Genomic DNA, 288,358 nt, shown 5'->3' with positions numbered 1-288,358 from the left:
AGAGTAAATGAAGTGTCAACTGTGTTCAAGGCAAATAAATAACAAGTATTTAGGTTTGGTAAATCTTCATTGAATTTTGCTCTTCTTGGTAGGGTTGATGTACAAATAAGCTACAGAATAGTTCTGTTTGTTTATTTTTGTTTTAAGCTGCTATTTCCAGAAAATCTCCTCTTAAAAATTTAGGAAGATTTTAAGATGGGAATCTAAGATGAATCCTTTCTATCTTTTGAGGTCAGTCAGTTTCCCTAGTAGCTGCTTATGGTCTTCTCAAAATGTAAAGTGGATAAATGTGCTTGCATAATCACTATAGAGCAATTTGCCTCTCTTAAATCTTCAACCAGAATTATTAGATGGAGTTACAGCCCTACTCTATCAAATAATTATCACAAAACAAAAGCAAAAACAAACAAAAAACCCTAGCAGCAATTGCACAGGCCCAGATTTTAATGAGGCAAAATCTGATCTTTTACTTTATAAATGGGTTACCTGATTGATTAGACATATTGAAGATCCAGGTCATGCCTTATGTTTTGTTTTGTTCCAAATCACCATGAAAAATATCTATTACTAATATCCTAAGATAAGTTCTTTGTATAAAATATCTTACTACTTCTAACTAACTATATCTATTACTGTGAAACATGGGATAGATAATGCTTCTCATTTGGCAAATGAGAAAACACAGTTTCACTGTGGAATGTGGCCAGTCAGGCACAGTTCATGGATTAGGGTTAGTTTCCCATTTTTTCTAGTCTTGACATGAAGAATAAAAAAACATGTAATTTGATTTCCTTTTTCACTTTGTCTACCAAAAATTTCACAGAAAAATCTGGAGCTCAGTTTGCATAATGGTGTGACCCTCAGCCTACAGTTATTTGCTTCCTTAATTTTCCTATGGCTCAAATTTCTCTTATGAAGTTTCTGAAATTGTGCTAGCCATAGCTTCAGGTCTGCAGGGGAGAACTTTTCTTCTCCTATTTTTGCCAAGCCTAATTGATCTTAACTGCCACATTTGAACTTAAAGAAGACCCCCGTCCAACAACACAACTGTCAGAAGGGAAGACTAACATGGTTGTTATCTTAAGTCCATTGCTATGACCTCCTGGTCTCTATAACCTTGGATAGAATATCACCTTGCAGATTTCCCACCCTGTATGCTGACCTTGGTACATGGACACCATGTTCCAGCTGATGCTGGAAACACCAGGCCACACCAGATCTCTGGAAATAGCTAACGACCCTCAGATGTCAGGGCTGTGTGATCTGATGCAATGGCTGAAACCACTGATTGTGCTAGAATCTGCAAAGAGGCCAGTCCTACAAGGGTGTCCCCTAGTGCAGCTGGCCAGGCTGGGAAGGGGAATGAACCAAAACACTTTTCATAACACTGTCTTTGACTTTGTATTTATTGTTAATAAGAGGGGCAGACCTCCCGCTGGCCAAGTCACAGGGGTCCAAGGAGGTTCCCTCGGGAGTGCCCAGCATGTCTCTGTTTTCCTGAGCACAAAGGCTGTTTCTGATTTCTGAGTAGGGCTCCTCACCACCTGTTCCAGGCCACAGCTGCTGTTGGTTCTTTGTGTATCTGTTATAAGACTTATTAGTATTGTTGGTTCATCAGTCCACAATATTTTTATTTACAAAAACTTAATACTATGTTATTGTCCTTTTTAGAATGCAGGTTTCTGGGGGTGGGGGGTACAACAAATGAATGGAAACCTTTGGATTTCCTGGGGAGGGAAGTTCAGAGTTGGGAGAAGGGACCAGTGATAATTCTGTTTACTTTCAAGAAGGGGCACAATACCTGTGCATCAATGGTGTTGAATTTTATCATAATCCTATTTAAAGATGAGTAACATTGGGAACTAGAGGAAAGTCTGGAAAATATAAACGAGTGAAATCTAGAATATATTGGATAGTGGTCTGTATATAGGGGATGTTGTGCTATATGAGGAATAAGCTTCTTTTAAACTTCCCTTGCCTGGCGTGCCTGGGTAGCTCAGTTGGTTGGGCATCTGACTCTTGGTCATGATCTTGGGGTCACAGGATTGAACCCTGTGTCAGGCTCTGTACTCAGCATGGAGTCTGAGGTTGAGGTTTTCTCACTCTCACTCTGCCCCTCCCCTGGCTTATGTATGCTCTGTCTAAAATATTTTAACCCAAAAACTTTTTTTGCCTGATTCTTTTTTTTTTTTTTTGGCCTGACAGCACCCTGGAAAAAAAAGCTTGTTTAGCAATCTTTCCAGTAAGAAAAACTTGAGACTTGCTTCCAATGTTGTAAAACATATTTTATCAACGTATCGTTGATTAGGAGGCCCCCAAAGAGCTTATCTTGTGTTTCCTGGGACAGTGTGAGAAAGTAAAGCTTCCTGCTTCTACCTTGCTCTCACTTTTGTCAAAAAGCCTTTTTTTTTTAAGACTCTGTAGCTATTGAAGGACAGTATTTGAGTCCTGCTTCTAATTGCTGTCACTCTAGGATACATGTGTAGGACTCATGTATCCACAAGTAGGAAGGAACAGTCTTTACTTCACTGTACACCTGGAACTAATATTATAGTGCATGTTAACTAACTGGAATTTAAACCGAAACTTAAAAAAAGATTGAGGTATACAATTGACCCTTGAACAATATAGGTGTCAACTGTGCAGGTCCAGTTACATGTGGATTTTCCGATAAATACAGTAGAGTACTGTAAATGTATTTTCTCTTCCTTATGATTTTTCTTAGTATTTTCTTTTCTCTACTTTATTGTGAGAATACAACATATAATACATTTAACGTACAAAATATATGCTAATCCACTGTTTGTTGTCACAAGGCTTCCAGTCAACGGTAGGCTATTAGTAGTATAGTTTTGGGAGAGTCAAAAGTTATACATGATTTGGGGGCCTATATGCAGATTTTTTAACTGCATAGGGGGATCAGCAACCTTAACTCTCACATTATTCAAGGGTCAACTTAATCAGGAGGCATCACCTTAGGATTTCCTTTTCTGGGGAGGATGATATTTGTGTGTTACACCCATTACCAGGTATGCTGTAGGCATCAAATATATGAGGCAGTGGTCAAATCTATGATCAAGTTTGGAAGATATTACTCTACCATTGCCAGCCTGCTTGATAGTTTAAATTGTGACCAGAAGTAGGTGGGGTGTTGAGGATCTGTGCCTGTCCTAAGGCAGAGAAAACTCAAAGGATGGTTGGAGGGACTGGGGGGGGGTACCCAAGCCCCACAGTGTGTGAGCCAACTGTTGGCCACTTTGCATCTACTGATAGTTTGGCATTGAACCGAGCTATCTATTCTTTTCCACGTCATTTCCTTGGCTACTTGTTGGGAAGCAACTTACTCACATTTCAACAAAACATGAAGACCTTTTGACATCTAATAACAGTGCCCATGATGTGGCGAGCACTGAGCTAGAAGCTTTACACATATTATCTGTAATCCCTATAATGACCTCAAAGACCAGAGCATGTCCTCTAGTTTCATGGGTGACAAGGCAAAGGTTCAGATATGCCACCAAATATGGCCAGTGTCGGAAGATAAGTAATTAAAAAAAAAACAGAATCTCAATCTCGATCTGAATGCAAAGCCTGACATCCTTTTGCCACTGGAGCAGTCTGTGCCTCATGTTAGCCTCATGCCATCAGTTTACTAGCTGAACCAGGGAGCTCAAACTTTTTCCCAATATTTTTGAGTTAAAAAGAGGAAACTCTATAATACCCTCACGTAAGCTAAAACAAAAAACAAGCAAATAAACACGACTCTTGCTAAGTCAAAATCTTATGTTTGGCTTTTAGGCTAAAGATAATAGGCTTGCTTCCCTGAAGAAACGGGACTAGAGAAGGAACATACAGGGCAATGAAGGGGAACGTAGGCTAACATAGACAAGGTGGATTTGACTATTAAAACTGTAGCATACCCTATAGGGTGACATCATCAAAAAGCACTTTTTAATGTACGAATCGAATGGATCTCCCGGCAGGCTTGAGTATTGGGGCTTCTGAACACACGACCTAACATCCCCAGAGGTCTGCAGGACACACAGAAAACAGAGGGGAGGCATTAAACACAGGAATTGGAGGTGACCCGCTTGTGTCTGGTGCACACCTTGTGGGGATGGGCTGCATGCCCAGCTGGGGAGGAGGGTGAAGAGAGTGTTGCTAGAACTCACGAGGAATTCTCATGGCCACCACCCCAATCCGGGCTGCCATCCAGATCCATGTGTGGACTAGTCAGTAGGAGAAGTGCCCTACCAAGTATGACGGCCACACTCCCCGGTTTTTGGTGAGTTTGCCCTATAGTTAGTGGCGTGTCCCATCATCAGGGAATTTATCAAAAACCACCCCTGAGTGTTTCCGTGGAAGTTCTTAAGGAAACTGGTTTCTAACCTTGCCCCAGATGCGTGGGCTCACCACTCAGGCGTCCACCTGTGTTGCTCTGGGGGTAGCCCTTTGTCGGTCTCCCCCTCTTCCTCAGAGTTGCCGGCAGATGTGGCCGGCGGAGAGAGGTTCAGGAACCAGCAAGGCCGGACAGCTGGGGATCGTTAGCAACAATCAAGGAGCAGCATTAAAAGGCAGCAGGGTTGAGTGTCTTAGCTCTTATGTTGGCCTGCCTGAGGAAGCCATCTGGACAGAGGAAATTTGCCTTAAACCTTGGCAAGAGAACTTCGCTCTGTTTGAACTTTGTTTAAAGCCTCAGAGTGGGTGATCATTTTGTTTAAACTTTCCTTAAAACAAAGAGTGGGAGATCCCCCGCAATTAACAACAGGAACCTCTTCCCCTCTTTACAGATTTTGATAGGGGAACCGATGCCAGGACTGTTCGGACATCCATTAATGTGGTTCAGTTAGCCGGATGGAAAGAAAACCCCACCGGGTGGGAGTTTTGCAGTCTCGGGAGAGTTGACGTTGTGACATAAAGGTGCCATCCTTGGTGGGACCCCCTGTCACCCAGGGACTCTCCCCAGGGATTGCCAAGGGCTGCCACCTGTGGCTACCCAACAGGGATTTCCTTTTCGGCCCGGTTTTCTGCGTTCACTGCTCCTCCGTGCCCCTGAATTGACTCAGTGCTGGCAGATCCTGGGATCTGCTGCTGTGCCTTGGGGCGATTCGGTAGGGAAGTGCACCCCCTCAGTGGTGAACGCAGCTGCTTCCCCCCCCCTCCCCAGCCTCGACTACTTATTTAATGCAGTTTAAATATTGGATTTTGGCCAAATTCATAGAGGGACAGTAATTGAAGTCAAAGTTTTGTCTTTAAACCTAAAGGTTACTGTCACATCTGTGGCTGTGTTGATGTTATCTAGAGTCAGACGTGGGGATACGGATGCATTGACCCCCCCCACCCCGCTGCAGCGTTTAACTGAGAAGCCCCCCAGCATCTGGCTGCTGTAGGCCTGTGGCAGGAGCCCGTGGGCCCACCTGGCTGCCCCCAGGCCTTGTTCTCTGATTATAAGTAGGAGCTGAAGGAAGCCAGCGTGGCCTAGTGGGTAGGGCCTCTAGCTGCCACCCCAGCACGTGCCCCCCACTCCTCCCAGCCTAGACTGTGTCCTCCCTGCTGCTTTTTTTTTTCTACCCTGAAGCCCTGCCCCTCTGCCTGGGGCGGCTTCTGTTCTGGGTTGGCCCACAGACCCCTGGCTCGCCTCTCTTTCCCCAGGAGCTCCCCCACTTCCCCAGTCTGGCTCAGCATGGCCATGGCACTGCTGTCCTTCTGTGTTGACATTGCTTGTTTAATTGCTTGTCTCTTTGATTAGACGGGAAGCCTCATGAGGGTGGGGCCTTCATCACCTTGACTGTCTGGCCCTCCCTTCCTAGGACGGTAGCTAACCCAGGCGGGTAGTTGGGATTCAGTAACTACTTTTTGAAGAAGAAAAGAATGGATGGATAAAAGGAGAGTGAAGGAGCTGTTCCTTAGAGGGGAGTTTAGAGTCTCAGTGGAAAGGGTTGATGCCTCCCCACAGGCCTGACGTACCTGCTGCGTTTGCACGGGACATCGTGCAATTTAAAAATCATTTAAAAATCATCACCTGATTGCTTCCTCATGTGCTGGATGCAAAAGCATGGGCTTCTGTGGACAGAGCTGAGATTGTTGTGGGAAATGCATACAGGATTTACATTTCTCTCCTCCAGTGGACGGACTGTGAATGGGCGGGTCTCTCTGGAAGCTTTGGGGGCCCATAGGCAGAAGACCGCATGTCCTGGCCATGCTTCCTGGCATATTGGCCTTTCTCTGTCTGGAGAAAGGAAACTTGCTTCTTGCCTCCTGTCCCCCTGCCACTAAGTCTTACACATCTAGGAGCTAGGTGAGTGCATATTTTACGGGGTGGCACAGGGTGCCAGACTGTTTATTCCTATAGGTATAAATCCAGTTTGGAGTTCCTTCTTGCATATTTAGCTTCCCTACTCCTCTCCCTAACCTGATCTATTTTATTTCTTAATTCTACCTTAGTGCTCAGATGTATTAGTAGGTGGAGTTCTAATTATAAACCCTATCAGTCAAATATATAAGTAACTAGTCCTTGTTCCTGAGGAAATACCTGAGAGCAATCTTACATATTAACCATCCCATTTCAGATAGGACTCAAGCTTAATTTCAAATGTATGATTCTCCCCCCTGGTGTTAAGAATCGTCAAATATCATTGGTCAAGTAAAAAATAAGAAACGCAAGTATGACCCTCTCTCTCTACTGCACGTTATCGTATGTGTTTATACGATATTCACATGCTCTACCTCAATAGTTTGGTATGTCTTAAGGAAACAGTTTAAAATGCTGACAAGGATATATGCATATGCAAATCAAAATTAATTATAAGAGTAAAAGACTTGGAAATAGCCATGTCCAACTTTAAAAGAATGAATAAGTAAACAATAGCATGGCCTTTAATGAAAAAGGAACAAAACTGTAAGAATGATCTGCACAGATGATTGGTAATAATTGTTAGTGTTGATGATATGATTTTAAGTGCAGAGGGTGTGGGCATGGTTTTTACCTATTCGGGTTAATAAGTATAAATGTAGGAAAACACACCAAAATGTTGACAATGATTGTGTGGTTAGTGGGATTATGAGTTCTTAGTCTCCTTATCACAGTCTCTAAAATTTCAGCAACGAACCAGCATTACTGTTTAAGTGTTGGCTTTTGTTGCAAGAAGTAAAGGATTATAAAGCATCATGGCAATGTTGCGCCATTAGGTTGTGTAGATCATCACCCTTTGTCAAGAGTCATGTCTTCTTTTCAAAGCTGCCGAGGGCACCAAAAATTACACAGAAGGCATACGACACAAAACGTGTCAAAGTGACGGAATTATATAATTCTTGCTAGAAATTTCTGAATGAGTTGTGCTGAGTAAGCTTTTCCTTCGGATCAATAGCTAATAAATGTTGTCAGAATGGAAGTAACTGGGGTGGATTGCTAGTTAGTACAATGTCTTGTAGAGAGCCTGCAGTCTGCATCAGTGAAAGTTTACTTCATAGTTTACAATCCCCAGGACAGATGTAAGGTGATTCGGGTCTTGGTTTAGCTATTCGAGGGCATTATATGTCACACGCTTTGGTCTATCATGGCCCAATTTGAGACTGCTCTGTTTTCTTGCAAACATTACTTGTGCAGGCAATAGCCAGACAATTTCAAATTAGTGGCGGCCTCCTTTGGGATGGGGAAGCTGTATAATTAAAGGTCTAGGTCCTAGCACATTTAGTTTGATGCAATATTCTTTTTTTCCTCTGAAGAGGCTAGGTCAAACAGAGGCTTCAGGTCATGTGTGGACACGACTGTGGTCTCTGCATCTCATTTTACTTGCATTTCAAAACTGCCCATGATGCGCCACAAGTAGGGGCCTCTTTATAAGAGGGTGAAGATTGCAGTATAGAATGAAAAAGGACTCTAATAGAGTTGGATCATAAAATTCCTGACTCTTCCTGTGTAGGTTGAGTTCGGTTTTATTCACTCTCATCTTCCATTTGCTTCTCTGACTTTTGGAGCAATACAGTTCCGACTAATCACAATGGAATGACCAAATTTAAAGAGCAGTCAGTATGCATGAGTTGAGAAAGGAAGATAGGAGCAAAGGGAACAAAGGAGCAATTCCCTGTCTTCTACATAATCCCTGTATTGTACCCTGCAGCTCAGGAATCTTTTCCATCTCAACTAGTCCTACTCTAGGGGTTTATGAGGTTCGAGCCTTATCTCACTGAATCCTCAAAAGCAGCATTAGAACTGTTTTTTTTTTGTTGTTGTTTTTTTGTTTTTGTTTTTTTTTAAAGAAACCCCCATTTCATAGTTGAGGAAAAGGAAGCATAGAGTGGCCAAAGTGGCATTGATACTCCCCCCTAGTTGCCACCGGGACAGGATTTCACATGATGGCCCTTCCACGGAGGACTGTTCTAGAAATCACTTGAGAACCACCATCTTGTACTTAAGCAATGTAACTCCCAAACTGCCTCTGCATTTCCCTGTGTATGGGATTAGAGCCTGCCCTAATCCTCAGGGTGTCCAGAATCCTGGAATCACTAATAGTTTAGAAAGTCCCAATGAAATCAAGACTGCTGGAGGCCGCCTCCATCTTTACCTCATAATTGCTCAAGCCGAGCCAAAGAATGAACAATGAAGAAAGACTGTGGTTTTGTTGGGGGTGTCTTCCCTCCATGTCCCCGAGAAACAGACTAGAGTGGGGAAAATCCCCATGGAAGCGTTGAGTATCACCAGCGATGCTTAACTGCTCATCTCTCATGGCTGGAGACCCGAGTCATTCTACCCCTGCTTTTAAACATGTCAACTTCAGTGGGTAGACTAAACCTCCAGTTCTAATGGATCCCGTTGGCTTTTGGTCAAGATTAAAATCTTGTAAGTGAAGACTTACAAATTCAAGGAATCTCTGGGGACAACGACATTTCTTGTAGAAAGGTAATACGGAGTTTATGGAACACAATTGTAAAGATCCAAGAACTGATGAAGCAAGAGAGAATCATTGCTCACTGAATTGACTGAGCCTCTGTTTCCAAGCAAGGTTATCATCAAGTTATTTGCAGAGGAAATAGTTTTATTGTTCTTGGAAACCCCTTACTGGCCTTTAAAACAAAACAAAACAAAACACTAAAGTTTCTCTTTAACAAAGAAGTTGGTAATTACTATTGGTGATTTATACCGGAGGCACCTGTGCAAGTACACAGCTCTGCCTACAAGAATATTAAAGGGTATTTTAGGGACCTTTGATGGGGGACACAGACCTCCTGGAAAAATATTTTTGAAAAAATATAGGTTGTTGATTTCGTGCTCTCAGTTACATTTTCCAAATTCTTCACTGATTCTCCAGGTAATTCATCATTTAGTTCAAAGTGAGTGCTTGTATACTCTTCTAGATCATCTGCATGCTCACCAATACCTGTTTTCCATTCCTTCTTTTTTTTTTTCTTTTTAAGATTTTTAATTTATTTATTCATGGGAGATGCACACAGAGAGGCAGAGTCACAGGCAGAGGGAGAAGCAGGCTTGCTATGGGCCTTGATCCCAGGACCCTGGGACTACAACCTGAGCCAAAGGTAGATGCTCATCCAATGAGCCACCCAGGTGGCCTTCCATCCCCTCCCTGGCACATGAGAGACAGGGCTTCCCAGCCACTTCTGGCCAATGGACCACAAGTGGAAATGCCATGTGTCACTTCCAGGTGGAGACACTGGGAAGCCCTCTTGCAGCCCTCAAGCTCTCTCTTCCCTAGCCAACCTGGCCTGGAAACCATGGGTTAAAATGATGGAACCAGAATGTAGCTGCAGCCTCATTCCTCAGTCTCAGGTTGGAAGGGAGCTGCAGGGGAGAGCTTCAGGACTCACCACAGACTCTGTCACAATGAGAAGGAAAGCCTCCTCTGACTTTGAAAGCACTTGATATTCAGGGTGAGGCTCTCCTGATTGATACATGAGTCCTTTCACAGGATAACCTCATAGTGAACCTCTCTCTACTCTTCCATCATCTATTTTGGAATATTTTTCTGTTTTCCAAACCTACTTGGAATCTAGCCCAGTAAAAAGAAATAGCTGAAAACAAGAGTTTTCTTGACATCTGGAACAGTTTTCTAGACCTGTCTCAGATTGCCAGGTATCTGACTTTTGTCCACCAGGTCTTGATCATGGTCTTGTGTTTTCCTACACATGAGTGACTCATGCCCTGGAGGCCACAACCTGCCATGGAACAAATGAAGGACACGAGTCTCTTTAGTTTTCTCCATTCAGACTATCCAAGCTGAGAGTGACTTCCTTGTATGGCTCCTTAGGACAACCAGTCATTTTTCTCTCATCTTCATGATTTTGGCCATATCTTCATACCTCTTTTGTTATATTTCGCTTCATGCTTTCCACTAAGGAAATTCACTTTTTGACAAATATATTTGAAAAGTAACTACTGTGCCACTACTGTAAATTGAAACCCACTATCACTTGCTAGAAATACACGGAACTACACAAGTAACTATCATGAAAAAAAAAAGTTTATTAAATTCAAACTAGTAATTGTTGTTTGCTGCTATAGACTGAATGTGTCTTCCACTCCCTCAGATTCATACGTTGAAGCCCTACTCCGCAGTGTGATAGTATTTGGAGGTGGAGTCTTTGGGAGGTAATTAGGTTTACATGAGGTCATGAGAGAGATCCTTTTAAGAAGAGGAAGGAACATGAAACTCTGGCTCCACATGTATGTGCAAGATAAGACCATATGGGGCCGCAGTGAGAAGGTAACCACCTACAAGCTAGGGAGAAAGCTCTCACCAGGCGATCTGTGGAGAAATAAATTCTGTGAGATAAATTTCCTGTTAGTTAAGCCACCAGCCAATGGTATTTTGTTATGGGCAGCCTGCTGAATATCCCAAGACTGAGGACTACCTTCGCTTTGAAATTAAAAGGCAGAAAAAAGCAATTGTTAGAGGCTAAGCCTATCGTAGCCCAAGCAGAGACTTTCTAGATGATGCAGTTTTGATGGAAAGCAAATGGAATGGAGAAAACTTTCCTAGCATTAAAACTAGACACTACCTCTGGTGGTATTTGTCTCACACTTGGGTATCCATGAGCCAGGGCAAAGGGGAATGTATATCCTGGGGCCTCAGGTAACACTCAAGTGGCACCTTCTTCATATCCATTGTATGTGCCTCATGTTTTTCTTTTCACGTTACTTTTATCTAATTAACCTTGGTGAAATATTATGCTATAGAATTAGAGAGAAAAAAATCAAGCACTGTTTCATATAATATTTATTTTTTTCATATAAGATTTATATCATTTTTCCATATTAGCTGAAGAGCAGGAAAAATTTGCATAAGATGTGTTGCTCATGTACGTAAGTAAAAGAAAAATGAACAGCCTTAACTACTTAAGAAAAGCCTAGGCACCAAAAGTTGTGTTCTAACCGTCTTTAAGTTACCATGTTTTGCTTAGCGTTTAGTAACTTGTTTAACATAAGATAATTAGAAAATGCAGCTCTGTGAAGTTTTGTTTGTTACAGGCAAATAGTTCTTCTTGTCTACTTGTCCTGAATTCCTTTGGAAGCTTAAAGATCCAGTTTATTTATCAGCCATGGTGATGATAGGACTGTCAAAACTCAATATGGAGCTCCCTGAATGAATTCTGCAAGTAGTATATGAGCTCATTTGCAAACTTCACCAACCCATTTCCCCCAGATTCCAAAAATTGCAGGTGATGACAAAAGGAAAAGTTTCTCTCCTCCAAAGCAGGGTGCTAGCTGACATGTTTGCCCTTGGCTAGATGCAGGAGGACATGATGGCACCTAAACCCAAGTTTACTTGCTGCCACTTGTCATCTGGGAGGAAGTGTTATGCAAACCATAATTGCTCATATTGAGTTTCTCTGGCTGTTGGCTTTGAATGTGCTCAGTCATTTAATATCCTTTTTTCATGCTTATGATCAATTCCTTTCCTTTATTTTCATGCTCTCCCATGGATTGTGAGCTCAACAATCTGGTAGCCTCAAGGTCCCCAGGATCCAAAGGCATAAGCCTTGGGGAAAATAGCTGGTTGTTTGAATGACAAGAGGGCAAGGAGAGAGTGGTGGCCTAGATACCGGAGGCTTGGGAGCTCCTCTTTGCTTCAGGGTATGCTGATTGCCTTCTGAGTGGGCAGAGACCCAATTTTATCATTCTCAAAATGAGGGATTGCCCCCCTGACAAAGTGATCTAAGACTTATTTCTTCTGCAGAGTCATAGGAGTGAAACTTTACTACATAGTATAATTCTGGCTAATTTATTCATATCTTCTTTGATGTAATTCAGTGTCTCAGCCCCATTATTTTCATCATCCTTTGTCTCTTAATTTTATTGTTTTTTTTAAAGTGTTTTGTACCTTTTTTTTTTTTTTAAGATTTTTATTTATTCATGAGAGACAGAGAGGGAGAAGCAGGCTCCATCCAGGGAGCCCAATGAGGGACTCGATCCCAAGACCCTGGAATCACGCCCTGAGCCAAAGGCAGACACTCAACCACGAGCCACCCAGTTGCCCTGTGTTTTTGTACTTTTGGTCTAATTCGTATAGTCAACTACTTCCATTTCTTCTCTTTGCTTTTATTGCTCCCTTTTTCTCACCCTCTTGGTGTTATTTCCTTTTACGTCTCCTCAGTAAACCTGTCTACCTCTTTCCTCATCATTCCTTAGATGTCTCCTGCTAGCTGGCTACCAAAAATGTCCAAGCACATTGAGGAAAAGGTCGGGGAGGGGGGAGGTTGATGGAGCAAAAACATCATCCTCTTTCCAATTTGATTCATTGTGTACTGAGTTCCTTGGCAGCGCCTTCTCCTGAGGTGGCGCCCTCCTCGGAGGGCTCAGCCAACTTCCAAAATGGCACCTGCCTGTTTTGTATTCCCTGAGTCAAGCTGGATCCTGAGCACCACCCCTCCTCTTTCCTGCATTCCTCTCTGCCATTGTTAAGCATGTCATTATTAATTGTTATGTCTCAAACTTGAGAATCTTGGCATGAAGGGAGCTTCCTGCCCTGTTTTCACTTGCTAGAATAGTAGTCCATTTCATTCTCCATCTCTGCCCTCGGCTGAGTCATCTTATCTCACTACCTCCTGTGGACTCTTATCTTTGAATCCTATCTTGTTGTATTCCCTCAGACTGTTTGCCACAATTGAAAGTTTCCCCCATCCTATTCTAAAAGCCAAGTTCCATTTTTTCCTTTCGACATCCTCTTCAAAACATTCTCCATGAGTAAGGGGTATAAATAGGGCCGTAATGTCCACTGATGTTAGTGGTCTTCACATGGGCCGGTCTTCCTGCCCGGGCCCTACCTCTGGCTGCTGACCACGTGTTTGCTCTGGGGCATCCGCCAGCACGGATCTTGTCCCATGCCTGACTGTTGGTGGTCTCCAGGAACCCAGACAGGGCTTGGCTCATACTGATCCATACTTGCACGGCTTTGCTCAGTGCAACCAGGTGATTTTCTGTAGCACGTACATGTACAAACCGCTTTCTAGGGCAGGGTCTCCCAACTTAGGGGAAATCCCTGTCAGTAAAAAATTATGAGCCTGTGCCTCTAGTGTATGCCTGCTGATTTATGGATAAAACACATGAATGTTCCATTTCAAAGTATATATTTTATAAGGCATACACAATATATAACTGTTAAAGGCATGAGGTAGGGTTGCAACAATGTTTTAAGCATAAGTTTTGCTCTTGTTGAGATAAATATTACTAGTACTTTTTTTTTTTTTTTAAAGATTGACTTATTTATTCATGAGAGAGAGAGGCAGAGACATAGGCAGAGGGAGAAGTAGGCTCCATGCAGGGAGCCCAATGCGGGACTCGATCCTGGGCCGAAAGCAGGCGCTAAACCGCTGAACCACCCAGGTATCCTGTTAATAGTGTTTTTAATGAGAGCAGTGTGATTTAATATGTCTGATGTGATCATTATTGCTTTGGTCTCACAATGTGGATGACGCATAACTCTTATGGTAGAAGTGTTAGCTTTGTTCTTTACTGATCCTCATATTATTAATATTATTTTTAATCCATGATTTCTTTAAAAGAAACCTTTTGGGCCACTTGAATGAGAAGTCTAGCTTAGTTAAAATGAGATTATATGAACTGGAAGGCCACTTGACCAGGCACCTGTGAGCTGCGATACATTGCAAGTCCCTGGTCCCGCTGTACACAAAGGGAACTCTCTCCTGTGGGACCTTTCCTGAGCTCTTGACTGTGGACAAAATGAGGAGGCTAGTGCCAACCTACATAGTAGATGTTGGCAAAGCATAATTTATAAAAAGCTTTCCTTTTTGGATTAAAGAACCATGGAGATTTTAGTGCTTTATTTTCACATCCCAGTGGGTCATCTCACGCACTTTGGAGACCATTGACTTTGTCATTGCTTCCTGACATATTCTAACACCTTCTAGGACAAACCCTGTCCCCTTTTCCCAGCTCCCTTCCAGTGGTCTCCCTGGCAACCCTCCTCAGACACAATCATTCTCAAGAAAACTATTTCTCACCCTCACCACCCTTTACCTCTGCTGTTCCCAGCCCTCCTCCTCAGGAGTTATTAAATAAACTGTGACTGGATGTGGTTATTTTTCCAAGCTAAATTTACTTGAATGTACCTTAGGAAATGGATGGGTAGAGAGAGGGAGGGTTGAGCATGCGCCTAGTATTTTGGGACCTCATCTCATGCCACCTTCAACAATCAGAGAAGACAGATATAATATGAGGCCCGGAGACCCAGAGATGTAATGGGATGGGCAAAGGTAATAGAATCAATAAAGAGGAGAACTGGAATTTGTACTCATAGCAGTCCACTCGTGTTGACTTCTATCAGGGATTCACTGATGAGAACGATTGGACAACGGCTTCCTACCAGGATTTAACATGGACACATTACTTTCTGACAGACCAGGAGTCCCAGGTCAGGAATTTTTCCAAGGAATTTTCCAAGGAAGCTTATCTCTCCAGCCAGCCAGCAATCCATCCATCCATCTATCCATCTAATGAAAAATGTTTTACCTACCTACTATGAGTTAGACATAGGAGGCACTGGGGATATAACCATGAAGGCAACACAATAGACTGAGATGAAGAAGGCCGGAGGTGAGGGAGTGTGGTATCTATTGGGGTAGGTGTAGCTACTGGTAGAGCCATACAAGGAAGGAGATGGAGGGCAGGAGGGCAGAGCTTGGAATGACAGTGTTGTGAGTTGGTGTGTGTGGTTTGAGATAGAAACTGTAGATAATTTTTGGAAGTTTGGAATCCACCTTAATGCCCTGTTGTTAAGGGGTACCCGTGTAGGCCGAGGCATCTAAGTCTGGACAACACCTGATGCTATTCCTTAGGCTCTGTGATCTCACTCCCTGTTCCTCCTAGCACTTCTTGTGAGCTGGAAACAAACAAAATGCTATCTGAGTACTTGCCCTGTTGAGTTGATTTGTATTTGGTTAAAGATATTACTTATAACTGATTAAAATAAGACCCTTGATAAAGACCATAATCAGCATCTCCCTGCAAATTAGATCAATTCACATCATTTTGTTAACAGTGTTCTTGCTAGGAAGTCAACCCAAGTAAGCATGAGGCCTACCTATTATATCCACTCGGGGCCCTCTGGGACCTTTTATTCTTCCTTCTTCCCCAGATGTTCAGGACGCGCACAAAATTAGTCATCCAGACATCCAAATCCAAGTTTTGACAATTGCTAAGGAATTGCTTCACAACAGTAACAAGACAGGGAAGGTTTCCTGTTACAGTAAACTTCATGAATACAGAGCCTCATCTGCCATATTTGCTATTAAGTTACCTGAGCCCAGAGCAGGGCTTTACACATTGGAGGTGCTCAATACACATTTGTGGAAAAAAAATGAATAAATGAGTTTTTAAGGTAGAGGATAATATATTATGTTGCTCTTTGGTCATTGTCTTTCTTTCAGCTTTTATTCTCTGAATAAAATGTTAAGCAATGAAGGAACTGTTTACTGTTTTAAGTTAAAAAAAAAAAAAAAGTGTGTGCTTTTGTGCTTAAATTGGTTTGGGTCATAGGAAGTAGCCCCGAAGGTAGTTATTCTGGGCCATTGACAGCTGAGATACATGCGTATACTCTCAGACCAAGCCTAGGCAGATCCCTTTTATCCCTTGTCTGCTGTAAGTATTCAATTATTTTCTTTTAAATGTTGGTGGGCAATATACCAAATGTATTGTGTTGGGGACATTTTTTTTTTCATTCATTTCTTTTTAAAATCCATGTGTGTTTTTAGGGAAATGTAAGCCATAAGTTTCTGATTCATTTACACTTAACTCATCAAAATGTGGTTTTGTGAGCACTCTTTGATATCCAAGAAGGCTTATGATCCTTTTTACTATACTGTTCCAGCCTTTTCCCTTCTTAGAAACGGGAAGTTGCATTTGGCCAAGGATATATATTATCATGCACCAAAATACTTAAGTTGGACCCAAACTCCAAAATTTGAGAAGGCTTTAAACTTGAGAAAATGTTGCCACAGCTCCATCCATACCTTTCCCCCCATCAGCTAGCGCTGCAAAACCCCCAACAGGACAAGGGAACAATGTGCTGGCTATTGCTTGGGGAAGTTTTCTCATTCGTTCTTTTGAGAGAGTTCCTGGAACTTCTTTTTTTAAGGAAGTGAATGTGTTTGGCTTCCAATGGATTTTTGTCCACAATAGGACAATCAAATATCAGTGGTTTCTCCCTTGCATTTGAATATCATTGATACTTTTTTCAAGTAGGGGCATAAAGTAACACAATATATGTAGGCGGAGCACTTGCAAAATTTTAGTATTTGAAGAAAATAAACACAATATATATATATTCTTCTTTTTTCTGCCATTATTTGGCCGGAAGCTTTAAGTCCTCAAAACAAGTATGTAAGACTGTTGAGCTGAATAGGAATCCCCTGGTTACTGTAAGAAAAATATTTTTAAGTAGTACTGATATGTAGCTAATACAGAAATTTCCTTTCAGAAAGTTTTTTTTTTTTAATTTAAACCATTATCAGTATATTTTGTCATGCTATTTTCCAAGGAAAAACAAAACAACAAATGAGAAACTGAGACCCATCTAGAAATTAAATGTTCTGAATCTCAAGGTTCTAACTTTACAATACACATAACTATGAAAGTATTACACATCTTATTTAGTTGCACATAACATATATTTAAGCCTTTTGCTAATCTTTAGACCTTGGTAAACACACATTAACCCCATTTTCTGTAACAAATTAGTCTAAATGCTGAGCTGGCAAACAGCTGCCATGGGTTGCATGAGAAAAATAACTCGAGAAATGAGAACATGTTATTGGTTCCTTAAATACTGGAGGTCAAGACTTTGAGAAGACAGGAAACAAAGTGCTTTGGGGTTTTGCCAGGAGGCTTCATCAGTTTCAGCTGTGGATAAAGGCCCTCCTCTAACCCCAGGGGCTTTTTTTCCCCCTGCCTCTATGTGAGTGATCATGGGCAGATTTCTAAGGAAATCACTGGAAAGACATCAGAAGATGACATCAACTCTCTTTAAATGTCTTACCTCATGTCATTCTGAGGATGTTTTCTTCTTGGTACCTGGAGTTAACTGGTTTCCCCCAACTTATCCATTCATTAGACAGGGGCAGCTTTTCAGACTTAAGTAGGAAAGTATCCACAGGAAGATAAGAGGAGGCCGTTGTTCCCAATTCCACCATTGGTGTCTATGACAGTGAGTGCATCTGCTTTTGTTTAGGAACTTCTCTCGAATGGACAGTAAGATATGGAATGGCTATACTTCACTCATAGAGTCAGACATAAATAATTCAAGGAATTAAGAGCTGCAAAGTCTTTTGCATTCTAATAATGCCAATACTTGAAGCAAAGTAATGTGGCTGATTTAGGCAGTTTTGCATATCCCCACATTTTTTTTTCCTAGTTCTTTGCTTCAACTGAGATTCTTATTCTGTTTTTGCAGCTAAAGACAAGCAGAATATCTCAACCAAGCAAAATTGTACAGATGTTGCCACAGATGGACGTTTCCACCTATGTTCAGGAATGACCTTTTTCTGACAAACTTTTCTAATCATTTTGTAATGGTAACAAAATAGCTCTACTGCTGTGACATATTTATTATGACTCCATCATCTAGTCAAATTCATTGGTGGATAATTCTTAGAAATTTGGGCAAGTTACCAAGTGTTATTGACCTTCCTTTGACCGGTGGCATTCCCATCTTGAGTTCTTGATGGAGTGAGGAGAAATGAATGTGTTCCTGTTGGTAGAACTGTCTTAGAAATGCAGTGCTGGACACTTTGGGGAGCTCATTTAAAAAAATATCAATGGCAGGGTGCCTGCGTGGCTCAGTCGGTTGAGCATCTGACTCTGGGTTTCAGCTTGGTCTTTGAGCTCAGCATGGAGCCTGCTTGGGATTCTCTTTTTCACTCTGTACCCACCTTTTCTCTTTCCCTCTCAAAGAAAAAAAATCAATACATCAATATGGAGAAAGGATGGGAGATTATTAGCTGTTAGGCACAAATTAAGAAATTATAATTCCCCAAAATGATTAGAGTTATAGGAAGAAGTGGAACTTCCCAAAATAGTGGAATTCATCTGTCATTAGTTCCCTACTCTTTCCCCATCCTGTGCTGTAGCGCCAAGTCAAAAGAATGTAGGCAGAATGTGGAAAAAGAAGTCCATCTCAAAGACAGAGTTGGTTTTGCTCAGTTCTCTCCTATATGGAGCAGCGGTGATTCATGCCTTCCTCTGCTGTCACTGTCAGCATCCGCTAATCATAGCCCCATGATCACAGGACTTGTGTGCATAAACAATTTCCAGGAGGTACAGAACGGCCCAAGGACCTCTCAGGCATAAACACTGGTTATTCTGTAATTCATTACACCCCTTCCTCATCATCTTGACATGTGCTTGAAATAATAGCTTGCCTTAAAATGTTTGAACATGTCAGTGGACTAGGTCCTTTCACTGTCCTTCGTACATACATTTTTGTTGCACTAGGTCCTCTTCCTTTTAAATGAAAATTTTTGGCTCTTCTGATGAAGCTCAGTGGATTTGCTTCTTGAAGAATATCAAAAAGATATAGTGATGGGATTTCAGACACAAGCTGGTTCCTCTGTGCTTTTGCATTTATGTTTTGGAAGGCCCAGGGTACTGGAGTGAGGCCCTTTAATGCTATTGTTAAGTAGGCTGCATATATTTGATGTTTAAATGTCTGTATTTTTTTTTTTTTTTTTTTACAGTAGTAAGTTGGGTCATTTAACTCCCACTCCTCCTCAAACTGAAGTCTTCAGCAAACTAAGTGTAAATTCCTCCAGTCAGACTATACAGCCTGAGGCAGGAGTCAATAACTACTAGTTACTCTGACATAGTTTCTGTATTCAGTAAATATATATTTATTGAATGCCTACTCTGCTGTGCATTGCAGTAGACATTGGACTGTCTATAGTTTCTGGTCCCATGGGAGTCTAGAATTAAAAACAGACATTTACCACTTGAAACCATAGTTCTCTAGGGCCCAGTCTCTGTTGGGTTGTTAATATTAGGGTAGAGTAGGCTTTATAAAGTCTCTTAATAATATTGAACTTCAAACATAGAAGAAAAGATGTTATCCATACCTTGTGTGTCTTAGTTATGTCTCCACAGTGACTAGAAAATGAGGTTGTATTCATGTTGGGCATGTCTAGTGTCAAATGTTATCTTACTAGGGTTTCTTAGCTCTTTAAAGTTGTATTTCAGAACTTAAGCTGAACTTGATCATTCCTCACATTTTAATATACACATGTAAACCTATTTTCCCAGTCCTTTCAGCAGACCTGTGTAGGGATTAGTAGTATTCCTTTTTATGAATGAAGACACAGGCTCAGTATGTTTATTTGATTTACCTAAAGTAACCTAGTTGTTACATAGGGCCTGGATTTAGTCCCATGATGTAATACCTTTATCCTTTTGTGCTAATTGATGAGAACAACAGTCAAACATGAAGACAGGGCAGTGTTTTAGTTTGGGATCATGTATGGACATCGGTGTGATTTTTACCTTGCCTCACACATCACATGCATGAGTCAATCTCTGCTACTTTATATGAGAGGAACATTGAGGGGAAGAACTTCCAAAGCCTTTAACTATGACTTTAGAAATCATTTTTCCTAATTATGCCTTTTTTTCATGCTCTGAGAACTAGTAATAGTTTTAACTATTCAGAGAAATGATACTGTTAAAGTCTAATTGTCATGAACAGATCATCCCCCAAAAATACAAAAATAAAATGTGGAAAGGTATTAATAATTGGCAGTATACAAATTTAATAAGAAATAAAATAGTGACTATCAAAATTCAATAATTACCTTAATGAAATGGATCTTTTTTTTTGCTGACGGCAGTTTAAATTAGGACAAATTCTCAAGAAAGTGATTTGGCGCTATCAAAAGCCAGAAAAATATCTGTGCTCTTTGACCTTGTAGTCTTCCTTCTGGGTAGCTGCTGTAAGGAACAAGCCAACATGCCAGGAAAGTCATACCCATGAAATAGCAGAAATAACTAAGTGTCCAACAGGTAGATTCACTATATTTTATTTGCTTGATGGAGTGAATGGCCCTTAAAAAGAATGAATAGTGTAAGATCCCACTGTTGACTGAAAATGCAAAATAAAAATGTATACAGATTTATCTTACAAATAGGAGAAAAGCAGATGCATAGGGGGAAAAAAGGTAGAGGAAACTTAACCTCATACTAACGGAGGTTTAGTTAGGGTCATGGGACTTCTTGGTGGTTTTCTCTTCTTCTATTTTCCAAAATTTCAGTAATGTTATTTATATTACTTTTATTCAAATTATCAATAAAAATATGTCTGATTGAGTTGTTCTCCACAGCTGTGTTGAGGCTCACCGGTAGGTTTGGGAGTGAGTGGGAGGGAAGGGGTGGAGTTAGAGCTAGCAAGCAGAACATGTCACAGCAAGCTCTGGCCTGTCCTTTGCACATAGCTGCCCATGAACAAGGACACTTAATGAGACGAGTGTTTTCTGCCAAAAGCTGTTTCTTTGTGTAAAATACTAGAACACTAGTATGACTTCCTTTCAGTGTTGCTGTTAATGCAGTTGTGGTAATATGTCTGAAGTTACATTGTGCACCAAACAGCTCATTCCTTGTTAGTTACTGCTGGTTTTCAAATAATTAATAATAGTAATATTTGAATCTTGGTTTCATTTTCTGAAAAATAGCAATCACAGGTTTTGTCCTGTTACCTCATAGGCTTATTGTTAGAATCAAATGAAATAATGTATGTAAATGAGTTTTGTTGACACTAAGTGTTATAGAAATGAAAGCAGTTATTTTTGACTGCACACCTGGTTCCCAAGATATTGGGACTTTCGGAGTAATGTGAGACCTAGGTTTACAAAATGGTGCCAGTCTCAAACTTTTGGGTTCATACTTTCTCTGAGGCAGAGAAACACACATGTTCTGAAAAGGATTTTTTCCCCAGCTCCAGCTGGGCCGCACTAAGAAAATATCGTTATATCAGTAAAGTAAGTTGTTGAGTGGAAGAGGTCACAGCCATGAAAATAATTTGCAGTTGAGATGTGTCACCACGTGAGCCAGCCATTTACCTGAGGATAGTTGTGTCAGCTGAAGGACCATGGTACAACTGTTATCCTCTAGAGATAGGAAGCAGCAACTGTCAATGTGCCAGAAAAGATGTGGAACATAAAGAAGCCACCAGCATGCCAACTTTTGGAATTCCCAAGATGTTTTCAATCAGAAGTCCAGAGTATCCAACAGAAAAAAATCAATTTGAAATAAATCCCATCCGAATAGATCATATGGTGCCAACTTCTTCTTTTAAAAAGCAGGTCTATGGGATCGAATCCCACGTCGGGCTCCTGGTGCATGGAGCCTGCTTCTCCCTCTGCCTATGTCTCTGCCTCTCTCTCTCTCTCTCTCTCTCTGTGACTATCATAAATTAAAAAAATAAAAATAAAAAGCAGGTCTGTAGTAGAAAGCTCTCAGGGTTCCTATTACTCTGAATAGCAGGTTAGGAAGAAAAGATGAGAAAGGGAAAAAGTAATTTTCACAAGGCATTGGCACCAGTGTCATTTGTTCTCAAGCCATAGCTTCACTGCCAAGAGCTATGCATGCAGGAAAAATGCTGACAATCAAGGCCAATGTTGGATGGGTCTCAATTTGCTATTCTAGACTTGGAACTGGGAAGACAACAGTTTGGAAGTAACTATTTGGATTAATTGCTTTTGTGGAATGACATGAAATCTCCTGGTGATCAGTTATGTTCAATAAGTGAGCTAGAATGAGAGTAAATTCCTTTTATAACTTCACTTAGAAAAGAGAACAGCATCCATAACATTTTACGTGAATTAGAGAGGGTGAAGTATGGAGATATATCACCAGTCACACGTGATGTAAGAAAATCCCTTTTCGGGACTTACTGAGGTGGGCTACCTCCCGGCATCAAGGGCTCCACAGCCTCAGAAATGACCTGCCTATTCCAGGCAGGAAGCTCTTTGGCCTTCCAGTTTTACATGAACATAGTTTTCCTGAGAAGTCTGTGTAAGATCAAACCCAGCCACAAAAGGGAAAAAAAAATTAAAATTGAAAGGAGTTGGGGGAAGGAATAGAGGAAAAAGGAACTTAAACCAAACATTTATTTTAAAGGAACAAATATATTTGGTCAGGTCTCTTGTTGTGACAAAGTAAGGACTCCTTGGAACCAAAGTCCACAGAGCCCAAAATTAGTGTAAATGCTTATGCCAGACAGACTCGGGGTGGGGTTCAAATAACAGTCACCCAGTTGAATGTCAGTTTTCTTATGTGTAAATGCCAAGTTGTGAAGGTTAAACTGGATAATGCCTAGAAATGCCTAGAACATCAACGTATCTGATATATTTTGATATACAGGTGGATATGTACAAAGGTCTCCTACTCAAGCAGTAAAATAGCTCCACGATGGTTACATTCATAAATTTTTGTGATTTGGGTCAATTTTATGAATTGGATCACCTTTTGAGACATTTTGCATGAACTGGCTATGAAAAGGACTCATGTAGTAAAATGCCTTATAACCTTTGTATTTGCCTCCTATTTAAGTGGCTTATAAATTGAGGTTCTTTTTGTCTTAGTAGAGCATATCTTATTTTCAATTTTAGTGTTAAAAACACTTTTCATTTTATATTCTCAGCATGATAGAATACAATTATATTATCTAATTTATTTTGTGGTAGGAGGATGCTGAGGCCCAGAGAAGTTCAAGGGCTAGGTAGTGGGACTCCTGGGTGGCTGGGTGGTTGAGCATCTGCGTTTGGCTTGGGGTGTGATCCTGGGGTCCCGGGATCGGGTCCTGCACTGGGCTCCCTGCATGGAGCCTGTTTCTCCCTTTGCCTATGTTTCTGCCTCTCTCTCTGTGTCCCTTATGAATAGGTGAATAAAATATTTTTTTAAAAAATGGCTAGGTAGTGGCAAACCCCCAAATCAATTGTATTAAGAGAAAAAAAAATTTGTGTTCAAGTGTCTTAAAAAGAATTTCCACGTAGATGATTTTTCTCTAGATCGTTTGTTCACAGCGTATATCGAAGAGTAGAACTGTTGCTCTGTGAGAGCCTCAATATTGGATTCCTATAATTTCCCAAGAAAACTCCCTTTAAAAAAGTTCTGTAACAAGTAATCGAAAAGTGATTTTTGTTTTCTTCAAAGAAAATTCCCTTTAGAAAAGAAGGAAGTACACCAAGTAGGACCCAAGGCAGCCAGCCGAGATCAGTGACTCAGTCTGTTCCATAAATTATAGTTCCCAAGTCAGTTTGAACAAGTGCTTACATTTTCAAGAAAAAGACTGTGATGACACCTAAGGGTGTAGAAACAGCTACAGCAGCAATTAGTTCCATAGAACAGAAGGAATTATGAAGTGTATGAACAACCCTCAGTTAACATACAAGTTCAGAAATATATATTGGAAGAGGGAATTGCTGAAAGACCCACGATGCGCTGAGAAATTCTTCCCCAGATCAGTGGTGAAAGTTCAGTCTGTCGTATGTATCCATCAGAGGAGCTTGCCTGTGTGTTCACCTTTGATGACCGAGGTTGGGGAGAGAAGGTGGAGACAGCAGAGAGGGGCCAGGTGCCATGTTTTCCTCAGCTGGAAGAGCATAATGGGCCCAAGTGGTCTTGTTCTTACAGGGCCTATTCCTTGGTCTTCTTTCCCAAGACCATAGACCATAATCCTCTTGGGTGCTTTTAATGATGATGAAGACTAGATGGGAGTCTGAACAACTGACCCAGAGAAGTCCAAGTTTATCACATAGCAAGTGTAGTTATGTTGGTGAAGATAACACACACACACACATCTTTTTTTTTTTTTTTATCCCTGTGTTCCTTAAACTTCCCTTTTGGCCATACACACACACACACACACACACACACACACACACACACACAGAGTTGTGTATGTTGGAACACTGTTAGGAGCCCTTGGCCATTCTATGGGTGTGCTTTCAGAGAAGTCTTGTCACTTTCCATCTCTCATGCTGCGGACACTTGCGTGTGGATCTTCCGTGCTCAGCTTACCTCGGGCCACACCACACATAGCTGTCGGATTCCTCCCCACGCTCAGCCTTCCGAGGTGCACTTTTCCCGATCCTTGGTGTCTCTGGGTTCAGCCACTGCAGTAAGTGCAGAACTTCTCCCCTTCAGTGACCTTTTCTGCAGATGAAGAGAAAAACACAGTAATTTCTGCTTCACTCTCTACCCTGCTGTAATTTATGGAGCAGAGCTGTTGGTCTCATTAGCAAAAGCAACTAAGAACCTTCTAGGAAAAGTACATTTGGGTCTCCTTGAGCGCCTGTATGATTTCATAATGTGATCTTTTCTTTCTCTTGTATAGCTCTATAGTAGTTTCGTTTGGAAATGCTCATTGGTGTGAAGTTACGTCTTGATTCCCAAACAAACATGCAAGTCCCTTGAGACTTGGCACCTGCCTTTCCCTACTCATGGATTGCATGGACTCTACAAGATGAACGGAGCATGTACAGAGTATCCTTTGTGGCTAAAATTCTGAGACTATAATAAACTCTTCCCTCTTGAAGTCTACGGCCCTCCCTCTCTCATCTGGCCATTTCCTATGTAATTATTTTAGATATCTGAGAAAAATTAATGGGTTCACTGCCTTTGAAACCTAATCCATATGTTGTCTACCTGAAGCTAATATAATGTTATATACCAATTTTATATTTAAAAAATCAGATAGGGGATCCTTGGGTGGCGCAGCGGTTTAGCGCCTGTCTTTGGCCCAGGGCACGATCCTGGAGATCCGGGATCGAATCCCACGTTGGGCTCCTGGTGCATGGAGCCTGCTTCTCCCTCTGCCTGTGTCTCTGCTTCTCTCTCTCTCTCTTTCTATCATGAATAAATAAATAAAATCTTTAAAAAAATAAATAAAAAATAAAAAATCAGATAATAGGGATCCCTGGGTGGCTCAACGGTTTAGCGCCTGCCTTTGGCCCAGAGCGCGATCCTGGAGTCCTGGGATCGAGTCCCACATCGGGCTCCCTGCATGGGACCTGCTTCTCCCTCTGCCTGTGTCTCTCCTCTCTCTGTGCATCTGTCATGAATAAATAAAATCTTAAAAAAAAAAAAAAACCAGATAATGAACTCCTCCAATTGGTGTGTTCCCTCCTCTAGCTGACTCTGCTGAGAAACATGCTGGGGGGTGATGATGATGGTTTATATCATCAACCTGTAAACATTTCAGGGGGCCACTTCAGAAATGCCAGTCCTGATTTTTTTCTCTGTCAGACCCTTTTCTTTGTTCACTGTCTGTACTCTCCCTGGGTAATTTTATCTGAATCCGTAGCTTTAATGATCATTTCTCTGCCTATGAATACTGATTCTATATGTCCAGCTCCTGTCTATCTTCTGTGCTCCAGAACAACTCTACTATTGCCTACCTGACGTCTCCACTTGTAAATATCCAAGGAACACCCAACATTCAAGCCAGAACCTTACAGACTTCCCATACCTATCCCAACTCCACCCTACCTGCTGCCCTTTTGGCGTTCTCCATATCTGCAAGAATTTGTCCAGCTCCCTAAGCCTGGGACTAAGGAATCTTCCTGGACAAGTTCCTCTTTCTCACGCTCTGTCACCAAATTGATTGCTATTGCTTAAGTATCTTCCCAAGTATGTCTACTTCTCTGTGGTCTAACCTACCTCATGTCTGGCCTGGACAACTGCTAAGGTCACTCCGTTCTAGCTTCCTGACAGTTTTCCACACAGCAGCCGGAGTGATCTCACCATTAGAACAATCAACAGGATCCTTAGTGTGGGTGCGTCTTGCTTCCCCTGACTTGTCTTCTGCTACACTCACCCTCTGTGCTCCAGCCCCACTGGTCTGCTTTCAGTTCTTTAAAATATCATTCTCCTTCTGCTACGGGCTTTGGCATGTACTGTGTTCTCTTAGCGCATGGTGCTTTCTCCCATCTTGAATCTTGTCTGTAGATTAGCTCTAATATCAGTTCTCCAGGGAAGCATTCCCAACTCTTCCATTTAGGCCAAATTCCTCCACAATAGATAACATTCATGTGGCAACTTGTTCCTTTTCTTCAGAGCACCTGACTTGGATTTTCAAAATATCTGCATGTGATTTTTTTTTTTTTCCAGTGAAAAATCCATCTCCTTCATCAGACTGTAAACTCCATAGTGTTGGTTAAATGTTTATCAAGAAGATGCACATAGTCTGTTTTTACATAGAATTTTGTACTTAATTAGGTCCTTGATTATGTGTGTGTGTGTGTGTTTTTTTTTTTTTTGAGAGCAGGTAAACAGGGTGGGGGGGGGGAGCGGGAAGAGAATCTCCAGCAGGCTCCATGCCCGACACAGAGCTCCATCTCACGATCCTGAGATCAGACCTGAGCTGAAATCAAGAGTTAGATGCTTAACTAACTGAACCACCCAGGCACCCCACAGTCCTTGATAAACATTTTGAAAAATGCAGTGATCCAGTAGTACAAAATGACCATAATTGACATAAAGCACGATGATCACCAGGCAAGCTGTAATGTCTTTTTCTATTAAGTATCCAAAGCTCCTTCTTATATTTATTTCTTTATTGGAGGCAAAGAACTAGGATCTTTCCCTGGAACTTCTGCAAATGTCATGATTTAGTAAAGGCTGGTGGGAGGGAGACCTCGGAGGAGGCACTGGTGGTAGAGGAGTTCCTTTCCTTCTGGCTTTTTTTTTTTTTTAAGATTTATTTATTCATGAGAGATACAGAGAAATAGAGAGGCAGAGACACAGGCAGAGGGAGAAGCAGGCTTTATGTAGGGAGCCCGACATGGGACTCGATCCTGGGTCTCCAGGACCAGGCCCAAGGCTGAAGGTGGCACTAAACCACTGAACCACCCAGGCTGCCCTCCTTCTGGCTTTTTTGGTCCTTGGTTGTGATGTCCAGTTCCTTGGATTCATGTTTTTCAAACTTCAGCAAGCATCAGAATTGACAGGAAGACTGTGAAAGCACAGATTTCTGTGGCCCAGTCCTAGAGTTTCTGATTCCATAGTTTTGGAGTGGGACCTAAGGATTTACATTTCTAACAAGTTCCCATGTGATGCCACTGATGGTCCTGGACCACAATCAGAGAACCCTTGCCTTAGGTAATTCCATCATGAGATTCAATCCCAGACAATTTTCCCTTCGTGGGGTTGACCTTCCACCATAGCACCTGCTTGTCTTCGTGACTCTAACTGTAAAAATTCATGTGCTTGAAGAAGTGTACATTGGGTGGGCAGAGCATGATCTCTTGATGATTCCACAGTTGGAGAGCTCTGATGGATTTTCATTATCTTGAGAGTTATTAGCATCTGCGCCAGATAGTCCACCTAAGTAAGCATGTTATTGGTCACTGCATTTCCAGGTATTTTGAGAAATCTAGTATTCTAATTAGAATGTGTAAAGGAAAGGAAACGGGTGATCTTCTGTTTGAGCTAAAGAGTGTATGAGCAGTGTTAACAACATCTTTTGACAGGGTGCAGGCTGCCATGGTGGTATAAGGGAAGCTGATGGAACCCAGCCCAGGGCTGGGGTGGAGGTGGAGGGGAGGTATCATGGGGGTAAGGGGGAAAGGGGAGCTCAGATAGAAGCAGTCTTTGTGGGCAAAATGGAATTTTAGTCCAGTAATATGTCAGTTCGGATGTGTCAAAAAGACTTGAAAGGATACAAGGTATGAGGATGGCAGTGTGATACCATGCACAAACCATTAGCTGAAGAATGCTTTGAGGAAGACGCGTGGTTCTAATCCTGCTTTGCCAATAGAGTCCACGTCTCTGGGCTTCACTTCCTTCATCTACAAAAATGAAGTTGTTTGTCTAGATCAATTGGTGGATGTTGGTGGATGATCAGTTGGTGGATGTTTGCTGTTTAGGGCCAGAGGGTAAATATTTTAGGATTTATGGGTTGCACCATTTCTGCTACAACGACCGAATTATGTTGTGGTAATGTGGGAACAGCCACGGGTGCTATGTAAATGAAACGTGGCTAGGTTTCAATAAAACTTTATTTACAAAAACTGATGGTGGACAGAACTGGGTTCTGTCCAGACAGAACTTTTGAACTTCTTTGATCACACATTCCTTAGATCATTTAACATGCATGTTTCAATAGATGTACGCTGACTTACAAATAATATAAATCTCTAAGTGTCTGATATACTGTATATATTATAAAATATACTGTAGGGATCCCTGGGTGGCGCAGCGGTTTGGTGCCTGCCTTTGGCCCAGGGTGTGATCCTGGAGACCCGGGATCGAGTCCCACATCAGGCTCCCAGTGCATGGAGCCTGCTTCTCCCGCTGCCTGTGTCTCTGCCTCTCTCTCTCTCTCTCTCTCTCGGTGTGACTATCATAAATAAATAAAAATTAAAAAAAAATACTGTAATAATAGAAGCTTAGCAGGGATATGACTAAATAAATAAATAGGTGATGTCGTACTTTTCCTACATTCTAATGGGTCGTACATCTGCTTGATACTCTGGAGGCCACTCATCTTGATAGTTTCTAAGGTTCTTCAGTGTCCTAATGTCGATTGTCATGTGTGTGGCAAACCTTCCAGGATGCAGAGCTGTGTGATTTTTGGCTTAATCGACTAGAGAGTTAACTCTGAGTGATCTGTACTAACAGAAGGAAGAAGAGATGCAAGTAATTAATGAAAGAGCCAAATGTGGGGTTTGGAACACAGCAAAAGCACAACTCTCAGAGACTAGTTGCCCCTCTTGCTGGGGCGGTTGGCACAACCACGGCTGCAGGAGGCTGGGCATCAGGGACGAGTCAGTTTGAGTGGCTGTGGAAAATTGGATCATTAAATATTTATATGAAGAAAACAGGTCATGAACTTTTGATTGTGGAAGAAACCTGTTAGTTTACCCCCTTCACATTTCAGAGATCTTTGTATCCAGAAAAATTCTATGGTGGCTAGTGAGAGGCAAAGTTGGGCCTGGAACTCAAGACTTTAAGCATTCTCACTTGAGTTTTCTCAAGGGATGCCTGGGTGGCTCAGCAGTTGAGCGTCTGCCTTTGGCTCAGGGTGTGATCCCGGGGTCCTGGCATCGGGTCCCACGTCAGGCTCCCTGTGAAGGAGCCTGCTTCTCCCTCTGCCTGTGTCTCTGCCTCTCTCTGTGTGTCTCATGAATAAATAAATAAAATCTTAAAAAAATTTTTTTCTACACACACACACACACACACACACACACACAAATGTTTCTTTGGCAGTGCCTTTCATTTAAGTATAACCTCCTTTTCAAATCATCGTATGAGCTACATGGTGAGAGTTATTCATCTCCATCTGTTGACAAACATGGAGATTGAATGATTGTGTAGTCCCAAGCACACAGTGGAACTGGGGCCCTCCTGGAACTGCGAAAGGAATCCATGTTTCATGGTTTTCTCCTCCGTCTCTTCACTTTACCTTGAACCCAGAGAATATGGGCACCCGGAGCCTAAAGAAAACACATTACTGACTTGGCAGGGCTGCTCTAAGGGTACTCCTTGTCCACGTCCTCTTGTGGTCAGCCATCAAACCTGTGGCAAATGTCAAGCTATTTGTAAAGGGAGAGGAATGGATGCCAACTCCAATGTACATGCTTTCATGAATGCTCCTCTTTGAACAACAACAACAACAAATGTGAAGGAATTGCCTATGAGGAAAGTTCATTAGCAATCCTGCAGAAGTTTCCCCACTCAAGCCTGTTTCATGGGATTTTAGAGAAAATTGGAAATTTATTGTGGGATGAAGGACTTTGGCTTCAGAATAGCTGTGGTCCCCAAAGGGTTTTAGTGCCTGGGTCCTGCCCGTCAGGGATCCAGGAAGGGCAGGGCAACGAGGCTGAGACTCTCTGGGATGTGTATGATGCCGAAGGGAGTTTTCATGTTTGGAGCAGGATGGGTGCAGCAATGTGGTTGGGGTTTCAGTACACCAGGGGCTTCGCTGAGGGCTTGGCAAGTGGGCCATGGAGTCGGGGTGGCTGTGAGGGCTAGACCTCATGGGGTGAGAAAGTGATCTGATGCCTGACTCCCTGGTGAGTAAGCTGCAGCTTGTGTAGACACATCTGGTGTCTGATTCCGCACAAATCCATTTGCCAGTCTCTGCCTTTCTGGATGGACTTCTGGGCATTTCCCTTTCAGAAAGGCTTGAGGATGGAACTCCCCAATGCTCTGTTCCTTTCCTCTAAGTTAATATTTCCATGGTAAGAAGTACAAAAATTTTCTGTGTGGGTGGATGCCAGAAGGGTTTCTCTTTTTTTCTTCCCCTCCCCCCCGACTTGAGAATAATGATGAACATTCCCTCTCTACAAGGTCTTTTGGCACCAAAGCACTGCCCGTGCAGTCTGACCCTACCGTCTGTCTTATTGGCTCTTTTTTTTTTTTTTTTTGCAGATCTAATTTCAGAATCACTAGCCAGCTAAACACACTGAATTGTAGATCTGCAGATCTGCAAGAGTTTTAAAACTGCCCAGATCTCCCTCTCTTTTATATGTTCTGGAGATTTATTTCACTCTCTAGTTCTTTCATACATCTTGGTTTTTAGTTTTGCTTTGAGTGAGATTTTGAGAATATCCCTCCCTTTGGCTTCCATTTTCAATCACTCGCTGGGAGTATATATGTTAGACATGCTCGGGTTTTCAACATTGTCAAAGAAGTAGTGATTCTGGATGAGTGTGAAAGGTGGGGGAGGGAAGATGGATATAATTAGATGAGAATCTGAGAATCTGATTATGTTTCTATCCTCGCTTTCTCTTGGAAAAGCTAAAACTTTACAGTAATTCTAAGCTTATTCTCTTTCTTTCCTTCCTTTTCTTTCCTTCTTCCCTTCCTTGCTTCTTCCTTTCCTTCCTTCTTTCCTTCCTTTTTACTTTCTTTCCTTTCTTTCTTTCCTTTCTCTTTCATTCCTTTCTTGTTCTTTAATGTTTGGGCTAAAATTTCCTCATGTTCTCATCTTTACATATGGATGCTTGACTTAGGAAAATCACAGCTGACACAATTGTCTCAAATGGGCATGAGATCTGGTGCTCTGCAATTTTCCAAATGCAAAAGTTAGGCGGGGAGAAGTCAGACAAATGCACGTAGGAGGGAAACCTAGGTGGCTCAGTGGCTGAGCATCTGCCTTTGGTTCAGGTCGTGATCCTGGGATCCGAGTTTTGCATCGGGCTCCATGCAGGGAGCCTGCTTCTCCCCCTCTGCCTATGTCTCTGCCTCTCTGTGTCTCTCATGAATAAATACATAAAATCTTTAAAAAAAAAAAAAGTATGCATCTAGGAGAGCTCAGGGCCCTTTTAGGGGAGTGTGGCTTTGTGTGTTCAGGGCTAGTAAAGGGTTGACAAGGCTTGAATCTTGATGGTAAGTGTCAGAGGTAAACATCCTTCTGTAGCCAAACTGAAGAGGCTTACTGGGGGTGGGGGCGGGGAGGATTTTCTAGGAAGTGCTCAACACATTGCTGACAGCATCTTCCAAGACAGAAAGTAAATAGGGGTTTTGTGTTGGTCTTTGAATACAGAACTGGTAAAAGCCCCAAACAGAAAAACAAAAAATCTCCCAGATACAGATTCTAGTAAAAGGCATCATGTTATCTACCTTCATCCAAAAAAGAAAAAAATCCCATTGAGAGTAAACAGCACCTTCAATGGCTCTTCAAATGCTTCATTGCACACCTGAGTTGGTTGATTGAGTTTCCTCCACAGGTCCGAGGGGCATTGTTCCCATTCTCAGGGGATGACCTAAGACACACAAGGTAATCAGCTGAATTGTCTGCTCCTGAATGGAAGCCTTCCTGTCCATGAAAGTTGCCCAAAAGCTAATCACAGGTGATGTATGAGGACGACATTCCTTCCAAATGCACCTTTCTTTATAAGAGAGTGTTTGCACTTTACTTAGAAAAGAATGTCACCTCCAACCCCCTACTCCCAGGCTATTCTCTATGGCTCAGCGAAACCCTTAGTCCCTACAAGTCCTCAAGCACACTGACGGGGACTGGTCTTTTTGTCCACAGGTGAATTTCTGTCATATTGATTCAAGGACCTCGGGTGGACCTTGACTTCTTTCAAAACAGAGATGAAACTTAGACACTTAATTCTTCCTTGCAGCATCATGGAGGACTGAGGATATAAGTAAATAACCAGAATCCTTATTCACCCTTCTTTCTCAGGGTTGTCATCGATCTGGTGAGATTTTTTTTGCTTTTGGGAAGGGAGCCACTTCTTTCGTGTCACGTGACTTCCTAAACAAGAGGGTATAATATCTATCATGTTTTTTTTTTCAATGCCCTTACCCCTTTTCCCAGCAGAAATCTCACATGTCTGTCTAGGTCCATTCAAATGCACTCTCCAGTAGGTTTTGGAAGACCACTTTCATGACCCCTCGTCTGTCATTCTTGCAGAAGTCATCATATTTTTCTGGAATGCCAGCGTCAAGGCTTTTCATCTGTTTTTGTCCTTACCACCCCACCTACATCCCAGCAAAGAGAAGCACATCCTGAGTACTTAGTAATAATAACTTCTCTCTGTAAAGCACTTTTCCGGTTACAAAGTACTTTCACAGATACCCTCCGACCTAATAATATGGATTGAATTGAAATGAACTACAGTCATTGAACTGAGCAGTCCCACTATGGTGTAAGGCCTATGCAGAAGAGAAGAAAAAATAATGGGGAAGTCAAGAGCGATGAAGCTGGGACTAGGGGAGTGCTAACATGATTTTAGCACCATGCAGCCTCTGCCAGACAGCGTCTTCCTGCTACTCCTAGTGGATTTCTTCTCTGCTCCAAGCAAAGCACTCCAGTCTTTTTTTTTTTTTTTTTTAAGATTTTATTTATTTATTTATGAGGGACACAGAGGCAGAGACATAGGCAGAGGGAGAAGCAGGCTCCCTGCATGGAGCCCCATGCGAAACTCAGATCCCGGGATGCTAGGATCATGACCTGAGCCAAAGGCAGATGCTCAACCACTGAGCCACCAAGGCATACCAGAGGCACTCTAGTCTTAAAGGCACCAAGCTTCTAGAAAACGGGAGAAGTAGGTTATAGAAGAGAGAGGTTTATTGTTTTTGATAAGAAGGATGCCACCAGGAGGAACTTCCATTAGGGTCATGCCCCAGTGGTTGGTTGTTTTTGTTTTTTCCTCCTCTGCTGAGAGAATAAGCAGGAGAATGGAGTCCAGTGGAGCTGAATACAAAGAAAGAGATGTTTTCATTTCTATTAGGGAGAAGTAGCAGAGGCAGCCGAGCAGAGAAAGGACTGATAGGTCCATGGCTCTCTTAAAGTCTAACCGCAAAGTGACCTTGACTCGGGCCTTGACCAGGGACCAGAGCAGAAACAAGTAGCAGTGATTAGAAGGAGCTTTCTTAAATCAGAAAAAAGAAAACCAGACTTCAGGACTGACTGGCCACAGAGAGCAAGGTGATTTACTTGTGATCATTTATTCATCTCTCAAATTTCACTCTGAATTGTGTCTTAAGCCCCTACACTTAAAGATGGACTTATCTATTATTTTAATAGTTATATTTTAATATTAAACATGCAAATATGTGTTTTATATTTATATAGGATGAGGATAACTAAATAGATCTTTTTCTATTCCTGCTTCTTCCTCTTCCTACAGTTAAAGGGTTTCACTGTTTGACTTATTATAGATGAGTGTCTAAGTAAAAAACAGTCAACTTTAATATGCCACTGTCTTTTCCCAAAATCAAACTTACTGAGATAAAACAAATGTCTTGTCTCTTTGTACTAAAGCCATTTTCTGCATACAGTCTGCCTTATGCATTTTAGGTACGTAACCGGAAAAGGCATGAACCATGTCAGTGTGTTTCATTTCTCCACCATTCTATTCCAGGACTTGGGAGGTGCTCTCTGGTGGCAGTAATAGGACTGATAAAGGTGGACAGTATTGTCAAATCCTAGCCATTTCCTCTGAGACAGCTGGCTGTCTCTAAGCCAGATGAACATGGACTTTCTCACCCCCCCCACCCCAAATTCTTACACCTGAAATATTTAACAGCCAAGACAGTGCTAGCATGCCTGGACTAGAACAAGCACCAGTGGGAGTAGGAGAGCAGGCTCTTGAATCCATGCTGGGGACCCATTCCCCCTTTAATTGCTGATCTCTGGGCAGGTCTCAGAGATGGTCCAACGGGTGACTAGAGGATGGTGTTTCAGAGCCTCTGAGCAGTAGCAACTGAACAATTAGTGCAGTCAGTGTGTGAATCTATGTGCTTATATTAAGGCTCCCCAGTAGACATGACCTCTGTGCATTCCCAGCTCCCATCAAGATGCCTGACAGTAGGCACAGGGTAAATATTTGTTGAATAGAGGAATCAGTGGTCACAAAGGGGGTATCTGAGTACAATGAAACCAACCCAAATGATTAAACATCAGTTCTGTGGAAAACCTATCTGTATATACATGTAACATAAAATGCTAGTTTTTGAAGCTATCCTGGGTCACCAGAGGTGAGCTGGGTTTTGGACCCATTGTAAATGGGTTTCCTTTTTTTTTTTTATTTTAGAGATTTTATTTATTTATACATGAGACACAGAGAGAGGACCAGAGACTTGGGCAGAGGGAGAAGCAGGCTCCCTGCAGGATGCTCAATGGAGGACTCAATCCCAGGACCCTGGGATCATGCCCTGGGCCGAAGGCAGACACTCAACCACTGAGCCACGCAGGTGCCCCTAGACGGGTTTCCTAATGGAAGAACTCCAACAGTACCTGAGACTAGGAAAGAGTGTGTGCGCGTGCGTGTGCATGTGCGCTTCCTGTGAATAGTCAGACAAACGACGCCATCAAACTGCTGGCTATTGAGACAATTAGGCTACTCTACGTCCCTGTGGATGGCCAGCTGCTGAATGACCCAAACTTTCATGAACCCATTTAGGTCACTAGAGGAAATGACACTTTTAAGTCTCAGCAAAGATTCCCTTCTGGATCAGCCTGACTTATGGAGGATTTTTTTCCCCCCTCAGTTTCTTTGACTCATTTCACTGATCCTTGCAAACAAGGCCAAAAATAGCCTTTTGATATTTTTCCTCCTCCTTGATTAACTGTGTGAGTCCCAAAGATCTCAGAAGAAAGCAAGGAGAGGAGAAGGCAAGGAGGTATGAGACAACGCCGTCGGAACACCTTTGGGTGACCCTTCCCTCAAGTTAAGGGAGTCTTGCAGAAAACCAGAAGGAAGGTGTGCCTTCAGAAGAAGAGTCTTGCCCTTGTCCTCTTTCCCTCTCTCTCTGCTCCCCCCAGCCCCATGTCAGTTCCTACCCTGCTCCCCAACCCAGATCTTCCAACTCCACCCTTCCTTTCCGTTGCCCTGAAGGGGAGGACATGAGTCAGCATTCAGACTTGAAAGTGTGAGCTGCCTCTGAGTCCTCAGAATGTAATCATTTCAGAAAATCTAGGACACAACTGCAGAGAAAGTCGCCCTCCCCACCTCTCTCTGTGGCCAGACATTTACTCCCACTCTCTGAGCACAGCTTTAGCTGGGGTTGAACTTTAACCTTAACAACAACAAAAAATGTTATGGGGGGAGCCGCAGGAGAACAGAAGGAACCACCACCACCCAAGTGCAACGGGCTAAACAGCTTTTGCAGAGAACTCCAACCGTTTACCACTTTGAACATCTGGTGCTTGGCCTTGTTCAGCCTGGAATGAAAAAAGAGAGAAAGAAAAAAAAAAAAATCATGTGCTGATCAGAGTCTTACTCCTGCACTTAGGAGCCAGGATTAATTTTCTCTTTTATCCTTCCAAAAGAGGAAGTACATTGGAATTCCCTCCAGGTATCTTGTTGAAATATCGAGACACACCTTTAGAATCATGGTTCTTGGAAGGGACCCAACTTCACTGATTTTTTTTTTTTTTTGGTTGCAGTTCAGTGGCCATTCTATCAGCCTCTGCATCCAGGTTTTAACTCGGGCGCTGGAAAAGAAAACCTCATTACGTGTCACCCTTGTACCCAGAGTGACTTCTTTTGTCTTGGCCCTTGGAGAAAAGGCAAACAGGCTCACACATGGGGTTGCTGCAGACTTCCTCATGGATCAGACAGTTCTGAGGAGAAAATCTACTTAGACGTCTTAAGATTCAACCTGTTTAGGATTAGGAGAAAGCCAAGACCTCATCTGCCCTTGTGTGCAGCAATCTGGCAAAAAGTAATTTAGAAAATTATGGTTCATCGGCTAGAGAAAGGGGGGGGATGCCGAGCTGTTTATAAACTCTTACCTGCTGGGTTTCTAGGGGGATATCTCTTGTTCTTGTTTCAAGGATCTCCTGTTTCGCTGCCTCCTGTTAGCCAGGCGGGCTGGGTTTGGAAAGGGAGAGTGACTTTGGGGGTGCTGTAACTTTGGTGGTTGAGTTCCTGGGTCCGAGTGTCTTCTGGCTAAAACAGACAAGGAGCATTCTTCCCACATCCTCATTTAATAAACTGATCCTGGAGGTAACCGACTGGCTTTGGGCAGACAGAGGATCAGAACTTGTCAGGCTGTGACAGTGTCCTGGTGGAACCTGCGAGAAGAGCACTGGATGCTCCCTCCATCTGAGGGATTATGGAGACATGCGTGTCTGTAATGAAGGAAGCTGAGAGACCTACTGAATGAGAAACATGAGGCTCAAAAGCCATGGGTCATGCGGCCTTTAGTGGCTGATAGGAGAATTCGCAGCACCTCTGTCAGTCTTGGCCTTTTCCACCACACCACTTGAGCTGTGCTTTTACTCTCATTGTGGTGAAGCTGGCCAGGCTGTGAGTTATCAGGGAAAGGAGAGAGATTTTGCAGTGTCTGTGCATATTTGTAGATGAGGGAGGATAGAGAGAGGATGGGGGTACATGTGTAAATATGCATGTGTGTTGGGATGGGGTTAAGCATCCAAAGTGGTGATCTAAATCCTTTCACATTATAGAAAAATAACACTCATTTTAACTTATGGACAACTCAACATTCTCCGTATAAACACAGCTGGACTGGAGGCAGTTCAGAAAGTTCTCCTGGACATTGCTCTGCGCCTGCAAAGCGCTAGTGACCCTGGGCAACTCCTAAGATGAGTAAGACCTGGGCTCTGACCTTCTGAACTGCACAGGCTTTATAGGGAAACGTTCAGGTACACCCCAGTCTCTGACACTAGGAGGACTGTGGCTCTGATGGGCTGAGCCCACATGTCCTGGGAGGATTGACAACGAGCCCCATTTGTTCAGGGATCTGGGGAGGAGATGGGTCTTCTCTGTACTTTTGGGGCTCAAGGAGACAGAGCAACCATGACTTGAGAGTCTTCGTAGGAAGTCGGCTTTGGAATTGGCTTTTCCCTTTGCTTTTCCTCCTGAATTTTTTGGGGGGTTTTTGAGGAGCTGTGCATGGTTAGCTCAAGTGATAACTATGAAGATTACAGGCATTTCAGGGGCATTCCCAGCAACCATCAGCCAAATCAAGCATCTTTCAACATGCTGGAGAGATGTGCAGTCTGAAATAGTCTGATGTCAGCGTCTTTATTTTAATTTACATGTATATCTTATTTTACATGTATATGAATATGTATCTATGTGTGTGCATTTATATATGTATGTGTGTGCGCATGCAGTACGGCCAGGCAATTCCACCCCCACATTTATACCCAAGACGAATGAAAGCACATGGGCATCAAAAGACATGTAGAAGAATGTTCCCAGCAGCACTATTTGCAATACCCCCCAAATGAAAACAACTCCAATATCCATCAACAGAGAAATGGATAAATAAATCGCAACATATCTATGATCTATGTAGTGAACACCTATAACCAACTACAGAAACAGGTAAATCTCATGAATAGAATCTTAGTTGAGCAAAATAAGCCAGAAGCCACAAAAGAACATGTACGTTATAACTCTATTTCTATAAAACTTAAAAACAGGTAAAATTAATACATGCTTTCAGAAGTCAAGATTCCTTGCAACTAGGTAGTGATAGGGAAGAGCCAGGAGAGGGGCTTCTAAGGGGCTGCTTATGTTTTATTTCCTTATCTGGGTGTTGGCTACATGGGCATGTTTATTTTATGAAAATTCATTAAGCTCCAATCTTGTGAGCTCTTCTGTGTGTCAGAATTTAATAATTTTTAAGTCCCCAAATCAAAATCATGAGACCATTCTATTTCTTGTTTCTGAACAAGAAATCCGAAGGCATCTGTTCTTTTTTTTTTTTTAAACTATTCCCAGGTTTAGGGAAAAGTGTTTATATTTTCCAAACTAAACTCCTGGAAGTTCATATTCTACATTCAAATCTAAGTTTGGCTTAGGGTCAAGTAACCTCACAGGTGCCAGAGTTGAAATTCTATTAGATACTTTATACGTATACAATAAATCCGTATTCTAGGGCATGTCCCATCTTCCCTAACCTTGGAAAAGCATAGGGTGTTTATATTATGGGACATGGTAGGAGCAGGGTTGTAGGAGACAGGGTGGCTTTAGACAAATGCTTGGGTTTTTAAAAGATTTTATTTGAGAGAGCACAAGGGAGCACAAACAGGGCGAGCGCCAGAGAGGGAGAAATAGGCTCCCCGTTGAGCAGGGAGCCTAAAGTGGGGCTCGACCCTAGGGCTGTGGGATCACAGCCTGAGTGGAAGACAGCTGCTTAACCAACTGAGCCACCCAGGTGCCCCCAAATGGGTGTTTCAATGAAAAACGAAGATGTTGGCCAGTGTATTCCTGCTGGTCCTTGGCACAGACTTAGTAACTGGCTCTTTGATTTCTGTCTCCTCAGGGACTATATTGAAACCCCTGCTGTAGGATTGACCACTCAACAATGATGGGATTAATGCTGTTGTTTTTTTTTTTTTTTTAAAGTCTCTAATATGGCTTGGCTAGTTAAAGGATAAACAAACACTGAACATTAAGTCCCTTTTACACAAAAGGTAGTTTGTAAATGCCAGAGCAAAGGCTGAGATAAAATGCTCAAATAAGAATATTCTTGTGAGGGGCATGCAGCTTTGGGCAATGGTTGCTACCCAGCCTTGATATCATTAAGAGGTTCAAATTGCTCATTTGTGGCTTGTTTCAGGCTGATTTTATCCAGAAACCCCAATTCTGAGAAGTGTGACCCTTGTGGCATGAGAAGGGGTCTGTGAACTTTTTGACTGTGTGTGAATATGCAAATATGAGTGTGCGTGTGTGTGCATGGTCACACGATGGAGGGAGGATTAAGCTCCATTTCGAGGATGGTAAGCATCCATCTGAACTTCTAGTTTCCATGTTGGCAAGATTTAGGAATTAAATACCTCATTTAATAAATATGGTAAAATATTTTCTAGAACGTTTCAAAGAAATAAGTATTTTTTTATCTTCTTCAGTTAGAATTCTATTTGTCTTTTTACTGACACTTAACAAAGAAATATAGTTCATAATGTCTGTTTCCTCTCTCCCTAATGCCTCTTTACCCTCTGAAGTCTACTACTCATCCCCACTTCTTTGCCCAAATTGGCTCCTCTGAGTCCACCAACTGCTATAACATCCAATGTCCTTCCTTTGGATTTCCTTCTCACTATCCCTTCCACAGCCTTCATTATTTTCCCCCCGCTTTTGTAAATTTTCATATTTCAAGTGCTCTACTCTCCTCATTTCTCTACCAACTTTCTAATTCTCCTGAAATTTCCCATCTACCTCTTGTTCTTCTTCATACCCTATTACCCAAGACTCCATCCTTGGTGTTCTACTCTTCTTGCTGGCATCATAGTACGTGGAGATTGGCTCCATTCTCACGGCTGCAAGCACACAGGGCTGATGACTCACAGATTTACAGCTCGCATCCTGCCCCTTGCTCAAGGTTGATTCCCATATCTCTGACTGCTCACTGGTCATTTTCACTTGCAAGTCTTCCCATCGCCTCATATTCAACAGTCTCTAACTGAGCTCATCATCTCTCCCCCACAAAACCAGTTCCCCTTCCAAGTTCCTTGTTTCTGCCATGGCACACTTATCTCACTGTTGTTGCAGCTCAAGACTTGTAAGTCATCTCTAATGTTTCTCCTGCCTTTATTCTTGCTTGTCCCATTCCCATCATGTCTGCTAGTCATCAAATTTCTACTGATTCCCACCCCTAGTCCCCAAGTTTTCTTATATTCTTGAGTACTTTCCCTGTCCTAATTTGGTGCTTCATCATCTCAGGGCTAGGTCATGATAGCCCCATTCCTGCCAACCTACCTGGCTCCTCCAATCTGATTTCATATGCGCAGTTGGTAAATTTTCCTTAAACTCTTGTTTGCTCATTGGCCTGCATCCAGTGTTTAAGGCATCTACCATGTTCTTTCTTGGTTTCAAATTTTAAAACAATTTCTCTTTGGGTACCAGTTATATGCAAGATGATTTGTTAAATACTAGTTGGTGGAAGGTACAGTTATGACTAGGTTTATCACTCTAACACTCATAGGGAGCCCTCATGCTCCCACCTCTCTGCTCTTTCAAGTTGAAAAAGAAGGATCAATGACCAAATACTAAAAAAGATGGAAGAAATTGGAGAATTGGAAATGCTGCTTGTGTGCTAAGACTGGAACAGAAAGACCCAGGGAGCCAAATACTTATGTTTCTGTTGTGACATGTACAGATTTCAAAGCTCTGCTATCTTAAGACTGGAGGGTAGTGAATTCTCCAACCAACAGGAGAATAATAACTGGCCTGGAGAAGGAGACAATGCAAGTTTGGTGTTGATCATACTTCTCGTCCTAGGATATGATCTGTTTGAAGAAGGGACCAGATGGTATTCTCTTTTAAATCTTTAGTGCTGATTTCTAAACCTGTAGGAGTTTTTAGATATTCCTATTGATTCATTATTCAATTGATGAATCATAGTTGATACTGCTGAATCTCCCTATAACCTCCACAGACTCAGCCAATTGCTGAATCCCAAGCTTAAGTTACTTGAAGGTAAATTTTCACACTGTAACAATGCCAGTGGTACAGCAGGCTCTATGCCTTGTTTCAGACATATGAAGCCAGCCACATCTACGTGTACCTTTTTCAGAAAAAGGAACCAGGAAAGAATCTTTCAATTCAGTTACATCCAGATGTTGGGGAAAATATGTTGGAAGATGATAAAATAATAGAGTAAAGTAACTTAGGAGGGAATAAGGCTAAAAAAGAAGCCACTGGATCTTAAAAACTTTTATTTTGAAAGGGAGTGTGACTTTCTACTTTGTTCTTGAAATCACTTTTTATTTTCCTAACCATAACAAGTTGATAATATCCAGATAAATATTTGGCTAGATTAACCCGCTGGATAGCTTTGTCAAATGATGTCTGTCTAAGAGAGGTCATGCATTGTGAACCCCCAGTGCAGACACTACAAACCACAGGCAAAAACAGGAGATTCGAATGCTAGAGAGTTTAATTCTATGAGCTTTTGAAAATTGTTGCCCTTGATCCACCTATTCACCTTCTAGAAGACCATTCTTTTTTTGGCCTAATGAGTGTGTAGGTGTCTGTACCATCCTACAGACAAACTAGGCCATGTTTGCCATTGTGTTTGTAAATTTTGCAAAACAACATGATGTCGACATATTTTCCTGGGACTGGTAGTATAAGGCCAAAGTATAAAATGAAATGGAGGCATATACTTTCAGGATTGAAGCCTAATCTCAAAAACTCATGGCATGGGGAGCAAGGGAAATACAAGTGTGGTGTTAATGCTAACTCTTCACGTCAACTGCTCCACGAAATTTCTTGGGTGGCTAGTAGGTTTGCACAATGGCTAGAATTCCATCTTGACTTATGTGGATAAAACATTGTACTCTGTGAAGTCTCTTCTACTCAATGTTACAAGACAGTGTCTCTGTGTCATCTTCGGTTGTAGTGGCATGTCCAGTAAAATTGAATAATAAGAGGATGGTTGTGGTTTTATTTGCTTCAAAGAACAGAGAACTCCCAGAATGGGCATGGGCCTGCAGCTTTCTTGGATCCCATTGTCAGTGACAGACTTTTGTATATAAATGTTTTTTGATTTGGTAGCTGATAAGAGTTCTGTTCCTTGCTCTCTAAGTACCAATAATAATTTTTTATAAATCAAAACATAAAACAGAAGAAAACAACTTTTAAATAGCTCTTAGTCAAGAGGGTATTTTGGAGTTGGGGCTATAGATTGGACAGATGATATGGGGTTTTTCTTGTGGGCATTTAAGAGATTGTGAATTTTAATCTAAGTGTGATGGGATATCAGCGAAAGATTTGAATTAAGGTAATGAAATGATCTAAGTTATTTAAGAAGACCACATGTATTTGCCCTGTAAAAAAATGGAATGAGCTCACATCCTCCCTCGCTTGGGCTTCCTGGCTGCTCAGATCCCATGACTCCCGTAGCTACTACTCTTTCACCCCACTCTCAGCAAGAGTAGCCTGCTGATGAGTCAAGAGGAGCCTTAAGAAGAAGAGGGTAGCCAACTAGGCAAATACTACCAAAAAGCTTAGTAAAATGAGAACAGAAAAATATCCAGTGGATTTGGAGCATGGAGGTCACCAGTGACCTAGCAAGAGCAGTCTCCGTGCCAACAGCATATTGAGGGGAGAATCCAAACAATACTTTGTTGAAGAGAGAATTGGGAAGTGAGCATTGGAAGCATGTCTGCACAACTGTCTATAGAAGAGCAGCTATAAAATGAAGCAGAGGAGGAGTAATCATGGGGGAAGCAGGGGCAAATGGGATCTTTTAGGATGTTGCTAGCGGAGTCTATTTATAGCCCTACAAGGATAACCCCATAGGCAGGGAGAGACTGATGAGGTAGGATAGAGACCCTAAAAGTATGGAAGTGGGTGGGATCTAGAAGCTGCTGAAGGAATTGCTTTTCTTTAGGAGAAGAGGTGCTAGTTTGTAGCCTCCTCTTCAGAAGGGAGAGCCTGTCTCCAGGGGTCTTTTTCCTCCATTGCCTTCAGCGTGTGCTGGTGCTAATGGTAGCTCCTCCTCTGGGGTGCAGCCTGGAGTGGCCAGGGTGGATTAGACAAGTGAGAGGGGTTAGTGGGGTGCTCTAAATCCCGTTTGGTCTCTTAAGCCGTGAACAGCCTGACTGAGTTTTCATAGGAATCATACTCCTACACAGAGAAAGCACTGCTTTGGTCTGCAGAGGCAGCACAATTAATCCCATGCAAGGGAAACTTATTTTGAACTCTCTCCCTTGCACAACAACTATTCTGGTTTTACTGTGTTGAGAAGTACGTGACGTGGTCCAGAGCCTCTTTTATTACCAGAGTTGCTGCTATTGGCAGCAGATAGCACTTTCTTAGCCATCTATTATCTAGCCAATGCCAGTTCTTGTTGATTTTTCCTCATCCACCAGAAGAAATGGTAGTAACTTCAACTTGTCCTGCCATACCATTATGAAGCCTCAGAGCTGAAGAGGTGTCAAAAACAGAGACCAGGTGACCATTTTAGGTAAAATGTCATGGATAATCATAGTAGTCCAAAGTCTCCTTTTTAGCTTTGTAGGCTAAGACACTTACCCCTGTCAGTTCCCTGAAAGTTTTCAGGTTCTTGAGGACTCATGTGCAGATGGCAAATGACAAGAGACTTTTTTGGATTGTTGTCAAATTATCTTCCAACTTACTAATTGAGGAGACAATTCTTAGAAGTCAGCGTCCTTGTGTCAACTGAGTAGCTCCCTTTCTTGAGTGTAGAAAGGTCTACATGGGGAACCATATTGTGACCTCTTGCTCTTTGGCCAGAGTACCTGGGATGGAGGACAAAGATAGTCCCTCCCAAACACAATGCCCAAGTTCAATCTGGATCCTTCAGGTTCCAACCCCCACAAGGCACTTTCGCTTTCTCTTTCCCCTGATTCATTAGCTTCCTTGAATTATTTCATAGCAAGTGATTTTTCTTCCCTTCACTAAACTCCTTTGGGTAGGGACCATGTTGCATTCATCTTTGTATTGCTACATTTTCTTCCCAGAGGCCACGGCTGGCGTTGCATATGGTAGCTGTTCAAGACTGGTTTGTCACGTTACCACCAGAAAGTTTCTGGAAAAATACTTCCCACCTTGTCCCTCCAGAGACTGGATGATGTATGGAGCGAGCAGTGGATGTAAAGTCAGAAGTTAAGTTTAAGTTTGATTTCTGATTTGCCACTTACTAGCTATGTGACTGGAAGGTAAATCACTTAGCACCTCTGAGCCTCAGTTTCTTTCATCTACAAGATGAACAATCCCTACCCAACAAGATTATTGTGAAGATCAAATAAGATCAGGTATGTCCAAGTGTTTTAAAGCCCCTATAAAACTAAGAGTTTACTAGTGATCATGGAGTCAGAACAAAGGGACTGGAATGACCTTAATGACTATTGTTAACACCCACCACCACCACTTTGGTCTACCTGTCTTTTCATCTCTATATCCTTAGCAACTAGCATGGTGCTTTACAGAGTAGGTTCTCAATAGATGTTTTTTGAATGAAGGCCAATACTATTAAAATAAGTTTTGCATCCTGCCTCGGTGTTTGCTGGGGGGAGAAGAAGGCAAATGGTTCTAGAACATTTCATGTGGATGAGGGTACAGAGATGGAGCACTTCCCCCCTCTTGGATGGGCCTTGGGAGGATGGAGTAGTTGTCAGATCCTCTGAAGTTCAAGGCCTACCTAGGGTGTGCCTGCCATGCTTAGCCTGTATTATCCCTGGAGCAGATTGTTCTGATGAGACCTCTTGGTTGTGGCTCTGTTATTGGGACACCGATGTCCAGATTCTACCCAGTAAGTTCAGGGTCAGGAGTGATACCTCAAATGATGATGGGAAGCACACCGAGAAGAGTGGGTTGCTTTTGGAAAAGAGACAGAGAACGTGAGCTATGCTAGTATTGGCCATAAGCCAGAGGAAAGGAGCAACAGAGTGGGGTAAGGAGGAGGCAAAGACTGGAGCAAACCGTGACTGTCCTGGCCACTGGTGTGGGCTGTCCAGAACCCCCCGGCGTGCCCTTTCAGTGGTAGGAACCAAGTAACCGAACACCAACCTTCCCTGAAAACATCCCTTTGCAAATTAGAAAGGTAATTTAGCCAAATCATTTTTGTTTGGCCCACCTCCTTAAGGGATTAATAATATAAAGTAGATTTGTAAGGTTTTACAGAATAAATCAGGTTTTAATTTTATTATAGTACAATCTGCTTCCTTACCACAAACCTCCCAGAGACATGGGTTATCAGGAACATAGAATTTTTCTTTGTTCTACTGCAACTTCCACAAAGACTGGTTTTCACAAGAAGATGGGTTATTTCCTTTCCTTCATCTACCTACTGCACAGTGTCACTGCAGAAGACCTGAAGGCTGTGAGCCTCTCTGCCTGCCAGGAAAGCTGCTGGGCCTCGACTGGGAAAGAATGCTTCCCAGCCCTGGTTCATGGGACCGTGTGGCACCTAGAGAGCTGCTAGTGTCTGCTATGCTTTGGTGTGCTGGTCCTCCTCCGGTCCTCCAGCAGCCCATCATCTGCAGCTGTCAGCCTTGCCCTTAGTCTGAGACTTAGTCCTCCTGGGGCCACTTTTCAGTCCCCTTGTGGATGGACGCTCTGGTCCCCATCCTCCCACCGAGCCTTCTCAACAACGAAACAAGAGGATGTGGGGCAGTATGGGCCTGGCTTGACAGAGTAACCTGGAACACTGGAGTGAACACAAACAAGGACATTGAAACTTGAAGAAAAAAACGTTGGCAGAAGCAACATGGATCTGATGCCTTGGCTTGGAACGGGAATCAGGAATCAGGAATCCAATTATAGTACACTCTGTAAGGAGTAAAAAAAAAAAAAAAAAAAAAAAAAAAACTTTTGTTTTTGCTTTAATCCCACAGAAGTAAATGAGAGAATAAGAACCAGATTTCGAGTAAGTCTGTCGTTCAAGATTTTCCTTTAGACGGTGTCAAGATGGAAAACGTCTTTTGGAGATTGAAGAGTGCTCTCATTTGTAGAACAGCTCATTAAAGCTTCTCATAACCCGAATGACCTGCTGTGGGACTCAAGAGCTAAGCAGAGAATGTTCTTCCTATAGGGAGGAAGCACCCTTACCTGGCATATGTGATGTGTTCTGTTTGCCCCCACTCTGATTCGGGGGCACAGTGTTCCAATGGACCTCAGAGCTCCTCATGGCAGTTAGTCCTCTATAAGGGAATGAGAGCACTTGGACAAGGCTGCAAGGAGAGCAAAAGCCTGTCACTCATAGCTTGAGGCTTGTATTAAGTCACCTGAGATCTACATCATCTGTTTTAGGCACACGTAAATCTATATTTACGTTTGAACATATAAGTGTGCATTTTGTCATGGGAGTAATTATGAAGGCAGTACAGTTATTTCTAATCGAAGGGGCTTCAATCAGAGCACTTGAAATGATTTTTGATATCGTGCTTAGATGTTACATCGATTGTAAAGAATCTACTGTTTGAGCGTTACGATTGCCCAGTGTAGCCCCTACCCTCTGATCTTTCCTTGGGGCTTGCAATTAAGTGAGTAATGATCTTGGAAGGTTAAGTAGATAGTATGATTGTGAAAACCTATTAAATCCAATTATTTTTTTTTCCATGACCATGAAACACAATCTCTAAAAGCTGAGCTTGTGCAACTCCCTGGAAGGCTCATGGCTCAGCTCAGTGTTGCATCTAATGAAAACAAAACCAAAAATAAAACACAAGTGATCCATGAGGCTGGCTCTTTGAGCCTCATTGCCTATAATTGTAAACATCTGAACTTCAGGATTTTCAGGAAAAGTTCTGCCTTGCAAGATGTGGAGAAAATCAAGAGTAACCCAGCCCTACCATTGTTTTTGACTTTTTGACTGGTGAGTCTTCATGCTGCTTGTCCTGATTACACTAGCTCAGGTAAGGGAGGTAATTCCTTCCTGCCTGGAAAAGTTCCTATGTGGCCTGGAAGAGCAAACAGCTGTTGAAGGTCAGCTTTTCTGGAAGTCTCCTTGGTTGACCAAGATCCTGAGATGGAGACTAGCCCAGGTCTCTGTGATGTCAGGGAGGAGGGGATGCTGACCTATGTTGGTGCTGGTATAACCTGGACATTGGGTGGTATTTTTAGTGGCAGTCATGCTCGATACCAAGGAAAGGGTGAGTTATGCCACTGTCACCTGCATTGCTTCAGGGTGGGCGGTGCTCCAGTCGCCTGGTTGCCTGTGTTGTCACAGGTTTTAATAATCTTTAAAGGGTGGAGCTCCGTCTGATGAGTTTTCTTCTTATTGTTCACCCTCAGAATGTCCTGCCCTCTCAATAATGATAATAACAAAATAGTGCTTCCTTTGCTAAAGGCATTAACGTTTAGACTCATTTTTTCATTTTAAAATCATTTTATTTTATTTAAATTCAGTTTGCCAACATATAGCATAATGCCCAGTGCTCATTAGACTTATTTTTATAACACATGTTTATGCCATAGATTTGGCTTCCTCCAATCACACAAACAATGGCTTCATGATAAAAATACAATCCCTTTCATTTGTAGAACACATTAAATTTTATGAAGTACTTTTACACTAATTATCTCCTGTGTCCCTCAGGCATTCTTCCTTTCTCTCCTCCCTGCCACCCCTTCCTAAGAGAGCAAGGCATACAAAGCCCTGAGCATTGGGGATCAGAAGTCACCAAAGTAGTTAAGTGGTAAAATCAGGACTACAATAGGTCTACTAGGTCAAAGATTGGGATCCGGTTTTTGCCAGCATTTTGAATGTTTGGTTGCAGAATTATTTGATGATTTTTTTTTTTAGGACAAAAAATGACTTGATAATACTTCAGGAAAACAAATATTACTGAACTAATCTGCTGGTAGCATCTCTCCAAATCTCCAGGTCTTTTGCTGAATCTCAGTTACAGGGGGAGAGACAATGGTCTTCTATTTGAGAGATTCCTGAGGAGTGGGCCGATATTGCTTTTCTGGTCATTCAAAATATTCAAAGTTCTGAAAGTTCCTCAAGGGGAGACTGCGTGCCTTTTAGTGTTGTTAGAAAGAGATCAGATGCTCTGAATCCAGAGCTGAAAGCAATGAAATAGAATATTTCTCTCTTCGCTTAAGAATCGTACTCATGAGAAAAACAGAGGTCCAAAATATTCAGTGATTAAAAGGTTCTCCGTGTTTGTCCAGCAATACATAAATCCTTTTATTCTTGTGTTTGTTTGTTTTTAAGTAGGCTCCACGCCCAGTGTGGAGTTCAACACTGAGCTTGAACTCATGACCCTAAGATCAAGACCTGAGCTAAAAATCAAGACTTTGACACCCAACCGCCTGAGCCACCCAGGCTCCCCGGATCCTAATTTTTAAAATTATTCCAATCTAGGGGCACCTGGGTGGCTCAGTCAGTTAAGCATCTGCCTTCAGTTCAGGTTATGATCCTGGAGTCCTGCTCACCCAGGAGCCTGCTTCTTCCTCTCCCTCTACCACTCAACCTGCTTGCACTCTCTCTCTGCCACATAAATAAAGTCTTAAAAAAAATTCAAAAAAAAACAAAAAACGATTCCAATAAATCATGAAAACCACTTTTCCTCCAGTGAAGAATGTCATTTTCAGTTGCAAGCTGTGTATGCCATAATCTGCCCAATGAGAATCATGTAGAGTGACTTAGATCAGGATTTTTTGCAATATTTGTACGTGGAAATAATACATTGATTCGACAAGCAATTATTATTTTAAGATATGGTGGGTCCATTGCGTTTGGATCAACGCTGGTCAGTCCCCCTTGAGTGAAATGCTGAGCAAAGAGCAGGGGCATAAATGCAGAAGTCTCACACCCACTGCAGGGTAGAAAGGCTAACATGAGGGCAGAAGGCGCTTTCACCCCCCCAATGGGGCACAGCCTGCATCCAGGGTTCCAGGCCACTGTGCTGGTTTGCTCTTCAGACTCCTGTTTGCCTATGTTGTTGATCATAAACAGCAGAGGCAGAGACAGTTTCCTGACTAAGAAATCCCTTTGACATTCTAGCAATGACTCACACCGCCACTGGATGCCCACAGAGTAGCCAGTGTCACCTTGTGGTGTTGTCGCATATAAAGCCCGCAAAGCATGTCAGTCACACCAAACGTGGGAATCCAGTTCTTCCTGCACCAGCCCACACTCCTGAGGGGCTGCTTCCTTCTGTCCTTGAAGTGACATCTCAGGGCAGCTTCAGGTTCTCCCAGAGCCCCTAGTTCTTGAGTTCTCCTGCCCCGTTGCCTCACCCTCTCTGAACCACCCCCCTCCCAATCTGTCCCCCATGGGGGTTTTCTCCAGTTGATCCCTTTTTGTTATCTTTTTGCCATGTTAGAGTTTTCAAGACAGTGGGATCCTCAAGGGGATCCTGTTTCTCTTCAAGTCTAGCAAAACACCAACACATAGTAAGTACTTAAAAATACTTCTATGTGATTAGCTGTGTGGTAAGAAGAGTTTTCTAAGATTCTTCCCTCTTTTCCATCCTCCCTTCCCTTTTTCCCTCCCCAACTCCTTACTTACCTGCTTTCCTCCCTTCCTTCCTTCCTTCCTTCCTTCCTTCCTTCCTTCCTTCCTTCCTTCCTTCCTTCCTTCCTTCCTTCCTTCCTTCCTCCCATGAATACCTATTGCAATGAGGGACAGGCACGATGCTTGGTGTGGGGAGAAAGGAAGGAGGAAGGCCAGTGTGGCCCTTCTCATCACCGGTGTGATGACTTAGGTGTTGCCAGCAGTGTAGAGCAGGGGGAGGTTTGCTGTGGAAAAGAGCAGGAAGGCATTTATCTCACAATCAGAGATGAGTACTAGATGGAGAAAGCCTGGCTTCCTTCTTTGCTTGGGGAAGTAGAGCTGGGGGGGGGGGGGGGGCGGTGTTGGGCATGTGTCCGAAGAAGCCTCAGAAGCAGAGCTAGAGGCATTGCCAAGACTCTGACTCCAGCATTTTAGAAGCCAGGGATCTCTGGGCAAGGTTTAACACCCCCAAGCCTCTGGGGCTTCATCTATAAAACAAGGGTTTTGTGGGGATTACGTTAGTTATATGAAAATGCTTCTTAAACTCCTACTGTACAAGGGTGAAGGATTTTCTCATATAGGGCATGTCACATTTTTTGTTTGTTTGTTTTGTTTTCCCTCTGCAAAACTTGACCCGCATAGTTGGTATCTCCCCTCCGAGCATGAGCTAATAGGTAATAGGCCAGTCTTTTGTGAGTGGAAGTAAGAACTCTGTGCGCATTAGACAGAGCAAACCCCTGAAAGCATGTTTCTTTCTACACTGAAGCAATGTTTTGTTAAATGACACAGATCATGCCTGAATGAGCTAAGAAAGTTTCCAGTTGAAATCACACTTGGAAATTGTTCATAATGGAGAACATAGTCCCATGATGGTTTGAAAAAAAACTTAAGGTCCAAACCTTACTTTTCTGAATAGATAGAGACCACCCCTCACTCTGCCCCAAATTAACCAATTCAACCCAAAAGATGAATCCCTCCTAGATCTGGGTCCCCTTTCTCACTTGTTGCATTTTATCACAATTTAGGAGGCCACTGCCGTGGCCAGGGTACTGGGCCATGGCATCCCAGGTGTGATGCTTCAAAGTGACTCAACTTGGAAGGAAGCTGGAAAAGCCAAATACTCACCCTGGTTTCCCCATCAGTTAAATGGGAGGATAGGTACTAACCTGATTAATAATCCTTTTCTTTTCCTTTTTTTTTTTTTTTTTTTTGAGTAATAACACGAGATCTGCAAAACCTTCCTGGGAAAGCACAATGTGAACAAAGCAGGACATGACTGTTAAACCAGTTCCTGTGGGTGACAGCCACCATGTCGCACACATCGCTTTCACTGGGAGCCACTCGTGGTGCCCTGTGTTGAAAGCTACTTCCCATTACATAAGAAGACTGGCTCCTTCCCCAACCATGGCAGAGCTGTCAGACAGATCTCTGGCACTGGCCTATGAACTTTAGACCTTGCTTTCTCCATGGCTGCGGGCTGACTTGCTTTCAAAGGCTATTATGGTCTCCTTCCAGAAGGGTTGAGATCCCATTTGCAATTCACAGGCTCACCGGTTTTAAAGGTCGTTTCTACAAGGTAATTCAATCAAATCATTTTTTTGGTTGAGTCATTTTTGGGTTTTCAAAAGTTACAAATAGCAGAGCGATGCTTTCCAGAGACTTGTTGAATAACAAGGGCACATTTGTCACACTTGACTGGTTTCCTGGTTGAAATGGAGACAATTATTGCATGTTGGTATTACAATCAGTGATAGAGAAATACAATGATGACCACTGGTAACCTCTCCTGACCTTCTCCATTCCTGAAAAGTGGTGGCCTGACATTTATGCAGCATGTAGCAAAGTCTATACCTACATGGAGGAGACCAGGTACATGGTAACATATTTGCTCCAATGCCTTTGTCTTGGACAGCTTACTGCATGTAGTGTTAATGTAGTTGAGTCTAGAAGAGTCTCCGGGCATCGATATTGTCATCTGAAAAATGAAGGACGATGTGATCTTCAGGGCCCATTTAGGGTAACTACTCTGTGACTCTCTGAATTAGTGACAATCTTTTAGAGTACCTGGAAATAATAAACTCTGCTCTTATTTTTATCTTTGCTAATAACTTGCTAAATGATCTATGACTTCCTCATCTGGGTATTGGGTTTGTTGTTGACTTGTGTGTGTCCTGCCCTCTGGCGTACATCCTTCTCTCTCCACCCAGAGGCTCTAGATTGTCAGAATGCCTGGGCAGGGGCTATATTTCTGTAAGGTTACAACTGGCTACAGCTCAGAGGTCATTGGTCCCATGGAACCATGGTCCCATGGTTCAGGCACTCTTTAGGGTGACCGATTCCACTGGCCCATTTTCCCATCTACTTTTTGTTTCAGGTGCCTGTAATCATTTCAGTGTGAGATTCTCAGACTTAGTTGATCAGTTAAGAGGACTGCCGCTTGCATAAGGCAGAGCAGCAATTTAACAGACAATGAAAAGCCCTTTGGGAGTCAGGAGAAGTCTGGAGCCTGGACTGAGAGTGAGGGGGCTGTTCAGGAGGGAGGTCCCACCCCAGGCCCTGAGCCATCACAAAGGGATCAGGCCAGCGGGGGCAGACAGGTACCTGCAGTGGAGCCCAGCAGCACGTAGGAGGATGCCCCAGGAAGGAGCACTGGCTTCCTTCTCACTGGCCTTGGGTCAGCCCCATGGGTGCATCAGAGTCCAGGTGTCAGCATGACCTCCTAGTACTAGCAGGAAAGTCTTGTTGGTAAATTATCAGTAAGGTGATGTTTAAACTTTTATTTCCCCATTCACCTCATTTTGTTGAAGTTACCCTCCACCTTCTTCGTTATTATAGTCCATGAGTCAAGGATGATGCCCCATGACACTTTAGATTTTCATGGTCCTTCTATTTCACAACAGAGATCTCACCTCTGTCAATATTTTCATGTCCTAATAACTGGAATTGAAGTTGAGTTGGTCATATGGTAATAAATAGTCGTGCATCTGGGACGTGGCTCTGTAAAACGCAGAACAGGAAACTCCACATCATATGGAAAGTTGTACTTTTAGTTTCATAACTCAACTTTTGCCTAACAAAGATAGCTCTTATTGAAACCGAGCCCTTAAAGCATAAGAAATATATTTAAATATTTTGTGAAAATGATATCTTTATACAAAATATTTTCCTATATGTCATCTTTTTGGAGTGTTACCATGATCCCCTGAGGTCAACAGAGAGGTAATTACGATAACCAATTTATAAAACAGGAAACTGGAGTTCGGCGCTATTAAGTGACTTTGTTCACATCTTACAATTAATACACACATCATAACAGGATCTGAGGTTTTCTGCCTCTAAATCCATGGTTTTTCCACTCTCCTGCTGCTGCATCTGTGTGGCATGGTATGTGTGTGCATATGTGTGCCAGGGCGTAGAGGCAAAGTTGGTTTAAGAATTGTAAAAAAAATTCTTGGTTTGGAAAATAAACATGTTTGCCTGTATACTATGTATAGAACTTTAGGAAAAATTAGACACTTTCTGAAAACTTATAATAGAAAAATTCCATTCTGTTAAGGGAATAGCAGTACAAATAATTTTCTAGGCTTATTTTTAATTTCCGGATGTATGGCCTCTAATAAAATAGTGTTTTCGGGGCTCCTGGGTGGCTCAATTGCTTCAGCGCCTGATTCTGGATTTCCAGTCAGGTCATGGTCTCAGGGTTGTGGGACTGAGTTCTATCTATCCATGGCATGCAACGTGCTTAAGATTCTCTCTTCCTCTCCCTCTGCCCCTCCCTGTTGCTCTCTCTCTTTTACTCTAAAAATAAATAAATAAATAAAATAACAACAGTGTTTTGGTGAACTGATTATAAGAAAATGTCTCTAATGAATGACCCTTGTATAGGAAATGTGTCCTCTAATTGTTTTTTTGGTTTTTGAAAAAGATTTTATTTACTTATTTGAGAGAGAGACAGAGACAGAGCATGAGCATGAGGAGGGACTTGTGGAGGGTCAAGTGGATTCCCTGCTAGGGCTGGATTCCCAGGACCCCTGAGATCATGACCTAAGCCGAAGTCAGGAACTTAACCCACGGAGCCACCCAGGTGCCCTTCCTCTAATTGTTAAATACCTACCAGCTATTCTGTGTATCTAAAATATGCTAAAGAAGACTCATAATTTCACAACTCCATTATTTTACTACTGGTAGCAAATATTATATAGTTTCATCAGGTTTCATATTTCACCTCAACCATCCCCTCTCCATCTTTTGTTGTTACATTATTGAAACAAACACAAAGGCCATAGAACACACTCAACATGTTAATGGCTTGGACAGTGACTCCCATGGGATAGAATGTATGCAGGCTGTCTCCCCCTTTCTCATTGAGATCAAGGCTCCCCTTCTTTAACTTCCCAATCCATTCCAGAAAGGATAATTGTCAGCTTTCTTTACTTTTTTTTTTCTTTTTTTTTTTATTTTTGGGGGCTTTTGTTGTTGTTGTTGACTGGTAATTTATTAGAAATATTACTAAAAGTAAATTACATGTTAATTCAAATTTACTGCCCTGTAAAATTGGTTATATAGTAGTAAATAGTTAACCAGTTCTAAAAACTTTGGACGTTCAAAATGTTTGAAGACTTGTAGATCTTTACATGGTGGTGGAAACTATGGCATGTCTATTAGGAAAATATTATTCTTGTTTACAAAGAAGGGGCACCCACTTGCGTAGAAAAAAGTGACTTTGAAATGCCTGACATGTTTCAAATGCTTATTTTTGTGAGCACAGGTTAAAAAAAAAAAAAATTAGGTGCCATTTTTATGAGAACTCTTGACCTTAATTTGATCAAATTTTGACTAAATAATACAATTTTTAAAAACATAAACACCTCAAAATTTGAACTTTCCATTATTTCAAGGAAAGTATAGTATGTATTAGACAGCTGAACATTGAGTCTTTTAACACAAGATGAGGATTGGCTTGACCTATGTGAGAAGTGCTCTTCATTTACTATCCCTCCCTGCTGAATTCTGGCTTAGTTTTTCCTTTAATTTTCATGTTAGGAAATAAGCCACAGAATGTTATTACTTCTTTTTCTCATCCTCAGGAAACCAGAGGCTTAATGTGATCATTTCTTTCAAAAACCTATCTGACAGTCCAAATTCCATTTTCTCTCTGCTCCTTTGCTTCTCATATGAATCTTAATGTCAGTTTTAGCATTAACGTTTCTTTTGTTCTTTGAGTATCCCTATTTGAGTGCCTTTGATCATGTCATTTCCACCTCATGCTATTCCCATTTCAAAATGCCTTCCCCCTTCTATTTAGTAATGGAAGCCCTCCTCTGTCTTTCAGACCCACCTCAAATCTCATTGTCTTTGTCACATTTCCTCAGGGTAAGTGTTCCCTTACCTCCTACTCAGTTCATCTCTAGATCACTATTTTGTCAGTGTTCATCATTCACTTGTCAATTTGGGGGACACAAAGATAAAGGTAGATGGAGATCTCATAAGGGGCTTATATTTTAATAGAAATGGTAGCCTATGTTTTACAAAGTAAAAATATCCCGTGAGCAATGAAGGACCAAGAGAGGGAACATCTAATACATAAGAAAGCCCGTAGGGCAGTTCTTGGTGCACACCATTTGAGCAATTATTAGACACATAATGTGTGGCTGAAGAAGGGGAAGAGTAATCACAGAAGGTCCTCATGGAAGAGGTGGCTTTCTGTCCTGATCAAATAGGTGAACCCTGGATAAGTAATGAGGAAGGACTTAGTCCAGGCCAGCGAGTCTCAGACATTTTGGTTTCAGGGCTCTTTATATTTCTTGATACATCCTGAGTCCACTCAAAAGCTTTTGTTTATGTGGATTGTGTCTGTTGATATGTACCTTGTTTGAAATTCAAACTGAGAAAACAGATTTTTAGATTAAATATTCATTTAAGAATAATGCCGAACTCATTACATTTAAGAATGGTAACGTATTTTTACTGAAAGAGTAGGCAAAATTTTCAAAACCAAAACGTTTTGTGAGAAGAGTAACACTTTTTCCATTTTTGCCATTCTCTTTAATGTCTGGCTTAATAAAAGAAAGCTAGATTCCTTATCTGCTCTGCATTTGATCTGTTGCCAAATCACAGGTCAGGTAGCTTCTAGAAAACTTCATCATACACTCATAAGAAATGTGAGTGAGAAAAGCAAGTGACATCTTAGTATTATTATGGAAAGAGTTTTTCCCTGGTGGGCTCTCTGAGAGGGACTCAGGGGCCCCCAGAGGTCCCTGGACCACACTTTGAGAACCAACAGTTTATGCTATTCATGGTCAACCATCTCTTTTTTATGGATATCCTGTATTCTTTCATTAAATTTTAAGCTTCTTGAGGGTAGAGACTATGATAGGTGATTAATAAAACGAAAGGCCGATACTGATGTTGATGATGATGGTATATATGCGTATCTTCACATTTAAAACTAGATATATGCATACACAAGTACACGCATGAGTACATATACTTGTGCATATCTACCTATCATTAGTTTTGGGGGTATGAAAGCCCAAGCACCATAATGCTGTTAAATGATTGAGCTGACTATTAATGATTTGCCTAGAGGTAGTAACAAGAGACCGTGTTAATAATAAAGCTAATTACTCTTTCTACAAAAGAAATTAGTCAGAAAAGGAAATTCATGTGCATAGACTCGATGGCAAACTGCCAGCCTCATTTTTGCAAATGTTAAAGTCCTAGGGCCTTTGGGTACCACTTTATCATGTCCCATTCCTGCCTTGTGACAGACAACAGATGTAGTCACATTTGCACGTGCATCAAGCATGGCTGGAAGCCCACGCCTTGAAATCTGCCATAGGAAGTACATATTCTTTAGCAAGTTTTCAAGAGAATTGCATCAAGACGAGCTTAGCAGGTTCTTTTGCAAATCAGTTTTGGCATGGCATACTCAGGGCGCGGAGAGGAAAGTGAAATGTGCCCCCAGCCCCCTATTCCTCTTTCAGAACCTGTCCTTTGGAGTCATGTCAAAGCAAGCCTGGGTCTCACATTACTTTCTTCCAGAATAAGCCTTGACCAAACTTGATTTGCTTCAACTCATACATTTAAGATGGAATTTGGCTACAAAGAAAGTTTAAAAATTCTTTGGCATTTAAAACTTAAGAATTTTTATGTTTCATGTGTTTCATTTCTATTTTGTAGATGGAAAGAACAGGTTAGTACAGATTGAAACAATCAGATGCATTGAATGAAACACCATAAATTTACACAATTTTCAAGCTCAAAGGAGTTCAGGGATTGTCTAGTGAGTCTAACATTCTCTTTTACAGAGGACTCTGAGACCAGGGAGGTTAAGTAATTTACCTTAAGACTGTGGGATCTCTGTTTTCGTTTGGTTTGGTTTGGTTTTTTGTTTGCTTTTGTAAAGGTTTTATTTATTTATTTATTCATGAGAGTCACAGAGAGAGGCAGAGACCTAGGCAGAGGGAGAAGCAGGCTCCCCGTGGGGAGCCTAGTGCAGGACTCTATCCCAGGACCCTGGAATCATGACCACTAAGCCACCCAGGTGCCCCTTTCTGTTTTTGAGTCTCTGAGGTGAAGGTTGTTTGTGTCCCATACTGTGCACCAGCCCAGTGAGTGGTTGAGTTTAGGCTTTTTAAGAACCCAGGCATTATCTTCTTTAGGAGCTGCACCATTTCCTGTATTGAGAGCCTGTGCATAAAACAAGGTATTGGGGACATGGTCTCTGGCACCAAATGAGTGAAAAGAAGCTTTTCATTTTGTACTTAAAAGGGGCCACCATGCTTCTCAGTGAGGCTTTGAACAAGTCACCCAACAGCTGGGGACTCTAGGCGGGTGGTTCTTAATCCTGGCTGCCCATTCCAACCAGCTGGGTTGGGTTAAAAAAATCTGAAGTCTCTGACCCCTCAAAACCAAATAAGCTAAATCAGAATGATGGTGGGAGAGATAGTTGTGAGCATCACACCAGGTAATTCTCACGCACACCAGAGTGGCGGGCTTTGCTCCCAAGTCTATCTTGTAGCTGGTTTTTTGGGACTTTGTTCTCTTCTTGCTCTGACGATGGACTTAGGCTGCACACGTACATCCTATAGAAGACGCAAAATCTCTCCCAGGTCTTGCTACCACATTTCAAGGAGGACTGGTTGATTTTGTTGGAGAGGGAACGTATAGCTCATCAAGGTAAGTGACCACCACCGCTGCTTTGCGAAGGCCAAGTAACTATGACATGTAGCTTCCTGCTTGTCTGCACGCTGCCCACCACATTGCACGTCTGGCCTTCCATGAGCAAAAGTTTCACTACTGAAATCAGTGGGTGACCTTTCTCGTTTTTCATACACCCGGAAGAAGAGACAGTTTGCTATCGAGTAGGTTTGCTATCGAGCTTAAAACTTCTGCAAGATGGGAGAAGCTGGCAATGGAAGGCTGAGTGGGGAGCATTTCTTAGTGCCTTTGTCTTTTTCCACTGTTTGCTGCTGGTGGAGATGGTTATTTTGTGAATGTTTTCAATGTCTTTGTAACTCACTGAAGAGATGTACTCACAAACTATCCAAACTGTGTGTGGTCAGGCCACTGTTATTTTCTTCCCGTTTCTATCCAAAGATGTTGGCATCATTCAAGCAACTAGGAGATTCCAAATTATAATGGTCAAAGTGCCAGCTCCTGCCCGGAGGGCTTAGGACATGAGGCCTGTCATGGCAATGTGCTAGGGAGTGGGATGTGAATCTAACCATCATCTGGAAAAGCCTAGTGGGAGAAAAGACAAGGAACAGAAAACCCTGAGGCAGAAAGGAGAAGCTGTGCAATCTGCATGCAGCCAGCCAGCTCTCTCCCCTTGTGCCTGTCCTGGGCTCCTCCTGCATGCTTCCTCTCACCCTGGCCCCAAAGCTCTCTGGCCTTGGCAGGAGCTCCAGCATCCCTGGCAGCCAGGGAAGGTGCTCTGGTCCCAGCTACCCAAGGCTGATCTTGCATTTGAATTATCCGAGGGAGGAGAAAAAAAACTCAGTCACTGCCACCCCCTACCCTCCAACCACCCCTTCAGGGAATCTAGTCCAGGGGCACAATCATCAAATTAAATATTGATGTAATCCCATTTTAGCAAGTGGTTTTATTAGCAAAAACTGTAATTCTGTTGTATGCGTGTATTTGCAAAGCAGTAAAACAACTGAGCATATCAGATACATATATTTGTGTATTTTGACAGTATTTCATTGTGAATTTATTTTGTTCAGATTAATCTGTAAAGGAGACACCTTCACAAGCTTAGAAAATCTTGTGAAAGAAAGAAAAATGACAAAAATCTACCAATTATCTTTCTCCCTCTGTACATTCGTGGATGAATAGATTCTTAAGACAAACCATACACTGTCTCAAGTTGAGGTTCTGGTCGGTGCTCTGTTCCCGACAAGCCCTGTGGCTTTCAACCAAGTCTCAGCCCCCATTCCTCCCTGAAAAATTATGTTCACACCGCTGGGCCCCCAACACGTGAAGAGTCAAGCTAAGTTGTCGGTGGTCTGGAGGGAGGCGAGAGATTTAATTATACAGGAAAATCTCCCAGCCATCATTATTTGATGATAGCAGAATGGAAACCAGCTGGCAGAAAGGCAAATCATGTGCTGACCAAGCCAAAGCAACTGTCTCTAGGAGCTGATTTTTTTTTTTTTTTTCACTCTGAGGCACCTGAGGAATGAGTCTGAATTTCAGGCTAGAAGGGGAAGGGAAGGGCGTGGGAGGACCCCATACATGGAGAAAACAAAACTCAAGTGGCAAGAGAGGGAAGAACAAGAGCAGAAGAGGAAGTTCCTCATTGTCTGTCAGTTTTAATTACTTCCTCTAGAGAGACCCAAGGAGAAAAGAAAGAAGGTGCAAGCTCACAGGGGAAGGCAGGACTTTGCAGGTCGGGACGGGCAATGGGGCATGAATGAGACATATGAACAGGCACCACGAAGGGATGAGCAGAGCCTCATATGGAAATTCTGAGACTATGATTAGTTCACTACAGGGTCTTCCAGTAAAATGACTGAAAGAAGAATGACTGGTAACACTGGCACAAAGATAAGGATGCTAGTGGGGTGTGAGGGAGGTGGAATAGGGTGGGGGGAAGAGCTTGGATCGTGTCCACAACAGATTTGGGTCTCCAGGCCCCATGTCTGCCTTTAATAACTGCGAGACAGAGGTCGAGTTGTTAAAACAGCTCAGCTTCCCCATCTGCACAACGGGGAGATTAAGAATTCCTTTTCTTCTGCAAAGGACCTATCAAGGTTCCTGCCACAGAGTGAGCAATTCAACAACGAGTAGCTCTTGTCACCTTGTTTCGAGTGACAGGGGGATTGTGGAGTGGACTTGAGAGCTGAGCACCCCTGGGTGGAGGGCAGGAATCAGGATGTTCCACGGGGCTCCCTCTGGGATTGGGAGGTAGGGACTTGGGGAGTGGATGTGAAGATAAACCACTCAGCTATCCTGGGTGTGCGTTGGGGGAGCTGACTGGCGAGGTTCACGGCGCAGCCTGCACGTGGTTTTCAGAGGTCACCAGCAGAGACCGTGCAGTAGCACACCGCCCATCCTGCTGCCTTGTGGACTAGCAGAGAGGGAGCTGTGAGACCAGAGCCCCGAAGGCAGGCCATGAAAAGCCACCTGCGAAGAAGCCAGCAGGTGCAGTGGAGATGGGTCCGGCCCAAACCCCCACTGGCCATCTCCGAGCTCACAAGAACTGGTTGCAAAAACAATAAAGAATAATAAGGGAGGACAGTGAAAGGAAGAGTCTAGGAGAAAGATCAGAGTAGGACAGAGAACGAATATAGAGGCAAACATGTGGGGAAGGTGAAACCAGCCACTTCTTTCTCCTGTTAAAGGGAGATTTATGGACTAAGAGATCAAGAGTTGAAGAGAGGTGTGTGAAAACACTTGGCTGTGACTGTCTCTGGAAGAGTCCAGGAGGCAGTCTGAGTAGCAGTCCCTGGGGGGGAGATGCAGGTGCCACATGTGGTAACAGCTACCATGAGACCCAAGGACACTGGGTCTGGGTCCTAGTTTCCCATCCGCCATTCAACTGGCTCCATGACCCCCCTGTAGTCGTTTCTCTCTGGGCTCCAGCTCCTGGCTGTGTAACAAAGGAGTTGAATCAGAATCTCAATTCTAAGCTTTAAACAAATCCCCACCTCCTTTTGAACAATGTGAGGTTCTGGGGCTGCTGTCCTTTCCCCCAAGGTGGACAACTGGTCCTTTTCAATAACTCACAGCCCCGGCTGAGAACCCCCCCAAGCCAATCATCACCCATCACCCAGGCTCCTTCCGAGGCAGATGTTTGGCTGTTCTTTGAATGGAGGAGGACAATGTGTGTTCCCAGGACAGTGATAAAAGAGAGGGTGGAAAGAAAGGCAGAGGGGCTCAGCACAGGCTCTGATGTGGATGCTGCTCTGGAAGAAATTGTCTAGGGACCAAAAACTCAGGTGGGGATGGGAACAGTCAAGCTCAGGTCTCACAGCCCCTGAGCTGAAGGAATGCCACCTGGGGAGGCTGGGGCAGGAGATGACCCCTTTCATGTGGCTAATTCCACCAGGAGACTCGGAGGTGGCTTTATCCTGCTCTCCAGCTCCAAGGAAGGAAGGTTCTGGAAGGTCTGGTTCCACGTTGCCCTGGATATCCCAAATCAGTATTGTTGCCAGACTAAATGGTAACCCAGTCTGTGACCAGCCCCCTCCGCCCTTTAATCGGTGGTGATTCTTGCCTCAGCTGCGTCCTATTTTAACCTCCTTTGAAAATCCCTACCGGTTCCCCCCACATCCTACCACACACATGCAGCTCAATAAATTCTTGTGAGATGGGGTTGAAAGCATAAAGAGAGAATACCGCCTAATGGTTTAAAAACAAAATTAAGCAGATTCTGGAGCTGCACTGCCTCAATTCAAATACAAGCTTGCTACTGTGTGTCCTTGGCAAGCTACTTAACCACTCTGTGCCTCATTTCCTCAGCTGTAAAATGTGGTTAATAATCGTCTCAACCTCATGGGAGTGTGACAGTAAGTGAGTTAATAAGCGTAAGGTGCTCAGAAGAGTGCCTGGCACAAAGCACTATGCACAGTGTATTCTTAGCTGTTAGCTATTTTCTAATTTCTCACATTTCCCCCCCTAAATATGAGAATTTTTCCCCTTTATTATTTCTTCTCTCAGTACTTTGAAAACTTTTAAAATTTTTATTTATTTATTTATTTTTGGCAAAAGGGTAAAAGCTAGGAGCGCACAATAAAGCAACTACAGAGTTAGTAACAAACCTGAGAAACGTTCACTCTCCTGCTCTCTTACTCCTGCTATAATTTAGAAAAGGACCATTGGCCATTATTTTCTAATCGCTCCTACAGATAATTCCAGCACCTGTAATTAATTGACCATCACCCTCCCGCACCCCGGAAAAGGAATGCTAGTGAACTTAATGGAATAGGATTTGGGAAAAGCCCAGGGTGGAGGGGAGGTGGTCTCTCACCTAGGTCTCTGTCTTCCTCCTACCTTCACCTCTGCAGAGAATTTAAAACCACAAACACTGGTCCTTGAGCTTTCAAGTTCAGGTTTAAATTTGATGCTACTTTTCAGGTACAGTTTCTTAATCTATTGAAATATAATGGAGAAGGAATATGGTGAGTTTTTCACTGTTCTGAGCAGAAGGAGAAACCATAGCAAAGAAAACCCATTTTGCAAGAATAAGAAATCTCTATGTAGATTTGGAAGCTATCTAGAGGACAAAAGCTTAAGAGGAGAATGGAACGAACACTTCTATATTCAGAGGGCTTTATTGGGCAAGAGAGTATTCGAGATTGGGAAGGAGATGGGGGAAGGAAAGCAATATATATTGTCTTTAATTGTAATTGTGTTTTATACTGTATCTGTTACTGAGAAAGTCTCGGGGGAAAGCTTTCCTCATAAGATATCCCACAAGATAATCACAGGATTTAAAATTCAAGCCAATGAGGCAAAAATGTTTTTACCAAGGTTTTTGTGTGCACGAGTGTGTTTTTGTTTTTTTGTTTTTCTAATTTTGTAACATCAAGCGTTTTGGTTTTTTCTTTTTTTTTTTTTTCCCTATCAAATCACAAATACTTCCTGACTGGGTCCTTTGAACTCTACGATTGCTCTTAACCTTGTGCACCCAGACCCAAAAGTCCTTTAATCAAGGGAAAGTCACCTAACCACACCCCAGAACAGGAAAAATAAAAGACATATTACTGCGTGGGGCACTTTCTTTCAGGCAATGTGCCTGTTGTGATAAATGATTTCATTTATTCATCATGAGCTGGAGACAGTCATAGTACCTTGTTTACAGGAAGTTCTTTCACAAATGGGCTTTGCTAGCTTAACTGAACTTACACCGAATCCTATCACTCAGAACCCCACCTAATAATTATTTTCTTTCGTCCTTACCCGACCAGACGAGGGGTATAGGGTGGCGGCCCTCTGAAGACAATGTGCTCTTCTTGAGGATTTTTGCCAGTTGAAAAACAAGTGAGAGAAATGGCATAAGCATACCTGGGCAGTGCAGGAAATTTCTTGTGGCTTCTAAATACCCTTAGCTACCTGGAGTATGGAGCTGACCTTGTGCTATCTGTTTACCCGGCTCCTCACTGGATTGTGAGCCTCTGGGTCACGATCTTAGTCACCTTTTATATCCTTGCTGCCTCTAATGTTATTTGAACTTACTAAATTACTCTATTATGAATCTCCTAAATCCCTTTTCATTCTGCCAAAGAGCTTCAGATGAGCTCGATAAATAGATATTCTTGTGGAATTAATAGATGTTCTTGAATTGTGTGGACTTTGCTGACAAGGAGGCAGAAGTCAGACCAGGCACACCTTGATGACGTGGCAGAGAGGATTAATCACCGAACTGGAGGCAGGGGTGGGTGAGGAGAGAGCATCTGTGGAGTCATCGGGTGATAGAGGCCTCCCCGGCAGGAGGGCTTACCCAGATTCCCTGTTATCCCTGTTTGTGCAATTCCCCCTCTGACTTTGCATGAACCCAGACGGTTGTCTTGGCATCATCCATGCCTGATACACAACCAAAAAGTGTTTTCTTGCTAGCTTTTGATTTCCTTTAGCAGACAGATTTTTTGCTTGGGTACAGTGATAATCATCATCAAGTGCCAGCTTAGAGAGCCCCGCCGTCCAGATGAAGAAATGGGAACCCTGAGGTAGTCGGTCCCGCCCCAGGTCAGACAGGGTGCTGGCCTATGGGTGACGATGGGCTCTGCCCACATCTGCTTGACCAGTCGTCAGCTTGGCCTACTGCACCTCATTGTTTTTTTGGAGAAGTCTTTGCTATTGAACTAAAGATGTGGGATCCCCAGTCAGAAGGAACCTTTTAATATGAATCCACTTATTCCATCGCTTGGCCCAAAGGGAGAAGGCTGGGTGGGATGCACAGTTCCATGTTGGAGTCTAAGCGTCTTCTTCAACAAAGGATGGATTTAAGGGTGACCGCAGGAGAACAATACTTCCTTTGTTGTGGAAAGCCTCCTCTAATTTTTCTCCTGGTTGTGGTTGCTGCTCAGGCTGTTTGTTCATGCAAGTGTTTATGGCATGCCTTTGCACTTTGTCAGGGGAAACTGGCCTTCCATCCTGCCATCTTGCAACATTACTTCTGACTGTATCTCCTTGATCCTAATAATAGACATTGTGGCAACCACCTGTGCTTAAGGTCATTGCCTCATGGGTTTCACTCTAATGCTAGCCTTCCTGGTGTCCTAGTCACAGATCTGAATGGGCACACCCCTTCCTAAGTACATGCAAATATGTCATTAGAAACAAAACAAAACAGCTTGCTGCTTCATGAAAAGCTCGTGACTGGCACTCCACGGAGTATAATGTTGACAAACCCGTCGCTCACCTTCCCTAACCATGAGTTTTGGTAGATGTCCACCACCTGAATCACCAGGCAATCTGAAGGAAAGTATTTTCTGTGATTGTATAGCTTATCCATGAAACGTTCAGTGAGTGTACACTTACATCACATCAACTGGATTCAGTCACACGGACTGTAATTTGGGCAATCCAGCCTAACAAGTCATTGACACATGTCTCTTTCAGCTATTTACACAGCTGATACCTGATTTGTAACACACTATATTCTTAAATAATAGAAATGAAGATGAGGAAAGTCCAGAGCATTACGGAACCAATGTATCGATGGACAATGAATCGAGGATGCTTGGCTATGAGCGTTGCAGTGCCCTCACTTTTTTTTTTTTTTTAGTTTCATGATCCAAATTGCTGAATCTCTTTTGGGTTAGTTGGTTCATCCATCAAGTGGGACTATCACAATACACGACCTACCTCAAGACAGCCTGCTTGATAATGATCTTTTAAGATGCCTTAAGATCTCATTCTGATTCATACAGTACAGAATTTCCTTGCAGGTTTGTTTTTGAACCGATTCAAATGAGCGGATCTTTCGCCGACACGGAGACGAAGTGCAATTGAACACACAAGCAGCCCCTGCCTTTGTTATCCTTCAGTCTTGCTCCTGTTCAGTAACAGATCAGATGGCTTTGGATGGTTGTATACAGGAGTCATCAGATGAGCCCTCATGTCAAAATTGTGATATTTAAGGTTTTTGTTTTTTTGTTTTTTTTTTCCCATGACCTAAATTAGATGGGCTTAACCAATTCAGAGTGATCTTATCATGGTCCAAATTAGTGTGCAGGTTAGTGGAAGTCACAGCCATTCTCTTTGTGCTGGGTTCCAAGGTATGAAGTGGAGATCTTCAAACCATACTGTCCATCCTCCTTGGGTCGGTTTAGAGTTAAATAACTGCTTAATTGTAAGTGGCTTTCAGCCCAGCTGGGTAAGTGGCTTTAAGAGTTTTTTAGAGATGCAACTTTTGAAAACAATGACAACCATAAGAAATGACTGTTGGGGATTTATTTTAATGATCATCTGTAAATGATTAGTACATAGTACTTGTCGTTAACAAACTGATTGAGCCTACAGTTTTCCCTGCTCGATGCATTGTATTTCCTGTATGTATTTATCATAGCTTGGCACCGTTTCTAAAACATCTGGGTCCTGCCTGATAAAGGGGATTTGAATACAAAAAATTCCCCATAAGGTAAAATAACAACTTTCTCCCCTCTTGATGTTCTTCTCCCCTCCCTTGATAGGTGCCCTGGACTATGGAAGGAGAGACTTAAACTCAGGCCCCTACCCTCCATGCTCCCATGCTAGAACCCCCACCCCTCACAGACTCCTCACAGACTCCTTTTCCTTATCTATAGCCTATTTGTCTGCTGAAGGTCAGTTTATCTCACTTCCTCTAGCTCTGAGTTTTTCCAAACTTTTTATCATGATGCAACACACAAACACACCTTGTATGTTATGTTTAACAAATTCTTATAATACCTAGTATGTGTCCCAGGCACTATTCTAAGTACTAAAAATACTAACCCACTAAATCTTTGCAAATAGGTGGTAGAAACTATTATCCCCACTTCACAGATGAGGAGACTGAGGAGAGAAAAGTTTAAGTAAATTCCCCAAAGTCAATGCAGAACCTGTTATGAACCCAGGCATGGATTGTTCTACCCCATCCTGTCCTGTCCTGTCCTACCCTACCCTACCCTAGTTTCTTTACACAGATGTTGATCAGGATCCACTAAGTTTATTTATTGTCATGAAAAATCTAACCTATCACTCTGTCTCATCACTAGTCTGGTAGCACAGAATAAATTGTCTAAATTACAAATTTGGCCCAATGCTGTTATCAGTTATCTGTGTGGGAATTGAACAAAGTGACTGTGGCAAATACTGCGTAACTCAGACTTTGGATAAAATAGCGATGTCAATCGTTAAGTGAATACCTTTTCCGGCTTTAGGACCTCATGAGGATGATGGTTATCTTAAGAAGAATGAATATGGTTACTATCAGCTGTTCTGAGGTGGATTTAATATCTAAGGTCTTAGTTTGGGATGTGGGTATGGCTACTTCCTCTTTCTGAACTAAGGATGTCTTGGATCTAGACTCAGGCATGAAAAAGTTCAGAGTGGGTCCTGTGATGGAGAGGAGTTCTCCCTGGCTATGTGGTGGTCCCCCCCCCTTTTTTTTTTAGGTATTAAGGAACTATATTTAGGACATAAAGCAGGTTTTACAAATACTACAAAAAAAAAAAAAAAAAAGCAGTTTGGACGTGAAAACCCTAAGGAGAAAGTAATTACCCATGAGGAACTAGAACACAAGACACAGAGGATGCACGTTGTGTGATGCTCCCAAATATGCTACTGGAGCACACACCGCAAGGTCACTAAGACTTCAGAGCGTCAACGTCCATCACCTCCCTCATCCCTAACACATGCCAACACTAAAGTTTTTACATCCTGCAGCTGCCCTGTCATCTAGAATGCCCACTTCCCCCTCAAACAAAACATTTTCACAGAACTTTTTAAAATTTGTATTTGTTACAACCTCTTAAAGCAGAATGTGACTTGAGCACTACATTTCCACTCACAAAACTTGCAGAGTTACTTCTTGAACAGCTTTACAACATGCCTAAGGAGGCTTAGAATTTCGCTACTCTAAACAACGCTCTTCATTGGAAAACAAGCCCTATCCGTGGCTACTCCCATCCAGTTGGTTCAGTTTCGCTACTAGTTTCTAGAGGCCTGGTACATGCAGTTGAGAACTACAAGGGACAGAAGATTTAAAAAGTAGATCCTAGAAGGTGAAAGTTGTTTTAACCAGTATTTCTTTTACACATCAAGGTACAGCTCAGAACACCTCAGTGACAAAAACACTTGGTCTTACTACGTAATCCACACTCGAGACCACACAGCTAACATTAGGTTACCTACACCTTACAACAAATGTTACCTTGTCCGGTTAAAATAAGCCAGCATGGGACTAGGAAAGAAAAACTAGCCGAGCTTTAGTTCCTATACGTCACAGTATCACACTCAAACAGAAGGAAATCTTATCTTCCCCTTAAGTAGTTATGGTCATGCCACACAGATTCTTAAAATGTTAACAAAAATAAAGAAAAACATCTTTGAAAATAGATTATCAGAGGGAATGAAGATAAAGTATTGAATACGTATACAAGTAATTCTTGGGGCAGCGCTTAATTGACTTCCATGCATGATGTGTCGTCATCATGTGGTAGTCCTTTGGAAGTGAAACAAGGAATCAGATGGTTGAAGTTGGAGATGAAGTTGGTTGTGAGCTGATTGTAGATTAAAGTAATATAAGGGAGAGAAGGGGCCTCTCTCCTGAGACCCTAGTGGGAATATATTCCTGTAATGGAGACCACGGATATTCTTTAATACAGTCTTTGGTGAATGTTCCAGCTTGGCAGAGGGCTGTGCTCTACTCCATTCAGGGACCAGGGACCTGGAGGTGATTCATTTGCCATCCCTTAGGGCATCCCTTGGTTCTCAAAGTGCCTGGTTCCATAGAGTTGAAGCTACTTACATAACAAAACTAAGACATTATTTGCTCTTTTCACCCTCACTCTTCCATGAGTATTGAGTTTTCCAAAGCTACCTGATAGGTCATATCACAACAAATTGAACATAGAAGTAGATATGAGAATCTGGCCATCTTCTATTAAGCGAGACTTTAAAGGGATTTGCAAAAAAACAAGAAACAATTCCATCTCCTCACTGTTTATTTTTTTAAACATAGTTGTTACTAATATTAACAAAATACTTAAAATATTAATAAAATATATCAACATGTAATGCTTTATTTTTCTTTTTAAGATTTTATTTATTTATTCATGAGAGACCCAGAGAGAGAGAGAGAGAGAGAGAGAGGCGGAGACACAGGTAGAGGAAGAAGCAGTTTCCATGCAAGGAGCCCGATGTGGGACTCGATCCCTGGTCTCCACGATCATGCCCTGGGCTGGAGGCAGGAGCCAAACCACTGAGCCACCCAGGGATCCCCACTTTATTATTTTCAGTGAATTAGTAAGTGTATACATTTTAAAGTTCTGTTTTAATTTCTTTTTTAAAAAAATTTTATTTATTTGAGAGAGAGAGTGCACAAGCAGAGGAACAGCAAAGGGAGAGGGAGAAGCAGACTCCCCACTGAGCAGGGAGCCCAACATAGGGCTCCATTCCAGGACCCCAGGATCATGACCTAAGCCGGAGGCAGATCCTTAACTGACTGAACCACTCAGGCACCCCAGTTTTAATTTCTAATAAAATAAATATCACTAGGTATAACAACTCATATGAACAAAGACTTATGACAACATAGATAATTTTTAAGAATACAAAGTGGTCTTGAGACCAAGAAGTTTCAAAACTGCTGCATTAGAGCATTGATGTTGTCTCCATGGATCAAATCTGGTTCACTGCCAGACTGGATTGGAGATGGCAGGTAGAGAAAGAGAGGGTTCTTCTTGTACTTGTGTTCTCTCTGCAGCTTCTTGAGCTTTCCATATCATGGGATCTGGGTTCCAACAAAGAAATGTTCTCAGGGTGAGTATTCCAAGAAGATAAGGCCCAGTGTGTGAGCACTTATGAAACCTTATACTCATATGACCAAGCCCAGGGCCAATGTGAGAGGGAAATAAACAAAGGCATCAACCCTAGGAGGTATGGTTCATTGGGTATCACCAAAGTAATAGTCTACCTCAAGTGGATTTAGAACAGGAACTATAATTTTATTTTTATAATAAAAAGATGGACCATTCTGAGCCATATGGATTATAAATCATATCTTACATATGCCATATTCCATATTTTCCTCATGAAGAATATATCAGATATATCAAGTCATTCATATGAGATACTACTAAAATAGTAGCAATTAAATTATTAAATTAGTTTTCTTACCAAAAAATAAGATGACCTGAAATTGGGTTTTTCCAAGGAAAGTCATGATCCGTCTCCCTGATTAGACAGTAGCAGAGACTTTCCCCAACACTCAGTGTTTAGGAGGTTATAGTAAAAACTCCATGAAATTCTGAAGACACATTGAAGGTAAGTTCACCTTCTGAAATTGAAACTGGCAAAAATCAATACCTAAGGGATGTGATCAGCCAAGGGGTTCAGTGTTTGTGAATGTGTTGCTGATGATTAGGGAATGTCTGCTGAATCCCATCATGGGGCCTAGAACACTTCTAAAATACAACTCACCTAACTAGCTCATTGGTTCCATAAAATAAAATTGTAATATATATGTGATTATTAAAGTGCAAGTTGCCATTACTTAACAACAACGTGATGACAAGTATGACGGCAGCAAGGATACTTTGTAAAACTGATTCAAAGGGAAATGAAGGGTAAAAAATTGTCACTGCAGTTAAACACTATATCCGTTATTCCCTTTTTTTGCTGAGTAATATTCCATACTATGGATGTAACAGAATTTGTTTTTCCACTTCCAAGTTATAGCTTTGGATTGTTTCTAGTTTTTTTGGTGATTATGAGTAAAGCTGTTATAACATTTGTCTTTGTGTGAACATATGTTTTCATTTTCTGAGGGGTAAATACCCAGGAGTGGGATTATGGTGAGTGTATGTGTAACTTTACAAGAACTAGCATTTGACTTTGTCAGTTTTACAAAGTTTAGTCATTCTAGTAGGTGTGTAATGGTATCTCATTGTGGTTTTAATTGGCATTTCTCTAATTATAAAGAATTTTGAGCATTTTTGAGGTGTTTATTTCCCATCCATATATTTTCTTTGGTGAACTTTTTTTTTTTTTTTTCAAATTTATGATAGTCACACAGAGAGAGAGACAGAGACAGAGACAGAGACATAGGCAGAGGGAGAAGCAGGCTCCATGCACCGGGAGCCCGATGTGGGATTAGATCCCGGGTCTCCAGGATCACTCCCTGGGCCAAAGGCAGGCGCTAAACTGCTGCGCCACCCAGGGATCCCTTTGGTGAACTTTCTGTTCAAATCTTTTGTCTATTTTAAAACTGAGTTGTTTTCTTATTACTGAGTTTCGAGAATTCTCTGTAAATTCTGGATGCAAATTCTTTATCAGATACCTGTCACAAACCTCTTCTCTAGTCTGTGGCTTTTAATTTTTTTTTTCAAGTGTCTTTTAAGTTTTGATGAAGTCTGTCTGATTACCCTTTTTCTTTTTGTGTCTTGAGAAATCTTTGCTTGTCCTGAGGTCAAGAGTTTTGTTGTATTTTTTTTTTCTAGAAGTTTTTATCATTTTAGATTTAACATTTAGGTCTGTGATCCATTATGAATTTTTTAAAAAAATATTTTATTTGTTCACGAGAGACACAGAGATAGAGAGAGGCAGAGACATAAGCAGAGGCAGAAGCAGCTCTGATGCAGGGAGCCTGATGCAGGACTCAATCTCAGGACCCTGGGATTATGACCTGAGTCAACCACTGAGCCACCCAGGTGCCTCACTTTTTTTTTTTTTTCAAGATGTTTTTGCTATTCCAGCTCTTTCTCAGTAATATATTGGTTAAGTTCCTCTTCTGATCCTCAAGATTCTCGTCTTCTAAAATATGAATCAGGGACACCTGGGTGGTTCAGTCAGTTAATTGTCTGCCTTTGGTTCAGGTGCCTGGCACATTTTAACCTTTCACTAACTGATAGCTGATGCTATTATTATTATTTTCATTCTGTAATTTCTGTAACCGCTTTTCTATTATTTTATCTGAAAACTTGTGCCTTGCTTTGTTCTGAAACATGTATTCATCTGCTATAATTCTTTGTGTGTGTGTGTGTGTGTGTGTGTGTGTAGAGGTTCGTTTCCTGTAAAAAAAATTTCAGGATAGCACCTTGTCTAGTTGAGGAATTAAAATATAAATTTGAAAAAGTACATCCTGGCACAGAAATATTTCTTTAGTAAATATTACTAAAGAATTTTCATGGGAAATGATACAGAAAAATAATGAAGATTTTTAAAAGAAGCCATTGCCATTCTGAGTGGAGGAAGAAACAGCTTACAGATAAGGAGGAACACTCTGGAGTCAGAACCCAGTAAACTTGTGTCTTGACTTGCAACTTCCTAGCTATGAAATCTTGAATACATTCTCTGGTAGTCTCAATTTTCTCCTCCACTCCAGGTCTCATAGGGCTGGTGGCGAAGATAAGTGAGTTAATGGGTGTGAATGTGCTTTGCAAAGTGTAAAATACTAAATCCATGGTTCCCAAACTACATACCAAGGTGCCCTGGAGGCTGCAATGAAGTCATAAGGGTGCTATGGTTTATTTTAAGTTTTCTTAGGAAATATCTGTTGAACAGTGCCTGGATCATTATGGTGTGTTGTTTGGCCTTAACTACTTAATCAATAAAGATGTTAGGTATGCATTTTTGTGTGGGGGCCCTGTGAAAAAAGTTACTGAGTCATTAAGTGTCCTATGAATGGGAAAGTTTGGGAACCTCTATGATAAACATCCATTTTCATGAAAGCCTGTAGGTACTGGGCTCTTGTGCCTGAGATAAATGTGAGTTATAATTTTTTGTGGTTTTGTTACCTCATAACATTTGATGTGGAATTTTGGTGTAAAAAGCCTTAAAACCCATGTCAGGAAATATTGCCAGAAGTATTGGGACAAACTTGTAGCATCATCAGGTATTTAAATTGCCTAGCAAGCAGCCATTCCCATTCTCTTTACCTTCCGCAACAAACATACAGAGTGATCTCATGTGCTAACTGCTGTTGCATATCTTAATTAGTCTCCACCACATCTTGAGAGAAGCATTTTTCACACTCTGTTACAGATGCAGACACAGGTTGAAGAGGTTAAGGGACTGAACCAAAGCCACACAGCGAAGCAACAGATGTTTGACCCCAGTTTCCTTGTGCCCTCATATGGTCTGCTAAGAGAGCCAAAGATTGTAGGGGAGGGAGTCCTAAATGAGTGATCCACTCCTGCTTATTTCTAAATTTATCTATATTATTAAATGAGACATTTTAAAATGTCTCATTTTGGTCTTTGAGGAAAAATGCTTGGTGAGGTTGGATTGAGCTTACCTACAATTCTTCCTCTTCTTCTTCTTCTTTTTTTTTTTTTTTTTTTTTTTTACCTAAAATTATTCTTGAATTCTTAATAGCATGACCATGTGTTCCTATGGCCAAGACTTAGCTCTACCAAAATCTGTGCATTGTAGACCCAAGAAACTATAAAAACCCAGTTTGTGTTAAGTGTAAAATGTTACACAGATTTTTTTTTAGTATATAAAAAATAGAAAGGGGATAAGATGCTCAAATAAAAAATTTGATCTCCTTTTTTCAAAGAAAAATGATTTCATGATGTGGTAAGTTACCATCATTACCGGAAGACATATGGTTTCATATACACAATTGGTGAACTAAGGATGCTTGTTCAAACGTTTTGACTATGCAGCTTTCCAGTGCTGTAGTGACTGGCTCATAATGAGAGGCAGAACTTGCCAGGACTTGAATCTTTCTACATTTTGTGATATTAGCCAAGGAACTCCATGGTCTGTCTACACTGGCCTACACCTCTTGCCTCATCACCTGGGTACCCTCTCTGGATGGCCTGCCCTCCAGCAGTACTTAACCACCTGTAGTTATCCCCGCCAACACCTGCTCTTAGGTCTCTGGGCTGTCACTCTTTGTTCAGAGCCAGTGCTCTTCAGTAGAGCTTTTTGTAATGATGTCCAATATGGTAAACACTAGACAAATGTAGATACTGAGCACTTGAAATGTGGCCAGTGTGACCAAGAAACTTAAAATTTATATTTCATTGATTTTTAATTAATTGAAATTGAAATATGAACAAATATTGAAGTTGAAATATGCACAAGTGAATAGTGGCTACAGTGTTGGACAGCACAGTTCAGATGACCTTTCCCTTCTTGTCTTCCTCCTCCATTTCTAGATCTTTACTGTCAGGTCACCTTCTACTCATTCCTCAAGATTTAAGAGTTGGTCTCCTGGGAAGCCTTCACAAACCTGGCTGCACCTTCTCCCTGTAAAGCCACATTCAGAGTCCGATGCCTCCATCTTTCTACCCATTGACAATGTCTTTCCTGGATCCTAGTAGCACTATTATAAAGATTTTGTCCTCCAGACGGGGAGCTCTGTGAAGGTTTTGAACTATGTCTTTGAACCTCCTATTATCTAAAAGATTTATGTCTGGTCATTTAATACGAATATGGACTTCTAAACCAATTGTGAAGATAGTTGCAAACCTCATTTAAAGTATTAAAACAGGGGATCCCTGGGTGGCTCGGCAGTTTAGCGCCTACCTTCAGCCCAGGGCATGATCTTAGAGTCCTGGGATGGAGTCCCACGTCTGGCTCCCTGCATGGAGCCTGCTTCTCCCTCTGCCTGTGCTTCTGCCACTTTCTCTCTGTGTGTCTCTCATGAATAAATAAATAAATAATCTTAAAAAAAGTGTTACAGATATTTTTCCAAAACAAGTAATGATAATAAGTAATAATAATAAAACTCAACACTTTTGTATTAGATTGGGCACTTCACTGCTGTTCATCTCACTTTATGTAGTTGGGATAAAGGGAAGGAAATTTTTACATCTTAGAACTAAGCATAGGGTTTATTAAAATATGGGACACAAATTCAGATAGCATACCACAATACTTAGCATTTGGTAAGATGTTCTTACGCTTAAATAATAGATTTGGACTCCTGGCACTCAATTAAAATCATGTATATTTAGTTTTTGGTTAGCAAGTTTTAAGTTGCCTCCCCCCTCCAAATATTATATCTAGACATTTGAAAGTCTTCAAAAACTTTTGTTTCGCATCAAAGCATTTTCACTTAAAAATGTTAATGTTCAAATTAGTCATACAGCAAGTGGATGACAAAGGATACAACAGCAATGTTGTTCAAGGAATGAACAGTTTCAAGTTAACCAAGTCAAGCCAGATATACTTGAATGAAGTCCACAGTTGATTCCAGACTTCTCAGTGGAGTTCCTGGGACAGAGGCTTACATTGTCGTTGGCACTTTGAGTCATTCAGGTCACACAGGAGAAAAACTGGCCTAGCAGCATGTCCTATATGACTCAGCCTCGTGTGGGTTTTAGTCAGGGGAGTGATTCTTTGATTGGAAATTTCAGCAATGGAAAAAGCAGCTTTTAATGGACAGCTGTAATTCGACAATCAATTTCATTGATTTTTTTTTTTACTGTCATTTTTTTCTAATTCCCCCAAGTCTGATCTTCTCCTTTAACTTTTAAAAACTTGTGCTGCTTACTGCCGATTGTACATTGAGTAGAAAACCACTTCATTCATTCATTCTTTTAGCAAATATTTACTGAGCATTTACTGTGGGACGGGCACTGTTTCATGCACTGGGACTAAACCAGTGATTAAAATTAAGTCCTTGCCTTTATGAAGCTTGCATTCATGCAGAGGCTGAGAGAAGATAAATAAATGAGTAAACACTTAGAGTACGTCTAGTGTTCTTATGTGGTAAGGAGAAAAATAAAGCAATGCAAAAGGCCTATAGCAAAGGGTGGGCACAGAGTATTTAAGAAACAGAAAGGAGACCAGTGTGATCAGAGCAGGACTGAGGGAAGGAAGGGCAAGACAGGAAGCAGAGGAACAGGAAGCAGTTGCAGCGGCCACGCTGAGGTAGCCAAGTGCACGAGGACACTGGTAGGAAACAGATTTTATGGAGACAGCCAGGACCCGATCACTCTCTCTGAGTGAAATGGAAAGCCCCCCAAAGTTTTGATCAGAAGGTTGTTCTGACATGTTTTAAACAGTTTCCTCAGGCTACTATAAGAGATGATGTTGGGACAGGATGGCAGCAGAGGAAGCAGCTCGGAGGCCATCACAATGACCCAGAGATTGTGGTAGCTTGGTTAGGGATCTAGTGGTGAGAGGTGAGAAGTGACTAGATTCTGGGTTATTTTGGAAACAAGGCCCTCAGGCTTTGCTGAGGGATTAGATACAAGATGTACTAGAAAGAGTGAAGTCAAGGCTTCAACTCTTCACTTGAAGGCTTTTGCCTGAGCAACTGAAAGGATGACAATAGAGTTGCCATTGGCTGAAATGAGTAAGACTAGAAGAGATGAAAGCTTTTAAATTTTATTTTGGGGAGGACTGGTGAATCAAGTGCTCAGTTGTGATCATTTTAAGTTTGAGGTTTCCGTTAGATGATAAGATGGAAATGTCTAGTTGAAAGATAGACATATGAATCTAGACAGTAGGCCTACGGTCAATGCTGGAAATACAAAAATTGGGAGCCATAAGTTATAGACTGTATGTAAAGCCAGGGACTAGGAGAGATCACTGAGGAATGAATAAGGATGTAAGACCTATGGAGGCTGGTGCTGATTGTGATGAGAGTGTTTCCTGAAGGGGGCTGATGAGAGACAAGTAGGAATGGGTTGAAGTGTGCGGGAGGGGAGGGAATAGAGTCAGTGAGCATAGAAGGTTGTTTTGAAGAGTTTTCTTGTAAAGGAGAAAAAAGAAATGGGGCAGTTGGCTGTTCCTACATGTGCCAGGGTATGGGTATGTGTATGTAGCAATCAAGTCAAGTCTTCACCCTGGCATGTTTCAATACTTATGGCAACAGGCAATGATCTTTTAAAGAGAGATTACATTTGAGATTGAGAATATTGTTAATTGTGCTGCGTAAAAGAAGAGGATGACTGGAGAAATGTCGTCATGGGTACTGTAATCACTACTTTCCCTTTACTCCTATATTTTTTATTTGAACGAGCATGATAAACCATATTTCGTTCTGCCTTTTATAATGTACCAGCAGCATACATTTAAAAAAATTATTTACTGTGCACAGGAAATGTGCCAGTTTATTTTACTCCACTCTTACAATTATTATATGGGGTATTTATTCTTATTTTCCTTTTACAGAAGAGGAAACTGAGGCTTGAAGAGATTATTGGTTATGCCCAAGATCACACAACTGGGGTTTGTGTTCACATGGTTTTGACCACAGAATCTGAACTCTCGACCACTATTTGTTTACTTCCTCCTCCATTTGTACTGCATTAAGATGGGACTTGAGTTTTTGTCCACTATTTATACATTCTTTGTCCTTGTTATTTGAATTAAGTAGTTTCCCATTCTTAGGAAGGAAATAGGCACAGATACCTCCAAACTCCTGTTCCTAATAGCTACCACCGCCCCCAATCCTCCCAAAAAACACATGCACCCTTTCTTGGGGGTACAACCACTGCTACTGTGCATCCTTTCCTATATAATTGAGGATGATCTGCCTCAACATTTTTTATTTGGGAGAGGTAGTAAAGCATTCATTTGAGTGTTACTTAGGCACCTACATAACGATATATATAAAACCAAGCTCCTATATCCTGTGAACTTCCAGGACTAAGTGACCTAGCCACACATGCCTAGGGCAGTGTTGTCCTGGAAAAAAAATGTTGAAGTTATACAAGTTATTTTCATTTTCATCTTTCACATTGCTTCTTGAAAAGAAACATAAAAATAAAAATGTAAGGAAATGGGGATTTTGCTACAAGGGAGACACCTCTAAGTTGACATGGCCAGTAGTGGGAATGCAGGCACAAAGAGGATGGGTTCTTGAGAACATGAATCTGCCTTAAGCTCAAGAGTAGATGAGTCCAGCCATCAGTCTAAACAGTTGTTTGTAACTACTTGTCTGGAAGTAAGTACTGTTTGAGATTAATTTTATGTGACCAGAAATGTTGTGCTCTGGTGAGGTAGACTTGGAGGCCCATGACAGGAATCAATGAACTGGGCAGGTAGACAGGGATATTTCAGCATCACTGCCTGTGGAGATCAGAGAAGATGTTGTGGATACAGAGGGCAGGATGCAAGTGGCCTGCAAATCAGCCAATTATGTTGAAGGTAATAGAAAACTGGTGAAGGGAATGCTGATTTAGGGAGAGCTATTTTGTGTTACTAGAACCCATTTATACATAATTGATTAAATGTTTTTCTGTGACTCAGATATAATAGATTAGCTTTCATGTCTAATATCCATGCCTAAATGTCGATGCCTGTCTAACATCCATGCCTAAATATCCATGCCTACATGTACCAGTGTATGGGTATGTGTATGTAGCAATTAAGTCAAGTCTTCACCCTGGCATGTTTCAATGCTTCAGTGCTCTCTAAGAGTCTGGTCTCACAGGCCTGGCTGAGTAGCTCATAAGTCTTTTCCTTCTAGACCAATAATTGGACCCAAGAATTTGCAACTGCAACCTCCAGAATGTTCTTAGTCTCAGCTCAGTAGTGTCAGGGCAATGGTGAGATGTCCCGTCTGAACTAAGTTGTGTGTATGTGGAGCAAAAAGATCTAGTTTTGGTGGAAAAAGAGAAAATGAGAGAGACGGAGGGAAGGAAGGAGGGGGAAGGAAAGACAAGAGAGCAAGAATGGGAAGGAGGGAGGAAAAAGGAAGGGGGAGAAAAAGAGGGAATAGAGGAGTAGAGAAACCTGGGCCAGCCTGACAAGGCACCAGACTCCTCTGTAGTTAATACGAAATGACAGGGAAAATGAGGTGGCAAAATAATGAAGCCTTTCACCCACAGTCCCTCATAAAATTGGCAAACTTAGAACAGATCCTTCTTGCACTAAAATGAGCAGCTGACTTGGACAGCATGTGACTTTGTAAATGCAGAGCTATCTTGGATGTGCTGATTCATCAAAATTTGCAGATTTAAAACATACCTGCAAGTTCTTTGACCCTTCTCCCATTGATAAGTGAGGCTTATGGTCTACCTGCTTAAATCAGGGCATGCTTGGGACAGCAACATTCCATAGAACATGGAAGGGGTGATGTGTGATTTCTGAAGCTTGGATACAAAGTACATCTTGTGTTTGGTTCTGTTGGGGTGCTCACTCTGGAAACAGCTGCCATGAAAGAAGTCTCACTATTCTGAGACCACCATGCAGGGGAGGCTACCTGTGGGTTCTTTAGTCAACAACTCCAGCTGAGCTCTCAAGCCAATAGCCAACGTCAACTCCAACCGCAAGAATGAGCTGTCTTGAGTGTCCAGTCTTTAAGCGATGGCAGCCCCAGCCAACATCTGTCTCCATGTAGATGAGAAACTCTAAGCAAAACTTCTCAGCTGAGCCCGTCTCAAATTTCTCACCCAGAAAACCATGAGCAAGAAGATAGGGGATGGCTATTGACCATGCAACCAACACCCTCTGCCACAGATGGCTTGACTAAAGAAAACTACTTTCTTGTTACCGTGAAAGACAGTCCAGTGGGCAAATGTGTTGGAGACATCTTAGCTTGGTTGGTTATAACACTGGCTCAGAAAGTCAAGGACATTTTTTTTTTATAGTTCAGTCTCCATATGGATTAGCTAACACCTCTCATTTCTGTGCCACAAGTTGAACTCAGAATTCCCACTTGCCTTTTCACAAGATTCTAGCATGAATCACCATGTGTGGGGGCAGGGTGGGAGAACTGGTAAGAGTGTATGTGGGCCAGTGCAAAGTTGGGAAACTGCCCCTGGGAAAAACTCAGACAAATGCCTCATGACAGTGCTGGGAAAAGTCAGCACAGGGAGGCAGGAGAAAGGAGGGAAAGTCATGATGTAGTGGGAGAGGCGGTACTTGCTTGATTATGTGCCAACTACCTTGGTCTTCAGAGAAAGTCGGAATTCTAAATGCCCTCAGACTTAAACAGAAGCCTTCTTTAAAACAGTTGTTTTCTTGGCACCCAATTCTATCAGATTAGAGCTCCAAGCATGTTATTTCATGAACTTTCTCTGATTTATGGAATCAATTATGCCGCCTTTTAACGTACCACCTAAGAGCTCAGTGTTAAATGGACTGCTGTCTAGATTTAGTCAACATGAACAATTTATAGTTGAGAGATAAGGGCGTGCTATCTGTTCACTCTTCTAGATCTAGACTCACATGTGCACTCATGTCCAGGAGTCAGGCCAGCATGTAGGAAGACTTTTAGCTGAGATGATGATGGACAAATGACCCAAGAGTGATTGGCTGCTAAAGGCCACCCAAAGGCTATGAAGAAAGTGATTTAATTTGCCAAATACTGCAGCCTTTTAAAAAGAAACTCCAACATTGGATTTTTATATAAAATCTGATTTTTCAATATTGGTAATGGATTAAAATTTTTATGAAACACCCTGTGTTCCAAATCCAGCCTGTAACAGCCAGTTTGAATTCTTTGGATTCTTTAAGTTTTATTCCTGCCTCAACCTAGCTCACCAGAAAGCAACTTATACCAAGGCTGTGTTAGCTTGCTTGACTCCTCATAGAAATGTCCATTGAGCTTTATTTTAATATGATGTCCTTGACTTCTGTCAAAGATCAGTATCTATTTTGCTCTGTAATATATCTTATATAAAGATGTACACTGGAGATTTCTATTAGAAGTCAGTAGGAAAAAGAAGTCTGTCTTTCCAGATAAACTTGTGTGTTTCCTTTCATCGGATAATTAGAACTGTGTAACTCATTATGTTTCCTCATTTGGCTTGACTTCTAAGAAGCTCCGAGTTAAATATAGCGCTCACACAAACATACTCCATGTTTTGTTACTGTGAACTTTCACTTTTGTCTGATTCTGAAGAGTTTCTAAGTTTCCCTTTGTATATGTATCATATCTACTTTTCACACATCTTCATATTATTCTAAGACATCAAAATCTTTTTGGGAATATGTGTCATAGGTGTATATCACATACACATATATAACAGGCCATATTTTATATGACATATATTTGTGAGTCCAGTACTCCTTTTACTACTTCATGACACTCTTCTATGTTGCTTTTTAAAGAAATAAATGCAGGGTACCTGGGTGGCCTCTGTTGGTTAAGTGACTGATTTGATTTCAGCTCAGGTCAGGACCTTAAGGTCTTGGGATTGAGCCCCGCTTGGGGCTTGCGTACTGGGCATGGAACCTGCTTAAGATTCTCTCTCTCAAAAAAAAAAAAAAAAAAATTAAAATAAATAAATAAAAAATAAAAAAGATTCTCTCTTTCCCTCTGCCCCTCCCACTGATGCTCCTGTGTGCTCCCTCTCTCAATTGATCAATCAATCAATGCAATAAAATGTTAAAGACTGAATACTTTGCCCACTTATATCTGGCTATTTGACTATCTTAAAAATATTCCCTAGTTTATGTCTTAGGTATGCTGTTATTTATTATATTTTTTAGGATTCCCACATCTCAAATACTAAAAATTATAGATAATTTAAAAATACACGTAAATCAAAATAACTTATAGTTTTATCACCAGTGACTATTACCATGAATAAATTTTATTTTCTCTCATATTTTTCTATGTATAAATATTTATTATAGAGAATACATACTATACTTTATATATTATATATATTTAATATATATTATATAAATGATGTATGAGATTGTATTTTAATATAAATTTGGAATAGGATATTGCTTCTTAATATTACATTAAGCATTTTCCCATGATCCTAAGTGTTTTTGAAAAAATACTTTTAAACATTTTTGTAATATTGTTACATGAGTAAATTAATTTAACCCTTCTCTTATAGTTAGACATTTGAGTTATTTCCTACTTTTCAACATTTAAACAGTGCTACTATGAATGTAAATATTTGTGTGCTTCTCATAATAGTCCTTAGGGTAAATTCCTAGAAGTAAGCTTATGGGGGTCAAAGGGCATGGTTTTAAAAAAAATTACTGGCATAATGATAGTATTAATTGAATCAGTACAAAAATGTCCCTGTCGCCAGACATCCTGTCAAAGACAAGATTATCACATTAAAAAAATAGTGCATTCATTTTATAGATTGAAAAATAGGGCCTTAGTATTTTATATAGCATCTCCTTGATTATAGATGATGTTAGGGTTTTTGTTTGCTTTTACTTTTTTTGAGTCTTGGCATTTGTAGTTCTACTTTGGCAAACTGTATCTTCACATCTTTTGCCCATTCTTGTATTGCAGTGTTGATTTTTCTCTTGTGCCTTAAAAAAAAAAAAAAAAAAAAAAGTGGCCTAGACATTCCGTGACTGTTATACTTCATTGGACTATTTGAGAAATCTCAAACTTCATACCAAATGTTTCCAGACTAAACTCTACTAGCCCCTTCCTTCCAATTATATACAGATCTGCAGTTTATTGAAAGGGAAATTCTAGGGCTTTGTTATAACTCTCACTGTTGTTTGCCAAAGTTCAGTTCCACAGATTGGTAGGCACTGAGATGAGATCTTGACTTTTTTTTCACCCCAAGACAATAAGAACTTTGGTTTCCCCATGAAGCAGAGCTGAATGCTGCTGCATGCAAGAATTCCCATTTGCCATCAATTCAGTTTTCCATGTGGGGTTTTCCTGTTGGGGCTTTCTTGATTGTTACTCATTCTTTTCTTTCCTGGCCACCCCACCCCCTTTCTTCTCTCCTTCTTCTAATAATTTAGAGTTCTCTTTCCAGAAATATCAGCCAGGCGGGTACAGTTTTACAGTGCTTCCTACTCCAGTGACGTAAAACACCCACAGAAATTTTCTGCTAATCCTGACTAAAACAAACAACAATATGTCAGAAATGTTCTTGAGGCCAGATCATGCAAGTCAAAATGCACACCCACCAGTAGCAAGACCGTCATTGTGGTGTGCACGTTCTGGAGGGGCAGTGAGACAGCTTTTGCTTCAACCTCATATATGCTCTTATTTAAAGAAATCAAAGATACTTATTTTGGTTTGGGAGCTGGAATTTATGCCTCAAAATAGTTACAGTTTTTTCAGAATTTAGCATTGCCAAAGAAGCAATTTGTAAGCTGGAAGAGGGAAACAGGGCATGGTTTCCTTTCAACTTCATTATGTGCACATTAGGTTTTGTTATTGTGTTTACATAAGGCATTTCTTTTGAAACACTGTATATTTGGTAGAAATAGGAAAAGTAAACATATTTAGGTCCCATCACTGTCTCTGTTTAGCTTTGGGAGAGACATGAAGGGGCACAGAGATTGTCATAGTTTTTGCTGGGCTGGCCTTCATGCAAGGAGTATGGGGAAGAGCTCTGGACAGCAGGCTCCAACAGGCAAATCCCTGTGGCCTTTCTGGCCATATGAAGGTCTTGTGGAGGATTCTGTTTTAATGATTCAGTGCCCTGAAAGCCATCCAAGTGCAAACAAGTGAGATGAATAGAATCCACACCCTCCCTCTGATTCTATGAATATTGCTGTGCACAACCCATGAAGTCCCATCTTACACTTCCCTTCCACCTCCCAGAGCTGAGGGGCTCCCAGGAGCTTTATCTCAGCCACTGACTTGACCCAAGGTGTGCTTTTTGAGAATCCAAGACAGAGGAAGGAGCAAACCACTCCGGTTATAGAAAGGAACAGTTCGGAGTTCCTTGAAATAACCCCAGACTATAGGCTACTGGGCAGCATGGGTGAATCATCACTGAAGGTGGGCCTAGGAGTGGAAGGTGAGGATGGGGCACTGGATAGCATGTTCAGGAAGTCTTCTCTGAGCCACTCATGTTCAGGTTCATTATTTCTATTGGGCATCAGTTGATCTGAACTCCTGGTTGAAAGTGACTGAACCAAAACTCAAAACACTCAAGACAATACACTCAAATGAGTTTAAAGGATTGAAAATAATTTATTGGTTAATGTAACTGAACTGAACAATCCAGAGGCAGGGCTTGTTTCTGACGTGACTGGAATCAGAAGCTTAAACATGATTTATTTCTAGCTCCATCTCTTTGAAAGTCATTCTCCCAGGGTACGTATAGTGGGCCGGAGCTGTTTAAGATCTCAGCCTTGACAGGAAGAGTACATTGTTCACTGAGCAAGATGAAGGAACTGGGGTTAAGGGAAGATGGACCTGTTTGGATCAGCTGTCTGACCTTTAACCACATGGAGAAGCTGACATACTAGATTACCTGTCCATTCCTAAGTAGGGGAATAGGGTCGCCCCAGGAATGAGAAGTTTCTCTTGTCAGGAATAGAAGACTCTGATGAGAGAAGAACCAAGGCCATTACAATCCATTTCATCATGGTGTGGTAGCAAAGGCACTAGGCTTACAGCCACGGCTGTCCTACTTTGCCACCATCATTTTGGCATCTTGGGCAAGACTGTTCTCCAAGCCTTAGCTGTTTGGAGACAAGACCACTTCAGTGAGACCACTGTGTGAAAGACACAGAGATGATAAGTATGTAAGGGATTATTGCTATTACCTCTTTCTGGTTCCTGAAGCTGGCCATTGCAGATCATCTGTTTGACTCGTGTCTAAGACACAATTTAATTTGTAAAGTTCTAAAAGGGAAGGTCGTTGCTTAATGTTCAGACTAACTAGCTGACTCCAACCTACCCAGGTGTTCAGACAGTGCATCTGTCTTGCACCTGCTTCACCCAAGTGATGCAAAGAAGAGCATGTTGGTTTCAGCTTCCTAATCATGATCATCAGGACAGTGAGAGGCCCCTGTCTGATGCAGCTTCACTCTGAAGTGTTGAGTTTCTATTTGACGACTCTTTTAGAAACTGTCTTGGACTTCTGAAAACCAAAGCATTTGAAATATTCATCTTTTTTTTTATCCCTAAAAATGGAATAGCCGGACTGGCACCTCTCCTAAAGCCCCAGCCACACCTGCTGTTTATCCTGCACTCACGCAGTGATGACTCTCCCCTAGAGTTCATGGCATTTCCTTTGACACATCAAAGTGAAACTCCTAGAAGACAGAAACAACAGGTCTATTGTTAGATGAAGAGTAAATACCCCATTTCAAGGCAAAAGCGAAAACACCAGGTTGAATTTTTTTTGAAGTCCTAATACCTTGAGTGTTTAGATTTGGGGGATAGGGGCAAGTGAATGGATATTGGTGAAAGTGCAAGCTGTCATTCTTGTAAAGCCATCCCCTTGGAAAAGGACAATATTATAGAAGTATCTCAAAGAAAAAACAGGCCCACTGAATTCACGAGAGGTTTTCCCCAAGCAATAACTTGTCTCCCTATCCAGCTAGTCACCAGACTCCCCATACTCTAGATTTTATACTCAAGAGTATCCTCTCCTTTTTCTTCCCCTCTGCCTTAGCTCTGACACCTTCATCTCTTACCTGGGTGGTCTCTCGTAACTCACCTTTTTTTTTAAAAAAAGATTTTATTTATGTATTCATGAAAGACACAGAGATAGAGGCAGAAACACAGGTGGAGGGAGAAGCAGTCTCCCTGCAAGGAGCCTGATGTGGGACTTGATCCCAGGACTCCAGGATCACACCCTGAGCTAAAGGCAGATGCTCAACCACTAAGCCACCTAGGTGTCCCTAACTCATCTTTTTTTTTTTTTTTGAGAGAGAGAGAGGTCATACACACATGGGGGGCGGGGTGTGGTGGGAAGGGGCAGAAGGAGAAGAGAATCTCAAGTAGAGTCCCCACTGAGCACGGAGCCCCATGCAAGGCTTGATCTCAGGACCCTGAGACCATGATCTGATCTGAAATCAAGAGTCGGGTACTTAATTGACTGAGCCACCCAGGAGCCCCTCTCCTAACTCATTAATAATGACTTCTCCTTTCTAATCTGTCTTCTCTCCAAACTTCTCCCTCTCAGCCTCAATCCACCTGAGGCCTTTTGGTGTGATATATTTTGGGGCCAATACATTAACTCTTTGTGGCTTAGTTTTCCTAGTAGTTAGCTCAAAGGGTCACGTGAGGATTCTGTGAGTTAATAGAGGTAAAGTGCTTAAAATAGAGGTCAGGCACATAGGGAGTTCTAAGTAAGTGCTGGCTGTATAAGTATCAGCTATTGTTACCCGATTCTTGTGTCTTTAGCTTAAAGCCCTTCACCATCTTCTGCTCAGGGAAGAAGTAGCTCTTGCGGTTGGTCCACATCTCCTCCTTGCTGTGGCTCCACGTCCCTTTGCCCCCTTCTCCCTCCTGCACTCAGCTCTCTGTGCTCTAGCCACACTGGGGCACTAGGCACGTTTCATCCATGTGGTTTCTTCTACTCTCCCTCCCTGACGACTCGAGGGACTCTTCATTCTTCAGGGCTGCGCACCAGTGAAACCACCTTCAGGCTTCTCCAGGGATGATTTCACCATGTCTTTTTTTGGTGATTTCTTCTATTGCAGCACTTCTGCCACGCTGAAAAATAACAGAAATAACTACTGCTTTTTGGCGATCTAGACTGTGCCAGGGACTTGATATACACCATTTCATCTAATTTTTACAACAAGGGGCACCTGGGTGGCTCAGTGGTTGTGTATCTGCCTTCAGCCCAGGGGGTGATCCCAGGTCCTGGGATCGAGTCCCACATAGGGCTCCCCGCAGGGAAGGCTCTCTCAGCCTATGTCTCGGCCTCTCTCTCTCTCGAATAAATTAACAAAATCTTGAAAAAATAATAATTTTTACAACAAAAACATTATCCCTGGTTTACAGATAAGGAAACTAAAGTTCACAGAGCTCAAGTTGCTTATTCAAGGAAGCAGCGGTGCCAGGATTGACACTCTGGTTTGGTTCTGGAATCCATAGTCATTTAACTTCATGCCATGCTCTTTGTAGCATGGTTAGTTTCCTGTCCTCTCTCCTTGTCTGAACCTCTGAACTGCCTCAGCGCCACGAATGGCATCCTCGAGCACTCCCTCACTGTTCATGGAGGAATCTGTGCCCAGTAGATGTCCCTAAGCACAAGGCACCCTTGACCCAGAGAGTCCTCCATATCCTCTTCCACTGCCAAACGGGCACCATCGCTTTCATTTGCCTTCTTGCATTTCTGATCACTATGTGGATTTCTCTTCTATGTCAGCAACTCTTACACCTGCCTTCTGATTCTCTAAAAGTAATGGTCTTCCAGTTCCTGATTGAGAATAGAGGAGTCACCACTAGTTGCATATATTGGAGCCCTGAGTCCATTCTGACTGAAGTGGGTCCTTGGGTGCCACTGTGCACCTCTGGCTGGGGTCCTTGCCTCCTGCTCCCTGAGGAGAAGGGAATTGACAGCAGACTTCTAGGACAGCACCGTGGATGCAGTGTGTAGCCCAGGATCTGGTACACCGTAGGTATTCAATAAATGATGGTTGCGTAAATGAGTGATTGGAAGATGCCGCGATAACCTCTCAATAGTATATATTAGGTAGAAATTGAAGACAAGGAATGGGCCTTCAGAAAGGTAAAGAAATGGCTGATTTTCCATTTTGAACCTAATGAGAAACTCGTTAGTGGTGACATGGTGGGGAGGGGAGGGCACAGAGGAGCTGGATAATGGTTGTTCCATGGATTGAGACCCCTCCTGGCGCCATCATCTACCTACATGCTAAGCAAGACAGTGGCCATTCCCCTCTCCAGCCACACTTGAGCTGGAGGGCCTCCCCTTCGAAAAATCTTTTTTCTCAATTACTCATATACTCTTCGGCCCTTTGAAATTTAATAACTTGTCTGATTTGTATCAATTCTAAAATGAAGAGACCATATCTTCCTCTAGGAAATGAGATAATAAATGCAAAATACTTTAGCACAGAATGTGGAATGTATAGAATGCTCGCTACGTTTGTTTTGTTTTTTCCGTTCCCTCCTTTACTCAAAACATGTTGTGAATACCAGTTATGTGTGATCCCTGAGAACACTTGTTGCGAAAAATCGATTCTTCTTGGCAGCTAGTCAGTCTTCTAAGAAGTAAAGTAGAACAAAAAGGAGGAGGAAGTCAGGTGCCATTTTAAAAGAACCACACACTAGCTATAAATAAAATCAAATCTGTGTGAAAGCCAAATGTGTCATCAAGGGTGATAATGTGTTTTTGTCCCTAGAGCCTGTATGGAAACCTTGACATCTTCCAATTTTACAGAGGAAAGGAAGCCTCCTGGGATTAATTTCTCTGAGGTCTTCAGACGTTTGATCTTTTCTGGAGGAGGAGCTCTATTGCAGATGAAGATTTGCATTTGATCTCTTGTGCCTACCTCCCATGTCTCTGTGGTCTTACAAACGATTCTCAACCCTGTCCAGTTCCACTTAGAGCTTCTTTCAAAGCTGACATCCTTAGGGCCTAATAGTTTCCTCACAGATTGTCCACCTCACCAGTCCCGAAGCATTTCCCTTTCAGCCTGTGAAAGACTGAGTACTCATCCCAGCCAGCCACCTTCCTTGGATTAGTGCTTCCAGGCCTTTCCAAGCTCAAGGGAATTTGGCAGGATTGTTTGGCAGCTTCCTAAACTTACTAGAAATACCAGAAGCCCACAGTTTGCATAATGCTAATTGCGTTTTCAACTCAGACTCCAAATCCTTTACAGTGTTTAGAAGATGGAGTAATTTGGGGAATGTCCTCTATAGAGACTGACCAGAGAAGACACCAGTCCCAACTCACTCAAAAACCAAGGCTGTGGAATTCACAAACAGCCCTGGCCAGAACCCTTCAAGGAGTGATCTCTTTTTAATTGTGTACCTTCACTTGCAGTGAGAATCCTCTGAGCCTCACATCTTTTCTAGTATCACTTCCTGAGGCACCTCTATTGATTTTTCTCCTTCTGCCCTGCGAGTGTTTGCTTTTCACTGGGCTACCACACTCAGTAGGTGTGGTGATACTCTGCTATTATGCCACACCTCAGGGGTGTGGCGAGACGGGGTGCCGGAGCCAAGTGGCTTCCCCCACCCAAGGTGTGGTGATATCGCCTATTCTTACCACATCTTGGAGTGCTTTATTAATCTTGCACTATAAGTCACCCATAAAGGAAAACACGTTGGTCCTGGTGCTTTGGATCCCTCCTTTGACAGGCTTCAAAATATCATTACTGCCGCGGGGTTCATATTCTACATTGGGGGTCAAGCTTGGCCTTTAAAAAGTTTTATGCTAACTACTGTAATATCTTCTAAGAAAGAAAATGCCAAGTGAGGGGACTGAAGTGGCATGGGAGACACTGGGCTTTTCCCTTTACTTTAGAAATTCACCTGTTCAGAGAGGGCACACCTTAGGGCATGAACTGGGTCAGTGTTCCCTAAAACTTTGTGTTTGAGAAAATCTTTCAGTAGTTAATGCTTTTTTTTTTTTTTTTTTTTCCTAAGTTAGCACACTTCTGAAGTAGGTCCTAATTCCTGGCTTCCAGCTGTGGCTGGAGAGCCAGTCCCCTTCCTTGAGCTTGGGAGTTTCGGTGCCCACAGGGATGGCATCACTGTTGATTCAGTGTAGTCAGGCCTTGGCAGAAGGCTCTGGGCCAGAGAGGTGGGTGGACAGTGACCCAACCTAACCCTTCAAGGAGTGCCAGGGGAGCAGTCAGTCCTACTGACAGGGAACTCACGGCCTCTGGTTGTGCCTAGTATGGAGTTAGCTAGTTTCCGAGGGAACGAAAAACAAGGATAACATCAGTTTCTTTCTTGGAGTGCTTTTGGCTTTATTTAAGAGTCAAAGCTTGCATGAGAATTCATCAAGGGTTAATGGCAAATTATGTGGCATGGATCATAGAAGTTGAATGGAAACGCAGAGAAGATGGACTTAAGGGTGGACCGGAATAGCTGGGAAGGCTTCCTGAAGGAACGAGGACTGGCCCTAGGCCCAGACAATGGGTACAGTTTGTGGTTTTTATAAGGTTCAATATGTGCAAATCACTCTACAGCAAACATTGTTTGGGATGTTGGGAGATGCTGAAAAAACAAAGCCAGGTCCCCAGTTTTCACATACTTGAGTTCTTTCCAGTGCTGCTTATGAGAAGTGATTTACAGAACACACAGCTCTGTCTGGGAATAACATATATGTGCTCTATTAATAAGAAAACATTTATAAATTGCTAGTGGCAGAGCATTTGGTGGAAATTAAGATAAATTATCTCAGGTAGGAGTAATCAGATGAGGATTAATTGTTTTTTAAGATTTTATTTATTCATGAGAGAGAGGCAGAGACATAGGTAGAGGGAGAAGCAGGGTCCCTGCAGGGAGCCCGATATGGGACTCGATCCCAGGACCTGGGATCACACCCTGGGCCAAAGGCAGATGTTCAACCACTGAGCCACCCAGGTGCCCCGGGGATTAATTTTCTTCAGTGAAAGAATCCTCTAAAACAGGAATTGGCAAAAGGCAGTCCTAGGACCCTTGCCTTTTGTACAGCCTGAGAATGATTTTTTATATTTTTACATGGTTTTAAACAATCAGAAGAATAATATTTCATGAAAAGAGTGAAAATTACTTGAAATTCAAATATCTGTGTCCATAAATAACATCTTGTGGTAACATAGCTGCACATATTTGTTTAAGTATCATCTATGACTACTTTTGTGCTCCAACAGCCAAGCTGAGGGGATGGGTAGATGCCCTGTGTGGTACTTGCACTATTTTGCATTGTCACTCTGTGCGCTGAAAATTGCAGTGATGTGATTATAAACTGACAGTGTTCTGGGTGCCAGGTGGATCACCTATAGGCATGAAAAGATATTTTCGGAGTTGAGGTACGTAAAATCTTACTCCACATCAGCATTAACAGGTGGACATTTGCAACCGATTTTTTAAAATAAATTTATTTTTTATTGGTGTTCAATTTGCCAACATATAGAATAACACCCAGTGCTCATCCCGTCAAGTGCCCCCCTCAGTGCCCGTCACCCATTCACCCCCACCCTCACCCACCTCCCCTTCCACCACCCCTAGTTCGTTTCCCAGAGTTGGGAGTCTCTCATGTTCTGTCTCCCTCTCTGATATTTCCCACTCATTTTCTCTCTTTTCCCCTTTATTCCCTTTCACTATTTTTTATATTCCCCAAATGAATGAGACCATATAATGTTTGTCCTTCTCCGATTGACTTATTTCACTCAGCATAATACCCTCCAGTTCCATCCACGTCGAAGCAAATGGTGGGTATTTGTCGTTTCTAATGGCTGAGGAATATTCCATTGTATACATAGACCACATCTTCTTTATCCATTCATCTTTCGATGCAACCGATTTTGATCATTAGGAAACACTGATTTTAACCCCTATTAAGGAAATGGTAGCTTACCTCACAAAGAATTTCATCGTTCTTGTTACTAAACCTGTATTATAAAAAACTATACTCAATTATTATTATGTTTTGAGTTTTGCCGACAAAATTGCAAAAATCTGTTATCACTCTTGCTGGACAGTAGTTTCCCTCCTTTACCTGCAGGAGATACATTCGAAGACACCCCCCCCCCCCCGCCCCAGTGGATGCCTGAAATCACAGATAGTATCGAATTCTATGCATAGCATGATTTTTCCTATACCTACATACCTGTGATAAAATTTAATTTATAAGCTAGGCCCAGTAATAGAGTAACAAGAATAACTAATGGTAAAATGGGATAATTATAACTATATACTATAATCAAAGTGATGCGAATGTGATTTCTTTTGCTCTGTCTTAAAATATTGTACTGTATTCACCCTTCTCGTGCCGATCAGAGGCGACAAAATACCTACATGATGAGATGAAGTAAATGACGTAGGCATTGTGATGTAGTGTTAGGCTACTATTGACCTACTGGCAATACAGCAGCAGGAAGATTATCTACTTCCAGCCCGTGGTTGATGGTGGGTAACTGAAACTATGGACAGTCAGGGACTACTGTAGGATTATCCTCATATCCTTGATTTTTGCCTCTTGGCCCACAAAGCCTAAACTATTTACTATCTGGTTCACAGAGAAAGTTTGTTGACTCCGCTCTACAATAAGACTTTACACCTAAGATCTGTTTGAGGTTTTATTGTGGTTTATTTAGGTTTATTTATTTCCCCCACCATCTCATATGGTCTTTACAACTTTATGAGGTGGTTAAAAGAGATACCATTATCTTTATTTTATGTAGCAGTTTTTCAAGTTGAGAGAAGTTGACAGGTATGTCCTGTTACTTGAGTAGCCCTCTTAGTTTCACAAATGTACATTAAATAACCACAGCCATCGCTTGAGGGTAAAGCATTGTGGTGCTTTGAAGATGATCCAGATGCCTGCTATAGTAATTTTGTCTTAGACGATGAGGAGAAATGATATCCCCGGTAAGAAAAGAGTCTTTACTTTGGGTGGAAGGAAGAGTCAGGACTGTAACTCCTGCTTCTAGAGATTCAGGGTCTGGGGAAACCTAATATGGTGGTCCATAATGATGCTGAAGTTCCAGCATTTGGCTTGACTGAATACGGATGTTCATTTTGACCCAGTGTTACGCGTTAAATTGCATGCCACCAAAAGAGGTTGAAGTCCTAACTGGTACCTGGGAGTGTGATCTTATTGGAAATAGTTCTTTATAAAAATGAGAAATGTAAAAGGAGGTTATGAGGGTGGGCCCGAATCCAATAGGATTGATATCTTTCTAAAAGGGGGTTTTGGAGGACACCTGGGTGGCTCAGTGGTTGAGCGTCTGCCTTTGGCTCCGGGCGTGATCCTGGGTTCCCAGGATCGAGTCCCACATAGGGCTCCCTATGGTGAGTTGGCTTCTCCCTCTGCCTATGTCTCTGCCTCTCTCTCTCTCTCTGTCTCTCATGAATAAATAAATAAATAAATAAAATCTTAAAAAATAAATAAAAGGGGGATTTGGACGCAGAGACAGATATGTAGAGGGAGGACAATGTGCAGAGACAAGGGAGCATGCTATCTAAAAGCCAAGGCGTGCCCGAGGCCACCAGAAGCTAGACGAGAGGCCCGGAACAGAACCTCCCTCACAGCCCTCAGAAGGAACCAGCACCGCCAACATCCTGATCTCGGACATCTAGCCTCCAGAACCGTGAGACAATACATTTCTGTTTAAGCCTCCCAGTTTGTGACGCTTCATTACAGCTGTCACAGGAAACTCCTACACCCACGGCCTCCCTAACACGATGGGTATGCTTTGGGGACAGTATGTGACAGTAAACTGAAGAGCTTAGCAGTGAAGACTTGACTGGGTCCTGCCCCTGGGCTGGGCAGTTCTGACTCAGTGGGCAAGAATGACCAGAGTGTACAAGAACCGAGAGCAAAGCACACAGAGCTTCCGTGTTAGGCTGAGTGGCAATGTTTGTTGTGACCTGGTCAGACTCTGGATCTCGGAACCGTTTGGGGCCTGCATCTGCCCCTGGACTTGGGAATAATTTTCCAGATCCTTGCTCAAGAGGAAGTTACCAGATGGCTAGTGAACGGAGCAGGTTAAATCTTAAATACTTTTCAAAAAGAGATGTTACTCCCCTTTGTTTTCTGGTTTGAGAAACTGCTTGTCCAGTTAAATTTATAAGTTAGGGATTGTCTGTCTCCACGCTAGTTCTGAGATGGTGCAGGCAACAGGACCACAAAAGAGTAGTCACAAACAAAAACACAGATGTCAGGATCTGACCCCGGCCAGGCTCATCCCACCACACTGTGATCGGTTATGGGCTTTTTGCTGACTTACACATAGTCCCAGAGATGATCTTCACCAAAAGACTGAATTTTCATGAATTTTGTCAAGAATTACAATATTACTTACAGAAGTATATTCACTTGGGAAAGGTTCAAGCATTTCAAAGCCTATTCACAATTCAAACCACTTATTCACCAATTTGGTTCGTTTTATTAGAACTTATTAAATTTCTCCTGAGCACTGTTGGTGTTGACAAGCAATAAATACAGCTATTTGTTGTTTCTCACTATTTTATCCTCAAACTTGAGTTTCTCAGCATTACACAGGGATGCTTTTTGGTGGGTCTACTATAGATGTGAGTGCATGGGCGTCTCCCCATTCCTCCACCGTCTTCTCAGGAAGCCACTCACAGGAGAGTGTCCACTTCCATGGTTGGAATGAGTCCTTAAAACACCAAAATGTCATTTCAGTTAGCTATAATATATTCACCAAGCATTTGTGAACAATTTTTCATCTGAGCCACTCTCGAATGGCACCCTAGGTTGACAGCTCAGTCATGAATAAATTTTCAAATTTCTCCTCCATTTCTGGACGTATTTTGGGAACCCCTTCTGTTTGAAGCACCCAAAGCATCAAGGCACATTAGCAGTATTTTTGAAAGCACAGAGTCGAAGCTGCAGTGAGTATGACCCAGTACGTGTTGCGGGCTATGCAGGACAGTCTATATTTAGGAGAATGAGCAACCCCGGGACAATATGAACTTGAATTTCATCATGTCTGTTGTCATCACAAAATAAAGGTAGTGAGAGTCTAGTACTTGCTTCCTCCAGGCCAAGTTGGAGTAATGACCTGTCTGGTATTAGTAATGGCTTAGCCGAGTTTGTCATTGATGTTTCCTTCTCTGATTCTCCCCCTCCTTTCCTCCTGCCTCTTGCAGTTTGACTTACTGGCGTGAAAACCAGGGGAAAGGAAGCAGAGGCAGAGAGGATCCTCACTAAAGGCGACGCATGGCAGAAGCAGAGGAGAGTCATGGCATCAAGCGATGCGTGAGGCAGAGGTTGTTGTGCACGCCCCATGCGGGTGGTGAAGCAAGCAGCTTCAATTAATGAAAGAAGAAGCACTCAGCTCTAAGAGAGAGGCAGTATTACAGAGGGAAACAACCTTCCAGAAGATGGAGGTCTCATTCCTGGCTTCAACATTGCTCAAGAAGCTCTTGAATACGTCCATCCTTGCACACTCTGGGCTTTCATGTCTTGTGGGAAACTGAAGAACACGGGCTTGGAGCTTTCCAGAGACATTTGTGTGTACCTGTTGGTGTGTGTGAGTGTGTGTGAGTATACGTGCACTTGGGGTTGCGTGCGTTGGGGGTGGGGGATGGCAATGAGCGGAGCCGTAGGATCAAGCTGGTTTTTCTAAAAGTGGTAGGATCAAGCTGGTTTTTTTCTGGAATCCAAAAAAGTCAGAATTTTTGGATTCCAGACCATTTGCCTGGCACTGGCGCTGGCGCTGGCAATTACTATTGCACTTGAGTCTGAAGATAGTCTGGAGGCGGAATTTCTTTTTTCTCAGGGGACTTCAGTCTCTCTCTCTCTTAAGGTGTTCAGCTGGTTGGAGAGGGCCTACCCCCACTGACATGGATTATTTCATTTAGTCTGTGCTGTTATCTCACAGAATAAATAGCATTTGTGACCATTCTATAGATAAGAAACCCGAGGCTTAACAAAGTGTATTAGTGTTCTCTGGAGAAACAGGATCAGTAGGATGGGGTGTGTGTGTGTGTGTGTGTGTATTTATCTATCTAGTGAGAGATTTATGTTAAGGAATTGGTTCACGTAATTGTGGGGGCCTGGCAGGTCTGAAATCTGCAGAGCACACTGGCAAGCTGAGATGCAGGGAAGAGTTGATGCTACAGCTTGGGTGGGAAGATAGTCCAGAGATAGAATTTCCTCTTTCCCGGGAACTCTGTCTTTCTGTTAGTTTTTTTTTTTTTTTTTTTTTAAAGACTTAATTTATCCATTCATGAGAGATACACAGAGAGAGGCAGAGACACAGGCAGAGGGAGAAGCAGGCTCCATGCAGGGAGCCCGATGTGGGACTCAATCTTGGGACCCCAGGATCACGCCCTGAGCCAAAGGCAGATGCTCAACCACTAAGCCACCCAGGCGTCCCTCTATTGAGGTCTTCAACTGATTGGATGAGGACTCCCCATACTGGGTAGGGAATCTGCTTTAATCAAAGTCTACTGATATAATGTTAATCGCATCTAAAAAAAAAATGCCTTCACAGCAATATCTAGACTCGTGTTTGACCCAACACATGGGCACTATGGCCTCGCCAGCTTGACACATAAACGTAACCCTCACAGAGAAGTGCAGCCCATGCCATGCCACTGTAAAATAAAACCAAAGTTGGAACTCGGACAGCCTGACATCACAGTCCACCACGGCCTTCTCACCTAGGCTGGTTGCTGGCATGGCTGTGTGCAAAGGGCCCGGTGTATCCAGTCTCAGAAGTCTCAGCAGAAAAACGCGACCATGGGATTTCTGCTCTACTCACACTTCCTGGGAGGGGAGTGACCCCAGGGATAATGTATCCCAAAAGCTCTTAGCATGATGTGAGTAAGTGTCAGTAGTACTAAAAATATGGGGTCATTTCTTCCCCCTACTCTTGTTTAAAATGATTTCATTGGGAATGTAAATCAGCACAACCCTTTTTCAGAGGGCAGTGCGAAATTTTCTTTTGAAATAAAAATGTGAGCTCCCTATCTTACAGTCCCATTTCTAGGAATTTTATTTTATAAACAGACAAACACTATAATAAGGATGCTATTACAACATTACCTCAAAGGCACACACACACACACACACACACAAATTGGAAATACTGTAAAGTGCCCAGGAATAAGGGAACATGCAACAAAATGATGGCAAATCCATACTATGAACTACAATAAGGTTGTTAAAAAGAATGAGATGCTGCGATACAGAATACTTAAAAATGTTTAGGATATATTAAACGATGAGAACAATATGTCACACTGCATGTTGGAATGGCCTCATTTTTTGAAAGAAAGAAAACTCTGTGTATATATTGATAAATATAGACAGATATCAATGTATATGTATTTTACTGGCCCCCCTGCCAGATAAGATAAGAAGGAAGGAAAGAGGCCTCTCTCTTTGTCTATGCTCTGTATATTTTTATATTTTCTGAATATGTTACAACAAAGTTTCCATTTCTGTAGGTATTTAGTTTGTTACTAATTTGCCTTTGAAATACATCAAATGAAGATTTAAAAATTAACATTTGACTTTGGTCTGTTTTTTTTTTTTTTAATATTAGTTTTACTACTCTCTCCCACCCCCATTTAGGGGTCTATACTAATTTTTATAGCTTTGCTAACAATGTATCTGGAGGAAAATAAGAAGGAGGGGTCTCACATGGCTTATGAAAAGATGAAACCACTTTGACTTTATAGGGACATTTTGGGAGGACTTCCCCTAACCTGCTCTCTCAGCCGACACACATTATGGCACCTACAGCCACGTGATTTGGGCAGATCTTATCTTCTCTGTGTCTGGCAATACCCGAACTGGTGGAGAGATGATGGTCTTTAGATTAGGGCAATCTCTTGCTGTTACACGGAGACAGAGGTGTGAGTGCCGGTGCTGGCCCACTGGGAAACAAAGCCCTCAGAGAGACTTTAATGGCCTTCTGTAATAATAATAATAATAATAATAATAATAATAATAATAATAGATTTTCCCTTTGTAATATTGAGCTACTAGGATGGGATTCTCATCTAGCACATAAAGAGATAATGGATTTCAGGCAGAGACTGTATTTCTGTTTTCACCTATTGCTCTGAAGAGCTTCTAGAACTTTCTACCTAATCAGAGCCGACCGTTGAGTAATTAATATCGGAGTGGTGTTGACAGTCAGTTGAAAGCTTCCTGGGGACAACGGCTGGTCTCTGTTCATCTCAGTGCCCCCTCACACCACTCTGTGCATCTGTGTAGTGCGTACTTCTGGGTCAACTGAATTCATTCTCTGCAGACTTTTCTACCTAGAAAACGTTAACAATTCATATTTGATCCTGGAAGTTCCTTGTTGAGAACTCTGTAATGCCTTCTTCTGGCTAGAGCATCAAGTTTAAAACCCCTATCTTGTCCCACGAGGCCTTTTGTGTTGGGCTTACAGTCCACCAGTTACGCTGGTTCCACGACACAGGTAGTTGACAGCCAGTCTCCCTTCTGACCGGCCAGGTCTGTGCCTTTTCAAGTTGCTGAATATTTAGAACATTACTCCTACTTATATGGTCCCTGCCCACCTGTCAGCCACGCCAGCAGTCACGCTCTGACTTTATTTCCCTCTGTGCTGGGCTCCAGGACCCCTCCAGCCCCACTCATCATTCTGTGTCTCCTGCTGGGAAATCTTTGTAGTATTTCTTCACCTAGTAGTTAATCTTTCTTCATCTTTTTACTTTAGTAGTAATCTCAAGTCTGCAGGCACTTTCCCTGAACCTCTGCTCCAGTTAGGGGTCCCTTTAGTAAACTCTCAAAGCACACTACAGTTTCCTTTAAGCATTAATCAAAACTTTAATCAAATGATGATTTAAGTAATTGTTTATGATAGTCTCCATGAGGCCAGGAAACTCCTCTTGTTCTCACAGCACCAATGTTTGCTACATAGAAGATTCTTAATAAATATTTGATAGAGTGAAAGAGTAAATAAGAGCTTGGGCCAAAGTAGCATGAATAATCAGCATCTTTTTCTAGAACTATTCAGATCCTATAAATAACCCTTGTTGAATAAGAAGAGCTTGGATTCAAGTGCTGCTTGCATACTAACTTCGGCTGTGTTTGAAATGCAATCTCTGAATTGTCTTAGCTCTATTTCAGCTAGACAGATCTACTTGGACTATTTAAGGGCTCTGCTTCCCCCCCCCCCTTTTATAAATTCCGTTTGCCCCTACCTCCTAATTGCATCCTCAATCTCTGAGGTCATGGTCAAGAATTGTTGAGTTTCACCCACATGCAAAAATTGTGTGAAAACCAACTTGGAAACAGAAATAAAAGGTAGAGCTTATTGAATTTCTTTTTGACTCTGTATCTTGACTTCTTTTGAAGCCTAGGATTTAAGTATATGTTAATCTGTCTTTTGTTTGTCTAGATCAATTATATTTTCCCATACGAAGGAGTCCTTTTGAATAATATAACAAAGCAGAATTGGCAATGCACATTCTGAATGCTGTTGCCAGTATATCTTCTTCTTTTTCTCAAATTTGGCTTTAATTAGTTTTATGGCCCTTCAAGTAGTCATTTCTATGAATGTACCCTGTACTCTCTGACTCTACCAACTACCAGCCATTTCATTCAACATTAAGAGCCAAGATAAATCTCTTCATTAAACCTTAAAACACAGTTCCAAATACTCAACTAATATTCTCCAAACCAAACCAAACCAAACCAAACACATAGTAATTTTTTTTCAGAATGGAAAACACATTCTTCTTTGGGCACTATCAATGTTTATTTTTATTTATTTTTTGTTGTTGTTTTAAATTTTATTTTATTCAAATTCAATTAATTAACATATAGTGTATTATTAGTTTCAGAGGTAGAGTTCAGTGATGCATGGGTTGCATATAACACCCAGTGTTCAATACATCACGTGTCCTCCTTAATGCCCATCACCTCACCCTCCTTCCCTCCAGCAACCCTCAGTTTGTTTCCTAGAGTAAGAGTCTCTTATGGTTTATCTCCCTCTCTGATTTCGTCTCATTTTATTTTTCCTATCTTTCCCCTATGATCTTCTGTTTTGTTTCTTAAATTCCACATATGAGTGGTATCATATAATTATCTTTCTCTGATTGACTTATTTCACTTAGCATAATACCCTGTAGTGCCAGGATGCCCGGGTGGCTCAGCAGTAGAGCATCTGCCTTTGGCTCAGGGTGTGATCCTGGGATCCCAAGATCAAGTCCCACATCAGGCTTCCTGCAGGGAGCTTGCTTCTCCCTCTGCCTGTGTCTCTGCCTCTCTCTCTGTGTCTCTCATGAATAAATAAAATCTTTTTTTTTTTAATAAATAAAATCTTAAAAAAAATACCCTGTAGTGCCATCTGGGTCATCGCAAATGGTGAGATTTCATTTTTTTTTTGATGGCTGAGTAATATCCTACTGTATATACATATACGACATCTTTTTAATCTATTCATCTGAAATGATGTGTTCATTTTCTAAGGTTTTTCCCAAGCTGAGATGGTTCCCCCACCCCTCAATGTGTATACCTTTGGAATCATTAGATAAAGCCAAATTCCCTAAGCAGATTTTAGTGTAACCATATGGAGGATAAAGAATGATGGTGAGCAAGAGAGAATAACACTCTTCTTAAAGAGAGACAAAAGAGCGGAGCTGGCTTCTCCCTCTGCCCCCTGCTTGTGCCCTGTCTCAAATAAATAAATAAAATATTTAAAAAAAACCCAAAACTTAAAATGAGAGTATTTGGCGATAGACTTTATAGGGAAATGATTTTGTATGTTTCTCTGTTTTCAAAGGTATAGTCCAACTATCAATGTCAGAATGCTTTTGGTTATAAATTTTAAAAACTCAACCAAAAATAATGTAGCTGTAAGAAACATCTGTATCCCACATTACAAAGTATTTGGAAGTTTGATGGTTCTAGATTACTTTAATTTGGTGTTTAGATGATATTATCAAGGTCTCAGTTTCTCTCCATCTCCCCCCTGTAAGGCATTGACTTGTCTTTTGGCTGAATTTTCTCATGGCCCCAAGATGGCTGCCATTGTGCCCACGCTCAAATGCAGACAGCAAGATCCAGAGGAATCTTGTTTCCTCTCATGTGTCTCTTGTCATCAGTAAGGAACACTTTGCATGAGTTCCCAGCATATTTTGCATCTCACTGTTAGGGGGAAGAAGGAAGGCACAGGGAGAAATAGCAGTTTAGTAGGCAACAAAAAGTGTGTCACAAAATTGGAGTTAAACATGCCAAGCACAGATGGGCTTTCCTAGGAGAGAGGGGTTGTCTTATATGCATGATTATTGGCAATATTTGGCTTCAGTCTTTTCCCATTTTCACAAAGGGATGAAGCAATTTCTTTTTTTGGGCATGAAAACCAGGGAGAGAAGGGCTGTTCACAGAAAAATGAATTTTAGGTGATAACTCAGGTGATTCTTTTTTCTTTCTTAAGCTTACTGAATGAGACAGGTAAGAATCCGATCTAGCTTCTATACCTCAACCTCTCTCTGAAGCAGAATGAAGAAAATGCTTGAGAAGCTTATGGGTTTCTTGGTCCTCCTGTAGGAGAAGGGATAAAACAGCAGCAAAATAACTGGGGGGGAGGGGGGGAGGTGTGAATTGTGGCATAAAGACAGGAGGAGAGCAGATGGCTATATAATCCAGAGATGCAAAGGCTGCAGTGTCCTTAGGTGGGTTTTTTCAGGGTCCACCACTCCCACCATCCTCTCATACTGTCAATCTCCCACATTCCCTGGTTTTGTCCTGAGAGGGGATACTCATGCATTTCTCTTCGCGTTATAATGACCCTAGTTCTTGAAAAATGACTAATAAAGGCAAAAAGAAAAGCTACTGTGAGAAAACCCAAAAGGGAGTAGGGAGAGAGGGGAGAGAAGAAACCTCCAGCATCCAAGATATTTCCGAATCAGAAAAGAAGAGGTTAGTAAGCTAAGGGAAATTTGGTATCAAATTAAAAAAAAGTCTATTTTCTGTATCTTCTTTAAAAAATATCTGTTATTCTGGGGTAGAAGTCAAATGGTTTAAAGAGAGGAAATGGGATATAAGATGGTGATTTTTCTCAATTTTGGCTTGAAAGAAAACCTTCTGATACTCAGTACTCAAGTGGTGATTACATTCAAGTCATTTAATTTTGCGCTGTTTTTTTTTTTTTTTTCCATCCTTGGATTCTCTAGTTCCCCACATAGTTTTATTTTTAAAGCCTTTGTACAAGACAAAGTGACCAAAGAAGAGCTGTTTTTTTTTTAAAAAAGGGTTTGAAGTTTGTTTGCTTAACAAAGTGTTTGCAGTCATAATTAGGTTGCATATTAAAGTTCAAAACCATCTCGTGTTGGAAGTGACTGAAAATTGTTACCATCTGATGACTTTGTGGGCAGAGCTTTCACAAACGATGCTGCACGCACGGAGGAATAAAGACCCAATTTCTGGGCATTGCCCTGGGATGGATCCAGGGTCTGGGCAACACTCAGACTGCAGATTTCCCATAGTGGCATCATGGATCTTAAACCCAACTGTCATGCTGCTGTGGCCTTCATCTGTTGGCGTCATCCCAACTTGAGTCAGTTTTATTGCTATTCTCATCTCTTTAGAGCTCTCTGATCTCTAGTCCACCTACCTATCATGGGACCAGAGGAGCCATGACAAGCCCTGGGTGCAGCTCTGTAACTCTCACCATGGAAAATCCATCTCAAAGCCAGGTTTTCTGGGGGAGAGAGAGAAAGAGAAGGAAAGAGAGAGACTGGTTAGGGTGTCCGGGATGAGTCAGCTCCTCATCTGTTGTGTTGAAAGGCAAAACTGTCTTTAATTTTAACAGTGCCCCACTTCCATCTTCACTGGCATATGAAGCCTATTTGGGAACAGAAAGAGAAGTTTTATATGCCACATTTCAAACATCTTGCCTCAGGCAGGAACCTTACCATTTCTGGGACAAAAATCTCTTTGTTGGTCTCCACACCTGAGTCTTTTATTTCTACTTAGAAGAAATGGAACAATAGAAGTTTGTGTGTTCTGATGATGAGCACAAGGCAAGAATTAAGAGCTAAAAAACCCTGTGATGGGACATAATTATGCATGAGCTAGTTCAGATGACCATGATGTTTGGAGCTACCACAGTCATGGTGTTTGCTGAATATAATTTCACGTGTAGTTTCAGGTCTAAATCAGGAAACCCAGGTTTACACTGAGTAAGAATGAGGATGGATTTTTTTCAATATTCGAATCATAATTTAACTTGTATCAACTTGAAGATGGATCTTGGTTATTGTCTCATTAATCTTGAATATTGGTGGCTGATCCCACTGATTTTTTTTTTTTTAGGATATTCTGCGTGAAAGGCAATGTTTGCTAGTGTACCCATTCTGCTTAATAAAATAAACTAAAAAAATGGGGTCAGAATTTGGGAGAAAGCCAACACAATGACAAAAGAAACAACTAAGTCTTTGGTTTTGTGATTCAAGACACAGAACAACTTTAGACAAAAATAAGAAGGGTAAAATATAAGTTTGACTTTACAATGAGCAGAATGTTTTGGGGGAAGGTCAGGTAGAGGGAGCACATCGCTAAACAGAATTCTGCAGACTTTTCTAGAAACGGATTTTGGAAGATTTATTTGAAATCTACATCAAAACCAGGTGCTTTCAGCAATCCATAACAAATGAGCATTGTCCCTCTCCCTTCTTACCCTATGATAACAATAACTAGAAAATGGCAACAACTGGACATTAGTCATTGTGACACTGTACAAGGACCCCTGCAATATAGATGGTGGATGCATCACTGTCCTTGGAGAATGGAGTCAATGTGAACCAGTGATACCACAGTATATACTAACTTTGCAAAGTGACCCATTATTCATGAGCATCTATTAAAAGTCACTAGGATCTGGTCGTATGGAAATAATACAGCCACGGGGAGAACTCCCAAGTCCAGTGTTTACTGAGATAATATCCCTTAATTCAGTGAAGGTTTAAAATGACAAATGGGATTTGGCATCTTCTAAACCAAACTTCATTACTTTGTTTAATCAATTTGAAGTGTTTGAGTGTTTATTGCTTTTTAATATATTATGACCACATGACCCTAACTCAAAAATTAAATGTATTACATACTAGCCAAAAAAAAAAAAAAAAAAAGTCCCAAATGTTTCAAAAGGAATGGTTTTTAGTGATATTCTACAGAGGGATCATGAAATTAAAATTCCAGGCTTCGAAGAATGGTTATAAGGATGAGTTGTTATAACTCTGGGAAAATGTGTCTGAGGCCCGTGAAAGTTGCAGATATTGAAATCTCAGGTATCTATATACTCTGTTCTTATAATCATTCACCACTCCCCTGTGATAGATTCCAGCTATCTGGAATAGCTGGAATCTGACTCTTGAGTCATAGCTCTAGGATTGAGATAGCCAGACAAGCTCCCCGTTGAATGGATTGTTTATTTGGAAGGACTAAAAGAGAAATGAGTTACATGGCAAATGAGTCCAGGGAACATACATTGACCCAGTTCTTTAAACTCAGAATCAAGAAGGAAAATCTGGTACTTTGTTAATCCACCCATGAATGACTACCACAGGACATTAAAGTGATCAATGGGATTAAACTGAGTGAAAAGTCTATTGCAACTAGTTGATCAAATTGGCTGAGTATGGTACTGTACAAGTAGGAAACAACACTGTATGTTCCTCACACCTAACTTTTACATCTGGTCTATAGATTTTCTTTTTTTTTTTCTTTTCCTAAACAGTATCTTTGGAAGATCCCTCTCCAGTTCAGGGCACTTCAGGCAGGGTCAATGTCCAGCCTGAACAGTGCCTAATAGAGTTATACCAGTTACTTATGGCCAGTGTGCATCCTGATTGGTCAATGCGCATTCTGTCCTAGCTGGTAAACATACTAAATGTCACCTTCACCTTCTGATATTAATGAACAGTCATGCTTTCAGCAGTGAAAAATTTAGACTTTGTCTAACGTTAAAACTCTAATTTCTTTTTTTTTTTAAAGATTGTATTTATTCATGAGAGATACAGAGAGAGGCAGAGACATAGGCAGTGGGAGAAGTAGGCTCCCCATAGGGAGCCTGTTGTGGGGCTTGGTCTTAGGACCCCGGGATCATGACTTGAGCTGAAGGCAGATGCTCAACTACTGAACCACCCAGTTGCCCCTAAAACTCTAACTTCATACCAATTCAAATCTTTTCCCTTTCCACACCACCAGGCTCAATCCAGTCTATGAAACATGCAAGAAATACATGTAGATTCTTTACTATTTCTTCACCTTTCCTACTATTCCCAGGTATGTTCTGTTCCTGGCTCCTCTAGGCTAGAGAAGAGAGAGAAGAATATAAGGTGAGGTAAAGAGAAAAAAATATCTTACTTGGCCATTGCTGTGTTGCAATCTGTCAGTGAGCCTCTCCATATAACAGGAGCCCAATTATGGATTCTTTCTCTCATAGGGTACTGTCTTGGGTATTCTGGATGGGCCCATCAGCCTCCTCCTACATCGCTTCTAGTACAAGGGGTTGGAACATGAAAACTATACTTTCCAGACTTTTTTTGCAGGTACATTTCTTGATGTGAATTCATTTTTATCAATTGAATTTACTTCTTGGATATGGAAGGCAGGAATGAGGTGGGGATCATCTTTCTGAGGTTTGGGGCTATGGTTTCTAACAAGGAAGATGGTGGAAACATGAAGCTTTCCTGCAGTAGTGTTTCTGTGCCTATCTCCACATTCTTGTATGCAGAAAAGTAGCAATGGATGTGGCTTTCACTTCTAGCTTAAGTGATGGGCTCAGAAATGCTAGCTCCCTTAGTGGGTCAGTTCTGTATCCATCTATACACATCACTCCAGGAGGTTTCCTTCTTCAGTTCTAAGATTTTGCAAGCATTTGTATTGACTGATGCAGATGCTTTTGTGGGTTTTTGATGAGACCACTGTTCTCTTCCCCAGAAAAACTCCAACATTACCTTTCCTAGAGCAGGGGATTGTCCTCTGGCTGACTGCTTGCCATGCCAGCCCAGCTTCTCCAAGTGACAGGGCACCTACACAGACTTTCTATTATTTAGACTTTTCCAGGTAAGAATGGATACCAGTCTTGTATTGCAGGAAATGCAGGCCAAATTTTCCCAAGAACTCTGCAAACAACTAGGCTCTATCCTGGATCTCTGTTTAAAGAATGTATGAGAAAGGGTTAGGAAGTGTGTGAGTTGGATAAGATGTCAGCATCCTTTCCTGACAAGACCCACACTCTATATAAACAGTCCTTGTAAAGGCCCTTTTCGTTCATCTTGAATTAAGGGAAACACCATACTCTCCTCCAACAATGCCCTTCAAAGAAAGCCTCCCTGTCATATATTTCTGATTATGATAAGGGCTACTTCCTTGGCAGGCGCTGTAGAGCTAGTTTAATATCTCTCTTTAGAAGGTGGGGATAATTGTCATCTATGACCTCAGTTGAAAGGCTTTGGGACCTCAGTTGAAAGGGAGGTAACAGGGGGATGGTTCTCACTTAGCATCTAGTTATACTACTCTGGCTGGTGTTCCCAACTGAGACCAGTACCCTGCTTTGAGGGTTGTTTGGGGAAGGGGAGGCTGGTGGCCAATTGAACAGTTAATAAGAGTGTCTTCAGCAGCATTGAAGTGGAACCACCAACTTGGAACAACCTTTTAACCAAAACTCTTACCATTAAAACAGTGTTTATTTTCCATGCCCATTCCCATTACAAGCTTTGCATTTTAAAAATTATTTGCTGTATTTTTTTTCATGTTTGCATTTTTTTTTCCTGAAGAAGGTAATGGTAAAATCTGAAATGGAACCCAACAGACAAGAGATCTTGAAGGTTTACTAGTCATTTAAAAAGTAATGTGGCTGTATTTTATTTTATTTTATTTTTTTTAGATTTTACTTATTTTAAACAGAGAGTGCACAAGTAGGGGCAGAGGGAGAGGAAGAGAATCTTAAGGTTCCTTGCACAGAGCCCAGTGCAAGGCTTGACCTCACGACTCAGAAATGATGACCTGAGCCGAAACCAAGAGTCAGACGCTTAACTGACTAAGGCACCCAGGTAATGTGGCTGTATTTTAAAAACATCTCAAAATGAAACAAACAAAAAGACAGAACCCAGGAATATTTGTATTGAAAAAGAATAGGCTAACAAGGAATTCACATGTGTGTGCTTCAATTTCCTAAAATATAAAATGAGTGATTAGTGAACCAAATTCTCTTCCAGCCCTGACAGCACATGGCTTTCTAGGAGTCAACAGAACCAAAATGGCCAAGCATTAGCTCCTCAAAGGAAGCGTTGCTCAAAGAGCTCAGACTGGCTACAAACAAAATACCCAAATGAGTTGAATACTTATGTCTACACAAACACCTGCATACAAATGTTTATAGCAGCTTTATTCATAACTGACAAAATTTAGAAGCAACTAACTTGTCCTTTAGAATGTGAATGGATAGATAAATTGTAGTGCATCCAGGCAATGGAATATTATTCAGCACTAAAGAGAAATGAGCTACGGAGCCATGAAAGGACATGGAGGAAACTTAAATGCATATTACTAAGTGAAAGAAAACAATCCAAAAAGACTGCATACCTTATCATTCCAAATATGTGACATCCTGGAAAGGGCAAAAGTTCAAATATGTAAAAAGATCAGTGGTTGCCAGGGGTTAGGGGTTAGGAGTTACAGAGGAGGGATGAATAAGCAAAGCACAAAGGAATTTTTAGAACAGTGAAACTTTTCTGTATGGTTCTACAGTGGTGAATACACGTTATTAAACATTTATCAAACCCATCGTTTCACTAAGAGTGACCATTATGTAAACTATGGACTTTGGGCATTAATGATACATCAGTATGGGTTCATCAGGTATAACAAATGTACTATCGTCATATCGGATATTACCAGCTGGGAAGGTTGTACGTGTGTGGGAGATCATCTGGCCTATATGAGAACTCTCTGTATTTTCTACTCAGTTTGTCGTGAATCTAAAACTCCTCTAAAATATGAAGCTTATTAATTAACGATATAAACAAAACATAGTTAAAGCAGCATCAACCCATGTTTTTTCCTTTTTTTTCTTGTTTTCAGAGGTAGAATTTAATAACTCATTAGTTGGCGTATAACAATCCAGTGCTCATTACATCAAGTGCCTCCTTAATGCCCATCACTTAATTACTCCATCCCTCTACCCAACTCCCCTCCAGCAACCCCGAGTTTGTTTTCTAGAGTTCAGCATCTCTTATGGTTTGCCTTCCTCTCAATTTTCATCGTGTTTCATTTTTCCTTTCCTTCCCCCACGTTCATCTGTTTTGTTTGTTGGTTTCTTTTTTTTTTTTTTTTAAAGATATTATTTATTCATGAGAGACAGAGAGAGAGAGGCAGAGACACAGGCAGAGGGAGAAGCAGGCTCCACTCAGGGAGCCCGACATGAGACTCTATCCAGGGTCTCCAGGATCACACCCTGGGCTGAAGGTGGCACTAAACCGCTGAGCCACCTGGGCTGCCCTGTTTTGTTTCTTAAATTTCATATATGAGTGAAATCATATGATAGCTGTCTTTCTCTGATTGACTTATTTTACTTAGCATAATACCCTCTAGTTCCATCCAGGTCATTTCAAATAGCAAGATTTCATTCTTTTTGATGGTTAATATTCATTTTCTCTCTCTCTTCACACACACTCACTCACACACACACACACATAAAACACATCTTCTTTATCCGTTCATCTGTTCATGGACATCTGGGCTCTTCCCATGTTTGGCTATTGTGGACATTGCTGCTATAAACATTGGGGTGCATGTGCCCCTTCAAATCACTATTTTTGTATCCTTTGGATAAATACCTAGTAGTGCAATTGCTAGGTCATAGGGTAGCTCTAATTTTTAACTTTTGAGGAACCTCCATATTATCTTCCAGAGTGGCTGCACCAGTTTGCATTCCCACCAACTGTGTAAGAGGGTTCCCCTTTCTCTGAATCCTCACCAACATCTGTTGTTTCCTGACCTGTTCATTTTAGCCATGTATGAGATGGTATCCTATTGTATTTTGATTTGTATTTCCCTGATGCTGAGTGATGTGGAGGATCTTTTTCATTTGTCTGTTGGCCTGTCTTCTTTGGAGAAATGTCTGTTCAGGTCTTCTACCCATTTCTTGACTGGATTTTTTGTTTTGGGGGTATTGAGTTTGGTTGGTTCCTTATAGATTTTAGATACCAGCCATATATCTGATAAGACATTTGCAAATATCTTCTCCCATTCTTAGGTTGCCTTTTAGTTTTGTTGACTGTTTCCTTTGCTGTGCAAACGCTTTTTATCTTGATGAGGTCCCAATAGTACATTTTTGCCTTTGTTTCCCTTGCCTTTGAAGATGTATCTAGCTAGAAGTTGCTGTGGCTAAGGTCAAAGAGGTTACTGCCTGTGTTCTCTTGATTTTGATGGGTTCTTGTCTCACATTTAAGTCTTTCATCCATTTTAAAATTTTTGTGTATGGTAGAAGCAAGTAGTCCGGTTTCATTCTTTTTGCATGTGGCTGTCCAATTTTCCCAACACCATTTGCTGAAGACACTGTCTTTTTTTACCCTGGATATTCTTTCCTGTTTTGTCAAAGATAAGTTGACCATAGAGTTGAGGGTCCATTTTTGGGTTCTCTATTCTGTGTCCATGTTTGTGCCGGTACCATACTGTCTTGATGATTACAGCTTTGTAATAGAGCTTGAAGTCTGGAATTGTGATGTCCCCAGCTTTGGTTTTCTTTTTCAACATTATTTTGGCTTTTCAGGGTCTTTTCTGGTTCCATATACATTTTAGGACTGTTTGTTCCAGCCCTATGAAAAATGATGGTGGTATTTTGATAGAGATTGCATTAAATGTGTAGATTTTTTTGGGTAGTATAGACATTCTAACAATATTTGTTCTCCCAGTCCATGAACATGGAATGTTTTTCCATGTCTTTGTCTTCCTCACTTTCTTGCATAAGTGTTCCATAGTTTTCAAAGTATAGATCTTTTTTACCTCTTTGGTTAGGTTTATTCTTGGGTATCTTCAGTTTTTGGTGCAATTGTAAATGGGATCGATTCTTTGGTTTCTCTTTCTTCTGCCTCATTGTTAGTGTATAGAAATGCAACTGACTTCTGCAGTGCATTGATTTTATATCCCGCAACATTGCTGAATTCCTCTATCAGTTTTAGCAATTTTTGGGTGGAGTCTTTTGGGCTTTCTACAAGAGTATCATGTCATCTGCAAAGAGTGAAAGTTTGGTTTCTTCTTTGTTGATTTGGATACCTTTTATTTCTTTTTTTGTTGTCTGATTGCTGAGGCTAGGACTTCTTGTACAATGTTGAACAACTGTGGTGATAGTGGACATCCTATTACATTTCTGACCGTAGGGGAAAAGCCCTCAGTTTTTCCCCACTGAGGATGATATTCTCTGTGTCGTCCATGTTTCTTAAGAAACAATTACATATTAGGTAAAATAATTTGTGATAGTCCATGTTAAAGTTAAGACTATTCATGCATCACAAAAGGGTAATGTAGCCTGACAATCTTTAGCCAAATGTTTTCATGAAACTTACGTGAAAGAAATCAAGGAAGCCAGATATTAACTGAATTCAAACCCAAGGTTTAACAACTCCTAACCATTTTTTCCCAAACTGAAAGGTTAAAGATGAGCCATTGGCTGACATCCTAAGGTCTTATATGAAGAAGTAGCAATCACCTTATTTGAGAAATACAAGTTGAACTTTGAGCATGACTATCTCCCGAGTAGCAATTATTTGAATGTTGGTTCTTAGCTTATAATGTTTATGATGAAAACATGGTGGATCAGGTAGTGAATTTTTAAGACTTTAATTTACTTCAAAGAGTCATGTTAAACTGCTCCATTTTCTGTTGGTCATATCCACTCTTCTCTGAGATGAATTCTTTCAATTACAATCCAGTGGATTTGGTAATATAGAGCTTTAGTCTCTGTCTCCAGTTCTGCCAGATGTTCTCAAGATTTAATGGAAGATAGATGAGTTTATATTTTTACAACTTCACTTTTATCCATTTAAATGACCATTGTGAGCATGAAGAACAGGGTTTTGAGAGTAATCAATTCAAGAGTAATCAATATTCAAAGTATTTTTTAAGTGTATAGCATCATGATGCCCTCTAGTGGCTAACCCACAAGAAAAGTGCCTCAAAAATCTCAGGAAAGAGAAATTCTTCCTTTCTATGGATGGAATAGTGTATCTATTAAAGTACACTGTTATCTTTGATTTTTTAAATAAAAAGTAGTGGGCTTTATGTTTAGTTGCCATTGCCTTATTGACTTAGTACCTCAAAGATAAAAACATGTTAATAATAATTATTGTGTCAAAAACATTATAACCATCAGAGTGAGACCAATGGATAGGCATGGTCCACTACAATGGGTTTATCATCTTAAAGTAAAGGGATACACCTCTGAGGGACAATGAGAAAATCCTTCTGGGATTGATTGATTTGTCACTGTTGGTTTTTTTCCATCATTGAAATGGCTGCCTTGGATTCCTAGGGAGTTAGCAGTACTGTTAAAAAAAGAAAAGAACAAAAAGTAGACCCAACTGAAAAGAAATCGGAAATTGATAATTGATCCTATTTGGTAAATGACTTATAGGAGTTGTTTCTACATTCTTCAGTTCCCAAGAGCAGCTGTCAGACTGTTTGTGTGCGTGTATTATTATAAAAGATGTTTTATAAGTCTGAATAAACATTTAATAAAATTAGCCGAGGTCTTAAAGTTGCTTTTTCTTCTAAACTTCAGATAGTTTCAAGTAATTAAAAACAAAAATGCTTATAAATCGTTGATTTGTACATTTTCCTTTATTCTATTGAAACTAACCATATTATTTACATACTTTTGAAGACATCTTTTAAATGATTTCTTTTGGACAATAAATCACAAGCTTTACATTCTTATGTCCTTCCCTGATAAATCTATGGTTTTTCAGATAAAGTTCCATGACGATACATCCCTTTAAAGGAAAACATTTTTATATAAAGCTGTTTATATGACCTGACAGACATTAGTCTATGATAGCACTGCTTTTTGGAAAGTAACTGAAGCATTTTCTCCATAATAAACTCAACAAATATTTTTATTAGTCTCCCCCCATGCGCCTACCAGTCTGTATAATAAAGTTAACTAATTGTTGGCAGTTGGCACTGAGGAGAAAGACTGAAAAACTTTTATTACAACATACAGCTTGATAGATCTTATGTCCTGCCATTAAGTAGTAAGAACTTTTCAAATTTCTTTCCTTTTTACCACATCAAACATTCTAACCTCTAACCATCCCCATAAGGAAAGAATAAAAACAACAACAACAATAATAAATCCCAAAGAATCCACCAAAACCAAACAGTTCACCCCCAACCCCCTCAAAAAAGTAAAGATCTAGGGGCTGGCATTAGGAAAAATAAGATAGGATTGCTGTCTGAAGGTGAAATGTCTCCTTTCAATGCTCTGGTTCCCTAATTTGTAACTTATTCCTAACAGTGGTTACCTTTTCTCTCCAGACCCATAGGACTAAACGTCATTTCTAGCAATATATCCATCATCATAAAATTATCCTCTCACAAACTTATTTGTCAGACTCACAGGTTTGTTATAATGTACTTTTACCTGCTGTCCACAGAGTCTGTGTTCTCTTTCCTCTTTGCTGATTCTAAAGCTAATATATTCAGTGATCTTCAACTTTTCCTTTCACTTTCTAAAGGCACTGTGAATTCATCCAATCCTTTGAGTATTAAATCTGCAAATAAGTGGGTCTTGCACACACTAGATTCAGATGCCTTAGGTTTATAGGATTCTTAGAGAAGTCCAGTCACTTTCAAGCGATCCAAGGGATACCTGAGCCTACTTTTCTGAGCCTGCAACAGAGTACTTCTTGGTTCTGACCCTGTCTTCCCAGTATGCTCCAATTGGCCAAGAGCCAAGGCTAGGCTGGAGTTCCTGGGATCCTTCAAGGGAGGAATTAATTAATCTGGCCGTAGATTAATCCAAACTGGAGATGGTAAATTTCTTCAAATTTTGCAACCATGGCCTGAGGCCTTGCAGGGGCACGGTGGAGTCTGGAATGGGCATTTTAACCCCTTCTTCCTGAAAAGGGAACTAAAATATATGCAAAACATTTTGAGTTGTCTTTACCAAATGAAAAAATTTTAAAGGAAAGGATACAAACCTATTGCCCAATTTGGTTTGCAATAAACTGGTCAAGTCAGGGTACTAATCGTAAAGGTGTAACTTATATCCACAAACTATTTTTCTAATTATATTGATGTTTTAAGGGTCTATAGTTTTAATTTCAATGGAGTAACAGTGAATCATATTTTAAAGTACCTAAAGTGATTATAGGTTTTGCCTGTTAAGGAGAACCAAGCAAAGAACAGAGGCAACTATTAATAGCAGAATGAAATAATGAAGCGATATTCTGATATCCACAGTGTCAAGTGTCAAGCTGACACTTATTTTCAGAAAAGATTTGGGAAATTGGGATGCCTGAGTGGTTCAGTGGTTGAGTGTCTGCCTTTGGCTCAGGGCGCGATTCCGAAGTTCCAGGATCCAGTCTCACATCGGACTCCTTGCATGGAGCCTGCTTCTCCCTCTGCCTGTGTCTCTCTGCCTCTCTCCATCTCTCATGAATAAATAAATTAAATATTTAAAAGAAAAAAAAAGATTTTGAGAAATAAAAGGTGTTGGGGGGAGAATAATCACATATTTCCTGAGTGTTCTATGTCCTGAGTTTTAAAAATAAATACCATTAAAATGTCCTCATTTATTGTTTTCACTTTGAATGTATCAATGTACTTTTATTTACCTTGTTTTTGAATATTATCAGATTGGAAATTTTTTTTCTATATGGACTGTTTGTATTTCTTCTTTTGTCAATTGCTCAAGTATAACCTTTGTATGTGTTCATGTGTGTTTTAATTGAGATATTTGTCATTTTCTTACTGATTTATAAGATTTCCATATATTAAATCTACTAACCTCTGGCATTTACTCTGCAAATAATTTCCCCTGGTTTATTGTCTTTCAGTTTTTTTACATGGAGTTTCTTTTAAGTACAGAAAAAAAAGATTTTTATAGTCATACTTATCAGCCTTTTCATTATATTTTTGTCTTTGATGTCATGCATTGAAAAGTTTCTCTCTCCTAAGACCATATAGCCACTTGTATTTTATTCTAATATAATTATAATTTTATTTTTTGCATTTCAATCTTTAGTCCATCTGGGATTCATTTTGGTGGCTGTATGTTGCAGTAATTTAACTTTATGTTTTCTCTCTTTGGTTAGCTGGTAGTCCTAGTCAGAAGTTGAGTAATCCATTTTTCCTTTGGTTTGAATGTTAGTTCATCATGTATTAATATCGTATATCTTTTATTAATTTTTTGAAAAATTAATTAATTAATTAATTAGAGAATTAGAGCACCCTAGAGAGAGAGACAGCAGGAGCAGGGGTGAGGGGCAGAGAGGGAGGGAGAAGTAGGCTCCCCTCTGAGCAGAGAGCCCAATGACACCTCAAGGTTGGATCCCAGGATCTCAGGATCATGACCTGAGCTAAGGCTTAACTGACTGAGCCACCCGAGCGTCCCAACATTTGATATCTTTTAAAAACTGTTTATTAATGTCCCTGGATAAAATAAAAATCTTAGCACTTTGATTTCTTCTTCCTCCCTACTCTGTTGACTTACTGCCCTTATTTCTATTATGGTTCAATAATCATTTATTTATGCTCTGACTTTTGATATTTGCATTAAGTTTACTAAGTATTTTTTGACTTTGTTCTTTGTATTAACCTCTAGGCCAGTTGGTATGTATTTTCAATTAAAAATATCATAAAGAATAAGTGATTTCTTGTCTTTCTTTATCCTCATATCCCCAAGAATAGTCTTGCTATTGATTTTATACCTTAAAAACAGTAGAGATGAGTACAGAATTTGGGAATTTACTGTCATAGGGATGAAGACAATGATAACTGGAAAGTTTTCCTTTCCTAAGAAACTGGTTTTGTTTATTTCTCCACATGAGGCTTGGGGATTTTTTTTTTTTCCTTTGAAATTCAAAATGTTGACCCAGTTAAGTCAGTTCATGAATTTTACCACATACTTTGTAAACGTTTTAAATCTAAAAATCTAAATTCTAAATCTACATGGTTCAGGTCAAAGTTCTTCTGTAGGTTTTTATGTTAGCTTTTTGTCCATTTGCTGTATTTTCTTCTGGAATTTAACCTATATTTTTGGTGAATATTATAACCTATATAGAAAAATTTCTGGGACTATTTTTCATATCTTTTCTCTTTCATCTTATTAATCTCTGAATAATTGAGTTTATAGGATAACTTTTCTTCTAATTTTTTGACAATTTTTTTCCTGTTGTTTGCCCCTTATTGTTTCTTCTGGGCTCTCAGTAGCTTAAAGGCTTATTTCCAATTCCTATTGCCAGTGCTTGGCCCAGGAAAGAGAATGATTAAAGTATATTGAATTATATTGCAATAAAATTGCTCAAATATAAGATGTGAAAAAATATTAGACACAATTTTCAGTGACAACAGTAAGTATATCTTGGTGTAAAATAACTAGATATAAGCTAGATTAGCTGTCTTTTCAGAAATTATGATATCATATACAAGAATTTTAGCCTAGAACCTCTAATATTATTCAGTAACTTTAAAATCAAGCCCAGATCAACCCCAGCCGCCAGGGACACAAGTGAAATAGGAGTAAAAAGATATGTATTAAAGTACTGAAATAATGACTAATATTTGCTGAGCCTTACTGGTGGGAAGGACCAAGCCAAGGGCTCTACACACATAATCTCATTTAATCTTCTCTACAAATTTGATAGGCCTTATATTTGCTGATGAAGTAACTGAAGTTTAGAAGATCATTTGCAGAAGGACAGACAGCTAGTAAGTAACTGAGCTCAGATTTGAGCCCAGGTCTGGTTAATTCCAAAGTCTATGATCTAACCATTGAACTAGAATGAACAGCTTTTCCTTTTTTCCAGGCTTCCCAATGCTGAGGTTCAGTAACACTGCAATATTTCTTGGCTCCATATACATAATGCCTTTTAAAAAAAACTTTCCAGAACTCTGATTAAGCTGCATAGAATCTGAATCTTTAAGACTATAGGCCATGAGGGGCACCTGGGTGGCTCAGTCAATTGGGCATCTAACTCTTGATTTCAGCTCAGGTCATGGTCTTGGGGTTATGGGTTTGGGCCCCAGGTTGGGCTCTGCGCTCAGCTCAGAATCAGCTTGAGATTCTTTCTCCCTCTCCTTCTGCCTCTCCCTTCACTTCTGTGCATTCTCTCTCTCTCAATAAAATCTTAAAAAAAAAAAAAAAAAGATTATAGGTCACAAAGTAGGAGATTTAACCATAATCTAAAACCAGTAAAGCCAAAGTCACAATTCTATCTTCATTACGTTTGCTTTTAGCCACATAATTAAATACCCATTGTTTGCAGTGGCTACAAAGAAGGAGAAGTGGGACGTGGTTCCTACCCACAAGAGAGTTACAGTCTGGTTGTACAGGACAATATAGAAAAAGATATCACTTCATACTACTCCTTTTAAAGCAATTGGGGGCACCTGGGTGGCTCAGTTGGTTAAGCTTTTGACTATTGGTTTTGGCTCAGGTCATGGTCTCAGGCTTGTGGGATTGCAGCTGCTTTAAGGAGTGGCAGTGATCACAGATTATGAAAAGGATGAAAAGGAAAGCAGTATGGTGCATTAATTTAAAAACTGAGTTCCTCTTGGATGAATTATTAGCTCTATGACCTTAGACAAGTTCCTTTTAAAACTCTCTAAGATCATTGTTCTCATCTTTTTAATTGCTGCATAAGATCTCTGCATCTTTTTAATCTCTGCATTTTATATTAAGTACTCAATAAATGACAGTTATTAGCTTTAATATGAATTCATAGAATGGAGTGGGCTTTTTTTGTTTGTTTTTCTATCTAGCATCTATTTTGCCTTCTTTTGGTAACAACATTAATTGTTCTTCCTCTATCTTGGTGTAATTGTCAAGAAAGTCTCTGCTAGTGTAAGCAAGTCGTGGACATATGACTAGACTAAGCCAACCAGACTTTCACTGGGGGACTTTGAGTCTTGAATTAATTGATGCTCTGAAGAGACTGTCCATTGATTGCTGCTGCCTGGACCTCTAAGGGCTGCCTCAGTTGCTATCTGCTCTTAAACTTAGTACTTTAACCACCTCATGTCTTATTAAAAACCTCTTCTTCAAAAAGTTGGCCAGATGAGGTATTGTTTACAACTATAGAAACCTGCTTGTTACATCTGGCCAATCTTTTTCCATTCTTGTGTGGTTGGTTCATCTTTAATTTACTCCAAGAGACCAACTGGGCAATTATGGTGGTCCTCAACTTTCCCCTTGAAAACAATTTTATAGTCATTCGAGGCATCTTCTATATTGTCTTACACTTCATTGGGAAGTGTATTCATTTTCTCCAAAATGTTCCTGGGCAAATCTAAACCCATGTCATCTGCAGTATCCTCATTCATAACCGAGTATAATGAATCTGTCTTCTCCATGACATGGTACACCTATGCTGCTCCTCTCTGCCTGTTCTCTAGACTGAACATGCCCAGGTTTTTCATCTGTTCTCATAGGGTTTCATTTCCAAACCTTTTATTAATTCAGTTGCCCTCCTCTGAACTCCTTCCAATTAGCTAGAAAGCAAACTCTATCCAATAATATCATGTCATCATGGAGACCGTGGAGGTCACATCCTGGCTAGAAGGTAACTGGGTAGCCCCACAGGCATGAATTTTTTTCTTCATGCCCAAGGTAGTTGTGAATGTGCTGGATCTCCTGCCCAGGCAGACCCTGAGCATGCAACAAGTGAGGCATGGTCAGCAGGCAGGTACCCACGTATTTAGGGGAAGAGTCGTTGCTTATTTGAGCAGCACTAATCAGTTCAATTTCTCTTTGTGGCTACTTTGAACTGCAGCCGTCTTCCCAACTCAAAACACCAAAGCTGGGTGATAACTAACAATTATTGGGTGCTTATGATGTGCTAGGCATTGTGCCAAATGCTCAATTTGTGAACTCATTTAGTTTCTTCAATAACCCTTTACATGGGGCTTTTATCTTCATTTTACAGATGAGGAAATGGAGAGTTCTATGGGGCCCAGGTCACAGGCTAGGAGGTGATACAGCAGAAATTTGAAGTCCTGGATTGGACTGTAAAGCTCATGCCTTTAACCATAACCTTCAGTAGTTTGAACACTCAAGAGGAACAGGCTAGAAAACATTGGACAAAAAATTAGGAAAGGTATGTGCCTTTTCAAAAGGCAGAGTCTTATAATTTGTGTAGCATTGAAAAATGAGTTTGTGGTTAAAAAAGAAACCTATGAGAAATAATTTATGCACATTTCCCCTCTTGGATATTTAAAATGAATATTCTATATTGAAGGCTCTAAGACAGCATAATGAAGAAGAAAGAGCAGCAGCAGTTCCAGAAACCTTAGACTGGGTTAGATTATCACCTCTGCTACCTACAGTTTGGCGTGCCCATAAAAGTTGTTTAATCTTTCTGAGACTTTTCTTGTTTCTTTCTTCCAGTTTCATTGAGTTATAATTGACGTATATAACATTGTATAATTTCTAGATGTACAACATAATTCCTCGATATTTGTATATATTCCAGAATGATCACCATAGTAAGTTTAGTAACCATCCATCCCTTTACATGGCTACAAGATTGTTTTTCTCTGAGGAGAACTTTTAAGATCTACTCTCAGCAACTTCTGAAAATACAATACAGTGGTGTTAAGTTGAGTCACCATGCTGTACATTACACCCTCAGGACTTATTCACCCTTCACCAATCCCACCTCCTACCTCTGGCAAGCACTAATCTCATCTGTTTCTAGGAGTTTGGTTTCTTTAGAAATGAGGTCATATGCTATTTGTCTTTCTCTGATTATCTCACTTAGCATAATGTCCTCAAGGTCCATCCATTTGTTGCAAATGGCAGGATTTCCTTCTTTTTTATGGTATGAGCTTATTTTCTTTCCTATGAAGTGAGCAGTCATTATATGAATGGTTTATTAACTGTTTTCTGTTCCCCCATTCTATGTATGTAACTCCATATTTCATTCTAACAAAGCAAACAAAACCAGTGGCTCTACCTGGAACTCAAAAGATATAACCTTAGGTCACACTATAGTTTTCAAGTTTTACAAAATTTTAGAGGTAGCCAAGCAACACTAATGTACTTTTTCATATTCTTATCTTTGTAAGGTATCTTAGTTAGAATTGTCTTTTTTTTTAATTGTCTTTTTTTTTTTTAAAGATTTGATGTCTATATTTTAGATGCAAGGAAATTAATCTAAGTATACATTTCAATACATTTTTATATTTATTTAATTGATGCATAGTTGACACACAAGTTACATTAGTTTCATGAGTACAACATAGTGATTCAGCACAATGTGTGCTTTGCTCACCACAAGTATAGCTACTATCAGTCACCATGCAATGTTACTAAATAGCACCACTGACTATATTCCTTATGCTGTGCTGTGCTTCATCCCCATGACCCCATGACATTAATTCCATGATTGGAAACCTGTACCTCCTTTTTAAAAAATATTTATTTGTTTACTTTAGAGAGAGAGAGTGCAAAGTGAACAAAGGGTGGGGAGGGGCAAAGGGAAGGCAAGAGAGAGAATCTCAAACAGACTCCATGCTCAGCAGAGACCCCAAGGCAGGGCTCCATCTCACAACCCTGAGATCATGACCTGAACTGAAACCAAGAGTCAAACACTCAACTGACTGAGCCACCTAGGTGTCCCCGTGCCTCCCATTTTTGACAAATATATATAATTGTATACTTACCATTACAATCAGGTTATAGAACATTATTACCTCAAAAATATTCCCTTTTGCACTCATTACTCTGCCCCCAACCCCAGCTCCTGGAAGCCACTGATCTGCTTTTGTCACCATAATTTTGTCTTTTCTAGGATGTTTATAAATGGAATCACAGAGTAGATAGTCTTTGTGTCCGACTTCTTAAATTTAGGAGTCTAAATTTAGAAGTTAGGCTTTTAAATTCTTTTATGGCTTATGCTTTTGGTGTCATAAAAGAATTTTTTTACTAACTCAAGATGATAATGATTTTCTCTTGTATTTTCTCCCAGAAGTTTTATAGTATTAGTGCTTACTTATTGATTTAGGAAACATTTTAAAAAATATTCTTAAAAGATTTTTATTGATTGATTGATTGATTGAGAGTCAGAGAAGGGGCAGGGGAGAAGGAGAGAGAGACTCTCAAGCAGACTCCACACAGCGCAGAGCCTGACACTGGGCTCAATCCCATGACCCTGAGATCATAACCTGAGCTGAAATCGAGTCTGATGCTCAGCCAATGGAGTCATCCAGGTACCACAATTTAGACACATTTATAATTATTTTATGTAGATGATATAAAATATAGAATGGTTTTTTAGGGCAACCCAGGTGGCTCAGCGGTTTAGCTCTGCCTTCAGCCTAGGGCCTAATCCTGGAAACCCAGGATTGAGTCCCACGTTGGGCTCCCTGCATGGGGCCTGCTTCTCCCTCTGCCTGTGTCTCTGCCTCTGTTTGTGTGTGTGTGTGTCTCGTGAATAAATAAATAAAATCTTTTAAAAAATGGGTTTTTAATTTTGCATGTGGATATCCATTTTTTTCCAGCATCATTTGTTGGAAAGACTACTCTTTTCTGATTGATTTATCTCAAATCATGTTGAGAATCAATTGATGATGTATGTGTAGGTCTCTTTATGGGCTCTCTATCCAATAGAAACAATATATGACTATCTTTACACTATTAAGTGCATGTTTTTTTGTGTATGTCCCTTATTAGGTTAGGATAGTTTTGTTTTATTTCTAAATTACTGAAAAGTTTTTTTTTTTCTTATCAGAAATGGGTGTTGAATTTACTAATTTTTTGTATGTGTACATGTGTATCTCTTGAGAGGACTATGCAATATATCCTTTTTCTTCCAAGCTTTATTGAGGTATAATTGATACACATAAAACTGCATATAATTCATATATGCAATTTGATGAGTTTGGACATATGTACACACTTGTGTTACCATCACTACAACCAAGGGAATAAACATATGCATCATTTCTAAAAGTTTTCTTATGTCTCATATTTTATTTTGTGGTAAGAACACTTAACATGAGATCTACCCTCTTAACAAATTCTTAAGTGTACAATACCTTATTGTTAATGCTACGTACCATGTTCTACGGCAGATCTCTGGAACTTACCCTTCTTGTATAACTGTAACTTCACACCAGTTGAGCAACTAGCCCTATCACCTTCTTGTAATCCTTCATTAAAGGCTGCTCATTTGCTGAATTTATACTAACTGAGTCTCCAACATTAAACAAACCTTGAATTCTTGAAATAACTTTGACTTGGTTTATTATCTTAATATTCTGTGAATTTTTTTCTTATAATATCTTCAGTATTGAATCAGGGTAATACTGATCTTAGAAATGAAAGGAATTCCACTCACTTTTATTTTCTAGGAGTTTATATAGAATTAGTATTATTTCTTCCTTAAATGCTTAGTAGAATTAACTATTAAAGCCGGACATAATCTTCATGGGGAGATTTTTTTAAACTACAAATTCAATGTCTTTAGTAGATATTCAGATGATTTATTTCCTTTTTCCTTTTTTTTTTTCTTGAGTGAGCTTTAATAGTTCCTGTCTTTGAAAAAATGATGTTCAAGTAAATTTAAAATGGGGGCAGGCTGAGCACTCCAGTCTTCAGTAGGGAACTGCTGAATAGACACAGAGGGCACCTGCATGCCTTCAGACCTGTCTGTGACTTCAGGTTGAGTAGCAGTGAACTCAGGAGCTGGAGCTGTCCATTCACTTCGAAACTCCTCTTGGGTCACAGCCTTTTCAGCATTGGCCTGCTCTTACTTTGTAATCTCTTCAGGATCTCTGAAGTAGAAGTAGAGATCATCCATGACCTCCCATGAGTGTTTATGGTAAGTGGTGCCACAAATACACAGAACTTCCCTGGCCAGCAGCCCCCATATCAAACCCACGGAGTGAGCCCCCTTGTTGCAAGGGTTGGCAATGTCCACACAGCACAGAGGAGAGAGTCTGTGTTACACAGAGCGATGGCAGGTAGGTTAACATAAGATGCCACTGTGAGAGGCTGGTAGTCAGCTCTGGGATCAGTAACCACCAGAAGTCTTGGCTCCCAGAAGGCTGCCCGGATCTGGTTTAGTGAAGGTTCCAGGAGTGAAGCAAACAGCAATAGGAGTGCCTCCAGGAGCCGCAGCGACAAACTTCCGCACAGCTTGCTGGCCACTGCTCCTGGATGATATGACACTGACATCATCTGGGTGTTTAATGGCAACGCTGGCATGAGCTGCCAGCAGAAGCATCTTCCAGGTTCTCTTCAGATTTATGATATAGATACCATCACACTTCCTTTTGTAGAGGTAGTGTTCCATTTGGAAGTCAAGGTTGGTACCATATAAGTTGGTTCTTGCTGCAGGAAATTTGAGGACATCCTCCTCCCTCATTGCTAGGACATCAGGACTCTGGACATCGTGAAAGTTCCCCTTTAAATTATGACAGGGGTGCAGAACAATGTTGTATGGACCTCTCTCTGGGTAGTAAGGAAAGTCTAGCTTTGGTTTTATTCATGTTTTTATAGTGTATCTTTTCCCATTCATTAACTTTACTCTTATCTTTGTCTTAGTATTTATGGGTCTTATAGAGGGCATATAATTGGGTTTTGGTTTTTTATCTTACCTGCCTTTTAAGTTTATTTAGGTCATGATATTTGATGTAGTTATCAATATCACTGGATTTAAATCCAACATATTGCTATTTATTTTCCAGCAGTCCCATCTGCTTTTTGTTCTGATTTTTAAAAAAATTTTTTCCCCTGACTTCTTTTAGGTTAAGTTAGTTTTTATTTAAATTCCATTTTATCTCCGTTACTGGCTTGTTAGCTATACCACTTTGTTTTACTGTTTTGGTGGTTACTCCAGGGTTTATAATATACGTTTTTAAATTATTACTGTCTAGCTTCAATGCACATATAAGACTCGTAACAGAAGGTTTCCATTTACCTACCACTGTGTTATTGTGAAAACATTTCACTTTTACATATATGGCTGACCCTTGACCAGTGTGAGGATTAGGGGCACTGACCCCCCTTCACAGTCCAAAATTCATGTATAACTTTTGCTCCCCCCAAGCTTAACTACTAAATCCTGTTGTTAGCAGGAAACCTTACTGATGACATAAACAATCAATTAATACATAGTTTGTGTGCTGTATTATATACTATACTCTTACAATAAAGTAAGCTAGAGAAAAAAAAGTTATTAAGAAAATCATAAAGAAAAGAAAATGCATTTACAGTACTATATTTATATAAAAAAATCTGTATAAAAGTAGAACTCCACAGTTCAAACCCATGTTGTTCAAGGGTCAACTGTACTATAAACTTGAAAATTCATTATTATTTTTGCTTTAGTCAGTCAATGATCTGTAAAAGAAGTTTCAAACTAGGAAAGCATTTCTATTCATGTGTTTTTCATTTGCAGAGCTCTTCATTCATTTGTGTAGATCCAAATTATCATCTGACATAATTTCCTTTTGCCTAAAAAACTTTGTTCATTTTTGTAGAACAGTTCCTCTAGTAAAATTCTCTTTTAAATTGAGATGTAACTGAGATATAACATTGTATAAGCTTAAGCAATATAACATAATGATTCAGTATTTATATACATTGCAAAATGATCACCACCATGGATCTGGTTAACATCATCATCTTGCGTAGTTACAGATTTGTTTTTCTTTTGGTAAGAACTTTTAAGATTTGCTCTCTTAGCAACCTCCAAATATACAAAACAGTATTATTAACTGTAGTCACCATATCGTGCATTATGTCCCCATGACTTACTTATTTTATGACTGAAAGTCTGTACCTTTTCAGTACCTTCACCCATTTCACCCACCTCCTCCCCCTACCTCTGGCAAGCACCAATCTGTTTTCTGTACCTATGAGCTTAGGTTTTTGTTTGTTTTTAGATTGTACATATAAATGAGATTATCTGATATTTGTCTTTGTCTGTCTTACCATAATGCCCTCAATATTCATGCATGTTGTCAGAAAGGGCAAGATTTTCTTCTTAATATCAGCCATATTAATGGCTGATAGTATTTCATAGTAAACATATATAATACCACATTTTTATTTTTTTTTAAATTTTTATTTATTTACGATAGTCACGGGGGGGGGGGGGGCAGAGACATAGGCAGAGGGAGAAGCAGGCTCCATGCACCGGGAGCCCGACGTGGGATTCGATCCCGGGTCTCCAGGATCGCGCCCTAAGCCAAAGGCAGGCGCTAAACCGCTGCGCCACCCAGGGATCCCTAATACCACATTTTTAAAATCCATCTATCAATGGACACTTAAGTTGCTTCCATATAAGTTAGTGATTTTACTTCCTTTGGATAAATATTTCCAAGTAGAATTGTTGGATCATATGATAGTTCTATTTTTAATTTTTTGAAGAAATGCCATACTGTTTTCCATAGTGGCTACACAAATTTACATTCCTGCCAACAGTGCACATGGTTTTCCTTTTCTCCACATCCTTACCAGCATTTGTTATTTCTTACCTTTTTGATCTCATTGTGGTTTTGATTTGCATTTCCCTGGTGATTAGTGATGTTGAGCACCTTTTCATATACCTGCTGTTGACTACCTGTCTGTCGTCTTTGGAAAATGTCTATTCAGACTCTCTGCCCATTTTTTAATCAGTTTTTTGTTTTTGTTTTGCTATTGAGCTATATGAGTTCCTTGTATACTTTAGATACTATTTTTAAAAAGATTTTATTTATTTATTCATGAGAGACAGAGAGAGGCAGAGACATAGGCAGAGGGAGAAGCAGGCTCCATGCAGGAAGCCCGATGCAGAAGTCAATCCCGGGACACCAGGATCACACCCTGGGCTGAAGGCAGGCGCTAAACCGCTGAGCCACCCAGGTGTCCTGACTTTAGATACTATTTATCAGATATATGATTTGCAAATATTTTCTCCCATTCAATAGGTTGACTTTTCATTTTGTTGATGGCTTCCTTTGATGTGCAGAAGCCATTTAGTTTGAGGTAGTCCACATATTTGTTTTTGCTTTTGTTGTCTTTGCTTTTGTTGTCAAATCCAAACAATCATTGCCAAGACCTGTGTCAAGGAGCTTACTGCCTGTTTTCCTCTTGAAGTTTTATGGTTTCAGGTCTTCTATTTAAGTCTTTAATCTATATTGAGTTATTTTTTGTGTTTGGTATGAGACAGTGGTCCAGTTTCATTCTTTTGCATGTGGCTGTCCAGTTTTCCCAACATCATTTATCCAAGAGATTGTCTTTTCATCATTGTATAGTCTTGCCTCCTTTGAATAAATTAATTGACCATATAGGTGTGGATTTATTTCTGAGCTTTTTATTCTGTTCTGTTGATCTACGTGTCTGTTTTTGTGCCAATACCATACTCTTGTAATTATTGTAGCTTTGTAATATAGTCTAAAGTCAGGAAGCATAATATCACCTTTGCTCTTCATATTTTTGTCGTTGTTGTTGTTAGCTAATCATATTAATCAATATCTTCAGATAATATAAGTTGAAGTCCGGAGTACAAGTTCAGTAGGGAGAGAGTGACAAAGTATTCTTTCCCTCATTCACTCCTTCATTCAGCATATATATAGGAAATGTTTATGTGTAAATTTTTAGGTCCTGAGATACTCAAGTAAAAAAAGACAGGAAATTCTCTACCTTCACACCACACTGGTTCTAGTCTGGGGAGATATACATCCATCCATACTTACATACATACATAGAAAGAAAGAATTAATTTTAAAAATGGTTGCAAATGGTGGTAAGAGCTATAGAGAAAATGGGGAAAGGAGATTGCTACTTATATAGATAGTGAAGGTCTCTTTGAAGAAGTGACATTTGAGCAGTGGTTTGAGCCAACTCATTCCTAGATGGTGGGAAAGACACAGAGCTGTAAAGATCTAAGCAGAAGGAAGTATCAAGGAGAACAGCCTTAGAGCAGAATGAACTTAACGTGCTTAAGGAATAACAAGTAAACCAGGGCAAGTGGAGAATAGTGAGTAAGAAGGAGAATAGAAGGCAATGAAGTGTGAGATGCAACAGGGGCCAAAGCATGTAAGATTTGGTAGTGCTGGCAAGGAGTTTGTGTTTTCATTCAAGTGAGAGGGATGCTATCGGGAGGGGAGCGGTTAGGTTTGGAGCAGGAGATTTACATTTTAAGAAGATTGCTCTGACTGTTGTATGACAGATAGATGCTAGGGTGGAAAGAATGGAAGGTGGGAGGTAGAGAGCTTTAGAATAGATCAATCCAGAAAACTAAAACTTTTTGCATATAAAGTTAACAAGCATTTGAAAGAAGAGAAGGGGAGAAGATGGGTCAAGAAAAGGAAGACTGACCAATTAGTCAGAAGGTTGCAACTCCTGGAGAAAAGTATCTACTTTTAGTAAGACACTTTACTAGTAGTAAGATTCTAGGTGTCAGTATATCTGACACATTTTAAAACAAGGTGGTCCACTAGCCAATTTTAAGTTATTTGTGGTTCCAGGATGTAGGCTTCCTCTACTATTCCAAGCCTTATTCAAAACTTGCTGCACATATGGTACTGCACTGGTGGTATTTTGAAGACAGAAAGGAATCAAGTTGGTGTCCAGTATAAGACCACACAGTATAGGATAAGGAGGGCATACAGAATATGGCAAGATGCTTCACAAGATGAACTAATCCAATGGATCTGACAGTATAAAACCATCGGTGATGAACAAAAATGGAAATTCCTCCAAGATTCTCAGGAGGGATTTGTGTAAACATTGGCTTTCCCAGGACATAGGTGCTGGTGGTTTGAGCCAACTCATTTGAAGCCTGAAGGGCAGGATGACCTAGCTGATTCCAGGTCACACATTTAACTAAAGAACAAAGAGACAGTTTTATGGTGTGATTAGGTCAGTAGCATAAATCTTCAGGCTCATCTTTCCCAATCAGATGTTTTCCCAGCAGTTACTTCTATTAATAATTCATTTATGTATTCATTTGACAGTTATATACTCAGCACCTACTCTGTGCCAGATATTGTGTTGAGAGCTGAGGATATGGCACTAAACAGCATATTAAACATAACAGCTATGCCATTTGGTAACTTGACCAAATGCCCTCAGAATGGCTAGACTTTGGCCCAGTGAGACACAAAGACACCCATGCTGCGACATTTGAATGAAAGAAGCTGCATCCTTCTTTTGTCTTGTCTCCTTTATGTGGGGAGCCATTACCTGCTCAAAACAAACTTAGCTATTATCATTATTACTGCACATTATTTATCTTTTCTTTAGCTTTTTGATTTTTCTTACTATGTCTTATGTAAACTACATCTCTAAAATAATTTCCTTACATAGTCAGATCTTTTGTAATTGACTCTGATACAGAGCTTGCCATAACAAAATTTGGGGTGTATGATTAAATTATTTCCTGAAAAGATCAAAATCCATTCTAGAATGGAGTATTTTTCTAAACATTTAAACAGAAAAAATAAAGACAATGTAACAGGCACTTTGGAAAAATTGTCTGGCAGTATCAATCAAAGTTGAATAGATGCATAATTTATAACTTAGGAATTTTACTCTCAGTATATACCCAGCAGGTTTATATCTATATATACACGTATGTATATACATATATAGATATAAGGACACTACAAGAATGTTCATAATGGTGCTGCCCATTATAGCTAGAAACTGGGAGTAACACAAATGTCCATCAATAGTATAATGGGCAAATGAATTGTGTGAATTTCAACCAATTAAAATATATAAAGCAATGAAAATGAATGGAGTACATGGGATAATATGACTGAATCTCACAAAGATAATGTTCAGGGAAAGAAGCCAGATACAAAGGATACTATTTATATTATTTCATTTACATAAAGCTGAAAACTGGCAAAGCTCTTTCATAGGGATGCAAATCAGGAGACTGCCTGGGGGGGGGAAGGGGGGGTTATAATGAGAAGGAAACAAGGGGGGAGTTTTGAGAGCTGGACATGTTCTGTTTCTTAATTTGGGTGCTGGTGACATGGATATGTTCACATTGTAAAAATTCATTGAGATGTATATTTAAGATTTATGTACTTATTTTTATGGATATTATGTTTGAATGAAAAGTTTTTTTTTATTTCAGTTTGATTAACCACCATATAGTACATCGTTAGTTTCAGATGTAGAGTTCAGTGATTTCGTCAGTTGCCTATAACACCCAGTACTCATCATATCATGTGCCCTCCTTAATGCCCGTCACCCAGTTTACTTTGAAAAGTAGAGGTAAAATGCATTTTATTATTCTCATTGGAGTTCATAATTCATTATTTTGAAGTACTGTGGATTCTCAATGAATATTCAGTGATGATTGCTGTCATTTTAATTACAATTTTTCCTTTTATCATCCTCCTTGGGAGATAATTTTTCAGCAAATATATATTAGAAATTCTTTAAAAAGAAAAAAAAACCACTAATCAAGCAAAATGGTTCTAATCCAGCATTACATTTAACGATTATTTCAAAAAAGGATATGTATCACTGAACTCTCACACAGAAAGAATTTACAAGTTCTGTTGAGCTGGACATTTGTTTTTATTTTTTTCAAAATTTAAATTTCAAGATTATATCCTTCAACATGACTCCTTTTTGCAACAGTTATCTATAAATACAGAAAATAGTTTTCGCTGAAATATTTCTTGAATCGGTTCTTTCATCTTATCTCAGCAAACCTTGCTCTGGGGCAGGTTCTAATGATCTCTTTCCTAGACTACTGCACCAGCCTGGTAACTTGTCACAACCTGACCCCAGTCCTGCTCCCTCAAAACAGTCCTTATATAACCTCCATAGCGACCCAACTTACAGCAATCTGATTATTATATTCCTTTCCTTCAAACCATCTTAGTTAATGGGAACTCCATCCTTAGAGTTCTCTGGCCAAACACTTTTATCTCATCCTTGACTCCTTATTTTTTATGTCAGAAAAATCCAAGTTAAATCTGTTTTCAGGGGCACCTGGGTGGCCAGTGGTTGAGTATCTGCCTTCAGCTCAGGTTGTGATCCCCAGGGTCCTGGGATAGAGTCTTGCATCATGCTCCATGCAGGAGCCTGCTTCTCCCTTTTCCTGTGTCTCTGCCTCTCTCTGTGTGTGTCTCTCATGAATAAATAGATAAAATCTTTTTTAAAAATCTGTTTTCAAAACATAATCCGAATCTGTCCATTTAATGTCACCAACATTACTACTATCTCTGTCATTTCTTGCGTAGACTATTTATTGTAAAGTCCTGCAGACTAATCTCCTTGCTGCCATTCTTTTCTCCCTACAGTCTTTTTTTTCTCTTTTCGCCCTACAGTCTTGATGGAGCACCTTGATGGAGCATATCTGATGTAGCACCAGAGTGGCTGAAACACACACACAAACACAGACATCAGTTTATGGTACTTTTATGCCTCACACTCCCCAGTGGCACCCACTTTCATTCAGAGAAAAATCTGAAGCCCTGTGTAGCCCTATAAGAACTTTGCCCCCTGTTAGCTCTCTAATTTTATCTCCTACATACTCTACTCTAGGCACAACGGTTTCTGTGGTGTTCTATGAATACACCAGGCACACTCATAACTTAGGTCTTTCACATTGGCTATTCCCTCTGCCTGGTATGCTCTTCCTCAGTTATTTATAAACCTCATTCCATTGCTTACTTCCAGGTTTTGGTCAAATGCCCCCTTTCTCATAAGACTTACCTGCACAGGCTGACTTACTCTGAAGACCTGTTGGATGATGACAGAAGAAAAACCAGAAGACTGGGGAGGGAAAGAAAGACATGGTTTCTGCTTTGAGGGAATTAGAGTATCTTGAGCATTGCAGATCATAAATAGATAATTGCAATGCAATATAATAAATGATGTGAAAGAATTAAAAATATAATTCTAAGTTTAGAAGAAAGACCAGAGTAGGACATAAAAATTTGAAAGTAAATTGCATGCAGATGGGAATTTATAGGAATTCAGAGAATGGGAAGAGGAGAGGACTGAGGATAGAACATGAGGGAACAGTCAAAAATATAATTGAAAATTCAGGCAAAAATCTTATTCTGGAAGCCATTGCATATAGACTTTCAAGAAGAAGGGGGATGATATAGGTATTAAAGTTGGTAATTAAGTCACTAATGACCTTGATGTGTAACATTTCAAGGGAGTATTAAAGAAATTAAGCAGTTGGCAGTGGATTAGGCTCTGCAGGAGGTTATAGAAATGAAATCAGTAGGTGTAATCTATATAAACAATTATTTCAAGAAATTTGTCAAGAAGGAAATTGGAATAATTAAGGGGGAATTTAATCTTTACACAGGCAATGGTATAAAGGGAAGAAAGTTGGAGAAAATTTCTATGTGATTGAAGGGGAGTTCTCGATCCTTAAAGGAAATACCCTAGGGTTATAGGGTGCTAGGATAGCTGGAGAAAAACTGACCAATGAGAAGGTAGGTAGCTATGTCTCAGGAAAATGAAACCAGCCTCGCTGTGTAGGAAACATACGATTGGATGACTCTATCCAACCCCCATCTTGAATTGTACAAAGGAAAAATAAGAATAAAAAAATGATTATATTTAGGGATCCAAGAGATATTTTCAGACTATATCTTATAATCAACATAATATCAGTAACTGGGAATAGCATTCCTTTTGGATGTGGCCAGTATTGGGAGAGGACATAAGTTCCATTTTCCAGAACGGAAACTTTAGGAACTTTAATCATAACAACTCTTTGGCTTTATTTGCCAAATTGAAGATTTCTAATTTTTAAAAATAGATCTTAATTTAGAAACCACTACAGTTCCATAATAGTTTAAATTTTATTTTATTTTATTTTATTTTATTTTATTTTTATTTTTTTTTAAATTTTTTTTTTTATTTATTTGTGATAGTCACAGAGAGAGAGAGAGAGAATGAGGCAGAGACACAGGCAGAGCGAGAAGCAGGCTCCATGCACCGGGAGCCCAACGTGGGATTCGATCCCGGGTCTCCAGGATCGCGCCCTGGGCCAAAGGCAGGCGCCAAACCGCTGCACCACCCAGGGATCCCTAAATTTTATTTTTTTGAGTTTTCTCTCATGCTTTCATCTATATTGAGGTGTGGTGACATAGCTACTTTACTACAAGACAATAATTATAGTTTCTCTAATATTTGACTATACCATTTAAAGAGGCCCAGCATTTTTTGTCTTTTTATCTACCATAGCATTGATGCCTCTGAGAATAGTTAACAAGGCTACTGAAGGTCTCTCCCAGGTAGAAATTGATACATCAGAATCATCACTGCAGTGATGAAGTGACTCCTTTTTTTTTTATTTATTTAAAGATTTTATTTGTTTATTCATGAAAGACACATGGAGAGAGAGAGAGAGAGAGGCAGAGACACAGGGAGAGGGAGAAGCAGGCTCCATGCAGGGAGGCTGATGTGGGACTCGACCCCGGATCTCCAGGATCACGCCCTGGGCAGAAGGCAGGTGCTTAACTGCTGAGCCACCCAGAGATCCCCCTCCTTTTTTGGTGTGTGTGTGTGTGTGTGTGTGTGTGTGTGTGATTAAGTGATTCTTAAATTGAACTGATTTCAGATACTTTCTTTACCCTACCTACTTCCTGCCCTTTAAGACTTGTGTTAACTTGGTTTGAACAGGAGCTCAATTTGGTTTAATTTGCAGAACTCACAAAATTTGTGTTCAAAGTGTGTCTAATAATATTAGTGGAAGAGGGGAAGCAAATTACACTCAAACTTCCTTTTGAATTTTTCAGCCATGACCTTAGAAATCATGGAGAAAACCATAACACTGAATATTACTTGTCATTATATGTTATTACATGTGATTACAGGACATTTATTATTTTATATGGTGTGTAATGATTAATGAGATTTCTCTCTATAAAATTAGAAAGCAGACCTGTGTTTTTGAATTCCATCCTTGTGTTTGGTACTGTTTTCATACCATATTTCATTTAATAAGTACATTGAAAACATGGACTCAAGTTAGGAATTAGAAGGCAGACTCTCAGACTTTTAATTTAATCCCTAACTATTAAATCTAGAAACAGGACCATGAAAACAAAACCCTTAAAGAAGAAGATGTATGTAAGAAAAATATCTCTCTTTTGCATATTATCTATTCCAGGAATGGATTTTAGCACTGCTCCACTGTTGATGGCCTTGTTAGCTAATACTTTATAGCTCCACCATGGTAGTGATAGAAGGACCTTCCAAGAACACTGACATGTGCTGCTGCATAATGAGGGGTCTGTTGACCTGATGGCTGCATCTGTCTGGGATCAATACAAGAGGATTCTCTCTGTAGGTCAAGTTGGATGAGGCAGCCCCAAGTGTTAGAGAACAGATGGATGTGATTCCTGCTGATGCACAATTGTCTTACTGGACAAAGAGAAATTGCCACTAGATGATGATAAGAGTGACAGATTCTGTGGTTCAGGAAGTGGGTGAAAGGAATTGAGTGGCATGCTTAGGCTGCCTCAGCTCCATGTAGCTCCAGGACTCTAGTGATGGAAGACTTCTTGGGGAAGCTGGGTGCTATTGTGGTGAGTAAACATCCATAGGATCCTTTCATGAAAAATCTCACATTCCAGCTTGTTATGGATTGAGTTGTGTCACATACAACCATTGCCCCCAATCATATGTTGAAGTCCTAAACCTCAGCACCTCAGAATGTGACCTTTAAGTCTTTATCCTATCTGTAAAGATAGTGCCTTACAGAAGTAATCAAGTTCAAAAGAGGTCATTAGGGTAGGCTCTAATGCAATATGACTGGTAACCTTATAAAAAGAGGAAATTTGGACATAGAAATACTGTAGAGGGAAGACCATGTAAAAAGAGAAAGAAGACAGCTACCAATAAGCCAAGGAGAAAGGCCTGAAACAGGTCCTCCCTCACAGCCCTTAGAAGGACCAATCCTATTCACATTCTGATTTCTGACTTCTAGCCTCCAGAACTATGAGACAATACATTTCTGTTCTTTAAGTCACCCAGTCTGTGATAATTTGTTACAGCAGCTAATACACAGTTATCCTGACATTTTGTTTCTTTAACTCCTTCCATTCAGCCCTCTTGTTCCCTGGTTTACCAGCTATAGAGCTTCCCCTCACGTCATTTCTAGTTTCATGCCTATTGGAAAACTTATTCTTCCTCTCAAGGCTTCATCTCAAATTGTTTCTGTGCTAGGGATCCACGCTTTGACCCTTAAAGATCTCTACTTCTGCAACTTAATATCTAAGAAGTAGAATCCTTTTTCTTCAGCATTTTGTGTTCACATCTCTTTAAACAGTGGATGTGAGTCAATTGAAGTGACTAAATGAGAAGACTCAGGGGTGAGGATGTAAAAGAAAATACCAGGGGGAAAAAAAACCCTGAAACTTTAATTAATATTTCAAAAACATTACCATGCTATTTGTATGTAGATACAGATTAATCAATATAGTTGCCCCAGAATGGGCCTGTATTCCCTGCCCCCATACCAGTGTCTCTTTAACCTCAGAGAAGAAAAGTGAAACAAGAAAGTAGAAGGATTGAAAGTTAAAGAAATGACCAAGTGAGAAAGACTTGGATGTTTTCAGTATAAGCCTTGTCAGCCTATGACAGCAGCACAAGTGTAGGCAGGGAAACAATCTTCAGCATCTCACTTCACACTCTCTGGGGGTTTCCAGTGCACTGCCAAGGGGTGTCAGCCTTGTGGGTCTAGGAGTGAAGTGTTTACATGATAGAATAGGAAAGACCGAGATGAGTCCCTCTTAATCTCCTTAGAGAATAGTCACAAATGGAAAGAAAATCAAGAGAACCAGGAATTACGCTCAGTTGTAAAGCATTTAATGCAGTGACTCACGGTGAGCACTCAATAAATGTCAGTTGGTATTATTATTACCATATTTCACTAACTCTAAGATGCACTTTTAAATTTTTTTCTGAACTATTTTAAAGCAATACCAGATATTATGTCATTTCACCTGAAAATACATCACTTTAACGTTGGTTTTAAAAAAAAATATTAATCACTCATGGAGATTTTCTGGTTGCTTTTCAATTTTCAATCATAAAAGAACTTCTAGACCCTTCACCATATGTATCCATATACTTATCATCTGCACCATATACCCAGCCCCTTGCCTGTCACTGTCATCAAATTCACCATGTTGCCCTCAAATGCAGTGCCCTCAGTTTTGCTTTAGTTCCCATTTCCTCTTGCCCAAAGGATATCACTCTAGAAATTCTTCATTTTTCTTCTCTTGCATAATTCCTCTTCCGTTGAATCATTCCATCAGCAAACATGCGTGCTCTTCTATCTTATAATTTTAAACTCTCTTGGCCATACTTTCCCTTCACTTTTCCTTCCAATTAGGGCTCATTTCTTCTTCCCTTTGCAGTAAAATTCCTTGGAAGAGTTATAAAGCATACTCCTTTTCCCCTAGCACTTTTAACAGTTTGGAAATCAGAGCACCCATGAAATGAAAACTCACAATCACTTACATGAGCCTAGCAATGGTTAGTGAAGAACAGAGCAAACTTGTAGCTGCTTCTGCTGGCCTTGTCATGAGTTTGGGAAGCTCTAGTTGAGCAACACTGGTTCAGAAAACAGGCTCTGGGGTCTGACTGGATTTTAATCCTAGTTCTTCTAGTTATTAGCTGTGTGATCACAGACAGGATTTATTTTTAACTTTCTAAGTGTTAGTTTTATCCAACTACAAAGTAGGGGGATAGTACCATTACCTATGTGTTAAATTTGTGGTGTGAAATAAATCAGGTAATATGTTAAGTGCTTAGCAAAGTGTCGTTACATGGTACTCAATAGAGTAGCTTTCATCCTCACCATCATATGTCATCTTATGTGCACATATAAACATGTGTACAATGATTCATGGTGGACCATACCAGAATGACCATATAAAAGGTTTACTCACATTATATAACAGGTAGGACAACATTTTACTCTTTGCCCCATCCTCTCTTGGTGAAAATACCTGCCATTCAGTTGCAACACAGTCATAGTGTTATCAACCTAGCAAGGAACACTATAATATTGTAAAACGCAAAATCTTTTCATGGTGTTCAACAATCTATTGAAAATTAAAATGTAATTAGTGGGGCAAAACAATGGTTTGCATCTTTTAATTACCATTCTATTTTTTGACAGAATGTTTTAATTATTGTTTTCTTTTCTATTCTGTTTCTATTGATTTGTTGCCAATTTAATTGTGCCACTAGGACCTCCCAGTTCTCAGTGAGTTTGCCTTAGGGGATTCTGCTGTTCCATTGTTTTAAAGTAAACCAGATCTCTAAATACCTACAAAACAAAATCAGAATTTGAAGCCATCATTTTAAAATGAGGGGGAACTAGGAGGAATAAATAATAAAGCATAAAATTCAAGATATAAAGGGAAATTTACAAGAGAGAGGCATAGTTACTGACTTTAGATCTAGAAGAATGATTATTATTAATAAATGTGCTACAGACTTATCTATTTAAGGCATGAGTGCAGAGGAGAAATAAAATAACAGATTTTAAAACCTTTTTGTTTGGCTCACAAGCCAAATTATTTCTCCCAATCATATTCGATGAGTTGTATTCTGATGAGTATAGCCTACAGATAGGTGATCATTGTGAAGTTAGTGAAGTCTATCCATCAATGAATTACTATTTTCTATTGATTCTTAGTTTATTGAAATTTTCCAGGTGCCTTTAAAGTACAAATTTAGTGCAAGAATTTTAAAACGGCAGTAAAAGATAAAGAAGACATAGGTTAATGTTTGTTTTTAGGATCAATTGGCCTAGTAAGCAAAGAAACAAGGTGTTCAAATAGGGAATGGCCTGGAAACAACACAATGCATGATGATGGCATTGTCTCAGACTTGGATTTGGGTCTTGGGTCCACCACCATGTAGACCTTGAGTAAATTACTTGACTTTCTGAATCTTTGTTTTGCCATCTGAAAAATGAGGACAATGTCAGAACCTTCTTTATAGGGTTCATGTGAAAAATTAAATGAGGTAATGCATATAAAGCATATGGTTAGGTCCTCAGTCCATGTTGGTATAATAGTAATCATAAAACTAAGATTCACTGCAAAGCCTCTTTAGTCAGTATATATATAAATGCCTCCTCCAGAGTGATCTGGCTGGGACCATTAGCTGGATTTGATATCTCTTTGTCTAAACGGTTCTCTTAGTCCACTCATGGAATGGAATAAATGGCATCCTAGAGCCACTGCAATGGCTAAGCATTGGATATCACCATGGAGCAGGTCCAGTGTCATACCAATAGCATATGGTTTTTGAGAAATTTAGCTTGATTAAGGATCTTGTAACAATGATGTGATATAGAGGTTTTCAAATTTTTTCCATCATAACCCTTAGTAAGACGTCATGATTTGTCACATATACACATAATACACACGACTGAAACAGAAGTTTTGTAAAATAATACTCCTATGAGTTATCCTTTGATACCTTGCTCCTGTCCTATCCCATTTTATTTTACTTTTTTTTTTTTTAAGTATTTGGTTTTACCAAATTGGTTTTATCCCTTACTGGAGGATCTTAGCATAGTTTGAAAAATGTGCTGTAATGAATACTGTTCTCTACCAGTATCCCAGAATCATTTTTGCTTTCTTCACTCATTTTTCAAGACCTTTGTAATTTTATCTCTAGGTGAAGTAGATGCTGTTACATAATAAAAAGATCTTACTGGCAGGAATGAGTTTCTAAGGTGGATGAAAATGTTTGTTGTGTGTAGGATTTTAGGGGCATGTTGAGATAGAATAGGAGCATAGAATTTGAAAGCAGCGAGCGAGGGTTCGTTTAGAGTTGAGATCAGGCCATAACACCTTGCTGTTCCCCCACAGGGTTTCGAAATATCTTGGACGCCTACTTGTGCTTCCACTTCCTGAGCATAGTCACTGACATGAAACACCTTTAGATGACTGATCTGGGGCTTTTCATTTACTCCTTTAGCCCCTTTGAGTCTGGATAGCCTCTATTACTGCTCCTTGTGGTGTTCTATAAAGGTTTCTTGATGAGGAGGAGAAGGAGGGGCCGGAATCTGCTCATTATCAGCAGCACCTCATGGCCAGAGCTGTTGAAACATGCAAGGCAAGTAAGTCTGAATGATCTCCAGAGCTGAGAGGTATAATACCGATAGGGCAAGTTGGGAAGCTGGTGACAGGGCAACAATCTCAGTGCACCTTTTGTGTTATGATGGTCAGGACCCAGACGAGCACGTGCCTCTGCTAACTAGTCAACCTCAGCAGAGAAAATTAAGTGTCATAATGCCAAGGAGCACTTTTATACAACCTGTCTCTTCAGTTAAATTATAAATTCCTAAAAGTGGGAATAATATGTTATTTTTTTATTTATATATTTTTGCATTCTTCTATAGAGGCATGCACATTGCTCACAATCAATACGGATTGAATGAACAATATGCTATGGCTGCTGCATTTTCCAGGTTTGCTATTTAATTTGTTTGCCCTGCAATATAAAATGCGACTTCCCACCCCCCACCCCGAGATTGGATTCACTAAATTAGATTTAAGAAATTTCAGAGAGAAATGGAGAACTGACAGCTTGTGAACATACACAATTAGTTGGTTATCCATAGCAATAGGGATGTCTGAAGTCTTTCTGATGACATGAATAGAATGTGTGAAACATGTAAGATTCAAATAATTCATAAACCTCTAAATATCTTGGCAATTTCATTTTCAAAATTACAGAAGTGATGAGAGAAACGTATGATGAGTTGAGCAAATTCTCTGCCAGATTTTCTTTTTTTCTTAACAGTCCTGAAGTGACTACAATAGAGGAATGGATTAGGATGCAAGCTGTCCATTTTGTCTTAGTTGTTTCAATATTTGAATGGTTTTCAAAAAGGACCAGTTTGCAAATGTAGTTGGGGAGGGGGACGTAAACTTGTCCCTGAGCTGAAACTTGATACACCTAGTTGTAATAAAGATCACGTTTTATGATAGAGTTACCATAAATACATGAGCCACAGGGGTTCTCATGAAAGCACCAGGGAATGAAGACGTGACTGCTGGAACAGGTCTTCAGGTTTTATTTTCCTCATTTGGTGGAGTCCACTTATCTCTAATGATTCTTTAAATAAAAGGGAAGGGCCATTTTCATTTAGTTTCTAGCTTAAAAGCTAGAGAAAAAAAATGTAAAGCTTTGAAAAAAGACCTCTAGTCTGTAGGCATTAAAAGCAAAACAGAAGCAGACAGCAGCTGTATTTTCATAAGGACAATGGTGACCATACCACCCAACAAATTGGTGACCTCACCAGTCACAGAGGTACAACACACACTAGAGAAGATGGATCAGGGCACCTGGGTGGCTCAGTGGTTGAGCATCTGCCTTTGGCTCAGGGCGTGATCCTGGGGTTCTGGGATCAAGTCCTACATCAGGCTCCCTGCAGGGTGCCTGCTTCTCCCTCTGCCTGTGTCTCTGACTCTCTCTCTGTGTCTCTCATGAATAAATAAATAAAATCTTAAAAAAAAAAAAAAAAGGAAAAAGAAATGATGGAACAGCTAGGGCCGCTGGGCAGGTGAAAGGTAAGATTGTATTTACAACACAAATGTTGTCAAGTGCCCTGTGGTTTGAAGAGTGATTCAGAAGAGCTTGGATGAAAGACAAAGTGGCCATTTGATTGCTGACAAACTGGAACCTGAGATCCTTGGGACCTTGGAGCTTGCCCAGTGGTTCACTTTGGCATTTTAGGGCATAGGTGAGAGTATGTGCATGAAGTTTGGCTACCAGGAGGGATTCCAAGAATTTGTTCATCCATCAAACATAAACCAAGTACAACCTACGGGGATTATATCCATTGTATTGATGAAGAAATGCGGAAGCCCAGAGCCCTTCTGGATCCTGAAATGCCTTAAGCTTGGAGCACTCTTCTTTCCCAGCTCCCCCTCCCAATTCCCTCGTTCTCCAGTTTATTCCCTCCCAAGTCTGCAGACCACCCCCAACTGCAACTCATGGTTCAGTTTGTAGCTAAAAATGTGACTTCCACAGAAAAGCCTCCTACCTCCGCACCCCCAATTTGTCTGGATTCTTCTTGTACACTATGTCATTCTTCTCCTTCCCGACACTTCACACCACCACAAATAAATTACTATCTATATTTAAAGCCTGCCTTCCCTGCTGGGGGAAGAAAGCACCATGAAGGCAAGGACAGGCCTGTCCTATTCACTGGACCTGAACAGTGCCAGTCTCAGGGCAAGAAGAAGACATTTTGAGAAACTTCCATGCCCCCACCCCCACCCAGATTGTGTCACTAAAGCTAAAACAGTATACATGTATGTGGAAATTAACAGCCATTTTTGGATTTTTCAGTTTTCTGATCGTAAAATTCTGGACACAGAGCTGTTGCTTTGCTGGATGTCTATGCAGGGACCGGTCTGTTTACCAAGGAATCTGATCTGTCATGTGGTAATTTGTCCAAATTCACATAACAAGTCAGTGGGAGAGCTGGGATTCCAACTCACGTCTGACTGATTTTCAAGTCGGCCACCTTCCATCACACCAAGCAGGAGGAGAAGGAAGGAAAGGAGGGCAGAGGCCGGGGGGGCGACACATGGTTTCTGCCTCAGTGGGACTGTTTTGTGTGCCTAATGCTGTAATTGTGCACCACAAAGTTTGCCTCCTTTGTAATCACTCACTCATTCATTCATTCATTCACTCATATAGTTGATGTTGACTGAGTGTCCAAGAGGTCCCAGGGACTGGGAATACAGAAGCAGGGAAACTCCAGCTCACAGCTCAAGATCCAGTGGGGGTGACCCCAAGCAGGCAGATGGCAATCCAACATGGTCACTGCTGTTGCTGGCATAAGAACAAAGTCCAAAAGAAACACAGTTCCAGTATTCTGGGTGTCCACTGGTAATAACACTTATTTGAGAGTAGTAACTCTTTACTTTAGAATAATTATAGTTTCCCTTGAGACAAAAAAGGAAGATAGCTTATAGCATGAGTGAGATATCCCTTGAATGTACTCAATCTGAGAAATGCCACACACACGCTGCATGGCGATGTGGTGATTCTTGTATTAGGAAGAATTTTTATTATGAAAAGTCCTATAGCACTAAGAGAAACCGTAAGCAGATTCTATGTTAAGATAAAGATTTTTCTCTTTCTTTCTACCCAATTTTGCATTCACATGTGAATATTTTGCCACTGCTTTGATTTAAAACATCATGACACATGCAAAACCAAAATTTTCTCCTACCTCTTATTTGCCAAGGAATGATTTAAAATACGTTCCCTGACCTACCCTCCCAATCCTGCCCTCTCTACTGCAATCCCCATCTCAGCTGATGACATTTTCATCCTTTCAGTTACTTGAGGATCTTTAGCTCCTTTTTTTTCAAGCACTTCTTTCCATATGACAGAAAATCTAATTTGCCACACTAAAAATATCATACCCCACATCTGATCATTTCTTCCTACCTTGGTACATGATACCATCATCTCTTACTTGGACATAAGAGCCTCCTAATTGACCTCTCTGCTTCTACCTTTCCCATGCACTCACCTTCTCCACACAGCAGCCAGAGTGATCCTTCTCAAACTCTCCAATGGCTTCTCACTTCACTCAGAGTAAAAGACAAAGGATCTGCATTGGCCAATGAAGCCCCAAAGGATCATTCCTGTCACCTCGCTGACCTCAGCTCCAACTTATCTCCTTCACTTTGCCTTTTTTTTTCCCCCCTCCAGGGGACTTTTGACAATGTCTGGAGACAATTTTTGTTGTTAGAACTAGGATTGGGGTGTGTACTACTGGCATCTAGTGGGTAGAGGCCAAGGAGGCTTTTAACCATCCTACAGCCCTCACCACAAGTTAACTAGCCCATAATGTCAACAGTACGGAGGTTGAGAAACTGGAGTATCCACATGTCTAATCACCTCCTTCAGGTCTGGGCTTAAACATCACTTTTTTCAATGAGGCTATTCCCAATCCCCCTACTTAAATGTATTGCCAATGCACTCCCAATCTCTGTATCGTCCTTGACATTTTCCTTTTCATAACACATCTCCCATAGCAAGCATACTGTATGATTTATTTTTGTTTATTGTTTATCTTCTATCTGGCCAGCTGGGTCATAAACTTCATGAGGGCAGGCATGTCTGTGGACCTTGTTTACTAGGCCAAAAGAGTGGCTGACAATAGTAAGCCCTCAATGTATTTCATTGTAAAAATAAATTTAACGTGCATGCATGAAAGACTTGTAGTGACTTTGGTAAGGTGTGACTCTTTGATCCTCACCTGCCACTCAATATCCTCCTTAGGGGTTCTTTAAAAGGAAATAATCATCTCGTCAAAACTAGCAGTTTTGCATCATCTGTTGAGGGATAATTTGAAATTCCGGGTTGGAGGGTTTTCTTCTGTGATGTATATTTGCCTTTGAAATAATTAAAATAATATTACCAAGAAGCTCTGAGCTGTTCTCCTCCAGGTATAAATGAAAGATGTGCATTCAGGCAATTTCCTTTCTTTGTACTTGGTATGACTGCCAGGCAGTATTTATTTAACAATTTCAAAATTTATCAGCTTTCTTTGACTAAATGATGCTAAGAAATGGCCAGTAGAGGATATTTATTGTTTTTTAGACTCCAAAATAAAGAGAAAGATAGATCCTTTATCTTACCAATGCTATTTTGTAGGGATTAATACATATTTTAGTGTTTTGTCCTCTTCAGCTTGAAATGTCTCCAGACATAATGAATTAGTTATTACCTCTCAAAATTCAGTACCTATGATTCCCAGTGGGTTTTTATAGTGGTATACATTTCAATTATTATTTTTTCACTCAATGGTGATTTCGCTTTTATTGGAAGATGATTTTTACATGTCATTTGAATATACATTTTTGGTACATGGGAATCTCTCTAGCCTGTTCCTTCTTCAAGAGCAAAATTTTCTCTGGAGGGAGAAGGACTAGTTTGAAAAGTTTCAAAAAATAGTGTTTATTCTCACAATCTTACAAATGTTTGCCTTCATAACTCATAATTCCCTTCCTCCCAGTCTGTTTTCATTCACACTTAAGTTGTTCATTACACAAGGAGTCTGGGAGTCCAGTACAAGGATGCTGCACATTTTCAAGTAAATTGCAGGTTTTGTGATGATACAAATTTGTTGTTCGGGCATACACTCTGGTTCTTTTCCCTTCTTGCAAACATGTAATATTGATTTGCTGTTTAAAGGTTGTTTGTTCTGTATGTCTTTCTTAAACCTAATGAACACAAATATGGGGATCGTTGTTTTCTTTGTTCTAATGGCACAGTAAGGTTGGTTGCAACACAAGGGAGGGAAGCTGGCAGACAGCTTTTTACTTTTAAGCACGACTTTCAAAATAAATCTTCAGGCAAATGCTTTGGAGACATCTCAACAAATGCCCTGTGATCTTTAGCTGGACTGTCAAGCTATTTTTTCCCCCTTTCTCTCCCCCTCCTAAACATCAGTAGCTTTACTGCTTTTCTGTAAAACAAACAGAGCCAATGTGTGTGTGTGTGGGGGGGGCAGTCAGTAATTACATCTGATTTCCATTATGATTTCTGTTTTCTGTGCTAAACAAAGAAACTGACACCAAGACAAAAATCTCCTTACTTTTGTAAGATTGAGTATGTCTAAATGAATGAATAGTTGATGTCTTTATAGGACTCCCTATACATTCCAGAAGATAAATGTGGACTGTTTTAATCTTACGAATTAATTTCTTGACTTTTTTTTTTTTTTTAATTTCTTGACTTTTATCCTCTTTCACTTATAAAGTAAATTTCCTCAACCAGGATTGGTAAGAACACAGGTATTTTCAAATATCAAAATGATTTTAAAAATTGCATTATCTTGAAATCAAAAGGTCTGGGAAGGAAATCTCAGACTTCCTAGGGCTGATTTTATTTGCAGAAAAAATATAGCTAGAGTCTTGCATGGATGATGAGGAAGTGGATCATTAGAATGTACATGCATCGTGTAGAATGTACATGCCATCCTTGAATTGATAGTAGCTAATATTTTCGTAGGTTGTCTCTTAGAGGACAAGCTATTCATTTGACATATGCTCTCAAATATTTTTACATCTTTCATACAATAGTGACATGAATATATTGTTAATATATTTGTGATATAATACCCCATATATGTGCACTTAGAATAACTCTGGAGTTCCTGCATGTTTAATTTTTCTGAAATAAACTGCAAATTTGATCATGAAAAGTATCATTCCACAACAGCAGAAAGACATAAAACAGTAAGTCATCATGGTAGAAGGACTCTAGCATACCAATAAAATTTCCAATCAGGCAGTGGCAATTGTATAATTAAGAGTCGGGATCAGGCTTAGATACTCTGAAGGAAGATCTTGGTAGGCCTGAAAGACAAGAATCAAGTGGAAGGCACTCAGCTATTTGTCATAACCAGTGACCTTAACGGAAAAAACGTGACTGTAGATTTGTTTCCCCAAATGGTGCGCTGTCTTAGTGATTCAGAAGGGGGAAGTACAAGTTTTAAAAATGGCTTATGCTCAGGAACAAAACTCAGGTCTCTTTTCTGTTCCTGTAGTGATATATGCCAAAAAATAAGAGTTGGTTCTCAGTCTGATCTGTCCACAGATGCATGGTTTCTTTCTTTAACCAGCTGTAGCTAATTGCATGAGGGCCGCCTCTTGTGCTGAACATGAAAAGGAAACCTGTAATTTATTGCAACAGACCGTACCATTTCTGCTGTACAACTGCCTTTTCTGTCATGTCAATGAGTGGATTTCTCATGGTACATTGGCAGCTCAGAGACTGGAAAACAGCATTAGTTGGAGAGAGAAAGAGAGAGAGAGAGGAGAGAGAGAAAAGGGTTTCAGAATCCCTTCATGTATTTTACACAGAGTCCATAAAAGAATAAACTGGAAACAGAATTTCCCTTTGCAATCTGCCAGGGGCAATTTTTTTTTTCTTTTGGGCTATTGTTTACACATAGTGCTTTGAATCCAGTCCACCACTGACTTACTAAGATACAAGTACTTGTTACATGTGACAGGCAGTCTAGGAGTGGTTTCTATTGAGCAAACATCCTGAAATGCCCAAAGAAGTGGCGGAGGAGATGTCTCACTGTCAATAGAGTAAGGCTCCTCAATTGTCCCCTGTCCTCCCCACAGACTTTCATGGTTTCAAGGGGCTCAGGAGTTCTGTGAGACATGAAGTAACTGGGCCTAATTGTTATGAACCAGGTTGGTATGAACACCATCAAGGTACTTACTAGAAATTTAGTTGCTAATGAACTAGACTCCGCCTTGCCTTAAGGCCCACTTGTAAATGCTTGTCAAAGTGGTGCCCTTCTTTGGTTGAGTGGAAATCCAAATGAAAAGACATGCTATTTTGCAGCAATGGAAAGAAACAAGTTGAGAAAGTGCCATGTATGTTTTCCAGTTGACTCATGGGCCCCTCAATAGTCCTTTTGTGTGAGGGTGGTGAGTTTTCCCTTGACGCTCTGACAAGTGTGAAGAAGGGAGCCCCGGGATGCTAATTCCCAGACAGCTGGATGGAAACTCCACAAGGGTCTCCAAGCTGAGCTGTTCTCATTATGTTGGGTGCACGTGGTACCTGGAGTCACACAGTTGAGTGGCTTATACACACCCCCTTCCCATTCTAATATTTTAAGGGAAAGATTCTAATTAAGCATAGGATTCTTAAGGAAGCCCAATCATCCACCCATCTGCTATGATTGGCCTTCCAGATGCTCCCTGGGGTCATTTCCAATTCCATCCATCAATTCCAATTTAGATGCTTCTTCTCAGTACAGTTTGAATCAATGAAAAATAGCCAGTTTTGCCTCTGTGATTTCAAGAAACGAATCTTGTTATGGTTTTTGTTCCTATACATTGTTAGGCAATGATTTCACTGAGGAGATTGGTCAATGATACCCATTTAAGTAATTAAGAAATAACTGAACAACATATCAAAGTATGTAAAGAGAAAAATGCCAATTGAACCTTGCTTAATACACAAATCAAATACATATATACATATGTATGTGTGTGTGTATATACTTGTGTTTGCACACACACATACATTATAATTCAAGAGTCAGTGATGTCTAATCAGATTAATATTTGCTAACTGGAAAATATTATACTATTGTATACATCCCAATCACATGATGTCTATTTTTCATCCTTTGTGGAAATAAGGAGTACAAGGGACTTTTCAAAAACCTCAAAAAGTGAATAGTAACCAGTTTTCCAACCACAACCCTCACAAATGAGCTTCCGTTTTTTATTTCTTATACTAGTTTTCCATATGGAAATTGTTCCTCCTCTTCTACAGGAAAAAAGGGATCCATAATGCAAAATCACACACCCAATTCTGTCTATGACAATATACAACTTTGGGTTATAGAAAGTCTGGGATTGTTTTGTATAGAAAATCTGTAAAGATAATCTTATTATCTTTATTTTCAAACTATTTTCCCCAGAAACTCTGTGTTTTTGCTTTAGAAAAGTCAAATAGAGAAAACACTACACTGCATAGTTCTTAAAATATACCTTACAAGTAGTTTTTTTCCTTTTTCTAAATTTTTGTTGTTTTTTTGTTTTGTTTTTAAATTTTAATTCCAGTACACCTAACATACAGTGTTATATTAGTTTCGGGTGCACAATATAGTGATTCAATAATTCTATACATTACTCAGTGCTCATCATGGTTAAGTGCACTCTTAATCCCTTTCACCCCTTTCCTCCTTCCCGCCCACCTCCCCTCTGGTAACCATCTGTTTGTTCTCTATAGCCTTATAAGTAGTTTTTAAATAAACAGAAATAAATGGGTTCCCTAAGAACTTTAATTCCTAGGAAAGGTCCATTTATTGCCTCTCATATGAAAATATGTAAAATACTCACTTAGTTTTTACCAACCCTATGAAAACTAACACTACACACTTTACTTTGAATATATTCTCAAAAGCCTTTCAAGGATTGCATTTAACTCAAGTCTTCAAGAATTTGAATTACATTGAGCTAAACTGTACTCTACTTGTTTGATATTACAAATGGAATTTGTTACTTTTCAGGGTTTGTGGGAACACTCCACATTATTGTTTTTGTTAGTGTCAGGGTTCTTGAAATGACTGTTTAGTCCAGAACTAAATATGGCCCTTCTTAGGCAGATAGATCCATTAATAGCCATTCATCCTCAAGGCTGAAGCAAGAAGAAATTTACCTTAACATTAAGAAGTTTCTGTTGTATTTGGAAGCTTGGGTTGGTCACCCAAAATGCCTGAGAGCATAAGATGAAGTGTTAAGCTCTGAGGTCCAAGATTTACTTGTCATGGGTCAGCAGGAGCTGTAATCAAGGGAAGGTTTCATGGAAGAAATAAATGGGTTTCTTTATGATCAGCTAGGGTATTAGAGTTGCTATCATCACCTGGAGGTCAAGGGACCTTTGGGTCATGATGGTTTTCCTAAGGGGTAATTTATATACATCACATCAACAATAGCTTTGTGAAAACTTGTGAAAGGACTATGGGTTTATATAATCAGCAGAGAAGAAAAGTAAAAAGCAGGAAAGGAAAAGAGACATTTGTTGAGCCTTTCTATGGCAGACACTAGGCTGGGAGCTTTGCTTATTTGTATTACACCCTTAATAGTCACAATGATCCAGTAAGACATATTATTATCCTCATTCTACAGATGAAGGCACCAAGACGCAGGGTGATTAATGATCTTACTCATGTTCATACAGCTAATAACTGTTAGAGCCAAGGTTCATGTAAGGAGGTCTCCTGTGATCCTAAATAGGTCTCATTCCAAATCCCACACTCCTTTCTCTACAGTGTATTGCTCTTAGCAAAGGTCAACTCTGAGGCTTCTTCTTAAAGAATTCTATCATTTGCAGTAGAGAAGAATTGTTAAGTGTATGATAAATGTAACTTACTTTAGCTTGGTCCAACTTTATACATAAATTGATTCATAAAATCAACCTTAGACTAAAACATTTCTTTAGACTCTCTGTTTTGATTTTAGGTTCGGAAAGTGTGGTATCTTTCCTAAAACAAACAGCAAACCAAAGAAACCTTTCTAGTTTGCTCTAAGCAGGAGATAATGAGAGTGTATATACAGAGAAGGCAACTTAATTATAGAAATATGTAGGAAGAGCATCCTACGGAGAGAGGTGACTTGGCATGCAGGCTCAGCCTGGCCACTCCATCTATAAGTGACATAAATCATACATCCTCACTAAGGCTCGGTCTTCTTAACCTTTTGGCACTAATGATCTCTCCTTGCTCTTTTTCTATACTCAGACTGTACAGAAGTCTTCAGACAGGCTCAGTCTGCCTCCATATCCACGGTGAACTGTCATAGGATAGCTAAAAAGTAGTTTTGTTTATAATCTCAGAAAAATACTACTTTAATAGATGTTGACTTTGATCACAATTCTGATTTTAATAAGGTCAATTTCAATTGCAGATTTGGTTTAAATTGCAACGTCAACCCATTGAGTTATTTTTTTGCCTTCTAGTCTATGAGACAGAACTAACTGTTCTCTAGACTTCCTTTAGACCTAGGGTAAGAAGTATAGCCCTGAAAGTGCCATAGTAGCTTCAGTTCCTGATGTCAGACAGTTGTATGGGGGCATTATATTCATACCATACAAATCTGGAAACAAGCCAGCCAGTCCTATCGGGCTAACAATCAAAGATGAAGCATTCTATTCTGTGTGGAGAGAAAACATCAGGCAAATGTATAGCTTCAATGGACTATATTAGGCTAAGTGAGGTACAAGTGTTCAAAGTTCTCCTTGAATTATTTATTTGGGGTCATTCTGGGGTGATGTTCAGGCACAGCATAGGTGAGTGTATACGTTTTAAGTTGGACTTAAATACCTTGCACCTGCAAGTGAATCAACCTGGATAGATAAGGATCAATGGCTACTGATGGTCACAGGTGGTGAAATGTGCCATGAGGCTGGCACTCTCAGGCACCAGACAACCCTGCCCACATCAAAGTCATGAGCGCACTTTGATTTCATAGCCCTTTTCATTGCCCTTTTATGGTACTGTGACAGAGGTTTCTGTGGTTAAATTCAGACAGTATATCTGCTACTCACCCGTTCAAGATAAAGTGCCCAGAACTTTAAAGAAGTTAGAAGAACTTTAGGGTACCAGTGAGCTGGTTCTGATTTTCAACGGTCCACCCCAGTGACTTTCACCAAGATATTGCGTGAAAAGATTTTTCAGAACAATACAGATTTTAGGTTTGAGTAAGTCATAGTCATCTTTCAAGGAACAAAATGTTTGGTTTTTTTCTCTTGAACATAACCACTGTATCTCTTTGTTTCTTCCCTCCCACACCCTTTATAATGCCATATTTTCCTTTGTGCTGCTGTGACGTACACCTGTGGCATGCTAGCAGTGTTTTCATGTGGTACAGGAAACTCCCAGATTCCAAGCTGACCCTTTCTTGTAATTCTGACCCCTTTATGAAATATGTTGTTCTTGCCAGAGTCAAAACAAAGCAACACATGGAGACAAGGAAGATAGGCATTGGGTCAGAGTCAATGAAATGCACTGGTGACTGATTCAGCTTCTATTTTTTGTCCAACACATTCCCTATTTCTTAGGATACAAATTCAACCCTATGACTAGACCCACCAGTTCCCCAGAGAGGGAGGCTAAGGTCTTAGCTTTGGTGGCAAGTTTTTGCCACTTTTATTGTGGTGGTGGCAGGGAGGGGAAACCAGTGCTTCATTTTAATTATAGTAAATCCAGGAAAGACATCTTCTAACCATTCAGAAAATCCCATAGCTTTATCCAGGGGTTCTTAAGCTTTTTGGGTCTTTCCTTCTGCCATAAGATATAAAAGTTCCTAGATTTCTCTTATGATGGAAACAAAAAGCTTACTTTTCCCAAGAAGCATGTTTATAGTATAATATTATATTGAACATTTATGGTAAGTTTTAAGGACCTCAATCAAATTTTTATAGAATTTTGAGGAATGAGATTTATTGTGCACATCTTTTTATTAAGAAAGAAATAAATTGGAAGAAGCATTGAATATCCAATATTACTGTACCATTTCAAAAGTTTTCATCTGAAAATGGCAAATCCATTTAGGGCCAGTTCTCTGTCATTGCTACATATCCACCTAGACAACACGTGTAGGTCTCCCATGGCTGCAGTGCAAACTGTTAGCTGAAAACCATCCAGTGCATGTGCCATCCAGCCAGAAATAGTTTGTGGGCTATTTATGCCATCTCAAATTAGACTTTAGTATTCTGGAATCATTGGAATATGGCTAATGGTCTGGGAAGGATATCTTCAAGCTCAATTACACAGACATCAGGCTACTTATTCAATTCAAAGACTAGAATGTATTGGATGGGAATGTGTGTGTATGTCAAGTGATGGATAGTAGTAGTAGTAGACTTTGTAAAAATGGAAATCCTAGGTTAAATGCACATGTGCACGCACACACACACACACACCCCTAGCCATCCTTGATTCCTCTAGCATCTGACCTTTGCAGAATAGGGTATTTGATACTCTGTACCAACCAAGGTTAAAGATAAGATTTTTCAAAAGATTTGAAGGAAACAGGAAAATGGAACCATATTAAGTGAGACACAATTACAATTTTGATGTTTGATCATCAGTAAAAAGTGTTTTCAAATAATTATAAAAATTATAACTCCCATGCAGTGTGTTAACTTTTCATCACATCTGACCCCAAACTGACACTCCTTTCAGCTAATGGCTACATTAGAAGGGGGACACAACATATACCCAGCCTCTTCGCAATGAATTAAGCCTCATTTTGCCTGTGGTGATGATGTAGTAGGTCAGTAATTCTCAAATGAGTGTCTGTGGTCCTTTGGTAGGATGCTAATAAGATCACGTCAAGAGATTTTCTAAACTGTACATGTCCAGACCCCTATTTATCAGAGAAATGAATTGTACAGATCATGTTTAGTAAGATATAGTGCTGTACTCTACGATGCAAAATTCTCATCATTTTATGTATTGTCTTGTTTTTACTATTATAAATAAGGAGAAGGAAACTTGTTTGGATAACTAATTTTAGAAGAGTTCTTTGAAGAGACTTCCAAGGAATCTTAGTAATATTTAAGAACTTGTTAAGACATGAGATTGATTGATTGATTTTTGTCATAAGTTTCCTTGTAAAAAGAATAGTCTCAGAGACCAAGTTAATGGCCGTTTGCACACTTTGAAGCCAACTCTCAGCTTCTTCCATCTTTTACACTGTTACTTTAGAGACTTTTCCTTGGTACCTGCCATGCTTGAATTTTTGCCTTTTGGGGGTTCTACCCTTTTGTGCTTCCACAAAAAAGTCTGGAAAAGTCTAAAATGTAATTAAATGGTGGCTTTATTCAAAGACAACAAAATTGACCTTAATTTAAATTATTAAAAAAATATTTCCTTGTGTCAGGAAACATTCTTCTTCCATCTAGTCTTTCCCATCAAGCTCTCTAGCTACCTGGTGCATTTTGTTCCATATCATTTCTCCCCTGACATATTTTTATTCACTTGTTTATTGTATATCCCTCCCACTCACCCCATTAGAATATAATCTCTATGAAAATGAGAACAGTGTTTTACTCTTGCTGTATTAAAATGGTACCTGGCACATACTGGGTGCTCCATAAGTCCTTGCTGAATACTTAAGCAATCAAGCAAAAGTAAAGATAAATGTAAGAGCTATTTTTCTTCCCTGAGAGAGAGGCAAAGAATAACAGCTCTGGTGACAAGTCTATTGCTAGAGTATTACTTTTGTCTTTCCAATAATTTTGAGAATTTTTTTATACTACGTAGCTATATAAGAATAAACTTGATTTTATAGCAAACTAACAAAACTTCTGCCCCCAAAGAACTATTATCCTTCATGGTAGTACTCTTGAGAGAACATGTATCTATTCAAATAAAGCTCAGAATATTTTGGGAATGTCTTTTGAAATCACCTCAATGGCTATTTGTCACCTGTGCAAGCAAATTGATACCACTGATTTTTAAAACATTTACTATTCAATTAATTTTCAGTGGTCAATACACTTGCATGATTGTATTATTTAGGATATAAATATTTGAGAGTGTCTCAGATATCTTTCTCTTATTGGCTTCTAATTCAATCCCATAGTGTTCAGAGAACATAATTTGTATCATTTGAATCCTTTGAAATTTAGCTAGATTTGTTTTACAGCCCAGAATATGATCTATCTTAACTATGCTACTTAACCTTTTTAAAATAATGTGTAGGGACACCTGGGTGGCTCAGCGGTTGAGCAGCTGCTTTCGGCTCAGAGTATGATCCTGGGGTTCTGGGATCGAGTCCCACAGATCAAGTCACACATTGGGCTTCCTGCATGAAGCTTGCTTCTCCTTCTGCCTGTGTCTCTACCCCTCTCTCTGTGTGTCTCTGATGAATAAATAAGTAAAAAAATTTTTTAAAAAATTAAAATAATAAAATAATGTGTATTCTGCTGTTGGTGGATTGAATGTTCTACAAATGTCAATCAGGTCAATTTGGTTGATAGTGTTGTTTAAATTTTCTATATTATGACTGATTTTCTGCCAATTTGTTCTACTGATTATTGAGAGAAGGGTCAGGTCTGGCTGTAATTGCAGATTTGTCTATTTCTTATTGCAGTTCTATCAGTTTTTGCTTCATATATTTCAAACCTCTTTAGGTGTAGAAACATTAGGATATGTTAAGTTATAAACCCTCTATACAATGCTATTTTATTTAAACAATTATTTTTCAAAGAGATTTCAGTAATGAATAAGTCTTTTATGTTTAGCCAGATGAAAATATCATTTTCATTACTCACCATTCTTCTGGGTAGACTTAGATTTCTGTTTTAATCTTTTCCTTCTGCCTGAATGATTTTCTCATAACATTTCTTGTAGTACATGTCTGTCAGTTATTAGTTCTTTCTGTTTTTGTATGCCTGAAAATATCTTTTTTGTGCATTTGATTCTGAAAAAATTTCTGCATTTAGAATTCTCGATTGTCTTTTTTTTTTCATTCATTACTGTAGAAGTATTGCTCTACTATCTTATGGCTTGCATTGTTTCTTACCATTAGACTGCTTGTCAAAAAGACTGCTTTTTAGATTTTCTCTTTATCACTGGTTTTAAGAAATTTGATTATGATGTACTTTGCAGCTTTGTTTTTTTTTTTTTTTGTTTTGTTTTGTTTTTTTGTTTTTTTGTTTTTTTGCAGCTTTGTTTATGTTTCTTATATGTCAGGATTCTTTGACCTGTAGGTTTATCGTTTCATCAAGCTTTGAAAATTCCAATCATTATTTATTTTAGCTCATTTTCTACACTCCTGCTATTTATTTCCATTTGAGACCCCAATTGTATATATATTTGAATGATGCTCAGTTCATTACATTTTTCATAATTTTCCCTGTGTTTCATTTTGAATAATTTCTATTATATCTTCAAATCCACTAATCTTTCTACAATATCTAATCTGTTATTAATTCTATGCAGTATATTTTTCATCTCAGAAATATATTATCCATTTCTAGAATTTTGATTTGGTCTCTTTTGTACCTTCCATGTTTCTACTTATCATTCTCAAGTTTTCTCTAGCCTGTTACACAAAACGAATAATTCATAATAACTATTTTATCTCCTTGTCTACTAACTTTATTATCTGTATAATTTCTGGTTCAGTTTCAATTGATTTATTTTTCTTTTCATTATGAATCATATTTTCTTCTTTGTATGCCTTGCAATTACTGATTGGGTGTTAGACATTGTGAAATTAATTTTGTTATATGCTTGATATTTTTATATGCATATTTATATTCTTGAACTTTCTTCAGGGACACAGTTACCTAGAAACACTGTAAATATTTTGGGGATTTTGCTTTTAAGCTTTGTTAGGTGAGACAAGAGCACCATTTGTCTTGGGGCTAATTTTTCTCTAATACTAAGGCAATAGCCTTGTGAGTAGTCTTCTGATGCCCCTTGAATTATGAGGTTTTCCATTCTGGATAATGGGAACAGAAACTATTGTTGGTCTTGTGTGAGCCCCAAAGGATGTTTCCTCCAATCCTCTTGGGTGATTCTTTCTCCAGCCTTATATAGTTCCCTCACATACGTGTTCTAATCATTATCCAGATGAGGACTAAAGAGGAGCCCTCTGTAGATATTTGGAGTATTCTCTATCTCTGTCTCTCTTTAGCTCTCTTTGTAACAGCTTAAAGAAAAAAAAAAAACAAAAAAAAACCCCTGCATGATTAGATTGTGACTGCTTCTCTCCCATGTGCTCCTGTCCTGGCTCCCTGGAAATGTCCACCTAAGCCTTCAACTCCATATCAGTACTTTTTTTTTTTTTTTTTTTATTCTTGCTTTCAATTTGATGTGAGTGGATTCTTTCAAGTCAATAATGTCTCTATTTTGATCGTTAAGACTTTGATTCCTAAAGAAGAAAAAAAAAAGACTTTGATTCCTGTAAGAGCATTTGCACTTTCCCCCTTTTTCCGGATTTCTTGACAAAGTATTTTGGGGTTGGGATTCAGAAAAATGTAAATTTTCTAAGAAATACCAGGATGAAATTCTAGCACTATCTTACAGTTCCCTTGCAGTTACTCTTGGTCCCATGACTAAGTATATTAGTAGAAGGAAATTGTGCAGCTTTTGAAATAAGAAACCACTTGCTTGTGCCTTCCTTTATTCCCCTTCCTGGGGTTGTGGAGCCGACAAGCTAGCATAGATAATAGTGGTAAGCATATCAATACTACAGCTGTCTAACACTACAGATGTCCAGGCCATAGGTAGACAGAACTTGAGTTGCTGGATGACCTTATGGAATAAAATCTTCTTGAAATCCTGAAGTGTTCATTTCCAGACTGTTTTATAGGAAAAAGAAAATTTTACTTTATTTAATCCACTGTATTTGGGATTTTCTTTGATGTACCAGCTTAGACCCTAACTAATACAGTAGGTGTAGTAATCCCATTCATAGTTACCATTATGATAGAAAAATTTGACCTTAGTTCCTGCCCAATATTTTATGCTTTTTATTTTTTAAATAAAAAATAAGCTATGTAGTTTACTTATTTACTTTATATATGTATGTACAGGTTTTTGGGAGGGTTTGTGTTTTTCTTTTCCAGTAATTACCTTTATAACAATTTACATTTTTTCCTTTTCTACTCACAATTTTTGGTATTATTTCTATTTTGTTAAGACATTTATGTTCTATTTTATATCAGTTAAATATACTAAATGCTTATGTCCTGCCCAGCTGTCATAGTTTCCCTGGTCATCATTTTGTTGGCTATTGTTTATTTCTATTAGATTCCTCAGGAAGGGCTGATGGGGAATATAGTCCTTGAATTTATGGCAGTTGAAAGCTGCTTATCTTCATCCTCTATGGTTTCTGGTTATGAAATTGTAGGACTAAATTTTCTTTCCTTCAATATTTACAAATGATATTAATATGTTATCTCCTGCATAGAATATTGATATAGGGAACTCAGCCCATTTTTTGCCTCCAAATATCATTATAATTTAGATCATACATTCTTAGAGATTGTAGTATAATATGCTGATTTACAAAATGAAAGTAAGAAAGGAGAGAGAGATTATATTTTGGTTTTTGATATATGTGTCATTGGTTTCTATCCTTAAGAATCATATAAGGACAGAAGACTGCCTCAGGGACAATGAGAAATACAGATAATATGAATGGAGTTTATACATGTAATTCATGTGGGCAAATCTTTAAAGGTAAAAGAAAAAAATATTTATAATGCCATTAAACTAACCAAAGATATAATTTAAAACCCTTATGCCATTATTTCTCAAGTGACTCTATTTATTCTTAGAGCAGTGACCCACGAGGGAGGTATTATAGGAAGAGATTAAGTCATTTACTATGTTTCTTTAGATTTATAGAATGGGGAATTGGTGGACCTCATGTATCATTTTATTTTTTTTTATTTTTATTTTTTTTAAATCTTTATTTATTTTAATTTTATTAACGATAGTCACACAGAGAGAGAGAGAGAGAGAGCGGCAGAGACACAGGCAGAGGGAGAAGCAGGCTCCATGCACCGGGAGCACGACGTGGGACTCGATCCCAGGTCTCCAGGATCGCGCCCTGGGCCAAAGGCAGGCGCCAAACCGCTGCGCCACCCAGGGATCCCCCTCATGTATCATTTTAAGTTGCCTGCAAGTCATTTGAGGTAGACCAATTAAAATGATTCTATATCTGAAATATTTGACATTGACATACTTATGATTACCCATGGATAATTCAGAGTGATTGTAATTAATGGCATTTGCTAAGCAATGAGGCTGAGATGGCCAAAGACAAAGTAATTTCATCATAAGTGACAAAACTTTCAATTTGTCTTTGTAAAAATTTTATATTTTAACCTGGATTTCAAATTTCATCACCGCAAATTTCAATACTTCAAGTTCTCTGAGAGCATTTCTATATATGGTCCTTTACTACTCCTTTATTTATTTATTCAACAAATATTAATTCAGCACCTACCATATGTCTTGCAGAGAGTCAGTAGTGAACCAAAACCAGATAAAGTCCTGGTTATCCTGGAGTTTATATTCCAGTATGGCAGACAGATGGAAAGACAGACAACTAACCAGCCAGCCAGACAGTCAGACAGTTCAATAAATATTAGATTCTGATTAAGACCAACAAGCCTGGATAGGGATAGAGCTACGTACAGGGAGGGTAGGGTGCTGCCTCAGATAAAGTGGTCAGAGATGGTTTCTCTGAGGGAATAAGCAGAATCTTGAATGGGAATAGCTGGAAAAATGTGATCCTGGCAGAGAGAAGCCTAGAAGCAAATGCCCACAAGTGTGAACATGCCTAGATATTCTGGGAATAGCCAGGAGGCTGCACAGGCTGAGAAAGCAAATGCAGTTGGAGAGTTGGTGGGAGCAGATGGTGTGGATCATGTAAAATCTTGTAGGCCAGGACAAGTGCCATGGACCTTTTTCTGTGGAAGTAATGGATTTATATCTATGGAAAGATCCTGAGAGGTTCTGAGTAGAAGAGTGATAGGACATAATTTGCATTTTAAAAGAATCTCTGACTGCCACATGGAGAATAAGCTGTGGAGAGAACATGGATAGGAGCCTGGAGACCAATTTAGGAGGCTATTGCAGTAGTCAGGAAAGGAGGTGAAGGGGGTTTGGCCCAAGATGATAAGAGATAAGAGGTGGTGAGCACTGTTTAGACAGAGGTTCTGTTATGAAAGTTAGAGCCAATAAGATATGCTGTCAGATTGAATGGAGTTACATGAGAGAAAAAGAACAGTCCAGCATAATTCCAGTGTTCAGCTTAAGTGCCTGGCTGACTGACAGAATTGTTCATTGAGAAGGGGAACGAGGACAAAAGTGTTGGATGACAGGACTTGAATGAGCTCAGTTTTGACATATTAAAGTGAGTTACCCATTATATGCCAAGGTGGAGAGGCTGGGTAGGTGGTTTGATATACAAGCCAGGCATTCAGTGGAAGATTCAAGGCTGGAGACAATAATCTGGGAATTTCTTCATATACACCCTATTTAAAGCTATGGAACTAGTCAGGGTCACATGAGACATGAATTTAGATTAAAAAGAGAAGAGGTACAAAGATTGAGCCCTGGGACACGCCAACGTTTAGAAACAGGGAGAGGAGGAGAATCCACATAAGAGATTAAGAAGAGAAGGAAAACCAGGAGGATGGTATAATGGAAACCAAATGAAGAAAGAATTTAAAGAAGGCAGGAGCAGTTCTTAAAAGTTTAGAGCATTAAAAAAAAAAAAAAAAGAGTTTAGAGCATTGTTGCACTATGGCTAAGAGAGGTGCTATTTTTAGAGGAAGCTGGGTGATCAGTACACAGGAACCCTCTGAACTATTTTTGCAACTTCTGTGTGAGTCTAAAAGTATTTGAAAGTAGACATTTAAAAAATAGTTAATAGCGGTTTTCAGAAGATGAGCAAACAAATTATGCTGCAGAGAAGTCACTTGAGAAGAGGGCTCGGGGCTGAGTGTTTAATTTGGCAACGTAGAACTCCTGAGTGATTTTGCTAAGAGCAGTGTCACAGAGTGGGAAGAACAAAAGTTCAAAGTCAACGTACCCAAGAGAGAATGGTAACAGAGGATGTCAAGACAGTGACCAGGGATGATTCTTTGGAGAAGTTTTACTACGAGAAAGAGAGAGAGAGAGAGAAAGAGAGAGAGAGAGAGAGAGAGAGAGATAGCCAGAGGTGGAAAAGGGGCCTGAAAAGCATTTGAAAATACAGCTAAAAGTCAAATTTCCTGTTGCTTAACTCTGACATGTCACTAGTCATCATTTCTTGTTGTGATAAGTCATTTAGTTCTGATAGTTTTGCATTTTCTCTTATCACTCATGAAGTTTTTTGTTGTTGTTGTTATTGTTGTGGTCTTAACTGTGATTGTCCTTTAAAATTAGTTCCTTTGGTTTCACTCTGCCATCTATCCCTTGGTGGTCGTTTGCATCATTTGAAGTGTTTGTCAGCTGCTGTCTTCCATGGACCGTTTTCTGCCCAAGAAAGCATCTAATTAATTCTTCTCCATGATTTTAGAACTCCAAGAATGTCATTCATTATGCTTGTGCAGACTTGGGGTTCATATTTGCTTCCATACGTGTAACCATGTGTGCGTTTGGCAGCTTATTCAACAAAATTCATTTGGGGAGATTTGGGGAAGGAACATGGCTCTGGGTGTTAGGAGGACACAGAAAGAATGGAGTGTGTCAAGGGCTATGCATTTGGTGAGTGTGGAAGCACTGTGGCTCACTGTGGTTGTGGCCGAATTTAATGGGCTGACTCCTTTCTGTGGCTGCTTTATCATTTTGCATCTCAGAGGACCACACACCCTAAATATACCTCTTGTCTCCTTGAGCATCTCCTGCCAACACTTGTAACAGAAGTCCAATAGGCATGGTAGACTGGTGCTTTTTAACTCATGTGTATATGTCAGCCCAAGTGTGGTGCAGGAAAATACACGGAGAATTCCTGTCGCTTTTCAGAAAGATTCAGCAACAACAAAAGGCAAACACTGAGTTTCACAAAGCGCATTAAACAGGGCAAACAGGCCTCTAATCCAATGGTTTAATTACAGGATAGGGCATTCATTGTGGCAAACCATGCCTAGCATTTCAAACCACTCCATGTGTTTTTCAATAAAAAGGAAAGCTCACCCCAAACCCCACAAAGCTCCTCACACTCTACAAAACCAATGGTGTCATAGAATAATGCTCTGTTTGTTTTGCTCTTAAGTTTTCAAACCATCCCAATTTAACAGGCGCTGACTAAAATTTGAAAGACTCTTTTTATACTTTTTTTTGCATCTTTTACCCAATCTGACTGTCTGTCCTCTTGCCTGCATGCCTCACCACCCCCTCCCGTTTATTTACAGTCTGTTGAAGAGGAGTTTTAGGTGCAGGTTTCTGAGCTATAATTACCTCACTAGTTTAAGACCCACCATCATCATCAGTCTAGTCAAGGCCTCTGCAAATTATGAGATTTCTTTTTTTCCCCCCTTTACAGTCAGCCACTCTTATGTACCTTATATGTCCTCGGATGTGCACACAAACTTTAAGGACATTTTGGGTGTGAATGTGTTCTTAATTTGCATAAATGGCTTTGTAGTATTAGTTTCATTCTTTAATTTACTTTTAAAATTCACCATTAGAAAAAAAAAATAAAATTCACCATTAGGCTTATATATATATGTTCATCTAGTAAAGCTCATTGCTGTTAACTACTTCATGGTACTTCTACAATATACATCCCCATTTTTTTTAGTAATAAACATCCAGTTTGCCTCCAACCCATAATGTAGTGATCATCTTCACATATGTGCACTTACACAGAAATGGAATTATTGGGTCATACAGTAAATGTGTATTTTGCAAAGCACTGCTGTGTTGTTCTTCAGAATGGCATTACTAATCTATATACCCACCACAAGTGCATGAGGGCTCTCATTTCCACGTATCTTAATGAACATTTGATAATATCTAGCTTTGTGATTTTTTTTTAAAAAATTACTTATTTGAGAGAGAGAGAGAGAGAGAGCATGGGCAGGAGAGGGAGACGCACACTCCCTGCTGAGCAGGGAGCCTGATACAGGTTCTACCCCAGGACCCTGGGATCATGACCTGAGCCAAAGGCAGACTGTTAACAGACCAAGCCACCCAGGTGCCCCCTGACTTTGTGATTTTTTTTTGCGAATCTGATAGGTGCAAGGAATTGTTGCTTTTGCATTTATCTTATTACTATTTCAGTTGAAAAGCTCTTTGTATACTCACTAGATGCTCAGTTTTTCTTCGGTGAACTGTCAATTCTTCCCCCCCTCAACCCCTTTCCTTTTGGGTTTCCTGTATTTTCTTATTGATTTGTATGGGTTATAAGGGTATCCTAGGATTAATATCTTGTCGGTTTTAGATAAAGTGACTATATGTCAGATTTATGCCCATTGTCCTAACTTAATAATTAATAGGACCCTCTTTTTTATGAACTGTATCCTTAAGTTTAGATGTTGCAGATATCTTCTCCCAGTCTGTGATTCTTTTCTTGATGTTGTCATTGGTGTTTTAATGCAGTTAAATTTATTAACTTGTTGCATTATTGTTTATAATTTTGAAGTCTTTTAAAGAAGTCTGTTTTTAATCCAGTTTTGTATTATTGAATGTTTACGTTTTTCTGGCCATTTGCTATTTCAGACAATGCTGTATTGAACATCCTTTACATCCTTTTGTTCATAATGTGAGAGATTTTTCTCTAAGTTATATATCTGTGTGGGTGAGACTGCTATGTGCCAAACAATTCCTGTCTCCTTTTCCTCTGTATTCACTGTGGCTGGAATACATTCCATGGTGTCTGTTACAGTTGTTAGCTGGGTGCCATGTGACTGGCTTCTGGCCAGTCGAACATGTAGAAGTGATATATGATTTTTCCAATCCCAGCTCACAAAAACTTCCCACAGGGGATCCTCCAGAGCCCCTCTCCCTTCCCTTGTTTTCTGGTCAGATGCAGAGGATATAGTGAAGAACTCAAGCCTGTGCGATGGTGATGCTACCAGATAGAAACACCTTCAGACCTGGATCACTAGATGCAAGGCCATCACTTAATATCAGATTGGGGTTTGTGTGAGCACAGAAAACATTTATGTTTAGCTATTAATATTTTGAGATTGTTTTTATACTAGTATATTAGTTTGCTAGGGCTGCCATAACAAAATATCACAGACTGGATGGCTTAAATAACAGCAATTTTTTCCAACCATTTTTGAGGCTAGAAGTCCAATATCAAGGAGTTGGCACAAGTTTGGTTTCTCCTAAGACCTTTCCCTTGGCTTGTAGATAGTCACCTTCTTGCCACATCCTTACGTAGTCTTTCCTCTGGGTATGTGTATCGATGATGTCTCTCAGTGTGTGGGTCCTAATTTCCTCTTCTTATAATGACATCAGTCAGATTGAATTAAGGCCATCTGTACGGCCTCAGTTAACCTAAATTACTTCTTTAAAGAAAGGTCTTATCTCCAAATACAATTATATTCTGAGGTACTGACACTTAGGGCTTAAAATATGAATTTTGAGGGAGACATAAGTCCATAATATGCAACTGACAGTATTTTCTTAGACTGGTATCACTAAGCAGTGGAACTGATAGATCCTGGGAACTTTATAAGATTGCAAAATTACTCTTGAAAATACTTATATTAACCTACACTCTTACTCTTGTGCCTAATTCTTATTGATTTACATTTTTGCCTTCATTCAGTTTTGTCAGACTTTTCCATTTTTCCATATTTGATGGGTATAAAATAGGCATATCTTTTCCTGTCCCTTTACTTTCCACTTTCATGTATCATTTTCTTTTCACTATATAATTGTCAAAATTTATTAATTCTAATTTATTTATTCAATTTGAGATACTTTGTCTTTTGATTAGCAAAGTTTAAGCCATTTACATTTATTGCAATCATAGTTTTATTAGGGCTTATGTTCTTTTTTCATGTTTTTATTATCTAAATGTTTAGTTTTGTTGTATTTTGCTTTTTCTTTTTCTCTTATTTTCATCTTTTTACTCTCATTTTTTTAAAGATTTGTTTTTATTTATTTATGATAGACATAGGGAGAGAGAGAGGCAGAGACACAGGCAGAGGGAGAAGCAGGCTCCATGCCAGGAGCCCTACGTGGGACTCGATCGCAGGACTCCAGGATCGCGCCCTGGGCCAAAGGCAGGCACGAAACCGCTGAGCCACCCAGGGATCCCCTTTACTCTCATTTTAATCAGTCTTCTAACTATCATTTTGGAAATGTTTAGATTTTTCTTCTAATTATTATGTATTTATTTTTCTTCTCTTTCTCCTTCCCCTTGTTCTCCTCCTTCTTGTTCTTCTTGTTTGTCTTCTTACTCCTATCCCCCTTCCCTCTTTCAGTGTTAGTGCTTGCATGTAGAGACACAAGTTGTTTACTCACACTAATTTCCCATATCGCATAATTTCCTCTTGCATTTAATCCTTTTTTTTCTTGAAATATTTCCTCCATGTGTGTTTTCAGACTATTTTTGGGTGATAAACAATTTTGGGTCTCATAGCTATAATAAAATCTTTAATTTGCTCAAGTAAGAAAATAATAATTTATCTGACTATAATATTCTAGTTATATGGTTCTTTTCCTTCAACACTGAAAAATATTTCTCCATGTCTTCTTGAGAAGTTTCAGGTTAATCTGATTCTTGTTTTTTGGATAGATGATAACCTTTATTCTCTAGAAGCTTTTAGAATTTTTTTGTTTGAGTTGTTGAATGTTACTATTAGTGTTTCTAGGTGTGTTTTTAAATTCTCCAGACCTGTTGGTATTCTATGGGAATTTACAATCTCAAGTATTATATTTTTCTTTAATTTTAGTGAATTTTGAACGATTATTTCTTCAACTATTTTATTCATTCTGTTCCTATTTCTTTTGATATTCCAATTTTATGAATGTTGAGACTTCAACCTCTTTTCTCCGTATTCCCTTATTTTTTCCTTAACTGTTCTTGTATCTCTTTATTCTTCTCTGATGCTTAGCATGTCCTCCATCTTAATTTTCCAGATCCCAAACTAATACTTCAGCAGCATGCAACTGTACATCTAATCAATTAAGAACTTTTAAAAAATTAATATGTTTTTTTAAATCCTTTCTCTATAATTGATTTTTCTTTATAGATACTTTTTCCTTACTAATGTTTTCAATAGTTTTCTTTTATAATGTTTATTTTTGCTTTAAAATTTGTGTTTTTGCTGGATTATGACAAAAGAATAAAATAAGCATACAGATTAGAAGAAAAGAAGGAAAATTCCTTGCTTGAAGGACATGATTATCTATACAGGAAATCCTAAATTATCTAACAAAAAAAGGCAACTAGAGCTAATAAGTAAGTTTTTCAAGACTGCAAGACATAGGTGATAAATATGATAAATTGCATATATATATTTATGTATATAAATACATATTGTATTTATATATGTATATATACATATATAATGTATATGTATATATACATTTTTTACAAATATTCCAATGTATACTTTTATGTTTGTATACTAGAATGAATGATCAACAATTGAAATTTTAAAATGTTCTTTATTTTTTTTTTTAAGTTTTTAAAAGATTTTATTTGAGAGAGAGAGAGAGCACGAGCTGGGGGGAGGAAGAGAGGGAGAAGCAGACTCTCCACTGAGCAGGGAGCCAAATGTGTGGCTGGACCCCAGAACACTGAGATATGGCCTGAGTTGAAGGCAGATGCTTAACTAACTGAGCCACCCAAGCACCCCAAAATGTTCTCTTTTTAATTAAAATTTCACTTAAAATTGAAATAAAAAATGTTATGTGTAGATATATTTATATACAAGTATATGTACATATGTATACTAGTAATGAACAATCTGCAATTGAAAATTTAAAAACAATACCATATATAATTGCATCGAACTATTAAAAATACTTAGGGATAAGTTTGATAAAAGTATATATAACTTGATATATAGTAGTTTGTTATACATAAATACTATTCAATAAATTTAAAAAACAAAATAAGACAAATTTTTAAAAGACTCTGTTGCAAGGCATCAGCACTTGTAACACCAAGATCCTTTTCCCCTCAAGGCATTTGCTAGTTTGATTTACAAATATTTTTCCCCAGTATGTAGCATGTATTTTTATTCTCTTAATAGTGCCTTTCAAAGCACAGAACTTCTTGATTTTAATGGACTCCAGTTTACTATTTTTTTTCTTTTATGGCTTCATATCTAAGAAATCTTGCCTAATCTGAGCTTGCAATTTCTTTTTACTTCACGTTTTCTTCTAGAAGTTTTATAGTTTTAGTTTGAATCATATGTAAGTGATTCATTCTGGATTTTATCTTGGGTTTTATATGTTATTTTTTTTTTAGGTATGGCTCAAAGTTCATGTTTTTGTATGGGGATATTCAATTTTCCTAGCACCATTTGTTGAAAAAACTTTGTCTTCACTGAACTGATTTTGCACCTTTGTCAAAAATCAGTTGACAGTATATGTGTAGTTCTATTTCTGAGCTCTTAATCTGAGGCTTGAAACATCAAGGTTTAAAGCAAACAGAACCTAGAGTTTGCTGCAGTCTCTGTGGATTAGGAAGAGAAAAATTGGCTTTCAGGACTATCAACATAGTGAGGAACTGAGGGGATCAAGATTCCAGGCAGAAAGGGGCTTCTAAGAGGCTAATGATCCACTCAGAGATTTTTGCTATCTCAAAGAACAAGGGACAAAAACAGTTGGAATTCAGAACTTCCCTTTCCTACCCAGGGGGGAAAGAGATCTGGTAAATATTCAGGCTTTCACTGAGATTCTTAAAGGGCTACTCAGGTAGAAAAAGAGAGAGAAATAAAGCAGCCTTAGTCTCAATCCCAGCAAGGTGATCTGCCTGCTCAGAAAATATATTAAATTCTCTCTGGAGGAAGACAACATCATTCAGAGTCTCCAGAATTTTCCATATACAAAACCCACTTTTAATAAAATTACCAGACATGTCAGGAAAAAATAAGTGACTAACCAAAAACGAACAGCAAACCTACCCCATAGAAACAGACTCAAAGTAGATAGAAATATTGGGGTTATCAGGCATGAAATTTTAAATAGCTATGGTTAAACACACTGAGGAAACTGAATTACAAGATGTAGAATTTTAGCTGAGGACTAGTATTTACTTAAAAACCCAATGGAACTTGTGGAACTAAAAAATACAATAAATGAAAGGAGTATTTCTGTAAAACAAAAACAAAAACCATTTTCATCAAGCATTTGGGGAGTTTAACAACTGCATTTCATAAAAATAAATGATTTCAAGAAAGGGTGGCCTTTCAGGATTCCCAGAAAGGTGTGGCTTTCCAGAACTTCATGATCCCTATCTCATCCCCACTTTCTCACCCCTACCTCCAAAGTGCCTGCTAAATTCATTCCCTTCATTTGAGTAAAGAACTTTCAAAGGCCTGAAGGCTCGGAGTCTCTTTTCTTCTTACAAGAAGAATCATGCTAAATTTCATTTTCTTGGGTTTGTTTCAAAGCTGAATGAATGCTTTGTGGCATGGATCTTTCTTTTCGTTATTGACCTTCCCTGCATATGCACAAAGTGTAGACCATACTAGAGACTCAGAAAAGTGGTTATTGAATGAGAGAATAAATGATTAAATGAATTAAAGAGTCAAAAGAGTCTTTTGCACTAGTAGAAAAAGAAGTGATTCAAATTCGTTTTAAATTTTTGATCTGTTACTATTCTGGCACACGCCAAAAAGCATGTTTAAACTTTGTACAAAAAGGAGCTTGGAAAACACCTTTCAACTCTTCCATAAAAGCTAGCTCATTTGATTTCAGTGTAATGAATAGATGTAATGATTTCTCGTAAATTTCATTTGTGTACTACAATGGGAAATACTAGTAGCTTTTTTGTAATCTTTGCTCTTTCTAAATGGAAGAATAACACATGCAGAAACCCAATAAATACTAAATACTCAGCTCAGTAATTATCACAAAGTGAGCTCACCTCTGGGAGTACCACTAGGATCAAGAAAAGGAATATCACCAATATCTTAAATGACTCCATTGCATCCTCCCTCCCAATCACTACACCTCTCTCCCCTAGAAATAGTCACTTTATAACTTCCAGTTCCATAAATTAGTTTTGCCTCTTTTATAACCTATATAAATAGAATTATACAATTATATATATCTTTTGAAGTTGCTTTGCATTATGGATTTGCATAAGCTTATTTTCTCTAAAATGTTTCCTGAAGAACAATCTATTTCTAATCATAGATAGATTGATTGATAGATAGAAGATAGATAGATAGATAGATAGATAGATAGATAGATAGATGGATAGATAGATAGATGAGACACAGATAGATATTTAGATACAGATGTAGTTCTATTTTCCCAAACAAAACTGTTAACTGAGAGGATAAATGTTGTAGCAGATTATACTATGCACTACCAGCCAGTGAAATTTGGTTATGTCAGTTAGGGTCCCACAGAGAAAAAGAAAGTACACTTAGATGAGATTTCTAGGGGAATTTAGTAACTCTTAGAACAAGTGTAGGCAACATTAAAGGATGCAACAAGAGATGTTGAAGAGTCCAGAGACTTGAAAAAATGTGCGCATTTACCAACACCAGGCCTGAAGATAAGGAAGAGAGAAAATGGTGTCTCAGGAGTCCAATGTGAACTGGAGCCACAGAAGAAGAACCTACTGACACGAGGTGTGGAGCAATTAACTGGAACCAAGATTCTGAAGCAGAAGTAAGTGAGCACGGATATTCCCCAGCTTCTCCCTCTTCCCTACAGCTTCTGAACTCAACAGACTGCCAGAGAGCCCCGATGATGCAGTCCTTAGGGTAATGTTCACCATACCATACCAGTCCTAGAGAAGAGCAAAACAGAACAAAAGATTAAGAACTTCATTAACTGAATTCGAATATGGTATAGGAAAAATAAAACAATAGGAAAAAATTACTGGTTTGGTTCTTTGATCTTTGGAAGGATCAGCAAAATTGACAAACCCTTAGCTTGATTGATCGAGAAAAAGAAACAGATGAGACTCAATTTACCAAAATCAGGACTGAAAGAGAGGATCTTACTACACAATGAAATAAAAAAAATATTCTAAGGCAATACTGTAAACAATTTCATGCCAACAAATTACATAGCCTAGATGAAATGAACAAATTTTTAAAAAGACACAAATTACTGAAAGTGGCTCAAGAAAAAATAAGAGTTAATGAAATGAGGGATTTTAAAAGTAGAGAAAATCAAAAGTTGATTTTTTAAATGATCACCAAATAGACAAAACTCTACCTAATTTTTAAAATTTTATTTAAATTCAGTTAACATATAGTATATTATTAGTTTCAGATGTAGAGTTTAGTGGTTCATCAGTTGCTTATAACACCCAGTACTCATTCCATCAAGTGCTCCTTGATGGGCTCCTTAATGCCCATCATCCCATTACCCCATCCCTCCACCTACCTCCCCTCCAGCAATCTTCAGTTTGCTTCCTATAGTTAAGAGTCTCTTATGGTTTGTCTCCCTCTCTAATTTCATCTTATTTTATTTTTCCCTCCCTTCTCCTATGATCCTCTTTTGCTTTTTAAATTCCACATATGAGTGAAATCATATGATAATTGTCTTTCTGATTGACTTATTTTGCTTAGCATAATACCGTCTAGTTCCATCCATGTCACTGCAAATGGTAAGATTCCATTTTTATGATGGCTTAGTAATATTCCATTATATATATATATTCATATATATATATAATGTCTTCTTTATTTATTCGTCAGTTGACATCTGGGCTTTTTCCATATTTTGTCTATTGTGGATATTGCTGCTATAAGCATTGGGGTGCATATACCCATTTGGATCACTATGTTTGTGTCCTTTGGGTAAATGCTTAGTAGTGTAATTGCTGGGACATAGGGTATCTCTATTTTTAACTTTCTGAAGAACCTCCATACTATTTTTCAGAGTGGCTGCACCAGCTTGCATTCCTACCAGCAATGTATGAGGGTTCCCCTTTCTCCTCATTCTTGCCAACATCTCTTGTTTCCTGAATTGTTAATTTTAGCCATTTTGTCTGGTGTAAGTTGGTATCTCACTGTGGTTTTGATTTGTATTTCCTTTGTGCTGAGTGATGGTGAGCATTCTTTTCATGTGTCTATTGGCCATTTGTGTCTTCTTTAGAGAAATGTCTGTTCATGTCTTCTGCCCATTTCTTGACTGGACTTTTTGTTTTCTGGGTGTTGAGTTTGATAAATTCTTTATAGATTTTGGATACTAGCCCTTTATCTGATAAGACATTTGCAAATATCTTCTCCCATTCTGTAGGTTGCCTTTTAGTTTTGTTGACTGTTTCCTTGCTGTCCAAAAGCTTTTTATCTTGATAAGGTCCTAATATTTCATTTTTGCCTTGTTTCCCTTGCCTTTGAAGATGTGTCTAGCAAGAAGTTGCTGTGGCCAAGGCCAAAGAGGTTGCTGGCTGTGTTCTCCTCTAGGAGTTTGATGGATTTCTGTCTCACATTTAGTTCTTTCATCCATTTTGAAAACTCTAATTTAACCAAGAAAAAAGAGGACCCAAATTACTAAAATCAGAAATGTAAAAAGGGTCATCACTATTGACCTTATAGAAATAAAATGAGTTACAAGGAAATACTGTGAACGAACAACTTTATGCATAAAATAAATAACTTTCTAGAAATGCAAAAACTACCAAAACTGAGTCAAGAAAAGCTTAAAAAATCAAAATAGACCTATGACAATAAAGAGAATGTATTAGTAACAAGGGCAACAACAACAAAAAATCCCACAGAGGAAAGCCCAGGAGCAGGTGGCTTCACTGATAAGGACTATCAAACAAAAGAATATTAATTAAACTTTAATACTAATTCTTTGAAAATTTTTCCAAAAATAGAAGATAAAGAATTAAGACTTCTAGGCCAGCAGAGCATAAGTTCATGGAAACAGGGAGAAAAGTCTTGCTAGTGGATTACTAGGACTAATAGTGAGTGGTGCTTTTTCCATTTCCATTCCTAGATTCCTGGGCCCAGGAAGCCTGGCTATGGGAGAAACAGTGCCATATATTGGTCAGTGGTACAGACTGTAACCAGTGGTCTTTTGGAGAACTTTGCCCTAGCCCTGCAAGTTATTGCCACCTAGCCAGCACTGTAACTGAGTCTTCAAAAGGGGATTGCACCATTCTATCAAGCCAGCTGCTTCAGGATGATGAGAAACATGTTAAGACTAGTGAATCCCATGAGCACGGACCCATTGCTGCACTTTATTTGCTGCAGAGTGAGTTCCTGTAATATTGTGCAGGATATCATGACAGTGGATAAGGCATTTTGTACTACCAGGTGGTAGTTTGGGCAGAAGCACTGTGTGCAGGGCAGAAAAATCCATAGTAAGTATCTATTTCCATTAAGAACTAAATGCTGCCCCTTCCATTGATTGAAGTGGTCCGGTGTAATCAACCTGCCACCAGGTAGTTGGCAGATTACCCCAGGCAGTGGTGCCATATCAGGGACTCGGTGTTGGTCGCAGTCTGCTGGCAGATTGAACACTCAGTAGTTGACATAACCCAGTGAGCCTTGGTAAGTGGAAGTCCATGTTGCTGAGCCCATGTATAACCTCCACCCCTGTCACCATGGGATGTCCATAGCTCATTGAGCAATGACAAAGGTGGCTAGGGAAAGAGGCTGACTGATATCCACAGAATGAGTCATCTTTCAATTTGATTATTTAATTATTGATTACCATAAATCCTCCTCTGTTGAGATCACTCTTCAATGAGTGACAAAATGAGACACAATATCTTTATGGTTTTTATCCACATATCTCTTTCCTAAATTTTGTCACAGATTTTCTTTTTTTTTTTTGTCACAGATTTTCTAATCATGTTCCTTCCAAGCCCCTGACCATTCAGCCTAACCATTGACCACAACCCATGAATCACTATAAAATTGTATGTCTGGCCATTTTTCCTTCCAGGTAAAATCACTAATTGGGTGTGCTGGTTGTAGTTCTGTCCTAGAAAGATTTCTTTTTACCACTGTCCTTCAGGGACCTTCCAGGAAGCTATGGTGCTCTGTTCTTGAGTCATGCCTATGAATTATGCAGAACATCTGTAAACCAGGCCCAAGTCTTTTCTTCATCTGCCAACTGATTATTGGAAATTCTCCATGAGGGCATAGGGAGAGGCAAGGAGAAGAAGGCAGTGCAGCAGAAGTGGGGATCATTGAGCATTCGGATCACTTATTTATGTAACTGATTCGTGCCTTCAAGGCCTGCTCAGACCCAGTCATACCATTTCCATTAGATGATGGAATACTGCTGCACATGCCCCACTTTATGACTTGGTGGGTTAGATTACATCCAGTTAGATTATTCCAGTTCAACATAGACACCTTGGGTCACATGGTAATGTTATGGCTTATGGTTAAGAATGAGGTCTTTACTAAGGCCAAGTAGCAGGCCAAGAGTTGTGTCTTAAAAGGGGAGCAGTTATCCAAGAGGATGGTAAGGCTTTGGTTAAAAAAAATACTAAGGGCTCTCATTGCAACTTACACATAGGACCTGACAAAGACTCCAAACACCATGTCTGTCTGTCACTGACCTTTCAATTGCCATGGGACCTGCTGAATCATATGGCCCAAGTGACAGAAGCGCTTATACAGAAGCCTGGACCTGATTCAGAGCCTTCTTTTGTTCTGGGCACCTCTCAACATTAGCCTTGATCTTGGACTTCCAGCTTCCAGAACAGACAAATTTCTGTTGTTCAAGCTAAGTCTATAGTATTTTGTTACGGCAGCCTGGGCTAACAAAGACAGGTTTTGATACCAGGAGTTAGATGCTGCTGTAAAAAATACCTGAAAATGTGGAAATGACTCTGGAATTAGGTAATGGGTAGAAAGTAAAAAAGTTTTGAGGTGCATGCTAAAAATATGGATATTATAGGCAATTCTGATGAGGTCTTAGAAATGAAGAACATGTTTTTGGAAACTGGAGGAAAGATGATTCTTGTTATAAGATGGCAAAGAACTTGGCCGAGCCATGTTCTAGTATTTTGTGGAAGATAGCACTTTAAAGTGATGGAGTTGTGTACTTTGCTGAGGAAATTTCTAAGCAAGATACTCAATGAGTAGCTTAATTCTGTCTGTTTACAGTAAAATGTGAAAAGAGATGTGCTACTTTCTCTTTCTCTACATAAGGACAGGGTGGGAAGGTAGCCATCTGTAAACCAAGAAGAGAAACCTCACCAGAACCTGACCATAATTGCATCCTGATCTCAGGCTCCCAGAAAATAAAATTCTGTTGCTTAAAACATCCAGTATTTTGTTATGGCAGCACAAGGAGACTGAAACATGACAAACTGAGATTTATCCTAAGAGTGCAAGATTGGTTTAATATTCAAAACTCAACTAATGTAATACATCACATCAGTAGAATAAAGGACAAAAACCACATGATCATCTCAATAGATGAGATAAAAAACTTGTCAAAATTCAAACCCTTATAATACAAAAATTCAGCAACTAGTAATAGAAAAGAGCATCCTTAACTTGATAATATCTATGAAAAGCCCACAGATAACTTTATACTTGATAGTGAAAGACTGTATATTTTCCCAAGAGAGGGATGTCCAATCTCATCCCTTGTATTCAACATTGCATTCAGCATTGTACTGAAGGTTCTAGTCAGCGCAATTAGGCAAGAAAATGAAATAAAGACATCCTGATTAGGAAAAGAGTAAACTGGGAATCCCTGGGTGGCTCAGTGGTTTAACGCCTGCCTTCGGCCCAGGGCATGATCCTGGAGTCCCGGGATCGAGTCCCAAGTTGGGCTCCCTCCATGGAGCCTGCTTCTCCCTCTGCCTGTGTCTCTGCCTCTCTCTCTCTCTCTCTCTGTGTCTCATGAATAAATAAATAAAATCTTAAAAAAAAAGGAAAAGAGTAAAACTATTTCTTTTGTAGATGACATGATAATGTATGTGGGAAGTCTTAAGAATTCACTAAATTAATTAATTAAGGAAGGTTGCAGGTTACAAGATCAATATTCAAAAATTGTATGTCTATATAGTAGCAATGAGGTAAGGAAATAGCTGTATTTGCAGCCAACAAAAAGGATAAAATACTTAAGGATAAATTTAACAAAATAAGTATAAAATTTATAGTCTGAAAACTAAAATATAATTGAAAGAAATTTTAAAAGACCTAAGTAAATGGAAAGACATTCCATTTAGTTCATGGATCGGAAGACTCAATATTGTTAAGATATCAGTGCTCTCCAAATTGCTCTACAGTTTCAATACAATGTCTATCAATATTCTAGTTGCTTTTTTTGAAGAAATTGACAGATGCTACAATTCATATGAAAATGCGGGATCTAAAATAACAGAAACAACCTTGAAAAAGAAAAACAAACTTGAAGGACACACACTTTCTCATTTTAAATCTATTACAAAGCTACAATGATCAAGACCATGTGTTTCTGTTATAACAATAGATGTTTAGGTCAATGGAATAGGATTGCGAGTCCAGAAATACACCCTGACATTTATGGTTAATTGCTCTTCAACAAGGGTGCCAAGACCATTCAGTGGGAGAAGCATAGTCTTCTCTACAAATATTGCTGGACAACTAGATACCCACGTGCAAGAATTAAAGTTGAATCTCTACGTCACATCACATACAATAATTAATTCAAAATGAATCAGATATCTAAATCTATGTTCTAAAACTCTTAATGAAAACATAGGTGTAAATCTTCATGACCTTGGATTTGGCAATGGTTTCTTAAACATAATACCAAAAGCACAAGCAACCAAACTAAAAATAAATTGAACATTCTCAAAACTAATAGATTTTATGCTTCAAGAATACTACCCATAAAATGTAAAGACAGCCTAAAGAAATGGAGAAAATATTTGTGAATCATGTATCTGACAAGTATTTATTATTCAGAATATATCAAGAACTCTTAAAATTCAACAACTAAAAATAACCCAATTTAAAATTGGGCAGAGTATTTGAATACATATTTCTCCAAGAAAATACAAATGCCTAAAAAAATACAAATGTAAGCACCTAAAGTAATAATGAACATCATTTGTCATTTAGGGAAATGCTATTCAAAACCACAACGTGATACCACTTCACACTCAGTAGAGTAGCTATAATCAAAGAAATGAAAAATAACAAGTGTTGGGAAGATGTGCAAAATTTCGAATCCTCACATATTGCCGCTGAAAACTGAAACTGTGGGACTATATAGGGAGCTATGGAGGGAGTTCATCATTTCTTCGAAAAGTTAAATCATAGGGTTATCATAGGACCCTACAATTCCACTCCTAGCTATATACCCAAGAAAATTAAAAACATATATTCACACAAAAGCTTGTACACCAATGCTCATAGCAGCATTTTTCATAATAGCCAAAAAGTGGAAACAACCCAAATGTCCAATAACTGATGAACATATAAACAAAATGTGGTAATTCCATACAATGGAATATCATTTAGCATCAAAAAGGAGTGAATTACTGACACATGTTACAATATAGCTAAGTGAAAGAAGCCAGACACAAAATGCCACATATTGTGTGATTCTATTTATAGGAAAGGCCCAGGATAGTCATAGCCACAGTAATAAAAAGTTGGTTAGTGGTTGTCAGGGACTGAGTGGAGTGACTGCTAATAGATACGAGGTTTTTTGTGGGCTAATGAAAATGTTGTAGAAATACATAATAGTTGTTACTACCTAACTTTGTGAATATACTCCTACAACCTGCTTAATTGTACACTTCTAAAGGTACATCTTTTTTTAAAAAATACAATATTCTCTATATTGCTATAACCACATAATGAGACTTAATAAGCTCGTCCTAGAAAAGACAAGTGGAAGCTGGCCTCATGATGCTCTTTCTTGATGCTTCTATTATTAATCAATCAGGCTAAGCTGCTCTTGGTCTGATCTCAGAGACAAAACCTCCACTCCAAACAAGTTATTACTCTCTGCCCCTCATCTAACAGTAGGGGTCTAAGGCTCACCTCTGGACCCCTGTGCTTAGGAGTGTGGTGAGCTGTTTATGTATCAACTCCCTTGTGCTCTGTTGTTGGTGTCTTGGGAGCATGCTCACAGTGCAATGGTGATTGGAAGGAGAAGGACTATTTCCTTTTTTTTTTTTTTTAAGATTTTATTTATTTATTCATGAGAGACACACAGAGAGAGGCAGAGACACAGGTAGAGGGAGAAGCAGGCTCTTTGCAGGGAGCCTGAAGCGGGACTCCATGCAGGACCCAGGGATCACACCCTGAGCCAAAGGCAGACGCTCTACCGCTGAGCCACCCAGGTGTCGGAGAAGGACTATTTCTGAAATGATGGGCTCATCTCATTAGTATGGGGCAGAGTGGAGCCTCTTCTGAGCCTAAGTCACTTGACTCTCATGAAGGGAATTCAGTGAGTGCTACAGTCTCTCATTTTTTCCTGCATAGAAACTGGAATGGTATCTGTCTGGCCTAAATGCTGGCACTCATCTCAGCCAGGCTAAACCTTTCTTCTCACACTCCCATGTGGACAGGCCCATGGGAAACCTCTGATACTAATGGGAATGTTTATATCCTCAGGTTTGGCAATGTGGAAAGAAGGATGGGAGTCACAACAGGCCCACTGTGGAGATGCTCATCCCATGTTTTGACTTCTCAGAAGAACAGTCTCTGAAATGACTGATCACACCTATCCAAGTATTTTAAGCTTCTGGTAGTAGAAAAGAAAAATTCTCTCATTATTTTTGGGAAATCAGAGTCAGAGTAATATCCTGAATTCTTCTAAAAGTATTTTCCTTCAGGGACTTACCCAACCCAAATCACAAATCAGAATCAAAGATTCAGAGCACCATCAGAACTTATGGATTTTACTTCCCACTGAAGCAAATGTATTCATTCTCATTTTCCCATGTTTTCTTTTTTTTTTTTTTTTTAAGATTTTATTTATTCATTCATGAGACACAGAGAGAGAGAGAGACAGAGGCAGAGACACAGGCAGAGGGAGAAGCAGGCTTCATGCAGGGAGCCCGATGCGGGACTCGATCCTGGGACTCCAGGATCATGCCCTGGGCCCAAGGCAGGCGCTAAACCACTGAGCCACCCAGGGATCCCTCATTTTCCCATGTTTTCTTACCCTGTTTTGTCTCAACTAGACTTTCATCTTTTCCAGATTCTTCTTATTCAACTTTTTTCTTCCTTCTCATCCCTAAACTAAGGAGAACCAAGAAGCCTTAAATGACTTACTTGCTACTCTTGTGACCTCTTTGTCTCTTCACTTTTTCAGCATTGTATTTTAGAAGAGTGAATCAGTGAAACTAACTTTAGTCTCAATGACTAATAATACTGACCTTCCTCTTGAAGATGATGTGAGAATTAACACCTTATGAGTAATGCTTACAGGAAGAAAATTAAGTTACCTAGACATTAAATGATTATTTAGGTAATGTATAATTATTCAAAATGCCCTCATTTGTATTGAACTATATATCTAGATGTCATTATGCTGTCTCAGAACACTTCATCATGAGGTGCTCCTAACATTTATTTATAAGGCAGAGCTTTTCAGAATATCTGTCTTGGCTCAACCAAGACTCCACAGGTCATTCTCATAGTAAGTAAGTAAACATCTTGAGTCAGAAATAATTGGCCATGAAGGATATGTTTTCTAATTCAAACTAATTAAAATGTATAAACTATGATTCACATGCCTTTAGGAATGCTTTCAGTAGAAGGTGTACTCCACCCATTTATTTTTACTTTTAAAAGTGGATCATCGACCTCTCTTTTCTTTGGTCAAGATGCACGAAAGCCAAGAGAGGTGAAATCTGGTTTGCACAATCAGCATCCAGGCATACCTAATTTTTTTATGCTTTGCCTTGTTGCACTTCACAGATACTGTGTGTGTGTGTGTGTGTGTGTGTTTATTTTTTTACAAATTGGAGGTTTGTGACAAAGCTGCATTGAACAAGTTTATTGGTGCCATTCTCCCAACAATGTTTACTAACTTTGTGTCTCGGTGTCACATTCTGGTAATTCTCACAATATTTCAACCTTTTTCATTTATATTATTTTTGTTATTGTGATTTGGGGTCAGTGATCTTTGATGTCACTATTATAATTGTTTGAGGGAGCCACAAATCGTGGCCATATAAGATGGCAAATGTAAATGTGTTTTCTGACAGCTCTACCCATTAGCCCTTCCCCCCACTTTCCTCACTTGCTATTGGCCTTCTTATTCCTTGAAACACAACCATACTGAAATCAGACCAATTAAGAACCCTACAGTGGTCTCTGAGTGACCAAAAAAAAAGTCTCTTCCTTGAAATCAAAATCTAGAAATGATTAAGCTTAGTGAAGAAGGTATGTTGAAAGCTGAGCTATGCCAAAAGCTAGACCTCTTGTGCCAAACATTTAGCCAGATTATGAATACAAAGGAAAAGTTCTTGAAGGAAATTCAAAATGCTACTACAGTTAACACACAAATGATAAGTGAAATGGCCTTATTGCTGCTGCAGAGAAAGTTTTAGTGGTCTGGAGAGAAGACCAAACTTGCCACAACATTCCCTTATGCCAAAGCCCCAATCCAGAGCAGGGTCCTAACTCTCTTCAATTCTATGAAGACCGAGAGAGATGAAGAAGCTGCAGAAGAAAAGTCTGAAGCTAGCAGAAGCTGGTTCATGAGGCTTAGGGAAAGAAGCCACCTCTATAACATAAAAGTGCCAGGTAAAGCAGCAAGTGCTGATGCAGAAGCTGTAGCAAGTTAGCGAGAAGATCTAGCTAAGATAATTTAGGAAGGTGGTGATACTAAACAACAGATTTTCAATATGGATGGAACAGCCTTATATTGAAAGAGGATACCATCTAGGACTTCTACAGCTAGAGAGGAGAAGTCAGTGCCTGGTCCAAAGCTTCAAAGGACAGGCTGAGTCTCCTATTAGAGGCTAATGCAGCTGGTGACTTTAAGTTGAAGCCAATGCTCACCTACCATTCTAAAAATCCTAGGCCCCATGAGAATTATGCTAAATCTACTCTACCCCTGTTTCAGAAATGGAACAACAAAGCCTAGGTGACATCACAGCTGTTTACCACATAATTTATGGAATATTTTAAGCCCTCTTTTGAGACCTAATGCACAGGTTAAAAAAAAAAGATTCCTTTCAAAACATCACTATTCATTGACAATATATCTGATCACCCAAGAGTTCTTTCTAAATTTTATTTATTTATTTATTCATTTATTTCATTTTTAAAAATTTAAATTCAATTTGCCAACATAAAGTATAACACCAGTGCTCATCCCATCAAGTGCCCATCACTCAGCTACCCCATCCCGCCACCCACTTCCCCTTCCACAACCCTTTGTTTGTCTCCCAGAGTTAGGAGTACTCTCATGGTTTGTCTCCCTCTAATTTTTCCCATTCAGTCCCCTCCTTTCCCTTATAATCCCTTTCACTATTTCTTATATTCCACGTAAGAGTGAAACCATAGGATGATTGTCCTTCTCCAATTGACTTATTTCACTCTGCATAATACCCTCCAGTTCCAAGCACGTTGACCTAAGAGTTCTGATGGAGATCTATTGCAGGATTAGTGTTTTCATGCCTATCAGCACAGCATCCATTCTGCAGCCCATAATCAAGAAATAATTTTGACTTGCAGGTCTTATTATTTAAGAAATAACATTTTGTAAGGCCATCGCTTCCATAGAGAGTGAGTCCTCTGATGGATCTGGGCAAAGTAAATTGAAAACATGGAAACATTTTACCATTCTAGATGCCATTAAGAACATTTATGATTCATGGGAAGAGGTCAAATATCAACATGGAGTATGGAAGAAATTCATTCCAGCCCTCATGGGTGACTTGGAGGAATTCAAGTTTCTAGTAGGGGGAGCAGCTGCAGATGTGACAGAAACAGCAAGAGATCTAGAATTAGACGTGGTGCCTGAAGTTGTGACTGAACTGCTGCAACCTCATGAGAATGAGGAGTTGCTTCTGATGGATGAGCAAAGAAAGTAGCTTCGTGAAACAGAATCTACTCCTGGTGAAGATCCTGTGAAGACTATTGAAGTGACAACAAAGGACTTAGAATATGACATAAACTTAGTTGATAAAGCAGCAGCCGGGTTTGAGAAGTTTGACTCTAATTTTGAAAGAAGTTCCACTGGGAGTGAAAGTTCTACTATCAAACAGCACCACCGCATGCCACAAAGAGATTATTCATGAAAGGAAGAGCCAATTAATGTGGCAACTTCATTGTTGTCTTATTTTTTTTTAAGATTTTATTCATTTATTCATGAGAGACACACACAGAGAGAGAGAGGCAGAGGGAGAAGCAGGCTCCCTGCAAGGAACCTGATGTGGGACTCGAACCCAGAATCTAGGATCACACCCTGAGCCAAAGACAGACACTCAACCACTGAGCCACCCAGGTGTCCCTGGTCTTATTTTTTTAATGGCCACAACCACCCAAACTTCCAGCAATGACCACCCTGAACAGTCAGCAGCCATCAGCATTAAGGCAAGACCCTCTACCAGCAAAAAGATTACAACTTGCTGAAAACAAAGTTGAAGATTAGCATTTTTAGCAAGAAAATATTTTTTAATTAAGCAATATATAGTTTTTAGACATATGCTATTGCACACTTAATAGACTACAATATAATGTAAACATAACTTACATGTTTTGGGAAACCAAAAAATTCATTTGACTCACTGTACTGCAAGACTCACTTTATTGTGGTGGTCTAGAAGTCAACTTGTCTATAATTTCCAGGTCTAAGTCACTGTTTCCTCCTATAGTAGTTTTCTTTGCTTGCCATACTTTGCAGAGCAGTTTGTCTCACAAAAAGAAACATGGTTTTTACCTGTTAAATTGTGTTTTTTTTTGTTGTTATTTTTTTATGTTAAATTGCGTTTTATGAAAATTCCCTGCTTTTCTCTGCTCATGACAGAACAATTTCCTGCAGATAATATTCAATATGATCTATTGTAGGAAAATGAATTGATATTTCTATATATCTTGCATGGGTAGTTGGTTTATCAGGCAGTACATAATTATTAAAATTCTTATTTATTCAGGACAGCTCTGTATCCCTAATTAAAGCCCAATGCTTTTCCATTTGTTTTTTTGTTTGTTTGTTTGTTTTTTTTTTGCTTTTCCATTTGAAAGGACGATACAATTTGCAAGAAAAGCCTTTACTTGGCATTTTCAAACCCTCAGCCTTTCCCCTAAATTGTGATTGTACCAAAAATTATCTCACTTTCTGAACCTTTCTTTTGCCTATTCCAAAGCTTCTCTATGTGACTTCTTTAAAGGTCTGGTTAACAAGGTTTCCACTCCTTTAAAAAGTGTAACATCAACTAGGGAACAATGAGTCATCATTGCTAGTAAGCATTAAGGCTAGAGTTGATTTTGGGTTTTATCCTGGGGTCAGTTCTAAATGGAACAATATCTACATAATGCCACAATCATCAATTGAAGAGTTCAGAAAGCAGTTCATCTTTTGGTTATGCTGTCTGGATAATTTTTTCTTTTTACAAAATTGAATGCTTTAATTGAGTCGTACAAACTGTCTATTTCAGGCTTAGGTGAGTCTCATTAGTCCTAATCATTATATTAAATATTTGTGGAAGATGATTAATGATTATTTTGAAATAACAACATGATATTCTTGCTGATTTAAGAAGAGTTGTTCTAATAAACTGATAGATCAATAAAAGGTGGGGAAAAATGTACTGTAAAATTTTAAGTTTTTCTGGTGTCACCAGATGAGAGTAATGAGTTCAGTGACAGTATCCTGGCCCTCTGAGTTTGCTTTTCCAAGTTAGAGTTTTTCTTCCTCTTGTAGCCAAAGCATCATCATTTTTCCATTCATTTTGTGCCTTTGAATGTCATGGTAGGATTTCATGGATGGTTTTTGCCAACTACTTAAGTCCAAATATTTTAACTGTAAAAATTGGTATAATCATATAGAAGCAACAGTTGAGGTGACAATATTTATAATGTTTCTTGAGATCTGCAGATGTTGATGTTGTAACTATATAATATGAGTTGTTACTGGGACCCTCTATATTCTCTGAATCAGGTTTAAAGAGATTTCAACCTCTTTCTGGTGGACCCAGAATATTTTTAAAAATTCTCACAAGAAAATCAGCTCCTTAGTTATTAAAAAAAAAATAAAAGAAGAAACATCAGATTGCCTGAATATTTATCCAGAAGTAGTTTAAGAAAGAGCTGGGTTTTAGGGGGATTTGTTTTTCAGGGGAATAGAAATGGAGTTCAAACTATAAACAAGAAATTTTTCAGTCCAGAGAAAGGATCATTGGTATATTAAGAGAAAGTATTTGAGAAATGACAGGAAATGAAGAGTTATTAATGGAAAAATAAAAACAGAATGGTAATACTATATAGAGTTTATATACATGTATGTAGAGCTTTAAAGTTCATAAAGTAGTTCTTTATATTAATTCAGTCCATTCTCACAACATCCTCATGGGATAGTTGGGGCAAAATCTGTGTTTTATGTTTGAGAAAACTGATATCTGGTCAAGATTCCATGGCTATTGTCTTATTGAATCAGGACCTGAACATGTATCTTCTGATTTTTGGGAGTGATTGTACTGTGTTTTAGAAAGGAAGACGAAACTTTTGCTTGGCATTAGCTGATTTTAAGGAAATCAGAAAATAAGAAAGGTAGTATTTAGAACAGTTTGCTTTAAGATGAATTGCTGTCTTTATACCTTAACATGGGTATCATGGATACTTGGTCAAAGAGAATACATTGGCCTGTATACAAATCTGGCTACTCCAATCAGCTGGTTCTTTTGCATTAATTTTGGCCAAGTGAAGACTAAACCCCCAGGGAAGAGGGATCTGCCTTTATTTTTATTTTTTATTTTTTAAAAGATTTTATTTATTTATTCATGAGACACACACACACACACACACACACACACACACACACACACACACAGAGGGGTGGGGGCAGAGACACAGGCAGAGAGAGAAGCAGTCTCCATGAAGGGAAGCTCCATGTGGGACTTGATCCCTGGACTCCAGGATCACACCCTGGGCTAAGGGTGGTGCTAAACCACTGAGCCACCCCGGCTGCCCAGGATCTGCTTTTAGAGTTCCATTACATTCTCCTAAGTCAACTGTGTGATAAATTATTGTCACTTCTTACTTAGTGCTTCCTCTTCTTGTGGAGATAATTCTGTTCCAACCACTCATTCTCAGTGAAGGGTAGGAAATGGGAGTAGAAAGTGAATAGGTGAGCAGTGCTAGTAAGAGTAAGAAGGTATTCAGAGACAGTAGGCTTAGGGCTGACTTCAACTTTATGAGAAGATGAAGAGCTACTTATCCCTCTCTGAAACTCAGCCTCTTTAAAATGTTGAATTTGAGGACGTAGAATTGGGGTGTTGAAAATGGAGACTTGGTTGTGGGAGAACAGAGATAGACAGGTTTGAGTATTATTTGTTTACTTGTCCCTGGAACTAGCATTCACACAAACTGGATGAAGGGGTCCCTTTTGTATAGTTAACATTTACTATCTATGGCTCTCCTCTAGGTTAGTGAATTTAACAATCTGAATGAAAATAGATGACAGGGTTCTGAGGTTGGCAAAAGTTTTTCACTTAGCTCAAGTCATCAAAGAATGGGCTCTGGATAGGAAATGGAAGAGGTAAAGAAGCAGATCTTATAAAAACTGAAAGGCAATTTGAATAGTTATTCCAGGGGAGATACCACTTTCTAGGGCATCTTAAACTCGCTGGGGTGCTATGTATAGTTTCGAGGAGAAAAAAAGTAATATACCAATTTTTGCATACTTCAAATTATAGAATATGAAGTTTTACCAAATTTTTTAGCTGAATACTTTCAGAAAACCATGAGAAATCATCTGGGCAGGCGGCTTTAGTTAGAGAAGTTTTAGAAACCTAAACTAAAAAGGAACCAGTAATTCCTAGAAGGAAAACAGTTTTGTAGGAAGCAAGGATTATCCCAACCCAAATGCTAATGAAAACTGATAGCCCAAGTGACTTCAGTTTGACAAAGAGATTGTCACTGTTGACAGGATGACTGGCAGGGTGGGAAAATGAGGGAAAAATAAAGCTTTGCAGAAAGACTTCAGAGGAAATTTGACACCTTCAAAACCACAGGTGTGAAGTTAAGTGAAACTGGTAAGTAAAAGTTGGTGTTGTTTTTCAGGGTCTACCGCTCTACATACTTTCCTGTTAGTTCCGAACAAAATTTAGGAGTCTGAACAGACCATGTGAGAGAAGTTGGAACATGGGAGGCCAGGAATTGAGGAGCCAGAGAATTGTTTTCTGCCCCTAAAGGCTCCTTAGACTTTATTCTTAAATGTGTTCTACAGTACTCACTAAGAGCTCGAAGAAGACGAGCTAGCTTCTTTTTCTACCAACCCAGCCTGTTTCAAATTCCAGGCTGCAGTGGGCTTTCTAATCCAGCTCTCAGTGGTCATTTATTGAATGCCTGAGCTTGGTATGTGTATAGGTATAAAAAGCTTTTAATACACTGTCCTTGCCTTCAAAGATTACAAACAATCAATGAATTCAGCCTGAAGATGGATTATTCTCAAGTAGAACTAACAGTAAAAGCTAAAACATAAATATCAAGTAATATAAATATTAATTTTTCTAGAAATTCAGAAGTGGGAGTTACAGTACGTAGAGAAGTTTTGTTACAGCCTTAAATCTGGGTAGATTTCAGATGGCCTGGGTGAGGATGGTGTTTGGGGTGAGGGATTGTGAAGAAATGGGAGAGACATTTCTCAAGGGGCAAAGAAGCTACCGAAGCAAAGGGACGAGGGATTACATTTAATAACCCCGAGATGTACCATCTGAGAAACCAAACAGTGGCATTTGTAATGTTTACTCTTATTTGGCTCTTCATTCTAAGCATTTGGGTTTGCTGAGAATTTGAACAGTTGGTTGTTTTAAAGGGAGGAAAGACCTGAAGTGGGAGGCACTGAACCTAGGGCCGAATCCTGGCCCTACCATTCTTTAGCAACATGGTCTCCAACAAGTTTACCTCTTCAAGCCTCAAGCTCTTAATTTTTAATTGGAGTTAGTATTAGTATTTGATTCCTCTGGTAGTTGCGAAATTTAGCAAAGAAAATATTTAATATGCTTATCATAGTACTTGGCCCAATAAATCTTACTGATTAATTTTGTATAAATATAATCATAAATAACAGTAACAATAATAATGATAATAAAATTTCAAAGCCAAGTAACATTATGAAAGACTTAACATGTGCATGAGCACACAGGAGATTATCTGCAAAACGTGGATCTTCAGAACCTCCAAGAAAGATGGAGGAAAGAAAACAACAGGTTTTCTTTTTCCTCTGACCCTCCCCCCAGGCCGAGTAGTCCGTGAGTGGTCATGAGGATCCCACCTTTTGCTTGTGTCCACATTGCTTCCCCTGGTGTTGAGGAGGAAGGCACTGTTCTCACAACCTGCGCAAAGATGGAACAGGATGTTTTCCTGCATTTCCATTATGCCATGGGCAAGTTCAATAACCAGTGCCCTCTATTTATATAATTAACATTAAGCTGTTTATTTCTTGCCTCTCTTTTTAGCAGGGTAAGCAAGTCAAGGCAGGCCACTTTCTAGTAGATTGTGAGAAGATAGATCTCAGCAATAGCTTGACTTGTGGGTCTGATGTGGAGAGAAGGGAGTCAAAAGGAAATATTCTTGTGGCTTTCTATATGACTGAGAGGCAGCAAGGCTGTTGTTTGCTAGAGCAGCCAATTAAGAAGAGTGACATTCTGGCCACCGAATGTTAATAGGCCGAAGTGGAAGTGCGGTGACCAAAGTTGAGTCATAACTTGAGAGGAAACCAGTCTTACCCATGTTTTTTTGTTCTTTAGTGGAGACCCTTAGTAAGCTCTTCGAAGACAGTGGCTTTCTACAGAGGAGAGCGACAGTAACCGTTGGCCACAGCAAATGGCTCTTCTCACCCTTGTGTCGGAACAAGAACCAATTATGAGAAGCCTGGGTTTGACTCGCTTTTGGTGTGGTTAATGTTGGTGGGAAGGTTACTTGCAGGTTTCTTTATTTATTAATGCATTTGGTCTCAGACAGGCTCTCAGAACCTTCAATGGTTGTGTCTGTATTGGTCTGGCTAGCTCTGTCCAGGTTGTTAATGGAATTCAAACCACCTCTGCGCTCCTAGGAAAGTCTTACAAAGCCCCTCTCTGTCTGGCCTGAGGCTAGGTGAGGCATCCACTAGTGGCTCTTTGAATATGAAGCCTGCGTGACCTTGTACCATTCTTGCAGAGTGACCTAAGACTTAGAGTGTTTAGTGACTTCTCCAGGTGTTTTACCTGACAACAGGAATATAGAGGACCTCTGTTTCAATGCTAGAAACTGCAGGTTTGTCCTAGGTTTATTCTTGGGGATGACTGGTAATCTGAACTCTTCAAACTTAAGGGAGAGCCCAGTGCCTATGCCAGAATAAATATGAAATTTGGGCCAATTCTATTATGGAGGAAATGCGCTTTATGGGAACTGAAATAGTGTCTATAACTCCTACATTCCAAGGTAAACAAAATAGTGATCCTATTGTCATGTTAGCACAGGCCTGGCTTCCTTGTTTTTGTCACTCTTACACTCATTGATGTTATTTTTCTAATATGCAAATGCTCTCAGATTGAAATTTTCCATGCCAACAAATCTTGCCCAGGGTTCCGTTTCAATTAGTTTATGGAATGAAGCATCATTTACAACCCCTGTTGTCACTTTCCCCTTAGGAATTTGGTTCAAAATCAGATTTGGATTGTAGATGAGACCTTTCCCAGTTCCTTTGAGGAGCCCTCTGCTAGCACTCTTGTGGGGCCGAAACCAAAACCTGCCCTTCACAAAGAAGCCTCCCTCCATGGTGGAAGTGCCAGTAAGCACACAGGTAGATTGTTATTTCTAGGAATACTTGCACATCTCTCCTCTTGCCAGATAGCAAACTAATTTCTCAAGGGGAATTGCTGGAAAACAATACCACTCTGTACTGCCTTCATGTTTTCTACTGTGAGAGGCTGTTATATAAGTCATCCTCTAAGGATTTGCCAAGCGCGCTCTTTAAACTAAGTGGCAGCTGATTGGTCATTCTTGATGTGAATCAGAGATTCATTTCAGTAGCTGAAGTCCCTATCTCCAGCAAAATTCAGCTGTTCTGCTTTCCTGTCAGAAGGTAGCTGCCAATCTCTATATACTTAAGAAGAAAAATCTACTGAGTAATGAATCGGGTTCCAAAGTTTAAAACATAAAGCTTAAGAAAACAAGCAAGTGGACATTCTCATTCTGTTATATAACTCAACTCACAACTAGCAAGAAGACTAATAGGGAAGCCTAGAGATTTCGAAAGAGGCACCCATGTGCCTTGCAGGTTCTGTTCCACACTCAGGAAGGATGACCAGGTATTTCAGCCTAGGGCATGATGGGTAGGATTTTACTGCTGCCTTTTCTCATAAATAAGACTGCCATGGTAAATCATTTCCCAGGTAGGCTTTGCTTTTCCTCCTTAAGTAAAAATAGGCTTAAAAAAAAAAATCCTTCCTCACAGTGGTAACACTCTGAAGTAAAAGTCATCTAGATAACCTCTATAAAAGAACTAACCTAGTTGATTCTACTCTGGTTCTGAAGAAATAGTGCAACAAAGTTAGAAAAATCTTGACTTAAGTTTTGCTAAATGCTCTTAGCCAGAGGAACTCACCTGGTGGGGAATGGAGAAATACAAATTCAAGTATAAGAGTCTCAGAATTGCCTCCCAGCATCAAACCCATCCTTCTATACTTTGCTTTGGGATGTTGAGTCTCTGCAAAACACATGCCCTTCTTTATTGCTACTAGTTCCTGTTACGCTCTGCCCATAGTGGAGGTTAGAGGGAGACTCTAAGCCTAGAAGAGGAGAAAGTTTGTCTTCCTTCCTGCTACTTTTGAGCTCAGATTTGCTGGCTGTATTTGTTTTTATTTTGTTTTTGTTTTTGTTTTTGCTTTTCCCCCAGTATCACACAGGAACACTTCTTTACCCAGGCTATGGCAGTTCATTCCAATAGCAGGAGTTGATACCAGTGTGCAATTTTTTCCAAAACTTGTAGAACCTGTCTCATGCCACCCCCTCAGAGACACCGTCTCAGTTGGCAGCACCCTTAGATGTCTGAGCCAACCCCACAGGCTCTGCTGCTGGCCTGAGATACACACCAGCAGCAGCCAGCTGCCACCTCCTCATGGGAGGTCTGAATCTACCCTCCACAGGGCCCATTTTCTAAGGTCTGAGGCCCAGTACCATTACAGCAGTGCTCCCTCCTTAGACATTTGAGGGTTGGGTTCATTAAAACCAAGCTTCTGGTTTTAATAATTCTCATCTCTTCTTGTTGCTCAGCCCTACAGGTGGTAACTGTATCCCATTTCTATAATAACTCAGTGTTTTCTTTGTGCATGTTCAGTAACTTAATCTCTAGCAAATAATTCTCTGTGTTCTTTATATTAAATTCTCTCCATTGGTGTAATTTGTCTCCTAACTCATCCTGGACTGAGAAAATAGGAGTCCTTTCCTTTATCTCACAGCTGTCTCACTTGGACTTCGACTAAATCTTGCAAGGTGTACTTGGAGCAAACCTGAGAATGGTGCCCTTTGGGTAGAAATATCGTATTGTTATTTAGTCTCTCACCCTAAAAGACTAGAATTTAGTATGAGTTCTTATCCTGGGCCCCAAAAGATGTGTGAGGTCTACTTATTAGATGAGTTAGTCTTTGTGTAAGATGGAATGAGGAAAGCCTTCTTCTCATTTTTAATCAATAAGGAAGATGTACAGAGGCCCCATCTTTCTCATTCTAAGTTTCTATGAAAACTAAAATGGTCAGAAGAGCTCTTTCCACACCAGGCATCAGATGTTATAGAAAGAAGAGATTGGAAAGATTTATAGCATTAGGCAAGGGAAAAAGGTTGATGGGTTTAAGTGACATAATTGAAGTTCTCAATGTTAGAAACCCCTTTTATAAGCTGGGACACCTAAAGGCCTGGCAAGTATCCATACCCGTCAGCCATCTGCATCACTATTGACTGTGAGTATATATTGAAGGATTTAATGAATCATAGACATATGATCATGGCATGGAAAAAAAATGTGTTGTGCCTAGCATACTCTTTTCCATAAAGAAAGCATTATTGGGAAATGCAAACATGTGGAAACAGGCCACAAAAAATGCAGCAAATTAGTCCTTATTATCCACTCATCCATGCAGGGAAGTTTTAAAAGGTAATAAAGTCCTAGGTTCTTAAAATTGGTACTTTAGCCTCACTGTTTTTGGAGTAAAGTATATAGTACCGGATAACCACTGTGCATCTAAGCATTTAGTTCAGCTTTTAACTACTTTCAATTCAAGAGGCATTTCAAATCATGCTGTCACCTGTTACCAAGTTTTCTTCTGCAGATTACCATCCCAAACCACCTCATTAAAATGAATAAAAACAAATAGGATTATCCAAGCGCATTGTCACTAATGCTGTTATAAAGTAAGAATATTTTGGCACCGTTCAATAAAGCTACAATTCTAAGCTGTAAGTATAACCCGTGGAAATTCAGATGACATCTCAACTCATTAGTTTGTCTGTTCCATATTCGTGCTTGTGTTTGGAATAAATGATAATGCAATTCTCTACACTCACAGCATCATAAGGGTCATTGTTTTCTCTAATGAACAATGATACTATTCTACAATTCCATTATCCTTGTTTGTCCAGTATTCTGTTTATTGTAATTTCTGAGCACAATGGATAATCCTGTTTTTTAAATGTAAGTATGCCCACACCGAAAAGTCAAACCTATACATCTTTCGGAATAGTTTTTCTCAAGCTGCTTTCGAATTTTCCAGTATTTGTTGGGGGAGGCGTTGTGCTAAAAACTTGGATAAACCCATGTGCATATTTTCTAGGGATATAAAGCATAAACATTTGTTTTAAGCTCAGTATAGGTGCTCTGAGTTCTAGTCTAATTGAGAGACAAACAGAGACAGAGACAGAGAAAAGGAGAGGTGGATTGAAAGTAGAGATAAACTATCAGAAGCAGAGATGATGAACTATCAGAAAAAAAAGGCAAGAGGAATTTATCTGCCTGAGGCAGGGCACCCTGAATCCAATATAGGTGAGTTGTTACAGAATGTGAAATGATCTTGAGAACGCATTTGGAAGGTTTGGTATGTAATTCAGCATGCTGTCACCACTGTGTGCTATGACTCGGTGCATGACTGCATCCCCCAACTTTCCATCTAGCCATTCTTCAGCCAGATGCACAGGAAACTGAGAATCAAAGCGACCAATGTGGTCACATGTAAACAGCACATCTGACACTAGGGGACTGTTGGCTTTTTAGCACAGGACTCACCACTTAGGGTGACAGAAACCCTAAAGAGTGAACAGAAAAATGATGATTTCTGAGAACTCAGAACATATGACGAAGCCACAGCTGAGAAAAAATTGTCGTCGGTATAGAAAACTCCCATTTAGGTCCAATAGTAGTCTGGGAAATAAAGCTCACTTTTGTGAGTCTTTCTTTATAAAGTTGCTTTCTGTTAAGCGACCGTATGATGGTGTTCCTGCCTTTCCAGTACTAAGAGAGGTAGCATTTTCCTCTTCATCGGATGTGCCTCCAATGGTTGTGTCTTAAAACGGTTTCACCATTATCGCTTGGAACATTGAAGGAGGTGGAGCCAATAATGAAATGAAGAAATTTAGGTGAAAGTGAGAAAGCATATGGTGACAAATATTCCTTGAGCTGGTTCTTACTAGCTGTGTTATCTTAGGCAAATTACTTACCATCTTTGAGGCTTAATATTTCCATCTTAAAAATAAGTGTATAATACCTATCTCATCATAGAGCTTCTGGGATGATCTACATGAGATAATCTATATAAAGCATCAAACCCAGGGCCTGATATGTTCTAGATGCTCAGACTATGTTAACCGCCCCCCCCCCCCCCACACACACACACTCCTTTCTCTTCTTTGTTATTCTTCCAAGCATCTTACCAGCTTTGAAACATTTGGGCCTAAAAATCATAAAGCCACATAACATATGTAGAAAATGTAAACTATCTTGTTGGCCAGATTCACCAGAAAATGTTGGCTTTCCAGTCATTTTGGAAAGGCTACAAGTGGTTCAAGAGTTCATCTTCCTACCTGAGAGATGTACTTCAGTTCCTGCTTCCTATAGATCAGAACCCCAAATGGAAAGAACTTAGAGATGGTGGGGCATGGAGGAAAAAAAAAAGATTGATGTGATTTTGGAACAAATACATCCACACTGTCTGGGCCAAAACAGAATATATGGATTCAACCAAAGTTAAATGTGTATCCCTGGGGCAACTTTGGAGATTTTAGTGCACTTTAGAATTAATATGAAGTCCCTGACATTGTATGGCCATGGCTAAAGTAGCTCTAAGATCTGATTTTCCCAGGGTGGTCTAGAATTATGTGTGACCTCTCAGTATAATTATTGATAATGCCTCTTTTTTTCATCACAGTGTCATAACTTGAATCATAAATGGTTTTCATTGCCATGAGGTACTCAGAAGATTCTAGGTCTCCAAGTGTAAGTCACTAATCAAAGGAATTTCTATTGGCTCCTAGTATTCTGGTATTCTTATTGGTGCCATTGATATTGTTTCTAATAAACACATGTTTTCAGGAAGCTCATCCTTGAATAACACCTGAGTATACAGTAAAGAATTATTGGGGACAACTACATCAATGAATAGTTTTAGATTTTTGATACTCTACTTCATTTGGGGCCATAATGTTACATAACCAACTAATTTATTTTCTCTATTATTCTCAAACTATATCTTTTCTTTATATGCTTCTAAATTCTCCACTCAATTTTGTCCCTGAAAACTTATGTGTATCTAATTACCAAGCTTCGTAATGTCTTGGTATCTGATAGGATATGTTTTCCTCTTACCCAGTTTAATTCTTAGTTATTAAAAACTGCTTGGCCACACTTGTAAATTTATATATAATCCATTCTTTACTGAAATGTCAAGTGACAGACTCTTATTTACACTTTGCAAAGTAGGAATATCAAAGCCCTATAAAATTTCCTCTACCAGTCTAACCTGTTCCATTTTAGGATCTCAAGTTTAACTGTACACCTGGATCTGATTTTTCATATGTTTATACATGTTATGGATGGGTGGTGAGATGTGCTTGTCTTTGGTGACAAGTGTTATGAAATAAAATTTCCTCCTAATTCAGAGCGGACTATTAACATGATGGTACAATCAAGACATTCATGGAAACTTAATGACAAAAACATTCCAAGAACTGCAGAAGGGCACTTCCCTCATCTTTTTATCCCACACCCATTAAAATCAAAACTCCTTTTGGCACATGCTAGGGAGAATCAAGGTAGAATGATTAGTTGGATTGTATCAAGCTAAAAAGGGCCTTTACCCCTTTAAATTAGCACAAACTAAGCTAGTAAATACATATGAAAATTGATGGCATTTACAGCTACTGTTGTGGCCATGATGTTTATACAAAAGCCTTCACATTAATAGGAAAGAGAGTATTTATGTTAAACAAGTCCACGCTGGTTATTTTCCAACATCTTTGAAATGATTCACAAATTGGGAGAGCTTTAAAATTGCAGAAGTATCAGGGATCAGCCAACAATGGGACTTTGGGGTGCTGAGCTGTGCCCAGATCAGATTTTTCTCCTAATCCCCAAGGAGTGTTTATACCAAGTTTCCCAAGTTGAATTTGTTGAGTATGATGGTACCCTTTAAGAACAGATTTACCCTAACTGTGATTTCCCTATGAAACCTACAGATCTCAATATAAGTAAGTAGGCTTGGATGGACTACAGATGTTGTCTAAGAGTCTGCAGATGCAGGTTGAATGTGCATATGATGTTAATCAAAACACATATGTAAATATGGCCTTCCTTTATCATCACGGATTCAATGCTGGCTAAGACATAGATTTCTGCAGCACTGAGACAGGTGTTCCTATTTGGGTTATTCACTTAAAATACAATATATTCGTTATCCAACTTAGACTGCTGCAGATCTCCATTTTCCGCCAAAATAGGAATCTTACCACTATCCTCACTGACCATGAACCTCACCCTTTTACAAAGAAATCCTGAAAATGGAGTAAACTAAGAATCTTCTCCTATAGTCCTTGACCTCATCATCTCTAGAAGGGGGAATAAGATACTGTTAAGTCAATTAATACAAAAAGCCCTTATTTTTATATCATTTCCTACCACCATATTCCCATGATTTTTTAATCTTAAAAGCTCTTCAGAGTAGGCCGACACACACAAGCACAGAGCAACCCTCCATGGCTTCTCCTCCAATATTGCTAACTGATGGCTGGAAGCCCCAGCCTGGCTTTCATAATCTCTCTTTTTCTATGTCCTATCTGTGATACACATTTAAAAGTTCAACCCAAATATATCGACCACCTACTATGTACCTGTATCTGCTCTTGATGCTTGAGACACATCATTGAACAAAACAATAATCTTTGTCATTGTGGAGCTGACCTTCTAGTTGCTTTCCAGGGATCTTTGCCCCTCAACAGGGAACATGTTGTAGAAGGTTGAGCTCCAAGTTAGGATTCTCCCAACAGAGGAAAGTTTGCATCTCTTAGTCTAAAATCTTAATTGAGGAACAATTGGAATTCAGGTATGTTGATATATTAACTAAAATTGTATTCCCTTTCCTCTTAAGGAAAACCACATGAATCTGCATTCACCTTCTGTTTATTACTTTATTATTATATCTGTCTACACTTTTTCTCTTTGGTGTTTGTACATTCTCTTTGCTGTTTTGCAAAGACAGTGTATTCTGTAGTTTACATCAACAGTTGGTGATAACTGCTATAGCACTTGGATTTTAATCCCTCTGCAAGAATTACATCAGGAAAGAAACTGCCAAATTATATCACCATCTCAATTGATAAAAAAGGAAGCCATATTTAATTCTCTCATGCTCTTACTCTTCACCTAAATGATATGATGCATTTGGGAATAAGGAGATTGTGTTACTGGAAGTATCTTGATTTCACCCTTCCTGTGAACAGATAGTTTAATTAGGTGTACAATTGTAGATTGACAGTTATTTTCCTTCTACTTTTTTCCTTTCTCAATCAGCATTTCATCTTAATTTTTTAATAGAGATCCAATTTCCACTCAATATAATGTTTCCTCAATTTCTTAAAAAATGTCTTTTTATGGTTGGTCTATTTGAATGAGGTTCTATATAAGGTCCACATATTGCACTTGATTATTAACTCTTATAAGTCCCTTGTAAACTCTAACACTATTATTCTTTTTTAATGTCATTTTTTCTTTTATTGGAGAAACCAAATTCTTTTTCATGTAGAATATTCCTATATTCTGGGTTTGGTAGATTGCTTCCTTGTAGTATCTTTTAACTTGTTTCTCTAATCCTTATACTTCCTATTAACTGGCAATTAGGTCTGAAGCTTGATTGGTTCAGACTTTGCTGAGGGTTTTTTTTTTTTTTTTTTTTTTTTTTAAGGGGGTAGGCAGCTGGTGGCAAGAATGTATCATGGGAAGACACTGTAAGTGTCCTATTGTCTCATATCACAAAGCACATACTGTTTGATTGTCACACTCTTAAAGGTACTAAAGCTGACCAAGCCAGTGGGTTTAGGTGTCAGCCCAATCCCTCTGAAAGTCTGGCAGGTTGGAGGCGGATATGTCTTAAAGTGTCTTTTTTTTTTTTTTTTTTTTTTTAACATATCAGTAATGTGTGCTTCTTTCAAAAATACAAACATGCACTAGGAAGAAAATGAAAATTACCCCCAATTTCACCTTCCAAATACAAACACACACATGCACAAACACATGCACGTAAACGCTATGTGTATATGGTATCTAGCTGTCTTCAGTTAACATGAATTGAGAACAGCATTTAGATGCACTTATCCTGTGCAACAAATAGGAAGCAAGGAGCCTCCATGGTGTTATGATCCTGAGATTTCTCTGATATCCTGATTGAATGTCAGCCCCTCATCCACTCCTCAGTCACGTAAAGTAACATAAAGTACACACCCTCTAGACCCTTGTGGTCACTGCTGGCACTTACTGGAGAGGTTTTGGATCATTTAGGTTGGGAACCAGTTTGTATAGTCTGCCACTCAAAAAGGTTTTAAGATGAATCCTTGAATCAGATTTATCCCCTCAAAGTTTCTGGTGGCCCAAAGAAGCCAATGGTTAGACATTAAACGTTCAACAAAAAAAAGGTGTCTTGATATTATACTCTACCTAAAATCAGTGTCACAGGTAGATAATCTGTATATTTAAATTGTGTAAAACCAAATAACCCCATATAGCATGCCTACATGTTCAGCCATCTAGAAGGTCACCACACAATCCACACAAACATTTCAGATGTTTTCTGGGTAAAGTGGGCATCCTAGTGACATTTGTTTTGAAAATATTCCAGTCCTGAATCAGCTGCGTCACACTACGAAATAGAATTAGAGGCTTATATGTGCCTAGGAGCAGACGTTTACCTAGAGCCTCTAGTATATTTTTTCTTAACTGATATTGAAATAATTCACCTTAAAAAAAAACAATAATCTTCTAAGATAATCAAGAAGATGGATAAAAAGTTTTAGGTTATTTCACTATAAAATATAATCTGAGTTCTAGGACAGAAAATTGTTTTCACATGGCAGTGAGAGAGGGTTGGCTTTTGAAGGTTTCTTTGGGTAGCCAAATGCCAAAGACCAGTCCTTTCAAAAGTGAGCTGTTTTGCTTTTTGTGTCACAGCTCTGGGTACTGAGATTTATTTTGAAGGTGTGGAAGAAGGATAGGGTCACAACGCATCTTGTGTTGCTAATGGGCCCACAGAGTGGTGTGATGCTTCTGGGTGGAAAGAAGTCTGCAACAGACAGCAACTTTGGTACCTGTGCTTGAGCTCATCCTGATCAAAGTCCTGACTTCTGATGTACCAAAAGCTCTTTAGCTTTGCTCAAGTGAGAACAGAGTAAAATTCAATACACTGGAGAACACTGTCCATGCTTCTCCAGTTTCCTGATTGAATGTAACCCCCACCGCCCCCCACCATCTACTCCACAGTCTAAGTAACGTACATACATACCCTCTATATCCTAGTTGCCGTTGCTAGAGTAGACTTAAGAGGTTTTAAATGACTTAGGTTGGGAAGTACTCATTATTCTGTTACTCCAGAAGGTTATGAGAGCTCTCGTTGAATCAAGTTTTTCTGCACCCTTCTGGGAGACTCTGTGTTTGAAGCACTCTAGTGGAAGCTCTTAAAGAACTGCCTTCACTGAGCTGCCCTCCAAAGTTGTGCTTTTAGTTTTAACACTTCAAAGAGGTAAGCAAGCAGAGGATAGCCACGTGCAAATTACTTCTGATTTGTTGTAAAGTGTTGTCAAGGATAAAGTCTACAGGACCCTCGATGTAAGGCTTCACTTGAAAAATTTCTTTTTGCGTTGAGAGTCAGGATAAACAAAAAGGCTTTTCTTACAAGACTAGTGGGCATTCTCCCTTTTTAATAAGTAGAGTGTGTTAGCCTAGCTATTATTCCACAGATATCTCAAAACAGTGGCTTAAGTGTTTAGGTTTATTATTATTTTGTGTAAAACTCCACAAATAGAAGGTCCATAGCTGGTAAGAGCCTTTGCCATCATCAACATACAGTTTCCATCTTTGGGTTCAAAGTGATTGCTCCAAGGGACAAAGGACAAGAGAACCCAGAACTGGCCTACTTGTGTTCACCTCCTATGGGACAGAAATTAGCGTCATGGCCATGCCTGGCTGTGAGGGAGAATGAGAAGACAGAAAGGAGGCACTGATATTAGTAGACAAACAAAGTCCACCAGCATTTGTCCCTCCAGCCACCCAGATACCCATGTGTATTCTCCTCACACACACAACATTTTCCATGAGATTACAATTATAGTCCAGAATCTGCGTAACCTAGAGTCTCTTCTCCTCCCCCCATCAAGTCTAGCTCTAGCTCTGACTCCTGTGATCTGGTGACCTACAAATTATGAGACGAGTTACCTTCAGGCCCACCTTCCACCCCCAATACCACAATAAACAGAGCTTTATGACCATTTTACTGTGGATAACCACAATAACAACTCCCATTTAGAAAAGTGAAAAAATGATAAACATAGAGCAGCCATTAGTCCATAGCAACCGTCAAACTCCACTGGACAGGAATTGCAGACTCCATGCCCTGGCAGTGCAGGGGCCCCTTGCACCGAAAGCCCCAATGCTGGAAGTAACTCCCCTACATATTGTCCTCCCTGGCTCACTGGGACATGTTCTTGACTTTATCTTTCATGGTCACATATAAAGTGAGCATAGCTCATTGCCTGCTGGTGAAGGTTTAGGAGACAGGATTACTTTAAGCTTTAGATAGCTTTTGCAGGCCAGTCTTGTGGTTTCTTTGGCAATACAATTCCTTTAAAACCTTATAGACTTATGGTCTACTTGCTTCCTGTCAGTTCCAGATGCCAGTAACCACTATCCATGCCTCTTAAGCCAGAAGATTCTGTTCTTTCATTTCCTGGTCTCCATGTTCAACATAGCTCTCCCTCCCATATTGCTGGAGATTCCCTAGAGGCCATGTGAAACAACAGGTTTGAATGGCAAGGCAACAGAGTGAGAGTGGCCTTATTGTCTAGTAGGGAACATTCTGTATGAGGCTCTGAGGAAGGCTTGAATGTATTTGGTGGTACAAAAGCAGCTGTATTTGCAACCCTTTGAATTACAAGACTTTCATTCCATGTGGATTGAAGGCTGTATACAAGAGAGAACTTTCCCGGATGGGGATCTGCTTGCAAGCTGCTGAGCTGTCACCTGAGTTAGGCTCTATTGTAAGGCTTTGCTAGGGTTGCCAGTCATCAGCCATCTGTCCCCGGTGGTAGTTTTAGCAGATGTTTACCATGACATGGCAGTGGTCAACAGCTTTAGAGATTTCAATATCCTTGTCCTCAGTGCCTGTTGCCTGACCATTAAGACCCTGTCATCTATTTCAGGGTTTCTATTTTTACTACTGGATTCGACTTCTGGATACCAATTTTTTGTATTGGGAGAATACAATCTAAGCTAATGGAACAAAAGGATCCACAATTGCAGTAGCTTCAGCAAAGTAATAACCTGAAGGTCAGCAGCCCAGAGCTCGTACAGAGATTCTGCGAACCTGAACACATAGGATATTCTGAGTTCGAAATAGGCTCCAGCTCCAGCCATTTCATCTGTATCCCGTCTCATGTCCATTGTACTAAAGTTGTGAATTACACCTATTAATTGTGTATCCTTCTATCCCACTGGCTAGAAGTTAATCTTATAGCTGGGTTAGCTGTAAAAAAAAAAAATTGTAAAATATCATTTTAAGAAAGGAGTAGACATTGGTGAGCAGCTATAATTCTCACTACAGAATTGAATTATCTAGTTTTTGGTTTTTGGTTGTTGTTGTTGTTGTTGTTTTTAATGTCCAGGCAACAACCAGGAAGCCCAAAGTCAAATATGTAAATAGTTGTGTATATAAATAGATTTTACTATATTTAAAACAAAGTTACTATATTTCAAACATTCTCTGTCTTTCCCCTCCATAGTTTTGATGTTATATTTTGATTTCATTAAACTTTTTAGACATACCTACCTTTTTGTAAGGTGACTCAAGTCATTTTTAGAAAGGGCTGTGGTATAAACTATAAATGTGAATATGAATAATGCAAATTCTAACATTTGGATACTCTCAAGGAACATTCGGCCTCGTTTTCTCATCTGCTTTAGAAAATGTTTGTCCTCTCAAATATACCAAGACTGGACTCCATTTATCTTGCAGTGTGATGACCCGCCAAACGTATTACCTGATATTATACCATTAGAGGTTTCATTCCTTGGCCAAGGAGTTATACTATGCTAAACTATAAATACTGTTAGAAGGAATCATTTGCAGTCATCATTGCTGCAGTAAGAATTAGCTAAACAGGTTTAATTGTAATACTTGTTAGAAGGGGTGGGTCTAAGGGAATGTAATGCAATACCTGTGAGCCTTCCTCTGGGGCAGGGTGAGAAGCTTCTGGAAAGGTACAAAGTGGCCACTGTAGGAAGCCTCACCATCTCTTGATGGCTCATTGAGGCACTCTAGGTCAAAGGAGTAGAGAGAGGTAGAGAAGAGCTTGATAATTGTTGACTTTTAACACATACTTACCTGTGCCAAGCCACTTTTAAGGGTTTTACATGCATGTGTTACCTCATTTAAAACAAAAGGGCCCCAGAAGTCACACAGGGGAAGACAGATGTGGTGTATTCAGACAGGAAACTGAATACAACTACTAACCTTGTCTTGTGCTAGTTTATCAAGAGCTTTCCGTGACCTGGTCTCATTTGACCTGCAGGAGCTCTGTTGAGTAGGCTGGATAAAGGTAAAGGAACAAGGTCCTAAGAGGCCAGGTAGGATGTAAATGGCAGAGCTGAGGCTCCAACCTACATCAGCACCCCCCCTCCCGCCTCATCTCACTATACTACAACCATGCCTCCCAATCCAATGTCATTTCATAAAGAGTTGGTTTCATATCTAAAAACTATACTAAATGGCTTTAGTATAGTTTTTTAGGGTTTCATTACCCTAAAAAAGGGTAAGGATGCTTTTAAGGGGGGATATGGGAAAATTTTTAGATAAATATTGGAGTAAAAGGTTTCACCATGAAAACATTGTAAATACTCCAAAAGCTGAGTGAAAACTTTTTCATGGTGGTTGAGGTGGTAGGCTCCCTGGGTAGGCTGGTCCTTCCTTATTCCTGTTTTCTCCTTCTTGGGGACCTTGTATTTACTCTTTCCTTCCTGCGTGACTTCTTACCTTCAGCCTCTCACATTTCCTTTTTTTTTTTTTTTAAGATTTTATTTATTTATTCATGAGAGATGCACAGAGAGAGAGAATGAGAAAGAGAGGCAGAGACACAGGCAGAGGGAGAAACAGACTCCATGCAGGAAGACCAATGTGGGACTCGATCCCTCGATCCTAGGACTCTGGAATCATACCCTGAGCCAGACGCTCAACTTCTGAGCCACCCAGACATCCCAGCCTCTCATTTTTCTAAATGTGGCCCATACCACAAGAGGGCAAGCCCTCCCAGCGTTGTCCCTAGCTTTTACCTCAGTGTTCTCCTTCTGTTGTTCTCAAGCTTTACATCAGTAGGCACCATTCATACCTCACATCTATTCACACATTCCCTGGCAAACAGGTCTTGGCTCGTGACACATGACACTGCTCTCAGTGAAGTGGTTACTTATCTCCTGATGCCAAAGTTTCTTCCTTTCTTGATCTTTCTGGGGCATTTACCAGGACTGGCCACTCCCTCATTCCCTCTTATCTTCCATGACACCACCCGCTCTTTGTTGACCTTTTATCTCTCAGAATATTCTTCCTCAGGACTCTTATTGGATCAAACTTCTCCGTCCATCTCTCAAATACTAGGATCCCTGGGTGTTTTTCTGTTTTGTTCCTATTTTCTCACTTTACCTGCCCTACCTGGATACCTGTCTTCATCCCCTTCCCCATCTTTATTTCATCTTATATCTGAATCTCCAGAAGAGATAGTTCATCTTTGATTGGACAGTAGACATTTTCCCTACAAATAGCCATAAACAACCAAAACCCATTAGTTCTGAAACTGAACTCCTTACAGTATCACCTACTCTGTCCTAGACACCTTCCCACATTGCTCATGCTAACTGGTGATCCCACTAACCCCCTAATCTCCCCACGGAGAAGCCTAGGATCAGCCAGGACTCTCCTTCCTTTGCTGACTCCATACCCAATCATTCTTCAGGTCTCACTGACTTTGCCTTCTAGTCATCTACGGATCCACCCTCTTTTCCTCATCCTCCCTACCAGAGCTTAAGTTCAGACCATCCTTGGCTCCTGCCTGGAGAATGGCAATAGGTTCCCAATCGGTCCTAGTGCCTCTGGATTCATTTCTTTTTCATCCAAGCAGCCTACCAAATCGGTCGTGCTAAAAACCAAGTCCAGTTCTTCTTAAAACCCTTAATAAGTCCCCATAGGCTACAAAATGAAACCAAAGCTTCTCTGTAGGGCATGCACACATTTTAAGAACAGCATCCTACTTTTCTACCTCCCCAGCCTCATCCCCTCTTATTCTTCCATCCATCGACTCTTCCTACCAATCTCCCCCTGCTCCCCCATTCCTGTAACTGGTGTGTTCTTCTTCTTTTTAAATTCTGTTCATAATCCTGTGTCATCTCCACCATCTGTTCACCAAGTATTCCTGAGTGTCCCTAACAGAGGTCTATTCCAAGGACATTGGGACCGTAGAAAAGAGAGCACCTATGTTTGCCTACGGAAATCTGCACCGAAGAGTACTTGTGCTGAGCTTTAAAGATAAGGAAAAAAGCCTTTTCCATGAAGGCTTCCTTGGTCTCCAAGGATTTTAAGTCCTACTTTTTCCCTGTATTATACTGCTTCCCTGGTACATTGACTTACCTGTTTCCGCTGGTGGACTGTGAGCTCCTGCAGTATAGGGACAACATGGTAGCCCTGGGAGTAGTCCTGGTGCTGAGTACAGTGCCAGCGCTTTGTAGGCCTCAATAAACTTGTTAAATTAGATTGAATCAGAGTAGCCCGAGGCCACTGAGCTCATTAGTGGCAAGTGGTTGGCTTAAGAGAAGTGGCACCCCATCCTCAGGAAGACTGGGCCTGGAATCTTGACCTCATTAGCACCCTGTTCCAACCTAACCTGCCAACTGGCTCCGACTTTCCAAATGTTAACACTACATATCAGCATGTGTGAGCTAAGTATGTGCACACCAAGTATCAACACGGCATATGGATATGTAGTATATGGAAACTAAACCCGTTTCACTCACCAAGTTTACAGCCCTTTTAAACCTCCCGGGTTAGTTTTGAATCAAACCCAGATTTTCTAGTGTTTCAGTTCATTTTCTTTTGGCAAACATATCTTCCTGTTGTTAAGAAGAAAGACTTTACAAAGATTATTTAAAAGTTTAACTGGTTTCTTGAACATCAGCTAGCTCTTACAATACAGGATTTTAATGGTATGAGTGTAAATGAATCAGAAACACATGGATTAATATCCCCTTCGAATCTTCAGGCTGTTTATAGGAGATATTTGAGAAAAAATATAGTCGAGGTTCCATCAGATACCAAACATAGAGTATTTTAAGATATTCTGTGAGTTCAAAGTCTGACTCTGCAAGCCCGTAGGGATATCATTACATTAGTATGTACATAAGTGAACTATTTAGTAAGTGCAGTTATCATGAGTGGAATGTCCCTATTTGAACAAAATGACTGCCACCAGATAGGCAGGCCTGGAACTCAGAGTTTTGACATCTGATCCAACTGGTAACACAGAAAAGTTTTCTTTCGCATTCAGTACAGCAGCCCTGTGGAGCTGGTGCCCTTAATGTTGTTTCCTCATGAGTGCTAGATATGCAGAGACATGGAACACCCGAGTGAACGGGAAAGAAGTGCCGGGGTCCGACCTGTCTCTTTAATGGAAACTCTTTCTTTCATTATGAAACTCACTGCCTCATTTGGCACAAGTTGAGTACATGCTGGGAATAGCAGGGTAATTGCAGGTCATGATGATCTAGAAGGATTAGTTAGTTTGTATAAACATGTTCCAAGTCCAGCTATGTTTCAGTTAAGCTGCACACAGAAATACCAAAGCAGGCCAGCCTTGGTTCAGTGTCACCAAACTGTTTATTTGTACAAGAGATCCCTAGAAGTCTACTAATCCAAGAGACAGCCATTTTAGGGAATTAATGGGACCTTCTCGGTAGTGGTTATTTTGAAACCAGATTAGACCGGGCCCTTGAGAAAGCAGCATAGAAAGTAATTCCATGTGGACTTGTGTTGTGAAGTAGGGACAGTGGATCGTCGGAAAGAACTTGCCTATTACAAATGTCTATGGACTTAGTTTGTTCTAGAAGGGTGTGAGCCATTAAGGGTATGAGGTTGTGGCTTATCCATTTATGTAGGAATGATATTTATGTAGGGTACTCCTTCTGTGTCGAACATGCTTTTCTTCTTGCCTGTTGAGAAATAGCTGTAAATTTCCTGGCGTTCAGGCAGCCATTCAAGAAGTTCATTTTGCATTTTGATGCTTCTAATGAAAACCACAAATGGAAGCTGCACTGGTCATTGTTCACTAAACATTTACTGATCATTTCCTGTGGCCAGGGACTGGGTTCAGGACTGGATACATAGATGATAGTCAGAGATAACAGGAAAAACAATATAACATCTTTAAGAAGGTTACAGTCTGGATTTGGAGGGAAGGAGGAGGGAAGAGACAGATATGTAAACAGACCATAAACATATAATGAGATAAGAGGGGGAACAAAGTTAAGGACAAAATCCTGGGTGGGTTCAAACTCCACAGGGAAGGAAGCCGCTCACTTTGTGAGTTGTCTGGGGGAGGTCAAAGAAGCATTCTCAGTGGAGGTGATTTTGAGGCAGGTCCTAAAGGATGGGTTGGCATTGGGTAGTCAATCAAAGTCCAGCACCAATAGGAAGCGAGATAGGTATGGAGATCAACACGAAAAGAACTTGTCCGAATGGGCTCAGGGTTGACTTTTGATTGGCACACTCTGTATCTCCTATTTAGAGAATCATTTGGTTTCTGTCTTTATTCCTGTGACAACCTGCTTCCCATTTGTTGCTTTGACTTCCCTCATATCTAATCTCCTTTGGCCATCTTGATTCAGTTCAATCGGCATCTATTGACATCTTAATAATTTTCAGCTCTGTTTCAACGCTATGGGAGACACGAGCAAGGTCTTGCTCTCCAAGTTTTGGGTGGGCTTGGCTTTCATGTCCTCATTATAGTGCTTTGGAAGAAGGTTGATGAAGATTATCTTCTGGCCCTTAAAAGCCATCCAGATGGACAGTTGACAGCTCAGCCCAGTCTCAATTAGGAGGCTAGTGAAAATGTCACAAAATATGCTAGGCATGGATGTTGATGCTTCCGATGTAAACTGTAACTGAAGCTGACGATGGTGCAACATAAATCCTTTCTTATGACAAACACAATCCCCAGGAGTGGGACCACAGGCTGATTCATTCATCTTTCATATGTTTTAGGACAAGTACAATTTTCCCAAAATCCAAAATTGTCTATTATAGGAATATATGCCTAAGCGAGATATAAATAAAGATATTCCTGGCACTAACGTCTCCTGAGCTATCAGGATAAGGATCTCTAAGGTATAACCTAAAAAACTCACAATGGCACATGATTTTTTTCTGCACCTCTCTTATTTTATTGGCAGATCAAGGGAGGGAAATGCTAACCTAGTTATTAGTTTGACTCAAGAGACCCTCGTGTCTGAGGAAAAAAAAAAAAGCAATATGAATGGTCACAACCCCCAAACAAATTCATGCTGGCATTCACACTGCTCTCCTCTGAGGAATAAAAACTAGATTTTTGTTCTTTTAAAAAGTGTTTATATTTTGTGTACCTGATGAATCTTTGAAAAGGAAAAGGTGAGGCCACAGCCATGAAGGTCAAGAGCAGTTACACTGGACCAGGATAGAAGGGATACTGAGGACCTCTGTCACCTGTTCAAGACATCAAACTTGGATCCTTTTCACTTAAACATGCAATAAACTCAGAAGACTTTCACTGCAGCACTGGCCATTCAAAATATTCAAATTGATTTCCAGAACTCTCTGCTTCACTGGAAGGAAAGGAACCACCCAATGAACTTCCAGATAAACACTCCCTTGAATTCTCTTTTTTTTCCCCCATCCTACTCTATTCCCAGGAACCAAATCGAGTTCACAAGAAAATAGTAAACTATTTAAGAAGTCACAAAGCTTAAGTTTTACAGTCAGTATCAACTGACTGAAAAACAAGAGGCCTAACCTCTTGGATTCATTTGTTTGGTGTTGGGGGGGTGGGGGGTTGGTTTTTTGTTGTTTTGCATTCCAGTCATTTTGGCATTTACCAAGTGACTAACACTCTTTGGCAATATCAGTTTATGCTGAACCCAGGACCTTCCATTCAGGCTAAGTATGCTCATGATTATTCAGGTATTTCTGTGAGGTTAGCTGGCCCAATCACTTAAAACTCTGTATGGTCTACAAAATATTTCCCCATTTGTTTTCTTATTTGATCCTTAAAACTGACCTATGAGGTAGACTGAAAGTTTTGATTATTCACATTCCACAGATGGGGAAAGTAGACCCAGAGACGCTAATTTAGACCAAATTATACTAATTTAAACCTTAATAAGTAGCAGAGCTGAGGCTTACAACTAAGTTTCCCTCTTTCCGGGCTCAGAATTGTTCCCACCACACAGGAGGCGGTATATGGTCAAAGAAATCAGGGGCTGGGTGTAAATCCCCACCCTGCCAACGCCGGGCCACCTGACTTCATTATTTCACCAGTGATGAAACCATCCAGAGAAGTCAATGGTCCAAGCAGGACTATGACCAGCCGCTCCTCAAATTGATAATCTTAATATTTAAGAATCTGAATATTTATCTTTATTTAGCAAGGGTAGAGATAAACTGATTTTCTAATAACAGTAATTCACCATATCTTTGTTTTAAACAATATGTCCATCCTCTTGTCCTATAGCTCCAGCTCCTTTCTGTCAAAGGTGTTAATGGCCCACACAGACTTCATTAAAGATCAAGTGGAGAAGCATAAGGAGGAGGTCCACATGGCCCAGCATGTTGGTTGAGAAAGCCCCTTTGGATACCTCCCTCTTCCTCCCTTTTTTGTTGAGTGTCCCTCCTCCCTGGCTCTGACACCCTAGTCACAGGTCTTATGCCTCCTGAAATCTCTCTCTCTTTCTTGGCAGAGTAACTTTCTCTCAGCGGCTCTCCCTCTAACCTCCCCCTTGCTCTCCTTGCACCACCCCCCCCTACAGAATAATAGAAATCTTCCATTATGTCAAATCAAAGATCATTTCACTGGGAATAAATACTCGCTTGACCTCAACACACTGAAGAACCAGGGCTCAGCAGCAGACTCTATCTGGTGAGGAGTAAGGCAGTAAAGAAATTGTTCAAATATGTATGTAAATGTTGTCTTGTTATTTTGATTAAATTCAAATGAGGGATTAACACATGTGCTAAGCAGAAGTGGGGCCAGTTTACATTTCACCCATCATGTAAGAAACCATGAGGTAAAACTATTCTGAGTTAAGACACCTCAACTTCAAAATGTTTAAATTCCTTTCATTGTATTTTTTTCAACTCTCTTAGAAGATATCATAATTCTAAAATAGTCTCAAAACATATGAAGCAAAATCTACGGAACTATAGGTAGAAATTTAAAATTGCAATAGCCTACTAGATTTCAATAAGTCTTAATTATTTAAAGGTCAAAAAAATCACTAAAATAAAGAACATTTGAGTAACATAACTAGTATGCATGATCTAATGGGCACATATGCGGATCCTGCACCAAGCAATTAGAGAACATACATCCTTTTCAAGCATGTGTGAAACATTTTTCAAAACAAAACCAAAAAAAATTAATGTAAGACAACTAAGAAGGAAGAGATGCTGTGATTTAATCAGCTTCAACTTGATTCTCCTTTTACATTTTTTCCTGATTTTGAGCATTGCTAGCACTAAGTGAGCACAGTGCATATAATCACTCCTGAAGCCATGATCACCCTTGTGAAACCATCCATTTTTTTTTCCATTTGCAGACCCTGCCATGAATTGAGAGGGAACTGCTTGTGTCTTTGACAACGTGATTGAATTGTACAAGCAATCTGATTCAGCTGTTCATTTTTTTCAGCTCTATTGAGGTATAATTGACAAATAAGATAGTAAGATATTTAAAGGGTGCATTGTGCTCATTCCATAGATTTACACATCGTGAAAGGATTCCCACAGCCCAGTTAATTAACATAGCCATTACCTCACATATTTGCTTTATTTTATTCTTGGTGAGGACATTTAAATTCTACTCCCTTGGCCAATTTCAGTTGTATAACTGAAGATAGAGTGTTATCAACTATAGTGACCATGTTGTACATTAGATCCTCAAACCTTATGCATCTTATCACTGAAAGTTTGTACCCTCTTCTTAACCTCCCTCTATTTCCCCTACCTCTGACCCCTAGTAACCACTTTTCTACTCTTTCTAAGAGTTTGACTTTTTTTAAAATTTTTTTATTTAAGATTTTTAAGACTTTCCAAGATTTAAGAGACACCATTCAGTATTTGTCTTTCTCTATCTGGCTTATTTCACTTGGCATTGAGATCTATCCACATTGTCACAAATGGCAGGATCTCCTTCTTTCTCATGGCTGAATAATATTCTGTTGCATATATGACCCATATCTTCCTTTTCCACTCATCCACTGATGCTGCAATAAACATAGTAATGCAGATATCTCTTCAATACCCTGTTTTTTCATTTCCTTTGGATATATACCCAAAGGTAGGATTGCTGGGTCATATGATAGTTCTATTTATAATTCTTTTGGGGAACTTTTGTACTGTTTTCCACAGAGATGGTACCAATTTACATTCCCATAAGTTCCTTCTAAATAGTTACTTTGGCAATTGCTCAGTTGTATTGCTCTTTCATTGGGATCTTCTTCTAAACATTGGTTTCCTCATCTGGAAAACGGGGATAGTATTTACATGCACTGATTCAACGAGAATTAAATGAGATGCCCTAATATAACATACCTAATCACAGTGTCTGTTCGTGGAAGGTAATAGGGAAATCTATGCCCTCACACCTACCAACATATGCCTACGGTGCTTCTCCCATCACTCCAAACCCAACTCCCATCAGATATTGTAAATTTTCCTGGGGACAGGACCTTGTCTTTCTCCTTCTCCTCCTCCTCCTCCTCCTTCCCCTCCTCCTTCTTCTTCTTACGATTTTATTGACTTATTTGAAAGCAAGCAAGGAAGAGAGAGAGAGAGAGCACACAGAGGAGAGAGAGAAGCAGACTCCTCACTGAGCAGAGACTGGCCTGCTGCAGGCTCCATCCCAGGATCTGAGCCAAAGGCAGGCACTTAACTGATTGAGCCACCCAGGTGCCCTTCTTCTTTTCTTAAGACTTAATTTTTTAGGGTGTCTGCCTTCAGCTCAGGTCGTGATCCTGGGGTCCTGGGATCGAGTCTCACACTTGGCTTCCTGCGTGGAGCCTGCTTCTCCTCCCTCTGCCTGTGTCTCTGCCTCTCTCTCTCTCTCTGTGTGTCTCTCACGAATAAATAAATAAAATCTTTAAAAAATACTTAACTTTTTAAGAGTAGTTTCAGGCTCACCACAAAATTGAAAAACTACAGAGATTTCTCAGACACCCCTGCCCTTATAGATGCAGAGCCTCCTCCATTATCAACATCCTTCACCAGCGTGGTGCAACCACTGAGCCTACGTTGAAACATCATAATCACCCAAAGTCCTTATTTTATATTTTAGCTTATTCTGTACCTTATTCAACTTATTCTGTATCTTATTCAGTACCTTCTATGAGTTTAGAAAAATATTTAATGACATGCATAATAAAATGTATAATGACATAATGATATCATATTTTTACTACCCTAAAAATCTTTTGTGCTCCACCTGTTCATTCCCCTTCTCCGTCCCCCAACCATGACAACCATTAATATTTTTACTGTCTCTGTAGTTGTGCCTTTTCCAGAATGTCACATAGTTGGGATCATAGAGTAAGTAGCCTTTTTGGATTGGCTTCCCTCATTTAGTAATATGCATTTAAGTTTCCTCCATGTCTTTTCATGGCTTGATAGCTCATTTCTTTTGAGCATTGGGTAAAATTCCATTGTCTAGATATAGCACAGTTTATTTATCCATTCACCTACTGGAGAATATCTTGGTTGCTTCCAAGTTTTGAATTATGATTAAAGCTGACATAAACATTCATGGGCAGGTTTTTGTGTGGACATGCTTTCAACTCCTTTGAATGAATACCAAGGAGCACAATCAATGGATCATAGAATAAGAGCATGTTAGTTTTTAAATAAACCACTAAACTGTCTTCCAAAGTGGCTTTGCATTCCCAGCAGCAGTGAATGAGAGTTTGTCTTGCTCCACATCCTGTCCAACATTTGGGGTTGTCAGTGTTCCAGATTTTGTCCATCCTAATCGACGTACAGTGTGGTGTCTCATTATTATTTGAAGACCTTGAATTTTTATCCCCTATGCTTAGCATAATGCTGAGTATAGAGGTCACTCAATAGATGTTTCTTAGTTGACTTTCCAGGTTAAATTGATTCTCTCTTTCTCTCTCTCTACCCTCCCTCTGCCCCTCTCAATTTCCACACATATATGCCTGCACATACATAGAACCATATTTTAGTCTGAAATGTTCTTTCGTTTGTTAGTAACATACATTTATGTGACAATAAAAGATACAAGAAGTCTTGGTTACTCAACACGGTAAGCCATTGATTCTTATACTGGAGAAAAATTAAAATGCCCACGTTCATTGAAATGATCATATCTGTGGCAAGCAGAACCTTAGTTCTCAAGTTTCCACCTAGAAGATGAATATTCCTTTTCTTTACAAGAATGATTTCATCTGCCAGTGAAGGATAATGGGGTCATTTGAAATGATGGAGATGTGAAATGCTGGTTCCAAGAAATATTGATGCGAGTTTTCGTTAATTCTTCCTCTCAGGCTGGAGTATGACTCCCACAACGGAGTTTGCTATCTGACTCATGTTTTATTTGACTTCATTCTTAACCCATCTATGAGTGCTTGGTAGATTAGTGTTGTGTTTTGGAACTACTGAAAGAATGCTGGAGAATTCAAGTGAGGCTTTAACAATTGATCATTCATTTGGTAAATAACATCTTCCTAGCAAGAATGTTTAAGTTTGGCCTTTGGAATATAAACATTTTTAGGAAGTATATTAACTAGTTTGTTAATTCGATTATAATTACTATCTTCTATTAATTTCTCTTACTCAAACACAGCAGAATTATTTCCCTTGAGTCTCAATTATTCCACATTTTTTTGCTGTGAGCCAATCCTCAGTCACGCATGAAGCATCTCCCATGTGCTGTGCACTGTATTAGACAAGCCACCAGCATCCTAACGTTTATAGAGGTCCAGGCTAGGGTACACACGGAGGCCCACATGACATATGCCTAAATATTTCAAGGTTGCAAATGACAAAATATGATCCATCCTCCCCCCAAGATAAATATATCTTCATAACTACATAGAAGTCCAGGTTCAACCTTAGAACTCTCTAATTCCTTGAGGCTCCAGGCCCCAGCTCTCTGCCTACCTGCCTGCCTCTCCTAGTGCTGCTCTGACCTCATCACTGGCTCCTTGCATACACATGTGTGGACCATCTAGCCTGTTTATACAAGTTCTGGCCATACACTTCACAAATCACTACCTTGGCTAGTCTTTGGATCTAGGAGTGAGCACACACCTTCTTGGTCCCTTCTTTGAGGAAAGATCTTGGAAAAGGGTGTGTGCAGGCCCCAAAGGAAGATTGGACTATTTGGATAGGGAATTCTTGGGCTCTTGCTTAGCAAAGCATGGTCTAGAAACAGGAAGCATGGGATCTAGGGAGATGTGGAATCCAGGAAGGTACATCCTTGTCCTGCTGACTTCTCACCTCAGGTGTAGGGATACTCCTGGAAGAGGGCTGGGGGTGGGGGGTCTCTGAAGTATGACCCTCCTCCTTCAGGATTTAAGAGCAGTGCTTATGCTAGATAAGGCACTAAGATCCTGAATAGGCTGAAGATTGTTACCTCATAGTCCATTGAGGAGACAGACATAAACAGTGAGATTTATACAATGTGGTGCATACGATAATTTAGATATGTGTATTGTGCTAGCACGACCAAAAAGGGTGGTGTCACTAGCCAAGTCAGGAGAAGTGTCATTTGAGCTGAGTCTTGAGAGAGAAAATACTCGCCAGGCAGTATATACCCAGATAAAGATGACAAGGAAGAGAGGGGTAGGAGATGAGGCTGAAAAAATCAGCTATGGTCAGATAATACAGGGCCCTGCACTGGGACTTTGTTTCTCTGACAAAGGGGAGTGTGAGGCAGAGAATAGTGAGGAGAAGGCTGAAGACAGAAGCATGAAGAGGTTGTAAGGAGTATGGATTTCAAGGCAATGGGAAAACAGAAGTATTTTAAGCTGGCAATTGACTTGAGCATATTTGTGCTTTTAAGCAATGACGATGGTTACAGTGTGGAGGAGTTTGCAGTGGGAGAGTGGGTGGAGGGGAACCAATTAGGAATCTGGTCCGTGATGGTCTAGATGAGAACTGTTAGAAGCTTGGCCTAGGAAAGGGGCTGGGGAGAAAAAAGGTCACATTCAAGAGAGACATAGAAAAAAGGATTTCACCATGATTAAGAGCATGAGGAGAAAGAGGAAGGAGTTGAGAATAATGCCTAAATGAGATCACAAGTTATTAAGAAACGAGTTCTCATTGATTTACAATAAGTGTGATTTTGTGGGGCGCCTAGTGGTTCAGTCGGTTAGATGTCCAACTCTTGGTTTCGGTTCAGGTCATGATCTCAGGACCGTGAGATGGAGTCCCACACCTGGTTCTGCACTCACCGCAGAGTCTGCTTAAGACTCTCTTTTTCTCTCCCTCTACCCCTTCACCTTCTGCATGCATTCTCTCTCTCTTTCTCTCAATTAAATAAATCTTTTTTTAAAAAAGAAACAAATGTGATTTCGAGAAGACCCGAGCCCTTTATTAGTCTCTTGTGTCATGTCACATGCATCCACCGTGAGGCTGTGTACACAGGAGCCACCTACCAACAAGCAGGCTGGTGATACACTCTCTGGAAGAAGGCATGATGCAGGCTTGCAAGATTACAGACCTTCCTTGTGCCCATGTGTTTTCAAATTTTGATCTACCTGATTTAGTATTATTTCACGAAGAGTTTATCTGGCTTGCAGTGAATCCAAACCCCTCTGTGTCTCCTTCTCTATAGGACTCCTTCCTGGGATATTCAGGAAAACAGTGTCATCCAAGAAAAACTAGCATTTAAAACTTTGAAATATAGTAGAAGGTTTTGATGAAGGTGGACTTATAATAATTGTAGAGTTTCTAAAACCATGTACATTTATGTTTCTCAGGTCATTCCTGTCCTTGTTTTTCATTGATAAGGGTCAGCTGTAACTGATTTCACATGCAGTTCTCAGATTTCATCTCCCCTTTATGTTTTCTTTGCCCCATCTCAGAAATAACACAAAGAAATGTAATAGTTTAGTTCAATTCCTCTAAGAGAATAACTCGGCTTTTTGTTCCTGCTGGCAACAGTGTTTTATGCCTAATGATTAAGAACAAATAATGAGGCATACCTTTCACTGGCAATCTAGGAAACAAATCAGTTGAAAAACTATGCCCTGAATTTCTCAACTATTCTTATGATTGGGTCAAAGTACAAGAAGCAAATAAACTCTTGTTCAAATTCTTGCCCTGCTTAGCAAAATCTCCATAAGGAGGAAGCATATTCAGGATAAACCCTAGGACTTGGCTTCTATTTCTACTGGCACACCATGAGATATTGGCTCAGTTGCTTAACTTTTCCATGTAAGCTCTCCTATCTGCACAAGAGGCATTTGATGATGATCATCTTGCCAAAAGCATTTACTGAGCGTCTATTTCCGTGTGTCACTGTACCCGGTACTCTACCTAGATGCTTGCCCATCAGAGATACGGCAAAGATCAATGAGATAACAAAACTAAAATGTTTTAATCTCTTTGAAAGAAAGAAACTGCTAAACCAAGAGATTATGAATTTAAACATTCAGAAAGGTGAAGAACAGTCATCATAATTTTAATAATTTTAATTTTTTTTAGTTGACATGGAGATAAGGATTAATTTCCATACAGAAGAGTTAGCACTGCACAGAGAGAAGCTCTGTTTCAGGACATTAAATATAAGTTCAGATTACAGGATCTCAAAGGGGATCAAGGTAAAGAGCAAGCCTGGGTAAACAGTTGCAAGTTTATCATAAACACACTGGCAATCAATCAATCAATCAATCATTGTCTATGAAGAACACTATGCTTTTTATGCTCCAGTTGCCCTAACAGGTTAATCCTCTGCCTTTCTCCATCCACCCTGTTATATGTGCTGGGCAACTGACCCCTGGGGACTCTATCACCCAGTCTCCGTTGGCACTGCCTTCCAGGTCAGTTTGGCCAATGGGAAGCACAGGCAGCAGATCAGAGGTGGGACAGAGATGGTGATGTGGGTGTTTCTTCCTGGCTCCCTGTCATCTTCAGAGGGGTCTTTGGCAGGGACTGTCATCTCTGCTAGCATCCACGGGGATCAAGTAGCATCATTTCCTCTCCTTGCCCTTTAGACCTAACAGTGGTAACAGCTTCCCACTGTTGCTGGTCTCTGGGTGCTTTGACATCTCTTGTTTGTTTCTTTTGCCTCCCACACCTTTGTCAGTAGTTATTAAACTGTCTTTACTGGAAACTGGGGTGAATTCTGTTTCTTACCAGGACCCTGACTCATATATACATGTTACAAAATGTTTTTTAATAAAGTCCATAAAGACCCTTATGTAGATTCTAAGATATTTTTTCATAGGAAAAACAAAAATATCTAAGTATTGGAATCAACATCTCCATAAGATGTCCCTGAGATGGTTAGATTTCATTTCTTTGAATTTCTTGAAATACACAGGGGCATATTAAAATCCTCTGATGAAACCATTTTGAAGCGGAGAACTCATTGTGAGAATATCTTAGAATGGGTGAGAAACCCCAGAGAATACTTTGTACGTTGTTCTTTTTCCTTTACGTGGTTGATGACGTGCATTTTAAGTCAGAAGAAAAGAAAACATTCAGTAATTTTGGCTTTTCTTAGGCAATAATGGGTCTTGCAGGTCTGGGGATAGGATTTTATCTAAGAGGTTACACTGTACATGGATTGAAGCTTTGTGTCACACGCGAAAAACACAATGAGGTGTCAGTAATCTGCAGTCTGGGAGGAAACTTACTCGATCCGGAGTTGACCTTTTGTGACTCATTTTACCTCCCTTCTGCACTATTAACAAACATACGACTGAGTGGGGAGCTGTAAATGAGTCCATTTCCTGCAAATAAGATTTTAATGAGACACTCCAGTTGGTCACGCACCAACACAAGATGATAAAACATTGCTTGTTGATTCCTTCCCTCCCGCTAGTGATATAAACCCTGGTCAGTGATCTTAAACCAAATTTAATTTTAGCTTACAAAAATCATAACGGAACTGAAAATTAGGTCAAAATAAGTCTGTCTCTGGTGGTAGGGACAGGGACTTTTGCACAAAGCCAAGTGATTTCACACTAGAAGCCCGTTCCTGCTTAGTGTCATGGCAAACACAACATTTTTCTAACGGTCATGCTTCATTGGCCAGGCTTTGGCTAACTAAGCCTTCCTGGGCTTAAAAATGGGCACTGAGGTGCGTTGGAGAAATGAGAAGTTACATTCCACCCCTCTCTCCATGGGAGTTGGAAGGTTCATGCGAAAAAACATTTGTTTCCGCCCCCACAATTTGTCTCTGTTCTTTATTTTTTGGATATCGTTGGGTGAGACGGGCACATGGGACATGGACATGATGAGGATACAGTGAGGATGAGCTGATGGAGGAAGGGGATACAGGAAGAAAAGCTTTATTTCCCCCATTGCATCATCTATTTTTTGCGAAGTGAACAATGCAAGTTCCAATAGCCTGAACTCATAGGGACTTTAACACTCCAAATGATCCTACTCATTTGGAACTTAGCCTGTTGTTTGCAACATCTCTTATTGCTTGTAAGGTTGGAGAAAACAAAGAGGGATAAGAAGTAATATGAAAAAGACAGGATTGAACAATAATATTAGCTAATTTACTTTTTGATGTTAATTATTAATTTATTCATTCAACAAATACATACTAGGCATCAATTGTGTGTCGCATAGTAATATAGATACTGTGGATCCAGGGACAGAACAATGCTAAGTCCCTGCCCTCAAGGAGTTTACTTTTGAGTGGGGCAAACAGGAAATATAAGCTAAAAGACAAATTAATACATGACAGGAGATCTGCTCTCATAAATACGAATTGATGTGAGGGTCTACACCAAGAACTTACTTACACAGAACTCATCTACTCTCACAACTCAGAGGGTAAGTTTATCATCTGTTTTCTTCTGAGAAGACAGATTCAGCACAGAAAAGAACTTGTCCCGGGTGGTCCTAGGTGGAGCTGAGTTCAGGTCTACCTGGTCTCATACTCTGGAGACAAACAGGTAGGTTTGTTGGCCACCCTTGGACCTACCTGCATCTGCCTGTCCTGAAGATGCCTTCCGATCTGAGGGGAGGATGAGACTCCAGAGAGAGCACTGGGGTCTCAGAGCACTGCTTGCTTATAAACTCATTTAGCAATTAACCATGGACAGCTCTCTGGCAGCTGTCATCTCTTTTTATTTAGATCTGTTACTGGAATATTCCGTATCTATTTACCCTGGCCATGATTAACATTTTTGTCCCCAACTTTGCTGTAAACTCCTTGAGAACCAGAAACATTTAAAAGATTTTAATCCTTAATGCTTTTCAAGGTACCTGCATTGTACCCTGCACGCAATGGACGTTACTTAATGGAGTGTCCAGAAGAGGCAGTCCTGGGAATCCGCTGAAGGGTCTTCATCATTATCTCAATGAACACCTTGCCCTTGATTTCTCACCTCAAGGCATCTAGGGCTAAATCTTAGACCATTTCTCCTTTTAAATGTATAGTTTGCCTTACAATACTTCTTTGGAAGGTAAAATAAGCTGGTCCAAACCATTTATAGCTGGAATTTCAAGGTGCTCTGTATCAGTAAATATCCTACTTGTGGAAAAGAAGAGGATTGCTAGACTTACCAATTAAACTGGGAATTAAAAAACACACATGCATGGGGGCACCTGGGTGGGGCAGTAGATTAAGTGTTCGACTCTTGATTTCGGCTCAGGTCATGGTCTCAGGGTCATGAGATGAATCTCTGCCTCTTGCTCCACTCAGTGAGGAGTCTGCTTGAGATTCTCTCTCCTTCCCCTTCTGCCCCTCATGCTTGTGCTCACTCTCTCTGTCTCATATAAATAATAAATGTTTTAAAAAATAATACTCATGAACAAAACTAAACAGAACATGGGCATAAAATGATTTGCCATTACAAACTGTTACAGAAGAAATCATTCTTCCAAGCATTAGGTTTAAAGAGTGTTCACTACAAAGTTTGCTAACCAAGGTCCAGAGCAGTAGGTCAGCCTGAGTTTACTTGTGTTAGGACTTGTGTTAGGCTACTCTCTTACAAGAGCACGCATCATGCACCCTCACTCACATAAAATACCATTCCATTTCAACATGTTTCCTTCTTTTTTTTTTTTTAACATGATGTTTCTTAAACAAGAATACAGGGCCAAGCAACAAGAATGTATAAAAACAAATACAGCCTCTATGGATGTATAAATACTCCAGCCCTGCCATTCTTTCCTCAAAATTTACTGGATCCCAAGAGACTGGAGGAGAGTGACACTGAAAGGAAGTACCTTCAAAGTACAGTCAGGTTTTATTCACACAAATGTGATCTTTCTGAGTTGTTGTATGTAGTTATCCCATAATTTGGGGAAAAGAAATATCTGGATGTAAGAGTGTTTTATTGGAGTAATTACTTCAGGATGTGAGGCAGCTCCTACTCTGCTGGGCTGACTTCCCACCCTTTTAGCATTTCCTGGGTCACCGTAACAGCCATCTCCACTCTTATTTTGATCACTTCAGAACTGGCAGTCAGAAGAGATTCTTCTTAGGAGCCATTTCAGCCTCTCTGACATTGAGTTGCTAGCCTGACTCTAGAAAAGGGGCATGTATGCCATCATTTCTCTGTTTGTACTCCTGTAAATTGGCATCTTTGGGCTGGACATATTGTCGTGATGAGAAAGCACGACACCCAACAACTATGTCTACAGCCAGTGCAGGAGGAGTGGTTCTGGATATCGCTAATGTCCTGTGTTATACCTCTGAAAACTAGGAATAAATTTGATTGTGTTAAAGACTTAGGTGCAAAATAGAGACACGTATCCAAGCCATTAAAATTAGGATGGGAGAGGAGGCATAAAAATAGGGAGGAAAATAAGATGCTAAGTAACTAGAGGCTGATGATTAAATTGAGTCAGGAAAATCCTTCCTTCCTTCAATCAACAAATTTTTATATGTATATATCAAGCACTCTGCTAGGTTCTGTGATTAGAGAGATGAAATACAATCCCTTTTAAGAGTATTCACAGTTGGGGCGCCTGGATGGCTCAGTGGATGAGTTTCTGCCTTTGGCTCAGGTCATGATCCCAGGATCCTGGGATCAAGTCCTGCATCGGGCTCGCCTCAGGGAGCCTACTTCTCCCTCTGCCTGTGTCTCTGCCTCTCTCTCTCTGTGTCTCTCATTAGTAAATAAATAAAATCTTAAAAATAAAAAGTATTCATAATATAGAAGTAGAGATATATAATGTAATAATTTGTAGGACAGGGTATTATCTTACTATAAGATTGGGTGGCTTACACCCAAAAATTTATTTTTCACAATTTCAGTGGCCAAATGTCTAAGATCAAGTTGTCAGCACAAGCTTGCTTTTTCCCGAGGCCTCTCTCCTCGGCCTGCAGGCGGTACCTTCTTGCTATGACCTCACATGGCCCTTCCTCTGTGTACATATATCTAGTTTTTTTCCTCTTCTTATATGGACACCAGTCATGTTAGATTAGGGCCTCACGGGATCCCTGGGTGGCGCAGCGGTTTGGCGCCTGCCTTTGGCCCAGGGCGCGATCCTGGAGACCCGGGATCGAATCCCACATCGGGCTCCTGGTGCATGGAGCCTGCTTCTCCCTCTGCCTGTGTCTCTGCCTCTCTTTCTCTCTGTGTGACTATCATAAATAAATAAAAAATTAAAAAAAAAAAAAAAAAAAAAAAAAAAGATTAGGGCCTCACCTTAATGTCCTCACTTTAACTGAACCACTTCTTTAAAGACCTTCTTCTCAAATACAGTTACATTCTGAGGTACTGGAGATTGGGACTTCAACATATGAATTTGGAGGGGGGGGGACAAAATTAGGCCCGTAACAGTCTGTTATAAACTATGATAGAGGTTGTTCAGGATGCTTGGAAGGTGTAGAAGAGGGGGACAGTCAGAGGGGCTCCACAGAGCATCTGAAGAATAACCAAGTCCTTATTTTTTTTTTTTTTAAGATTTTTAATTTATTTATTCCTGAAAGACAGAGAGAGACAGAGCTCGATACAGGACTTGATCCCAGCACCCTGGGATCACGATCTGAGCCAAAGGCAGATGCTCAACCACTGAGCCACCCAGGCATCCCGGGGAGTAACCAAGTCTTATAGGGTATATAGCAGTTGGCCTGAGGTGCAAATGGTGGGCTCTTCCCACAGAAGGAACAGGGTCTGAATTAAGAACTCAGGAGTACATGGCAACATTAGGCACTGTCAGAACCACATCTTATTTTCGGTCTAAAAGTTCTGCAACAGTACATGTCCTTATGATACAAAGACACAAAATAGAGATGTGCCCAAGTAGGAAAGATATTTAGAAGCATGAATGAATGTTGACGTGGGACGGAAGCTGAGCTTGAAGTTCAGTTGAAGCAATACAATAATTAAATGTGGGGGTGTAAAGTGGGTGCAAGGGAAGAGGGAGGCCGGGGAAGCCTACATATCAACCATTTGTTCATCATCTGCTCTTGGGCACTGTGTGCATGCTTCTTGAGCCAGCAGCAATTCTGTGTTACACAGTCCTCTTCTAGGCTCCCGCCACCAGTCACCTCCATCTGAGACCCAAAGCAATGAAGCCCACACTCCATTCCTCTGGATGGGCTTTCTTGTTCAGCAGATAGTTTTCCCTTTGAAGGAGGCTTATAGGAGCCAAAAGTTTCTGGGTTTGCAGGCTATAAAGAACCATGTTGAAACTCTGTTGAATTCATACAGTTGTAGTTTGTGGTACACAACTGAAGAAATGAGAAATTGTCCGGCTTATGTTTGTGTCACATCTCCATGCCGCATCACAAAAAAAGCCACCTTCCTTCCATTTTCCCAGCTCAGAATCAGTGACAGTAATAATGATTTGAATTTAAAACTAAAATTGGATAATTTGGGGGTTGGAGAATAGAGGAAATTATGGATTGAATCAAAGAGTTATATTCCTCAGAGGAAGCTGCAGGTGGGTAACACAATTCATTTGAGTTTGGTTTTGAGGATTAAAAGGGAGAAATTCTTTTTCAGAAGCACTGAAAAATGTAAGCAGTGTGTGATTCAAAGATGTCCACCATATGGATTTGAATGGATCAGCTTTCAGAGAACAGTGACATCAGAGAGCAATTCTCAACTTCTGAAGCCCTGTGAGCCCAGGAAGCAGGGGGAGCTTAAAATGCCCTGAAATTAATTTTCCTGCTTTTATGATTTTAGCCAGTGTTTTCATTTTAGTATTGATACCCAGAAGCAGTTTCTCAAAGGACTCATTTTTTTTTTCAAATCGCATCAAATAAGCAAATGACACTATTCATTTACTTGAATAAACAGAATACAAATTTCAAAAATTGCTGAATTGTGTCAAGTTCAAATGACCAAGACCAGATTTACATACATTCAAGTCAACTAGGGGATTTACTCAAAATCATTATAACTTTGAAATGTGTATTTAAATAAGTTGCAGAAGGAAAACAGTGGTAGGCACTGGAATTAATAGTATGTAAATGTTTTACTTTGTTTCCATTTTCATCCCTAGATTTCTCGAGCTTTTGATAATTCTTTGTTTGACTCAGTTTATCCATTTTTAGTTTTTATTATTAAATTCATAAGCTCTCTCCACATTCAGTTTAATACCAAAACAATGCAAAGCTCAACAAATTTTTACTTATATGTGAATTTTAGTTACAGTCCCAGCAGGAAATTTTTACATTTTCTAACTCATGCATCTCAGTTGTCAGGAAGACACCTCAGGCATGAAAAGTGAAGAAACATTTCTCAGAGACACAAAGTGATTTAGTGGCAGAGATGAGCCTCAACGTTGACCCTTGGGTCCTCTATTCTAGCACCTTCTCCCACTTTTCCTCTTTTTCCAGAAGCTTATCTCCCTGGATGTCTGGAACCCTCTGGGTCCTCCTTCCAGCCAGGACCTGATCAAGTGAACAGAGACTGAAGTTGAAGATGAATAGAAAGGGATCATGGTCACTACGGAGGTGTGGGATTTATCAAAAACCAAAGTGGAACTCAGATGAGTTTTGTTTGAATTGTGAGTTGTTTTTCAACTATTCACATTCCTCCTTCTCTTCATTAAAACAGAATGTGAAAAGTAAAACAAACCATCAATCTAGATTTCCATACTAGACAGTGGGACAAGAACTATCCTCATTGCTTCTCCATCACATTTACAGATATTATGGGCCTTTGCTTGGCCGAAGTTTTGTATGAAAAAGGCTTTTAATTTGGGGGGCCAATTTCCTTCATGTATAAAATCATTATTCATCTCCAATTGTGTGCCTAAATAATAGGAATCGTGGAGACACAAAGATGTATGGTATGGTCTCTGCGCTCACAAAGCTTACAGTAGTAGAAATTTTAAGTTAAAGAATATAACTTTTTGATTTTAAAAAACATTCCTCACCTGCCAGTTAGTAACAGTTGCGTGTTCTTCTTTTTTCACTTACTGGAAGGAGAAATCCTAATAGTTTAGTGGGAAAGGGCATCATTGGGGTTTTCCGCCGGCATTCTGGAAGGAAGCTTACTCTATTTCAGACAATACAATAACGTTCTTCCAGCAAGAAGGAACTAGTTCAATGTCTAAAAGTGGTTCAAGGCAAAAGTTCCTGAGAGAAAGTAGTCTGGGCAAGACTTGAACGGAATCCTAAGGGACTAGCTTCCCTGGTTGTTTCATAATGCTGGAGGAAAAGGAAAACAAAACCTTTTCCCCCTCCCACCCTTCTCTGGGCTTCCATTGGCAGGACCCCTGTGATTGACCACTGAAGGTGACAATGCTTCCAAGGCTCTACTTGGCTTCTCTTACTTTTGGCGGGGGGGGGGGGGGGGGGGGGGGGGGGGGGGTGGGAGGGTGAGGTGACTCCTGCCTCTGGGATCTCTCTAGGTATAGTGAACTTATGTACTGACATTTTTACTTATGAACACAAAACTCTAACTTTCATAATGGCAAATGAAATTTTTATTCGTGAATGTGAAAGTTAACACTTATGAATCTGCGATACACCATTTCCCAGCCTGCAGGCATATTCTTCGCTGGTGTCCCACTCTTCCCAACCAACCCATGCCCTCTCCCTTCCCCCACGGTTCCTGTTCCCACTCCTGTGTTTCCTCTGGGAAACTCGATTCTTTGGCCTCTCCCCCCCTTCAAATCATGCCAACGGCTCCCTCAGGAATTAGCAACCACCAGTCACACTCTGACCCAACAGAATCAGTTTTTCAGCCAGCTCAGTTTATCATAAAAGGAATGGAAGCAATTGGTGCATGACCTCTCCACGTGGGTGAGAACTGCTATTCTATTTGTTAACGTAGAAACAAAGTCATGAAAATGAGGACAAACTCGAGCACATGCAAGAATTGGGTGGCTTGAAAGACAGCTCGAGTGTTCAAATATCTACGTGTTAGGCTTTGTGGCAACTCAGTGCCAAGTTGAAGTTGCTGTCGCCCTAGAGATTTCATTTGGTAAAGGCTAACTGTAGTTATTGTATTATTTTATTTTATTTTATTTTATTTTATTTTATTTTATTTTATTCTATTTTTTTAACTGTAGTTGTTTTAAAATAAAAGGTTTCCTTGGAAGGCTTTGGTTCCCTCATGATGATTTCACACGTTTGTCCATTTGGGAAAGAAAAGCCTAGATCTGTGCCCCTAACAAAGCCTTTCTTTCACGCATGTAAAACAGAAATAGAACCACTTCAGGACAATGTAGAGGAGACCCAGTCTTACCATGGTTTTCTGGGTTTGAAGTGTCTGTTTTTGCTCTGTTCTTTGGTCATGATGCGTGGAGGTGGGGCTTTCCTGGAAGCTGTGTTGTGGAGAACTGGCCCAGACCTGGCCTTCCCCACTCAGACCATGTGAGCAGACCCACGACCTCACCATCACCCTGCCTCAGGACACCAAAAGAAAGCACTGTCCATGTCACAATAGTTCTATTTAAATCCTGCCGGGAGAAACCCGTCCTGAGAGTAATGGTTGGTGGAGTCACTGGCAGACTTTTGCGTGTCTTTCCTTTCCTCTCCAGGGTTGATCCCTCATGTTTAAAGTAGGAGACTCTCAAAGTCAGGAAACTAGTCAGACGTCCAAACTATGCAGTGACGCTGAGGGCCCTGTGAACCGGAAACAGACATGTACAGTATCCCTTTCCAACTCAATTGGTTCCAAATTTCTACCTCTGATGCTAAGGGGAGTGGGCCCTCGGCCCAAAGTCTAACCTGGGCAGAGGCGATGTACAGTTCACCGAGGTCACTTTTATTTTTCATTTTTACCATTTAGGGAGTTGGGTGTATAACGTTGGCACTCTTACAAGAGCCTGGCAAGGGGAAAGGAGAGGGGAAAAAGAAAGACTGTTTTTAATTCGTCAAACTGCTGCTGATTGCAGAATAATAAACACAAGCCTGTTTCCTTGATTATTTTATAAATAACAAATATTTGGGGAAGGGATTTGATAAGTGCACTGACCGTAGAATTTATTAACCAAAATGATGCATCAGTAAAAACAAACAAACAAACAAACAAACAAACAGCAATCTCCACAAAACCCTTGAGTATGTCTGTGAGATTCTTCTGTCTGGTTCCCAAGGTCCTTAGTCATCATTTCCCTCATCTTTTGAACTTGATCAAAGCAGCACGAGGGCCTCTGAGGGGAAAGATTGGTTCCATTATGCAAAAGGCAATAAGGTAGTGCCCTTCCCAGCAGTTAATAGACAGGAATGTTGTAAAATACTGTGTGGTTTTCAAATACCAAGGCGGAAGTTTTCTGGTTTATAACCTCCCTAGTCATCCTGACTGGTCTCCTGGCTTTCTCTCAGGCATTGCTGACTGATTCCATACTGACCCAAACTGGTGAGGCTGGAGATCTGCTGCCGCAAGTAGACCAGCCCTCTGCCTGGTGCTTACCTACACGGCCCTCAGAGCCACCAATCCTGGACTTCTCCCCCTCAGACCCCGGCCAGGGGTCTGGGATTTCCACAGCGCTGAGTTACTGTAAGAGCCTCCCAGCTTAAGTCACTGACCCAAACAGGCACCAAATGGCATTTAAATGAGCAACGCAGGCCCTGAGGAAAATAGGAGGAAGAATATAAACTGTGGTCACTGCATTCTTCTGATATTTAAAAATTAAAATGGAAATATTTTGTCCATTTGGCTTTCTGGGAAATTTAGAGTGGAAAAATTCTTCTGAAGGCCTTGTAAGGAGGGTATCACTTTTTTTAATTGAGTGATTACCAAGAGAAGAGTAATGAAATTATATTTTGTTTATTTGTTCAACAAAAAATTTTTTTGGAGCAACTCATATAGCCAAGGCCCAGACAGGTCCTGAAGAGATGACCATGAACAGGAAGGGTCTGGTTCAGTGGGCTGATCAAGAGTGGAAAATATGTACCACTGGAATGATAGTTCTCTTAAGGTGAGGAACCTCCTTACTGTGGGTAGAGGGAAACACAAATGAACCATCCGCCTCCCAGAAATCTCCCATTTCTAAGGATAGATTTTTCAAATTAGAACCTCAGAAAGTTACAGGTCCTCAAAGTTCACACTTGGTGATTCCAGAGTCCTTGAGTCCCCAGAGACTAGCTCAGTGCTGTTTGTAGGTGGGAGGGGATATTCTCTCTACTTCTGAAGCATAAAATCGCTTGTGAGGTGGGGTGTCTGGGTGACTCAGTCAGTTGAGTGTCTGACTCTTGCTTTTGGCTGAGGCCATGATCTCAGGGTCATGTGATCCAGCCCCACGTCTGGCTCCTTGCTCAGCATGGAGTCTGCTTGAGATTCTCTCTCTCAAGAGCATGAGTAGGGCTCCCCCATTCGTGCACTAAGATGATCCAGCCATGCAGCAGGGATCCTGTAGCCCTTGAAGACAGGATTAGATGGTTTGAGTTTCTAAATGCCTCCTTAATCAAGCTTATAAAGTTGGTCCCTCATCTAAATCAGGAAAATACCTGCTTTTAACCACATTTGTCTAAAGGTCTTTGAGTTACTTGGTAATCCAAATCACATATTGTTCTAGGAGACTAGAGGACCCAAAACAGCTTAACTGTGGCACCTGAAGGCAGACAACTCTATAGGTCCAGTTTATAAGGAGCCAAAGGGGAACAGGAATGTCCGGCAGCTCAGAAAAGGACAGATGATGACAGATGGGATACAGGCAGAATGGAAGAGGCTCCCAAACAACGATCTTGTTCCCGTAATGGAGTCTTTTCACATGATAGTCACATGTTACACACAAACTATTTGCTCAAGAAAATAGAGTGGATTTAGAAAACACTTTCCATTTGAGTATCTCAAGGAAAACACGCTATTGCATCTATGACCAGTTATGTTGGAGTCTCCCTCCATGGGAGCCTGACATCATGCTACCTATTTAAGTGGAGGTCAGAACAGCTTTCAAACTTGTAAAACCATGTTATCCTTCTACAGTTGCTTTCATTTGAACACTTATTCTCCCAGTATTTTGGCAAGGGTGTAGATAATTTATGGCCTATTTTATGGGTAGAGAAACTGAAATGGCTAACTATTAACAGGTTGTGTTTTCTCAAAGTTACCCAGTAGGTAATTAGTAGGTTTAAGAAAACAATCCAAGACTGCAAATTCCCAGTTTCTTGGCCTTTCCCCTTAGACCTTTATACCTTAGATCCTAAATGCAATGCCGTAAGAATGTAAGAAACTCTGCATTAAGGACCCCAGTAGTCTAATGCCTTATTAGTGTCACAGGACATTTTGATGGGGAGCTTGATAGTCAACCTTGATAGTTACTGTATATGATTTTCTTTCAAATTTAGTACTGCTCTGGAAGCAGAGGAAAGAGAGACTCTTGTCCTGGTCCCTTAGCTTTAGATGAAATTGCATACCACAAAAACATATTTATTCAGCACCATGTGAGTGCTCAGTGCTAGTGCAACACAACCAGTGTGCCTACCCTGATGTTTAGCACTGGTCCCAGGCCCCAGGGGAACCCTGTTGTACTTCTCTTGCTCTGCGTCCCTCAGAACAAAAGGACTGACCACATGCCATCCAGGCTTGTGAGCTGTGCCACTGCTGACAGCTTTGGAATGTGGAAGGTATAGGAAGCAGAAGCACTTAGGTATATTAAAAAAAAAAAAAAAAAAAGACAAATTAATTAATTTGTCAAGTCCTCCTTTCAGATTGCAAAATCAAATATCACTTCCTGGTAGCATTGAGCTCCCCATTTTCTTCATCCTCTTTGGGTTCCAATTGGTGGTTCCAGAGATACTCAGGAGTTAGTGAGGCATTCACCATAGTAGCAGATGGCGACTGAGGAACATTTTACAGGACTAGACACTTTGATATTACTCTTAAATTGTACATCTATAGGGCTCAATGTCCCACTAGTGAATCATGATATTGATTCTTTACTTGAACATAAATATTAAAGCCTATATAACACAGACCTCAATTCGTCCAGTAGACCCTATAAATACTATATGTAGACCTGTTCACAGGTTATTATTACCTTACATGGAGCTTTGGGAAGGTTGTAACTTCTCTGAGTTTCTGTTTCCCCATTTGTAAAAGAAAAGAATTGGACTAGATGCTTTCTAAAGTCTCTTTCAAGTCTAAAAATTGTGTATTTTTTGAAAAAATTATTCTACTTATTTATAAATATATATGCTTCTAACAAAACTGAAACAGCCTTATAAAAAACCTACTATAAACTTTATATGACCTGCTATAACCCTTGCAAACCTTGTATAAAACTCTAAGCCCTCCTCATTACTCATTTTGCCCTTCCAGTCTCATTCATTCATTTATCAGGCATTTATAGGGTACCAAATATATGACAGATATGGTGCTATACTTTGAGTGAGAACATAACAACGACTAAGTCACAGTTGATGTGTTCAAGCATCTCATGGGTCAGGAGACCCGTAATGAGACTAGTAGGCTGCAATCAGATCCATACAGTGAGGGCAGCTCATGGAGCCGTGGGTCCCTTCTCTGCCCTGAGGGACAGTGCGCCAGAGAAGGATCTTTGGAGGAGGTATGGTGTGAATTGAATCTTAATGAATGGACAGTAGACACACCAGCCAAGAGAACAGGGAAAAGACCTTAGGTAGAGGGGACAGCATGACAAGGTACAGGGGTGAGAGGGAGCATGGAGCGTGAAGAAGGCAATCGTGTTGGCAGCGTGTCCAATGTGGGGCATGGCCACGTCGGGCAGAGCCTGGAGCAGCAAGCAGGCATCGAGAGTCTTAGATGGACTCTATCCTGTAGGTGATAGAAAATTTTTAAGATGAGAAATAAGAGAATGACATAATAGATTCAGGTGATAGATGGATCACATTTTGACAGTGGTCCAGAGGAAAAATAAATTAAGTGGAGGCCAGATTAAAATCAGAGGAACAAGTTAGAGGCTGCAGGTCTAATCCAGGTGAGAGATTGTCAAGGTCTGGGTGGGAGGATGATGGTACAAATGGAGAAGTGGGGGAGGCTGGACTGAAGTGATATTTTGGAGAATGACACGGATCTATTTGGGTAACAACCAAGGTCAGGGTGTCCATGCCTCCACTGGTCCATTTGATTCTCCCAACATGAACCTCAGAAGGAAAACTTAACCTGCTCCCCGTTCTCAGATCTGCATCCATCGTTAAGGCTGTGCTTGGCCCTTACTTAGCATCCGGGAAGTTGAAAGAGGGACATGGACTCCCTCCTGCGTTCCAAGAGGCTCATTCATCATCATCATCAGTTTTGGAAGCTGTGAGCAAAACATTTCCAAGTCTCGGCCTTGTCATCCCTTATGCATTTCTAAAAGTGCTTTTTGTGGAGGGGAAGTTAGCACCATTACACAGGCCTCATGCCATTCACCACATAGGTTTTCAGTTTTCAACAGAGAGAGCCTGTTCACAGCCAGGGACGGCAAGCAGTCACTTCAATTTAGGCATCTGCAGCTCTGTGCAAATGAGTCAGAAGCAGAAGTTTGGGTTTTCCTTACGAAAGGCAGATGCCTTTAAAACTCAGTGGGCAAATCCTTAGTTCAGCAAGTGGGGTGAGATTGCCCCCAAATTCCCTGGAAACCACCGAAGGCAGCTGGTAAGATGTGACCAGCACAGGAGGTGAGTACCCCACCAGGAAAGCAGCAGTTGCCCTCGGGAAGCTCCAGAGAGGGTAAAGGCTCTGGTCCCAGCTAACGCTCTCATGTCCAAATGGCATTTATAGGGCTCTGTGATTTACACAGATTTATATAAGATTGAAGGCACTTTATGAAATCTGTTCCTACAATTACATTTCCTAAGAATTACTAGGGATTAGAATGTCACTATTCTCAAACACTCTGCCACGTAGTTTTCTGTAAACAGTTTATACAGAAATAAAGGAGAGGGAATGATCAGTTGCCAGTTTATATGAGCTTTTCCATACAGAGGCTCACTAAGGCCAATTCCTTCTGATTTATGTACCAACTGCCTGTAGCCAGCTGGACAACAGTCATCCTGACTCCTTACCACTTTTAGAACGTTTTAAAAGTAAGCCCTAATAAAAGGCTTCCTTTCTATTATCCCTGTCCTTTGGGATGAGGACAATTCCCCACAGAAATTGTACACATTTTGCGAAAGCCGTAAATTCTAGCGGTGACATTTTAATGTCCCAAAGTCCGTGCATAATAAATGTCTCCTGTTATAAGTTAGAGCCTTTCTGGGATCTGTTGACCTTTGAAGTCTCTCCAACAGATAAGTTTCTCTCTTATTCAAGGCTACCATACATTGGTTTTCATTTCTATTAGCTACAAAATTGTGACTAAAATGCTTCTGAAATGGAAGAATTGGCTTTTTTTTTTTTTTTAATAGCTTGGGATGATGCTCAAATTTGGTGACAAGAATCATTTTATTTTCCTAGTACTGAAGAATTTAAAACCAAACTCACATTTGGGGGAGGGAGTATATCACAGGGTGAATATGCTGGAGAAATGGCAATGTACGGGGCACCCGGGTGGCTCAGTGGTTGAGCGTCCGCCTTTGGCTCAGGTCGTGATCCTGGGGTTCTGGGATTGAGTTCTGCATCTGGCTCCTCACAGGGAGCCTGCTTCTCCCTCTGCCTGGGTCTCTGCCTCTCTCTCTCTCTCTCTCTCTCTCTCTCTCTCTCTCTCTGTGTGTGTCTCTCATGAATAAATAAATAAAAATCTTAAAAAATAAAGAAATTGCAATGTGCATAAGAGGTCAAATCCAAACATTATTTAATATTGTTACATGGCTATTTCAGCCTACACACACACACACGAATAGTTTTGAAATTTTCTAAAACAAAATCCACAAAGAATTTTATTAAGAGTCTTAATAATCTTACTGTTGACTCAGAAGCCACTTTCTGCTATCAGAGTTGGATTTCCTGCTCCCAAAAAAGATTGGGTATATTTTATAGATTGCTGGATGTGAGGGAAACTACAGCATGGTCAAGGTCTGCTTACCTCTTTGGCCCCCTTCTCCCCTCTCCAGCCAGGTACACACACTCCCCTGCTGACTTTGGAGCACCAGATGATGGTTCCTACACCCAGAAACGAGTCTCACTGTAGCCCGGTGCCAGTAAGAGGAAGCGCACATGCAGATCCTGGCCTGGAGTCCATCGATGAAAATTCCTGTGGGATCTGTTGAGCATTTGGGGCTGAGGGATAGTTTTTCTCCCAGATATTATTCTGACTGGAGCAGAAGACCCTCAAGGCTTCCATGTATGGAACATGTGTTGACAACATGCCAGTCAAAGTCCATATAGCAGTGAACCAAACAGACGTGGTCTCTTCCCTCTGGGGAAGAGCTCTTATATCTTCAAGTTAAACACCATGTGGTACAACTGAGAGGGAATTCTAGTACTAAATTTAAAAATAGAGACACAGAACTTTATAGTGCAAAGTATAAGTACTCTATTTATGTGAAAAAGAATACACAGGAGTAAACAAGCACACATGCATACACTTGTTTATGCTCTAAAAACATTACAAAGAGCAGAGTTAATACTGTGGAATGGAGGACAGAAGGGAAGCGTTCTTATTTTCAGTGTATCTCTCTCTATTCTTGGCTTTTGTTCTGTGTACAGTAATTTTAAAGAAATTTAGAAACCAAACACGGTATTGAACAATCATGGAAAGGTATATTGTTGAATGCAATAAAAAGCAATTTAGAAGTCTCAAGGAAGATTCCATTCTGATAAAAACTAGAGATAGATAAGAGATAGACAGACAGACAGATAGACAGATAGTCGGTGAGGAAATAACTGAGAGCATAAAACAAATTGGTATGGAAAGTTACCTCCAGGGGATGTGGTGATGTGGGGAGGTCTTTCATTTTCTGTGTTGTATATTTTTGTAACATTTGACTATTCTTCAGTGAGCATGAATTTATAATCAGAAGAAAATGATTTTTTTTTAATAAGAAATGTTGGGATATGTTTTATGCCAAACCACTCTAGCTAATCCCTTTTTGTGTCAGTAATAAAAATAACTTAGAGAACACTAGAGCAGAGAACAGATATTTGAAGCATAAACATTTACCCAGTACTAGTTTTTCCCAAATCCTTATAATTCTCTCCCCGCCCGCCCCCCCGCCCCCACCATAAGTCCTAAATCAGACAGGATTTCACATAACTCTTCAGGTTCGGTTTGGAACCAGCCCCTCTGTGGGGGTCACCAGGAAAGGCCTGAATGAGATGCCATCCAGCAGTGGAAGTTCAGATCCCTTGACCTTCCTCGGTGCCACCTGTCCACAGTCATGACTCCTGGGAAGGATACTTAGTCTGAGGGGCAAGAGGCTTTTTTTGTCTCTAACCTTTCAGTTTGACCTTGGACCCCAAAACCCTTTTCTATCTTAGGGGCCTCCTTGAGAGAGGTGGCAAATAGATTCAGTTTTCGTTTTACTTTCAGAGCACTCATTTGAAGGTTTTCATTTTGAATTGGCCTGAATCGGGTCTCAGACCCACACACAGCAGCAAGCTCTTGCATGGTGGAGATGGCCTGGGCAGGTTTGTCTGTACTTTCACTTCCCACCCAGATTCCTGAGTACAGACCAATGGGAGATTGCATCAGATTCATCAAGGCAGACCAATTAGACAATCCTGAAATCCCCTTGATGACACAGCATGCATGAAAGCCTGTTTGTACCATATCACATTGTCAAATGTAGATGCAGTCTGGCTATTTTACAGAAAGGAGCTCTTGAAAAGAGGCAGAGAATGCAAAGAGATCAATCCAAGGATACAGAAAACCTGCCTGGGCCAGTTAGTCTTCACTTATTTTGTAATGCAGACAGAGGAGGAGTTAATTCCAACCTCAGCCAGTTGCAACAGAGACATTGTTTCCGTGAAGTTACTCTGGAGAAGGAAGTGCCTTCTAGGTGCTGGGAGCTGATGTCTGCCAAGCCCACACAAGATGTAAGCTGGGAAGGGTAATTGGTATCCTGAAAAACAAGAAGTCACTTATCCAGCACCGAATTACTGACAAAATCATGTGAGTGCTTATAACAGGGCAAATAACAGGCATATGAATAAAAGCAAGTGTCACTAAAGGGACAAAAATCAAAAGCCGAAGTATAAGAGTACCAGGGACATCATTTATGCTATTAATGAAGTATTTAGAACACACACATCAAAAAGACCTTTTAATTCATCTGAAAAAGATCAGGCTTTGGGGATATGTTGTGACTGAAGTTTTAAATGTCTTTAGTAGTTGGTACCAACACGAGCAGCCTTATTCATTTAAGACTAGTTGGTATTTTTGAAAATGTCATAGATTCTCTCTTCCAAGGAAAGATGTAAAAAACTAGCTGGGCATGTTAACCATTATTTGCTTTTGGCAGAGCCACTCTTGTCACGAGCCTTTCCAAATATTTATTTATAGAATAGTCTTTCCACTCCTCTATACTACGAGGCTTGAGGACTATAACCTGAGATGTACTTAAGGCACCTCGCAGTGCTTCACCTGCTGATGAGTTGACAGGTAACATCTCAAAAGGGTGGAGAGAAGCACAGTCAGGGGTAAGGACACAGGTGTTAGAGTGGAACACAGGATGGAATTCCAAAAAGCTTTGAAAGACGTGGAACTCCAAGAGCCCCAAGGAAAGATTGATGGGAAGAGATGTATATAAGAATAAAAACAACAGCAACAAAAAAACATCCCAATGCTTTGATAAGGATGTCAGTTATTGGGTTCATCTTTTCCACCTAGAAGTCAAGAAGGCACTGGCCCCAACTGAATACTCATGCAACTGAGGATTTTGCATTCCGGAAGCTATGAATTTATTTCTGATTTAATCTTAAATAGAGTACTGAAGTGAATTTCACAAGCGAGAGAAACAGTGGAGCCCAAAAAGAAGAAAAAGAAATAAGATTTGTATAAGGAAGTAAAAACAACCGTATGAAGAAGTATCATCATAAATTGGATATAATAATGTTATTCCCTTAATAATATTTTATGTTAATGAAGCATAGCACTTTTATCAAGATCTCTTAATTTTTGGTACAATTCTTTTAAACATCAATCTATCCTGAAGTGTAGAGTTTTAGTAATATCCCTTTTTGCATGGTTCTGATTTGTCATCTATGCTCCAAAGTCCCTAATAAACTTCTGCATTGCATTTGTAGTTCTCTTGCTTCAACCGTGTATCAAAAATGACGAGAAACCAGTGAATGAATGGAAACTATGTGAAAATGAATTTACCAGTTTTAAAAAAAAATGGCATAATTGAAAATATGAGATGTGTCTAAGGGAGGCATTGCCCAGAAAGCGAACACACACATACACACAGGGAAAAGAAAACTGTATCATCGGGCAAGTTCGTTCACTTTTCTAACAACAAATGATTCATCAGTCCCTATGCCACATATATTACAGAACTTGAATATAAAGTGGTATTTACCTTTTGACAACAACCAAAAAAGCCCCTATGGTCTCGCACTACCCTAGTTTTCCCCTAAATTTCTCAACACACTAAACCCATCTATTACTCTTCAGAAGAGCTGATCTGAAAAACTTGAATCAACACGGAAAAATAATCCATTATTTTTCCACTTTACACAGAAAATAGTCACAGTCACTCTTGGTTTCCAAAGCCCTTTCCCCTTTCACGGGGAGCTACTAAACAAACCAATCCAGTCAATAACCTTCAAGGAATAATTACTCAAAAGACCTCGTAGAGCTGAGTGTGGGCCAAGGTGTTGCTTAAAACTTTAAAAGCAAGGTTCTAGAAAATGCAACAAGTAATAATAATTCACCAGTTACCTCTGGAAAAGACCAGCAGCCTTGTATTTGGGGGGCTGCTGGCTGTGTTTTGTTTGGGGGAGGTGCTTGCTGACAATTTAAGCATTTGTCAGTGCTTTTCTCCCAAGGAGTGGAGAGGGACTTTCTGTCTTCACGTGGTCTGTGTGACCTCACACTCTTCAGCTTTCAGGTAAAAAAATCTGGATTTTACCTTATTAAAAAGTGCATAAAAGGTGAATAAGGATGGGCAGCCCTGGTGGCTCAGGGGTTTAGCGCCGCCTTCAGCCCAGGGCCTGATCCTGGAGACCCGGGATCGAGTCCCACGTTGGGCTCCCTGCATGGAGCCTACTTCTCCCTCTGCCTCTCTCTCTCTGTGTCTCTCATGAATAAATAATAAATAAAATCTTAAGGAAAAAAGGTAAAGAAGGAGATATAGCAGCTTCCTCTTTATACATGAAGCCAAATCAGAACATGTCAATTTTGGTCAATGCTACATAGTGGACACACTCTTCTTTGTTATATTATTTACTGTAACTTTTCTATGTATTTTTTAACTTTTAAAACAAAGACAAAGAAGTCAATAAAGGGAGCTTCATGTTTCTACAGAGAAAACTTTTTTTTCCTTCATAAATCAATGAAATGAAGGTCCTGTAAATCAATGAAATAAACGTCCTTCTAATGTTTTCTCATAAGGAAAAGTTTGCCACAACTATTCCATTCTTAGAACCAAGGTGGAAGCTTTTTGTTTAGAATATGTGTCAGATCTTTGCTATTTGAGATCAGGAAATATTAAAATCTATTTAAAAGTTCACAGAGGGGCGCCTTGCTAGCTCAGTTGGAGGGGCATGAGACTCTTGATCTTGATGTCCTGGGTTCGAGCTCCACATTAGATATAGAGATTACTTAAAGAAGTAAACTTTAAAAAAAAAAAAGTTCATAGAGAACATTGTGAAGTAGGATTAGAAACTTAAACGAAAACTATCAACGTGGAAAAAAAAAAGAAATCTGGATTTTAGTCTAAATTCTGGGGGATCCCTGGGTGGATCAGCGGTTTAGCCCCTGCCTTGGGCCCAGGGCGTGATCCTGGAGTCCTGGGATCGAGTCCCACGTCGGGCTCCCTTCATGGAGCCTGCATCTCCCTCTGCCTGTGTGTCTGCCTCTCTCCCTCTTCCTGTGTCTCTCATGAATGAATACATAAAATCTTTAAAAAAAAAAAATTCTGTTGCTAACCTACAACTTGAACTCTGGCAAATGTCTTCACTTCACCTGGGTCTCAGTTTTCTTATTTTAAAAGTGGCGATGATAACACCTTTCCAACTAATGCCCTTGACTTTTGTGAGGAAGGGATTGTAAAACTTTCAAAGAACAAAGCACTTTTTGAATGTTAGATAGTTTCATGAAAAATATACTACCTTCTTCTTTTTTTTCTATACTACCTTCTTCTTATTTCCTTCTCTCACAAATGCCATTAATAAAAATTATGGCTAGAGTGAGACTGGCATTAAAAGTACATTCCTGATCCATGCACTGCCAATTACAGTTCCATAGGCATCTGGGCACTTAATGAGTCTTATTTGATGGTCAGGATCCACCTTCATACATGGAAAGATTCATTCTCTCAAGCCTTGATTCTAGACTGACTTCCTCTTTCCATGTTGGAATTTTATTGCACCTGACATCCAGATGGAAAAAGGCAGAATGTTCTAGAAGTGGTTGAGAGATCCACTTTAAATGTAATTTAAGCGCGTGGTGATTAATGTCTCCTGTGCACATTCTTTATGATTTGTAGTCTTTTGAACTGAAAGTTGTCCTACTACATTCCATTGGGTTTCCTTTCACATACGACAAATTCACACTAAATCTGGTTTGGTTAGACCCTTGATCGGTGGGCATCTCAATCACAGATGTAGTAGAGTATCGTCGTTCCCAGTTGAGTGCAGCAGTCAGTTATAACATCCTGGGAAAATAGTCAATTAGCCTGTGATTCATGTTGGAATAATGCATTGCTTTCTAGTAAAAGATTCCTTGGAGTTGTGTCTAGAGTTTAATAGCAGACGACTTTTACAAGAACATTTTGTTACACAAAAATTCCCTTCATAACTTTTAGAAATTCAGTTTGCACAAGAGTGTATGAATAGCACAGACATTACTGAAAAGTGGCCAGATCCTGTGCAGTCATGTCACATCATTTTCCAACTCTTGAATAATAATATTCCAAGCTGAGCTTGAGATTCTACTACTCTCCAATGTGGTTTTCTGTTCTGAGGTGGTTTGTTTTCCTCTCTGCCATTCGTCAGATTTTATATCCTGGGAATAGAACCCTGACCTCCACAAAGAGAACATTTTTAATGACCTTGGTAGTTCCTGAGATCCTTTCGGTCTCATGACTAAGAACAGACTTAAAAATGTAGACATTGCGAACTAGGTTCCCAGGCCGTCCTTAAGGTGCTGAGAAAGTTTAGGCAAATTGTATGCTGTACTCATGCTTCAGTTTTCTTATCTGTAAAATGGGAGAGAACAGTACTTATCCACAGCACAGGGCTATTCTCTAACTGCAGGGGGGAATGTTTACCAGTAGAAAGTACTACCAGATTATAAATCAAAATGTTTGATATTTTGAAACTTTCATTTAGAAGAAAATATTTATTTACAATGGGGGAAATGTGTCATTTAAAAATTCATAGGAAAGAAAAGCAAGCTTCTTGATTGTATGGGGTCATCAATAATGCCATTAGGATTAGGAATCCGTCTACCTGTAGAGCATGGCAGGCTTTGGAGACATGCCCAAGATTCTTTGTACCGCTCATCCTTAACACTGTCTTAAGAGCACACAGATAATTCTAGTGACATTTGGTACCTATAAAACTAAGGAGTATAGACATTTGGGGGCTTTGCCCTAGTACATAACACACAGAACAGGAAATAGAAGCAAGACCATTTCCAGTTCCATTGGTTCTAATAGAACCAATTACATTTTCCTGTGTCCCAGGCTTGTAAGGGTATTTCATAATGGGCCTCCAAAAAGCAGATTCTGTAGATCTGGAAAAGAAAGTGTGAATATTTCCTGAGACACAGTTAACATGCCCCAGCTCCATCACCTGACCAAGTCACCACTCAAGGTGGTTGCATTTCTGTGGTGCGATCCATAACATGGAATCGTTGTAGCCTATGTTGCATAAAATGTCACTTTGGAAGCCATCGGTGTGCAAGAGGCAGGCAAAACTTCTGCCCAAAAAGACAGATCCGATAGAAAATGTAAGATCTGGATTCTTTCCCGACCCTCCCCCCCACAGGCTGGGTTAGGCACCTTTCCTCTGCTCTCCTCCATCACCTGTACTTCCTACACTGCTTGGCAGTTTTGTGCGTAGGTGTCTGTTTGCTTTGCTAAACTACACCAGCACTCAGTAGATACGCAAAAACTGGAAGGTGTCCTTTTTCTCTTCTTTTGTCCTTCTCTTTCATTAATTTCGTCTATTCTTTTACCCAACAAATATTTTAAGCACCGACTATGTGCCAACCACCCAAACGCATGATCTATATTTAATCTCTGCAGCTCCACCATCATTCCCGCTTTGAAGATAAAGAAATACAAAATCAAATCATTTGCCCAAGTTCAGTGAGAAAAATTGGGGGGGGGGGGGAAGGAGGAAACCAGGGTTTAAAATTAGATCTCTCTGGCATCAAAGTCCATGCCTTTTCTCCTCCATTATGCTGTCTCCCAGGCCGAGGTGGTTACACAGAGAGCAATAGAAATCATGGAAATAATACTTTAGGAAGAGTATATATGGGCTGTTTATCTGGGAGGAGCTGGATGGCAATCTGAGGTACCGTGGAAGGCTTAGGCACATATGGTGGCTGACAGACACCGAGGGACATATAATATAGCATCTCCTAATATATTTTGCAAACCTTTACATAACATACATAGAGGAGGTCGGTTCTACAAAGTGGAGGTCACCAGAGGAAGAGTGAAAGAATCCAGTGCAGGGGCCTCGAGGAGACAGGACCATGCAGAGCCTGGGGAGGGGGCTCCAATCAGGGCTGGAAACCAGGACGCAGTTTCAGAGAAAAGATTTTGAAGTAAAAAAGTGCCCTTAAGGCTGATCTCTACAGCTGGGAAAGGAGAATTCAAGACTTACAGGAACAGGTACCAATTAACATTTGGCAGGAAGGCAAAAAAAGCCTCAGGAAAATGCCAAGGATTTCATCAGGATAAACTTGTACAAGAATGTTAAGTTCAAGAGCACCAGATGGCATTTTCTGAGGTACTTGGTATTATAAACAGAGATTTCTGATACAGGCATTTCCTCGGAGACAGAAGAAAAGTCATCCGCAGAATTTTATTTGAGAACTGATAAGTGGCACCAAAGGAAGCCACATACACATGACCATTCCTTGTGGAGACGTGAGCCAGACAAGGAAGCCAATTCCCTTCTTCTGCCTGGATTTGTTTTCTTTGGTTTCCTTGAGGCTTACTGGTAATGGCCAAGCTCGAAAAAATAAACTTTTGCTATCGCATTTAGGAAACACACTTTTCATGTTCCTTTCTGGAAACTATCCTTTTATGACACTGGAATTCTTTTCTGTTATCATTCTACCAGAGCAGAGAAGATGAAGATTTTCTCTTGGCTAATGAATGGTACAAGCAGAAAGCTTTTGAGGCTCTCTGAGTCATTTGGAGGAAAGCGTTAGAGACATTGATTTTGTTCTTGGTGTAATAAATAGCCAACGTTTCTCAAGATGCTGAAAGTTGGGCATTTGTTTCTCCACTGTATACGCAAAGGCCTCCCGTATTTGTGTCCTTCTGCGCTCATTTCCTTTGCTTTCTGCTTCCGGGCCCCACCCCCTCACCCTGCCCAAGCCAGGAACATCATCTTCTGTCTTCTGTGGTCGCTTTCGACCTTCCACCCCTCTGTAGTCTTCCATATGGCCCCATATGCTTCAAATAAAAGCCCATTGTCCATCTGACACATCACTTTTCTCTCATTCATATTCCCCCTCATGAGTCATATCCCCTGGAAGTCCATCTTCCTTTTGGAGTGTCTTTCTTTCTGAACCACTTCAGATCCTGAAATGATGAAGAGAATCACAACAATACCATATTTTCCTGACTTCTTTGTCACGTAAACACTCTCAGAAAACTTCCTTTCAGAGATCTTCCATCCCTTTTCCTTTTATGATGTCTTTTGAGGGACTATTATGAGTCCAAGAGGCAGAGATGCTGTGGGAATTGGCTTTGTGCACTCCTTAACATGCTTGTTAGATTCTGCAATGTCACTTAGGATATGAGTGTGGTAGTGTAGGGAGGAAAATGAGAATATGGTGAATGAGCAAAAGCACAAAATCTATTTATAAAATGCACTGAAAAGTTGAAAGGAGCCCATCATAGTTCAGAACACACTTGTAGTGAGAAAGGTCTAGACAAGAGCCATCTTCCACTGAAGGGAGACCTGCATAGACTGGACCTCCAAGGAGGGAAGACAGAAATCAGAGAGGTCTAGGTTTGAATCCCAATTTCACTTCTTACTAACAGGTTAACTTCTCAAAGCCTCAGGCTCCTCTTCGATGAAATGGGAATAAAATCTGACTCATGGCCTTGCCAATGAGGTTTCAGCGAGATAGCGCAAGTGAGTTACTCAGCGTGGTGCCTGCCATAAGGTGAACGTTCAAATAAATGAGAACCCAAATTGTGAGATGCCAAAAGGGGCATCTAGAAGGTATGAGGATGATCAGGGAGGCAGCAATGTGCAATCCAATACAAAGTAGCAGACATTAGATGCACATGGGGGTGGTTCTCCATGCCCTGGGAAGGCAACAACCCAGGCCAGAGAAGCTGTGGGAGTGGTGCCATGCTGGGAGTGGCTCAGGCTCAGCACCTGAGTGAGAGATCCACAGGTGGGGGCGTGGTCTTACAAGGCAGAAGCCAGTACATGGGAATAAGGAGTCAAGGTCTGGCCCGATGACCTTACCGATGCCTCGGTGCTGAGTTCCCTTCCAGCTTCCTGGGTTCCTTCCTACCTCAGACCAGGATTGCTTTCAAGACTAGAGTGGGCTGGTGGGGCCCAGGAGTACGAGTGAGCAGCACCTTTCCTTAGAAGTCTGACGGACTGTTTCTTTTCTTCTCCTCACATGGCAAATACGCAAACTTAAAATTATGGGAAAATGAATCACCGAGAGAAGGCAGTTTGAATTTTCTCCAAGACAGATGTGTTTGAAAAGACTCTTTCCTCAGAGGGAAGTTCTTAGGTTTCAATATTCCATTCTAACCAACGAGCTCCAGCACTTTCTCTCCTTTATCTTGGTTGCCTGCCTGAACAATTTGGGCTGCAAATCCTCCTGCTGCATCTGTCTGCGGATCACCCCCCAGTCCAAAAGAGTGTTAGGCTGCTCTTTAGATTTCATTCATTACCATTCTTTCTGATTCAGAAACAAACAGATGACAAACTAATATGATTTAAGTGTCCCCTCGAGTGTATTTTTATTAATGTGACAGAGAAGCATCATATTTTAAAAAGTCATGTATTTAGTGTACCAAGTTTTTTTTTTTAAGATTTTATTTATTTATTCATGAGAGACACAGAGAGAGAGGCAGAGACAGGCAGAGGGAGAAGCAGGGTCCCCACAGGGAGCCTGATATGGGACTCGATCCCAGGACCTGGGATCACACCCTGGGCCAAAAACAGATGCTCAACCACTGAGCCACCCAGGCGTCCCTAATGTGCCAAGTTTTTAAGAGTTTAGCTTTGGTGACAAACATATAGGTGTTTATTTTACTTTTTATGTTGATATATGTAGAGGTAAAATAAAAGAACACTTCACTGAACTGTGACATCCTGGGATATACACTGACTTGCGATACGTTAGAATAAGGCGAGTTTTAGAGAAGTTTTCCTTTGTTATCTAGGTGTCGTATTAGACTATAACATTAGATCAAATGTATTAGCCTGTAGGTCTGTATGTTTCTATGTGTTAGACCCTAAAGGAGTACTTTCTGAAATCTGCATAAATTTTCTTTTCCTGAGTGTTGCAGCAAGGCATCTACTCGGTCGGTGGCTCTTACCGTCGTGTCATAATCCCCCAAAAGCATTTCCTGCCACGTTCTCCCTGTATACATTGGTCGCTCAATAAACACTGTGAACAGCCCGACAAAATCTGAATTGTATATCCACAATGACTTACTTTTTATTTTGTAATTACTTACTGGCAGTAGTTGAGGAAATGTCTAGTTGACTTTCTCCTATAAAGGAGAAACAGCTGTTCCTTGTAAATCAGGGGAAACCCTGGAGAATCCATGAAGTGGGCAGGGGCTAGATTAGGACAGAGAAGGACTCAAGGGGGTGATGCTGGGCAAAGAGGCTTAGGTGTTTCTCCACAGCTTGGCTTCTAGAGTTGCCTGGGCACTCCATAGCCATCATCTATAGCCGTAGAGTAGAAAGTTTGTGTTCAGGAAGTGGCTAGTGGAATTTCCCAACTGCAGACAGATAATCTGTTAGGTGGGGCTAGCGGAGAGTTGCTAATCACCTCTGGGTCATGACACAGAGTGTCCATAAGCCGGGCCATTCTTCAGAAGGGGCACACTACCGTAAGGGATTCCACTTTCCTGAATGAGATTGGAGGAAGCCCAGTAATACTTCAGTCAATCAATCAATCAATGTAATTTTTAAAACCCCGCAGCCCTCGGGTACTAGAATAAAAAGAGAAAGAGATGAACCCACCTGAAAGGGTACAATTCAAACACAGGTCAATGGTTCTATAAATACAGAGACCAAGGGGCACCTGGGTCGCTCAGCGGTTGAGCATCTGCCTTTGGCTCAGGGCGTCATCCCGGAGTCCCGGGATCAAGTCTCACATCAGGATCCCTGCAAAGGAGGAATGAATAAATAAAATATTTAAAAATTAAAAAGTAAATAAATAAAGCCAGAGACCAAACTGGTGGCTACCAGAAGGAAGGGGGTGGGGTAATGGGCAGAATGGGTGAACAGGGGTGGGAGATACAGGCTTCTAGGTTGGGAATGCATAAGTCATGGGATTAAAAGGTACAGCCCAGGGACTACAGTCAATGATGTTGTAATAGTGTTTTATGGTGACAGATGGGAGTTACACTTGTGGTGAGCACAGCCTAACTTTGAGAAAAGTTGAATCGCCATGTGGTACACCTGCAACTAATGTGACATTGTGTGTCAACTACCAAATTTAAAAACTAAAAGACAACTAGGTTAGTGGTGTCTACTGACCTTCTGACCTGCCTGACCTTCTACTATATCTTCATCACCATCTTTTGTTGTTGTTGTTGTTCTTCCGTTTTATGCTTTGTTGGGAAAGCGAGCAAATTTAAGCCCTTGCTATACTTTATCTGGTGAATGGGAAGTAAAAAAGGGTCAGTTCTGTTTCCGTGTCTTGGACTTGGAGAAGGCGCTGTATTTGGAGAACTTGTGGCTGGTGCTCAGGGACCACCCCCCGCCCCGTGTCTGCCACACGAGGGACAGAACTTTCCAGGGCCTCTGCATGTGGTGCCACACCCCCCCCCGCCAGTCCCCGCCCTGGCCCCACAGGGCTCCTCTGGAGAACCCAGGGAGTGCCCTTTCATTGGAAGAAAGATGTCCCCAAATGGGCAGGGCGGGGTATTTAATACAAATGCTGAAGAAGATAAAGTTCAATGATGCACTTTCTCAAGGAGTGCAAATCAAAAAAAATCAAATAGGAAAAAAAAAATTCTTTTTTCTCCTCCAAATGAAACTGAAATTAAAACTGTTTTGGAGACATCAGGGGTTCATTCCACTGCCTTTTTTTTCCGAACCTGTAGCATTTCGTACAAAGTCAAGGAGGAAGAAATTCATCCTTAGAACAAGCTTTGCAAATTTAAGACATGTGTTCAGATTCCACTACCAGATAAAATTCCCCACAGACACCTAAATCTGTGTATTTGGAATCTAAAGGGTGGTGGAATACAGAGATTTTTGAATATGAATCTCTAGCTCTTACGTGTGTTGATAGGGAAGATCCTCTAAAAGTTTCCTCCCATGGACCCTGTTCTGCCCTTGGCACAGGATTTTCACCTGATCATTTCGCTCTCATGCAAATGAGCCCATCAAAGAAAGCATAATTTTATTTGAGAGCAGAAACCTAAACTAAGACTTTCTTGGGGAAGCCATTTGTGTGGACAGAAGCCTCCTTGAATGCTGACCCTTGCTCACTTGGGCGCTAAAGCTCCTCTCTTAATTTCCTAGACAGGCTTTCCGACTGGCCCTTTTGATGCCAGTGAAGTCAGGGCAGCATGTATTTAAGTGAAACCTCTCATTTTCTCCACCAAGGAGCCCAAAGTAATTTTCTATTTGCTCCTGAGTTAACTTTCTTCCTTCTTGGATTCTTTCTTCCTTCTTCTATTATCCCTTGACTCTTATCGTGTAGTCTTGATACCCCAGGGCTTCTCGTGTTTCCCTTTAACCACTCCCACCCCATTCCATGCCATCATTTTGTCTGTAAAAAGGTAACTCAGTAATATAAAAATAAATATGACATAAATGCACCTCAGTGACAGTGAACTCCTTCAGCCTTCTCTCGCATTTTCCCTTTGGGACAACTGAACTGAAGACCATCATGGGTTTTGCTTTATAGGAATCCCAAGCCGACCTACTTCAAAAATGTTAATATATGATGGGTCAAGAGGATGAAAAGAAAAAACTATCACTATGTAGCTGGGATGATTATTTCCCCCTCTTTGAGGCAATTAAATATATCCCCTTTCTAAAAATCTCTAGCTCCCTGACCACACGGCACACTGGCATCTTATAAAATATAGGAGAACCCGCCCCCCATATCATCAACATTCATCAAGGTTTATACCATATAGAAAATCCTTAATGTCTTCCAAGTTAAACCAAGGAGAACTAAGCTTATTTGGTCTTCATCTGTTACTCTAACATGTTCATTCATATTCATCCTTTGTGCTACTATTATATATGCTGAGTGAGGGGCTTTGTTGTATCTTCCCTCTATCAGCAATCCGTTCCACCTCATGTGAATGTAATACTTTTCCTTCAATTAGGACCCAAGATTTTAAACTTTCTATTCCCTGGAGGAATAATTTGGCAAATCTTGGCCAGTCTTATAAAAATTCACAGATGCTGCTTTGAATAAAACAGTTCATAATGGTTTAAAAGAGGCTCTCAGCTCTCAACTTTCATCTCCACACATGAGGTGGGTGGTGGGGGAGAGAGGAAGTGGATCAATGGCCAAAATGAAGTTTTGATCCTAGCTCTAACCCGAGCTCCACCCACCACCTAAACACCCACCACCTATAGCCGGATCATTTGTCAGCACTCCATTCATGAGCATCGTAATTAAGATGCCACAATTCGCCTCTGGTATCAAAGGCTTGTTCCAGTGGAAATCATCTACGTAACATCCTGTGTGTGAAGAATCAGGAAGGTCCATTTGGAAGCTGGGCTTGGAACACTGTGGTCTGAGTGCAGCCCCACGCCCCCGAGCCCCACGCTTGCCTCGGCCACCCCCAGAATGGGTGCTGCAGATGTCACACAGAACCCAGTGCGATGAAGGATTTGGGCAAGTTAGGAAGGTAAGTGAAGAGGAATGTTTTCCCTTCTGACATATCTCTAGCAACTGTGCCCTAACCTGCAAATGTGGCTCCAATCCTTTACAGAACTATTAGTTTCTTTACAGCAAAGTTCTAAAAACTTAGTTTCTTTTGATTTTTACCCCACCCCCCCAGGAAAATGACACATTTGGGGCCAAGGCATTAAAGCATGGTCTCTTGGGAGAAGGGGGTTGGGGGGGTGGGGGGAGGGCTATTGCTTTCCAGCCCACAAACAGTTGCAGGTGCAAAAAATGTGCACACACGAAAAGGGAGGTCTGGTAGAGAGGCCTCTTTCAAACAGCGGCCTTTTAAGTTCAATAAATCTCTTTGCTCTTCCCTTTGTGAGCCGTGTGCTCCCCTCCCACGCTCAAATGCACACCCCCATCCTCAATGTGGCCTCCAGAAGGAATCTTCATGTTTGTTGTGAAGTTTTCCGTAATTACATAATCAGTGAAGTCTGTGAGTCCGTGTTGAGGAGGCTGAAAAATTCAAGCCTGAGGATTACAGTAACATAATTAGATGGCTTCCTGGAAGAGCCAAAGTGATTTTTCCCTGGACCGGACTCTGCCCGGCCGCCCTCTGGAGGCCTTCCTCCTGCCGGTGAATCACAGCTCCTGGACACTGCTGCCCACCAACATCCCCCCAGGTGTTTCACGGTGCTTGTGTGTTGTGGGTGAACTCTGCACACATGCTGTGCGTCGATTTGATTGAGAAGGCAGGAGCCACAAAACCAGAGGGCTGTGGTTTCTCGAATGCCTTTATGTCTGTGTGGTGACAGAGGCAGTGCTTAGCTTGTCTGGGCCGTGGGACCTTGACTCATCCGGCAGTGTCTAGAGGCCTTGATTCCTTGCCTTGGGGTTTTAGGGACAGGAAGAGAGAGAAGAAAGACCACAGCTGAGTTTTGGGTGTGTAAGGGAGTTGGGTACCTGATATGCATCATTTCTTGTGCATTTTTTCCCACGTTGGTTGGATATTGACCATTATTAGGTCTTAAAAACCAAACGACCGGAAATAACCTTTTATTTCTCTGCCATGTTAATCCCTTAGACTCCACCTTCCCAATACCCAAGCAATCCTTTGAAATGATTATTCATGTGCTCTCTAAACTCTTTGTCTCTGTCTCTGTCTCCTCTCTCTCCCCCCCTCTCCCCCACAGTGTTGAGTTTCCCGTGTATGTTGGCTCTTGTAGATTAGTCGGGACACACACGGAGATTCTAGGAATTTCTTAAAAGCAGATGCAAAGGTGTGACCACAGCAGATTGTTTTCTAAATTAAAATAACTGGCATACAAAAAAAAAAAAAAAAAAACTTTACGTAGCTATCTTGTTATTTAGCTGGTTTCCCTAGTTTCTGTGGAAGCCATCCATGGCCCATTCGAGATTGCAAGCCAAGGGAATGGCTTTAAGATCAGAAAAGATGGCTCGAGGGAACCCTCTCCCTTCATCTGGTTCTGTAATAAAGAGCTGGAACCTCAGATTTGGTCACTGGTGCTGGAATTTAACATTGATTTTAAAAGGGAAGACAGGTGGATCTCAAGTGGAAACAGTATCCATCTCAGGACTATCAGAGCTGGTTCCATTGCCAATTATTCAGCAGGCACAAAATCTGGTGGAGCACATAGTTGATTAGAATTGGGCTCCTCGGGGCCCTTGGGGCTCCTGGGTGACTCAATCGGCTAAGCCTCTGACTTCGGCTCAGGTCATGATCCCAGAGTCCTGGATGGAGCCCCACATCGGGCTCCCTGCTCGGTGGGGAGTCTGCTTCTCCCTCTTTCTCTGCCTGCTGCTCTGCCTACTTGTGCGCGTGCGCTCTCTCTCTCTCTCTGTCAAATAACTAAATAAATCTTAAAAAATAAAAAGGAACCTCAAGTAAAAATTTTCTGGAGGTTCCTGGGCACTTGAGTGGCTCAGTGGTTGAGCATCTGCCTTCAGCCCAGGGCATGATCCTGGGATCCTGCATGGAGCCTGCTTCTCCCTCTGCCTATGTCTCTGCCTCTTTCTCTGTGTCTCTCATGAATAAATAAATAAAATCTTAAGAAAATTCTTTTTCTGGAGGTCCTTCTTCATTCTCTTACTCTCAGAGAACCCCTTGCCCTGCTCTCTGAACCCCTCATTTCTGTTGCCATCAAGGTGCTCCTGCATCTGCTCAGTTCGCTCTCAATTATTCTATACGTTTATATAGGAAGCACACTCTCTCTTTTTTGACATTCCTCAAGTGTTTGAATAACATAAATCTGTCTCTTAAATATTTGAATGAATCTTTTGGAAGTCAAACTGAACCGTGTCTTTTTGAGACATAACTCCTTAATAACACATCTTGTGTTTTGAAGACCGTTCTTCTTGACTTTGTCTTTACCAAATTTGAGCTCCAAAGAATAACAGTTAATGATGTCTATATACCAATGTTTGCTTCTTTGCTTTATAAAATGAAAGATGATAACAAAAATTAAATTTGCTTGGGATTCTCCAGATTTTAATTATTCCAAAATGATCACAGTCGTTCTCTTATCAAATGCGTGATCAGGGAAACAAAAGCCTGACAAATCAAATAAGAAGTTTGTCAAAATGTTACTATGAATAGGATCCAGGTTAGAAAGAAAAAACATTTTGTTGACAGAAAAAAATCATTTTCTGCCAACAGAAAAATAGGAGGACTTTTTTCATATAGGTTTAAATGTCCTTGTCAAATGGTGACATTTATAACGTACTTTATGAGTTAAATTAATGACTTTTCAATGTGCCCATTGTCCATAAAACACCTCTACTCCCAGGATAATTAGTGGCTGAATCCCTATAAAATTGATTATGTGTAAAACCTCAACAGGAGACAGAACCTCTATTCTCATGTTGCTCTATGAGAATGTATTAATTAATAAAAATTATTATAAAAATAAACCAGAACAGGTTGGTCTTATTTTATCTAACTGTTCAACATAGTTATCTATGGCTGTATAATAAGTTATCCCAAAACTTTATGGCTTAGGACAACAAACATTTATTTATCTTATGGTTTCTATGGTTCAGGAATCTAGGCATGGCCTAGCTGGATACCTCTGGCTCAAGGCCTCTCAAAGGGCTAGAGGCTAAATATTGGCTGGAGCTCAGTTGGGGAAGGATCCCCTCTGAGTTCACTCAATGGCAGCATCCAGCTTCTTATAGGCTACTGGACTGATGACTTAAGTACTTGCTGGCTCTTGGCTGGAGATACCATTTTCTCAATAAGCGAGCCTCTCTACTGGACAGTTTACAACATGGCAGCTATCCTCCCTCAGAATAGGCCAGAAAGACAGAGAAAGAGCAAGCAAGATGGAAGCCAAGTACTTTGTGTATTCTAATCTTAGAAATGACAGGCCATCTCTTTTGTTATATTTTACCACTTAGAAGCAAGTTACTAGATATAGTCTGTACTCAAATGGAGGCAATTACATAATGGCACAAATATAAGGAGGCACAGATCGTTAGGGGCCGTCCTAGAGGCCATGAACCAACTTATTATCTGCAGAGTTTCCTGTTTCTTCTTTAAAATTACTTAAAGGCCCCAGAGATAATTAGAAATGTAGTCTTCCATAAGTAATAGTAAAATATCTCAGTAAGAGGCAGTGTTTTTAGTTTTCTGCTGGTTCAGGAGTCTAAATTATTAGTAGATAGTCTTGTCCAGTGGTTATGGTACTTCCAAAACTGTTGCTCTTAATAATTAGCAAATATGGGAGCAATCCTATAGTCACAGGCAGGGATAAACCCTCCCTATCCAAATTAAATGAAAGGCCACTTAACATTAGCTATCACAGTAATGATCTTAGTATTAGTTACCTGGTATATTATTTATCTATTGCTGTCTAACAAATTGTCCCAAGCTTAATGGTTTAACACAGGAAAATAAATCCTTGTTTTCTTGCACAGCATTCTGTGGGTCAGGAATTTGGGAGTGGCTTAGCTAGGCTGTTATGGTTGGTGTTTCCATGGAGGCTGCAGTTACCTAAAGGTTTGACTGGGGCTGGAGGATCCACTTCCAAGGTGGCCACTCACGTGACCGGCAAGTTCTTGCTGGTTCTTGTCAGAAAGTCTCTGTTCCTTGTGCAGTGGGCCTCCACAGGGCTGCTTGAGTATCTTTAAGACATGGTGGCTGGCTTTCTCTGGAGAAAGAAAGAAATCCAAATTGTTTATGAGACATATGAAACCTATCTCAAACTTTTATAGTGATTCTCGTCTTAGTGTTTATCCATGTTGCAGGCACAAAATGTGTGATCTTTAGAGTATTAAATTTTACAACACAGGAACTACCATACCAAATGATTCAACACATGTTCATCCCCCCAAAAGGACACAAGCACTGTTGTTTATAGGGGTCAAAGAACTTTCATAAAATGTGATATTTGATCATCAAACAACAAACTGCAATGCAAATTCATTGGACCTAAGTCTCTCTGACCTGTCCTGTGACTCTCTTAGATGTACCACAGGATTGTAAATAGACAAACAGCAGAGGAACAGCAGATCGATAATTTGGGATGGCTTCAAGAGAATGAGGACATATATAACCAAATAACTAAAAAGTCCTGTAATGTTATCCATGAGATGAAATAAGACCCATGCCAAAGAACTCAACAAAATATTTGGAGCTCACATTGGTAGTGAGACCTGGCTTTTCATTACAGACAGATTGGCTTCAAAGAAGTGGAGGCTCAAGGGCTTTCAAGTATGGCTCTCTGTAGAAGTCTGTCTCTACAGCAGCAAGGTTTCTGATAATCTTGGTTTGCCAAACTCTGTCCAGAGACCACCAGGAGCACACCTGTAGTAAAAGAAAAAAAAATTTAGCTTGATTTAGCCTACAAGAACAAGAGACAATATAAGGTAGAGGAACCATTGGTTGAGTCAAAAGAAGAAGAAATTAGGGTATGGTACTAACAGGACTTGAGGGCTGGAATTAGTAAAAAATGGTCTTGGCATGAGTTGTTCAGAATTTGTAAACCCAGGCAAGTTGCTGGAATACTCGGTGGTGTCATTTTTAGAACATAAGACCTTTGCAGAATTACTGTTATATCATTTTCTCAATGGTACTGTCTGGGAACATATGGGCCTGAGTGAAGAGGCATTATACAATTTTGACCTTAGGCCTTTTGTTTATTTTACTAGTCATAGTGCAGACCATTTTTTGAGCTATAGTTTGCTTCAGCTCTCTTCCTCAATCTATATAAGGGAATCCAAACTAATGCCTTCCCTCTCCTTCATGTCCTGTAAGGAGGTCTCTAACTAAAGTGTATATGATAAAAAAGACTCCCCGCTTTCCTCATGCTGTTTTTTTTTCCCTAGCAAAACCCACTCCTAAGCTTGGGGGAAAGGAAGAGCTTGAAGCAGGATCAATTCTATCATTGACTTTGCATATTGTGTTTTCTCTAATCATAATTCCATTGCAAAAATTCTACTCTTTAATACCCAGCTCAAAGTCACAACCTTTAAAAAGTATTTTCCAATGCCTCTCCCTCTTTTCCTCCCCATCTTCTGTGCCCCACCCTGACTTAGAATATAAAATTTTGTTCCTTTTTTTATTCCTGGTGCCTAGTAGAGTGCTTAGTACATAGTAGTTGCTTAGTAAATATTTTTGAATTCCATTGGTAATATCTAATTAATTTGATAGTGGGTATTATTAAAATGCTTTGATATTTCTGTTTTTAAGCTCTTCCTCAGTTCTCTACTCTCTAATTTCCTATTGCAAAATTTGCATTGTTGTTCTCTGATAGTTTATAGATAATAGGTTTTTTTATATTCCAATTATTAATAGAATGAGAGTGCCTAGGGATTGTGACAATTTATTTTACTTATTTGGCATCCTGTACCCCACTCCTATGCCCCTTCAGACTTAAGAAAATTCTCATAGTTCCTAAATATTTGTGGGTTGTGATTAAATTTTGAAACATTAACTTATATTTTCTCCTGTACTTCTGCACTCCTCATTTTCCCCCATTCAAGATGGCAGCTGGCTCCAAACATCATTGCCTCAGGGAAAGGTGGAGGCCAGGTATGAAGGAGAAATAGAGACCATCAGTCATTGTGGTTTTATTTTACAAAGGCCTAAACTCTTACTGAATGGAGAAAGTCTGTTATGGTAAATGAAGAATGGGATTCCCAGGTATAGACAAAACAACTGAACAAGTGGAGAAAGCAGATGATTGCCAGATCCCTTTTTCACTGTGCCTAGCTGGAAAAAAAAAAAAAAAAAAAAAAAAAAAGATGAGGCATAGAATGTGGAGAGTACAGAGAGATTTCTGAGGATCAGGGAATAGAATGGATCCAGCTCCTGCCTAGAAGACAGCAATTCCAAGATGTATGGGTATCCCTCAAAGAGATATAGATGCAAGGTGTACCTAGGCTGACTGGCCAGGGACAGTCTTACAAAAAGCCCCTCCACTCATGGTATCATGTTAGGTCCCTGGATTGTGTGGGATGTGTTCTTGGGGTAGATGAGGATCCTAGAAAGAATGAGAATAACAGGGCTAACAATCAGAAATTACGCTGCTTTAATCCTTAGGTTTCATGCTGTTCTTGCACACCTGAGTATATGGGAGTTTATATCCGCTATATTTGTGTGTAGTTGATTAATTTGTTAATTATGTAAACTTGGTAGATTTATCATCACATCCTAGGAGGGAAAAAGTTTACCTCGTTATGTTAAAAGTGAATTATTATATAATTTTGGATCCTAGCTGTCGCTAATTAGCTGTGTAACATTGAGAAATTTATTTCGCTTTTTAAATGTTTCAAGTGCATCATATATTTTAAAAACAGCTAAAGTATATTATCTACCTTGTCGAGGGTGATATGAGGATAACTGAAATAGTATCTATAAAATGCTTAGCAAAGAAACTGCAATGAAAGCTATATTAACAGTATAGACTTTTTTAGGACCGAAAAGTTTAATATTCATGTAGGCCAATCAGTAATGATTTTACAATACTCAAATACTGACAATTAAAAAATCCTTTTCCTCCTGTGTATTTATTTCTCTTTCAATACATAATTAATATCTTCAAGGAAAATTCAGTAATATTTAAGAAGAGATGGACAAAAATAGTTCATTAATTAAAAAAAAAATTTCAGGATGCCTGGGTGGCTCAGAGGTTGAGCATCTGCCTTTGGCTCAGGGTGTGATCCTGGAATCACAGGATCAGGTCCCACATCGGGCTTCCTGCATGGAACCTGCTTCTCTGCCTATATCTCTGCCTCTCTCTGTGTGTGTCTTTCATGAATAAATAAATAAAATCTTTAAATAAGTAAAAATCTTAAATAAAAAAATAAAATTAAAAAATCTCAACTAAAAAGATCAAATAGGAGGAAAGCTATGTATCAGATTTTTTGGACATTAAAAAAAGTGTAGATAAGATGAAAACACAAATAAGTTATGAGATACTCTATATTATAATTAAGACAGAACTGAGTTGTATATGCCCATATATTATATTTCCATGCCAGAAAAAATCACCTTTTTTCCAAGATGAATTTATAACCTATGTCAATGAAATCTAAGATTTTTCTGATAGATGGAATGCCATATATAATGATGAGAAATACACTAAAAGCAAGAGCAGTAAATGGCAATCTTCTGACTTACTGTATGTGTCACTGAGAAGAGTGATTATTTCTCACAAGCAGAGGTGAAGTCAGGAACTATTATCGTCCATACTTAAGTGGTTTTGCTCTTTTCTTCCACATCCACCAACTTGATTAAATAATGATTTGGCTCACATGAGCCTCGAGCTTGGTGGTTCCAAGTTCATTCCCAGTCAGGTTTGTAAATGTCTCTGATCTTCAACTTTGGAGAAGTGCAGAGATAAGCAAAGGCTCCACTCAGTCAACACCAGACAAGGTTACCCCGGAGGAAAAAGCAATCTCAAGCAGAGGCAGCAAGTCACCAGACAGAGAAGGGGACTAGAGTCGGAAGGCTCAAGTAACAGCTTCGAGTCTGTCTTTGACAGCCTGTTTCAGAGACACAGTCTATTCCCACAGGTGGGAATCCTCCCTGACACTGAGGAAACCTTTCCCCTCTGAGGCAAAATCCAGAGTTTGATGGACGATCCCAGGAGTTTCACGAGATAATCAAGGGAGACAATTCTCTGTTGATGTTCCATCAGGTCTCTAGTGAAAGCCAGGTAAAAAATATTAAGAGTCACATTTCTGTTCTAGCATTTTAATGAAGAAACACTGGGGGGTTTGTTTTCCAACACCTGTGATTGTCAACTGGCATTTTAATTGTACTGCTAGTGGGCCAGAGGTAGGAAGATATCTTTTTACCAGGAGGAGCAGAAAGTCTTAGAATGGCCTAACATCAAAGAACTTCGGAAAAAGTGTGCGATATTGTGACCTATAAGAACTATATATTTGGTTATTCAGGTGACCAAAATATATTTCTTGTGTATATTCAATTTTCATCCACACATCCTGGCTTAGCTTCCTTTTGCCAATTTCTGAGCAATAAGAGCAAGGGAGCATCTTTTATTATAACATATGGACAAACTTGTCCTCAGTTTCTGAAAACGCTTCAGAACCACGAGGTGAAATGGGTGTCTTGTTGTTCCCAACAGCCCCCTTTCTACCACAACTGAGTTCATGTTAATGAAGTGACTTTTGGAGGGCACCTAAAGATGAGGACTGGTTGGTTGCAAGAGAACCAATCATGATTAGAGGGTTGAAACTTTCAGCCCCATCCCCATTGACTGTCAGAGAGGGGAGAAGGGCTGCAGGTTGAATGAACTCGCCAATGGCCAGTGATTTAATCAACATTGACCGTGTAATGAAGCCTCTATAAAAACCTGAAAGAGGAGGCGGTTCAGAGAGTTTCTGGGTTAATGAACACAAGAAGCTATGAAGAGACTGACGTGCTGAAGAGGGCATGGAAGCTCTGTGCCCTTTTCCCATACTTTCCCCCATGAATCTCTTCCATCAGGCTGTTCCTGAGTTATATCCTTCTATTATAGAGCCCTGTAATTCAGTAAGTAAAATGTTTTCCTGAGTTCTGTGAGCTGCTCTTGCAAATTAATTGAACCCGAGGGGAAGGTTGTGGGAACTTCTGATATATAAGCCAATCGGTGAGATATACAGGTGACCATCTGGGCTTGTGATTAGCATCTGGTGCCAGAGAATTACTTGGTGTTGTGTTGAGACTCTCCCTATACACACAGGGGCACGCACATTGGAATTGGTGATCTGAACTCCTTTAAAATGGTTGTCTGGATGTCTTTTCAAATTCGCTTACATTTACCATCAGGCACAGTTCCTGAATTGAGTAACTGAGTTCAGAGCTAGGCATTAGGGTTCACAATGTTTAATGTCAGATATCTGCTCAGAACTGTAATCGAAATTCCTCTTCTAAGTTGATCTCAGGAGAAAACAGGAGGGGAAAGTGTATGTAGGGTATCAGAATTTTCTTTCCTGAGAGTTGCTTTGTGTCAAGCAGTAAGGTAGTTATTTTTAATATATTGTCTCATATGATCATTATAAAGTGCCAAGTGTTTGGACATATGCCCCATTTTCAGATGAAGAAACTGAAACTCAGAGAATTTAAATAACATGCTCAAATTTCCATAGCCCAGTAAATTGAAGAGAAGGAATATATAGCCAAATCTCTAATTTCCATAATTGTGCTCTTTCCTCCACAACTGCTACCTCTCATAGAACAAGGGAAGAACCTTATGTCATCACATGACAAAATAATTTTGGGTTTTTGCATCACTTCTCACTTTACTTCCTTTTATTAATATCTTATTAATAAAAAAATCTATCACTAAACCATTAAAATACTATGATTTGATAAGATAATGAGTTGCTTTGTTTGTAACCCTTGCCAATTCCCATTGATAAGCTATAAATGTTTAGAAGGTAAATTCTTAAGTTAACCTTAGAATTGATTTCTTAGAAAATACTTGCTCACAAAGATTTACAGTATCTCACCTGTTTTTTCCTGTTCCTTTCATTTGGTAGACCAGCCCCCCAAATACACTTAGGAAAGAACTCTTGGTATTATAGCTTTCCTTTTAGAATAAGACATTCTAAAAAAAAAAAAAAAAAAAAAAAAAAAAAAAAAAAAAAAAAAAGAATAAGACATTCTGATACATGGGAAAGTAGCTGCCTGAAATAGGTGCATGTTACAAAATATACAAAAAGATGTGTACCATGTTTATTAAGAACACTTCTAAATGAGTCATCTTCTATGTGTCAGTTAAATTTTTTTTCTATCTAAATTCTTTCACATACCTTACTAAGTTTAATCTTAGTTTATATATTTGTTTTCTATTGTGGAAAAAGTCTATTTTTTATTTTAAAGCAACCCATTGCTGATATAGATGATATGAATAGCTTGTCTTTTTTTTTTAAAGATTTTATTATTTATGCATGAGGGACACAGAGAGAGAGAGAGAGAGAGAGGCAGAGACACAGGCAGAGGGAGAAGCAGGCTCCATGCAGGAAGCCTAATGTGGGACTCGATCCCGGGACTCCAGGATCATGCCCTGGGCCGAAGGCAGGAGCTAAACCACTGAGCCACCCAGGGATCCCCTTGTCTTTGTCTTTTATACAAATATTACTGAATAATATGCTCTTGATAAATATTAAGTTCATTCCCTATTACAGTGGTTGTGTAAATATATTAATATGGTTTGCAAATAATGATAATTGTCTTGAGAAAAAAAAAAAGCAATCCCTAACATACAGGAGCTGGTCTGGTATTACTAGTCAGGCCTTCATGTTCTTCCATTAAATATATACTATTTCACAGAACATTAGCATCAGACAAGGCCATACTGTGACCATAATCAATCCAGACAAAAACAAGACCACTGTGTAATCATGTCTGAGGACAGACAAAACATGAACAATGTCCAAACCACAAAATACCAAATAGATCCCTGTTTTGACTAATATGTGTGATTGTTGATTTACCAGTTACAGATTTAGCCTTGTGCAGTCTCCCATACCTCTAGAAAAGATTTATTGACATATTTATCTCCATTTAATAACCACATCCTGTCCAGAGAGAAGTCCTACTTCTTTAAGCCCACCCCAAAGACTTGACACAAGCCAAGTTACTTATGTCCTTTCCAATACCTTGTTAGTGAGACACCCCATGATTCACCATTCACTTCATTCTCCAGCAAGGCCTCTCTCTCCCTGCAAGGAGTGATAAGCCCAAATTATTTAATAACAGGTGTGTTCCTGGTGGTCTTTATCTGGAGGGCATTGATAATTTCTTCATATCAACTTTTAAATTTTTTTTCATATCTTATTACATTGGCCAGATTCTAAAATAACAAAGGATAATAATAGTGACAGCAAACATTCCTGTTCAAAGGGACTAACATGTTTTACCATGGTATTAATACTTGCTTTCATTTTAAAGTGGGTTCCTTTATCAGATTAAGTAAGAATAACTATATTTTGAAAAAATGTTTATTTTGAAATTGACACAAATTTTAAATAATTTTTTGTCTATTAACTCTTCTTTTTTAAAAGTATTTTTATAGGAAATAATTTTGGTAGATTTTCCTCCTACAAATTTCTAGGATAAATCTTTTTTGGTTGTGGTTAATTGTTCTTTTAATGAATTTCAACTTCGATAAATTATGTAATTTATTTTGTTCATTTAACAGATGTTCTTTTAATACCTATTATATACGAAGTTCTATCTTAAGTCCTAGACATGTTGCAATTTAAGAATTCATAGGGAGGGATGGGATGGCTATAACGAAATATCCTTCTAATAGAACTGTTTTGTATCTTGACTGCTGTGGTGGTCACACAAATCTCTGTGTGATAAAATTGCAAGTAATACACAGAGAGACACACACACACAGATTAGCATACGTAAAACTGGTGAACTCTTCAGAGTTCTGTTGGCAGGTTCTGTTGATGCCAATTTCCTGGTTATGATCTTATACTCTGGTTTTTTAAGTTGTTGCCATTGGAAGAAATCAAGAACTCTCTGTGCTGTGTCTTACAACTACATAGGACTCTACTATTATCATAAAATAAAAAGCTTTAAAAAATTATATAGTCCCTGACATCAAGTAGAATACAATCTAATAATAAACATAGATCATTAATAAAAAGAATTATATGATAACTACTGTAACAGAGAGAAAGTATTGAGTGCCATAAGTACACACAATATTGGGAGACTGTATTTAAGGGTCAACAAAGGCCTCCCTAAAGATGTAAATTTATTTATTTATTTATTTATTTATTTATTTATTTATTTATTTATTTATTTATTTATTTTAGCTCTTGGATTTTAATGCCAGAACAATTGAAAAGCTCTTTAAGAAGATGCACCCATGGGATCCCTGGGTGGCGCAGCGGTTTGGCGCCTGCCTTTGGCCCAGGGCGCGATCCTGGAGACCCAGGATCGAATCCCACGTCAGGCTCCCGGTGCATGGAGCCTGCTTCTCCCTCTGCCTGTGTCTCTGCCTCTCTCTCTCTCTCTCTGTGACTATCCTAAATAAATAAATAAAATATTAAAAAAAAAAAAAAAAAAAAAAAGAAGATGCACCCAGTTAAAAAACCAAAACAAATTAGATATGGCAGGTGAACCACCAGCTAAAGCTCCTGTGAATTTCTGGGTGGAAGAAGCAGTGCTGACCGGAGGCAGCAGCTGAGTGAAGCTCAGGGTGTGGAGCTTGTGGAAAGGGGCCTAATGATTCTGCAGAGTCCATGAGATGACACAGGTTTCCTGGGACGTGGGGCTCTCCAGTGCTCACCTGCTTTCTCGCTGGTTGATAGGCAGACTTTTCCGTTGACATGCTAGCACACCACAGGGCCACTGATGGCTGCATCATGGGGTCTGGCACAGATGGTGGCCCAGATGCTTCCTTCACAACTCATGTTGTGTGGCCAGTGGGTGCTCACATCAGGCCTAGGCCTAAAACCTAACAACGCTCAAGATAAACACATAGCTAGCTCCCCAGACCTTCTAGGGGATGCTGTTCAGGATGCCCTCCTGGATTCTGAGGAAGGGAGGAAGCAGTGGGTGGCTTGGCAGCTTGGGTCTTGTCTTGGGGGTACCCAGACTCAGATCCCCAGATGACCTTGCCTGTGGGCTGCTGCCTTCAGACCCTATGTGAGCTCATGGGCCTCTTGTTCTGGCTTCATGGGCCCCACTTTCCTGCCTGCAATGTCTGTTTGGCAGCATGAGAGGTGCTCCCCATGTCTTTATTCCCTCAAGGCAATACACCATCCCTCTTGCCTCCACACATTCGTGGATCAGAAGTCACATGCACCTCACACTTGGCTGGTACATTTAGGACAGAGTTGCTGTTTCCTCTCTTATAAAGGTGCATACTGGAATCTGTGGGTCTCTATGCTGGACTTGCCACAGGAACGGGTTTGCCACAGCCCTTCTCCTATGTGGCCATTAACATCAGGGCCTCTTCCAAGAACAGAGGAGACAAGGGTCAAAAGTGAGGACAGGCGACAGACACTCTCAGGGAGCAGAGCTCAGGATGACTATGCTATTTACAAGAGAAGCAGCAGAATAACCTTCAGTCGAAAAGGTCTGAGGAGCACAGGTGGTGAGAATGTCATGTGTCCAAGAGCCTGACATCTCCCAGCCATGGAAGTACAGCTTCTTGGGCTCCCAAGTGAGGACCAGCATTCATATACATATGTAGGCTCTGTAATTAATTGTATAACTAGAACAATCATCAGATCAAGGTCTGTTTTATTAAAGATGTAAATTTAAAGTGAAGCCTGAGAATGAGTAGGAATTGGCCAAGCAAAAAAAAAAAAGGAGAAAGATAGAAGATTATCACCTTTCAGAGAGTGGAGTCTCAGCAGAGAATCATAAGGAAGGTTGACAGGAAATAATTGCTGAAGAAGAGTTTGAGAACAGGTCATACTGGACCTTGGGAGTTTAGTAACTTTCTTAAGAGAATAATGAGGAGCCACTAAAAAGCTTTAAGCAAAGCAGTAATAATTTCAGGTTTGTATTTTTAAACTATTACTTTGATTTTCAGGTAGAGAACAGCTTGGTTGGAAGGATACCTGCAAATATGCATAAAAAAGGAAGCTGTCGGAGAGTCCAAGTTAGTGATGGGGTCCTTGGAATTGGGTGGAGGTGGGATCCCTGGGTGGCTCGGCGGTTTAGCCCCTGCCTTCCACCTAGGGTTTGATCATGGAGTCCAAGGATCCAGTCCCACATCAGACTCTCTGCATGGAGTCTGCCTCTGCCTCTCTCTGTGTCTCTAATGAATAAATAAAAAAAAAATAAAAAAATAAAAAAAAGGAATTAGGTGGAGGTGTTGAAGATGAAATTTAGTGAAAAGATTCATGAGTTACTGGATAGATTTGGTCATGACTTAAATATGAGCTATTGATGGTTAGATTATACCCAGATTTTGTCATGGGCAATAAAGTAGATGGAGAAGCCATATTCTCAGGTGGGAAGGATTAGAGAAAGTACAGATCTGAAGTGGGCAAGAGTATGGCTTGGTTCAATTTTACATCTAATATAAGATGCCAGCAAGACTTCCAAATGGAGATTTCAAGTAGGCAACTAGGTATCTCCCACTGGAGTACAGAAATAGAGATATGGACCAGAGATAAAGTTTTAAGTCTTTGGTTATACAGATGATATTTAAAGTCAAGGCGGGGTAGTTACAGTCATTAAAAGAGAATGGGAAGAGAAAGGAATGAGGCCCAGAGGAAATTCCTGATGAACTTGAACATTTAAAAGTCAGGGAGACTTAGAAGGAGCAGTCAAGAAGGATTCGAAATCCAAGAATCATCTTAGGGAAGCAGAAGGAAGAGAGTATTTCAAGAAAGAAATAGCAAGTCATGTCAGATGAGGCATAAAAATGACCGTTGGATTTAGGAACATGAGGATCACTTGTAACTCGGGTGAAGAAGAGAAGGAATGCAAATGGAGGTAGGCTTGATAATTTGGAGGAAGATGAAAATGGTAGCCAGGTCATATCAACTTTCCCTACAAATGTATAGACACTAGAACAGGAAATTTAAAGAGAATGAGGAAGGTGTAAAATAATTGTCACAAGAGAGAAGGACTAGAGTAAATAGTGAGTCGGCTAGAAAAACATTTCAACTATCGAGATAGATTTTTTTTAAGTTTATATAAGTGGAAATTATCCAAATTTTCCCTTCTTCCCTGGATAAGAAGACCCAGTATTGCGAAAATATTAATTTTCTTCATATCTATCATTATATTTGATGTGGTAATCATAATTCTTATTAAAATGATTATGATAGCTCACACTTACCGAGGGCTTACTATGTGTCAGGCATTGGGTTAAATGCTCATAAAACCCTAATCAAAGTCACAAGTTCAGGGAAATTTGCAAAATGACTGTAAAGTTTGTCTGAAAAATAAACATGCAAGAGTAGCAAAGAAAATTCTGGGAAAGAAAATAGCAAGTGTGGATTAACCAACTGTAATTGTGGTTTGCAACAATAGAAAGCTCAATGGAAAGAACTCAGAAATAATCACAAGTTTAGGCAGGGTGACTTCAATAATGCTGGGTTTTCCAGACAGTGGGGAAAAAAACAGGTTTACAATGAAAAAAATGGGGATGCCTAGATAGCCATTTGGAAAATGATAAAGCTAGATCTCTGCATGATTCTTTATCCCCAAATTAGATAGATAAAAAAATGTGAATGTAAAAACTTAAATTATAAAAGAATTAAACATAATTTTAAATATTTTTATAATATTGTGTTCAACTTTTTGAAATATAGAATAATATTCATCTTTGTGGCAAACACACACATATATACACACACACATATATACACACACAGTGCCAAAAGACCATTTTTAAAAAATATTTTATTTATTTATTCATGATAGACAAAGAAAGAGAGGCAGAGACATAGGCAGAGGGAGAAGCAGGCTCCATGCTGGACTCGATCCCAGGACCCCGGGATCACGACCTGAGCCAAAGGCAGATGTTCAAACACTGAGCCACCCACGTGCCCCAAGACAATTGTTAAAGAGGGAAAATACTGTCAATTTTTAGGATGAAAGATTGAGCTCTCGTAGATCAATTAAGAATGTAAAGACCCCAATTTTAATAAGAAGGGCAAGGGCGATAGCTCAGAGCAAAAGAAATGATTAATAAACATGTGAAATGATGGTTGTTCTGTCAAAAATTTTAAAACACAAAAATTAAAACAAAGTGGTATTTTTTTTATCAGGTTAATCAATCGAATTAACATTATTTATGAGTACTGATAATGTGCCATGTGTTTTTGGTGTTTTCTTATCTATTTTCTATAATATTCCTGTGAGCATATTTTTCATAATAACCTGCCAACTTTTTAATAATATGATCAGTAGGTTGAGTGGACACAAATGCCTCTAAAGAACTTGATAATGCTTGAAAGGTAGAGATTTTGCCTAAGTCAAACTCAGTAGTCTTGTTGATATGCTTAATTTGGTTGTGCATTCTGTGAAAAACAATGTGTTCATCGTTAAAAGTAGTTTTTTTAATGCACTCACAAAGCTAATTATTCCCCTCTCGTTTGATTATATTTTATTGAATTGACAATATTTCTGAGCACGTAAAGTTAACATTGGAACGTTAATGGCAAACCAAATTAAAATCACAGCCCCCTGATACTTCTATCAGCCAGAGGGGAGAAGAGCAGTTGGTGGAGAGCTAGTCTTTATTCATCTCTTCATTCTTTCAGTCAACAAACATTTATTGACTATCTACTGTGTGCTGGGCACAAAGCTAGGCACTGGGGATATTATAATAACCAGGAGAAAGAGGATCAGACTGTATCATCCCATTGGCATGGGAAAGAAAGGAAAAAGGGAAGGAAACCTGAAGTGAAACTCTATTATAAGAACTTGAACTTTTATCAATTAGTGAAATCTTCCCTTGCCTCCATTCTTTCAATCCAGAAACAGTGTAGGCTGCCCAAAGTGACACATTACTTCTGTGACTACACTAGGTACTCTCATTTGTGGGTGATTGAGACACCTTAAACTATCTTTCCAAATAAAAGGAAAGACATCTTTCCTAAAGACCTAAATCCAGCTAGGTCATAGGCTTCCTCCAGATTAATAAGGTTAAAGTTTTTGGCAAATTAGGAGAGATTTTTCAGATCTAAATGAATCATTAGGAATGAGTAAATCACAGACATAACAAATGTTCTATAATTAAGAAGATAAAGATGTATGTTAAGAAGTATCATAAATCTCAGAATAACCCAAAATGTTGTCCATTTGTCTTTGTCAACAAATACTGGAAAGAACCCAAAGAAACAGTCAAACGTGTTACTCCAAATAGTCTATACTTTTCTTAAAAAACCATTAAGCTAGTATATACTTTCTTAGGAAAAAAACCTTATATTCTAAAGAATTAAAACAGTTTCACAAGTTACTTTATATGGTTCCTAAATTATATTAGATTGAACCATATAAAATTGCCAGAACATTTTTTTACCTACAAAATTTGCAATTTCACGTGGTTTTTCTCTAATAGAATGACATCATTTCAATTTCTAAGAAGAAATCTTTGCATAATGAATAATTTATGGAGCTCTCCCTATGAGCCATACTGTGCTAAGCCCTGACATCAATCCAAGGCTTTCCCTGAGGCCCATGGACTCCCTCAAAAAAGTGTGCGACTTGAATTAAGGAGGGTCTTTGAACGTATGTAAAAAAAATTATATATTTATTTTTGCTAACCTTTAACTGGAACTTTGCATTTCTTTCAAATATAGACATGAGCTGTAAACTTTGGTAGCATTACCAGTACCCTTGTTTTTGTCACCAGTGGAAATCAGATATTTTCATATTATACAACAGTTGTCCCAAGCTATCTCAAAATAACATTTCTAGTTATCACAAACTTGAAATTTCCTGTTGATTTTAAACCTAAAATTATTTGATGCATTTATTACTAGTCACAAATTTGTTTTTTAAGATATTTGGATAACTGAATTTTGATTAGTTTGTTTTACAGTGTTATATCTTTTGTGTCTTTAAAATATCTTATTCTGACGGGATCCCTGGATGGCTCAGCGGTTGGGCATCTGCCTTTGGCCTAGGGTGTGGTCCTGGAGACCCAGGATCGAGTCCCACATCAGGCTTCTTGCGTGGAGCCTGCTTCTTTCTCTGCCTGTGTCTCTGCCTCTCTCTCTCTCTCTCTCTGTGTGTGTGTCTCTCATGAATAAATAAATAAAATATTTAAAATAATAATAATAAAATAAAATATCTTATTCTGAGAAAAAATTCCAAGCGTCTCCTCTAGACTGTCAAATGGGTCCCTGGGCACAAAATGGTAAGAGCCCCTAATACCATTTGATCCCTGTAGCCACCCTATGTAGTAGGTAGTATTGCCACCCCCAATATAGGTTGGGTCACTTGCTAAAGGTACACAACTAACAGCACAACCAGGATTCACAATGAGTCTGGGTCCAAAGCCCGTGCTCTTACCCAGGACCTACACAGCCTTTGAAGTTTTCAGTGACCAACAGAGATCATAGTAGTCAACATACTGATGATCATAAGCAACACTTAATAAATGTTGTCTATGGCAATTCTAAGCTTACAAAATGGATAAGAAGAACTTACATAGTAAGGAGAATGGGCCCGGGGCACCAGCCAGGGCTATGAGGTGGTGAAAGCCTCAGAGATCCAGAGAGGGAGCTGTCAGAGAAGTAAGAAGAGCCCCGGATGGACAACCTGGCACACAGAGGTGTCACAAGGTCGTAGCCGGTAAAATTTACTTTTTTAGTCAAGTGGTGACTTACGCCTTCTCTCCCTACTTCTCTTTTTATTTCTCTTTTTCCATTCTGTCTCCATTCAGTTTCTAATTTATTTATCTACCCCATTCCTCCATGTGCTAGCCAGTTTTCAGCTTGAAATAGAGGGTTATTTCATGTTTCAGCTTGAAATATGCCAGGTTATTGCAGAAGAAATTAAGGCTATTCTATGTATCCACTATTTGAGCTTTCATTGTTTTTTTTTTAATCGAGATATAACTGTCATAGAACATTATATTAGTTTTAGGTGTACAATGTAATGATTTGATATTTGGGTATATGGCAAAATGGTCACCACGGCAAAATCTAGTTAACATCTGTTGCCATAGTTGCAGAATTTTCTTGTGATGAGAACTTTTAAGGTATACTCTTTTTTTTTATTTTTAAAGATTTTATTTATTTATTCATGAGAGACACAGAGACATAGGCAGAGGGAGAAGCAGGTTCCCTTGAGGTGAGCCGGATGTGGGACTTGATCCCAGGACCCCAGGATCACGACCTGAGCCAAAGGCAGATGCTCAACCATTGAACCACTCAGCTGTCCCAAGATCTACTCATTAAGCAAATCTCAAATATACAATATGATATTATTAACTATAGTTACCATGATGTATATTACATACCTGTGTCTTTTATATATATTTATTTATTGAAGAATAATTAACATACAGTGTTATATTAGTTTCAGATGTGTAACATAATGATTCAACAATTCTATACATTTCTTAGTGTTCATCATGATGAGTGTACTCTTAATCCCCTCTATTTATTTCACCTGTCCCCCTACCTATCTTACCTCTGGCAAACACCAATTTGTTCTCTGTATTTACAAGTCTGGTGTTCTGTTGTTGTTGTTGATCTCTTTTTTTTTTTTTTCTTTCTTTGTTTTGTTTCTTAAATTCTATATATGGGTGAAATTATGCAGTATTTGTCCTCTATGACAACTTATTTTAATTAGCATTGCACCTTCTAGGTCCATCCATGACTTATTTATTTTACAACTAGAAGTTGGTACCTTTTGAACCCCTTCACCTATTTTGCCCATCCTCTACCCCCTACCACTGGCAACCACCAATCTGTTCTCAGGATCTAGGAACTCAGTTGTTGTTTTAAGATTCATATGAGATCATTCAGTATTTGTCTTTTTCTGTCTAACTTACTTCACTCAAGATCCATCCATGCTGCAAATGGCAAGATTTCTTTCATTTTTATGACTGAATAATATTCCACTGTGTGTCCACATACATTTTCTTTATCCATTCATTTATTGATGGACACTTAGGTTGTTTCCATAGCACGGCTTTTGTAAATAATGCTGCAATGAACATGGGGTGCAGATACCTTTTCAAGTTAGTGTTTTCATTTCCTTTGGATAAATATTCAGAAGTGGAATTGCAGGATCAGATGCTAATTCTGTTTTTAATTTTTTGAGGAACCTTCATAATGTTTTCCACAGTGACTGCACCATTTTGCATTTCTACCAACAGTGATGAGGGTTCTCTTTTCTCTACATCCACACCAACACTAGTTATTTCTTGTCTTTTTGATAATAACCATCCTAACAGATGCGAGGTGATATTTTACTGTGGTTTCGATTTGTGTTTCCCTGATGGTGAGTGATGCTAAACATCTTTTTGTGTGTCTGTTGACCATCTGGATGTCTTCTTTGGAGAAAAGGATTTAGGTCCTTTGCCCATTTTTTAACTTGATTTTTTTTATATTGAGGTGTGTGAGTTCTTTATATATTTTGGATATTAATCCCCTATCAGTTATACCATTTGCACATATCCTCTTCCATCCGGTAGGTTTTAGTTTCATTGATGGTTTCCTTTGCTGTGGAAAAAGCTTTTTAGTTTGATGTAGTCCCATCTGTTTATTTTTGCTTTCATTGCTCTTGCCCGAGGAGACAGATCCAAAATACATTACTCAGACCAATATCCAAGAGCTACTGCCTATGTTTTCTTCTAGGATTCTTATGGTTTCCAGTCTTACATTTAAGTCTTCAATCCATTTTGAGTTTATATTTGTATATGATGTAAGAAAGTGATCCGGTTTCATTCTTTGCATGTACCTGCCCAGTATCCCAACACCATTTATGGAAGAGACTATTTTTTCCTTATTGAAGGTTCTTGCCTCCTTTGTTGAACATTAGTTGGCTATATCAGCATGGTTTTATTTCTAGACTCTTGGTTTTGTTCCATTTATCTATGTATCTGTTTTTGTGCCAGTGCCATACTGTTTTGATTAAAATAGCTCTGTAGTATAATTTGAAATCAGGGAGTGTGATACCTCCATCTTTATTCTTCATCAAGATTGCTTTGGCTATTCAGGGCTTTGTGGCTCCACACAAGCCTTAGGATTCATTGTTCTGGTTCTGTGAAAAGTGCCATTGGTATTTTGAGAGGGATTGCATTGAATATATAGATTGCTTTGAGTAGTATGTACATTTTAACAATATTAAATATTCCAGTCTATAAGCAGAGTATATTCTCTGCCTATTTTTAAATTAGATTGTTTTTACACATGATGGAAAGAAATGATAGATTTAGAGTAAGGCAGTTTTCCCACCTAACCAGGAAAGTACTAAGGCTTCCACACATACCATTTCTTCAATTGTTAGAAATTCAACTATTATTTAAGTCATGAGCCAGATACTAGAGATCCCCAAGTGCCTTTTAGTCTTACCAGGATAAATTGATATTGACAAATACCACTCTCCTAAACTCTGCTCTTCATTTGTGTAACAGTAGATGTAGATATGATCCCATCTTTACTTTCCTTAAAGAATAGTAAGGATCCCCTGGAAACATTATGGCTGGGGAATCGTCCACTAGGCTAACATGTTGGTGAGCTCCCACCATAGCTCCCCCTTTTGTTGATTCACTGCTCTCAGGCTCCCAAGAGTATAGTGGTTTATAGACCATGGCTCTGCATTCAGATGACCTGTGTTTGAATTTCCACCTCCACACTCCTAGAGAGATGGTCTTGGATAAATTAGTTAACCTGTCTGTACCTTAGTTTCCTCAAACTGTAAATGATGTTGATACTATTATTCTCTTAATAGGGATGTTTTGGATATTAAAAGACATGTTTGCAAAATAGTTGGCCTATAGCTTCATAAATATTAGCCATCTTTATCATGACTAATGCTAATACCACAACTTTTTCTATGTGTCTTCTTTCCCTCTTCCGTCTTCATGCCCTGAAAGAATATCACTTTGGTGAGGAAAGGGAGGGTTCAGGGATCGATGTAGCAGGGAAATTTCTCCTGTTGATTGTAGGTCTGTTGTAGTAGAGGAGCTAATGAAGCTAACTTCTCAAGCTACTTGGAGAGACAGAAAAGCATGGCTAAGAAGGGCTGACTCTTTCAGCAGCGGAAAGATGTTCTTCCACAGAGTCCCCTTCCAAGGCAGTATGAGACTTTTGTTCCTAAGGCATTGTAGGTTTTCACAATTATGCTAACATAAATAATTAACCCATTTTAAAGTTATGGATATGTGAGCTTTATTCTCCTGCTGTTCTTGAGGCTTATATTCCAGGATCAGTATATAGCTGAAACCATATAATAGTTATGACATCCTGATAATTCAAGCCCCTTTGGACTCGAGGTGGAGAGACTGGAAAATCGGTGTGCATTGAGCACTTACTATGTATCAAGTGCTATGTGTAGGGATTTTTAAAAATATATTATCTCACTGATATAACAGCTCTATGATATAGGAATTGTGGCTCCAGTTTAATCGATGAGAAAATGGAATTTAATAAAATTGAGTAATTTGTCAAAAAGAAAGCAACAACCAGAAAGGGGCAGTGTTGGGATTTGAATGCTGGTCAGTGTGACTACAGGGCCCACGTTTGGTCACATACACCACCCTGGTTACCTGTTGGGTTAAATGTGCTGCTAAGGTGGCTGTAGGATATCAGCTTCACGTGTGAAAACTGCCTCGCCTGCCCCCAGGGCACAAAGTAGCTGATATTCACTCTCTCTCATTTCACAAACATGCATGGGGTTAAAATCATTATCAAATTTAAACTTATTAATAATACCATAATCTTTGCTCAAACTGTGGCCACATAACAAGATGCTATGTCAAAGGTTAAGCAAAAATTAGAAAGTGAGTGATTTAACTAAAAAGAACATGCTGACTCTTAGATTTCTCTGGATAAGAATAAAGTGGTTCCCGTAGACTCAGAACTTGGCATTTGTCAAAGTCCACAGGGGGGACGGTGTTATCTTTTTCTGTGGAGTTCCAGGTTTGCCAGACAAGGCTTATTGCAGAAAAAGAAAGCCAAGAGGTTATCTCCAACAAACATTAAGAGACTCTCAATAGTCAGGGAATGGTGCTTTGGATGAGATTCTCAAAGATCTTATCATTTGGCTAATGGTTTTAAAAGTGAACTTTTTCCTTCAATTCGGCATTCGTGAATCATACCATAAATGAGTGCCCTGGACTGTAGTCAGCATGGGTATTAACCATTTCATAGCTCTGTGTCTATGTTTATTCATGAATCATCTCTTCTCAGAAACTAATTTTCCATGTTATGTACTCCCTGCTGACTATAAAATAAAATTCAGCTGAGCTTTGAAAACTTTTTTGAGTTCATCCAATAAAGCTAATCCCATAAAGTCAAGCACAGTTGAAAATGCATGGCCTACGGTATTTATCTTCATTGCTGATACATAGTGTTTTCTAATCTAAATTCTCTAGCTGAAGATATTTTGCTCCTGAGAAAGTAAGTTCTATAATGACATTTATTCCTTTTTCATCCCATCAATAGCCTGTTGTTTTCCAGCAGTGCCAAAGAGGGTTTGTCATTTGGGGTGGTAGGGATGCAGATCAGTGAGGGTACCCACAGGCTAGCTCCTGCAATGACCACCATATTGACAAATAGCCTTCAAAGAAAGCTTGACTAGCAAACAAAGTTGCCACAGAGCAGTTCAGCTGTGGAGTTGAAAACCCTGGCACCTTTCTCCTGGGAAGTGAGGATGAGTATATAGTAGTAAATCATTACTTTGATGAAAAAGCAGCCAAACATCCAAAATAAAAATCTTCCAAACATGGGTAACCAGAGAAGGGCCAACTCACTCACCTCTCTGGGGTCTGTTTGTCTTCTGTAAATTAACTGGAACAACACATTTCTAAGAGGGCCCCATCTCACAGAGTATTGGTGTCGATTCTATCAGGGTTATGGGCTGACCTCAGAGTAATCTAATCGCATAGCAATTTGGAGACTTTACAAGCAGATAAAATGGGAAAAGATAATGGTTAAAGATTTGAGAGAAGTTAGAATCCACATCTCTCGGTACCTTCTTTGGGGGCCTGTTCATTCTTTCCCCTCCAGCTGGGATTTGGAATGGCACAAGAATCATTTTATAAATAAAGAGCTGGGGAGAAGGTCAACTTAACAAGTGAGTATCACACAGCTGACCTTTCTGTCACTTATAAAAGCCAATATCATCTATTATTTCATTCACGTCTATAAACTTGATATTTGTCAATGCCTTTTATCTACAAGACTGTGTGCACAGAAAAAAGGCTTATCAAATCAGGGTTTCAAAGAGAGAGAACTTACCCAATTTTGTCTCATAAAAGGCAGAGATAACACAATTTCTTTGTATATAATCATTCTATCTACTTTCCATTTTTTTACATGATTTTTTGACATAGTGCAGATCAGAGAACACAAATAAAGAACAACAACAACAAAAAAACCCCACATCATTCCCCAAGGGAACTTTAAAGCAAGAAGAGATCATAGTCTCCAACTCAGTCATGTGATGAGCAACATATTGACCAGCTGCTCAACCATTATTTCAAAGTCTTCACCCAGTTTTGAAATCCTAAAGGGCCGCATCTGTCCTTGGCCCAAGCATACCATTCACATTAGTATGAGTGGGATATATTCTGACAGGCAAAGGGCAGTTTGTAGCCTCAATTCTGCAAGGAAAAAAAACATAATTCACATTGACATTATCTTAGGTCCTGGCTTCTCATAAGCTAACTTATCTTATCTAACACGCACCTTGACAAATTTTGTTTCTACCTTCTGACTACACGATGCTTTGTCTAAGACTCCAAGATGATAAGGGCTTTCATTTGCATTAGCTTTTTTTTAACCCTTTCCCATAAATCCAGATGGAATATGATCAGAAAATGGTTGAGCAGAATCTGGGAATATTTATGGAATAATGGTGTCGGGCAAAGACAACCCATCTTAAGTGAATGACTACCTGCCCTCAAAGGTATCAGCTGGATCCACATTCACCTCCTCATAGCCTAGGGGTGGTTAACTTGCACCAGCACTTCCCTAAATTTCCTGTTCAAGGGTATCCCACCCATTGACTTGAAGTTGATGCTGTGGGGAAAGGAGTAGTACGTGGCAAAGGGGAGAGGTTCTTTTGGGAAGATTATCCTTACACATGACGAGAAAGAGAAGGAAAGGAAAGAGCCATAGAGCCCAGGATATATGGTAACTCACTGGTGTAGGAAATTAGTCTGTTTCCAGAAGATGGAAGGAAGGCACAGCAGAGAAGAAAGGGGGACAATCCCTGGCACATACTCCTCTGATGGCAGCTCCCAGAGAGGAAGGGCGGAGCTAAACCAAGACGTCAGAGCCGGCGAAGTCGCCCAGCATGCCACCAGCACACAATGGTCTCCAGTTTGTAGAGAGTGGTAATAGCCGTGCCCAGTAACTGTCAGACCCTCTAGAGTTCATGTGAGTTTTCACAACGCTGTTGGGATGCCCCATACACAAGATAAGGTATACGTGAGGAGCTGTTGGTTTCCATCTTCTGGATGAAAATCCTGAGACAGAGAAAGAATTAGTAACTTGCTCACAATCACGTGGCTAGTGGCAAAAGCGTGTCTCGGACTCCTCTCTTGGATTCCACACCCTGAGTTCTCCTCACAGGATCACGGTTACTGCAGCAACCTATTTTATGGTCTATGCCAGGGCACGGCATTGGCACGTAGGGGATTCAAGTGGAACTGTGAACCTAGCACCTACGACGAGGGGAGGAGGCCTGACGTTGGCTGAGATTTCCAGTCTTCTAGTGGCTTGAGCGTGATGCCCCCATCCTAGCCCCCTCAGAGACAAACTAGTGGAGACAAGCTCCTCACAGGACCCATACCACGTATCTGCCAAACAACAAGACTGGAGGACTGGATATTGAGCTAGGGCGCGTCAAAACGTGGAGGCAGGGGGTGCATGTGTGTGTGCAAGAGAGACAGACAGACTGAGGAGAACTAGGAGCGGACAGTGCAGCTTAGATGTTGTCTGCTCCCTCGTTTCTTCAACGTGTTCAAAGACCAGAGCAGGAAAAAGAGACTCTGGAATGGCTCGTTCTTGACATTCAGATTTTCCCTCATGACCAACAGACCTGCTCTCCGTGGGCCCCCGTCTGGGTTGTGCTAAAGCCTTGTCTCCTCTCCTTCCACAGATTTCTCGCAGCCCAAGCAGAGACCAAGCAGAGTGGTGAGGCCTAGTGACTGCAGGGGTGTCACTCCTTCTCCTCTGTCTGTGCTGGGGGCACAGGCCCCGAGGGCCCAGCTGAGGCGGAGGCTGTGGCCTCCCCACAGGCCCAAGAGGGGAGCAACTGTGGCGCAAGGCACGCGTCGGCTGACTTGTAAAATTTCCTGACAGCACACTTATTGCCTGTTGTAAAAGCCTCGGCGTGTACTCGGGGAGGCCTCCTCCGGCCACAGCAACACTCCGCGGGCCCAAAGTTCTTTTCAGCCAAATCAGTGGCATCCGTGGTAAAGTGAATTCGCTTCTCAGGGAAACTCGAAGGAAATGCCAGTAAAATCCAATGCACATTAAAAAAAAAAAAATCCCATCAAAGATTCTTATTGCTTTAAAAAAAATAGATAATGTTGTTCCCTGTTATCAGAATTACTTCCCCAAGGGCTCTCTGTAAATGATTTCTCTAGCAACAGGGACTGGTCTGGATTTTCCTGATGCTTCAGGGAAAGATCTGTATGTGCTGCCTCCATTTTTCTCACTTTTCATTTGTGCTTTAAACCAGCACATTGTTTTTTTGTTTTGTTTTGCTTTTAAGATTTTATTTATTCATGAGACACACACAGAGAGGCGGGGGGGGGGGGGGGCAGAGTCACAGGCAGAGGGAGAAGCAGGCCCCACGCAGGGAGCCCGATGTGGGACTCGATCCCAGGCCCCTAGGGTCATACCCTGAGCCAAAAGCAGATGTTCAACCCCTGAGCCAGCCAGGTGCCCCCAAACCAGCACATTCTTATTCTTCACCTGTCCTCCCTTCCGCTCCACTGAATTGGTTTCTCCAAGATCACCAGGAACCTTCCCTTACTGAGGACAGCATCCTCTCCTTAGTTCACCTTTTAAGCTTGCTTCTCCCCTTGGCACTGCAAGCCCCTACGTTCTAAAACTCTTCTTCAGTCTTCCCAGCGTGCTTTCCTGACATCCCTTCATTCTCCAAGTTTGTAAGTCAATGATGCTTTACCTTCAGGTTCAGGTTCACGGATCCTTGAGAACCTGACGGAGTTAAGGTCCCTTTTCCCACATGAGTGCACACGTTCCAACACACCCCCAAAGTTGGCAGCAATGAGGTACCACCCGCACCTAATGTATCACAGCAACAACACTACCCAGTGCTGGCAGGAATGCGGAGGATTAGAATTCCCACTCACTGCAGATGGGAAGGCAAAATAGCATAGCCAATTTGGAAACAGTCTGGCAGTTTCTTATAAAGTTAAATATACACCTGCTGTGTACCAACCCAGCAATCCCACTCTTAACTATTTACCCAAGAGAAATGCAAATGTATGTTTCCGCGAAAATCTGTATGCAAATGTTTATGGTGGTTTTTTTTTTTCATAATCAACAAAAACTGGAACTGGCCCAAGCTTACAACCCAACTGGTGAATGTATAAACAAACCGTAGTATATCCGTACAATGGAATACTGCTTATCTTTTTTTTTTTTTTTTTTGGAAAACTGCTTATCAATCTTATCAATAAAAAATACCTATCCTACTCATCATAACTTGGATGAATCTCAAGTATGTTACGCTTAGTAAAGGAAGCCAAACTCAAATGGCTATATGTTATAGGAGTCTGTCTATAGCTCATTCTGGAAAAGCAAAAATACAGGATTAGAAAACCAAGTGGCTGTTGCCCAGGAACATGGGTGTGGTGAGAGATTAACTACTAAGGGGAACGCAGGAATTGGGATAGGAATGGAAATGCTCTGGATCTTGATTCTGGTGGTGATTAGACAACTGTACGTATTTGTCAAAACTGATAGTATAAACCAAATTTGGGGGGTGAACTTTACTACGTAAATTTATACTTCCATAAACCTGACCTTAAAAAACACACATACTTTTTTTTTTTCCTCTGGATTTCAGGAATATTGTGGTTCAGGCATGCCAGGGTAAATTTTCTACCACAAAACCCTTCTTTTTTCCCCTTTCTTTCTTCTCACTTGGTACTTTCTTTCTGGCCTCTCATCCCCTCTTGTGGCTACAAGCACAGTCTCCACATTGGTGAGTCTAAACTTTGTATCTCCTGAGCTCTGATTCAAAATATTTGCTGGTGATTAGAATCATCATGTCCTAAACCTACAATTCTTCTGGAGATTTTCCTTCCAGATCTGCACCTTCTCCTGTGTTTCCTACGTACTTCTCTAAACCTCCCTGCTCGCAGGCCATTTTTGTTGGACTCATTTTTCTAAAGAATACTCGCACAGAATAAAGATGATTGATAAAATTCATGTACATAATTTACATTTTCTTAAAATGATATCACATAGCAAATAAAAAACCATGACCAGTTAAGAGAGAGACTTGACTTATCTTTTTTTATGCTCATATCCCATCAGTCACTAAATCCTGTTAATTCTACTTTTTAACTGTCTCTTAAACAACTCTCTCTCTTCCCTTCTCTTTCTTAAACTACTTCCCAAATCCATGCTGTTATAATCTCTTTCTTTCACCTTCGTAATAGCTCCCTCTACAATCGAACTCTTATCTCTTCAGTCCACACCTCATTAACATGGCACAAGGTTGGGTTACAGATTTCCTTGGCTCAAAAGCCTGCAGAGTTTCTCACATCCTATGGGATAAAATGTGATCTCAGCCTGATGTTTAAGGCTCTTAGTGATGGAGTTCAAAAACCTTTACAAGTCACATCTACCACACTTTACCCCACACACCACCTCCAGAAACATTATCAATCTACTAGCAAAGCCCTACAGTAAACACAGCACTCGTATCCTCCTGGTTTATGCAAAGTCTCTTTCTAGAATATTCTTCCCTCAAAATGGTTTGGCTAGTGACAAAATTTCTATTCTTTGAGGCATGGTCCAAATACCACAATCTCTAGTGCACCCATCCCCAACCATACATCTCAGAACGAATTACTCCCTTCCTTGGCATGCCTTTGGCATGTGTGTACATGTATATGTGTGTGCGTGTAGACGTGCGTATGTGCACATATTTTAATAGACTGCGTTACCAGACTGAAGTTATTTATATAATTGCTTAACGCTACTAGAGAGTCAGTCACTTCAGGACAGACACTGTGTCTTACTCATTTTTGAACACCCCACAGCTGACTAATAAGGGCTTCTTCCAGGGAGGATAGTAAATATTTGCTGAACTAAATTTAATTTGGACCATCTTCTAAATTTAAAAGAAATTAAATTCCACAAATTAAAACAAAGCTTAAATTAAGGTCCACATATCCTATAAACAAGACTTGTATACTGTGTCTGCTATGTAGACTGCTCTGTTCCAAGTTTCAATCCAAAAGATATAAAAAATCCGTGTCCCCAATTGTCTCTCCTCTTAGCCTTAAATTGTGCCACATGTAATAAGAGCAGCAGTAACTGACATAGAAGAAAAGCCTCCAGGACACATGCCACTTGGGACTGGCCTTCTGCAATAACGAAAGTAAGGCTGTTAGACGTCTCTGATTTTTTTTAAGATTTTATTTATTTATTCATGAGAGACAGAGAGAGAGAGAGAGGCAGAGACACAGGCAGAGGGAGAAGCAGGCTCCATGCAGGGAGCCTGATGTGAGACTCAATCCCAGGACTCCAGGATCATTCCCCGGGCCGAAGGTGGCACTAAACCACTGGGCCACCAGGGTTGCCCAACCTTTCTGATTTTAATCTCACTTTTAGGCTTCTGTATAACAATCCCTTGTTAAAATAAAATAGATTTGCCTGAGATTCACTACTAATGGTTTCTCTGTTCATTTTAAATAAGGGTGAGAGATTAGTTCTCTGGTATAAGTTCTCTAAGTGTTCAATAGAAAAAATAAGTAAATAAACCTCATCAGTCAAGTCTGTAGTCAATCAACAGGAATCCATTGAGAATTTTCTATGAAAGTAGCATTGTTCAGGACAGTCTAGAGGGTCTGGGCATTGAGATATGCTCTCAAAGGATCAAAACTAGTGTGTGAAATGATCAGACATTATCATCCTCCTGGTAAGGGATGATGAAGAGCAACCTCATCTAGAGAAAGGAGAGCTCTCTATGGGCTGGTGTCATGAACAAACTTTTTTTTTTTTTTTTTTCCTCTTCTAAAGATTTTATTTATTTATTCATGAGAGAGACAGAGACCTAGACAGAGGGAGAAGCAGGCTCCCAGTTGGGAGCCTGCTGTGGGACTCGATCCCAGAACCCTGGGATCACAACCTGAGACAAAGGCAGATGCTCAACCATTAAGCCACTCAGGTGCCCCATGAACAAGCTTTTCTAGAGCAAGACACTTAGGTCTTGTTTGAGGAAAGGGGTTCAATGAAACAGAGCCAGTGTATTAGTTTCCTAGGGCTCTGTAATAAATTGCCATTTTAATAGGATGTCTTAAAACCGCAGAACATTTTTCTCTCACAGTTCTAGAGGCAAGGAGTCTGAAATTGTGGTGTCTGTGGGGCTGTGCTCCATGCCAAGGCTCTAGAGGAGATTCTTCTCCATGTGTTTTTAGTTTCTGGTGGCCCCAGGGACTCCTTGGCTTGTGGCAACATCATTCCAACCTCTGCATATTCCTCTTCTCTGTGTATCTATCTTATAAGGATATATATGATTGCATTTAAGACCCATCTGGATAAGGATGCCTGGGTGGCTCAGTGGTTGAGCAGATGCCTTCAGCTCAAGGTGTGATCCCAGTTCCGGGGATTGACTACCACATCGAGCTCCTTGCAAGGAGCCTGCCTCTCCCTCTGCCTATGTCTCTGCCTCTCTCTGTGTCTCTCATGAATAAATAAATAAAATCTTAAAAAAAAAAAAAAAACGAAAAAAGACCCACCTGGATAATCGTGCATAAGCTCCTCCTCTCAAGATATGTAACTTAATCACATCTTTTGCCATACAAAATATTCACTCCCTGACCATATAAGGTAATATTCACAGGTTCCAGAGATTAGGATTAGATATACTATTTTGGGGGCACCACTCAACCCACTGCAGCCAGCTTCATAACTGGCAGTGCCCAGAGCAAAAGGAAAATGTCAGGCCTGTATTCGAAAACCAGGAAAACTGTGCTTTTAAAAGTACTAAAAACCTTTTCTTCTTTGGTGCTCTCTCTCTCTCAACTTGTCATGGTCTTTTATTTGCTATGCGATGCCATTTTAAGAAAATGTAAATTATGTGCATGAATTATATCAGTCATCTTTATTCTATGCAATGAGTTTTAAATGCAAATATAACAGCATTTAACTCTGACACAGAATCGCCCAAATTACACAATTTGTATTTCACAATTAATGCATGCATGTGTGTTTCATTCTTACTAGAACATCAGAATGCTGCACAAAACTAAACCAACTGCTTTTATTACCTTTCTTGACGCACACACTTTCTACCGACTCTCTCTCTCTCTCTCTTCGCCTCACTGATTAAGGAAGGACTGAAAGGAAAGGAACTCTGGGTTGCCAAATCTTTCCCTTTCTTTCTATATCATCCTTTTCAGCCTAAGTGGTTGGCTAAGACAGGGAAGTAATATACACAAGAAAGGATGTGATGAGGCCACTTGGTAATTTCTGTTTCTTGGAGTGTCATTGCCTTGTTTCTCATCTGAAGCAAATTCAGGTTTGAATTGAAAGCATGGTCTCTTAAGGGTGTCAGCACCCTTCCTTCCTCAGTCATAGGCATAGCACCCTTACTTGTGTCTCACTTTGAGACCCTCACTTTGTGTCTTGCTGAATACCCAGGCATTGTGGGTCCCCTGGAATTCTGTGCTCATAGGGCATCCTGAATGCAGTACGTGAATAGATGGCAAGAGAGAGGAGACAGAGAGAGTTTGTGTACCTCTGCTCAAGTTCACCATCCATGGCTCCCTTTGACTTCACTTCCAAAACACAAGTTCAGAGACAAAATTATTAAGAATTTCAGGACGACATTAAATCCAGGGTCCCTCTGATCATGGGATCCTGTACCACTACGTTGCGGAGACACCCTTGTAGTGAGGGACCCTGTGACTTAACATTTCAAAGTGTGGTAGTAGCCCATCTGTGAATTGTGATCCGTTAGTGGTGAAATCCATTTAGACATGGGTCACAATCGGCTTTAATACACACACACATACACACACATACAATTATTAAATAATAGTGATTTATATATAATAAGGGTGAGCATTATTTTGTAGAACCTGTAATCCAAATACGAATATCTCTGTATCTGTTTCTTTCTGCGGGTCATTGAAATCCCTGTTCTAAGGGCTAGTCTGTTGGTTCTGGAGTCAAATCTTGAGATTTCAATCCTATTTCCATCCATTACTCTCAATGACTAACTGAAAGGGCAGCACAGATACAGATACTTAAATTTTTTGAGCTTATTTCTTCCTATACACAAGGTTCATGGGTATGTGAAAGTGGTAGATACACAGCCATAATGAAGTTGAGCCTGAACTGATGCTTTACTTTTAATTTCACACAATGACTGAGTAAAATTGACATCTGAGGATTCTCAATCCTACCATCAAATATGGAATGAATTTTTTAACATTTTAAGAGTATTACTACCTGGTTTGCTCAAGTGCTTTGAGAGTTAGTACAGTCATTTACCTTGAATACATGGTTCACATACAAGTCCTCCAAAGGTAGATTTTTACTTAAAACTTACATGTGACAACCAACCCCACTCACTAATATCTGCATAGCCACACTATTCATCATGTTTTATTGGGAGAATGGATTTGCATAGTATTATGCAGATTAGCTTCTCTAAGAACATATGCCTTTATACAGGGTTCCCTCAAATGCTTAGAAAAGTACTTTGTAATTTCCAGAGTTACAAAGGCTAATTAATATCCAAGTTTACATATTAATCAGTGTGAAGTTGGTGGACCTAGCTACCTTCATCAAATTGCTGTAGGATCATTTCCTGAATACTCTAGTTTGAAAAAAAAAAATGGAAGGTACCACTTGAGAATAAGAAAAGAAATACTGAACCATTGACCTCCCACAGCCTAGAATTGACATAGAGAAGGTATAGTCACGAGGATTGACAAGTGCTCTCTGGGAAACTTTAATCATTGTAGCTGTGATCTAGCCCATGATCCTTGGCAAATGAAAAATGAAAATGGTGTGACTAGGCCATTTTGAGAAGTCCCCTCCGTTTGGAGGAGGAAGGCCACTGATTGTGGTTTTATCTCATTCACATTATATAACATTTGGTTCTGCTTCTGTAAGGAAGATGCTTGAGAGATATATATTTTAGGCTCTTCGTACTCTTCTTAAATTGGTTGCTTTTGTAGAAGATGTTTTTAATATAACAAAGCTCCTAGGTCTGATGCCAACAATAGTGTAACAGATCTAACGTATTTTTTTTTTAAACTTGAGCACTTTTGCTCTTAAAAACAGTACAGGTTTTCCTTTTAAGATTTGCTTCATTTTATATTCTTTTCACAAAAGGACAGAGATCTACTAGCTACCTCATTCATCAAGCAAGACATGGTTTCACTGATCACCATAGGGTTTGTGGTTTTGAGTACAGACTATTGACAAAGGAAACCTCAATCTCTGGGTGGGATGAGGACTGAGATGTGGGTGGATGTGAAGCGAATAGCTCCATGACCCTCCCCCAAAATGTAAGGACCGGGGGAAACACATTGCAAACATCCCTACACCAGGTTGCAGATTTTATGAGTGAAGGGAAAGTGGGATTCCTGAAAACACAAAGTAATTCAGACACATCTTTGGCTGCCAGAACATACTTCAGACAAAAGGTTAAAGGCAGCAAGAAAGCAGGCCATGGGGTTCCCAGAGAACCAGATGCTGTGGTGAAAATGCATCTTGTGTGGATTTTACTCCAGACATCAATGTACGCGTTGAACCTTTGGGGAGGTGAGAGAAAAAATAGGAATTAATAATTTCCAGATTCGAGGCTTCAGGGCACACCCTCGCCCATAATTAGTCAGTCTTTATTTTTTCTTCCTGTTCTGTATCTGTGCTAAATTGTGTTTGTAGGATTTGTTCAAAGCAGCTGTTGTGCTTTCCCATCATTCTTCGGAGATGGGCTCCTTTTGCAATCCCACTGAATGGGATAATGATTTGAAGAGTGCAGGGATGAATTTAGAGTCAACACTATAGAAAACAACCACCACATCTAATGATTTCTAGTCAAAACTCAGAGCAAAAGTTTGCTGACAGGAGCTCTCAAACAATTAACTAATAACAATAACAATAACAATAATAATAATAATAATTAATAATAATAAAGAGCAATACAACCCTAGGAGTTACTGGGAATTCAAAATGCCATATGGTTCTGATAGATCAATCTGGAAATGAAAATTTGTTTTCAGTTATTAGTATTTTTATCATTTTAGTTAATAGCACTCTCATCAGAAAACTGTTTAAGGAGTTTAAGACCACAGATCTTTGTATTTGTGCTTTAAAAGAGGGGAAGCCTATATTGCCTTACCATTGTTCAAAATGTTAAGAAAAAAAATCAGAATCAACAGACACACACAAAAAAATACTCCACAGAAGTGTTCTCTTGGGCTAGCATCATGTTCCTGAATGAATTCGAATGCCTATAGGCAGAACATATATCCCCAGTTTGCTAAAGGCCTGCCACTCCTCATTATTTTTTTTTTTACTCACATTTTTCTCTTACCCCTTCGGGCAATAAATGCATTTGAGTTTGCCTCTCCCAAGACCATCACGAGACTTAAGAGTAAGAATATAATTCTTATTATCACTATAAACTAGTGAGGGTTATGTTTATGGTTCATTGATGAAAGGCTGCCATAGTAACAGGGAGAGCATGCATGCAATGAGATGGATGGATGGAAGATTTTTTGAATAGCATCATCACAGATGCTACACAGGGGAGACAGACGTCTTCATAAATACACAGTAAAAAATTATTCTAGATGTCTAGGAGCTGGGTCTGAAATAAGATGTGAATAAAGGTGACACACCAGAGACGAATTGGAGTATCTTTTCTTATTAGACATGTACCTAGCAGGATGGCGTATACCTAGCACTCAATCGCATGTTTGTTAAATAAACATTTAAACTATGGTTCTTTAAGAAACCGTAGATCAGTTAGGTATCACGTGTTTCAAATTTGAGAAAATATCAAATGAATAATTTAGGGTAAGTGGTGATAGATGCATTTAGTTTGTATACTTCTCACCATTGCTGGCCATTCAGATGCACTTATTCTACGCTGAGAAGTAAATGTCTCAAGTTTTTAAATTTGCTATGTCAAATCATTTGCATTTTAACTGGAAATTATAAACAAGGGTGGAAAAGAGTTATTAATGTAATAATGAAAAAAAAGTTAACACTGAATTGGTAAAGGGGTTCCGTTTTCATGGTGGAGAGGCAAGAGAGTTTACACCAGTTCCTACTACAAATGAAGGAAGGGGATTCAGCAGTATTAGGGATTTTTCAGAAAGCCCTAAAACCATTTTGATTTTCCTTCAAGTTTTGTTTTTTGGAGCTTCAAGTTTCCAAAACATTTTCCCCCTTAACTCAAGCCTTTGTTTTTCAAAGGAAATTTAATTTAAAAAACATGTTTTTTCTAACTGAGTTTAAACTAGTATTATACAAATAAAGACAGATTTTTGTTTGAAATTAATTCTTGTTTGCTTCTAGAACTCTGAAGGAACTCAAATTCAAAAGACCGAGCTAATGCATTTTCAGAGGTGAATATAACACAGGCTAAAACATTTCAAATTCTGTCCTCTGTCCAGATTTTAAAGCATTTTATTTATTTTTCATCATTGTTCACAGGTCCTCTTTGACCTACAATGGGGTTATGTTTCAATATACTCATTGTAAGTTGAAATATTGTAAGTCAAAAATGCACTGAATATACCTAACCTACCAAATATCATAGCTTTTAGCCTGGCCTACCTTTGCTTGGAACACTTATGTTAGCCTACGATTGGACAAAATCATCTAACGCATATTGAGTATCTCATGCAATTTACTGACTACTGTACTTAAAGTGAGTGGCTACATGGGTACAAATAGTTTTAAGCTATCAGTTGTTTCCCTTCATGGTGGTGTGGGAGAGGGGGGCTGTGGCCATTGGGGTCCTGGCACCGTGAGAGGTGGCGTTGCATATCACTAGTCCAGGAAAAGATCAAATTCGAAATTCAAAATATAGTTTCTCCTGAGCGTGTATCACTTTCGCAACATCCTAAAATAAAAAAAAATCCCAGGTGAATAATCTAAGTTGGGGGACCTTTTGTATTTGATTTCCTGGAGAGGAATAAAAAAAAAATACCAATACCTATCAATCTGGAACAGATATAATGAAAACCTAGTTCAAGGTCACTTCAGGAAAGTGTAAATTGGTGAAATCTCTGCCAGTTTCCAGGGTTTCTCGCTGGAGGAGGAGCAGAATTAGCCTAATGATCTTGCATTACAAACCTCTGCTGAGATACAAGCAAGGCCTGATTTCTGGGAGATTAAGTATACATCCCATCACCTCTGTGTATCTCCTGGTGTTTAAACTACGTACCGTGGTTGTGGTACACGTCAGGGAAGGTCACGGATCATAGTAGAACTGCTTTGAGGAAAAAAAATCATTTTTCCAAACTGAGAGCCTTTTAGAGTTGTCTAATAATTTCTACTGTCCCCCTGCCTCCCCCTCAAAATCCCTACACACACACACACACACACACACACACACACACACAACAACGTTTTATATCTATCCATTCACTATTTTATCTGACATTTGCTGGGCATCCAAAGTGTACCTGCCAGCTGCAGGGACACTGGGCACTGAAAATACAATAGATGAGACACCTTCTAATCTCCAGGAGGTTACAACATTAGAAGTGTTACCACAAGGGAATGAATCATAGCCTAATTAGAACATAAACGTAGCCTATCATTAGGCAGGCTTATCTCCGATACTTAGGCATCTTAGTGCCATTTCAAAAGCAAATGGGTCAGCGTTGGATTGGGGCTAATCAAGACGTCCCATGAGTTTGCCAATGTGCAGAAAGCAGGACAACTGACTGTGGGCTCTGCTGCTCTTCTTCGGCACTCTCACCACAGGCCTTCATCCCGGAGCATGGCTCAGCTGAGCTCTACTCACGTACCCTGGCTGGGATAACACAACCCCTGAACACAGCTTCTTTTCATAAACAAGTAGAGGAAGGTAAACTGAGTCACCCCAAGGACAAAATGCAGAGTGGAAGTTTGTCTTTGGCTTTTGCATCCTGCCATTTCTGTTCCTTTTTACTTTTCATCAGAATCAGATCCCCTGGCACCTCAGGACACAGTGCCTAGCTTTTCCCCAATCATCCTTCTACAAAAAGAGGAAAGAATCCCCCCTTGCTGCATGGTAGCTACAAGTATCCACCTGCAGCAGATAGTTTTCATTTTTGGTGGCCTAGTGTTAGGAGAATACCAAGCTTCATAAATCTTGGGGGAGGGGAAGGAGAAGGAGCCAGCAGCTCCCCTCTCCCCACACCCAGAAGCCAAGGAGTTGGCACGACACGGTGACACTGCGAAGCTAGGACAGCTTCATGGGTCACCAGAACCAGCAGAAGTAACATCAAACATCCAGTGGCTAGGGTGCCAAGGCCATGCCTGGCTATGTGGTTGCCATGGCCTGAGTTGATTCTTACATCATTATGGGTTCAGTTTTGTCCATTTCCCCAAAATGTTGAAGTCCTAATCCCATAGTACCTGTGAATGGGAACTTACATACAAATAGGGTCTCTGTTATCAAGTTAAGATCAACTTAATATGACTGTGTCCTTATAAAAAGAGGAAATTTGGACACAGACACCCACACAGGAAGAACACCACATGAAGGTAAAAGTAGAGATCCGAGTGATGCATCTACAAACCAAGGAGCTCCAACGATTGCTAGCAAACCACCAGGAGCCAGGAGAGGAGCACAGAGCAGATTTCCCCTCTTGCCCTGCCAATACCCTAATCTCAGACTTCTAGCCTCAAGAACTTTGATTTTTTTTTTCTGTCAGTCCCCTAGTTTGTGGTACTTTATTATAGGAGCCCTAGGAAATGTATGCACTTTTTACCCCACCTGGTTTTCCAGCTTTTTTGTTGGTTTGTTGTATTAATGTTCTTCTGATCAATTCCTTTTTTTTCTCTCTCTTAATTAGAATTCGTTTTTTGTTCGTACCTTTGGACCCTAACTGCTACCTCTTTCAGTAACAATTCCCTTCTACCCTCCCAGCAGCTCCAGTCTCATGTGGAGACTGAGGACTCATGTGGTTCTGGGGAAACACACATCACCCTCAGAACCAGAGTAGAACACATGACCTCTGCTCAGCCAGTCAACAAAGTGATCGGTTCCTGAGTGGATAAGTCCCAGAAGATGATCTAATCATGGTGAAGTGCCAGACATTTTCTAGGAATGCTGAGGCAAAGATAATCTGTTTCTTGCTGTGCATAAATAAAGATGTGTGTAGCCTAGCAGTGCTGGCAAACTTACCTCAGAGGCAAGCCAACCGAGGCAAGAAAGAAGGAAAGAAAGGAACCTCATTCCTTGGTATCATTGAACTACTGGACCAGTCCACATCTGAAGTCACTTCCAGTTCTCCCTTTGGAGAGCCAGTTAGTTCCCTCTATTATTTAAGCCAGTTCGAGGCCAATTTTCTGGTATCTCCATCCAAAAGCATCTGAACCGACACCCTCCATTTGTAGTATACGTATCCTTCATAGGATTTCCATATGCTTCTAAGTTATGTGCTGTTTAAAATATTATGTGTCTAATTTTGGAACAAGAGCACTTCAAAAACAATGTCAATCAGTCATGAGCATGACATTTTAAATGAGCAAAGAGGTTATCATTTAACTCCTGGGATGATGGTATTGACCTGGAAGGAAATAATAATAGTGTTGAGGGTGGTGGCAGCCATCACTTCTCAAGTGCCCACAGTGGGGAGGCAATTCGAGGAAAGCTCCTGAGAAACAGAAACATCACACACTGGGACTTGAACAGAACACCAGAGCACTGGAGTTTTTGCCAGGCTCTTTGGTTCTTCAGGACAGTAGGAATGTCCAAAACCTGGACCAAACCCCTCTCTTCTTAGCCTGCATTCATACCTGCCTGTTCCGTGAGTCATGCAACACAGGTACAAAAGGTCCTGTTATCATAGCCTTGCCCATTCACTGGAGCAAAAGAAACCAATTCAGACATCCATCCGTCCTGAGGGCTAGCACCAATTTCCTCTTCCCAGTAGGGTTTATGGTGTATGTACCCTGGCTACCTTGAGTGCACTGAGTCATGGTTCCCTCCTTCACCTTCCAGCACTAATCCCTTGGTTTGTGCAGTTGGATTTGTACTCTGGGTCCTAATTTACACTCTAGCCCTCCGCTGTATTACAAGACCTCTGAACCTTCAGACAGTTCCTCCCTCTTAGCACCGACAGGCCTCCCTGAACCTGACTCTAACTGCTGGAAAATAAACTCAACCCCCATCCAGAGACTTCTACAGGCTTTTCCTTCCTAATGACTAAACTTGACTTTTAGCCATGGATTCTAGTCCTGCCCCCCCTTTTGAGTTTCACTGGCAGCCACTGAAGTGGTGTTCTGCTGGTTGGCCTTCTTAGAGGATGGCCTCACTGTTGGCAGCTTTGTCTTCCAGCTCTTTCTCCCAGTAGCTCTGCCTTAGTCTCTTCTCCAGCGAGAATTCCAGCAAGTGTCATAGCTGAAGGTATATGGAGTATGACATTTCTTCCAACAAGCCTCTTGTAATTTTAGCTCTTCTTATATCAGGTCCTGGGGGTCCCAGGTTCATTCTCTTGAATCCCATCTGTTTCTCTTTCCTTGCAACATGGGTCTCCTGTTTCAGAATAGTAAACACTCATTATCCAGCCCTATTATCATAGAAGAGCCCCAGAACGCAAATATTTACCACTGAATTAAAGGGCAGGGGTCCTTGAGTATTTGGAATCAGAGAACAAACCAAAGAAAAAGTGTGGAGGTGACTGAAACATGTGAACGAATGCCTAGGGGAGTAACAGCAGAGGGCTTTGAAATAAAGAGAACCCCAGATATGCGAGGAAGATACTAGACTTACATGAGAATCACTAGGGACCGTTACAGCTCCACGGCGCATAGGAGCAGGAAAGATCATTAGCAGAAATGCTTATTGTGAACACTAGGAACCAAAAAGGTAAAGAAGAGAAAAAAGGATAATGACACCATTTTCATGTTAATTACCATCATCTATGTAAATCATTCTGAAGATAATCATTACATTTTTCTATATTATCTACGTTTCATTGTAGCAATTTACTGTGATTTATAGCAGTTCTAGTATCACATGCTTACAGATTTAAAGAATTAAAGGGACAATTGCTCAAAGTTATAGTTGATTCTGCTGATAAGGAATCACACTGGATATTGCAGAGATAAGCAAGGGTGCCTGCCTAGAGCTCAGATGGTAAATGCACATGTGATCGCCCTATAAGCCAGAAGGTGTGCATGTTTCTGAGAGTACAAAGTGCTGGAGGTGACGTCTAATTGAGTTGAAGAGGAATTGGCTTTTGAGATTAGATAGAATTTAGACCACAGAATTAGGAAAAAGGGACAGCGTCATAGAAGCTACACAGCAAATGTGCTAGTTTTTAGGCTATTTTAGTTTGCCCTCGCTTTTTTCTGTCCCGCCTACTGTTAATGCATTTGGGAATAGGATAGAAAAATTTTGCTTAGAGAACTCTCAACACAAGATTCAGGGACTCTGCAGAAACTCATACTTACCATGTTTGGCGAACTTTAAGTGTGTTCTTTTCCCACACTAAACAGACGGAATAAAATAAATGTTTGTCATCAACAGGAGCCCCCTTTCCAGTGGATTCATTTTTATAAACAGTCATCTAACTTGTTTTCTCCTTGCATTTGGAAAACTGGAAAGCCCATGCTTTTCCTCATCGACAGCATCTTGGTTGGGAAGTCATTCCAGATTTATTACAAAATGGAGTGACATTTCCCAGAAAGATGGAATCTATTTTGACCATTCCTAGAATTGCCACCTTACCAGGATATCTCATTGTGTTTTTGCAATACCCATGTCTGGATCAGGGCTTGGAGTCTAGGGTCCCACACCAAGGAAAACTCAGAACTTGAAGGCTCTGGCTTTCTTTGTGCTGAATCAGGAAACAAAAATGTCACTTTTTGTAACTCTGGGTTTGTCCTATTCTCTCCTAACCAGATGCACATACTTTGAAAAGACTCTCTTCTTTTTTATCAACCAAAAATGTGAAAACAATGGCTTGCCTAAATGATATTATATGGAGAATATTGAGTCTATTATGGGCATCCCTTGATGTGGTACAACTTCCTGATGAATGGTCACTAATTAAGAAACTGCAGAGAGCAAACTTATTTTATGATACTGGGAGAGTTTATTGTCGAAAAAATCTACTTGAATTAATGGACACTTCTTCTGAACCCAGTGTTCATGTTGTTATAGGTGGGGCAATTCTTGAAAAGTTTTTCTTTGCTTCTGTGACTTAGACACAGAGATCTACTTTGTTGTGCCTTGTTTCCCACAGAGATACTTGCCAAGTTTAATCATTACTAAATTCATCCCAGATTCACTTAGTGGACTGCCTTTGACTGACCAAAAGGTTGCTCTGAATCGTAAAACTTTCAACTAGTTGTGTCTAAGAGTTCAGCCTAGAAAGACAAGAGATGGGGGTGGGAGTGGGGGCAGGGAACAAACCTCTTTTGCCATTTCATGATGAAGAGGTGACCCAGTGCAGTTTTTGTGATGTCGTGTGACATTTTCTCTCCTCTTTGGCAGCTTAATTTGGACTTCTGTAAAATAGCACATAAAACAAAAGTTAACTATTTCAACATTGATTTTTAAATTGTTTATTAAGAGCCAGCTATGGATAAGTCTTGGTGCTAGAGACACGGTGTCAAAATGATAGGCATGGTCCCTCCCTCACAGAGGGAGCTTGCAGGGAACGGAGGAGACCAGCTAATAATTGGGCAGGAACAATCAAGTGTGGTGAGTTTTGTTCGTTATCCATAAAACAAACTGAGAAGCAATGTTAGTTACCAAACAAGGCCGAAGAATTTTAAATATCTAATTCTCCTCGAGGAAACTCTGCACACAGGTTTTTTATGTGACAGTTTATAGTTTTCCTTTTCCTTAGTTTAATAGCAAGTGGCTAAGTTTTTATACTATGATAAGAACAGTAAAGAAAAATACACTGAATGATTCATGATTACTGGTTAGGATCTTTTAAAAGAATTTATGGATGATCCTCAGAGGAGACAATGTGAGTACGCCTGTTAGGAATTTGACATGGGAATAAATGGAAATTTAGTTATTATCAGGAAAACAAAGCTATAACTATATAATTTAGTAAAACTAAGAGCAGAAGAGGAAATAGTGCATGTTTTAACCATATAGCAATTTTGAAACGACTTCTAAAAGCCAGTTGAAATTTAAAAGCTAGATTTCAGGGGTGCCTGGGTGGCTTAGTCAGTTAAGCATCTGCCTTTGGTTCAGATCATGGTCCTGGGGTCCCTGGGGTCGAGCCCTGCATCCAGCTCCCTGCTCAGCAGTGAGTCTGCTTCTGCTTCTTCCTCTGTCCCTCCCCCAGCTTGTTCTCTCTCTCTCTCTCTCTCTCTGTCAAATAAATAAATAAAATCCTTTTTATTAAAAAAATAAAAAATAAAAGCTAGATTTCAGCTCATGTATTAAGTTTGTTTTATTGGGAACTGCTTGAAGCACTGGAGTAGGAGGGGTAGGGTTCAAGCCCCCTCAACCCCAGCAGTTCATTGTCAGGAAGGTAAAAGTAGGCAATCCACCCACCACATTGAGATGAAAAGACACTCCACAGTCAGTAAAGAACATTTGTAAAACACAGCTCTTGGAAGAGCATGCCTGCTTCATGATTAATACAGATTGGCAGAGCAGAGAGTTTGTGTACAAGACAAACTGAGGAGACGGACAAGAGGGAAGTAATAAAGGACTAGAAAGTCGGGACAAAGAGTTTCAACTTTAACGTGAAGTGAAACAAAGCTTTCAATCCATGGGAATGAAGCAGTGGAACGACACTGAGATGATGTGTTCTAGAAAAATCTTTCTGGTGGCATGGTGGAAAATTGGTCACAGCAAAGAGGTCACAGCAAGACTGGAATCCCAGATACAAATCAGAGGCCTCCACAGTAAGTGAGAAACGGCCAAGTCCTGAGCCTTGATGATGCAAACACAGAGGAAGGGATGGGTTGGGTAATTGATCAGAAGTGAGGGTTGAGAGGATGCTTCCAGATTCAGCATCTGGGGCGGATGATGGGCTTGGATGGCGGCGCATGGACTGAGACAGAAAGTGCGGGAAGGGAAGTCAGTTTTGGTAAAAGATAAAGAGTTGGAATTTGAACATTTGCATGTAAGATGCCTGTGGGTAGAGAATTCTGGAAGCTAGACACATTGGCCTGGAACTTCGGAGAAGAGATCTAGACTTGAGATTTAAAAAATTGTATGAGGGAAATCCCCCGGCAAGAACAAGTGAGGGAAAAAAGAGTCAGGGAAACAGGCCCGGTAAACACAGCACAGACATTGAAGGGCTGGGCAGACAAAGAGGAATTCTTATAGATGACCAGCAAGTCATCAGGAAAGATTGGGGTCATGGGATCTTAGGGTGGAGAGAATTTCAGAAGGGAAAATATGGTCGATAGTGTTAACTGCCATAGAGAGTCATGGAGTACTTCGCTAGGGAAAGTTTCAGTAGTAGGATAGGGGCAGAAGTCAGCTTGCAGGCAGGGTGAGGAGTTAATTGGAGGTGAGGAAGTAGAAACAAGAAATGTAACTTGTATGAGGCTCTGCCTTTAGGAAAGGAGAGAGAGGAGAGAGAGGTTAGTAGATCCACAGACCTATGTGTTTATGTTTGGGGATAAAATAATACCCACCCACACACACACCCCAGAAGAAACACTATCATTTGTTTTATTGCTCTAGCTTATGAGTGATGGAATGATATTGACATATAAAATTCTAACAGTAGACACCCTAAAATTTTCAATTGTTCTTTCCTTTCTTCTGTCCTTCCTTTTGTAACTCAGGAAGAGAAAGCAAATTGTCTTTCATGAGCAGAAAGAAATACAATAATGCAAAGGAATTAGATATAAATGCAGAATTTTGGAAACAAATAACAAGAGCATCAGGTAACAGAACTTATGCCGATTTGTAATCCCAAATCCTTGTCCTACTGTCTGCATTTTGAGAAGACCTCATCTTTTAAATGGAGGCCTGACTTCTTGAGAATGAATAGAAATCTTTTACAGTTATGTTCCGAAGGAAACGTACGGGAGTTAGAGCGAATCAGAAGACATTCTGATGAGTAGACATTTATTTTTATATGAACACAAGTGAAAAATGCTCTCTAAAAATAGTAATTTTATGTTCATTATCTCAGCAATAGAAGGAACTTTATAATTCATTAACCCATTTTTAAAATTTTTTTTAATTTTTTTATTCATTAACCCATTTTACAGCTGAGACAAATGAGGCCCAGCAAATCAAATGACCTACCTAATGATAAGACCAGGATAGAAACAATTATCTCTTAACATCCCTCCAACCATTACCACCCCTAAAACATTTCCTCTTTGCAAACCAGTGCGAGTCACTATTAGTTATAAAAGAATGTAATAATCCTGTCCATTTAACTCCCAGAGGTTTCTTGCAATAACCAAAAAGGTGTATAAAATGCACTGACCTCCAGAAAAATAAACTATACTCATTGAAGGTATTTGTCTTCTACTAATTCTACCCACCCCCTTTGTATTTACATTTACCTCTTCATATTTTCTTGGTTCCTCTCTGTGTTATTATTCTACATCTTTCATCTAGTTCTGGTTCCTAATTTTTTAAGACTTTATTTATTTATTTGAGAGAGAGAGAGAGTGCACGAGCGGGGATTGGAGGGAGGGAGAAGCAGACTCCCTGCTGAGCGAGGAGCCCCATGTGGGGCTCGATCCCGGGACTCTGAGGATCATAACCTGAGCTGAAGGCAGATGCTCCACCGACTGAGCCACCCAGGTGCCCTGGTCCCTAATTTTATAGACACACAGGCCCACCTTTGTCTCATGAGCCTACTCCCCATTTCACAAAGCTGTCTTCGTTTCCACCAGTTCGGAGTTTGGATCTATCTACCTGGTCCCCAAGCGTCCTGTGTGTTCATGCACACAGATGGTCTGAGCTTCTTTTTTACTTAGGTTTAGTCCTTGTCCCTAAGCCTTGTTCCCACAATTAGTACCATGGCCAACCTCAAAGGACCACCATTTAAGGGTCCTCTGTGGATTAGAAACAGGAGGCTTTACCACATGTTTTCTGTACTGGTTCTATTTCTGAGAGCCCCTTGCACATGACATTAGAATTGGAGATACTTAAGTGGGGGAAAAAGGAGAGAGAAAAAAAAAGAACACCCTTAAAGTTAGTCCGGCTGTTGACAGAAAGCAGAATTAGACTTTGGAAAATATCCATTCCTTAATATCTCATATTGCTCTCATGTGTAGTGTGCAATGATGCAACTCACATTGTGCTTTGTCCAATAGTGCAATTAATCCCCATGAAAGAAAGAAATGAATCACCACAGTAAGACTCTTGCCTCCCAAATGACTCTTTCTCAAATTAGAAATGAGTAATTATTATAAGGATAAATAACTATGAGTTTCTCAGAATAGATAAATTTTTCTCAAGTCATGAGACAGTGCTCACAGGATTCCCCTATCCCAAATCCTGGAAACGTTAAGCTTTCTGACAGCCCCATTCTTGCGTTCAGGAACTGAGACATTGAAATGGGCATCAGTGGAAAAATCCACATTGGCTCACAGGATATGAATACGGTTTCCTTGCTTCAAGTGGTATCTTAATGGGAATTGTGTTTTGCACTCCAATTAAAGAGGCCAAGCCCTGGAGAAAGGCTCTAACTTTCAATAGCTATATATAAATAGAGTGGAGGAGTGAACAATCACCTTCCCGCTTTCCCAGGCCAGGCTTCAGGGGCATCAGACCATAGAACCAATTGCATGAGAAATGTCACTCGTGGATTACCATGGTGGTTTCCATCTTAAAAGCTGGTGTTTACCATTCAGTCAAGACCATAATGTAACCAAAATAAGAATGATGGTTCTTCATCGTGATATAGCTGGTCCAAGGCAAATGCCAACTTTTTTGGGGAAAACAGATACCCTAAAGCAATTCAGACGTCTTAAGAGAAAAGTCCTTTATCTTGCCTCTTTTTTCTTATAGGAGCTTGTTGCCTCACTTCAAGCTTCAGGTGTCTCTAGTCACTAGGAAATGTCTTGAAAATTAGGCTAAAGTCAGTAAATAAGCAGGCTAGTGTCAAACAACTTGCTACCCCAAGCTCTGGTCATGATACATTGAGCGCGGATGAAGAACATCATCTGTCTGTCATGCATTGTTCACTTTAGTTTGAGCTTGATGAGTAGAAGCTGAGTTATGGTTTCTTGGCTGAGATCAGTTGTCTCCAGGAACTTGAGTAACTGTCTCTAACCCCCAGTGTGTGTACAGAGAGTAATAGGAGGTAGGTAGCCCAGAATTTAGCCAAACACAAGGCTGTCTTCCTGATAACTGGCCCATCTTATATGACAGCCAAACAATAATTGAAAATGGACCAAAAACTCACCTGCAAGTAAAAACATTAAGATTTTAAAATAATAAAATCAATACCATGCTGGGCCAGCGATGTTCTATGGGGGGTGCTTTCCCACTATCATTTTGACCTTGAAAGATTCTAGATAAACCACAAGCATTCTGATGTCTCTCAGAAGTACATTCTGGATCTGCATCCATGAATTTAGCTAATTATTTAGGAAGTGATTTCTGTTTCCGTCTATCTTTTGAGGATAACTAATATATATATATAGACACACTTATACTATTCACTGTGAAAGACTTTGTTTCTGTTTGAACCCACCTTCTGTCTCTTGAAGTTTACAGGTTATTTCCCTCCTCTTATTAAGTTCAGGTTTTGTAAAACAAATCTGTATTCTCCCCCCACCCTCCCAGTTTGGATGATTTCACAGACTCCTTCTCAACCTCTGCTTTTTCAGACTAAAGAGTGCTTTCTTGTTTTGATTTGTTTTTCAGCCATTTCACTGGCAATATCATGTAAACCTATAAATGTCAAAATCTCAGAAGTAGGTCACAGACCTTTTTTGCTCACTTCTTGGTAGATGATCCTTATGGTGAACATAGGGATAATAGTCTAGAAAGAGATAAAATATCCTATTTCTGAGGAGCATTTCCAGGACTCATGGCTTACTTGACTCCACCACACAGGGCAGATTCCTCAGTTTTACACAAAGTTTCTCAAATTATCAGCTTCCCTCCCCCCCCATAACCCCATTTTTGTTGCAGATAAAGGGAAGGGTTATTGAGTTATTAGACCATGTCAGAACATTTACTCTTTACAAACAGGATCTTCTTCCATCCTTGCCACACCTCTGAGAAATGGGCATGATTCTCTACATTTTACAAATCAACAACAGAGACTGAGAGAAAGCTTAAGGCACATGCCAAAGGTCACGAAGCTAGCAAATGGCAGGACTTGGATTCAAACCCAGGACTGCCTGGGTAGCCAGTTAAGTAACTAAAATTATTTCCAGTCCTACCATTGGGGGATTCTTATTCCTTCAGGTTGGCCACCGCTTTTTAGGATATGGGCAAATCCTTATATTCACGGTTCCTTTACACCAGCTATGCATTTTAATTATCTTAGAATAAAGCTATAATCACATATACATATCTATTACATCTGTGTCTATAGCCTTTTCTCTGTTTGGCAGTCCTGTTTGGAATGAGATTATAGCACGTTCACCAGCATTAATCCCATATGAGTGAATGTGAATGGCATCAGTGTTATTAATTAAAAACGTGGGATGCTACCAGTTTTCAATTTGGATGGTTGAAATTGTATATATGGCTATTTTCCACTTGTAAATTCAGTCTTTTATCCCTATGAAGCATTTGAAATGAGAGAAATAAAAATACTGTTGCTAAATATTTGGGGGATTATTTTGTAAGCCAGTGAAAACAGAATCTTTCATTTGTTTCACCAATGGTGGGAAGGTTTTCTTTTTTATTTTCCTGAATAGGTCCCCTGGGAACAAGCACACATAACACAAAATAATATTCCTCTAATTAATTTTCCAAAAACACTATTATTTCCACATGCTGACATCCATCTCCCTTTTCCAAAATGCCCCCAAACGCTCCCCAAACAGATTCAATACAACTTGAAAACATAAGGGATGGCTTATTTTGACTTCTGTACCAAAGTCTAAAGCAAGACAACTTTTTAAATGATGCACAGGCTCAAAACTGTAGGGTATTTTCCCCAAATTATAATATTCTAAAGATTAAAATAAATTTCTCCACTTTCTTGGGTCTTTGATTGTGAAAGTGTGAATTCATCAGGACTCTTCATTGTCAGGGGGACTTGGGGTGCAATATGGCGGCCAGCTGCTGAGCAGAAAGCCAGGGGCTAAGTCAGCATTTTGAACTATTAAACACTGCTAAAACATCCATGCTCTTCAATAGGCATGGAATAAAGCAGTTTCCCTTACACGTTTTCATCTTGTCTGACTAGTTGTAATCGATCCTGGTCAAGTACGTTTAGAAAATACGGTACATTTTCCTTCTTTCCTATCGACAACACACATTGCCATGTCGAAGAATGCAGTAAAGTGCTGAATTTTCTTTAATGTAATGGTCTCTATGTTTGATGAGGCTCCCTATCCTATAGCATCACGTAAAGCTAATATTCAATGGAGCACACTTTGGAAACTCCTAACCATTGGGGAAAGGGCTCAGCGACTAACTCAGAATGGGTTCAGGCTAATTTTTTGTCTCTTGAATTTTATAGATATCACTTGGACAGGTCATAAGACTCATCTAGAAAATATGGGGTGAGAATAATCCTTGTTCTGTCTCAGGAAGATAGGAAGAAAGAACTGAAATCATGATGAAAGCATCTCTTCAACA

General features: G+C 40.0%; 3 long non-coding RNA genes and 1 pseudogene across 3 annotated transcripts; all 4 read right to left on the bottom strand.

Moving 5' to 3' along the window:
- Positions 1–99,676: 99,676 nt before the first annotated feature.
- LOC119874309 lies at positions 99,677–111,629 on the bottom strand. The gene is made up of 3 exons (XR_005367483.1): positions 111,389–111,629; positions 101,357–101,443; positions 99,677–99,888 (listed from the first exon to the last, which is right to left on the bottom strand). It is a non-coding gene; the product is annotated as an uncharacterized LOC119874309 (long non-coding RNA).
- An 8,862-nt stretch (positions 111,630–120,491) lies between these two features.
- Positions 120,492–267,586, bottom strand: LOC100683666 (annotated as a pseudogene).
- Positions 267,587–272,482: 4,896 nt separating this feature from the next.
- LOC111098185 lies at positions 272,483–276,919 on the bottom strand. Its single transcript, XR_005367482.1, has 3 exons — positions 276,529–276,919; positions 275,867–275,911; positions 272,483–273,218 (listed from the first exon to the last, which is right to left on the bottom strand). It is a non-coding gene; the product is annotated as an uncharacterized LOC111098185 (long non-coding RNA).
- An 834-nt stretch (positions 276,920–277,753) lies between these two features.
- LOC119874308 lies at positions 277,754–281,140 on the bottom strand. The gene is made up of 3 exons (XR_005367481.1): positions 281,057–281,140; positions 279,410–279,490; positions 277,754–279,172 (listed from the first exon to the last, which is right to left on the bottom strand). It is a non-coding gene; the product is annotated as an uncharacterized LOC119874308 (long non-coding RNA).
- Positions 281,141–288,358: the final 7,218 nt, after the last annotated feature.

The sequence above is a fragment of the Canis lupus genome, chromosome 12 (genome assembly GCF_011100685.1).
Source record: "Canis lupus familiaris isolate Mischka breed German Shepherd chromosome 12, alternate assembly UU_Cfam_GSD_1.0, whole genome shotgun sequence".
In the NCBI taxonomy this organism is placed as follows: domain Eukaryota; kingdom Metazoa; phylum Chordata; class Mammalia; order Carnivora; family Canidae; genus Canis; species Canis lupus.
This window is presented reverse-complemented; position numbering and strand designations above follow the sequence as displayed.